This window comes from Mirounga angustirostris, unplaced genomic scaffold (genome assembly GCF_029215605.1).
Source record: "Mirounga angustirostris isolate CCGP_5_RB_7025 unplaced genomic scaffold, mMirAng1.0.hap1 SCAF_5, whole genome shotgun sequence".
Lineage (NCBI taxonomy): Eukaryota > Metazoa > Chordata > Mammalia > Carnivora > Phocidae > Mirounga > Mirounga angustirostris.
In genome coordinates this window covers 26,494,644-26,763,386 of record NW_026991713.1, presented here as the reverse complement: position 1 = coordinate 26,763,386, position 268,743 = coordinate 26,494,644, and the positions used below count along the sequence as shown (strand labels likewise).

Below are 268,743 nucleotides of genomic sequence, written 5' to 3'. Positions count from 1 at the left end.
CTTGCACAAATAGGCCGTAGATGGGTGAAATATGGGAAATGCCTATTTTAGAGAATCGATAACCCCCATAATCTGCATTTTTATTCCTCAGACCAAGAAGAAATGATTCATTTTATCCTGATCCAGTATTTTTATGTTTAAAAGAGTTTTATTGATCACCTAACAAAATTAACTGTAATAATTGTAGTAAGTCATTTTGTCAGACATTATTTTATAGTTAGTTATGCCTATCAAATATACTTGAATTGAGTGTTTTAAGGAAAATTTATTCTTGGGTATTTTAGAAGGTTGTACTTACATTTGTAAAGTGATGAGTCACCTATGAACATATCTATCAGCTGGGTAAGTTCAGAATATTTGCATTTTTTTAATTGGTCACACATATGTAAAATATTTAGGAAATGACCAACCATCCCCCCTCCTACCACTCCTGCCTCCCACCCGAGTGGTCTTGGTGATGTTATATGTCAATACAACTTCTGAGTAGTTCATTTAAATTCTCTTACTTTTTATTTAAAATTATGTCTATAATGTATTTCAAACACACGAAAAACATGGAGAATAACATGATACCAATGCCCGCCCCACATTTAACAAGGGTGATGGTTGTGGCATTGTTTTTAATAGTCTACCAAATGAGATAGTTGTCAAGTGCTCATGTAGTGTATAAATAATATATCAGATTAAAAATTATCCAAAGCTATATTATATATTTCTTATATGTATGTGTGTGTGTGTGTGTGTGTATATATATATATATACACATATACTTATTAAGACATAAATATACAATGGGGAGGAACTCAACTACTTATGAAGGGTCAATACGTATTGGAAATTGGATGGGTGAAGTCAGGGGCTTCAACCATATCTGTGATGCTTTATTTTTAAAAACTGTCTAAAGCAAATACGGAAAATGCTAACAATTGTTGATTCTTGGAGGTTTTCAGGATAAGGCATACGGTGAGACAACTTGACTTTTTAAGTAGAAGCTGGCCCCTTAGAAATATTTTTCCTTCCCCTCAGGCCCATTTGTAATTAATGAAGAGGCATTACCTGAAATGGTCATGGATAGATGTCCTTTGTAAGCATATCTACCGTATAACTGTCACTTGAGTCAGAGAGTGGAATAAAGGCTAGAAAGGGAGATGTGCTTCATATTGGGTACCTCTGGATTTTATTCTGATTGCTGGATGCTCTTCTGAGGGGTGACAGAGGTAGAATTCATACCCACCACCGTCAATCATAAGAGCTGGCATTCATTGCAAGCTTTACTGTGTGTCTGGCACTTGCCAAACATTTTACATGCGATATTAGTTAGAATACAGTTTTGTTCACCGTAACAGAGACCCAAAGTAACAGTGGCTTAAACAAGATATAATTTTTTAAAAAAAAATTTTATTTATTTACTTGAGAGAGAGCGAGAGCGAGAGAGAGCACAGATGGAGAGGGAGAAGCAGACTCCCCCCCTGGGTAGGGAGCCCGACTCAATCAGGGCTCCATCCCAGGACCCTGAGATCATGACCTGAGCGGAACTCAGACATTTAACCGACTAAACCACCCAGGTGCCCCAAACAAGATATAATTTTATTTGTCACTCACGTAACAGTCTGGACATCAGCAGTCCATGGCTGATATGATGGCTCTGTGAGGGTCAAGGATCCAAGCTCCTTCTATCTTGTTCTGCTATTCCTACAATATTGCTCTTATACTCCCAGTCTATGGTGGTTCTTGGCTCTCTCTCACTAGAGTTGCTCATTTTCCCCGGCCAGAATTGAACCACACGAGCATATCTGGCTGCAAGGGAAACTGGGAAATGTGTCTTTATTCTGCACAGCCATGTAAGGCAGCTGTAAATATTGGGGTTTCTATTCCTATAGAATAAGAGGGGATGCATATGGTGGGGGGGGGGGCCATAAGAAGTCTGTGCCACAGTGGGTAGTTTCTGTTTAACCTTACAACAACCTTCAGAGTCAAGCCCAAATCAGCCCATTTAACACTTAAGAAGAGAGATTGGATTGCTTTCTGAAGGTCACACTGCTAGTACGTCATGGAGCTGGGTGTGGCTGTATTTTTGTTTCTTTATACATTTGCATCTAGTTTTCCCAGAAGTTCTAATACTAGGAACTGAGTTGGGAATTCTCAGCTTCCTTGGGACTGCCACACCTCATCAATGTTTGCTTGATTTCATCACACCATTTAAAACAATCATCCAGGAAGTTGTGTGCCCTGTGCTTTAAAGTTGAAAGCAAGCACACATTTAATTTTTTCCAAGGTATTCTGTGACATTTATTGAGCAATGGGTAGTACATCTGGGTGTTGTCCAACCAGAACTGGGAACATGGGGCACCTGGGTGGCTCACTGGGTGAAGCGTCTGCCTTCAGCTCAGGTCATGATGCCAGGGTCCTGGGATAAAGTCCTGTATGGGGTCCCTGCTCAGTGGGAGTCTGCTTCTCCCTCACTCCTACCCCCACTTGTGCTCTCTCTATCAAATAATTAAATAAAATCTTAAAAAAAAAAAGAACTGGGAACATATACCAGGGAATGTTATTCTTTAGCTTTATTCGGGTTATACCTGGCTTTGGGGTAGACTAGAAAATGCACCTCTAATATCTTTTTATTTTATTTTTTAAAGATTATTTATTTGAGAGAGAGAGAGAGAGAGACAGAGCATGGGGGGGGGGAGGGGCAGAGGGAGAAGCTGACTCCCTGCAGAGCAGGGAGCCCGATGTGGGACTCAATCCCGGGACTCCAGGATCCTGACCTGAGCTGAAGGCAGTTGCTTAACCAACTGAGCCACCCAGGCGCCCTCTAATATCTTTTTAATAAGAAGGAAATACTTTAATAAAATATATGTTCTAACATCTTTTTTTCTGAGCCCAATGTTAAGACGATGGACTATCTTCTAAACATTAAATAAAAAGTAGCAAATTTTCAGGGCGCCTGGGTGGCTCAGTCAGTTAAGTGGCTGACTATTGGTTTTGGCACAGGTCACAGTCTCAGGGTCGTGAGATTGAGCTCGCCGAGGGCTCCACGCTCAGCAGGGAGTCTGCTTGAAGATTCTCTCCCTCTGCCCCTCCCCCCACTTCTGCAGGGGCACGCTCTCTCTCAATAAATAAATCTTTAAAAAAAAAGTAGCAAGTTTTCCAGAAGTGATTTTATTTTAAGGAGAAATAAATAACATTGGAACCAGATGTTGCTTCTTTACAATAGCATCCAACCACCAGCATCTTCCATGCAACAAAATTTGGCAGGTGACCCCTTTCTTTCACCCAGATCACAATTTCCAAGAGTTGGCATGTGCCAAAAACAAAATTCCAAAAGGGAAGCCTGGTTCCTGAAAGTTCACGTCTGACATTATTCAAGCTCACGCTGGATCAGAGGGAAAGAGCCTAGACAAGGCATGGGATCACACCTGTTGTAGATCTCTCCCTTGGAAACGTTAGAAGTTGAAGGTCTCTGCATGGTTCAGGACCAGGGTTAGGATTAGGGTAAGGCAAGCGTGACGTTCACTTCTGGCAGCAAAATTTATAGAGGTGTCAGAAAAAACTTAGTACAAGATCAATAATATTTTAATGCAAGTTTTGGAAATAGAAATGAGTGCAAAATCAATTCATGATGAACAAATATCAAAGTTTTAAACAAAGACAGGCTGTCGTTTGTGTTGCCACACTGCATTGTTGTGTGATGGGAACAGCCATTTCCAATCAGTCCCACATTCCTGGCCCCGAGCTCCTCAAATCCCGCCAAGCAGGTTTACGAGGGTTGACAATGTGTGAGAACAGATTGGGCAATGAATGTGGGGCTTTATATAGGGTCATGTTTTTTTGCTTATAGAGCTTTTATTAGTTTTTCTCCCTTGGTTCAAAATATTTTGGAGGATATTTTGATGAGTGTATATAGGAGTGAGCATTTTCCCTTTATCTCAGACTCTGGTATGGCTCCCCAGGGCATGGTCCAGGACTTCTGGGAACCCTGCTCTCCATGCTAAGTGAACCATTGCTAGGGGAGCTCTAAACTCTCGTGAGACCTAATGGTTCCTTCTTTGATACCATTCGGCCAAGAATATGACTGCTGTCCCTTAGATCACCATGCCACAAATGCCCTTAGCCTTTTACATTTACACTGGATGGAGAGTCTCTGCTTAGTCTGTCTGTCTAAATAAATACCATCTAACCTACACTGGAAACCCCCTGATCCCCATCCCCCAGTCCTTCCCTTCATAAATTCGCTTCCTCTTTTCTCTCTCCCTTTTTCATCCCGATTCCCATTCATCATTTTGCATGGGTGTGTTTATTTCACATGTCTCCCCTGCTATGATGCAGGCTCCATGCGGGCAGGGAGCATATCTGTCTGGCTCATTACTCTGCCCCCAGGACCTAGCATAGTGTCTACATATTGTAGGGATTCACACAGACTTTTTAATGGGTCAATGAATTTGTGAGTGGTTGATCTGCATTATCCAATTCTAAGTAAAGCTTCAGGTGCTTAATACATGTTATTGGTAATGATGCTACAGGATTTTTTAAAAAATCAAGAATGCCTTCAAATGTCAATGAAATGAATCTCATTTTCTCTTCTTTTTCAGAAAAAGATTTTGTTTATTTGAGAGAGAGAGAGCACACATGATCAGGGGGGAGAGGCAGAGGGAGAGAATCTCAACTGACTCCCCGCTTAGTGCAAAGCCTGACGTGGGGCTTGTTCCCAGGACCCTGGGATCGTGACCTGAGCTGAAGGCAGATGCTTAAGCCACTGAGCCACTCAGGTGCCCCTTGTTTTCTCTTTTTGAGTTAGGTCTTGAATAAGCAGTGTTTCTCCTACCTTACCACTACTGTTACATGTCAAGCCATGTTTTGCAGTATCTGGAAGGGCAGTTTGACTTAGTGGAAAGAACGTTGGATTGGGAAACCAGGAAGCCTGGCTGTGAAGTGTAACTCTAAAAGAGTGGGATGCTTTCAGTAGAATGGGCTGGGTTTCCCTCCAAACAGCCAAGCAGGCCGCATCCTCCTTCCCTTGTAGGTCTTTGGCCATGGGCATGTCCCTGAAGCTGAGTACCCTGTTTTCTTTAGGTCTGCCCTGCCCACTGGTTAGATCTGACCCTGAACCCCAATAGCAGAGGCCCCTTCACACCAGAGCCCACCCCCATCCACTCTATCACTGTGCAGCCAGCAAAGCCTCCATGTCCTGAGTGCCTTCTCTTTGGAGCTTCTGGCTAATATCAGAGGAATCTGGAAGCTACCTCCTTGAGGAGGCCAGTGGTTCAAAATGTTTGGCTAACTCACGTCATGCGTTTGCAGTAGGCGCCAGACCAGGCAAGGAGTCTTCTAGGACTGTCCTCTCAGGTAGGAAGAGGCAGGATCGTGAGAGAAGGAGCCCTGGCTTTGGGGTCAGACAGACTGGGCGGCTCTGGTCCCAGAATGACATTCACTAGCCAGGTAGTTTCAGTTTGAAACTGAGAATGTGGAAAGAGAATAACAGTACTACTCTATCACTCAGAACTCTGGGTTCCACATGACAAACACCTAACTCAAATGAACGTAAATGGATATAAATAACTTAAATGGCATAAATGGGAATTGACCAGCAGGGCTTATCTGGTTTATTTCCTATAAGCCCCAAAAGGGTGGGGTAGAGCTGGATTTCAGTGACAAGAGGAACCAGGCTCTGCAACATTGTTAGGGCCCTTCTTTCTGTCTCTGTTCTCTCCTTGTTCCTCTGTGGAAAGAATTTAGTTCCTAAGGAGTGAAGGTTCTTCCGGTGGTGGGGGTGGGGGTGGGGTTGGGAAGGTGGGGGGGACGTGACCTCCTATTTCATAGCTTCTCCACCAGAGGGAGATTGTTTCTCTTCCCTGTGATCTCATTTGAAAAATCCTGGGATGGATCTAATTGGCCCATGTTGGGTCACATGCTGACCATTGGACCAATCAGCTTTGGCAAGGGTGGGTGGTTTACTGTGATTGACACCCTGCAGGAGAAGCACATGTTGGAGGGGCACCTGGGTGGCTCAGTTGGCTAAGCGCTAGACTCTTGATCTCAGCTCAGGTCTTGATGCCGGGGTCATGAGTTCAAGCCCTGAGTTGGGCTCCATGCTGGGTGTGGAGCCTACTTAAAAAAAAAGGAAAGAAAAGAAGCAACCACAGCAGCACTTGTTGGAGAAGGGTAGTCCTTAAAGAAGGGAGGTTGCTTTTCCCAGGAAATGCAGACGCACCAGGCAGACTAAATCATAGAAGTCTACCACACATATTTACCTTCGAGGGTTGTTGGTGAGGATTAGCGATAATGGATATAAAGCATGAGTTGGGAAATGCCGCTGTTGCTGCTGATGGGAAGACGTAGTATCTCGGCATCCTTGGGTACTCGGGCTCCACATTTGGGGCCATTATATCTCACAGAAAGATGTACACTTTCTTTGGTATTCTTTTGACCTTGGGACAGTCATCATAATAGACTTTTACGAAACCCCTTAGTCACAGATGAAGACCTAACAAGGTTACTTTTGCTCAAGGACATATGTTGGTGGTACAGCGAGGCTCAGACCCGACCCTCAAGGCTCCCAATCAGTACTCTACTTTTTGTACACCGTGTGGGCCGAAGCCAGCCTGCCTCTCTTACTGTGTGACACTGGGTAAGTTCCTTAACCTCTCTGAGCCTCAGAGATTCCCTTTGCAGAATTGTTATGGGGATTAAATGAATTAATGTGGGTATATTGGGTATAGAGGATGATTCCGTTCTCAGAAACTGTCAGCTGGGTCTCCTGCCCTGGAGCCGGTCACCTCCTCCAAGTGTGTCTGGGGACATACCAGGCATTGTGCTGGGGCTGCAGGTTGGTTCCGCTGGACACTGGGATTGGAGAGGGAGCGGCGGTTCAAATCACCTGGGGCTCTGAGGGACAATGAAGGCACCACCCCTCTCCATCCCAGAGGTAGCATATTGTTAAGCGGTTTTTAAGAGGACCGTTTTCCCAACAGAACAGTGCTTCCTGAACCACCGATGCTGCAAGGCTTTCACTGACCTCACAGAGGATGCGCAGGAAAAACCTAAACTCCCTGTGTCCTTTTCTCCTTTGAAAGAGAGGTGTGGCAGTGCCTCTGATTCCATGAACAGCCCAGGCTTTGGAATCAGACAGGCCAGGGTTCGAATCCCGCCGCTGCTACCGGTGAGCTATGTGACTTATGCAAGGTGCTGGCCCTTCTTTCGTGTCTAAATTGAGAACAGGATCAATATCCACCTTGTAGAGCTGTTGAGAGGAGTCCCTGGAGGGCAGGCAAAATGCTTAATACAGTGTACTTGGTAGATGACAGCTGTCGTCAAAATTAAGTGTCATGTGATGTGTACGTGTTTGAGAACACACAAAATCATTGAGCAAATACAAAGCCTTGTTTTTATAAAATAAATACATCTGCAAAAAAAATTAAATAAATAAATACATCTGCATGTATATTTTCTCATAATTATGCTACCTCTTAATTTTGCAGAAGGCTTAATTGGATAGAACTTAGGGTATGAGATTTTCACCTGATTTTTAAAACAAAAACAAGAAAATACACTCTCACAAATGGGAGAAGTGTCTTCTTCAGTTATGTGAAAGGCTGCCAGATTAATCTGACACAGAAACAAAGAGAAACCCTCCCAGAGCAGCGAATGATTCCCACACCTGGAGGATAAGGATTCCCACATTTATCTACCAGAATCATGCTGCGTACTTCTATCAACCACAAAATTGGAGGTGGGTTGGCTCTGGGCAAGGGATAGTTTCTCAAAAACAGAATTTGAGGCATTCTCTCAACTTGCATTTGTATCCTTCACGTCCCTGACCAGCCCCACTCCATCCTGCCAGGGTCCCACTGCACACGGAGCAACTTGCTGAAGGCTCAGGTCCTATAATTTCAAGTAGTCCCTGTTTGCAAAATCCTCTTGAACATTTCAGAAAGTTCCTTTATGTGAAAATGACTCCCTGGCGTGGACAGTGCTTTCTAATGTAATGAATAATATCTTGATGAGATATACTTGTATTGGTCAGGATAGGCGAGATTAAGTGGTAGCAAACCAACCTCTGAAATCTCAGCGTGGCACAGAAAGGTTGTTTTTTGCACTCCTGCTCTGGATCCATGACAGGTCTGATGCATCTCTATGGTAGCTTCTGTCTGAGTGGGAGCTCAGGGACGGAATCTGCTTGCATCACATGAGCCCACCGTGGAGCTCCCAGGTCACTGGGACAGAAGGAGAAAGCTTGGGGAATGAGGACTTCCTCTTACATGTTACGCATCACTTGCATTCGTGAGTCAGTGCAGAAGCTTCAGGTGCTTAATACATGTTATTGGTAGGTCTCATGGACCCCCGTAATTTTAAGGAAACTGGGAAGCATAGTTCTCTCAAGTATCCAGGAAAGAGAGAGAAGGAAATATGAATGGACAGAAATCTCTGCTGCAGTTTTTCCCTTTTCAAATGCAGGGATCCTGGATCGGGGCTCCTTGTGAGAAAAATCTGAAAGAGGCTTGAAAGTCAGAGCAAAAGGAAACATGGAGAGCCAGTAGTGAAAGGGCAAAGTATTTTCTTAAGAATGCTGAGGACTTCCCTGTCCTTGGTTCAAGGTTCCTTAATGTAACAAGGGAATTTAGAGAACCAAAACAGCTTGAGAATGGAGACCAGTGTAAGCATCGTGCTGAAATGCACCACCTCCCAAAACTCAGCCACCTGTTCACCGCCTTTACATCGCCTTCCCTCATCCTGGTACCCCGCTGCCCTGTACCACCTTCATAATCCTCTCGGTATGATGATTATTGACTTAAGTCCTTTCTTTCAATAACGTACTTTTACGTAGTGAAGAATCCAGTATCATTTACCATAGATAGAAGGTATCCAGAAGAACAAATCAACGTCAACAAAACAGAGGGTTCTGAACCTGAGGTTTGCTCTCTTGGTTACAAAGAGAGACTAACAGATATTGGAAGGGTGAAAGAGACAAGCCAGCTCTACACCTGAACTCCTTTGATGGAATCAGACAGATGGAAAGAGAATGATAAAGGGAGAGGTCAATAGCTCAGGGGGTGGACTCTCTGTCCCGATGCCTGGGTTCTAATTCTGGGGCCACATCACTTACCAGCTGTGTGGCCTTTGTGCCTCAGTTTCCTCATCTGTAGTTCTGAGGATAATAGTATTACCTACTTCATATGCATGGAACTCCTATAACGGAGTCTGGCACATAGTAAGGGCTCTGTAAGAGCATTCGCAATTTTAATAGTATTTCTTACAATGTGATGTCTTGTTTAATGCCGTCTTCTCTGCCTCCTAAAATCACTTCCTATACCACGTTAAATTATCGTTCATCCCCTGGTGAGATGCTTCCTACTCTTGGAGAAACATACATCTAATGGAACCAGCACAGGCTCTGCAAAGTAACAAGCCTAAGCTACAAGCCCTTTGGCTTCATTGGTGATACTATCGGCAGGTTACTCACCTCTTTAAATCTCAGTTTCCTAGGTGAGGATAAAAATACCTGCCTCCTAGAAGATGCTGTCAGATCAAACAGGTAAAACAGAATCTATCCAAACTTTAGGACTACAACAGATGCTCAGTAAATATTGGTTTACCTTAAACCAGTAATTCCTAGCTGTCCCTGAGGGATTTGTGGAAATCTCCGGTGGAATCTTCAAATGTGTTGCCCACTGTATTAGAGTAATTTGAAAATATGCATACATATGTTGGAGCAGTGGTTCTCAGACTCAAGCATACCTAAGAATCACATGGAGTGACATATGGAGTGAGAGTAAGTGACTCATCTCAGATTGCGAGGACAGTCCCTCCTCCTGGCATGCTCCTCCCTCCTGGGCAAACCTGCAGGGTTAGGCGCTCTGCCTGGAGAATCGTTAGAACACAGATTCCTGGGCTCCCACCTCCAGAGATCCTGCTGCAGCAGCTGAGGGGGAGGGGTGGGGGTGGGGGGTGGGGACGGGGGTGGAGTGGGGAGAGATGGAGCCTGAGGATTTGCATGTCTAACAAAGCTCCCAGGTGCTGCCATGAGTCTGAGGACCACACTTAAAAAACTTCTCTTAAGGCGCTTTATCCTACTAATGCCTATGTTTGGCGTTCCGTTTCTGAAAGTTGATAATTGCTCGAATTTTAGAGCTTCACAGATGTCCTCACAGTCCTCTGAGGTTGGTGTTTATTCCCTTTTAATAGGCAAGAAACCTAATGCTTAGCAATGGTTTAGTAATTTGCTCGACGTCATATAGCTAGGAAGTAACTCAAACCCAGATCTGACACAGAAACAGGTTTTCTCAATCCTGCCACCTTAAAGCACAGACTTCTGTGCTCAGCTCCCTTATTTTGGAATGAATTCTTTCTAGAAGAGTGCCCTAGTGCCCAAAGGAGGTGGGTTTCTGGCCAGTCATTACCATAGTTCTGCGTGGACACAGCAGAGACTCAGTGAGAACCTATCTGCTATGCATATTTTGCACACACACACACATATATAATTATGTATATAATTATATATAATATATAGCCTATATATATAATATATATAATATATATATATCTTTTCTAACTAAGAAACATTATCAGGACGTGATTTTGCTTTGCAGAGTGCATTATTTCAACAAATGTCCCACCATCAGATTTAGAAACCAGAGCTACGTTATTCCTTACCTAAAAAATATTTGAAAAAATCTTTTCATTATGACGTATTATTAGCTGCCTTGAGAGTCATATTTGATTGAGTCTATGTTTCAGCACAGTTACTTGATTTCTAAAGTCCCCAAAATGCAGCATGGCTCAATGAACGTGGGAATGAACCAAATCTAATAATTTTGTGGAATCTTGTTACAATGGTCAGCGCTGTTATGTGTAAATCTGGTAAAACTTGCTTTGGCGTTCAGTTTATACTGATTGTGTTCCTTTTTTGGCTCCCACAAAGGAGCCTAGTTCAGCTTGCTTCTCTGTGTTCTTACAAGTCCTCTGTCTGCTCAGAGACTTGCTAGTTTGATCTCTGCCCCGTTGCTTCGCTGTGCCTTTGACTCAGTGCCCAGTCAGGCCTGTCATTTCTGGCTTCACAGCACTCCAGGAAATGATGGTTTTTGATCTCAGGAGATGCTAGAAGGACCCTGGGAACAAAATCTACCTGATGGGTTGTCATGGAGTCAAACGAGAGGATGCATCTAAAATGCGGAACATGGTAGCTGGCGTGGGTGAGCGCTCAACCACGAACTGTCCATTTTACATTCAGAGAAGCTCCCTGTCTCTTTCCCTTCCCCCTCCCTCCCAACTCCGGGCTCTGTAGGCGAGCTGCCCCTAACCTAGGTTGCACTTTTCCAGGGTACCAGGTACCTCTCCTTTGTAGCACCAGTGACCGCACCGTTCTACTTTTTTTCTGTGATGACTTGATGGCAGGCTGCCTTCCCACTAAAGCACAGACTCCGTGTGGTTTGGCTCTGGTGGGCCTCGCAGATCCGCCTTCAGTGTGAAAGTCTGTCAGTGTCCCCACTGCTAGAAATGTGGCCCTCAGCTGCCAGCCCCAGTGGCCCAGCCCCAGCAGAAGACCCCGGCCAAGAGCATGGCCCCTTCCGATGACTGGTCTACATGGGGGTATGCAGGCTCGGCCTTCTCACTCATCTGGGGCCAGCTCTGGAAGGTCATCCCATCTTTAGAACCCCTTGTAGGGCTGGCCCAAGCTTCTCTTGAGACAGTTTCATATTTTGACTGCATCCTCTGCTCACTCCTGCTTCCTTCCCTTCCTTCCATGGATGTTAGTCCTAAGGGCACTCCCTAATGCAATTTATGCATTCTAATTGCTGTCTCAGAGTCAGCTTCCTGGGGAGCACAACGTGCCCTGCTGTCCCCTCCATAAAGGTAGGAATGATATTGTTGTTGCCAATTCTGTGTGTTCTCAGAGCCTATTGTAGTTTCTGGTGCCAGTAGGATCTCAGTAAACGTTTGCAGAATGAATAGTGAATGAATGAATGGTAATAGCCATTGCTAACTTCTGTTTTATGCTCCACCCCCTCTCCTTTCTGGAGACTTTTACACAGGAATTTCTTGAGTTTCTATCCAGGGATTTATTTGCTTCCTCCTCCTTCCGCTCTCGGGTCCCCCTTCCTCCTACCCCCCCCCCCCCCTTCTAAAATCCCTGCCTAGTGATGCTCTTGGCTGTCACTGAGGAGGGGGGAGAAAGCCTTGGGAAAGCAGCTGAGAGACGGTGATGGGAAACGGCTAAATTAGTTTAGAGGCCAATTTAGTAACTCCAGCTTTTCTTTCTATCAGGAGCTGGTGTGGAGCCCTGTGAGAAAGGCTCATGCCAAAGAACAGAGGAAATCAGTATCTGAAGGCCCTGCTAATTGCATGGCTGTCAGAAGGTATTTTCTCATTTTCAATGAGAAGAAAGGGCCTTTTAAAACAACAAAGTTCTTGTAGAAGTAGAAAAACAAATGGGAACTCACATTTGAGTCCACGTGAAAAATGGCTTCTTTGTTGCCAATTTCTCATCCTCGTGGAAAGCCTAGGCAGCCTCCACCCGCTTTTCAGTTCAGTTTTGCTTTGGGCTTTTTCCACCCCTCCTAGAGAGAGCTCTGCGTTCCGGTTAGAAGTCTGAGTTTGGGACCTCGCTCGGCTGCTTTTGGTCACGGTGTCGTGGCTCTGTCCTTTGCCCCTTGTCTGGAAGGTGCTTGCTCGCCAGCTCACACACCTGGGGGCGGAGAAGCCCAAGTGAGACAATGGATACGAACAAGATTTGAAAACGCGATGACGCTAAGGAGCGATCATCATTGTCGCTGTCGTTGTCACTTGATCTTCAGTCAACCAGAGCTCGAAAGTCAAAGCTAGTACCCCCACCCCCCCAAAAAAGAAGGCACTTTGAAGCCAAATATAAAAGTTTTTAAGAAAAATTATTCCTCCCTTTGCATGATGTGCAGCAAAGGTCCCCATGGTTAGCCCACATGATTACCAATCGACTGTCCTTAGAGTGCACTGGGAGTGTCCAATTTCTGCGTAAACCAGCCACTTTTCATATATTCATGATTTCATGGCAGAATCAGGAAGCCACCTGTTCTCTAGACCAAGGTTTTGGGTTGATCAGGTACACGTTATTTTCACAGATCCATTAGTACTTTTCCTTGGTTCTCTCCCGTCCAAGGCAGCCCTGGTGTTTGGGCACATGGTCTGCTTTTCCTCCAGATACATGAGGCTCTGAGGATTTATGCCATTAGCAATCATCTCCTCCCCTCAAGCCTAGGCATGCAGGGATTCATGAGTCCCTTTGCGTAGAGCAATTTTCTGTAGAAAATTGGACTTTCTCCCTTCTATAGAGGCAGTCCAATGAGGTTCTTTGAGCAGAGGGTCCCAGGTCTGCCCCTTTACTGCTGATGGATTATAAAATCCTTATACTATCTGGGGTCTGCAGAGATCTCGAGTTGTTCTATAATCAGATGTGAGATCTGGGGAATAGAGTGTGGTCCCATTTTCAGCAGAGATTTAGGGATCACCTATAACCATTTTGGGGATAGGAATGGGCTTTTTATGTCTTTGTTTCAGGTGCTGGCATTTTTCTGAAGGGTGAGCTTTATATTCCATGTGGAAAAAAGCAAAGTGTGAATAAACAAACATACACAACACAAAAATTACAAAAGCAAGTGGACAGCCACTGCACATGAAGTCCCTTTACCGTGAAGATGGCCTCATTGTAGACTTCTGGAAGATAGCAACCTGGTCTTAGGTCTCTCGGATCCACATGATACTGGTGGATCCTTTGTAAATATGAGGTGTTGTTCTCCTGCTGATCCTTCAGTGGCTCCCAGTGCCTCCACGATTACATTCAGTCTTCTTGGTTTGCTCCTTCGGTTCCCTCACGATTAAGCCTGGCCTCCCCTCTTGCCATTGCCCCGATTAAGCTGCACATGGCACCACTCAGAACACGTCTCCGACTATCCCCTCATCTCTTCATGCCCTGAACCCTGTCTCCCACTGGTTAGGTGCCGCTTCTCTGAGCTGCCTTATCACCCTGCCATAGCCCTTGACATTTTAATTGTTAATCAGCGGTTTATGTGTCTGTGCCTACCTCAAGACTGTTGTTCACTGTTGTTCACTGTTCATTCCCAGAGCCTTGTACAGTGCTTGGGATCTAGGATGTGCATAATAATTATTGGTTGATTTAATCATTTAATCATATAATGAATGGCTAGTTCAGATTCCATCTGTCCCTCTCCAGGGAAACGCCAGCCTCTCTGGCTTGCTTTTTTAAGGGTCACTGGGCAGGGTTCCTGCAGAGTGGACGGGAAAGGCATGCATCAATAGTGGGATTCGCCCTTCTCAACAGGCTTATCATATACACAGTTGTGTCTCTATTGTTCCCCCTTTTAATTGGATTAAGGAATTATCCTCTGAAAGGTGAAAACACTACATTGCATTCTCATGAGGAATTAGGTAGAATTATAGAATGTTGAAGTAGAAGGGTCCTTAGAGGTTATAGGGTCCATCCTTCTCATTTCGCAGGCGAGAAACCAGGCCCAGGGGTAGAAAGACTTGTTAAGCTTTCATGATCAATTAGTAGCTGAAGACATCTGTTGCTTTCGCCTACCTCAGTCCCTTTGGAGAACCAGTGCTTCCCACTCTCAGTCCTAGCATTTCGTATGGGGCTGACTTTACTCCCAAATCCAGGATGAGCATGTGACTAGGGCTGGCCAATCAGAGCCTCAAGACATGTGTTCCCAGGAGGCCAATCAAAGCTGATGAGACTTGATTTCAGAACATTGGAAAAGAGAAGTTCATATGATCCATTGGGGCTGCTAAGAAGATAGGGCCATTGACAGCCATCTTGTCACCATGAGTGGAGAGCCAAGGAAAGCCGTGCCAAGAGATGGAGAGAGTGAGTCTGTCCTAATGACATCATTGGAGACCCTCATACGGCTGTGTCTGATCCCTGTAGGAACTCATTAAGTACTGTGCGTGTCTATTTTTTTAGTTTGTTTTTTGCTTAAGTTGAATTCTGTCATTTTCAACCAGTTAATCTAATTAATATAATGTTGGAACTAGAACCAGGCCTCTTTACTCCCAAATGCAGTGCTCTTTCCACTGAACCACACGGGGCATTCCTCTGATTCACCCGATGCCAACCATCACCCCATAATAGAAGGCAGAACTGGGAGAGAATGGAAAACAACAGGGCTATGTTTTGATGGGTAGGCGATGTGCTTCCAGGGAAGGCCTCTGGGGACTAGTGGGAGGTCACTGCAGTAACAGGAGGGGTTAGAACTACTAGAGTGAACAACATGAGAGTACCTCAGAACCAAATTTTGCCTGCTTCCCAGTTTTGACACTGGGGTGGGGGTGGGGGGCGGGTGGACTAGAAGCAGATTCAGCTGGGCTTTTCTTCTAGATTAATGAAAATGCCTTTCGGTCGGGACCTGGGGAAGTTGCTGGGGGTACAGACTGGAAAGTCAAGGACAAAAGTCAAGATATCACCATTTTGCTCTGAACATGTCATGAGTCCCCAAAGGTGTGGGGAAATACTATGCTGCAGAACAGCGCCAGCCACAGCAGATGAACATTCTCTACACCCCACTCCACTGACGTGACTGTCAGGCTGGGTCTGTTGATGAGGATCCAGGCGAGCAGCGATTCCACTGTGATATGCTTGTGAGAGTGCCTCATACCTTGAGGATAATTCGGTTTCTAGCCTCTGAGGTCAGATCTTCATCACAATGTCCAGGAAGCATGAACTAAAACTGGGGGTCTGTTCCTGGTGGGAAGCCCCCCTACTGCCCACACACCAGGATGGGAGTTTTAGAGGTCGGCCTCATCCTGCTAATGTAGCTCTCTTCTCTGCATTCATATGAAATTAAAAAACAAGCAAAAGTAAATTATGGTGTTAGAAAGCAGGATGGTGGCTATCTTTGGCAGGTAGGCCGGGCGGGGCTGGGAGAGGGCATGAGAGAGGTTCCTGGAGTGTTGTGTTCTTAAACTGTGTGCTGGTTCCATGGAGATGTTCAGTTTGTGAAAATTTATTGAGCTGTATACTTATGGGTGGTGTGCTTTTCTGTGTGTGGGGGGGTGTTGTATTTCAAGGAAAACATTACACTGTGCTAAATGCTGGTCATTGTAGGTAGCTATTTGGCACTGTGGAAGTCTCAGAAATGACATGAGGCCACTGAAGTTATGTGGTGATACTATTCTCTTAGAAGGTGGGGCATACACATGATCCAGAATATGTTCATATTAATTTTAAAGTATGTAACAAAAATGAAAATACAAATTTAAAAAAATATCGTAGAGTGCTCACCATCCTCCAGGGGTCTAGGAGGGAAAAACCCAAGTGTTACCATACTTCAACATTGTAAATGGATCTCAAAACCATTCACATGTCTCCACTTGGATTGCCACCACTCTTGTTCAAGGCACCAGCAACTCTAGGCTGGACTGTGGCAGTCACCTCCCATTGTTGCTGGTGTATAATCCACAGTCCCCACAGGAGAAGACTTTAGCCATAAAAAACAACTCAAATAACTCCCCTATCTGAAGACCCTACAAGAATTCCTAATAGTCTTTTTTTTTTTTTTTTTTTTTTAAGGATTTTACTTATTTATTTGAGAGAAAGAAAGAGAATGGGGACGGGGAGAGCAGAGGGAGAAGCAGACTCCCCACTGAGCAGGGAGGCTGATGTGGGACTCGATCCTAGGACCCTGGGATCATGACCTGAGCCGAAGGCAGATGCTTAACTCACTGAGCCATTCAGGCACCCCAAGAATTCCTACTAGTCTTAAAGTTCAAATCCCAGCACGCCCAGCACTGACTGGTCCCTTCTGCTTCCCTGGCCATCCTCCCAACATTCTCCCCAACCTCACCAATTTCCAGCCTTCCTGATCTTTTTTCATTCTTCTAGCACTCCATGCTTGTCCTTACCCTAAAGCTTTTATATATGCACATCTGCCTGAAGAGGGGTCTCCCAGATCTTGGGATTGCTGGCTCCCCCTCAGTGTTTACATCTCAGCTCAAATGTCACCCGCTCAAGTAGCCTCTCTCGGCCATTATGCAATCACATTACCTTACTTGATTTTCTTCACGGTACCTGTGGCTATCCTGTATGTGTAGTTGTTTACCAGAATGTACACCCCAGGAGGGCAAGGATTCATCTGCCTTCTTCATCATTTATACCAGTCAGTGTCCCAGCGAGCAATGGATGGCATATTCAAAAGGGTATAACCAAAAAGAATTTAACAAAGGGAACACATACAAAATGGGGGCAGGGCTGAGGGAACCAATGAGGCATGGTGAGGCCCCCAGGGAAAGTCATCCCCGCCCCTAGGTCTGAAGAGGCAAGACAAGGGGGCTCTCTTTTCCCTACTTTCTTTATCTGTAAAGTGGAAATCATAACTATATCTCCCCATGAGGTGGTTGTAAGACTTGGTTACACATGCGGACTAGATTGGTAAAGCAAGCAGAATAATGCCTGAGACATATTAAGTGCTATGTGAGTGTTTGCTATTATTATTACTGATCTTATTTTAAACTCATTTAATTTAGTTCCTACAACTCTCTGAGGTAGATCCGGGGTTGCAAATTGTCCGCCTATTGGCTGAACGTGGCTTCCAAATGTGTTTTGTTTGGCTTGCACATATTTCTTTAATTTGAACCAACATTTTAAAAATCTGGAGTTTTATATAAAAATCTGGATTCCTGTCTCTTCTTGAAAACTCCTCATCTGGCAGCAACCAGCAGGAGCTTCACACTGCCCACTTCCTCGGAGGAGGAATGCACTTCGTAGCGCCCCGCTGTAGAGCGCGATGAAACAGATACCCAACTAACAGTTGCTTCCAGTAAGGATTTAGAACCTCAGTGAAGGCCGAGGTAGGGTAGTTCCAAGGTTAACACCATGGCACAAAAAGGTTGTCAAGGACTGCTGCTCCACCCATGCTGAGGTTTCCCTGCCTTTCCTCTCTGATATCTTCAAGCATGTCAGCTATGATGTTCTTCCTCATTTCTACCAATGTTCCAAAGGCTCATATGTCACATGGAAACACACACACACGTCCAGAAGAGCATGCCTTTCCATTGGTTTCTTGTTCTTATAAAGGAAAATCTTGGGGCGCCTCGGTGGCTCAGTCGTTTAAGTGTCTGCCTTTGCTCAGGTCGTGATCCCAGGGTCCTGGGATTGAGTCCCACATAGGCTCCCTGCTCAGCGGAGAGCCTGCTTCTCTCTCTCTCCCTCTGCCCCTCCCCCTGCTTGTGCTCTCTCTCTCTCTCTCTGTCAAATAAATAAATAAAATCTTAAAAAAAAAAAAAAGGAAAATCTTAAAAAAAACAAACAACCTTTCCCCTGCACTGTCCCCCCACCCCCCGCAGCTCACAAGTGGCCAGGACTGGATCATATTACCAATACCCTTGTGGCAAGGGAGCCGGGAAGCATGTCTCGCCCTTCCTGCTGCTCTAAGTGTGAAGGCAGGATCTGCCAACAGGGAAGAAGAGGCCAGGTTGGTGGGTAGGCTACCAAGAATGCCAGGGACAGCTCACCTAGTGATTGCTCAAGTGCATACACCCAGCTCCCACTACTTACTTAGCTACCAGTGGGCAACCGAATTTGTGATTCTGAAGGAAGGCTGTTTCCCCCATTTTACAGACAAACTGAAGCTCGTAGAGAATACATAATCTACCCAACGTGATACAACTAATACATGCTTAGAAGACTGCTTGCCACATAATAGGCCTTCAACAAATGATAGCTACCAATTTTCTGTCTTGTGGGCGGTTTGAGGTATGATTAATTTAGGCAAGGTTGTTGTTGTTGTTGTTGTTTTAAATCACTTTGAGTTCTTTAGAAAGGAGCCCTACAGAGGTTGAAAGGGGCATGATGACTTTGCTGTTTAGAGTTTGAAATTCAATTAAGACATTTACTCCTGTCTGGATAGTCAGCAGCATCAAGCCATATTTCTTGTGTCTCCACACACATGTAAGACGCCATTTGAGATCCTACAAAGGGACGTGGGCATAACCTTCCAGGTAGTCATCACCCAAAAAACCCTGGAGGGCTTTGTTCTCTAAGAGACTACCAGAGCAGGGCATGAACAATTGCAGACATCAAAGATTGTTAGAATTTCTTTTTTTTTTTTTTTAAAGATTTTATTTATTTATTTGACAGGGAGAGACACAGAGAGAGAGGGAACACAAGCGGGGGGGTGGGGAGAGAGAGAAGCAGACTCCCCACTGAGCAGGGAGCCCAATGCAGAGCTTGATCCCAGGACCCTGGGATCATGACCTGAGCCGAAGGCAGATGCTTAACAACTGAGCCACCCAGGTGCCCCGATTGTTAGAATTTCTTAACAGGGCTTTTCCACGGGGGAAAAGCTGTAGTAAGTAGTAGGTAGAAGCTGTAGTAAGTAGAAGCTTTGTAGGTAAAGTTGTTTCTGATTCCATGCTAAAGACGGAATCCTAAAGCAAGACCCCGCAAGAGGTTTCTCGGTGGAAGGAATCTTCTTGGGTTAGCAATGACAGTGACAGATGCTTCTTACTGTTCTTTTCCAATTGTATCTTACAAGTTACCTTTAGAACAAGCAGGTTGGAGCCCAGCCCTTTGCTAATCCCCTGAGATCATCCTTTTAAAATTCTCAGCAGTGGGGCGCCTGGGTGGCTCAGTTGGTTAAGCGACTGCCTTCGGCTCAGGTCATGATCCTGGAGTCCCTGGATCGAGTCCCGCATCGGGCTCCCTGCTCGGCGGGGAGTCTGCTTCTCCCTCTGATCCTCCCCCTCTCATGCTCTCTGTCTCCCATTCTCTCTCTCAGATAAATAAATTAAAAATCTTTAAAATAAATAAATAAATAAATAAATAAATAAATAAATAAATAAATAAATATAAATAAATAAATAAAATTCTCAGCAGCAAGCGAAGGTCTCACTTTTCCCCACCTCTGAGGTTGCTTTCAGCTCCCTTCACTGTTGGCATTTGCTCTTACTGGTCATTTCCCATGCTGAATCACTCACCAGCTCTCTGACCATCTCCTGGGGGAGCCAAATAGTTTAAAACATCCTCAGTGACTCATGTATCCTTACTAGTTCTTTTATTTATTTTTTTGTGTGTGTGGATGTGTCGCACACACATGCAAAATAAGACTCCAACGAAGAGTTTCTATTTACTCAGCCATAGAATACCAAATCTCTACTTTCTCTGTGTTGAGTCTTCACTTGTAGCTTTCTAGTTCATACAGTTGAAGTAAAAATGGGATGATTTCATCTTTAACCAAGCCCCAGGTTTAGCCAAGAGTAATCAATTCAGGATTCAGCTTCACAAAGCTTAAGAATCCCTTGATGAGAAGGAAGGGCATATCATTATTCTCTTGCGCATTGGATCGGTTATTTTGCTACCTTTAGCTCTGCTGGCACCAAAACCATGTGTCTGAAATCATTTGGTAATGAGACTAACAGAGCCAGGGGTGCAATCCTATTTTAGTATTTTAAAAAACCCTGAAAATAGGGGATGCTCAGTAACTAAGAGAGGAAGGCCTGATAAAAGTGGTAAGAGACATGAGAGGGACCCAGGGTGGACACTACAGCAAATACTTAGCCTGGCTGTTAAACTGTTCTGCCAGACTTGGCTATTTATGGCTTGAGATCATTGCTTAAGTCTTCCTAGGGAGTATTTAAAGTAAAACGAGCCTCTTTTTGTTTATCTCACAGCTGCTATTTCATCTTAATGTATTCCTTGCAGGCTCCTTAAGGTAATGTTGGGCTCTGCTGAATGCAGACACACCTTTGCAGACTAGGCCGAGTCCTAACTCCTTAACATGGTGCACCTCTCCGGCCTTATCTTGCGGACTTTCCTCCACCCCCACTGAAACCTTCCAGCACAGTCTGCAATCCAGGCATACCGAACTAATCACACAGTTACCAAGCAGGCCCAATGCTTTACCCGTCAGAGCTTCTGAGCATGCTATTCCCTTCCTAGAATGCCCTTCTCCACCTCCTCTACTTGGAGAATGCCTACTTATCCTTCAATATCCAACTCAAGCATTTTTTTTAAAACTTCTCTGGCTTTCCCACCTCTCCAAATTGCCCCAGAGCTTTTGATCCACCGCTCTACCCTTGTAGGCACCTCTGGTACAGCACTTAGTCTCTCCACCTTGATGTCAGTCTCCCTTGTATCTGGAGGCAATCCCTTATCTACACTTTGCCTCTATAGGTTTTGCTATTCTGGGCGTTTCATATACATGGAATCATATAGTATCTGATTCTGCGGCCCTTTGTGTCTGGCTTCTTTCACTTAGAATATTTTTTTTTTTTTTTAAAGATTTTATTTATTTATTTGACAGAGAGAGACACAGCGAGAGAGGGAACACAAGCAGGGGGAGTGGGAGAGGGAGAAGCAGGCCTCCTGCGGAGCAGGGAGCCCGATGTGGGGCTCGATCCCAGGACCCTGAGATCATGACCTGAGCTGAAGGCAGACGCTTAATGACTGAGCCACCCAGGCGCCCCTCACTTAGAATATTTTCAAGATTTATCCACATTATAGGATATATAATACTTCATTCTTTTTTATGACTGAATAATATTCCATTGCATGAATATACCACATTTTATTTATCTGTTCACCATTTGATGGACATTAGGGTTGTTTCCACTTTTTGGCTATTATGAATAATACTGCTGCAGACATTTGTGTATACCTTTTTGTGTGGCCATATACATTTCATTTCTCTTGATTGTATGCCTAGCTGTAGAATTCCTGGGTCATATGGTAACTCTGTGTTTAATCTTTTTAGGAACTTCTAGACTTTTTTTCTAAAGGGGTTATACCAGTTTACATTCCCACCAGCAATGTATCAGGGTTTCAAATCCTCCACATCCCCACCCAACCCACACTTGTTATTATCTGCCTTTTTGATTATAGCTGTCTTGGCAGGTTTGAAGTGGTATCTCATTGTGGTTTTGATTTGCCCTTCCTTGATGGTTAATAAAGTTGAATATCTCTTCATGTGTGTCTTGACCATTTATAAATCTTCTTTGGAGAAATGCCCATTCAGGTCCTTGTCCTATTTGTAACTGGCTTGTCTTTTTGTTGTTGAGTTGTCAAAGTTCTTTATATATCTCAAATACAATTTCTTTATTAGATATATAAATTGCAAATATTTCCTTCCCTTTCTACTTTTCTGATAGTGTCCTTTGAAGCATGAAAGTTTTAAATTTTGATGAAGTCCAATTTATCTATTTTTTTTTTTATTGCTATCCTTTGGGGTCATATCTAAGAAATCACTGCTTAATCCAAGATAATGAAGATTTCCACCTATAGTTTCTTCTAAGGGTTTTATAGTTTTAGCTCTTTTTTAAAAAGATTTATCTACTTATTTTATTTTATTTTATTATTATTTTTTTAAAGATTTTATTTATTTATTTGAGAGAGAGAATGAGAGAGAGCATGAGAGGGGGGAGGGTCAGAGGGAGAAGCAGACTCCCCGCTGAGCAGGGAGCCCGATGCGGGACTCGATCCTGGGACTCCAGGATCATGACCTGAGCTGAAGGCAGTCGCTTAACCAACTGAGCCACCCAGGTGCCCCAAGATTTATCTATTTATTTTAGAGAGAAAGAAAAAGTACAGAGGGCAGGGGGAGAGGGGCAGAGGAAGAGGTACAGAGAGAATCTCAAGCAGACTCCCCGCTGGGCATGGAGCCTGACTTGGGGCTGGATCTTACAACCCTGAGATGATGACCTGGGCTGAAATCAAGAGTTAGACACTTAACTGACTGAGCCACCCAGGCGCCCCTAGTTCTTATATTTAAGGGGTTTTAGATCCATTTTCAGTTAATTTTTGTAAATGGTGTGAGAGGTCCTCCTTCCTTCACGTGAATATCTAGTTGTTCCAGTACCATCTGTTGAAGAAATTATTCTTCCTCCATCCAATTGTTTGGGCACCCTCGTTGAAATTCAGTTGACTATAAATGTAAGAATTTATTTCAGATTCTCAATTCTATTCTGTTGGTCTATATGTCCGTCCTTGTGCCAATAACCACACTACCTTGCTTACTATAATTTGTATTGTTTTGTAATTGAGAAGTGTGACTTTTCCAACTTCATCCTTCTATTTCAAGATTGTTTTGGTTATTCTGGGTCCCTTGAATTTCTATATGAATTTTAGGATCAGCTTGTCAATTTTTGCAAAGAGGTGAACTAGAATCTCAAAAGGGACTGCACTGAATCTGTGGATCAATTGGATTAGAATTGCCATATCCAACAATATTGTCTTTTGATCAATGTGAATGGGATGTCTTTCCATTTATTTAGGTCTTTAATTTCTTTCAGCAGTATTTTATAAATTTTAGGGTATATACTTTACACTTCCTTTGTTAAATTTATTCCTGAGTATTTTATTCCTTTTGATGCTATTATAAATGGAATCATTTTCTTTTTTTTTTTTTAAGATTTTATTTATTTATTTTGAAAGAGAGAGTGAGTGAGAGAGAGAGAGAGCATGAGCAGGGGGTGGGGCAGAGGGAGAGGGAGAAGCAGACTTCCTGTTGAGCAGGGAACCTTTATATCCTTATATTTATTGAGACTAATATATATCCTGGAGAATGTTCTATGGTACACTTGAGAAGAATTTATTCTATTATTGTTGAACGATGTAATCAATAGATGTTAGGTATAGTTGGTTTATAGTGCTGTTCAAGTCTTCCATTTCATTGTTGATCTTCTGCCTAGTTCTATCAATGATTGAAAGAAGGGTATTGAAGTCTCTAGCCATTAGTGTTGAGTTATGTATTTCCTCCTTCAATTCTGTCAGTTTTTGCTTTGTGTATTTTGTGGCTCTGTTGTTAAGTGCAAAGATATGTTTATAATTATTATAACTTCCTGGTGAATTGACTCTAATCATTATAATATCTGTCTTGATCTCTAAAAACATTGTTTTTGGTTTTGAAATCTATTTTGTCTGATATTAGTGTCTGATTTTAGCCATTCCAGCTTTCTCGTGGTTGTCATTTGCATGATGTATCTTTTTCTATCCTTTTACTTTCAGCCTATTTGTATCTCTGAATCTAATGTGTGTCTCTTGTAGACAGCATGTGTTTGGCTCTTTTTTTTTTTTATTCTGACAATTTCTTCCTTTTGATTGGATTGTTTGATCTATTCACATTTACTGTGATTATTGAAATAGTTGGATTTATGTCTGCCAGTTTCCTTTTTCTTTCCTGACTCATGTCTTCTTTGTTCCTTTAGTCTCCTTTGCTGCTTTCTTTTGAATTAAGTGATTATATTCTAGTATGACATTTTAATTCCTCTAATGATTTTTCTCACTACATTTTTTGACTTATTTTCTTAGTTGTTGCTCTAGGTCTTAACATATATACTTTAGCTTATCAGAATAGACCCAAGATTTATACAAACTTAATTACAGTGACAAATAGAAAATTTACTGCTACATAGCTCTATATCCTTTTCCCCTTTCTTGTGATGTTATTATGTTCCATATTTATATTTATTTACATATTTATATATATTTCATATATATGTCTCTCTCTATATTTTATAAATGTGTATATATATCCTTTTGTCTCTCAACTTCTTTAAAAGACAAAATTTTATAAAATAATGATGATAATATACTGTTGAGTTTGTACCATATATTATTTATGTATACATATGTAATATATACATATACATATTATGTAGAATATGTTTATACTACAAGTATGTACTTACAGAGTTTATTATATTAACCTTCTTATTTATCCTTTCTTGTTCTCTTCGTTTCTTCATGGATGTGAATTACCATCTGGTGTCACTTCTTTACTCCAGTACAGCTTTGTTCCCATTTATCTCCTCTGTGCTGTTGCTGTCTAATATGTTTATACATATATATATGTATACATATATGTGTGTGTGTATATATATATAATGTATATATAGTTTTATATAATCGCTTTTTTTTTTAGATTTTTTTTTTTTTTAAATTCATCTGAGACACAGAGATAGAGAGAGAGCAGAGAGCATGAGCAGGGGGAGAGGCAAAGGGAGAGGGAGAAGCAGGCTTCCCAATGAGCAGGGAGCCCGATGCGGGGCTCGATCCCAGGACCCTGGGATCATGACCTGAGCCGAAGGCAGACGCTTAATGACTGAGCCACCCAGGTGCCCCTATACAATTGCTTTTAAAATAAGTTTAGAGAAGAGGGTCGCCTGGCTGGCTCAGTCAGAAGAGCATATGATTCTTGATCTCAGGGTCCTGAGTTCGAGCCCCTTTGGGTGAGGAGCCTACTTATAACAAAACAAAACAAAACACACAACTTAAAAAACATAAAAGAAAAGAAGAAATATACATTTATCCTTTCTCTTATTATTACCTGCATAATTACCTTCCCTGCTTCTCTTTGTGTTTTGGAACCAAATTATTCTGTAGCGTCACTTGTTTTCAGCTTGAACAACTTTCTTTGGTGTTTCCTGTAAGGTGAGCCTGTATTTTTTGTGTTAAATCTTTGTTGTTGTTGCTGCTGTTGTTTTTACTTGATAATGTACCATGTCATTTCCTGTCAGCTCTTCCTCAGAAAGCATCACTTATTATGCCTACATGATATTCCATGGCTAACATGCATCTAACCATTCTCCTAAGGAGTTATTTTCAACTTATCATTGTAATGAATGATGCTATCATTAACATCTTTATATACACACCCTTTAGGAAACATTCTTTTTTAAAGTAGGCAATTCGTCTGAGAATATATTTATATCCAAAGCCATTCAGACGATACAAAGTCCCCTTCCATAGGCCATCGACAGCTCCTTCTAGACATAATCCTTTTTATTGGCTTGGTGTATATACCTTTTCATGTATTTGTCTATGTATTTATAAACACACGCTCAGACACACACACTCACACATAAACACATAGGGGCAGAGACACAGAGACAGAGAGACAGAGTATGTTTTTTGCTTGTTTGGGTGATGGTTTTAGTTTTACATCAGTGGGATCATCCTGTATGTCCTGTTGTTCATCTTGTTTTCTTCACCACTTAACATATATCTAGGGTATCTTTCCATTTAATAATTTGATTTCAGTCTTTTTTTTTTAACTGCCACATAGAATTTCAGAGTCATGTAACCAACATTTGTTGAGTCCCTGCTGTGCGGCGGGCCCTGGGGAGGCAGAGACTATGTTCTCATGGAGCTTTACTGTCACCGTATGGATGTACCAAATTTAGTATTCCCGTTTTGATGAATGTGTAGATTTTTTCCTAAAGACAGATCCTTAGAAGAGGAATTACTTAGTGAAAATATATGAAAATTTAAAAGTCTCTTGACATGCACTGTAAAATTGTTTTCCAGGAAGTGGGACCAGTTTATATTCCCAAGAGGAGTATATGAGCGTGCTAGCTTGCTTATTTAGTAGATGGAAAATTTCAGTTTTAATTTGCATTTTTATATTGCTACTGAGATAGAATATTTTTTCATGTTTATTAGCCAATTGTATATTCTTTGTGGAATAAGAATTTTTTTGCCCAACTCTTAAAAAAGCTTGTTTTCCTGTTTGCATAACTGTTTAATATACCATGCATGTTCTTCTTTTGTAGTTTTTGCTGCAAATATTCTTTCCTATATTTTTTGGCATCTGATTTTTCTAATGTCTCTTTGTTGGATGAAATGATTTTTCAAAGGTTTTATTTTAATGAAGTCATGCATCCATTTTTTTTTTCTCTTTTGATATTTCTTTTACTGCATTTGTGTTTACAAAGTCCTTCCCCAAATTAAGATAAGTTAAATGATCAAACATTTATTTAGCTATTTGGTTTCATTTTTAACATCAAATTTTTTAATCCACCTGAAAAAAAAATACTGCAGGGAGTGAAGAAGGATTTAACTTTATTATTTTTCCCCCAAACTGTCCTCATACAAGTTCCTGAATGGCTCTTCCTTTGCTCATTGTATCTGCTGTCACAGAACTCTGTCCCCATTCATCCACATGAGACCCATGTCTTGATTTACATTTTTCACTTTAATCATTGGTCCCACTCTCATTTCTTATGCATCATAGACACCCACCTTAGTACGTTTGATATAGATCCTCAAATAACATATACATCCTTATAAAATATGTATTGTTTGTTGTGTGTGCTTAAAATGCACACTCAGTGTAAAATCCCACAGATCATCGTGTCTATTTTATTCATCTTTTCAAATAATTTGTTGTTGGTTTATTAGTCTTCTCTATTTTATTTCTATCCCTAACTTTATTACTTCTTTCCCTTTTTTCCCTTCCTTTTTTTTTTTTTTCCTTGAGAGAGAGAATTGGGAGAGGGACAGAGGAAGAGGGAGAGAGAGAATCTTCAGCGGGCTCCATGCCCAGAGTGGAGCCCAACTTGGGGCTCTAACTCAGGACCCTGAGATCGTGACCTGAGCAGAAATCAAGAGTTGGCTGCTTAATCGGCTGAGCCACCCAGGCACCCCTCTTTTCCTTTTATTTCACTGGGCTTATTCAACTTTTTTCTTTCCAATTTCACAGATTAAGAGTGTAGCTCATTTTCTTTCATTTCTTGTTTTACATTTATTAAAGTATTCAAAGCTCTAAATTCTCTTCTTGGTACTTCCTCATATTTCTTTCATGTAGCAATTCCAATGTTTTCAATTCTAAGCATTTTTAAATGTTCCTTATAATTTTTGCTTTAACCTAAGAATTACTTTAGTAGAATATATTTTAGTTTTGAGACATAAAGAATAATTTTTAATATCTTTTTGTTACTGATTTCTTATTTTATTGGAACACGATTGGAAAGATGTCAACTGTACTTTATTAAGGTTGCCTTTGTGATTAATTTTTGTGAGTGTTCTATGTTTGCTTGGAAAGAATGTGTATATTTTCTGCTTGTTCCATGTTTGCTTATTAATCGTTTTTTCAAGCAATCCATACATTTGTGTATGTGTGTGTGTCTGTTGGGTTTTTTTGGGGGGTGGGGATGTTTGCTTGACCTCACAGCTTATGACAAGCATATATGAAATATCCCAGCAACATTCATAAATCTGTTTCTCCCCATAATTCTGCCAGATGTTCTTTTGTTTAGTGGAGAGATGTCCAGAGTCATTATCTTGTATTGAACTTGGTCCCTTTCTCTCATGCATAATGTCTCTCTTTATTCCTTGTGCTTTTGGTCTTGAACTCCATCTTGTCTGACAACAAATATTTCTAAGTTATTTACTTTCCTTTTTCTTGTAGCAGCCTTCCATATTTCTCTTTCAAGAGTTTTTTCAGGGCGCCTGGGTGGCTCAGTCGGTTGAGTGACTCCTTCGGCTCAGGTCATGATCCCGGAGTCCCGGGATCGAGTCCCGCATCGGGCTCCCTGCTTGGCGGGGAGTCTGCTTCTCCCTCTGACCCTCCCCCCTCTCATATGCTCTCTCTCTCTCATTCTCTCTGTCAAATAATAAATAAAATCTTTAAAAAAAAAAAAAAAAAAAAAAAAAAAAAAAGAGTTTTTTCAAAAAGAGTCAGTGTAGGATAAGCTTCCTGAGTCTTTTTTCTTTTTTATTGTATGCTCACTTTGAAAAGATACTTTAGCTGGTAACAGATTTCAACATAATGCATCCAGGTGTTGTCTTTCCCTAAATTCTGTTTGGCTTTCTCTAAGGACTTGTGAACTGAAAAGACTTTCCTCCATCTAGTAAATTCTGTTATCCATTCAAACATTTCCTCCCCTCTGTTTATGTTTTCTCCTTCTGGGATTCCCATCATAAAGCATGTTGACGTTTCTATGTCTACCCTCCTATCTCTTAATTTTTCTTATATGTTTTTTATCACTTTATCCCTTCTGGGTATTGATACGGCAGAGTTCCTCCAACTTGGTCTCCCAGCTCAGCAACTTGTTCTTCAGGTGTATTTCGCTAGTTATTAATCTCATTTATTGAGTTATTTTGTTTCAGCTATTACATTTTTTGTAACCAGGTATTCCACCTGGTCACTTATTCTGTTAGTTCGTATGTCATGTGATCAATATTAGCTCTTCTTTGTTTGAAGATTTTTATACTTATTTAGCATTAATCATTTATTTACTCCATTAATTCTGTTTCTTCTCTTTTTGTTGTCTTTTTAAAACGATGATGCTCTTCTCTTTGTGTTTCTATTCCCTTGGGGGGAATCAGCTTCAGGATTTGGCAATACATACTTGTACTGGGGAGCTGTTAGGCCTTGGGGTGTGGTGGGGTCAAGTCCTGGGAGGGGGCAGGTCTCCTCCGCCAGGATGGAGAGTTCCTTGCCTCCCACTCTCAGTCCCATGGTATGGGCTTGAGCAATCTTGGCTCGTTGCACATACGGCAGGCCACCTGTCCTTTAGGGAACCTCCACTGCTCTGCCCTACATTCGAGCCTTTTCCAAGGGTTTTTCTCTCCTAGGAGTAAGAAGGAGAGCAGGAGGGAGTACCTAGTGCTGGCCAGTCCACCTGCACCTGTTGTTTGCTTCTCCTCACCCCGCCAGCTCCAGGGCCGTCTGCCAATGTGTTACCCTGCCCACACTGCCTCTGTGGGGCTGGTGCTGCTGTTTTTCTGTTTCTCTAGTGGCATCAGGCAGGCAAAAATCCACCCAGGGTATTGTGAGAGAAAGAAGCCAACTTCCAAAAAATCCTCTCTTCTTCCAACTGGCCTCACTCCCTCAAGAGTTCCTCACGGTGTTCTCATGGGTTTCACAGAGCTGCGCAGGCCCTCCTGTCTGGCTGCTCACCAGCCCCAGGCCCCCAGGCCCCTCTGGTTCCTCGAGGCATCAGCCGCCCTCCTTCCCAGAGTCTTTGTGCTTTTGCATTTTGCTCCTCTGCCTGGAGGAGTCTTCTGCCTGCGGCGATGTCTTCTTTTCCTTCTTCAGTCTCTGCTCACTGAGGCCTTCTCTGGGTATGCCCCACGAACACAGGCCTGGCAGTTTGCCATCTTGCTCTGGCCCAATATGCTCCAGATAACATGAAGCGTCAACTTGTTACATCGCCCGTTCCGCCAGTCCCACCGAGATTTTGATTAGCATGGAGGGTCTTAGGTCTTTGATTAGAATTGCATTAAACACGAATTTGGACAGAAGTAGCGATTTTACATTAGACAAGACTCTCTCGTTGGAGGAATGTGCTAAATGGGTTCATTTCCCAGGACTGCCGTACCCAAGGACCACAAATAGGGTGGCTTAAAACAACAGAAATTTATCCTCTCACAGTTCTGGAGGCCAGACGTCTGAAATCAAAGTACTGGCACAGTCATGCTCCCTCTGAGGGCTCTAAGGAAGATCACCTCTTTCTAGCTTCCGGTGGTTGCCTGTAATCCTTGGTGTTCCTTGGCTTGTAGCCGCCTCATTCCAAACTCTGCCGCCATTTTCATGTGGCCATCTTCCCTCTGTGTGTGTCTGTGTTCCAATTTCCTTCTCATTGTGATACCGGGCACTGGATGAGGGCCTACCTAATCAGTATGATTTCATGTTAGCAAAGACTTATTTTCAAATAAGGTTGCATGTACAGATTTCTGGTGGACATGAATTTGGGAGTGGGAATACATGGGGCACCGTTCAACCTGGTACAGTGAGTCTTTCTCTTTTCACGTCTTTGTAGCTGTTGGGAACCGGATACAGACATATATTTTTTAACCATCATAGTTCTGAGCTGGTAATTACTACAAAAGGAATGCTTTTTGGATAGTGGAAGTGGAGATTTCTTTTTTCTTTTCTTTTTTTTTTTTTAAAGATTTTATTTATTTATTTGACAGAGAAGGAGAGAGAGAGCACACAAGCAGAGGCAGAGAGAGAGGGAGAAGCAGACTCCCCACCGAGCAGGGAGCCTGATGCGGGACTCGATCCCAGGACCCTGGGATCATGACCTGAGCCGAAGGCAGACGCTTAACGACTGAGCCACCCAGGCGCCCGGAAGTGGAGATTTCTGCTGAGGACTCCTGTTAGTGGTCTTGAAATTCCTACCAGTGGAATCAGTAATAGGTTGTTAATAAAGACAGAGTCATTATCTCTACCCTGCAGGGGATTTGTTCTTCTGTCCCCTTCTGTTAGTTGATAACTATGTATTATTTGATCAGATAAATTCTCTTCTAACGTGGCACATCAAAGTGACTTTCTGGACTTACCAGAAAGGACAAGTATAATAATCTTGATGTGAGCTACTCAGAGAGTCAAGATTAGGTGGGGGCAAGCCCTGGAGTATGGAGTTGACACTGCAGGTGATGAAGGGGGCAACAGTGAGAGGAGGGATTCTGAGATAACGGGTTGTCTGCATCTCAGTTTCTAGAGCCATTCATTCTGCCTCCAGACAGAGAGAGGAATGGGCTGTGGAGAGTAGTGGTGAAAACACCTGCTTGTGCTTGACTCTGACACTTAGCTATTGACCTCTGGGCAAGCGTCTTACTGTCATTGAGCCTTGGTGTTCTCATCTGGAAAACGGGGCCGTAGTACCTCAGAATGTTGTTGTTAGAAGTTTGTGAGATAATCTATATAAAGCGAGTTTCAAGCACCATGCTTGGTCCATAATGGGTGTTTAATAAATGTTAGTTCCTTCCCCAAAATACTTCCCAATCGTTTCTGTTTCTTTTGGAAATTGAAAACATGGGGCAAGAGAATGGATGCTCTAATTTTCGGGGAAAGTAAATATCTTGATATTCCATTTACAATTCTTTTTCTACTTATAAAGCAGCTATATGTCTTTAAGTTTTTTTTTTTTTAAGATTTTCTTTATTTATTTGATAAGGAGCGTGAGCACGAGTTGGGGGGAAAAGCAGAGGGAGAGGGAGAAGCAGACTCCCTGCTGAACAGGGAGCCTGACCCTGAGATCATGACCTGAGCCAAAGTCAGACATTTAACTGACTGAGCCACCAGGCGCCCCATGTTTCTGTAAGTTATCACAAGCCAGGAACACGACCTTGAATTAGCGTGGGTATCTGAAACTCACGGAAAACCAATCAAGGAAAACACACCATATTCTTTCACCCCTGCTCGTCTGCATGGCAGCCGGGGCCTTTGTCTTTCCTAAGCTGTCTCATTTTGTCACGTCCCCTGGTCCTAGAGTGTAAGCAGGTGGCAGGTAGAGGTAGTCCCCTTCGTATAGAAATATTTATGGCTTCTATTCTGAGCGCTACATGGTGCGTTTTCCTCTTGTTCTTTCACCTGTGTTTTGCACTTTTGCAAGAAGCCTTCTATTGTTAGTGCTTCTCAGTGTCCTTGTGAACTTTGGCAGCCAGGCTGCTATTAAAGTCTGTGCAGCTGGCTCCTGACTAGTATTTTGTAATCCATTCTGAAAAATGTAACAGCCCCTGGTTTTTCAGGTGCATGTGTTCCCCGTCTTAGAGATAATTGTGAGTAATGGTCGAGGCTTGGTTGGGCCATCAACCCCCTTTTTCACATGTCTTGAAGAGGCACCTGAAATTCTGATTTTTAAGGCTGTTTCTGTTTGGTGTTATGACTTTTCTCAAAGGTGCTATTATTTGTTCTACCTCTAAGCACGGATTTGCCCTTGAAGTTTGGGTGATTTGACCTTCTGATACGTATGGGTGTTGCTAAGTTTTCTCCTTTGTAAAATTTCGCTGTGAATGATTCTTAAAGTGTTTTGGATTTTTGAATGGGTACCAGACTTATCAATTTCATGGACCAACAAAAGAGACAACAAAAAACTTGAGAACTGAAATTCTCTGCCAACATTTTATTTTGCCAGGAGTCTGTATTTCTACAAATACCATTTTCTATCATTATCGTTTCATAAAAGGACATTTGAACATCAGTGCAAGCAAGGAAGTAATCTCGCAATACAGGAACAGTCCTTGAAGTGGAAGGCATTTAAGAAGGAAAACGTGCTACATTGTCCTTTTCCTCCTCTTGCCCAGGACCAGCGAAAATCTCTACAAAGACATGTGCGCACGGCAGCCTTAAGAGCCCTGTCCACCCTCTTCCCAGGTGGCTTTGAGCACTTTCTGTTACCTTTACTTTGTCAAGGTTGTTCCTACTTGGCACATTCCGCTCTCGCTCAGCAGTGTTCAAACGCCCTTCCCTCTGGCGGAGGCTTCGCTGCCACACAAGAGAGCCTTGAGCATCAATTCTGTGAGGCTGGATGTCAAAAGAGCTGGTGGTAGAGAAAGCCCAGCAGAGGTGGCAGCTGCTGTTAGCTCCGAGGAAACCAAGCAGCTGTTCACTGTCGATCCAGAGCTATCTCATCATTTAGTGTTCACAGACATGGATTTACAGTTCTCCCCCACCCTCATTCTTCTCACCCAGGCTAGGAGAACCTAATGCCTTTCATCTTGGTGCCACAGCTCAAGGACTTTGCCATTTGTCTTGCTTTCCTTTCAGGGCTTTCAGTAAGTGTTTTATGTCATCATCCAGACTGTGTTCCAACGCCAAGCACAAAATGGAGGCCTCCGTACGGCAGGGATGCCTACCCTTTTGGCTTGGGTCAGATTTTCTTTCTGAATTCCCAGCATAGCCTCTGCAAAACTGGGAAGAAGCTGAAGTGTCTGCTATTCCTGGACTTTCTTCTCTGCCCCCCCTTCATTTTATTCTCATCCACCCTTCCTCCTGCGATCTGGTGCTGGATGCCGTCTTTCATTCTTCCTCCATAGTGCAAACATCCTGAGTAAGCTGATAAAAACCACTCACGGTAAGGAGTTAGAAGTGTGATTTCCTTCCTCCCAGAGGTTCTTACACACAATGAAGAGGAGAGAGAGCTCAGCATTGGCGTCGGAAGGATTTAATTACACTCCTGATTGTACATGTTGCCGTGGGACTCGGGGCAATTGATATAATTTTCCCGAGACTCTGTTTCTTCATCAACAAAATGAGAATGATGATAATATTTATCCCACAGACTTGATGTAAAAATTAAATGAGATTGTGAGTGGTCAAATGCTTAGTAATCTGAAGTGTTTTGATGATTTGTTAGTCTTTTCCTTGGGTTTATACATAGTAGAGACCAATCGAGCGAGCCTGAATAAGGATATTGGGTTTGACTAATGAAACCTCCAATAAAGCAAGATTGAGGGGCTATGGGAAACCAAGAGGTTCTCTCTCTCTCCCTTTGTAGCAGGTCCTTCCAGTGCTGACCAATATCTGGTTCTGCTCTCATTCAGAGACACGAAGTTAAGTTCTGTTTCCTAGCCCTCCTGGCTTCTAGATGGAACTACATGACTGAGTTCTGGCCAATGGATTGTGGAAAGAAGTGATATATGCTTCTTGTGGACCTGGTTGCAAAATGTCCCATGTGATTTTTCATGTTCTCTCTCTTCAATACTGGGATGGGATAGGATGATGCCAGGGGGATCTCAAAATCACTAGATCATGGAGACGTGATGTGGAGAGAAAGAGCCTGGGTCCTGGAATCACCATTTGGAGAGAGCTGTGCCAGAGAACTGCCCAACAACATTAACACTGGACTTTCTTCGTGTGAGCAAGTAATAAACTTGCATTGTGTTAAGCCACAGAGATTTAGGACTGTTTCTTTACTAGTCTACCCACCATACCCTGAGTCTGCTTCCCCCTGCCCCCCCGCCCCGAGTTGTCTGTCTCTCTTGCTGCATACCAGCTTTCTCTGCATTCTTATTCATCATGAGGGAAAATGGCCACCAGCAATAGCAACCAAGGTGATCTCTCTTTCATTCAAGGGAACAGCTTCTTTGCAACTAATAACTTTTATTTCATATTTCAAATTCCTTTGAGAGAACAGGGTTAAGTCCAGCTTGTAATGGGTATCAATTTTTGAACTATCAATATATGATATCTGTGGGATAAGGAGGAGGGGAAATTTCCAGAAAAGTGGTGCTTGGCATCCAACTCAAAACATATTTACCCAATACTTGCTGTTAATGTGTGTGGTTTTTTTTAAGGTTTCATTTATTAATTTTTTTGGGGGGGAGGAGCAGAGGGAGAGGGAGATAATCTCCAGCGGACTCTGTGCTGAGCACAGAGCCTGACATGGGGCTTGATCCCAGGACCCTGAGATCATGACCTGAGCCGAAATCAAGAGTCAGTTGCTTAACTGACTGAGCCACCCAAGAGCCCCTTTAAAAGCCTTTCCTAATTTGATAGGTGACAAATAGTTTGCTATTGTCATTATAAATGTCTTTGATTACCAATGGGAGTGAACATTTTTTCAAGTATTTATTGGTCATTGTATTTTTATTGTGATTTGCTGAATCACATTATTTCTTATACCACACATATATGTATATCCTTTCAAAAGCGACTTTTCTTTTCTTTTCTTTTTTTTTTAAAAGATTTTATTCATTTATTTGACAGAGAGAGAGATAGCTAGAGCAGGAACACAAGCAGGGGGAGTGGGAGAGGGAGAGGCAGGCTTCCTGCTGAGCAGGGAGCCGGATGTGGGACTCGATCCCAGGACCCCAGGATCATGACCTGAGCCGAAGGCAGACGCTTAACGACTGAGCCACCCAGGCGCCCGCGACTTTTATTTTCTGAACCCTGGAGAGCCCAAGGCTGTGTTTGCAGATAGTTGGACCCAAATGAAAGCTTGTCAAATGAATGAATGCCCACATATATATGTGTCTGCACACAGTTTGGTATGTGTACTGTAGTAATAGTAATAAGTAAGAATAGGGGAGAGAGTAGTTCACAGTGCACTTGACCTCTAGAGACTGGAAAGTTATGGGTTAGAGATTTAAGGCAGCCTGGGAATGGAAAAAGAGATTTTTCCAGGACAGACAGTCATGTCCAAAGCTCAACTTCTTTTCTTTTTTTTTTTTTTTTAAGATTATTTACTTATTTATTTGACAGAGAGAGAGAGCACAAGCAGGGGAGTGGCAGGCAGGGGGGTAGGGAGAAGCAGGCTCCCAGCTGAGCAGGGAGCCCGATACGGAGCTTGATCCCAGGACCCTGGGATCATGACCTGAGCAGAAGGCAGATGCTTAACCGACCAAGCCACCCAGGAGCCCCTCAACTTACTTTCTATTAGTTCAATATATTTTCCATTGGCTAGCTTTTGAGTCAGTTCTACAATGAACAGTACAATGTCATCATTATTTAAGCAGAAAGTGCTTTGATGGGCTATGGAGAACAAAATTCATCACCTGGAGAAAAAAAGCAACCCACATATTAATTATAGAATTGTTCATCTTGACAGTGATCCTTATGTTAATGAGCCCTTGTATAATTTTCATCCAGTTTTATGAGAATGAATTTGCAGTTGGGAAAAATTCTCCTGGTCTCTTAAGACGACTCACAGAACTCTGGAGATCAATAGCAAGAACTATCAGTCTATTGCTGAAGAATTAATATGGTGAGTCATTGGTTTAAATTCTAGGTTTGTGGGAACTGAGTAAGTGTGGGGAGGACCTTCTGAAAGCTTGTTTTGGCAAGGGGAGGCTTGGAAGTTTATCTTTCAAAAGCAGGAACTTCAAGTTCTGAATGAGGAAAGTACACAGTTTTTTATTTCATGATTAAAAATTAAAAAAGAATCTTCCTTTGTTTAGGGACAAAAATTAAGAATTGCCTTTTATGGAGCCTTAAATAAATGAACCAGGTCTCCTTTTTTAATGTGGTTAATGATGCCCATCAGCACAGTGATGAACAGCATCATCTCCAAGATAATGAATAATTATGCACCCTTTGGTCCATCAATAAACAACTACCTGGTTATGTTAACATAACCAACCTTCATGTGGAAACATTTAGATTTGTAAGTATTGATAATTCTATTAAATTGATTTTTACAATAATATATCTAAATCTAATGCTAACAATTTATGCTTATGGTAGGCTTTTTTTTTTTTTAACCATAGGAAACGGATGTATCAAATCACTTTTTCTTTGCTTTACTAGGATTTTTCAATAATTAAAACATTGAAATGACTTTTGTGTGAAGGAGATGTGGACCACTCAAGGGCTGTGTAATTGATTATGAAACTCTGTAATTAAATGCAAAATTCTATAATTCTCCATCATCTAGACATGAGAGCAATCAATGACAAGCTGATGAGAATTATGAAGCTAATCACCAAGTGTTAAGTGTTAAAATCCATTGGCACTCAGGTGTGGAAGAGATTTTGGAAATGTGTTGCCAGGAAAAAAGCCGTACAATTCTGCCACTGTTATTCTCTCCCTGCCTCACCCAGACGTGAGACTCTGAGCTTGGGTAGTAGCCCCCAGAGCCCACACCCTGCCCGCTCACTTTGTGATAATATTCACAGGTGGAGTGTTAAGTGTGGACTGATGTTATGGACTGAATGTTTGTGTCCACCCCCCTCCACCCCCAAATTTGTATGTTGAAACCCTCACCTCCATTGTGGTGGTATTCAGAGATGGGGCCAATTAGGAGATAATTGAAATTTAATTAGGTCTTGAACATTGGCCTTCATGATGGGATTAGTGTCCTTAAACGAGAAGAGGAAGAGATACCAGGACTCTGTCTCTGTCATGTGGGGACACAGTGAAGAGGTGGCCAGGAAGAGGGGTCTTACTAGGAATCAAGTTGGCTAGCACCTTGACCTTGGACTTCTCAACCTCCAGATAGGTGAGAAATTAATGTTTGTTGTTCAAGGCACCCCGTATATGGTACTTTGTTATGGTAGCCCAAGCTAAGACAGATTGAGATCTAGGCTTCTGCAGAGTTGATAAATAAATTGGATTTCTCAGGTGTATTGTCTCATGACTATACCTTTTTGGTATTAATTTCTTTTTCTTTTTAAAAAAACTTAATATATAATGTATTATTTGTTTCAGGGGTACAAGTCTGTGATTCATCGGTCTTATATAATACCCAGTACTCATTACAACATATACCCTCCCCAGTGTCCATCACCCAGTTACCCCATCCCCCCACGCTCCTCCCCTCCAGCAACCCTCGGTTTGTTTCCTAAGATTAAGAGTCTCTTATGGTGTGTCTCCCTCTCTGGTTTTGTCTTGTTTCATTTTTTTCCTCTCTTCCCCTATGATCCTCTGCCTTGTTTCTCATTCTTTCCTCATTTTTATGAGCAGCCATATCACAGTTCATCAACAATTATGGAATATGAAATTTAGCCTCATTATATAAATGCATGTGGAAATTAATATTAACACTCTAATGTTATAGATTGTAAACTATGAAACAGATTAAACATGCACAAAACACAGAAAATACTGTAACAGACTCTGTGTATCCACGACCCAAGTGTAATACAGTAAGCTTTGTTTTAGATATCTCCCCTCACTTTTGTTTTAATCTTAGGGAATAAAATGTAACAGTTACAGCTTAAGTTCTATTCTTCATCCCTTTATTTTTTCCTTATCTATCCTTATCTCTTAGAAGTAATACCTATCCTGAGATTGCTGGGTATCACCATACATATTTTGGAATGCTTCCTGCATAGGTAAGTAAGTACATATATATATAGAATTGTTCCATGTATTTTCAAAATGCACATCACAGTATTCTTCTCAAATTTGCTATCTTCAGATAAGCATAGGTATTTGAGATTTATGCACATCTAGATAGGTCCATCTCCCACTTTTCCAGGAGGGGTGGTATCAGTAATGTAACAAACTTTCATATACATATCTCATTTGCACTTGAAAGAGTATTCTCTAGATGCCTAGAAATGGAGCTTTCAGACACCATTTTATAAATCTTATTTATTTATTTGAAAGAGAGAGCATGAACGGGGGGCACGGCAGGGGTAGAGGGAGGGGGCAAGTAGAGACTCCTCTGGGAACAGGGAGCCCGATGTGGGGCTTGATCCCAGGACCCTGAGAACATGACCTGAGCCAGAGGCAGATGTTTCACTGACTGAGCCACCCAGGTGCCCCTCAAACACCATTTTAAAGAAACTAAGACTACAGTTTTGTCATTTCAAGAAAGTGTTGTTCTAACCTAAGAATTGTTTCATTACTTGAACACAAACTGCTATATGAACCTAGCCAGGAACAACATAAAATAACACAGTCCTTATTTACTGGGACTTTCTGTGTGCCAGGCACTGTTGTATGTGGTTTACGTGAATTACTTCTTTTACCATAGTTAATTTCACCTGTTCTTTTTTAACAAAAATCTTTGTCCCTAGGTAAAGGATTAAAAAAATTTTTTTTTAAATTTTATTTATTTATTTGAGAGAGAGAGAATGAGAGAGAGCACATGAGAGAGGGGAGGGTCAGAGGGAGAAGCAGACTCCCTGCCGAGCAGGGAGCCCGATGCGGGACTCGATCCCAGGACTCCAGGATCATGACCTGAGCCGAAGGCAGTCGCTTAACCAACTGAGCCACCCAGGTGCCCAAGGATTTTAAATTTTAATGAAGTCTAGCATCCATTTTGCTTTCATGGATCATGTTTTTAAAAATGACTATTGTAAAATATGTGTAACATAAAATTGACTACTGTAACCATCTTTAAATGTACAGCACAGTAATGTTAACTCTATGCACAAGGTGGTACAACAGATCTCTAGAATCTTTTCATCTTGTAAAACTGAAATTCTGTATACATTGAACAGCTCCCCATGTTCCCCTCCTGGTAAGCACATTCTACTTTGTGTTTCTGTGCATTTGGCTACTCTATACCTCATTTAAGTGGAGTCATACAGATTTGTCCGTCTATAACTGGCTGATTTCACTTAGCATAAGGTCCTCACAGTTCATCATGCTGTACTATAGGACAGGATTTCCTTCTTTTTAAAGGCTGAATAATATGACATTGTGTGTAGATACCACCTTTTGTTTATCCATTCATCTATTGTTGGACATTTGGGTTGCTTCTGCCTCTTTTCTATTGTGAATAAAGCTGCAATGAACATGGATGTGAACGTATCTCTTCAAGATTCTGTTTTCAGTTCTTTTGGATATATACCCAGAAGTGGGATTGCTGGATCATATGGTAATTTTATTTTTAATTTTTTGAAGAAACTCCATACTATTTTCCATAGCAGCTGAATCATTTCACATTCTCACCAACAGTGCACGAGGTGCCAATTTCTCTACATCCTCGCCAGCACTTGTTGTTTTCTGGGGTGTTTTTTTGTTTTTTTTGTTTGTTTGTTTTATGTTAACCATCCTAATGGGTGCGAGGTATGATATCTCATTTGATTTTGATTTGCATTTTCTTCATCATTAGTGACCTTGAGCATTTTCTTATACGATTGTTTGGCCATTTGTATATCATCTTTGCAGAAACGTCTGTTCAAGTCTTTTGCCCATTTTTTTAAAGATTTTATTTATTTACTTGTCAGAGAGAGAGCCAGCACAAGCAGGGGGAGTGGGAGAGGGAGAAGCAGTATTCCTGCTGAGCAGGGAGCCTGATGCGGGGCTTGATCCCAGGACCCCGCGATCATGACCCAAGCCGAAGGCAGATGCTTAATAGACTGAGCCACCCAGGCATCCCATCTTTTGCCCATTTTTTTTTTTAAGATTTTATTTATTTATTTGAGACAGAGAGAATGAGAGAGACAGAGAGCACATGAGAGGGGGAAGGGTCAGAGGGAGAAGCAGGCTCCCTGCCGAGCAGGGAGCCCGATGCGGGACTCGATCCCAGGACTCCAGGATCATGACCTGAGCCGAAGGCAGTCGCTTAACCAACTGAGCCACCCAGGCGCCCTCTTTTGCCCATTTTTAAATGGAGCTATTTGTTTACTTTGCTGTTGAGTTTTAGGAGTTCCTTATAAATTCTGGATATTAAGAGATAAGGTTGTAAGAGATATGGTTTGCAAATATCTTCTCTCATTCCATAGGCTGCCTTTTCACTCTGTTGATGGTTTCCTTGCTGTGTAGAAGAAACCCATTGGGTGCCTATGAGAGTTCTCACTTCAGTGTATCCCAGATAGTGCTGGATAGTGTCAGATTTCTTCATTCTTGTCCCTTGCACTTTATAAACTCTGAAAGCCTCAGAACTTGGACAGAAACAGTTCTGGAATTCAGGATTCTTTATTCCCAACCTAGGGCTCAGTAGTAGTTTAAATATTAACCATTTATGCTCTTTTATCTCTACTTTCTACAAAATTTTCAGAGATATTTTAAGATAATGGACAAAGTGGTAGGCCTGGAGTTTGGGTTTGCCCTGATAAGCTCCGTCAACCTGTCTGGCTGGGAGGAGATGCAACCGTTCTTACCTTTCATTTTAAAAACATTCTGCAAAACATGACTACTTATCTTCTGTGTTTTTCCAAGTGTGTATGGGAAATAGGGGCAGAGTGTTGGGGGTGGAATGATACACCATTATTTGGAGAGTTGGGGCACTTTAAGACACAGCTGGAGATAAAATTCAACGAATAATTAAGTTGAAAAAGTTCATCAGAATAGGTCCAGGGTGTTGCTGATGCAATCAAAAAGAAGTGTTGTTTGGATAGAGATGCTGAACAATTCAAATCTGGAAGGCTGATGTGATTCTGCTGTTACAAAAACACGGGGTGTGCATTTATAGGTCAACGTACTTACTTCTATGCAAATCATGCATCACTCTACAGAACTCATTGTTCAAAGATACTGTAAAAAGAAATCCTTCTTCCATTACCTTTGTCCCAGAAGACTTTCTTTTGGCTGAAAGGGCTGAAAGGAGAGGTATTCACCATGGTTTATGAGCATGAATTAGAGCTCAGGTCTTTCCCCTCAGGAAGTAAGAATTAGGCCCTGTATTTATGAATAATGCAGAGAGATGCCAGGGAAAAGGGCAGCATGATGGGTGAGTCTCTATCCAGCCACACTCCACCAAGTTCTCCTTTGCTTAACCCAGACCTGGGTTTGTTTACTCGTAAGCTAATTAACCTTAGTGTCCTCATCTGAAAATGAGGATAATAATCATTCCGACTTCACAGGACTGTTGTGACATTAAAAGAGATAATGCATCTGAAGTGCCCAGCATATAGGAAGCACTTGATAAATGCCATCTCTTCTTATTAGTCTCTGCTCTCTCTGAATCCTTAAAAGGCTTGTGGTGGAGTGCCTCATAATTTAGTAACTAATTGCATACTGTCTTATATGGTTTGCTACTGTTTCTTCCAAGTTAATCATATCTGTCTCATGCATCATAAATTTCATGAAGGAGACACCGTCTTTATACTATGTAGACCTGCTCTTTTCCAGAATGTGTCCACAGATATCCTTTTATGCATCTTTTGAATCTCCCACTTGCTCAGCTCCCACAGCTGAACACGGACAAGGCCCTCTACGCTATGTATTAACTGATGGATGGCTCTTTGTCGGAAAGATGAATCCCTCCAGAAGTTGCTTCAGTGACTGTGAATCATAAAGCTTCACTTTGAAGAAGGAGCAAAGTGCATTTAAACGTCTTAAAAGAAAGCTTCTCAACATGAGAATTTTTAGGCTCCTAGATTAGATACAAAATGATTATTAATCCTTCTTCAAGGGAGCACTCTGGTAAAGTTAAAAAGTACCTGTGACACACTGTCCCTTTTTGAAGAGGAAAACACAATGTTGTAACGGTACCTGCAGCCCATTGCTAAGCAACAAAACCAGGCCTGGCCTGCGCCGGAGCGAAAATTCTTCTTTGTTCGGTCTGATGCAGAATTATTAAATGGAAAGTGTTTAATAGAATCTAACCTGCAACAATAACACTCATTATTCTTCAGAGCACTAATCAGCAGTTGAGAACTAATTTTCACGGGAGGCTCTGACAATAGTTCACATTTTCTGTTCTCTGAATAAAGGAGTTCAATAAGGTTTTGCATATTCATTTTTGTGGAAGGTATGGATCTGTGTTCTAGGTTTAATCCAGGACTATAAAAATCCATCTCAAGGAATTTTTATGGAGATTTTATTTATTTTTAGAGAGAGAAAACAAGCAGGGGGAGGGGCAGAGGGAGAGGGAGAAGCAGGCTCCCCGCTGAGCAGGGAGCCCGATGTGGGACTCGATCCCAGGACCCTGGGATCATGACCTGAGCCGAAGGCAGACGCTTAACTGACTGAGCCACCCAGGTACCCCATAACAAAACTTTAGAGTAATAACATATAACTTGTGTAGAATTATCCACATAAAAATGAATTGAAAGGAATTTTTGACCTTCTTACATTCTTTAGTTTATATAATTGGAGCCCAAAAAGAAGCCTGGTTGTAATACACTGGTCTTATATGCATTCATTTGACCCATATTCTTGAGTGCCCACTGCAGGGCACCATATTAACTACTATGTATAAAATGAAATCAGGGGCGCCTGGGTGGCTCAGTTGGTTAAGCGACTGCCTTCGGCTCAGGTCATGATCCTGGAGTCCCGGGATCGAGTCCCACATCCGGCTCCCTGCTCAGCGGGGAGCCTGCTTCTCCCTCTGACCCTCCCCCCTCTCATGTACTCTCTCTCATTCTCGCTCTCTCAAATAAATAAATAAAATAAATCTTTAAAAAAAATGAAATCAGAAGAACCAGTTATGTTGTTGGCCAAACATATTTACTGAACACATGCTGTGTTCATAGTAAAATAGATGATTTGAGTGGAGACCACAAAAATGGAAAATCAGTTCTCTGTTCCCAAGAGAAGACAGTCTAAAGCTGCCACTCAAGAGGAGAACAAACCTCTCCAAGGTCACAAGGAAAGTGTATTTCTTTTTCTTTCTGCATATCTGATGTTCTTAGGCCATTGGCCATTAGGAGATCTATGTGGGCCAGATGAATTTGGTGAAGTAGGCCACAGTCTAAAACCATTTTGTCTTTTCCCCTCCCTTCTACTGGGCAATGGGAGGGCTTCCATGGTACAGAGAGAAGCTTATTTCAGCCCATATCATACTGGTAGTTGACTGGTACTCCAAGCACCCCAGCATTCACCTCCTCATTATCTGGGGACAAAAGACATAAAGAATCCATCAGCACTTTTAATGGCTGATTTCTTTTCCCTATTAAATCAAATACAGTCTCCCTGAAGAACATTTCTAATGCTTCAATATTAATATCCACTATTTGTTCAAAATTCTCTACTTCCTGTGTAGCTGGTGCATGGGTTGGATGGATGCCCACTTATCAGTGCAAATGGGAAGGAAGGGAAGTGCCTCTTCTGGGCTAATGGTTGTATTTGCTTTATTAAGATGCAGCTGAATGTTTTGGTGGATTGTTGTCAGAAAGAACAGCCTGGCATCAATTATGTGGAAACAAAAATCATTATATTTAGTAGTCATTGTCTAATTTTTAAATGGACTTTATTAAATAAACTCGGATAAAAGCTTCGTTCATTCAAGTACTTGGTACATTTACTGATAAATCATCCTGGCAGACCCATCATGATGATGAAGTTCTGCTTGGAAAGAAACACTCAGTAAGTTCTATGTGAATTTTTTTTTTTTTTGGTCAGTGTGGCCAAATATGGAAATACTTAGGGTTTTTTGGGGGGAGGTGATAATTTCTTGGTGCTTTAGGATGTCAATTCTGTTGTCTCAGCCAAACGCTTGGCTATATGCTTAAACAGTTTCAAATGTGTGGTGGTGGTGTTCCTTGAGCAACATCTTGACTCTTTTCCCTGCAGCCAGCATAGCTTGCTTCTCTGTCACTTTCCTTGAACAAAAATAGAAGGTTGGTTACTAAATAGAAGGTTGGTTACGAAACGTAGAGTTAATCCCTACGTCTGCTATCCGAAGTGTATAGATTTCTCTTCAATCAATGGTACATGATGTGAGCCCAGTAGATACTCGGCAGGGAACTTAGCTATTAAATTTTGCCATTCAGAAGACTTAGGTTTGGTCGTTAGCTAGTACTTGACATTCATTTACTAGTTTCTCATTTAGTTACACCACCAGGAAGTCAGACCTAGATTGTATTATCTTCTGCTTATGTTGGGTTAATACCAGGAAGGTACATTTGAACAACATTTTGGTATCTTATACAAAATAACACAGGACAATCATCGTATTAATTGATCTGATGTCCCTTATATAAAGAATCCCATGATAAATTCCTGCCTGAAACCTGCATTGGAGAAATGTTAGTCTTTTTAGATGACTCAGTGTATTTTCTGAGATGGGAACTACACACTACAAATGGTTTTCTCTTTTTATTGTGAATACCAGGAAACTGAGAACTTATTTTAGTATGCCCTAATATCTTAAATTCTTTACTGGCTGCTTATCCATCTTTTAAATGTATATAGTACAGTTTTATAACTACTGCAAGTTTTTTGAAGACAAATAGGAGCGTTCACCTCCTTAAAGAGGCTTTCTCTGGAGACTCAGTTGAAATCTGCTCCCCTCCTCTAGCCCCCTGACCAGTTTTTCTTATCGAAGCACTCTTCCTTCATTGTAATTGTAATTGCATTGCATTGTAATTATTAATTATTATTTGTTTCCTTGTTTATGTTTGTCTCCTCTAGACTCCAAGCTCTGTGAAGAGAGACTATATCTCTCTTTCAGAATGTTAGCCCTAGGTGATCCTAACACAGTAAATGCTCAATAAAAACTTGTTAAATTATGAATAAATTGTAGTAATCCTAGTATTATAAATCACTAAAGTCTTATAATACTTTAAATCCCCCAAAATATTGTTGGGATATTACATTAGTACATGATAATTTGCATAATATTGCATTTGGCTCTTTTAAAGATGTATTTATTTATATTTGAGAGAGAGAGAGAGAGCATAAGCAGGGGGAGGGGCAAAAGAAGAGGGAGAGAAGCCTACTCCCTGCTGAGTGGGGAGCCTGATGCAGGGCTCAATCTCATGAACCTGAGATCATGACTTGAACTGAAACCAAGAGTCAGGTGCTATTTGGCACTTTAAAAAGATTTATCATTTAGGTTTTTATAAACTCTCCCAGAATTTTTACAAAAAGCAATAATTAACCTAAGATCAAAACAAAATATTAGAGAACTTAAGGAATCATTAGAATTCATAACTTAGTAAAAGAATAATTAATTAGTACACACAATTCAGGTAATATTATTTAAAGCATAATATCAGGAGTTATACAGAAAGAGGGTCTAGTATGGCTGCATATTCCAAGTATAGTTTTAGGATTTACAGTTACAGAAATAGAGGCCTATATTTCCTTTGACAAATTCTGTTCTTAACTCTTTTTGGGGGGATGGGAGAGTATGAGGAAGAGAAGCTACGTGAGATTCCTATTGCATGTTCAGAAAATAGCAAACATAAAATGGGAAATAAGAATTCAGGTCCAGAAGTCTTCATATCTACCTGACATGGGCACATCCTTCACCATCCTCCTTTTCTACTTCTTTCCTCCTCTCTTCTATCCCTTTCTTCATCCCTTCCTTTAGTTGTCATATCTCCTTATTCTTCTCCAGTCTGTGACAGTTTCATGACTTTGACACTGTTTTTTTTTTAAGATTTTATTTATTTATTTGACAGAGAGAGACACAGCGAGAGCAGGAACACAAGCAGGGGGAGGCAGGAGAGGGAGAAGCAGGCTTCCCACCGAGCAGGGAGCCCGATGCGGGGCTCGATCCCAGGACCCTGGGACCATGACCTGAGACGAAGGCAGACGCTTAACAACTGAGCCACTCAGGCACCCTGACTTTGACATTTTTTAATAGTAATTGTCAGATATTTTGTGGACGGTCTCTCAATTTGGGTTCATCTGATGTTTCCTCATGAAAAGACTGAGCTTATGAATTTTGGGGAAGGATAGCATAGAGGTGATATGCCCGTCTTGTCACATCATATTGGGGCACATGATATCAATATGAGTTACTTCTGGTGATGTTAACCTCAATCATTTGGTCCAGGTGGTGTCTGCTAGGTTTCTCTGCTATAAAGTTTTTTTTTTTTTTTCCTTTCTATACTCTATTGGTCAAAAGTGTGTGACTTTTTGTACCCGGCTTTACTGAGATATATTTGACAAATAAAAATTATTTACATTTATGGAGTACATGTGATATTTTGATATATGTATACATTGTAAATTGATTACCACAATCAAGCTTATTAACATAGCTATCATGTCACATAGCTATCATTTTTTTATGTGAGGTCAGAACATTTAAGATCCACTCTTTCAGCGAATTTCAAGTATGCAATATACTATTAATGATAGCCACCATACTCTACATTAGATATCCAGAACTTACTTGTCCTGCGTAACTCAAACTTTGCAGCCTTTGACCAACATCTCCCCATTTTCCCCACCCCCAACCCCTGGCAACCACCCTTATACTTTCTGCTTCTGTGAGTTTGACTTTTTCAGATTTCACATATAAGTGAGATCATGCAGTATTTGTCTTTCTGTATTGGGCTTATTTTGCTTAGCATAATAACTTCCATGTTCATCCATATTGTAGTGTATGACAAGATTTCCTTCTCTCTCTCTCTTTTTTTGGTTAAGACTATTTTTTAGAGCAGTTTAAGGTTCACAGCAAAACTGAAGGAAAGGTATAGAGATTTGCCATATACCCACTGCCCCACACACATATATAGACTTCCTCATTATCAACATCCTCTAGCAGAGGATAATGTAGTATTTGTTACAATTGATGACCCTACATTGACACATCATAATCACCCAAAGTTTATAATTTACTTTGGGGTTCACACTTGCTGTTCTACCTTCTTTGGGTTTGGACAAATGGATAATGACATGTATCCATCATTATGGCATCGCATAGAGTATTTTTACTTCCCTAAAAATCCTCTGTGATTCCCCTATTCATACCTTCCCCCAATCTCATGGCAACCACCAATCTTTTTACTGTCTCCATAGTTTTGCCTTTCCTAGAATGTCATATAGTTGGGACATACAGTACAGAGTCTTTTCTGATTGGCTTCTTTCACTTAGTAGTATGTGTTTAAGGTTCCCCCATGTCTTTTCATGCCTGATAACTCATTTCTTTTTTAGGGATGAATCATATTCCACTGTCTAGATGTGTGGCAGTGTAAATATCCCTTCACTTACTGAAGGACATCTTGGTTGCTTCCAAATTTGGCAATTGTGAACAAAGCTGCTATCAATATTCGTGTCAGGTTTTTGTATGAACATGTTTTCAACACCTTTGAGTAAATACCAATTGCTGGATCATATGATAAGAGTATATTTAGTTTTGTAAAAAATTGCCAAACTGTCTCCCAAAGTAGCTCTACCATTGTGCATTCCCACTAGCAATGAATGAGAGTTCCTGTTGCACAACGTCTTCATCAGCATTTGGTGTTGTCAGAGTTCTGAGTTTTGGTCATTCTAATAGGTCTGATTTTCTTCTTCTTTAAGGGCCAAATATATGTATAGTCAAAAATATACAGGCACATATACATATAATCTCACATTTTCTTTATCCATTCATCTACCAGTGGACACTTAGGTTGATGCCATATCTTGGCTATTGTGTATAATGCTGCAATGAACATGGGAGTACAGATATCTGTTTCAGATACTGATTTCATTTCCTTTGGAATCTATACTCAGAAATGGGATTGCTGAATCATATGACAGATCTACTTTTAATTTTTTTATGACTCTCCATACTATTTTCCATATGGCTGTACCAACTGAAGTGTGTGGCTTTTTTTTTTAAATAAAGAGCTTAAGAGTTATTTTATTATTTTTATATTTTTTAAGATTTATTTTTTATTTATTTGACAGAGAGAGAGAGAGAGAGAGAGAGCACAAGCAGGGGGAGGGGCAGAAGGAGAGGGAGAAGGAGAAGTAGAGTCCCCACTGAGCAGAGAGCCCGATGTGAGGCTTGATTCCAGGACCCTGGGATCATGACCTGAGCTGAAGGCAGATGCTTAACCGACTGAGCCACCCAGGCACCCCTTAAGAGTTATTTCATTTAGTTTCTAAGCTTATGGGATTTATTGAAGGTATCTTTTTGTTAAAGTTTCTAATTTTATTGTGAAATGGTGGAGTACATAGTTTGTATGCTGTTGATTTTTTGGAATTTATCGAAGTTTCTTTGTAATTTAAGTCATGATCTATTTCTGGAACTGTTTCAAGTATGCCTGAAAAGAATCTCTTTTTCCCCATGGCTTAATTTCCACATTCATGAAACAGGAAGAACTGAAAATGTCTGACTCCTTTGATTTTTGTTTTGAAATTTGCAGAACTAAAGACCAAATTGGAAGACAGAAAAATACTACATTTGTTCTTTTTGACTCTTTATTTTGCAAACTAACAATGGGTATACAACTTGACACAAGTAAACACAGTAGGGGAAAGAGAAAAAGGGAAATATCTGTCCTTCCTGAAAATAGATTTGTTACCACTGGGTAACAGGTGCTTAATCCTCTGTGGGGGCACATTTCCAGCCTACAGAGAGGGAAAAAACAGAGCGGAGGAGTAATCATCTGTGATAGTGATTCTGATCTGTGTTTGACTTTTTAGGCTGCTGTCCTTAGATATTTATATTAGTGAAGCTGAACCTCTGGCTTGCTGCTCAGAAGTATCACTGTATGGTAATGTGGGGTGGTGATCCTGCAAAGAGCTGACTGAGGGTAGTTGGCTAGTCAATCAGTCAGCCTAGTTGCTTCGGGGGCAACATGAATGCTCATCTAAATTTGCCATTGGAAGAGGAATTTAATGATCAGGGGCTTCACCTTATGGATTTAAAAGTCAGATCCTTAATAGCCAACCTCTTAGGTTGCTCACCATCTGGACTCCATGCCCCTCAGCTCCTGCACTAACTCTTCTCTTGCTGCCTCTTACACTCTTTTCTTCTCTTCTGTGAACTCTCATGGAACTCACTTTTGGCTCCCTGGACTCATCATCAATGTCTCTTTCTAGTTCCCAGAAGATCTCAAGCCTTTCCAAATAGAACATGTCATTAGGAAGTGTTTTAAGCTAGGTAGTTTTATATGGGTGTGCTTTGTGTTATATGTTTCAACTTTAGTATATGTTTGAAAATTATCAAAGTTTATAGTTGGAAAAATTACACCCAAAAGTCTGTAACCTCAGCTATTGCTAGTATCGCAAGAGATCTGCACTTTATCTGGATGAAGGCAGAGAACGTTGCTAATACCTGTCCACATACAAAAGATAAACCTTTCCCAGGAAAGGAAAGCAGTTCCAGAGGAGAGAAAAGAAAAAAATAGGTAGAGAGTGAAGAGAGTACTAGGAACTCAGGAGTATCAAGTGGGAGGTGGCACCAGAATGATTTGTCAATTTTCTGGTTGTCATCAGAACAACAGACTCTTCATCGTACATGGCCGTGTGGTAAACTGGGTATTGGAAAGGGCATGAAATTGGAAGGACCTGGTTAGAATTCAGGTGTGGCATATATTAGCTGTGAAATTTTCACTAGGTCATTTGTCCACTTTGATTCCAGTCTTCACATATGTAAAATGCTAATAATAGGGGTGCCTGGGTGGCTCAGTCTGTTGAACGGCTGCCTGGGATCGAGCCCCACATTGGGCTCCCTGCTCAGTGGTGAGCCTGCTTCTCCCTCTCCCTCTGCCTGCCACTCCCCCTGCTTGTGTGCTCTCTCTCTTTCTCTGTCAAATGAATAAAATCTTAAAAAAAAAAATGCTAATAATAATAATACTTGCCACCCATTAAAAAAATTGTCACCACTGGTATAATAAAATGGTATATTGGTATAGTAACACTTTAAACTGGTTACAAAAAGGTTTTGAGGAGGGAGGTTTAGAATTGCTTTCCATTGATTTGCTTACAAAGATTTTCATCTTCCACTAGCGGTGTTGGTTGAGAGAACCTTTATAGAAATAATGATATTTGAGGTATTTTTCCTGTTACCCGGTCAACGAATTTTTAGCAGGTATACGACTTTCTGCATATATCACCCAATTGCTTTAAAAGTGAATCAATGAATATGCTTATTGATTGCCCCATTTCATAAAGGAGTTCAGGAATGACCCTCCTTTTGATATTCAGATATGTCTCTATATTTGGATCATGTATTTGTCTTGCTTTCCAATGAAAAATGTGGTGAACTCAGCAGGTCACCCCCCAATAACAGCCATTCTCTTTTTAGAATGTCTTTCTGTGCTTCAGAGGCTGGAAAACTCCAAACCACATGCTCCAGACACCCTTGCTGCGAATGTTCTGCATTTGAAATAGGTCTCACCGATTGCAAACATCAGAGTAAGATTTGCAGGTGCTGTTCTGATGTTGCTGGCAAATACAGCTGTGGAGACCTTGGGTTTTCCGCACTTGATCTGTCTGTTGAGAAGAGATGGGGATCGGCTTTCCCGACTGTGGTCAGTTAGGCAGTATTGTCTAGGGAGTCATTCTCGGATGCCCAGGCCTCTTCCAGCCTTCCTAATGATTGTGAATATCCCCACTTCCCCGTGACCATTCCTTTTCTTTCCTGAGTAGCTAGCTGGTTGCTGTAACTGAATAATTTACTGATGTATAATCTCTTTGTGGGCAGGAACTCTTGTGATCTAAGATATAAACGACCCTGCATTTTAGTGGAGGGAAACGAATGACAGATAATTAAGTAAAAGTTTTAATAAGATGGTGTACATGCTACAGATAAAAACAAAGTTGGAAAAGGGATGGGGAGTGCAGGAGATGAATGTTGCAATTTTAAATAGAGTGGTCATGGAAGGCTACGCTGATAAGGTGACTTTTTTTTTTTTTTAAGATTTTATTTATTTATTTGACAGAGAGAGAGACAGCGAGAGCAGGAACACAAGCAGGGGGAGTGGGAGAGGGAGAAGCAGGCCTCCCGCGGGGCAGGGAGCCCGATGTGGGGACTCGATCCCAGGACCCTGGGATCATGACCTGAGCCGAAGCCAGACGCTTAACGACTGAGCCACCCAGGCGCCCGATAAGGTGACTTTTGAGACCTGACCATCTATTATGTCAGTTGTGTGCAAGACTGTGGAGTTCCTGTGTTAAAATACTACTTTCCTTAGGTAACCCCCTAAGTGATGCTATTTTCCATCTCCAGGCCGCTTTATTGTTTACCCACAGCAAACATGGCGGAAAAGGCTTCAGTCCGACACTTGTCCCCTCCCCCCAATAATGATGGCTACAGCACTTCCTGTGTTTGCCCTTAAGAAAGATGGAGACAACACTTCCTGTTCACGGCTTTCGCCTTCAACAAAGATGGTGCTTATGGTACAGGTTCCCTAACAGTCTGGATTCCGGTTGCGGTTTCTTTCTTTCTTTTTTTTTTTAAATATACGTGTTTGCAGACGTAAGTAACAGGAAATCAGAAACCCCGTATCCATTTTTTCTCTAAGGCCCCGCACGGTGGAGCCTGCGGCCTGGGCCCTGCGTGGCTCCCCGCCCCCGCTAATTTGTTCGCAGCATGTCCGAGCCGGGCCCGGGTTGGGGTGGCGGTAGGGATGCCGGGGGCCGCTACCCCTTCCGTCCGCTCTGAGGATCATTGCCAGCACCCACTTCTGAGCTTGTCAGGTTGCCCCGAAAATTCCTCCCGGTTCTTCCTGTTCGTAACACAACAGGACTTCAGCTGGCGAGGCAGGGAACAAAAAGTTCCAGATGGGCGTTGGCAGCCAAAAGCGCACACCCTGCCCCTCACCTGCCACCGCCCGGACTTCCCCGACTTCCCCGAGGGCTGCTCGAAGGAGTGGGGTCGGGTCGCCGGCCGCTTGTACTTTCTGTGGGTGCCTGGAAGCGCCATCTGCCGCCTCCCCCCACGCCGCGCCGCTGCTTTACCTTCATGGCCTCCGCACCAGCGCCCTCAAACCGGGGCAGTGGTCTTGAACACAGGCCTTAAAATCGTGCGTGGCTACTGACCAGGGCTGGCGTGTGGACATTTTTTCCTTGTAAAGAAAAAATAAATCCCCACCAAATGTCCCATACGTGTGTGGTCCGGGCAGTGTTGTGATAGGGTTTCGGAATTCTTAGAGGGCAGGGGTGGAGTCTGTGACCATATATAAGGTTTACTGTAGAGGCACACACAATAAATATTTTTCTTGGAGGTGAGGGTGTATAGGGCTTTTCTCTTAAAGGAAAAGAACCTTAACTTAGTGGTACCTACCGGTTTCGGGCGCCCACTCCCATTGCTATGCAGGTTCAGCAAATGCCCATGGTCAGAAGAGCACCTGCATGCTTATTGGCAGTTTCCTTGGTATTGGGGTATATCTGATGAAGGCTATGTTAAAATAAAGGCACCGTGTCTTTTTAAGTATGTTAAAATGAAAAGCTGCTCTGTAATTTTCAAAGTTGCTTTTTAAGCAGGGTCCATGGCCCAGTTTTTTCCAAATCTCTTGATCAAGCAAGGAATGGAGCTAGGATTCCATTGTGTGGAAAGCAAAAGTAGAAAGGATGATTCGTATTCAGGGTTGTTCATTATGTTCGGAAACATTCAAAATTACTTCGCTTTGGCTTAACAGCTGTGTACCAAACACCACGGCCTGGCACCCTGCTAAGGTTCCAAGTTGTACCCGACCTTAAGGAGCTTGCACCGCATGTAGGACACTGTCTTTAGGGGTTGGTGAGCTCCCTGTAATCTGAGCTACTATTTTGTCTTCTCCCAGGGAGAAATGGAGGCTAGAGACAAGCAAGTGCTTCGCTCCCTTCGCCTGGAGCTGGGTGCGGAGGTACTGGTGGAGGGACTGGTTCTTCAGTATCTTTACCAGGAAGGGGTCCTGACAGAAAACCATGTTCAAGAAATCAAAGCTCAAGCCACAGGCCTCCGGAAAACAATGCTGCTGCTGGATATCCTACCTTCCAGAGGTCCTAAAGCATTTGATGCATTCCTAGATTCCTTGCAGGAATTTCCCTGGGTTAGGGAGAAGCTGGAGAAGGCAAGGGAAGAATCCATAACTGAGCTGCCTGCAGGTAGGCCTCAAAAAGATCACTGCAAACCAGGTGCAAAATTGTCGAAACTGTGTCCTTTGGATGTGAAGGTGGGGTTTTAGGCTGGGGGTGGGTAAGGAGTTTGGACTGAGGCACAGGGTGTTGGAGGCACGGGATGAGGAGGTGGAATTAGGAAGTGCAGGGAAGGAAGAATGAGCTGTGATCAAGAGGGTGAGGAGGGAGGTCAGAGAATACATTTAGAAAATGCTTCCAGGGAAACTTGGCAAGTCACTTGGGAGGCATGTTCTCATCTGAGAGCCGGGTCATATCTCAGCGCTTGGCATTGGGAGCTATTTGGAAAGTGCAGATGGGAAAGCAGGCTTTAGGCTTACTGATAACTGATTCGTGGGGTGCCAGAGCTGCTGGAAAAGGTCAGCTTCATGAAGGAGGAGACAGCCTCTAGGAAGGCACGCCTTGCACCTGTTCCCTAGGCTATCCTGCATGGCCAAAGGGGATTATTTTGAAAGCTGGTTAAGTAAATTTTTAAAGGTTATTGATTTAAAGTCAGTCTTTTTTAGTTTGGCTTTTTTCAGACACCCAGAGCATTTACTGTTATAAGAATAGTAGTTTGGGGAGGGTCGCATTTTGATTTTAAAGAAAGTTGGAAGCTATGGAGAAGAGAAACAGTCCCAGTGCTACGAGCCTGGCTTGTAGCAGGAAGAAGATGTGATGTGAAACATTTTCCCTCTTAACAACTCCATGACTTTTACTGTTTTATAAAGCTGGAGGAGCAGAGAACTGAACTGCCTGAAAAAAAAAAATCTATAAATAAAATAAAATTAATTAATTAAAAAAGAAAATTAAAAAATAAAAAATTGAAAGTTGACTTTGCAAATTTTGGAATAGTTAGGAAATCAACATTCTCCAGAGATTTTGAAAGCAGTGATAGTTAGAACTCCTCCCAGACAGTGGTCCTCAGACTTTGTTGTTGCAGTTTTAAAAATACCAACTGGTTAAAAAAAAATGCCAGTAATAAAAAACCAATTTTATTATTTTCGCCCCATGGACCTCATATTTTGTTTTTGTTTTGGGGTTTTCTTTTTCATGGACCTCATATTTTGAATGATTTTTCAGACCACAGTTACTAACTAATCATGATGAATCCTTCTATTTTTATTAATGACATATGTCTGAATATCTGCTCTGCGTGAGGTAACCACTGAACTTAGGAAAGCTTGGTTAAATCCCAGGGGAAGAAAGCAAACACATTTTCATTTTCTAGCATGGCCGAATTACAGGTAAATGTGTTTTAGGCTTTTTGAAATACTGAAAAGAGCTGTCCTTTCCGGGCCCCAGGACTTTTCAAGTTCGAGTGTCCTTACAAAATTAAATACTTCAGATGTGTGAACAAATCCAAACTAAAGTATCTAAGACATTTCTACCACTTTACTGAAAGCAGAATAAACAACAAAGACCTGGGGACACATTAAGAGAAGTATTAGGGTATCCGGTGTCTTTTCCTCGTATTTGACTTAGAGATTCCTCTTGGCACCAGATAGTTGGAAACAACAAAACAAGCGAACCGAAACCCCGTTACTACCAAAATATTTCATTTAATTTTACAATCATTTTGGGTGATGTAACTCATCCTGTTGTATGTTGTTCATAGAGGTGTGACCCCATTTTAATTTTTTCAGATTTATTTAGAGAACAAGAAAAAAATTATGATGTTTTTTACCAAATGGTGAAAGTTACATGGAAGTTGAGGGACAACTAAAGTTTTTTAAAGTAAGCAGAATGAAACAGTATAATGTGAGAAAAAATTGAGTGTGTCTGCATGAAAAATATTAATTTGTTAGTTCTGTGGAAGTGTTCAAATGGAAGGATAGGTTGGCTGCTGTACAAATTTTAAGTACTCTTGTTTTACTTTTTGTCCGAGTAACACGGCTATTGAAAAATGTTTTCAAGAGAGTTTGATTTACATACGTTTCTATATACTTTCTGCAATGATAATAACATAAACTTACTTTTAAAATAAGTTTTGTTAATTATTGAGTATTTTAAGTAAGATTATAAAATACAAGTAAGGTATGGAGAATAATGGTGCAGTGAACATCTGTCTCCCCATTACTCAGTTTTAAAAAAATATATTACCATTGCCTTTGAGGACCCTGGGTGTTCCTTCCTAGGCCTACCTCAGCCCCAACCCCTACTTACTGGTAAATCCTGAATTTGAAGTTTATCATTCGATTCTTCACTTTGTAGTTTTCTCCCTCATAAAAATCACTTTTAAAATCCACTTATGGAAAATCTGCAATACCATAAGTTTTAGCAAGATATATAAAGATACAAATAAAAAATATAATGTGTGTGAGAGAGTAGGGGATGGAGGAAATGATAGACTTAATTTAAATTAACTAATTAGTTAATTATTTGGGAAAGATATATTTTAACAGCCTTCTCTTATTTGGGACCTTAAACTTTTAATGTTTAATTAAGTTGATGGTGATATTTTAATTCTAAAATTCATTGGGAGTTAATTAATTGAAAACCTAAGTTTTGTTTTGTTTTTTTTTTTGAAAATCCTGGACTGTCAGAGTTGATATGCCTTCAATTTAATATTTCTGTAAAAAATGCTGATGGACGCAGAGGTCTATTTCCCAGGACCCTGTGCTTCTCCATTGTTGTAAGAGTAATTTTAATAAGCTTTTAAAAAGACCATTTAAATTTTTATAAAGGCATTTTTGAATTTTGAGGAACTAAACTGTAGGAAGATGTGGTGCTTATATATTATGTGTATATGTTAACCTTGTCTGATCTTTTGCTCATTTTCATTGTCATTATTAATTAATTTGTGTAGATTTGGTGGTCTCCTCCTGGGATGTCTGAGAACCAATGGGCAGAAATGGCTTTCTCTTTGGCCAAAAGGCCGAAACGTCTCCAAGAATGAACTGATTTAATTTTATTAAAAAGTGTTCTTGTTTTGGGCTTCTCAGAGAATCCTGGTTTCCTCTTTGCTTGTTTAATTTCTGTGTTTCACTTGTAAATTTTGATATTTGGTGATAGATCCTACTTAGTTGCTTTTTATTAGAGAAGAATCCAGTTGTATCTTAATCTTCTCTGGTCTCTTAAACTACTCCCAGCAAATCCCAAAACATAGAAGAGCACCTTAAACCTTTGGTTCTTTCAGAGCCTACCTAGCTGATGGGTCTTCCTATTTATGTTTAAAAAAAAAAAAAGTCTAAGATGTTAATGCATAATTGATTTTGTGTTTTTCTCACCCTGTGAGGACTCTTATATTTTAGAAGAGAAATTCTGGCAATAAAATTACTTAATCCAGCTTGGCACTGCCGAAGGGACACTTCACAGTGTGTCCGTTGCTGGCCAAGGTCGCAGAGTAGACAGCAGATCAGCTGGCAATCGTCTGTGGGCTCCTGTCTGGTCTTTTAGGAGATGAGAACAGTGCTGAGTCTGGGTGTAGGCAGCGTGTGCCTACCTGCTTGCTTTCTACTGCTCGTGGGCCCTGTCTGCTGACAGGCTCTCCCTAGTGCCTGAGCTAGTCTGGGTCTGGAAAAGAGGTTTATGGCAGCCCTGGTCCCACCAGCTGGTGGGACTTAGGCTAAGTCATGGTGGGAGTGACTCCTGGGCTCCAGGACTCCCTGTTCCACTGTGTTGGCCTTGTTTGTGGGACTGGGTCTCTGCTGTGATTCTCACTTACCAGTCAGCCTGGCAACTTTGCCTTTAATTCCAGTCTTACGTTAGGCTTGGGAGTTTTTTTCTCCCCCCTTCTCTGTAGGCTAGATTCTGGCCTTACGTCCTCTTAGCCACTGGCGAGGATGAAGGACAGATGTCTTGGAACACAGCTCAGTGCCTCGTATGTTAGCATCAGATGCCTCAACACTCTCGCCTCCTGAGGCTGTTTGCTTCAACTTTGCCTGCGCTTGAGCCGGTCCTCACCGCAGACCCTATGCCCTGACATTGGCTGCCCTCACTGGCGCAGGATGCAGGGCTGGTCTGTTTTCCCTCTAGCCAAGAGCTCCAGGGCTCAGCCTGTTCCTCTCGGAGCTGGCCCTGTGTGACCATGCAGAGGCACATCAGCTCCTCTCTCAAGATCTACTCTGGCTCTCAGATGTATACTTGGATGCATCTAAAGTTATGAGCAATAATGGCAAAAACCTTAGGGATTGTAATAGGTTTACTGGAGAGATTTCTAGCCTGGGATTCTCCAATCATACCATGAATTGGCCTTACTCTGCGTATAATAAGTTCGGTGTTGATCTCAGTTCATCTAGCTTGTGGTCTCTCTAGGCACTTCTGCTGTGGCTGGGTAGAGTTCACTTTGTGGCATCCTGTGTACTCAAGAGGGAGTGGTGGGTCAGCATCCATGGTAGGACCCTTCCCTGTGGTAAGGGCAGAGTCTGCAGAGATTCCCAGGGTGATTATCATACGCAGCCTGGGGACCAACTAGATACCAGGCACTAGGAAATAAAGACATGTGAAAGATCTCCAGATCAATTGAGGGGATTCATTTATTCACTAAGGAAATATTGAGTATTGACATCAGGTACTAGGATGTTGGGAAACAAAGCCCCAGCTCTTCTAGAGCTCACCATATGCTGTAGTCTGATGGGGATAGACAGAAGTGAATGAGTGAATACTACCGCTATGAAGAAAAACAGTGTCTGGTGGTGAGGAAGGGCTTCGCACATCGTACAGGGTGGTCAGAGAAAGCCTCTCTGCCGTGAGGATGTGGAGCAGAGACCTGAATTCTGCAACAGAGTGGGTACTTGGAGGAGGACCGTTTCAGATAGAGGGGACCACAGAGACACAGGCCCTCCGGTGGGAGCCCTCAGTGACAGTGTGGCTAGAGCCCAGGCCTGTCTGGGATAAGAACCTTCCTCACGGAGAGCTGAGTCACGCCACACGTCAGCAAAGGCCCAGTCTCGACCATTCGTTGTTGTGCTTCCCAAATCGTGAGATGTGTGCACAGCCATGATCTTGGGTGGTTCTCAAAATGATTTTAGATGAAATGCAGATATGGGAGTGAATCACATGGTGAGAGAGTCATTTCCTTTTTCTTTCTGTTTCAATCCTGATGACATCCAGGTGAGAGCCTCCCTTTGCTGTAGCATCTCTCTTGACACTTGCCAGTTTTTCTTTTTAACAAAGAGAAGAAGCTCCTTATGTCTCATGCCTTCGGTGGACAACAGTATTTCGCTGGAATTGAGTTAGTTGCCTTCTTTCCCTTGCATTAGTCTAATGGTTTCCTTCCATTTATGGCAAGTAAAACTGTTTTCTATTTATGAAGCTACTTTTAAAAAGACATTGCTTTTACTTAAGTAAAAATGAACACATAAAGAAAAATACTAGGAAAATAATGGTATGAAGATGTGGCAAAAATTGTAAAGATGCATTTCATGCATTTTTTCATTTAGAAAGCCAGGAGTTTGGGGCAGGAGCTGTCCCCTGGTTGCATAGTTGGGGAAGGAAGGCTCCAGCTCTAGTTCAGATAGAAAATGGTGCCAAATTCAAGGTCCTTTATTGTTTTGCTCCTTCAGATTATGCATAGTGACCGGGAATTGGTTAAATTTATTAGTAGAATTGCCAGAATGACTTAATTTTATGTTTTGTAAATTATAAACATGTTCGGAGTCAGCAAGATGGAGACATATTCTGGTATCCCAGAATTTTAGGCCGCGAGAGACTCACAGATCATCTAATTTTTCTGTGAAAAAGCTGAGGCCTATGGAGATTAAGTCAACTTGCCCATGATTACATAGTTAGTTGATGTAATTTATTGCCAAACTAGAATCCAGGCTTCCAGTCTTGATTTAGGATTTTTTCTGCTATGCAGTCTTGACTTCCCACTGGGTTTGAAATGGAATTATATTTTGCTGTAGCATTAATAATTGAAATGAGCTTTTAAACAATTGTACTAATGCTTTTTTTTTTTTTTTTTAAGATTTTATTTATTTATTCATGAGAGACAGAGAGAGAGAGAGAGGCAGAGGGAGAAGCAGGCTCCCAAGGAGCAGGGAGCCCGATGCGGGACTCGATCCCAGGACGCTGGGATCATGACCTGAGCCGAAGGCAGACGCTTAACCATCTGAGCCACCCAGGCGCCCCTGCTTTTGTTTGTTTTAAGAGGAAAATTTTCAAGGGCTTTTAGAGGTATACTGGGATAAGATTTTGCTAAAATATTTTATTTTTATTAATGCTAATTTTAATCATTTAAAAGGAAATTTTTATAGTTTAGTACTGCATTTTATCAGAAGATTCCCCCTGCCCTGCTCCTGCAAGGTTGACATAAAGGAAGAGCAGAAGACTTTTATCGAGTATTTATGGGACTGATGAAATAATGCATCTGTTGGCAGCTAATTGTAGCTCTTTCTAGGAATAGCAAACCATGTGACAGGCCTCTCCCCAGCAGGGATGCCTCCATTTCACTTTAAAAAATGGATTTAATGTTCTTTTCTCTTAGAAATTCTCACTGTGCTTTTTTCTCCCTCCTGTGGATGTATGGGCCACTTGGCTACATCAATCACCCTATTGACTTTTGTGGTTCATTTCGCTTAGTCTTTCTCAACCCTGGCTTTAAAAAAACTACTGATCCCTAGACTTTGACGTAGGCCAGTTCATGCCAAAATCTGTGGAGGTGTGATTTGGGCAGTGGTATTAAGACACACACACACACACACTTATAAACACACATACACACATGTGCACACGTGCAAGCGCAGGAACATGCATGAACGCCTCATGAAGTTATTTTAAAGTGCAGCCAGGGTTGAGAACCTTGAAATCTGACCAGCTGAGTAGGCGGGTGGCTCCTTTGTCAGTTGTTGCTCCCCAAGCATGAGCTTCCCAAAGTTATGTATTTGCTTGAAGAGTTGTTCTTGTTTTCTGGTGAGGTGAAGTGGAAAGGTGGTAGGAATGGATACAGAAAGATATGTAGTTTTGTTTTGATTCCGTAATCATAAGTGTTTTTAATTTTTTGAGTTTCTTGAACGTTATTGCTCAAGAATGTCCCAGAATCCCGGACCCCACACAGGTGTATGATTTGCTACCAGTACTAAAATCCATTAGAGCTCTGTGGGGATACACGGGTTCGATGTACACAGAACAACATTGACTGGAGTGTTTTGACTTAGCAGATAAGTTTGGATTTGGGGGAATTATTCTCATTGCCTATTCACATTGTTAGGTAATTACAAACCATCCGGAATACTTTGTGCTCTGTAGATCAAGTTGTCCAAATGGAGACAGAACGTGCCAGTGGAGAATGAGTTGGATGCTGGCCCTCAGATGCAAAGTGAGCTGAAGATGGCTTAAGGATGGATGAGAGGAGAAAAGAGACAAAATTGGGAAGACTGGGAATGGCTTAGCCAATAAAATAACTATCATAATATTTATTGGTGGCTTTACTTTGTGCCAGGTACTGGTCCAGGTCCTTTTCATTTATTAATTCACTTAATCGTGGCACTAACTCAGTGAGACAGGTGGTCTTATTACTGTTACTGCACAGATGAGAAAATGGAGGCACAGAGATGTTCAGTCACTTGTTCAGGTCACTCATTCAACCCAGTAGAGCCAAATTTGGAATCCAGGCCCTTCAAAGCCCGCTAATTCATAGCCTATGAAAACACATTTTCAAGATGTGCTTTTCTCTCCCTCCTACTTCTGACAAGTGGCTGCTCCAGAATCCATCATTTACCAGCTCCCAGTCATCTTCCCTCCCCTACTCCAGTCACTCCCATACATGCAGCCCCAAAGGCTTCTCTGTCTTTCTCTTTCCTGCCTATTGTCAGAAGACTAGGTCATGATCGGGCTCTCTGCCCGGCGGGAAGCCTGCTTCTCCCTCTCAAGCTTCCCCTGCTTGTGTTCCCTCTCTTGCTGTCTCTCTGTCAAATTAAAAAAAAAAAAAAAAAAAAAATCTAAAAAAAAAAAAAGACTAAGTCATGGTTGGTATCTCTCTCCCCCATCTTTCTTTCTTTTTTTTTTTTAATTCTTTTTTGGGTAGCAAGGTCTAATGTGAGGCCATATGGGGTCAAGGAACAGAGCCCTTGGGTTGCTCCTATCCCAACTTGCTACCTTGAGAGTAGAAAAAGACTACATCTTCTTGACTGTGATTAGGAGATAGGAGCATTGGCTCTCCTGGTACTGGAATCAGGTTCCACTTTGGTAGCTCTTAAATCTTGCTATCAAAAGCTGAAAGCCATCAGGTCTAATAACCAGCTCTTCTGGTGGCACAACCTCAAGAGTGTAACCATACGCTTAGCAAGGTAGCTTTCTCTTTTTATGGGTGTAGTTCAAACTTGTAGGCTGTTGTTATAGCTAGCTGCAGGAATGTTTGCCTTTGCTTAATTTTAATAGGCAGCTGTGTTTATACTTGTTCCTCAGTTTGAACAGCAAGGAGTATATGTATGTGATTCTTTGGAGGACTTTTTCCCCAGAGGAAAAAAAGGGTACATTGTATTTTTCCAAACACTAAATTTTAATTGAGAAGGAAATGTGACCTCTAAAAGAAGTTTAGTCCTAGGCTTTATTTTTGTTAATGTTATAAAAGAAATCTTAACTCCTTGTAAGAAGTGCCAAGTTGACAATTCCTGGAAATGTTCATGTTCTATTTATGCTCAGCACCATAGCAGAGAGGGTGGTGACGCTGTTACCAAAATAATACTGCTGAGATGTAGTAAGTGGCAAAGGAGAGCTTTGTGGTTTCATAACCTAAATGTAAGACTTTTAAAGCATCTCTCAATCCCACCATTCGTGTATAAGGTGTATGGGTGCTGAGTGGTAATGACCAAGTGGTTATGGAGATTTGCAGAGCCAGCAGAGCACATCAGCTGGGACCTGCCCTGTTGTTAGAACTGTAGAAGGTTAGAGGTGGAAGGGACCTCAGAGACCCCCCACTGTGCAGGTGAGGAAACTCAAAGATGTCAGTCAGTCTAACAGCGTGTATGTGGGCTCTTTGGTTCAAGCAGTAGACTTCTTGCTAACATAAGCAAAAATAGGAATTTCTCTAACGTATCCTGGGTTGTTCACAACCTTGAAGGAATTGCTAAAATGTCAGGGCTCAGTAAGGCAGGAATGAAGCAACGCTGGGGGTCTCTGGCCATTGATGACCATCTCCAGCTGAGTTCTTCCACTGTGCCTTCTCTCAAGATTCAGCCTCTGACTGGCCTAGGTTGAGTCATGAGCCCTTCCTTTAGGACACCAGAGTCACCTGAGTGGGGAAGGGACAGATCTAAAAGGAAGAGGTGAAAGCTGATTAAGAGATGGCCGCTATACTATATCATACCCATTCTTTTTATATTGAACAGGTTCCACACTTGTGGGCCTGGAAAAAAATGATAGCCCTTTAAGGAAGGAGAATGTTCCACATCTTCTTACAGCAAGGCCCAGGTCAAAGGCCAGAGGTGGTAGGAAAATTAGAGGAGAGCAGTTTTTAGAGCAAGATGGGTCTTCTGAAACCTTTCCAAAATCAGAAGATATTGGGGAGAAAACTAGATTGAGAATACTGAAGTCAAGAAGTGGTTAGAAAGAGAATTTGGGTTGGGTTCTGGCCTCAGGGCTTTACGTACATAAACTCACTTTATCCTCACAGAACTCTGAGGTCGATACTATTACTGTCATTTGCATTTTACAAATGAAGGTATTAGACGAACTGCCCCACGTCACATAACTTGGTAGTAGCAGAGTTGAGATTTGAATGCCAACAATCTGGTCCTCCAGTCTGTGCTATTAACTGAGAGGCTCTTCTGTGTCCTTAATACCAGTCCTTGGTTCCGATGGGTGTCACATGTCTCAGAGCACCTGACCTGGGCTCGCTACAGCTTCTGTATTTGCTGACCCTTTCTTCCCTTGCGTCTCACAAGTAGCCAACATTTTCATTGTCTTTTTAAAAATAGTTTACCAGGGCGCCTGGGTGGCTCAGTTGGTTAAGCGACTGCCTTCGGCTCAGGTCATGATCCTGGAGTCCCTGGATCGAGTCCCGCATCGGGCTCCCTGCTCGGCGGGGAGCCTGCTTCTCCCTCTCCCACTCCCCCCTGCTTGTGTTCCCTCTCTCGCTGTGTCTTTCTCTGTCAAATAAATAAATAAAATCTTAAAAAAAATAAAAATAAAAATAAAAATAGTTTACCAAATGGAAGGTTAAAAAAACACCGAAGAAGATAAAAAATATTTTCTAGAGAAATGTGATTAGGCAAAATGAAGATTCTGAATGAGATTGACGTGGCAGTCTACAGCCATACCACCCTGAACGCACCCGATCTCGTCTGATCTCGGAAGCTAAGCAGGGTCGGGCCTGGTTAGTACTTGGATGGGAGATTGATGTGGCAGTTTTTGTTTGTCGAGTCTTTATTTCTTCCCTTTCAATTTCTTTTTATTCTGAATCAGCCCTTTGATGGTGCTGTGGGCAATTGTCCTTTTTCGGGCCCCTCATATTTGAGCCCTTTTATTCCTTCATGTGCCAGTCAGGATCCATTCAGGAGACAAAAACCACACAGTAATGTGAACAAGGAAAATTTAATATAAAGAATTATTATTAACTAATAAAAGGTTCATTATGGTTAACTACTGAAGTGGTGAAGAGGTCTACTTTTTCTAGGGCTGAAGGAGAGAGAGTACAGGGTGAAGGCACTAAGAGCTTGCAAGAGGCTCCTCCCCACCCCCAAGACTGAGTTTCAGTCCTCTTTGGAGATGAAGTGACTGCTGGTGGCCAGTGACCTTGCCAGAGGGTACAGGCTGGAGCTGGTCTGTAGGAACAGCCCACTGGGTTGAGAATCTTGGTAGAGCATGTGGGTGGACCAGAGTTGGTCCTTAGCAGTCTGTTGAGCAGCAGGGAAATTCCCTGGAGAGTAAGCACCTTTGGGTTTCCCACATGCCACTGGCAGTACACTTTAGAGGGGATAAAGCATCCGGAACCCAGTGATAAGCCCCTTCCTCTGCTCTGGCCTTTCAGTGTCCTTCCAGTGCCCTCTTTTGATGAAAACGAACACTGCACCATCTGGCAAAGGAGAAATGTTCACAGGGGCCAGCCCCAGTGTCACAAAGCAGGGCAGAGAGGGTGAATGTAGAGCTCAGAAGTAATACGTCGCTAATCGGTACACCTCATCTATAAAAGGATGGCAGTATATAATTCCCAAAGTAGTTCTGAGAACCTGTTTCATTCATTCATTTATTTAGCCAACATTTATTGACTGTCCACCATTGCTGGCTATTCTGCCAAAGCTGTGAGAATTATCGTTGTCATTGTCTATTCTTGTTTGTTCATCTGTCTGTCTCTGAAAATAGACTGTGATCATCTCTAAGGCAGAATCTGTTTTTGCCTCTGTACCTGCAGCACCTAGCTAGCATGGTGCTAGATACCGATTAGTTCTCGCAAGCTTATAGAGTGAATGAAGGCAGGACTATGAAGATGAACATAAAGATGGACTCATACCCTCAAGGAGTTTAAATTATAATTGGGGAAAGGTAGAGGCAAACAAAATATAATATGATATTCTAGTTATCTGTTGCTGTGTAACAAGCTACTCCAAAATTTAGTGGCTTAAAATAACAGTCATTTATTTTTACATGAATGTGCAGTTTGGGCAGGGCTCTGAAGGGGGCAGCTCATTTCTGCTCTACCTGGTGTGGGTCGGAGTGGCTTAACTGGGGCTGGAGGAGCCACTTCCCAGATGTGTCACTCATATTTCTGGTAAATTGGTGCTGCTCGTTGGTTCCTCTCCACATAGGCCTTTCTGCAGGTGGCTGGGGTTTCCTTACAGTATGGTGGCTGAGTTTCAAGACGCAGGAAGTAGAAGCTGCCAGTTTCTTAAGGCCTGGGCCCAGACACTGGTATAGTGTTAACTCTCACTGTATTCTTTGGTTAAGCTGTCCCAGAGCCCAGATTTGAAGAGACGTAGAGACCTCACATTTACTTGGGAAGTATGTCAAATTATCTTGGGCCTTATGGCACTTATCAGATGTAGTGGCTTAAAGTATATATATTTGTTATTGTAGATGGAAACTTAGCTGCCATACATGAAAGTGACTTGTAAATTAATAACAAATGTTCTTACTAGTTTAACAAAACATATGTTTTAAAAAGTGAAAACAGCTCTTTTCCCCCCCAAATATAAAAGCAGCACATACTTGTTGTTTAAAAAGGAAAGACTCTAGAAAGATACCAAGAAAATGGAAGTCACCCATAATCTCATTGCCCAGAGATATCACAGTTTATAACAAATGAGGAGTGAAATGCAGTATTTAGGTTTTTACCCTAGGACATTGTTTTAGAAGCTCTCTCTTTTCTGAACTCCGGGCATTTCCATAAAGTTATTATTTACTTAATACCAACTCTTAAATCTGGAATTTGTCATGTAATGTCGAATAAAGGATAAAATTCAGAAGGTTGTATGTGTGTGTGTAAAAAAAATATAAAATACATGTATATAAATACACACACACATTTTCCTTTGAGAGTAAAACTTTCTGAATCAACTTGAAGTAGTCTTTTCAAAAAAAAAATTTTTTTTTAAAGATTTTATTTATTTGACAGAGAGAGACACAGCGAGAGAGGGAACACAAGCAGGGGGAGTGGCAGAGGGAGAAGCAGGCTTCCCGCGGAGCAGGGAGCCTATGTGGGGCTCGATCCCAGGACCCTGGGATCATGACCTGAGCCGAAGGCAGCCGCTTAACTGACTGAGCCACCCAGGCGCCCCAGTCTTTTCAAATTATTAAGGATAGCCCCTAGTTGTTTCATTTCAGTTAGCAGGGGGTTGGGGTGGGGTGGATTGGACTTAAATGACCTTCTCCAGTTACTCTTAAGGAGCTAAGAGGAATATTTTTCACTCTATTGTTTAAAGTATTTTTCTGTTTATCTTTCTATTAGTATTCTATTTCAGAGTGTTTCACTAGGATATTATATAACCTGATTTTTTTTTCTAAGTCTCCTGTTTGTATGCTTTTAAATATTATGTTTCTAAATCTTTTCTCTTCTTTGTTTTTCCCAAGCTGTTCCACTGTAGTGATTAAGCCTTTGCCTGTGGCATTTTAAGATCTATTTATATCCCTCAAATTGACTAGATTTGTAAATATGTGAGTGTTCTGGATAGTAGATTAGATTTTTTTCCCCCTTGCACTTGGAAAGACAGTCCTAATGACTTTTTTTTTTTCACTAAATCATGGAGTGTATTTCAAAGAAACTTTTAAAACCTTTGGTGGACTAATCATATCTCATCCTTCTCCTTATTACCAGAGTAAAAAGACCATAAACCGTTGTAGGAGGGGCTGTGTAAGTCAAGGGAAAGAGCAGATATGAGAAACTCCAAAACTTTGCTTCCTGCATTATTTCATCAAGCATTTATTGAATTTCTACTGTTGCTGGGATTTAGGTACGGAAATTAATAAAGTATAATACCGGCCCTCAAGTTGCTCCAAATAAATGAGATGATACATGTAAAGAGCTTAGAATAGAGCCTGGCATCTATTAAACATTCAGTGAATGTTGGTTGTCATTATTATCATTAGAGGTAACTGAAGAGTTGTGACAGAGAGGTATGTGCAAGGAACAGGGTGGCTTTGCCCAGCCTGCAGTAAGATGGAATTGGGGGAGGCTTTAGAGAATGCACATACCATACCTTATGTCTGAGTGTTGAAGGGTAAGTAGGAGTTCACTAGGAAGGCAGAGGGGAAGGGCATCCTAGGCAGAGTAACAAAGTGCCAGGCCATGGAGGCGATGGCTGTACGTTGTGTGCACCTAGTGCCTGGGGGTGGGGTGGGGTGGTGGCAGCCAAGGCTGGGAGCTCAGGCCCAGGACTGCTCAGCAGGGGCCTTGAGTGCAGTGTAAAGGTCCAATCGGTGATGGAGCACAACTGATGGCATTGGAGAAAGGGACCGACATGAACAGACTTGCATTTAGAAAGCCTACTCCGGTGGCATATGGATGGGAAGCGGGCAGAAATAGGGGCAGGGAGCCCAGTGAAGAAGCTCTTGGAACAATCTAGATGAAAAATTGTGAAGAAAAGGCACTGGCATTGAGGATAGAGAAGAGGGGAATGGGTTTAGAGAGATTTAGGAGGAAGGATTATTAGATGTGTTCTGCCTGCGGGGGATATGGTCCCAAGGGGGCAAAAACTGGTTGTGGGGGATGGTGTAAAAAAACCTCAGCTATTAGGATTCAAAAGGGCCACAGTACATAAACAGATAAGCAGTTATCCGTGCTCTTAAAATTTCATGGGAGGGATGCAGTTAGGGAAAACCTGTCTGAAAAGGTTTGAGGTGATAATGATGACACGAAAGTTGAAAAGCATGGGCTTAGACTCCTTGCCTGATTGAGCAGTGGCCTAGGGAGACAGAAGATTCTAGCCTGATACCTAGATTTCTGGTTTGGATAGCTATTCATAGGCACCAAGAATGGATACCCAGTGTGTATGGTTGGCGTACATGTTACGCCCCTTGAATGTAAGCTAATAGTGATTCACATTTATTGAGCACTTACGGTGAGCCAGCCCCTTGAAGTGCTTTACATTTCTCAACAGAGTGAGGTACAGGCTGTTCTTATGCCCACGAGTCATATGAGGAAGCTGAGACCCAGCCCAGAGCCACGAGCGCTTCATTCTGTGAAAGTGCTGGGTAAGCATTTGGAGGTACTGGGTCACGGCTCAGGATGAAGTCCTGCTTCTACCTCTATCTGCCGTGTGATGTTCAGGTAGATTATTTTGGTTATCTTTCCTCTAGATTTTAATTTCTTCATGTGTAAAACAGCTGCCTCTGCTCTTCTCTAAGAGTAGTTGTTGAGGTTAAATGAGAGGATATATGGATGAATCTCTAAAACATAAAGGGCTGTGTAAATGTCGGTGGTGTTTTTCATGTAGTCAATAAATGCCATTTTTTTTTTTCGGTTAAGTGTCTGACTCTTGGTTTTGGCTCAGGTCATGATCTCAGGGTGGTGAGAGGGAGCCCGGGGACAGGCTCTTTGCTCAGCAGGGTATCTGCTTCTCTCTCTTTCCCTCCCCGCTCTCCCTGCTCACACTTTCTCTCTCTAAAACAATAATAAAAATAAATAAATGCCATTTTTCTCCTTTGCGTCACTTCTGTCCTTCCCACTCTGTGTTCACGCAGCTCCCAGAAACCGGAAGAACAGAATGAGAGCCCCCCACCATTATTGCTGCCACTGCCCCTGTGTCATCTGACTCGCCCCCTCTTCCCAATCCCAGAAGGTGACTCAGGCACCTTTTATTTCCTTGGGTTTTCATGAATGTCCTCCCAGCTGAACACAGTGATCCACTTCTCAAGCTGTTTTCCCAGAGGCCATCAGGGCCTTTGGTTAAGTCCAGTGGCATTTTTTGGGTTGCCACCTGCTGTCTTGGCAGCATGTGACGTGTGGGGCTACTCCCTTTCATTCTTTTTTTTTTTTTTTAAAGATTTTATTTATTTATTTGAGAGAGAGAGAATGAGAGACAGAGAGCACGAGAGGGAAGAGGGCAGAGGGGGAAGCAGACCCCCCGCTGAGCAGGGAGCCCGATGCGGGACTCGATCCCGGGACTCCAGGATCATGACCTGAGCCGAAGTCAGTCGCTTAACCAACTGAGCCACCCGGGCGCCCCCCTTTCATTCTTGACATTGCCCCCTTCCCTGGTCCTGTTTTGCCTCCTGTGCCTCCATCTCCCATTTCTCAGCTTCTCACTTCTGCTTGCCTCTTCTCTACTTGTCTTCTCTGGAGTTCTGTTAAATTCTTCTTCTCTTCTCACTGGCACTGTTCTCGGAGGGCAGAGCCTGACGGCGCTCTGGCTGGATGACCACCGCTGTGTGAGCTGCTGCTAAATCGCTCTCTCTGGCCCAGAAAGATAGCTGCGCTGCAGTCCTCTACCTTAATGCAACATGACCAGAAGAAAACCTCACATCGCTCACAGCAAACATCCTCTTCTTCAATGATACTTATTTTCTCCAGTTCAAAAATATAGTCCTAGTCAAATAATCGGAAGAAAGTGGTGTCTTTGATTTGGTTTTTTGAAAGCACTTAGCCCAGACATCACATCACGTCTTTCTTGAAGCTTTGTGCACCCCTTTCATGGCTGGCTGAGAAAACCCTCTTCTGTGTTTCCAAAGCACCAGGGGAATATTTCTCTTACAGCATATCTGTACTATGTTAGAATTTTGTCCTCAAGTAGACTGTGAGTTCACTGAAGGCAAGAGCTTAGCTTTTCATCCTTGTAGACTCAGAACCTAGCACATTGCCAAACATCTACAATACATGTTGGTTGAGTGGATGAATCTCTGGTGGCCTTATTTGCTTCCCTCACCTTCCTCTTAATGTCCAAGCATCATAACTATTTAAATTAGTCTGCTCGGGTTGTCGTAATAAAATACCCAGACTAGGTGGCTTAAACAACCAAAATTTACTTTCTCATAGTCCCAGAGGCTGGAAGTCCGACATCAAGTTGTCAGCACGTTTGGTTTCTTCTGAGGCCCCACTGGCTCAGATGGCGGCCCTCGTGCTGCCTCGTGCCTCGTGGTCTTCCCTCTGTGTGTGTGCATCCCTGGTGTTTCTCCATGTGTCCTAGTAGCCTCCTCTTATAAGGGTACCGGTCATATTGGATTAGGGCCAGCCTAATAATGGCCTTATTTTAAGTTAATTACTTCTTTAAAGACTCCCGATACAGTCGCGTACTTAGGTATTGGGGATCAGGGCTTCAACATAGGACTTTTGGGGAGGCACAGTGCAGCCCATAACACTATTATTGCTTTTTTTTTTTTTTTTACTTTGTCAGCTTTCCTGGATAGTCAGCAGATAATAACTCCTTGGTTCTTGATCCTCCATGAAAGTGATTCTTTGGCGTTTCTTAGAGGTTGCTATTTAACATTTGCTGGGTGCCAGTCTTTACCCATTCATTTCACCAAACTTAAAACAGAGTGCAATTTTTACCCTGTCTGGTTATCAAACCATTTTTTCAGCATTATTTTTAACTATTGTTATAATGACCTCTCACATGGGAGGGTGTTCCTTACCTCCTCGCTGGTGCAAATCCTGCTCATGGAGGTACAGTTTCGGTGTGGGAGTGGGTACAGCAGTCAGAACCCAGGGCCAAATCATTTTAAAGATAGGAGAAATTCTAGGACTTTAGATTTAAGGCTTTCACGATTGGCCCCTTTGAACTGATATTCCTAGGAACACTGCATAAAATAAAAGCAAAATGAAAATCACTCTCTCCAACAGGCACATACCCCAACAGACTTGTAACAACAGAATTGCTCTTGCCCACTAAGAGAATAATTTTGTACACACAGTCACCTTGGTTCTTAAATTCTGGGCTCCTGCATTAATCAGCATTTTTATGATGTTCAGCTTTCTTACAGTTTAATCTACAGCCCCTCCCCTGGACTACTGGCTAGCTGACTTCCCTTTCACCCCTTCATTTCCCACAGATGCCCTAGAAACTTGGCCTTCTGGGGCCTTCTGGGTGGCTCAGTTGGTTAAGCATCTGCCTTCGGCTCAGGTCATGGTCCCAGGGTCCTGGGATCCAGCCCTGCATTGGGCTCCCTGCTCCGCAGAGAGTCTGCTTCTCCCTCTCTCTCTGACCCTCCTCCCTACTTGTGCTCTCTCTCTGTCTCAAATTAAAAAAAAGAAAGAAAGAAACTTGGCCTTCTGCTTCTTTTTTTCATCCTTCCCCCACACGGCTCAGGCTTTGACCGCTTTTGCTTGGGTTTCTCTTGCCTCAGCCTGATTTCTCATGGGCATCCCTTCTTCCTCCTCTATTCACCCTCTTCCTTTCCTTTTTCCTTCCCCAACAATCTTCTCCTTTTAGAAGCAAGTTGAAGTTTGCAAGCTAATTTTGGCCTTCCACCTTGCCTTTGGTATAAAGCAGGGGGTTGGCAAACTGGCCAAGTCTCTGTGGTCCATATCGGGTCCACTACCTGTTCTTGTGTGGCTCATGAGCTAAGAATTTACCTTTTTAAAGGGTTGAAACAAAAACAAGGCCAAAATCAAGAATATTTCATAATGTGAAAATTATGTGAGATTCAAATTTTCCTGTCAATAAATAAAGTTTTATTGAAACACAGCCATGCTTATTTGTTTATGTTGTCTGTGTCTGCTTTCATGCTATATGGGCAGAGTTCAGTGCAATAGAGACTTTACGGCTCAGAAAGTCCAGAAACTATTTACTATCTGGGCCTTTACAGAGAAGGTCTGCCCCACACTTTGTATAAAGAGTTAGAAAGGCCGGAAAATAACTTTGCATGGCAGGAATCAGTTTTGTTTACCTTTCTTTTCTTGGTGCTTACCAGAGTACTGGATTAAAGCTAATGCTTAGTTCTAAAATTGTTTTGAGAGTCAAAAGTGGAGAGGCCTTTCTTCAGGGCAAACTTTTCCTGTGAAAGTATGTTATTATCTCTGCCATTTCTTTTGAATTGAATTTTGCCAGAAGAGATTTGTCATACCAGGGCCATTGAACCTTTCTTTCATTTCTAAAATTGTACTAAAGGGAAAAAAGAATTAGGTAAACCAAACAGATAAAACTCCTTTGTACTCTGCACACTCACATGAGGATTTAATTTCAGCTTATCCCATATACTTACTCATGGTTTAGTCTCAAAATGTTTAAGTATTGGGGTGATGAGATAATGTTAGCATTTGAGTACTAACCACAAAAAGAGTTAAGCAAGGTTTGCAGTCATGAGCATTTGGTTTTTGGTCTCATCCATTAGGTATTTTGTGTACTTTGTTCAACCCCCTATCTTGTCTTTGTTTTCGCCTCCTTTGAAGGAAATCATTTACCATTGAAACTCAAGCCTCCTGACAGGTAATGCCAGGTAAGGGTAAGAAATTTCTTCCCATTCCCCGAGATAGCCATTGTGCTATTTCTATTATTCAGAAATGTGGCTGTATGAGGTTTCTCAATCCCCTAAGGCATTTGTTAACAATACATTTTGAGTGTTCACAGAGTGCTGTGGGCTGTAAAAGGCATCAAAGTGATTACATCAGAAATAGAAGGTAGAGCCCTGTCCTTCAAGGAGTTTGTAGTCTTTATGGCAAGAGAGGGGTGACATGCATGTGAATTTCTGAACATTTAACAGTGGCCTGCAGAGAAGTACCAGTGAATGGAGTTTCACCAGAGCATGCAGCATGAAGGAGTGATCTCAGTGGGGAGGAGGGGTAAAGTAGCGAATGCTTGTAGGGTGACTCTGGGTTGTAAGGAAGGTAGTCATGATTACTAGGGAAGAAGCCAGTCCATACAGAGTAGATGCTGAGTACTTCCTCCCAGATACCTTCCCAAGATGCTTTGCTGGAACATTAAACCCTTAATGTTGCAAATGGAATGACTTTTCCCCCAATAAATCTAGCTCCTCCTCCTGCCTTTAGTAATGTTGTCAGTGTCATTTTGTTTTCTGAATCATGTACCTGCCCTTTAACAAAGCAGGTCCTTGAATAAGTGGGTTCTGTGAGGGGAAGGACAGCAAATAGGTTGTTTGGCTCAAATGAAGAATTAATGTGTTTAGAAAAGGAGAGAGAGAGACAGGTAAGAGAGAGATGAGCTGATGGATGATCTTGATGTCTAGGCATTGGTTTGGGCTTGAGAGGGTAGGGGAGCGAGCCTTGAATGTGAGGAAACTGGCCCAGGGAGAGAGAACATCACTTCATCTGCCATCTTCTGCCCCATACCTTCCAGATTTCCCCAGATTTTAGCTGATATACAGACTTCCATTCTGCTTCTCATTTTAACTTAAGAAAGTTGGCTTCAGGTTGGCGCTGTTAGGCCGGATAGTGATAGGCTTTGGGGAGAAACGAAGAATCCCGTGTCCCAGGTAGTTTCTGACTATGACTCTGCATGGCATGCAGCTCAAGCCTCCAATTTCCCTTGTGAGAGGGAAATAGCTCAACCTGGTCTTTGATGCTTTTCAGGGTCTTCTTGCCTCCAGGCTTCTGAGCCTTGTTCACAGTGTACCACCGCCCGTAATCTGTATCTTCATTCCTCCGGTCCTTCCTCTACTCCCTACAAAACAAGCAAACAGAAGCCCATAACTCTTTGCAGGCAAATGCAATGCACCTTATAGGTGCTGTGGTGAGCCTGTGGATGGGGACACAGCCGTTGGTCATTGGGCATTGTCGATAGTTCTTGAGAGAGCGGTGGCTCTCTCTGAGATGGAACCACCCTCCCCGAGGGCACTGCTTTTCCAACTCTGGGCCGTTCAGGTTTGGTAAGCTCCATTCTGATTCAGTTCACAAGTGGTTTAAATCATTTATGTTGTTTTTTTCAATTCACTTGGGAAATGAAAACAGATGTAAAATAGACATTTTAATTGTGTTTAGAACAGTGTTTCACACCTACTATAGACTCCCAGAACGGCCAAATGCAGATTTTGGCTCTAAAGTTGCTGACTGCATGCTGACTGTGTTCTTGAGGGCAGAAGTGAACACAACCATAGATGCCTACTACCTTCAAAAGGGGCAAAAAGGCAGTTTCTCTTTAGAAAGTAAACAAAAAAACAGGTGCTGGAATGAAAACAGGGGCCAATCAGGTATTGTGTTTTGTTTTGTTTTTTTCTTTCTTAAGGTCCTTTTAATTTAAAGAAGATTTGAGTAAAAATTGTGATATACTAGAAAGAATGAGAAATCAGTTGATGTAGGCTCAGATAGTGGCTGTTTCCCACTGGTTTCGAGTCCTTGGACAAGATTTTTTTTTTTTTTAAGTAACTTTTTACTTTGAAATCATTTAAGACAAGAAGTTGCAGAAGTAGTACAGAGAGTTCTCAGGTACCTTTCACTCAGCTCCCCTCTCCCCCAACAAAATATCTTATACATTGTCAACCAGGACACTCACATTGATACTATTAACTTAAATATGACCTTACTGGGATAGTTTTAACATGTTTTTATTTTTATTTATTTACTTTTTAAAGATTTTATTTATTTGACAGAGACACAGCGAGAGAGGGAACACAAGCAGGGGGAGTGGGAGAGGGAGAAGCAGGCTTTCCACTGAGCAGGGAGCCCAATGTGGGGCTCGATCCCAGGACCCTGGGATCATGACCCGAGCTGAAGGCAGATGCTTAACGACTGAGCCACCCAGGTGCCCCAGGCGCCCCAGTTTTAACATGTTTTTAATGTGTGTGTGTGTTCTATGAAATTCTATCACCTGTAGGCTTGTGCATGCTTTTGATTTTTTAATGCACTCCTGAAATTATTTGGAGTTGTGTGAATAATTAGTAATAGCAAAATAGAAAAACTGGAGATTGTTTTAATCTGGAAATCTCAATTTAATACTCTTAATTAAAAGACTTCTGGATTAGGAAGTAGAAGGTCAGATTCTAATTCCAGCTGTCCCAACTGGAGAAGAAGTGAGGGAGCTAACCCAGGCAGAAATACTGATTTCCCATGGTTCCAGCTGAAAGCCTAGGGATCATCCTTGCTTTCATCTTTTGCTGCACCAGCCCTCATCCCCAACGTCTGTCCCATTAGCTAACCTAAAATATTCCTCAGATCTGTCTACTTAACTCCTTCCCTTGCCAGGATTATTGCAGTAGCCCCCACACATACTCCTACAACCCACTGTCCACACAGCAGCCAGAACCCTCTTTTAAAAAACACAAAGCATATTATGTTATTCCTCTTTGCAAACCTTCCTCTGGTGGCTTCCCATTGCACTGAAATGAAGTCAGAACTTACCAGAGCCCCCGAGGCTCTTGTGTTGGGAAGCTCCTGTGGCTCCAGGCACGTTGACTGTTCTCCCTCCTCCCGGCCTCCTGGTGGCCAGGTTACTTCCTGCTGAGGCCTTTGTTCAGCTGTCCCCTTGTCTGGGGTGCCCCGCTCCTAGTTGTGCTGTAATAATTAGCTCCTTCTGATAATTTAGGGGTCAGGCCTCTTCAGCAAGGCCTACCCAGTCAGTCCAAATTAGACCCCACCCAAATCACTTTCTGCCATACCCGTATCGTATTTGCTTCCTCTCCTCCGTAGCTTTTAACACCACCTGAGTCTGTCCCCTGCACTTGATTGGGTTTGTTTTTACTTGACCAGTGAGTTACCCATCCTTAGACTGTGAGCTCCCTGGGGAGTAGTAACTGGCTGCTTCTGCCGGTACCCACGGTGCCTAGGACAGTGCCTGCTCCACAGGAGGCATCAGGAATTATTTTTTTGAGGAGCTACATCAGCGGGCACATTGATGCAGGTCATCACAGAGGTTCTTGAAACTGAAAAAATTACTTGATTGAATGAAATAATTTGATGTTTAAAGTCACTAAATTTTTTCCATATTTGGGACTCTGAGGAAAAGACGATTAAATTCCTATATACTGTAGATCCCCTTTTATGTACCCGTGTTTTAATAGCAGGCTTTTTTCTGAGTCAGGGCCATTTGAGGTGGGAAAAGTCAGTCCTCCGTACCCTTGCTGACAGGCTCCTGCCTGCCTGAACATGTCGGGCCACATTAGTGATTTGAAGAGGTAAAGTTGAAATATATTCATTTCCCCCATCAGTGGTGCTTTGACATTGGAGAAGACTGCTGAACAGGTTTTAACTTTCTTGGTAAAACAGAAGGTGCAAGAAACTTAGTATGATGTGGCTTGACATTTAGCCAAACTTGCTTTCATTATTAACCTAAACACGTTCCTTTTCTTTTATATTTCACGTATAAGTAATGGCTCCTGAGGCTGGAAGACACGGAGCTGCTAATGTTATCATTGAAATGAAAAGAGCATGATTTATGTCCTCCGCTACATTTCTTAAATTCCTGTTTAACTTTCATTTTATTGGTAGAGCCACATAACCAAAATGTCACTGTGTTTACTTTTGATGGTGTTACCAGCCACTTGTGCCTTTGAAGCAGTTTCAGAAATGTAATGCACTCTATGGATATAGACGCGTGTGTTCTTAGACATGTCTTATGCTGACTTAATGCTTTACTGCTGCTGCAGGAATGGTTTTTTTTTTTTTTTTAAAGATTTTATTTATTTATCTGAGAGAATGGGAGACAGAGAGCATGAGAGGGGAAGGGTCAGAGGGAGAAGCAGACTCCCCGCCGAGCAGGGAGCCCAATGCGGGACTCGATCCCGGGACTCCAGGATCATGACCTGAGCCGAAGGCAGTCGCTTAACCGACTGAGCCACCCAGGCGCCCAGGAATGGTTTCTGCGTGAAGGAAGTTGTTAGACTTTCATTAAGTATTTTTATCAGAGGTTAATATATTTTCTCTAATTAAATTCCGAAGTTCTCTTTTGAAAAATGCCATGTACTCATATAGCTTCTAGTGATGTAAATGTTGACCTTTGGTTCCTTTTGTGACGGTTTTATTGTTGTTATTGATAATGAATTATTTTTCAAACAAGTATGTGCTTATATTTCTGGAAGGTGATATTTTCTGTTAAAAGCATTTTGCCATTTTTACATTGTTATGCCTCTAGCTTGTAGGGTGTTTTCTTGAGCACTTATTTTCTTTTGTTGGTTTTTAAAAACGGCATGCCAGTGGTGAGTGTGAATTCATATCATGAAAAATGTGAGTGGCAGAGGGGCGCCTGGGTGGCTCAGTTGGTTAAGCGACTGCCTTCGGCTCAGGTCATGATCCTGGAGTCCCGGGATCGAGTTCCGCATCGGGCTCTCTGCTCGGCGGGGAGTCTGCTCCTCCCTCTGACCCTCCTCCCTCTCATTCTCTCTGTCTCAAATAAATAAATAAAATCTTAAAAAAAAACAACAAAAAACTGTGAGTGGCAGAATATGATTAGACCTGCTACGAGGTAATAGTTTGTGTGACAAACTGGTGCTCTGACGCATTTGCTACCCACATTTGGCCTCTCTGTGTTGCCTCTCCTCCCCATCCCTGGAGCCACTTAGTGGTTCGGTATTTTTTCTGAAAAGCCAAACACGACCTGAAGAAGATAGTGGGGAGGAGGAGGAGGAGGAGGGGATAAAACGAGCAGGCTCTTTTCGCAGAAGCCTCTCACTTGCAGAGTCTGAAATGACTGTTGTTGGGGAAAAGTGATATCCATACTGATGGGGGTAAAAAAGGCCTGCCCATTTCAAGACGCTTTTGTTTTCATAATAGAACTTCTTTGTACAAACAAAAGGATGTTCTGAAGGAAAAGGCCCATTTGCAGTTGAGTGTTTTCCATTCTGGTAGTGTCTGAGAATAATTTCTAGAAATTCCTAGTATTGCATGTAATCATTGCTTAGCAGTTGGATCTTTTTATTTTTATGATAGAAGTGTGCATTTAATTTCTGTTTTAAGTCCCACCCACGTTTTTAAGTAGAGTAATATGGTTCACCCTTAAACAACATGGCGGTTAGTGATGCCGACCCTGCGCATAGTCAGAAATCCGAAAATAACTTTTGACTCCCCCAGAACTTACCGACTGTTAGCCTGCTCTTGACCGGAAGCCTTACCAATCACATAGTCAGTTAACACGTATTTTGTATGTTTTATGTATTATATACTGTACACATATTCTTATAATCAGGTAAGTTAGAGAAAAGAAGGTGTTATTGAGAAATTCATAGGGAACTGTAAGTCAAGGAACACCAAAGACTGCCAGCAACACCCGAAGCTAGAAGAAAGAAATGGGACAGATTCTTCCCTAGAGCCTTCAGAGAGAGCATGGCACTGTTAACACCTTGATTTTGGACTTCTAGCCTCCAGAACTGTGACAGAATAAATTTGTGTTGTATTAAGCAATCCAGTTTCTAATAATTTGTTACAGTAGCCCTAGGGAACTAATACAGGGTGGGTAGAGCAGGGATTGGCTAGAAAGAAGCATTAGGGAACTCTGAGAGGTGAAGGAAATGTTCTATATTTTGATAGGGGTTTGGGTTAAATGAATGTATACATTTGCCGCAACTCATTTAATAGTATACTCGAGATTTGTGCATGTTATTTTACCTCAAGAACAAAAAGTGCCATAAATAAACATTGAATTCTAGTTATTGATATGCATGCTGAAGCATTTAGGGTTGAAGTGTGCTGATGTCTGCAATTTATTTTAATTGGTGGGTGGAAGGACGGACAGATATGTGAGAAAGCAAACATAGCAAACTGTTAACTACCATAGAACCTAGGTGGTGGGCATTTGGTGTTTGAGAGTTATTTTCACTTTCTTACATGTTTGAAAGTTTTCATGATAAAATGATGGAGAAAAAAACAAAGAAAAAAAGAGAAAACCGTAAGATAGAGAAAATACATTTATAGTACTGTACTGTGTTTACTGAAAAAAAAAAAAAAAAAAAACCTTTGAAAGTGGATCCACGTAGTTCAAACCAATGTCGTTCAAGGGTCAGTTGTAAATTGTTTTCTTACCGTTGGGTGACTAAGTGAAATATGTATAATTTGCCCAATAGCATAATTCTGTGACCTGTATAATCCAAATGGATGCTGTGGCTTTTGCATTGGATACATTTTAGGTAATTTTCTTGACCTGCAGTTTTAGTAGTAAGATTGATTCAGGGTACTCATTCAAAATCACCCAATTTGTCTTCCTCATGTCTATGAGTCAAATCTCTGGGAAGGGATTTGGTTCACTGGACATAGGACAGATCTTGGACTGTGAGTATCTGTCATCTTTATAAACGTTTGGGGGAAAGGCACTTTTGTGAGTGGTGATGTTCTATGATTATTATTTTTTTTGATTAAAAAAATCTATTGTTGGATAACAAAGTGCCCTCAAATCTGGCAGATTCAAACAACCATTTGATTGTGTGGGCTAGGAATTCAGGAAGGATTCAGCTGTGTGGTTTGTCTCTGATCCATATGACGTCAGTTGTGGTGCCTGGGGCTGGAGGCTTCACTTTTAAGATGGCTTCTTCACTCCTCCATCTAGTGCTTGGGCCGGGGGTGCTGACTGTTGATGCTGGCTCTTGGCAGGAGACTCAGCGGGGGCTGTTGGTTTGAGCACTGACACATGGTCTCTCCAATATGCTTGCGTTACTCACAGCATGGCAGCTGGGTTTCTAGAGGGAGTGTCTCCAAAAGGTGTAGGTAGAAACTTTAAGGCTCAAGGCTTCTTGTGACCTAGCCCCGTAAGTTCCAGAACACTACTTCTCCCGCATTTTATTGATCAAATAAGTCACTAACCAACCTAGACTCAAGGTGAGGGGAATTATCCTCCACCTTTCATTAGGAGAAGCAGCAAAGAACTCGAGGCCATCTTTAATAGCTGGTGATGGGATCACATCAGGATTACATTTACTTAATAGCAGTTTATGCCTCTCCTGAAGTTCAAATGGCTTAAAGTATAAATACTAATAAGTAGTTCTACTTAAGGGGACCCCATTCCAAATGGTACAGCCTTCATTGAAATAAAAACTCTGATGTGATTCATCCCAGTCATTTAATGGATGACTGTAATCTCAAAATATCTAGAAAGATGTCAGTCCTCTGAGTCATAGTGCAAGATAGTTTGTCGAAAGAGTTCAAAGGAATCATAGATCTTACAGCTGGAAAGGACTCCAAGGGATTACATCATCATTATCACCTTCCAAAAAGACTTACTGAGCACCACATAGGTGCCAGGCCCTAGAAATGCAGAGGAGAAAATGACACAGTTCTTGCCTTTGAGACATAGTTGAGGAAATAGAACTGATGCATAAGAGATGAATAGAAATCTATGGAATATAGACTGGGTGGCAAATAAAAGTACAGGTGATATGTGCCCAGGAAGGAGTGATCAGTAGAGGCTGTTGGGGCTGGGCCAGGGGCTGGGAAAGGGCATAAGGAGATAGGCTTCCCATTACACTGAAAACAAAATCCAGAGTGTCGGTCATTACCTATAAGTCCCTATGTGAACTCAATCCCTCCTTCCTCTCTGATCTCCTTTTCTACCTCGCTTTCCCTCCCTCACTGGCCTCCTTCCTTGAATATGCAGACATTTCAGGACCTTTGCACTTGCTCATTCCTCTGCCTGGAACACTCTTTCCCCAGATAGTCCCATGGCTTGCTTTCTGACCTCAGTCAGATCTCTGGTCAAGTATGCCCTCTTCAAGCCTTCTCTGACCACCCACCCCATCTACTTCCTATCTTTCATTACTATTTATCTTCATGAAGGCAGGGCCATTGTCTGCATTGTTCATTATTGTATCCTCAGCTCCTAGAACAGTGCCTGGCAAATAGTTGGTGCCCGATAAAAAATGGTTGAATGAATCAATAACTAAGCAGATGTAGAACTTGAGACAAGGGAAGGATTTAGCAAAATGGAGGACAGATGGTATTGCTGGCTGCCTGCAAGGCAGAATGAAAGAGAAGCAAAAGTATACACGATACATTCATAGATCATTTGTTTTAATACCTGACCTCAGGGGTCCTCGTCTGACAACTTCTGGTCCTTCAAACCCCCCGTCTTCATAGCTTCTTCATGTGGTAGGCACTACAGTAGGGCTTGCTCAGGGAGTGATTCACTTGGACTAGAATAGCTGTGTCATGCCAGGTCTCAGCTGTCAGAGAACTTGCCATTCCTGAAAAATACACGATAGCGCTTCTTGGTCTTTGCTCTTGTTCATATTTCTATCTGGAATATCCTGTTTTTTGTCTTGACCTATTGAAATTCCACATGAATGACCTCTTTCCTCCATTGTACTTAATAGTTATGTGATTTGATATCAAATAAGTATATTCTGCTTCACCTGGAAAGATTTATGTGCATGTAGTTCTTTCACTTAAATATAAATTCTTTGCAGAGCCTGGGTCTAGTTTACTTTTTATTTTCTGGTATAGAACATAAGAGATTCTTATTAAGAATGTGTTAAATTTACTTGAATATGAGAAATTAGAGTTCTTCAGCCCCTAATGTAAAACGAATACATATGCCTAGGAATCAGAAAAGGCAATGTTAAAGTCCTAAGGAAACTAAACAGCAATAAAGTTATCTTCATTAGTGGGCTTCTCTGGTTGGTGGGATCGGTCTAGCTTTCTCAGATGGCACTCATGGTTTGCAAAGGGCCTGTAGAATCAACAACTTACACATTTTTATATCAGGTGACTATCGCTGCATAACATACTATGCCAGCATTTAGTGGCTTAGAACAATAACAATTTATTATTTCTCACAACTTTGTAAATTGGCTGGGCTCCGCTGAGTTCGTTTGCCCCACGTGGTGCCAGTTAGTGTCACTAATGCAGCAGATACTTGTGGTCGCGGAGCCTGCCTGGCACTGGAATGTCCAAGAAAGCTTCACTCACACGCCTTGTGTTGGCTGTAGACGGGAACGGCTTTGTTCTTTGCTCTTCTCCATGATGGCCTCATTTCCTTTGGCAGCTCGACTGGTCTCCTTATAGCATGCTCCCGGGACTCCCAAGTGTGTGAGTATGGCAGCCTCCACTTCTCTTGAGGTCTACTGGATCCGGAATTGGCACCTTTTATTGGTCCAACTGAGTCACAAGGCCAACCCAAATTCAGAGGGAGGGGGAGTAAACTCCACCTCTTGGTGGGTTGGGCGGCATGCACGTAACAGGGATGTGTGGAATCACCAGTGGCGACGTTTGCAGACGGTGCACATCAGCATGCTTAGATTTTTATTCGTATTACCTTTTCAATGGGAAGTAGAGCACTATTAGTAAAGTCACGGGTCTTTGAGTATTATTTGAACCCCTTGTTTTTGAATTATGAATTGTTTATAGAGAGAAGTGCTGTGAACATTTGGGGCTTAATTGAGCAGCAGCTGAAGATCATTGACTGTGTTGCCTGGTTTTCTGCTTTCCTTGGCATTTATATTGTGTTGTACAAGTTCCCTTGGTTTGGGTAGAGGTTGGAATCAGAAGCCAAAGCCTCTGAAAGGTGGTCCTGGACTCTTCTCTAGTTCTCAGTGGAACCTAGAGCAAGGACTCCATCTGCAGGGCAGGTAAGCACAGACCAAGAAGCAAAAAGAAACAAGCTTGTTGCTCTAGGCCCATAGTAGAATGTTAACAGATGGCAGAGGAAAACTTGAACTGCTCAACTGCTGTTTGGCTTCTGCCTTCTCTGTTCTAACTGGTTTCTCTCATTCCATTCTTGCCTCCTATAGAGCAACCAGAGTGATCTTTTAAAAATGTCCATCAGATCATGTCCTTCCTCAGCTTAAAATACCCCAACGGGTTTCCATTGCATTTGTGATAAAATAGGGACTCCTTATCATAAATCGGCTCCTGCTCCCACCTCTTAAACTGTACCTCTTACAACTCTCCCATCCCTCTTTATGTTTCAAGCCACTTTTTGCTTCTTTCTGTTCCTAGAGCCCCTCAGGTTTATCCTGCCAGGTTCTTCCTGCCTTAGGGCCTTTTGTTGTTCCTTCTTTCTGGAACATCCTGACCCTAGATCTCCGTGACTTGCTCTTCATTCCAGGCCCAGCCTGGATGACCTTGGAGAGACCTGGCCTGACCTCCCAGACTATAGTAGTGCACTGGGCACTCTCCCTGTTTCTCTGTTCTGTTCTTTCTAGCACTGAACCTCTGTTTTTCGGTTTTCTCATTTATAGAATGGGGTTGATAACAGTACATACTTCACAGAGGTGTTGTGAGGATTAAATTAGTTAATATTTAGAAGGCTATTGGGCACATGATATGCTCTCAAGCGTTAGCTGTGTTATTGTATCACTCTTTACTACCTGGAATTGCCATACTCATTTATTTGCTTGTTTACTGAGTTTTCCCATTACTAGAGTGTCAGCTCTTTGCAAGCAGGGACTGCCTTTGCCTGTCTTGTTCATGTCCCATCTCTATTCCCATTGCATCGACCTATACAGTAGATCTTCAGTAAGTACTCATTTATAAAATGAATAAATGAAAGGCAAGAGTAGTCATCCTGAACAAGTCAGAAAAATCCTGTAACATGAAGTTAAAGCTTGAGAAACTTGAATGGATAGGGTGAGATTGTTTAGTTGCTCAAAATGAGTTTAAAATTTTTGATCCAGAAGAATTCTATTTCAGGACACTGAAAGAACTTGGGGATAATTTATTATTAAGTATTATTTCATGAAATTTTGAAGAATGGAAAAATGTCAGAATTATAAAGGTAGGTAAATGCAGTCCTAATTTTCAATAGTGAGGAATATGGTTCAAAAACCATAGACTGAGAGAGGGAGTGTTAGGCTCCTTGCAGGCAGAGTTCTAGAATGGATTATTAAAAGGATGGTTTGCTTACAACAGCATTGTTTAGTGGGCAAGTGGGGCACCCTTAGAGAAAAGAGGCCTCGAAAAATAGTTTTGTTTTGTTTTCCAAGTTACCACTTTGGTTCGGTGGTAGAATCAAGATAAAAATAAAGACCTCCTGATTCTTTTCCAACAGTGCTTTCGAACTGGGATCATAGAGCTCCTCAAATTTTGCATAAAACAGAATCTTTTCTTTTGTATGTTGTTATTTTGAGGATAAGCTAAAAAAAAAAAAAAAAGCCACTTTGAAGGCTTTCTGAAGGCTCAGTTGGGGAACATGGATCCTTAGAAGTTCAAGGGCATATTCTCAGAGGTCCATGAGATTTAATTCCCTTTTATTCTGCTTTAAGAGAGGTTTGTGCAGTACTAAGTTGAGAAAGTTGGTACTATATTTTGCCAATTTATTTGATTAACCCAACACTACCTGTTACCCATCTACAGAAAACAGCGTATGTTTGGGGCACCTGGGTGGCTCAGTCGTTAAGCGTCTGCCTTCAGCTCAGGTCATGATCCCAGGGTACTGGGATCGAGCCCTGCATCGGGCTCCCTGCTCCGCGGGAAGCCTGCTTCTCCCTCTCCCACTCCCCCTGCTTGTGTTCCCTCTCCCGCTGTGTCTCTCTCTGTCAAATAAATAAATAAAATCTTAAAAAAAATTAAAAAAGAAAATAGCATATGTTCTTCCATTAGACCTGTGCTGTTCAACATGGTAGCCTCTCTACCACATGTGTTGAACAGTGAAAATGTGAAACTCCAAATTGATGTGTCCTGAAGTGGAGAGTGCATACTGGATTCAAATGCATACTGTATTTTAGTACAAAAAAGTAATGTAAAATATCTAATCATTATTTATTTTATTTTGAGTACCTGTTGAAACAATGTTTTTGATATATTGGGTTATATAAAATTCATTATTAAAATTAATTTCATCTTGGGGCACCTGGTGGCTCAGTCGGTTAAGCATCTGCCTTTGGCTCCTGGTCATGATCTCTGGTTCCTGGGATCAAGCCCTGTGTGGGGCTCCCTGCTCAGCGGGGAGTCTGCTTCTCCCTCTCCCTCTGCCCCCACCCTCCACCTCATGCTCTCTCTCAAATAAATAAAAAAAATCTTTAAACTTTTTTTTTTAAAGACTTTATTTATTCATTTGAGATACAGAGATACAGAGAGAGAGAGCATGAGCAGGGGGAGTGGGAGAGGGAGAAGCAGGCTTCCTGATGAGGCAGGAGCCGGATGTGGGGTTTGATCCCAGGACCCTGAGATCATGACCTGAGCTGAAGGCAGACACTTAACCATCTGAGCCACCCAGGCGCCCCTAAAAAAAATCTTTAAAAAAATGAATTTCATCTTTTTCTTTTTAGAAATGTGGCTGCTAGGCCACTACAAAATTTAAAATTGTATGTGTGGCTTGCATTATTGGATGGTGAGCCATTAGAACTTGTTGCCTCTCTCAGAAGGAAGAGTTGAAGGAATTGCTTTTCCCTGTGGTAGCAAGATGGCTGCATCTGTAAGGCTGGAAGTTAGTGGGAAGGGGCAACTCCTGATGCATCTGTCACTTTTATCAGGGAAAGCAGTAGTCTTCCCAGAAATCCCCAGCCCACTTCCTCTTTTGTTTCATTGGCTGAAAGTGTCACATGGCCACTCCTTGCTGCAGGAGAGGCTGCACGGTGAATGTTTGTTTGTCCAGCCTCCAGAATGGAGACAGTACAGGAGAAAGACGTTGGCAGTGATAGTTGTGTTAGCCCAAAGAACAGGGTGACACCTTGCTTAGGTTGAGTTTTATTAAACAACTCCTATTTAGAGAGGGGATAACTGAGGAACAGAGACATTCTTGCCTTTGATTCTTAAATAAATTACTTGTAGGGTAAGAGTAAGACTTCTTACTTTACCTCCTTCTACCTTTCTAATTTCATTAGCAAGAAGAGTGTATTCCTGAAAAATGAAAGGGCATGTTGGATATAATTGTCACTATTTTGCATCTTTTTAACATTGGTTTGGACATTTTGTTTTACTACAAAGGAATTTTTAGTAGTCTTATCTGATAAGGAACAGACATAATTTTTATGTTAATCTCCTCATTAACTTGTATTTCCCAGTGAGTGTTCCCATTATGGGTATCATAATGTATGAACAATGTATGTCTAAGAATAAAACAATTTTAAAACTACTCTGGTTACTGGCAGTGTTCAGCTGAGTTTCTGACTGTCACCACCTGCTGTACATACTCTTTAGATATGCATTTGCATATTCTCAAACCATTCTGCTTTGAAGAAAAAACTGTTGATTGATTAAAAAAATATGAATTGAACCGGTTGCCAAGTACTGCCTTTAAAGACTCAAGGCCCTCACCCCACTGTACCCTGGCCCAATCCTCCCAGCGGAATCCCTTGTGAATGATTTTGGGAAATGGTGGTGGTGCGATGGTATTTGTAAGTGCAGGAAAATGAGAGGTTGGAAAAATATAAGAAATTCAAGTTTTGCTCAAGAGAATTGACCTGTGGAATAATGTAATGCAAAATGATTTTGGTGTGTTTTAATGGAAAGAATTCAAAACAGATGGTCCCTGACTTATGATTTTCCAGCTTTCTGATGGTGTGAAGGCGATACACATTCAGTGGAAACTGTCCTTCAGATTCTGAGGCGTGAGCTTTCCCCAGGCTAGCAATACACAGCCTGAGCCCCTCTGGCGACGCTGGGCCGCAGCAGTGAGCCAGAGCTCCCTGTCAGCCATGTGAGCTCACAGCCCTCGGTGCCCGTACACCCATTCTGTTTCTCACTTTCAGTACAGAAGTCAGGAAATTACGTGAGCTATTCAGCACTTTCTTACAAAATAGGCTTTGTGTGAGATGCTCTTGCCCAGCTGTGGGCAAACGTAAGCATTCTGGGCAGTTAAGGTAAATGAGGCCAAGCTGTGATGTTCAATAGGGTTGGTGTATTGAATGCATTTTCGACAGGATATTTTCAGCTTATGATGAGTTCTTCAGGAAGTAACCCCATTGTAGGTCAAGGAAGAGCTGTATTTTAAATAGTAAGTGTCCATTTTGGGTTGAAAAGCTAGGGACATTTATTTTGACCATTTAGTGGACAGAGAATTTGAACAGGAAACTAGTAGTGTGTGGAATGCCCCCTCTGTCTATTCATTGTTGGGCTTTTTATATACCTCTCTCTCAATCCTCAAAACCTCTTCCTATGAGGCAGGTATTTTTCCCATTTTGCAGAGAAGGAAGCTCAGAGAGATGAACTTTTCCAAGGCCTCAAAGCTACACATCTTGGCACTGTCATTGAAACCCAGAGCTGACTCCAAGACCTGTGATTCTCCTACTGAGTTATTCTGAATGTTTGCAAAGTCTGCAGCTGTAATTGTTTTTGTAGTTAATGTTCTTGAACTGGCAACAAGTAAATAGTTTATTTAATGATTCTCTCAATTTTGTTGGGCTTATTTATTTGAGACCATGTATTATTTATTTGGGTCAATAAATGTATTTTTTTTACATTTAACTACACATTTGATTTTTTTCTGGTCTTGCTTTTTGTAGTAGGGAACCAAACTTTACTAGTACTCTTTTTGGAGGGGCACCTCTCTTAACAGGCACAGATCTTACTCAGATAAATAAATATATGCCATGACAGTTGAAGCACAAAGAACTACAAGCTACTATTTTTTCCTTATTCTTTTCTGCTGTGAATCTTACCAGGTTAAAGTTTGGTTTTCATTGTAGGAAAGAACAAATGGCAACTTTGTGAATTGTGGCATTTGAGGTTTGACTGATAAACAAGACTACTCCAGCATGCAGTTAACAGAAAGGAATAGAGCTGTTGCCGAAGATGTAGGAAGGTCTGTTGTAAGTGAAAGAGTGATGTTTGGCATTCGGCCATCTCAGTTTCACGATAACATGAAGAAGCAGGAACCTTGGAATTGTTCTTCTTTTTATTCCATTCCTCGATAATTACCAACTATACTAAGATTTTGAAAGGTCCTTTTATTTTGTGATTGCATCTTTTAGCAACAGCTCTTACTATCCTATTATGCAGTTTGTCTCATTTATGATGCTCAGGTGGGAAAACTTTCAGCCTCAGCAATTGAAAAGACCACTATGATTGAGCATTTTGTGGTGCTTTTGCTTGTTTTGCTGTTGAGCAAGCAGAGTTCAAGACAGGTGAATTCTTTCTAGATGTGCTTTTGAATAACTGGACAGATCCCTGGGGTCTCTTCAGGAATAACACAAGTGACTGTGTATTCTCTCCCTCTTCCTCCATGCACAGCTTCCTGTGGTCACTCTGCTAAGGGTTCTGTAGTTGTGGGATGATTCCACAGTTCATACTGAACCAAGGAGGAGGGGTAAATAGTTCATCCAAGCAGCCAATCCCTGAGCTTGGCTCGGTCTGCTTATTTGGTACCCAAACCTGTCACTGTCCAGGAGACACACAGCAATTTTGCTTTCATTTGCTTTGTTACCATTTTAGGCATGAAATGGAGCCATTTCCTCCAGAACATAATGTCCCTGTGTAGAAATAAATACTTTATGGGTTTTAAGGTGAGAGCCAGGCCCATTAATAACTGAAACTGTAATGACTCAACTTGACACTGATGGCCTTTTCCTGAGGTTGAGGAGAGGGGGTACGGGAAGTGTGGCTCCACCCATAGTGCTCAGTGTCCAGCTCAGTGATAGGCGCCCAGGGTTGCTGAACCAGAGGGTGAAGCCAGCAAGTTGAAGGGATCTGCTGCCATGTTTAGACGTGGAAGATGGGGCACACTCAGGTCTATGTTAATGACATTCATTAGTTCTGGAGGATTTAATGCAGCTTCTACATGTGCCTACTCATTGCCAGGCCTATTCAAGGGAGAAATTAGGGCCCACCTCAGGGATCAGGGGTCAGTTCTTTGGGAAGTTTTTCCTAACAATACCCTCTGTTCATGGAAGAGGACATTGTGTTGTTCTCTTGGGCTCTCCTTGAACGCAGAGCTTACGTTGCCATAGTATGCTTATCTGTGTCCTTGTTTATCTCACTCTCTAGACTGTGAACCCTTGAGGACAGGGATAGTTTGCATACTTAGTGCCTGATACATATTATATGTTCAATAAATGTTTATTAAATAATGAAATGGCGATATTCAGCTGCTTTTTTCCACAGGACCTCCATCCCTTCCCAGGAAAAGAAATATACCAGTTATGCACAACTGGTAGTCAGAACTAATGAAACATAGCAGTATGGACATAAACAGAGTTGAAAAATAAAGGTGATCATAAAATATGTAGCAATCGCACAGAACATATACGAAGAATACTTCCAAACTTGACTGAGCCATATATAGGAACACTTGAATAAATGGAGAAACATATCATGTTCTTTGGTGAGAAGTGTTAATATAGTAAGTATATCAGTATTGTTCTTGTCCACATTAATCCAAAATTTGAAACAATTCCAACAAAAATTGCAGTAGGATTACTGTTCTATGGAATTTGATAGAATAATTTTAAAGTTCAGAAAAATACTGTTTGAGATAAGGGAAGAATGAAAAATGGGAGATTTTATTTCATTGAATTTTAAAATATTATAAAATATAGTAAATAAAAAATAAAATAGCATATAAACTCAGAAACCAGAGGCCAGTATAACCTGGATACCAAAACATGACAAAGACATTGTAAGAAAAAATCAGACTCCATTAACATAGATGCAAAAATGCTTAACAAAATATTATAAGTTGAATGTAGTAAAACAGAAAAATGGTAATACATCATCACCAAATGGGATTTATCCCAGAAATTCAAGATTGGTTTAACATTTGAAAATCAATGTACTTTATCATAGTAACAGGATAAAAGAGGATTTAGAATGGCATAGCTACAATAGGAAGCCTAAAAGCAGGCTTGGGTATGAATGGAAACCTAGGAGAGGTTCATAGTCTCTTATTTGAAATGTCTGGGGCCAGCCATGTTTCAGAATTCAGGGTTTACTTGTTGGGTTTTTTTTGGGGGGGGGCGATTTTATTTATTTATTTGAGAGAGAGAGGGAGGGTGCAAGAGGGGCAGGTACAGAGGGAGAGGGTGAGGGAGAGAATCTCAAGCAGACTCCTCACTGAGTGTGGAGCCTGATACGGGGCTTGATCTCACAACCGGGACATCATGACCTGAGCTGAAACCAAGAGTCAGATGCTTAACTGACTGAGCCACCCAGGTGCCCCCAGAATTCAGGGTTTTTAACAACATCTCATAGTCATGTACCTGTTTGTTTCCATAGGCAAACAGATTAATAGTGACACTAAATGGAATAAATAAAGACTAGAAATAGCCTTAACATCGGCTTAGGTCAGGCTTTGCTACCAAATGAGTTTTGGCACCAATCTTTAAAAAACAGATAAAAAATTCTTTGTTTCCAGAGCTTTATGATTTCAGAATCACAGGTAAGGAATTATCAACTTTTTGATATTGAGGTGGCATTTCAAGTCGGTGATGAAAGGGTTTTTGAAAGGTGTTGGGATTAATACTAGTCATGTAAGAGAAAAAAAGATGAAGTTAAATCCCTACTTTGTAGCAAAATTAACTACTTATGATTAAGTGTTTTACTGTTAAAAAATTGAAGTCGATAAAAGCAATAGAATAAAATATATGCCTAGTTTTTATTTACAATCTTGTGAGAGTGGAGCTCTTTGGAAGCATGACATCAATGGCAGAAACTAACAAATTAAAAAAAATTAGATTTAACTCTGTGAAAATTAACTTCTACATAACAGAGAACCCCATAAATAAAGTTAAAAACTAATGCTAACACGGGAAAAATGTTGGCAACATATATGGCAGCCAAAGAGTTCTTATTGCTCATAATTTACGATGAGCTCTTAATAACAAATGAACAGATTAATAAACAACAAATGAATTTTCTAGCACAGAAATGGACCAAGGATATGAAAAGGCAATTAGCGACAGAAGAAATACAAATGGCGGATAAGACTCCTCCTCCTCTGACCACAGCTCAGACAACCACAGCTCGCTGCCACCACTTACTGAGTGTTCCTTGTCTGTCCGGCACTGGGCTAAGGGCTTTCCCTACACTGCTTCAGAAAATGCCGAGACGGGTGCAATTATTTACATTTTGCAATGGAGAGAGTCCGATTTAGGGAGCTCAGGTGCCTTGTTCTAGGTCACACAATTACCAGGGCTTCAACACAAAAACCCAGGACTGTTGGCCTCCAAAGCTCTGGTTCTTCAGTAGACACTGACTTACTGCCCCTATCTTAATATGCTTATGAAAAGAAAATGCAAATGAAAGCAACCTGAAGTTACTGTTTGTTTTGTCTATCAGATTGGCATTGAGTTTAAAAAAAAACATATTGCTAGGAAAGGTCAGGGTACAGAGAAGTCTGTACTCTTTTCTATAGTTAGTAGGAGTGTCAATTGGCTTATCTTTCTGGAAGGCAGTTTGGCAATATGTATCCAGAGCCACATCCTTTGACATAGTATTTCTACTTCTAGGAATTTGTTTGAAAAGACTAATTTGACAAGTACTCATGTGTGCAGGAATGTTCAATTTAGTATTTATAAAAGCACAAGGTTGAAAGAAACTTATTTGTCCATCAATGAAAGACTGGTTAAATCAGGTATGGGAGAATTGAAGATGTAGAGCTGTATTTATTAATTTTTTAATATTGTCCTTGATTTACTATTGGATGGAAAAATGAAACAAAGCTGGTTGCAAAACAGACCATGTGGCGCAACCGTATATTTGAGAAACTCGGTGTTTATATACCCACACATGCCAAGAAAAAACTCTGGGACACAGTGTTGACAGTGGTGTAATTATACGTGATTTATTTTCTTCTTTATGTTTTTCTGCAGTTTTTTTTTTATTTCTTTTTGCTATACAAATATACTGTGGTTTTTAAAAACTATTTAAAAATACTTATTATAATTTTCCCATACTCATTGAACATTCCAACTTGAAGTTTAAGTACAAAATTTGGGGATTTCATCCAGGTCTTTATATTTACTTTGCTTTTGTTAGGGAGTATTTAGGTACTTCCTGTACTTACATTTTACTCTTTGAGAGTTGACGTAGACATAAGTTCACACATACACAGGATTGATTTCCCACATGTTTTTCTAAGAATTGCCAGACTCTTTCACTGATTGGGTTTAAAGTAATGGTTTGCCAGCTATTTGATTTACAAATCCAGTTAGTATGAAATTGACATGAGTAAGTTTCTTGATAGATACAGGGGAGTCCTATTCATGCTTGACCAATCAGTAGATCAACAAGGTCAGGTTTTTCTGTTGGGCACATTTTTTTTTAACTTTTTTTTAAATTAAGTAATCTGTACCCCCAACATAGGGCTCAAACTCACAACCCTGAGATCAAGAGTCACATGCTCCACTGACTGAGCCAGCCAGATGCCTTGGGCTGACACTTTCTTAATAACAAATGGAATTAAAAAAATAGTCTTGGGGCGCCTGGATGGCTCAGTCATTAAGCGTCTGCCTTCCGCTCAGGTCATGATCCCAGGGTCTTGGGATGGAGCCCCGCCTGCTTCCCCTTCTCCCACTTCCCCTGCTTGTGTTCCCTCTCTCGCTGTCTCTCTCTGTCAAATAAATAAACAAAATCTTTTTTTAAAAAAAGAATAGTCTTAAATATAGCTGAAGGAGTCCTGCTCAAGGAACTTCCTGGTTTAGAAAAGTATTATTTCTGATAGGGAGATAGTCATGTTGAGAATATTTCATGAGGCTTGATACATAACCTAGAATTTATTATGAAACTCCAAAAGCTGATATTTTATATGGCATGTGGGCAATTTGCACAGTGACTGTGAACATCTTCCTAAGCACTCTACATTGTTTAATGAGAATTGTAGACTAAGTAACTAGTGTTCATTTTGGTATCTCTGAAGATTTGGATGCAGAGATTTGAGTTCCATTTGATTGAACTGGTCGTTTAAGAAATAGATTTTTAACTTGCTTAACAAATGAAAGCGGAAAACATTTGTAGTGGAAATGCTGGTTGTAGGTAGTTCCAAAAGCCACTGGGGGCAACAGAACAAGTTGACAGTCACCAAGAACGTATTTAGTAATGGGCTTTTAGAGACAGTGTCTTAATGCAGTAGTTATTTTGAATAATCTTTAAAATGGTTTATTGACCCTGTTCTTTTGACATTCTCTTTCAAAGGTGTACGTGTCACACTGTTCGTCTTTGAATAGTGGAGCTCTTACATAGCAGTTAAGAGGGTGCATTTTGGAGTCAGACAGACCTGAGTTAGATAAAATCCAGTCGCTACTATGTAGCAGTGTTTTTGCTTCTGGAAAGTTACCCAGTCTCTCAGGATTCTCAAAAGTACCAACCTTACAGGGTTGTTGAGAGGATTAAATGAGAGAGTTTTTGTAAGGAGTTCAATAGCATCTGGTACATAGTAAATGCTCAGGTTGCTCTTATCACATATAGTTAAATCTCTTTTTTTTTTTTTTTAAAGATTTTATTTATTTATTTGAGAGAGAGAATGAGAAAGAGAGAGCACATGAGAGGGGGGAGGGCCAGAGGGAGAAGCAGACTCCCTGCTGAGCAGGGAGCCCGGGACTCCAGGATCATGACCTGAGCCGAAGGCAGTCGCTCAACCAACTGAGCCACCCAGGCGCCCCTAGTTAAATCTCTTTTGGAATATTTTTATAATAAGTGGTATAATGGAAAGAATGTGTACTGTATTATCTAAAAGATCCAGATTTGAACCCTGGCTGTGCCTCTTAATAACCCTGTAACCTTGGGCAAGTCATTTATGCTCTCAGCCTTAATTTTCTCCTCTGTGAAATGGGGTCAGTGATGCTTACCTTGTCAGATGTTGTGAGGATTAGAAATAATAGGCTAAGTATCAAACTCTGTGTTTGGAGTAAGTAGGTATTCAATGAGTGGTCACTATTATCACTGTTATAAAGCTAATATCAAAGAACATTTTTATATTTTCCCTCTCATCTTTGTTTTTTACCTTTTTATTGTAATTCTTTAAGCAATTGGGTGCACATAGCCAAGACTATGCATTATAAGAAAAGTTTAAGAAGTTCTCTAAAAATTTATTATAATAGTACATTTGGTAAAAAGAAAGAATAAGAATCTGAAGTGATGGGTGGTATTAGTAAAGAATGTGTACGCTGGGCCTGGCTTTGGGGTCCTTGTCAGGGCCCAGTCTCTCAGGAGGAGGAAGCGCGAAGGGCAGTGGTTTCATTTCTCACAGCCACCCCCTCTTACTGCACTGCACAAGGATGTCGCAGGTTCCTGGTCCCGTGCTGGCTGGCCCCCTGGCCCGTCCTCTCGGGTAGTTGCTGGAGGTGTGCCGGCATTGAGGGAGGGCCTGGCTGGTTGGCACACATTTGTGATGTGCTCCTGCCTTGTTCCCCTGTGGAGGCTGCCCTCCTGGGTGGGCTTTGTCCACACGTGGTACCTCCTGCTTCGTGTTTGCACAGTATGGTGCTCAATGTGATCCATTTGCCTGCCTGTCCTCCCTCTCCCTCTCTTCTTCCTTCCTTCCATCTGTCCTTTGGGTACTAGTAATAGCAGTGAACAAAACAGATAAAATCCTTGCCTTAAGGAGCTTCCATTTTAGAGATTTAAAGCATTCTCAAATGTAGTATCTCAGTTGCTTGCTTGCTTGCTTGATTTATTTATAATTATTGAAGTGTAGTTGACATACAATGTTATTATTAGTTTCAGGTTTACAGCATAGTGACTTGGCAATTCTATGTATCACTCAGTGCTCACCATGATAAGTGTCATCACTATCTGTCCTTATGTAATGTTACTACAATATCATTGACTATATTCCCTGGTACTTTTCATCTCCATGACTTCTTCATTTCATAACTGGAAGTTTGTACCTCTTAATCCCCTTCACCTATTTTGCCTATAACCCCCAGCCCCCTTCCCTCTGGCAACCATCAGTTCTGTATTTATGATCTGTTTCTGTTTTTTGTTTGTTTTGTTTTTTTAGATTCTACATATAAGTGAAATCATATGATATTTGTCTTTCTCTGACTTATTTCACTTAGCATAATGCCCTCTAGATCCATACATGTTGTTGCAAATGGCAAGATGTTATTCTTTTTTATGACTGAATAATATTCTGTTACATATCTCTCTTTCACATCTTCTTTATCCATTCATCTATCAATGGAAAAGGGTTCAGCTTCCATAATTTGACTATTTATTGTAAATAATGCATTGCTTTTACAACAAGTTTGTGAATTTGGATTTTTTTTTAGTACTTTGCTTTGATAGAAGAGGAAACAGAAATATTTTCACATTAAATAACCTACGCAGGGTAATAGTGCTATGAATAGAACCCATTATTTTTCACTCTTAGTTTAGCACCCTTTTTTTCTATGAGATTCTGCTTTCTATTCTAAATATGTTTTCTATCTCAAGATACTTTTTTGCACTGTTTGCCTTTTCTAATCAATCACAGGTAGCCAAGGGAATTGGAAAGAATATTAAAGGAGTTCAGTGGACTTGCCTAAACCTTTGCTCCCATTGCTCTTAGGGTGAGATTTGAAATCCAAAAGGTAGTCTGCCATGCCCTGCATCAACTAGCTGTGCCAACTTGACAGCTTTAACTTGGGCCCTTTCGCTCTTACTGCCTGTCTTCCGGACACATTGGCCTTCCTTCCTCATCTCAGAAACACTGTGTTCTTTCCAGATTCAGGCCTTTGCACATGCTGTTCCCTCTGCTTAGAATGCTCGTCTCTATTCCCCTTCCTGTCCCTCCACCCCCATCTTCATCAAGCTTTACTCAACTCATAGATCTCAGCTTTAATGCCACTGCTAAGGGAAGGCCCTCCCCATTCCCCAGCCCAGGTCAGATCCCTTGCCATATATGCTTTCTCACAGCACTCTGGTTTTCCTTCATAACACGCTGATCCCAAACCAGGGGTTTATTTACTGGCTTCCTCCCCTCTTCGAATGACTAGAAGATAAGCTCCATGAGGGCAGGAACCCTGGTTACCTAATTCCTACTATTGTCTCCTCAGTTAGCAGTGGGCCTTACAGCAGATGCTCCAAAAAATGTGAGCAGATGAGTGATTAGCAGCACAGAACTGAGAGCAGCACGAGCAAATTTAAATTTAAATGATGGTTTGTTCGGTTTTGCTTCCCTCCAGAATGTGATTCTAGCAATGAAGGCAGTTTATAAAATGGTGGAGTTGTCTTATGTTTTACTCATGTTTAAAATAAAGAATGGGAAAGCAACTACTAAGATTTGGAAAGTTAGTAAAGTGGCAGTAAAAAGTGACAAAGGGGGAAAACAAAACCCAACACAGAGCCTGGGGGAAAAGAGAATAAACCAAGTTACTTGTCTGTCTGTCTGTTCCCCACTAAGCTGTGAGCAATTTGGAGTCAAGTACCAGAACCTGTTTGTGTTTATATCCTCAAAGAGAGTGAAGTGCCTGGCTCAGAGTAGCTGTGGAATAAATGTTGAAGGAAAGAAAGGAAGGAAGGAGGGAGGGAGGAAGGGAGGGAGGGAAGGAAGGGAAAGGGGAAGGGGAAGGGAGGGAAGGTACACCTCTTACTTTTGAAGCCGACTTCTCGTGTTCTTACTGCTGATACTAGAAATAGGAATAGTATGGCTTATGGAAAGAATACTGGAAACCTCGGTTTAAAACTGCATTGAAAGTGAGAATAAGTATGCCTACCAAGTGGGCTTGTTGGGAGGATGGTAGATAGATGACGTATATAAAATGCTTAGCAAGGGCCAGGCACAGGTAATAGGTCCTCAAGAGATTTTTAGCTCCCCTGTTCTGCCTCTCTCCCTTAGGTCTAGTCCCAGAAAGGCTTTTGGGGAATATGGTAAGTACATTGTTAAAGTAGAGAACGAGAATCTCAAGGCAGAATCGTGGCAACAGCTATGACGTGGATCGGTACATAGCACTTGTGTTTGTCAAAGCAAGCATGATGCTGGCATGCTTACACAGCAGTGCGGCACACTGTGTAGGAATTGGAGAATAATGCTCCTATTATTCTTGTCTATGGTCAGCCTATTACTAGGAAACAGAGACCTAACTGATTTATCAAGTCCTTAGGTTCAAAACTTCCTGTTTGGACCTCCATCGTTTCTGTGTTTCCCATCTCTTCTTACAAATGTTGCCTCAACCCAGCTCTTCCTTGGATTATTTCTTCTATTGTTTTGTTCTTGACAGTAAAGTCTCTCTTTTATTCCCATCAATGCCAATTCAAATAGTTATGACGGGTTGGATGGAGGGTGTGTTAAATGTTGGTAGATCCACTGATTTCCTTTGGTTCCACACTGATTTCTTTTAGGATACGACTAGGTAAGGTCCATTATTTTCCAGTAACCCAGCCCTCCATGCCCCCCATCTCATGATGATACAGAGGACAGAGAAGTGTGAAGTGTGGTGAGGTTTTTGTTTTGTTTTGTTTCCTCTGAGGATAGAGCGAGAACAAACGGTTTCAGACGATAACATGACAGATTTACAATCAACCGACAGGGTCTACGTGAACCTTGTTCTAGGCTCATTATGGTTGAAAGCTAGAAGTCATTTTACAGTCACGTCAATTTAGTTCTCTCTTTTTTAAATTTAAATTTTTTTTTTTTTTTTAAAGATTTCATTTATTTATTTGACAGAGAGAGACATAGCGAGAGCAGGAACACCAGCCAGGGGAGTGGGAGAGGGAGAAGCAGGCTTCCCGCAGAGCAGGGAGCCCGATGTGGGACTCGATCCCAAGACCCTGGGATCATGACCTGAGCCGAAGGCAGACGCTTAACGACTGAGCCACCCAGGCGCCCAATTTAAATTTATTTTTATTTTATTTGGTGCAAAATATGCAACGCACTAGAGATATAAAAACAGTTGGTTCCTTAAGGAATGTGAGTCCAGCAGGGGGGGTGGACGCATGAACAAACATGGTCCTTACCTGTCTCACAGGGGTAGTATAGGTACATGCACGAGCAGCCAAGGAGGCAGTGATGACTTAGGTCTGGGACAGGTGAGTGCTGGTGGTGGCGTAGGCCAGCTATTGAAGACTAAAGTAGAGTTTGCCATGTGGACAAGGTTGGAGAGGGTATTCTAAGTAGAGGAAACAGTAGGTGGAGAGACAGGGAGACATGGGCTAGCGTGATGTGTGTGCAGGGAACTCCAAGTAATTAGATATCTCTAGATTGTTGAGTATGAAGGCTCTTGTGAAGTTGGCAATGCAAGCTAGGTCATGGAGCCTTAAAAAATCAAAATAAAGCGTCTGCTTAGGATGGTTCAAGTAGTATTTTTGCCAGTGTGTCAGATAAAAGTGAGTGACTATTATGTAAACATTGAAGTCGTATTAATTAATTTAAAGAAAGGACTCAAACTTTGCACTTTACTCTGTTTGCTCTTCTGGTTTTCAAGTCAACTAAGGCAGTCTGTTGTCTGGAACTCTCCTCCCTCCTGGTGAAACGGATGCATTCATAAACAGCAGTACAAAGTTAGTGTCCACCTTTCTTCATTGGAAGGGTGGTTTCTTTGGAGCAGAGGTAGTTCCCATGGAATCAATGTAAAAGTCAGAAGAAAAATGGAACGTGGCCTCTCCTTGTCCACTCTTGGCTGCCTAGGAGGGAAAAGGAACCTCAGATATGGTTTACCTTTCAGTCAGCCGTGTTGCCTCTGTCCCGGCCTTCCCAGGCCGAGGAACTGGGTCATCATTCCATAGTTCTGAGCCCTGGAGCAGAACTGCATGCTTGCAGTTGCATGCTTTTTATGGAACAGGGAATGTTGCTTAGGGAATTTAGGCAGCTGGAACCTGCCACATTAGCAATTTGGACTAAGGAAGAGTTTCAGAGTGAGAAAATAAAGCTCATTGTATAGTTTTGTGGGGTATTTAGAAGGCTGAGAGCGGGAGGAGATGACAGTCCTATGAAGGCCGGCAGGAAAGTTTCGTAAACAGCTCCCTCTCTGTTCATTTTTACTGTAAGAGCTGGGTTTAAATAGGGTGATCACGTGGCCCATTTTGAAAAGGGCAGTCCTGTTCTTCCGGTGTTTCTTAGCTGTTTTGTCAGGGGGAGCAGAACAGCAGTGCCACTCGGGTTTTGCAGGGTTAGAGGCGGAAGGAGCAGGGTGGGAAGCTGGCGGGGGGAGAGGCCATTGAATGTCAGACTCTGGGGACAAGGACCTAAAGGAGGCCCATTGGCCTCAGGGACGGAGCCTGGAACTCTGCCTTCTTGAAGCCTGCTGACGATCTCATCCTAATTTGGCCTTTTGTGGAATCTTCCATGAGATGCAGTTGCCAGCTTCAGCCTTCCTAGAGAATAGTCTGCTCAGCTCCGTTAGGTCTACCCAGAAGAGCTGGCGGAGCCGGCCCCTGCTTAGAATCAGGATAGCACCGACTGAAGTGAAAATCCTCTCTCCACTAAGGAGACTCACTCAGTGCTTCACACCTGCCTCCCAGCCCCCGCCAAAACCCCACCAGCCCTCAGCAAAAACTAAAGTTGACATCACTGTAACCTTTGGCTATTCTGTTTTTGTGCATAAAGTGTCAACCTCCTGTTTTATCTTCATAAACAACGGAAATCTTTCTTTCCAGAAAATCACATAAGAAAACAGGGACTAGATTTAAACAGAATAAAAATCATTAATAAGTCAGAGAGTCTGGCTTAAAAAAAGAAAAAGGGGGAGGAAAAAAAGAAAAAAAATGTGTGCTCTCGTTGACCTTAAAATGTATCTTAAGAGGAGATCATTTAGGTTACAGGTGGTTTCTTTTTTTTATCATACTAATTACGGTGGTAAAATTTGATTTTGAAAGAATACAGAGAGTTGGAAGAGCGAGTTTTATATTCTTTGTTTTTTCCCTTCTCACAGCAAAACACACAGATAGATAATTGTAGAGACACTTGAACTGAGTATTCTGACTGACTTTGACAATGGTCAGGCGGTAGTGGGAAGCATGGTGCTGTGAGGTGGGGAGCTGCCCTGATGAAGAACCAGGCTGCCTGTACTCTCTTTCCGTCTTTCTCCTACACCCAAATGTGAAGGCTTTGAGCCGTGGTTAATGTAGCCTCTTCTTCAAACAAAATGTGTACCTTGCCCATTTCCAACAGTTTTGAGGTTGGTACCCACTAATCTTAACATTAACATATTATTTAAAATCAAATACAATGTGTTATTTTGGTTTTATTAAATTATCCTGTTTTTAGGGTATGCTGATGGGCTAAATTTGCCTGAACTGAGATTTTAGATTATCTTTTATGGGTATTGCAAGATTGCTTTAAAAAATAAAAACTATTAAGATTAAATATCAGTATCATATAAATCTTTCTAGGAAAATATAATCAAAAGCATCAAGGCTGTCTCCTACTGTTGGTGGTTTCTATTATCTTGATTCTCAGAGCTCTGACAATTTCAAGAGTTCAGAAAGATAAATAAGAATAACTTGTAGTTTTGAAATGGGGAAAGGGAAAGATCCTGGAAGTTGTTTTCTATTTTTAAAGTAGTCATTCTCATCTTAAAAATAGAACATACAGAAAATTATTTTTCATATATTAAGAAAAAAATGAGGTTATACTTTTGAATTAAATGCACAGACCAGTATTTTATAGATGAACATTAGTAATCAGTGTGGAGTCTACTAATTGCAACTCTGTTTTTGATTTATTGTAAATATGCCTTCAATTTTCTTCCTCATTAGCAATCTTTAATTATAAGACGGCTTTCATTAAAACACTTGAATCATTTATTTTGAAGCATCCAACTTCAGAAAAAGTTTACAGATTTTTATAGCATAAAATAGAAACATTTTTATTTTAGAATACAAATCATAAACTAAAACTTTACTTGGGGAGTCTGGCCAAAGATACAAAAATATAAAAAAGGAAAAGTATATTTACTAATGCTATGCACATTTTTACAACAAAGTATATGACATTTGGATTTAGAGTTTTAACTATAGTAACCTCATCTGTTGAGTAATGATTTTTAAAATGGGAAAAAAATCTACTGAAGCCAGCCAGGTGCTTACTAGATTTTTAACTTGGTTGAGCTGAAATTAGAGAAGCAGGATGATTAGAATAACTTTTTTATCAACATCCAAACATTTCTTCTTTTAATATTTCACTTAAATGTGAAGAAATCCCAGAAATGAGAGACCCATTGTTTTCTATGGCATGAAGATTGTTTTTTTTTTTTTTTTTCCAAAAAATAATTTTGGAGGGGATTTAAAATTTGCTAATCTTCCCTAATGTACTTACCAAAAGGTTTTATTTTAAACAATAAAAAAAATTTTTAAAAGAAGCTGAGTCAATTCATTTTTGTTTGCAGTCGTTTTGTTTAGTGCAGTCATTTTTGTTTGTTTACTGTGATGGATACATGAAAATTAGATAGAATGGAATATATTTCTATGAAAGCAATAGTCTTAACAACAAAACTACCTAGAAAATGCAGGAGTCACATTTGATCAGTTATAATCAGTTTGAAATTCTCTGGTCTTTTTTAAAGCCAGTGTTGGCTAATAGTATTGCATGGCAAGTTGTTTACTCTTGTCACAACCAGTTTAGTTATTTTTGTATACCTGTAGCTTTTTCCTAAAAGTTAGAAATAAGTCTATTTGTGATATTAAAAAAAAAAGTACGCACGTCTGATAATTTTGTTGTGTAAAATACTTAATACCTGTTAAAAGCTGTTTGAGTTGACTTTCGGTTTTAAAACTGCTCTGTAGTTTGGTGACTCCTGCAAAGATTCTGGCCTGCCAGCTAAATAATTTTTGCAGTATTTTCCTTTGCTTTCTTATAAACACTTTAAAATTTTACATGCTTTTCCATAAGTCCAACCATTAAATTAGAAAGCACTGAAGTTACTATAAAATTGCCCTTTATTTTTTCATCCATCAGGGAGGAATGATAGATTTTGTGTACGGCCTGTGAGCTGTTAAAACAGAAATACGTACTCTGGGCTGCTGTCCTCGTGGGGTGGTATACTTGCCTTGTTACAGATGAAATGGTTTTGTCTGATGGCCTTGCTTTCAAATGAGTTTTGTTGCTTTCTTGCTTAGGCCAACATATTTAATTTTATATTTGTTGAGAGTATCTTGTAATATACTTCTCCCCCATCACATGCTCCCAAGTTTGGGATAAGCACAGACTCCTTTTAGGACTGCACAGGTAACTGTTTTTACTAGAAAGCAAGACCCATGTAAAATAGTGGCTAAGGATTGAGTCCTTCCTTAAAGGTTGTCAAGAACAAAAGTTACAACGTCAAAGACGATGCTATGACAATAAAAACTTTATTTCCTCCGTAAAACCCTGGTATCTCACGGGAGTCCTTGGATCTTATTCTCAGCTGTCAAAAATGTTCAAATATAAAAGTAAAGGTGATATGGAGGTGTACCTAAGGCCCACTGTTCTCAAGGTGTGTGGTTATTAATCTTGGTTTGAATTTACAAATCCTATACGATGAGATTAATTTGCAGATTGGGTTGATGGAGGTTAGTGCCATGGGTTTAAAATGAGGAGGCCGATTAAATATCACTCCTAAGCCTTTCTGCTGCTGTTTTTGACTCTCTGAAAATGCTGTTAGTTTTACTCTTTTGTGTGCCTCTAGCTGTGGTCGAAGTAAACAGGCTTAGAAATCAAACATAATACTTCTTTGTAAAATAAGGGGCTGGACTGTACCCTTTCTAGGCTCTTTCCAGAGACACAAATCTCCGATTTTGAGCTCTTACTACTCATTCTACGCTCCACCTTTCTATTCGGCAAGCCCCGATTTTGGTTATCTGATTTGCAAGTCAATGTTATGGAAAGCTCTCTATTGTAATGCAAAAAAATCCGCTTCATGTCCTAGCTGATATCAACAATCCAAAGGCGATATTCAGACCACCTCGGAGAGAAAAAGCTTTTTAAAAGATGGCAAACTTTGCTTTCACGTTAACCCAAAATGAAGTTCTCGAGCAGCATCTGGCTCTGCAGGGTAATCCAATCTATTTTAATGCAAAGATTTTCCAAGAAGGCAGGAAACAGTCAAGGGGAAGGCTTTCAGGCATCTGCTCTTTCGTTTCCAGATCCCTTGTGTTAATTGAATGTTTCTAGGGAACCGGGCTCTTTCTTTTTTCTCAGAATGCCTTCTCTAGGAACTGGTGAGTGTGGTGGCAGTGCTGCGCGAACAGCAGATAAGCCGAGAGCTTGGCTCGGATGCTCGCCGGTCCAGTGCAGCCTGGCCTGGGAGGCGGCTAGTCACCGGGCTGCCGCAAGGGCGCCCTGGGTGTGATCTGCGGGTGACTGGCTAGTTTCTCCTCGTTCTCAGCATATTACGCAAAGGCAGTGCCGGGAGTGACAGAGGTGTCCTTGAAAGACATTCTGATTTGCATTTGTCCAGTGTGGCCTTAGTGAAAGGTAAATAGGAAATGATTGGCTCGTCCGCACTCCACCAAAACCAGGGAAACTCAGCCAATCTCAAGGAAACAAACCGAAACCCAACAGGAACCTGAGTGAAAGGTGAACCTTGCATAAACACTTGCTTTGTGTTTGGGAAAGAATACGGGGAGAATTGGCATTCCTTAGGACAGCCTGTTGCCCATCTTCAGGAAACGAGCAATCACAGGTTGCCGGGAAACTTCGGGCTGTTCTGTGATGAGCAGGTTCTGCAGATTCTGTTTTGAAGGGGCAGACAGGTACTAGTAGAGTCAGATGTTGGGGTGACTGGGGAACATTAACACGCTGTGTTCTGGGTCCCTTCTCTTCAGGGCCTCTCTCTCATTCTCATTCTCATCTTCCACTTCCGAACCAGAAGGATGCATCCAAACTTCACTTTTGCAGAGGAATTCTACAGACTCAAAAACAAAAGGCTGCCCTTTAAAATAGTTTCATTTTTGTATACTCATATGTTACTCCTACTTAGAAACTTAGAATGCTATTAATTTCTGTTGTGAGAATGGCCCTGTCTACCTTCATGTTAAAGTGTAAGGTGCTCTCTCTCATTCTCTCTCTCTCAAATAAATAAATAAAATCTTAAAAAAAAAAAAGTGTAAGGAGTTCACGTGCCCGTTCTATAGAACGATAGCACCGTAATCAGTACTCTGATAAAGCCAACATTGTAACAGTCGGTGTAACTCTGTTACTAAGTGGATGGAATCACAGAAGTTTGGATTTGGAAAGTAGAGGTCGTTTAGGCCATTTTTTTTTTCTCCTATGGAATTGTAAGAATCTTATAACATTTCTGACTGTTTCTTGAGGCAGTCAGTCCATTTGTGGCTGGAGAGCTTTTAATAGAATATTATTCCTTATATTAAATTGAATTCCCTGTGTAATTAAAATAATTCAGGCTAATGTCTGCAAAATCAACTGATTAGTAACCTTAATTACACAGCAAAGCCCCGTCACAGCAGTACCTCATTTAGTGCTTGATTGAATCATCAGGGGATGGGAATCTTGGGGGACATGTTTAGAATTCTGCTTAGCCCACCCTTGTAGGTACAGCATTCCTGTGACGGTAATAGTCATAATCCATTGTTTTAAAGAGATTTTAAGCATCTTAGGGCTCAGAATTTTGCAAGGTAAAATTAAAATTTAAAAAGGCCAGGCAATATGAAATATTGCTTAAGAATTTTTAGAGGTTTGGGGCGCCTGGGTGGCTCAGTCATTAAACGTCTGCCTTCGCCTCAGATCATGATCCCAGGGTCCTGGGATCAAGCCCCGCATCGGGCTTCCCGCTCAGTGGGAAGCCTGCTTCTCCCTCTCCCACTCCCCCTGCTTGTGTTCCCTCTCTCACTGAAAAAAAAATTTTTTTTTGAGGTTTAATGAAATAAGTTTTTGTTGTTGTTTTTTTTTGACTCAGACTTTTATGTTGCAAAATCTTCCCCAATCTTGTTTCATTTTGTTTTTGGCTTCATATGGGGTAGCATCAGATAGATTTCAGTTTATAATACTAATATATAATATTGATCACTACATTTTAAAAGGAATAGTTTTCCTTTGCAGTCTGATTTCAGCCTTGGAGAGGTTTTGATGTATTCAAATAGAATTTCATCAGAATCCAGTTTTGGATAAGAAACTAGATCCCCTGACCTAGCTGCCACTTACTTATACCTAAGACGTGCTAGACTATGGGACTTCTGTTCGTAGGGCACATATAAACCCCTTTTTCACTTTTTGTAGAGCTTCATGGTTCTTACAGTTTGGGCTCTGGGAGGGCAGGCTTATGTTATGTATCCTCATTTCCTATTTATGAATCTTGATTACCATTTGTTACTTAAATCCTCATTTTTCCCTTCAGAAATTTTTTAACTAGACAACTCTTCAGAAGTATGGATTATACATGGAAAAATTCAAATGCTTTGCAACCACTGAAAAGAAAATAAAAGGTTCATCACCAGATGCAGCCATAGAACAGAAAGTGTTTAGCTCTTAGGGGTTTTATGAATACCCTTTAGGACTTCCCCATCTTTCAGTAGTTCCATTGTCTTCCAGTAACTCCAGCAAATAGGGGGCCTGGTGCGAGCAGTGGGGATTTCATAATCTCAGCCTCAGATGTGCTGCTGTAGGAAGTAACTGTTGTTCTTGGGATATGGAGTAGAGAGATAGCATGAATGCTGAGACTTGAAACTCGTGCTTCCCTGGCCTTTGGGGTAAAGTGTGGTCAAATCTTAACTACGGGGTGCCTGGGTGGCTCAGTTGGTTAAGCGACTGCCTCCGGCTCAGGTCATGATCCTGGAGTCCCGGGATCGAGTCCCGCATCGGGCTCCCTGCTCGGCAGGGAGCCTGCTTCTCCCTCTGACCCTCTCCCCCTCATGCTCTCGCTCTCATTCTCTCTCAAATGAATAAATAAAATCTTTAAAAAATTTTTTTAAAAAGATTTTATTTATTCATTTGAGAGAGAATGAGATAGAGAGAGCATGAGAGTGGGGAGGGTCAGAGGGAGAAGCAGACTCCCTGCCGAGCAGGGAGCCCGATGCGGGACTCGATCCCGGGACTCCAGGATCATGACCTGAGCCGGAGGCAGTCGCTTAACCAACTGAGCCACCCAGGCGCCCATAAATAAAATCTTTAAAAAAAAAAAATCTTAACTATGTATCTTGGGTGATTGTATATGTTTTTGAAACATGCAACATTGCTGAGATGCTGTTTTTGCTTTCCCTAATTTATGATTATCTTCATATAATGAACGATGCCATGGGCATTTTGGTAGAGAAGGTTTTAATTATGGCTCAGTATTCGTGCAATTAATCAAGTAGAATGATTTAGAGTTCTGTTATTACTGAAGCCTCTGCAGCTGGGAGTAAATGGATCCATGCCAGTACATTATTAAGTATACAATTACTTATTTGTTTATCCAAACTCCACCTTATTAAAAGAAGATTTTGAGGAAATTTACACATACAAACACACACAACTACATCCGCTACTACCACCACCACCACATAAAATAAATAGATGAAGAAATTGGGCCAAAGGAAAATAGGAGAAATATAACAAGACTGCTATGGATAGGGTTAGTACAAAGAACATACAGTATAAAATTCTATACGGGGGCTAGAGCTAGGTTATAAATTTGGCTCTGGTTTTTCTACCAAACAAAATGGGAGCGACAGGATTCATCCCATTCATAAGATGATTATAAGAAGATTGGAATTTTGCTTTGAACATATCTCGTGTTGAAAGGGGCATTTGATGCTTTCCTTCTGCTAGAAAGGTAAACTTTGGCAATAAAAATCATAAAAACATAATTTTGGCAGAAATGTAAATGAACAGAATGACAGAATGGAAGCAGTTAACGGGATTTCTAGTATTACCTCTCTTTTCTTTGGTCCACATTCTGATACTCCCAACACTCTCCTCAGTGCACAGAGGGGTTCAAGAAGATTGGCCATATTTTTTGGAAGCTGAAGACTTCCTTGAAGATTGTGTAGGATTGGGAAACAGAATCTGATCTTTTTTTGAAGGATGGAAACCTTTTATCATGACGAATTTTTCTTTATTGTATATTTTTATATAGTTTCCAACCCACGAATTAGTGGTGTCCCAAAAGTTCATTTTTAAGTTGCTTGTTTGAAATTAAGAATATATTTTCCTAAAGAAATGATGTTGTCTATGACCTAATTTCAGACTTGTGATGAACCCAAGGTTCAAAGAGGTTAAATGTGAGAAGATGCAGGTCTACAATTCTGTGTTCAAAACCTTTGAGGCTGGATTTTGCTGATTCTGATTTTTTTTTTTAAAGGATAATATTGTGCATATACCAGTTATTACATAGCACTGCAGTGTAGTCTGGAGCAGGATCCTATAATCAAACACATTAATACTTTTGCAGTGTAACTGATGAATATTCACACTCAGTGGGATAAATAAAAACTATAAATAACCTAATGTCAGTTCAGGTCAGGATTTGTCGCCAAATAAATTCAGGCCAAATGAGTTCAGGTCAGGTCAGGTTTTGCTGCCAAGTAAGTTATGAAAAAACTTTTGGATTTCAGATTAGTGGATCTCTATTATCCTTCTTTTTTTCTTTTCTTCTTCTTTTTTTAATAAAAAGGCCCCTGGTATTATAAGCCTTAACCACAATGTAATGTAATTTTATGGAAAAATGTGTTGAATTCCAATTAAGGAAGCCAGTAAGCCATCACTCTGTGGTGGTCCTGCAGCAAGAGTGAAGTGTTTCCATGATGCTGGAGTCAGAGCAGAAATGCTCTCTCATGTATCCCAGGGGAAGCTCTTGTCAGGCAGGTGCTGGTGAAGGTGCAAGGCCAAGGGTGGGGTGGGGGTGGAGCGAAGCATCGCTGGGGGGAGCAGAGAGAGCAGGGATGGGGAATTTTCTTTCCCTTCTCTTACTCATTTCTTTCTTTCTTTCTTTCTTTTTTTTTAGGATTTTATTTATTTGACACAGAGAGAGAGAGCACAAGCAGGGGGAGCAGCAGAGGGAGAGGGAGAAGCAGGCTTCCCACTGAGCAGGGAGCCTGATGCGGGGCTTGATCCCAGGACTCTGGGATCATGACCTGAGCCAAAGGCAGCCACTTAACGACTGAGCCACCCAGGTATCCCTCTTACTCATTTCTCTACTCCTTACCACCCCCCGCCCCGCCCCAACTTTTCCTTTCCTCTTAATGTTTTGGGAGGGGGAGCAAGGCAGTGATGTCAGGATGGCATTTTCCCTCCCCTCTACTATCCTTTCCCCACGACTGCCAGTAAAGACACCAGATGGTGCCAGAAATAATACAGCTTTTCAAGATAGTTAAACCTTGGTTAAGATCTTGCCTCTGCTACCCTCTAGCTGTGTGACCTTAGGTGGTTTATGCAACTTGTAAAATGGGAAGAAAAAAAAATCCGACCTGCTTCCTAGGGTGGTTGAGAAGATTGTAGATTCTGAGGTTGGTGTGATGTTATTATGTGAAAGTGCCTCACACAGAATGGGTGTGTTCAATAAATAGTAGTATCTGTCAGCATTGTTGTCCCTTCTCATACTGCCCTCTGGCCACAACGCTGGCTGAGGTGCGAGGAGCCAGGACCCAGGTGGAGATGCAGTGTATATAGAAGCAGGGAGGGGAGAAGCTTCTCAGGGGGATGAGTGTGGCAGCTGTTATGGAGAAGTGATCTGCAAGGTCATGAAGGCCCTAAAGTGTGGGTATTTGTATCTGGCCTGACCAGGGTATCCAGTCCCTCTTTAGAGCCTGATCTTGGTTTGGTAGGCCTTCTGACTTGGAAGCTTGTGGAAGAGAGAGTAATCTGCAGGCTCTTCTGAGATTTAGATTGGAACCAGGTGTCTTCAGGGCTTGCCTGAAGCTGTTTGCGGCCACGAGGTCTGATACTGCCTCATGGGCCAGGGCCTAGTAGGAGTAAGAGTAGGACTTCCAAGAAGCCACGAGAAGTTGCACTACTATTCTAGGGCTTTGACGTGGGCCCTGTTTGGTGGTACTCTAGTTCTTCATATTGACTACATGAATTCTTTCAGTAATACTAAATGCTTAGTATATGTTAGGTACTATTCTGGGGATATAATGGTTAATGACGTAGACAAGATCCCTGTTGTCGTGGAAACAAATGAAGGTACTAAGAAGATAATGAGATGTAGGTGGGTAAGTGGGTGGTTGAGGACTCCTTGAGATGGGGTGGTTAGGGAAGGTCTCCCTGAGGAGGTGATACTGAAGTTGGATTTTGAAGGATGGGCAGAGTTAGCCATGCCAGGAGAATCCTAGATAGAGGGCCAGCAGGTTTGAAAGACCTAAGATGGGGAGGAACTTGGTGTTTCCTAGACCTTCAGAAGCCCTGTTGGAGTTTCATGACCAAGGGAGAGGGGATCAGGGATGGAGGGAAAGGCATGCTGGGGCCAGACCTTGCTGAGCTTTGTAAACTCTGAACAGAAGTATGGATTTCATAAGAACAGGAAACTCCAGAAGGTTTTTAAGCCTGGAAGGGACATGGTTTGCATGAGTCCACTTTGCCTCTCAAGGGGACATCATGTAATATTAAAAACTGGCAGGGTGTTAGGCTATTTTGGTAATATTCAGTATTTCCCCGGTTTTTAACTGAAATGTAAATAATTTGAAGCCATTTGTCCCTCTTTATTTTTTAGATTTTCTCTTCAAATCCAATTAACGATCATCAGTAAATTGCTTTTTGGTGAAAGAATGCATGAGCAGTCACTTCTGTAATATTGAGCAATTCTGTTACCTGTTTTTTGCCTCCAACTATGGATTTTGTCTGTTTATCCTCCAGTACACCCATCCTTTGCTGCCAGCATTGACATGCTTTCTCTTCTCATCCTTTCTCTTTTACTTCCTTCGTTTTACAGTTGTGATAGAGTTTTTGTGTTTTCCATTTCTTTCAGGACCTTTGGGGCATTCTCTCTCGGCTGTGCTGATTTCCTTTATAGAATTTGGTTCAGCATAACAGACCTAATATAGCTCCTTGTACATAGTAGGTATTCAGTAAAGTTTTTTATGTGAATGAATAAACAGCAAGATCTGCTGGGCCTTTTTGATGAACATGAAGAAGAATATGTCATGTTTATGCCTTAAGCAGACTGTTGTCTAAGCAGGGCCACTTCATGACTGAACATCATTGTTTGGCATAGAACCCTAATAATGGGAGGTAAGTACAGTGTGGAAAGGAACTTTGGGGTATAAATTTGACACCTGAACAGCCTCTGTTCTGGTTTTTTAATTAGGTGTGTTTTTCAGGGAGAAAAGTATAGTTGTTATCATAATGGACAACTGAATCAGGATTTTATTCAGGTGAAGAAAAATGTTCTGAAACTTGGTAATAAAATAAGACAAAGGTATAACCTTTTAAGGTCATACTAGAGCATTGTACAGTAAGACCTCTGATTCTCTAGAGAATGTAACTGTTCTAGGTACTATCTGCTTTTAATTAGTCCTCAGACTGTTAAAGTTAGAAGTTAACTTACAGAAAATTGTTCTGGTACAAACGATTTCTCTCAGGTAGAAGAGATAACTCCAAGGGTTATGTTTTATTACCCTTATAGAACATTAACTGGTTTTGTATATAATTTAGCAATCTTGTTTGAGTATTTTTTTTTTAATTCACTATAACAATTTCTTTGCTACCTTGTTGTTTTCCTCATTAATGAGTTACATAAGTCTCTGACATGGGCTCACTATATATTTGTATGTGAACTATATTTTTAGCCTTTTAAAAATCATATTTTGGGGCACCTGGGTGGCTCAGTTGGTTAAGCGACTGCCTTCGGCTCAGGTCATGATCCTGGAGTCCCGGGATCGAGTCCCGCATTGGGCTCCCTGCTCGGCAGGGAGCCTGCTTCTCCCTCTGACCCTCCCCCCTCTCATGTGCTCTCTGTCTCTGTCATTCTCTCTGTCTCAAATAAATAAATAAAATCTTAAAAAAAAATCATATTTTGACATTCATATTCGGTAAAGTCCTTAGACCTTAATGTACATGTCACTATCCAAATTACCTAATTATATGCTACCATGTAACTTCTGAATGTGGAAACATAGATGTCACAATAAGGGGAATTATGGTGTGATACATAGGTAAAAATTTTGCTTACAGTAGAGCTGTATTTTAAAAAGGTCTGTGAGGGCATCTGCCCCTGTACAAGTTCAGTGTAAATAATCTTCATGAATCTTAGCCAGTCTCAGGGAAAGCTCTCATTGAATTGACCCCGGGAATGAGCCTGTATGTACCATACTCTTTCTTGTATGGTAGCAAAAGAAATAACTAAGTAAACTTGAGAGTCTTTCCACAAATACAGTCTTGCTTTTTTTTCTGCTTAAAAAAAAAAAAGCATGAACATAATTATAGGAAAAAGTGGATTCTGAGTTGTTTACCATAAAGAATTACTAGACTAAAAGCATAGGAACTAACTAAAATCTCACCAGTTGTATTTGGAAGTTCAGCACTGCTTACTATTTATTTCCTCAAAGATTCTTTGCCTACAATGAGGGCAGGCTGTCACCAGCTGATGCTGTTTTCATAGCCTCTTTATCTAAACTGAAGTTCAGTTAAAGTCGCTATTAACTGAAACCTACATTAGTATGTGGTGTGCCCCGTTAAAAACTTAAGGAAGATTGACTCTTTATTTGAACAGATGACACAGGAAGAGAAAAACTAAGGAAATAAAACCTTCATTTGGTACCTTTTGGTAAATTATTAACTCTCCTTTTGGTAATTGTTAATTCTCCATCGCTGTGCAGAGGAATCCTACAACTGATCTCAGTCAGGGTTCTAGTATAATGCTTTACACACTTGACTCTAAATTCCTTTTTTTTTTTTTTAGATTTATTTATTTGAGAGATTGAGGGAGAGCGAGAGAGGGAGAGAGCATGAGCAGGGTAAGGGGCAGAGGGAGAAGCAGGCTCTCCACTGACAGTGAGCTCGATGCAGGGCTCAATCCCAGGACTCCACGATCATGACCTGAGCCAAAGGCAGACGTTTAACCGACTGAGCCATCCAAGTGCCCCTTGACTCTAAATTCTTAACTTTGACTGCTCCTCTCAGGATAGCTCAGGAATTTGAATCTCTTTTCCAGAGCTTTATTGTCATCTTCTACAGTTTTTGTCCCCCGCCCCACTATAGTTACTTAAGGATGTTTATATACCTGTTTTGCTAGGGACCATGCTGTTTTAGGCCTATTTACTCAACATCATTCTCAATAGGGCTCGTTTTCACTCTTGGAGGTATCCCTGTTTTTATGGTAAACTATATGGTCACCCTACTTTACCCTGGTTAGATGTGGGTAAGGCTTATTGACCTGAATCTTGTCTGCGTGCTTTGGTCTCTCGGCTTCTTCTTCTTTTTTCCCTTTCCTACATGTTGCAGAAGCCACAAAAAGATAGAATCAACAGCCAAATGAATGTGTTTTTCCAATTCATTCTACTGTCATTTTTACTCTTTTAAAAAGAATCATCTCATTTATTTTTTCGTACATCACAGTAGATAGAATTATTGAGCACTTTCTGCGTTCCTGACATTGTTCTTTCCTTTACTTGGTTCTCACAACAATCTTACGAGACAGGTACTGTCATTATCCCCATTTTACAGGACTGGACAGGTGAATAACTTGTCTCAGATCACACGATGTAGAGCGTACCTTTGAAGTCAGTTAGTCTGACTTTGAGTTCATGCTGTTGACTATGGGTATATATGTATTGTTTGTGCAAATATATGTAGTAGCTGGATCTAGGATGAATTGATAGTGAACATTGAATGGTTCATTTGTCATCTAGCAACTTAACACTGTAAAGTTTTATATTAGTTATCTACTGCTGCATAACAGATTACCCCCAAATCTAGCAGCTCATAACAGTAAGCATTTATTATCTCCCACATTTTCTTTTGGTCCGGGATTTGGAAGTGCCTTAGCTGAATAGCTCTGGCTTGGGATCTCTCATGACATCTCAAGATGTCAGCTGGGACTGGAGGGGTCTGAAGGCTAGCATGGAGCTGGAGAATACACTTCGAAGATGGTGCCCTCATGTAGTATAAGTGCCTCGCGTTAGATGTTTTGATTGTAATCTAAGTGCCTGACATTAAGCTTGTCATTGCTGAGGCGTCTACTTCAAAGACATCCATCTTGAATCAACATATTTCCAGCTGCATAACACAGCTACTAGCAAAACAACTAGTTAAGGAACCAGGCTACCCCCACCCATGAAGTTCCTCTTTTAGAAAGACCCTGGTAGGGGCGCCTGGGTGGCTCAGTCGTTAAGCGTCTGCCTTTGGCTTAGGTCATGATCCCAGGGTCCTGAGATCGAGCCCCGCATCGGGCTCCCTGCTCCGCGGGAAGCCTGCTTCTGCCTCTCACACTCCCCTTGCTTGTGTTCCCTCTCTCGCTGTGTCTCTTTCTGTCAAATAAATAAAATCTTAAAAAAAGAAAGACCCTGGTAACCTAGGTAACTGACCACTTGGGTGACCCTGCTTCTCCCTCCTCATGCTTTAATGCTTGAAATTTGCCAATAAAGAGAGGATCCATGAAACTCTAGGCCCCAACCCTTAGACCCTAGTAAAGGCTGAGCCTCAGGTTCTTCCTTCCCTCCTCTCTCTCTCTCTAATCTGCGACCTTGGTGTGTGGCCATTGGGCATCCCACATATCCTCCGGGGCTTGTGAGTAAAAAATCTTATTCTTTGAAGTTCCCTGACGGTTTGCTGAAGTTGTGTCCTGCAGTCATAAGAACCACAAGGGCTGGTCCAGCCAGGACATTGGCTTCGATCAGGGAAATGTCAGGGCTCCACACAAGTAATTGGGCCTAGGGGATGCCTTCCTCGCCCATACCATCACTTTCTTTTTTTTTAAAAGATTTTATTTATTTATTTGAGACAGAGAGAATGAGAGACAGAAAGCATGAGAGGGAGGGGGGTCAGAGGGAGAAGCAGACTCCCTGCCGAGCAGGGAGCCCGATGTGGGACTCGATCCTGGGACTCCAGGATCATGACCTGAGCCGAAGGCAGTCGCTTAACCAACTGAGCCACCCAAGCGCCCCATACCATCACTTTCAATAGACTGAGACTGACATAGCAACTCACATGGAGTTGGGTGTTGGCAGGTCTCACTTCCTTCCCATTTGAGCTCCTTTATGAGCTACAGCATGGAGACCAGCTTCCCCTAGGGCAAACAGTCTCACAGAGCCAGGTGGAAGCCAGAATATCTTTTATGACTTAGTCTTGGAAGTCACACTCCTCTGTCGTTTCAGGAATATCTTATTGGTTTCACCCTGAGTGGAGTCGGGTGGGAGGGTTACACAACGGTGTGGATACTGGGAAGCAAGAATTATTGGGTCGTTTTGCAGGCTTGCTCTCACAAAAAGATGAATATATTTTAAAACAATTTTTTAAGGCTTAACATTTTAAAACCTAAAACTGAGGTTCTTTTACCCACAAATTAACAAAGAAGTTTTTTTAAAGTACGCCCATATCTAATTGCTATTCTCAGTTTCCATTGATAACAGAATCATTTTGTATTTGCCTAAAAGCTATAGTTACTATTAATCTTCTATCCAGACTGAACTCAGAAGTTCTATCCAAAGAGGGTGAAGAACGGCATTTGCTGAAGCTTTCCAGGTGGCATTCCAAAGTATAGTCAGCATTAAGGACTGGGAATGGTGACTAGTTAACTTATAATGTAGAGAGGTCCTTTGGGTTCACTTATAAGCCTTTCTTTCTATTTTAGGCCTGCTAAGGATGTCAGCCATGTTAATATTAAAGGTAGGGATTTTAGGTTGTGATAGTGATCACTGAGGAATTTTGAAATCTTATTTTGCCAACTACTGAGACCACATCTCCTGTTAAATCTTAAGGAGAAATAGACTGGTCAAACTCGCTCTGTGTGTTGAACTGTGAGAGGCAGAGTCCACTGTGGATTAGTGGGTTAGCAGACATGAGGCATTTGGACACAGATTTGTACTAAGGGCTGCAGCTCTTGCATACTTTGGGTGAAAGATATGCTCTAACCAGTTAGGACCAGGGCTGTATCCGATGGCAAATGGATACAGCTCCTGAATGTGGCTTTATGTCTCACAAAGGAGTGGTGGGCTTACGAGGCCACATTTCAGAGGAGTCCAGCATTTCCTCTGTGCAGGCTTTTATCTCCTTTTGATTTGGAAGGCCCCTCACCTGGGTCCTCATTTCATCCTGTACCCTGCATGACGGTGAAGGCCTAGGGCAGAGCTGGCGTAAGCTGTCTATTTCAAGGCATTTCTGGTGTACTGCTGTATCCCCAGCATCTAAAACAAGGCCCTAGCTGTAATAGATGGTTCATAAATATTTTTTGAATGAAGAAGGGCCACGTCTTCCCAAGTAGTAGGCAGCCTTTGTATCCAGGAGTAGGAGAGGGAGGAGTAGTCCAAAGAGGAAATGGGTCCAACGAGGGAAAAAGCTGATGAAAATGTGCCAGACAGGATTATTCCCATAACCTCTTAGCTTGTCAGGTATCCACGGAATTTCCAAGTGGTGAGAACACATGGCCTCCCTGCCTTCATCTGTCCTGGGATGCCTCCCTCCTCCAGCACACCTGAGGCAGGGAAGCCTTGAGCGCCCTCTTGAGATGAGCACAGCACTAACCAAAAAAACCCTCCACTTAAACAAGATTAATTTCTTTGCCAATCAATAATTTTGTTGACTTTATTACTGCTGTCATGGAGGAATGGATTCTTTTATATAGGGGGTAAATGAATTGTAACCTTGTAAGCACCATCACTTAAAACTACTGCAACTGCTTTGTTGGAAAATTTACTAAAACATATTGTACATTTCCCCATCTTCTTAATGAAGTATTTGGAATACCATCTACTGTTTTCCTGTTATTTCAGGATCAGTTTGGAAACATGGTGCTATAATATAGTGATACACTATAGGGTCTACTCCAGGTGGACTTTTTCCATGGCACTGAGTACCATATATAGTTGTTGTTGTTTTTAATTCTCATGCCTATTTTTCATAGTTTTGCTGTCTCCTCCTCTCTGGCAGGCTATTAGTGTTCACTTTCTGATACTGCCACGTGACTGCCTCAAGAGCTCCAGTCCCCAGCAATATATTCTCTCTGATTATATGTAGGAAAGTAGATGATCGGGGTTATTAGGTTTGTCTAAAACATGCGGGTACTTTAATGTGGGGACTTTGTCATATCTAAGAGTCTCCTTTCCTATTTCTATAACCTCTGGTTCTTCTCAGTAGTATTTTAGATAGTTGGGCTCATCAGACATGTGGCTTCTGGATAAGTGAGGTGTTAATCACTCTTGCAATTTTTGTGTTCCAAATTTTGAAAGTAGTAAGATATCACTACTAAGAAGGCACTAATTTGGGGGACCAATTTTCTTAGCCCCATCTCATCAGAGCTTGAGAAGGAGAAAACAACCATAGAATGTTGTTCATCCAGTCTATTCCTGCAGGAAAAGAAGGATAGGAGGAGGAAGAAGGGAAGAGAAAATGTGCAGGGGAGTATCATGTTCTAGTAGATAGTTTTGAAAGACTCCTTTGGCTTTGGAGTGGAAAAATGGATTATTGAGGATTGGGAAGGAGCAGGGAGGCCAGTCAAGAGGCTGTGGCAGTTGTCCAAGTGAGGGATGATGGTTAATTGGACAGGTGCAGAAGTGGTGCAGTTGGCAAAGGGTGGTTGGACTCAGTACATAATTGAGGTAGAGCAGATAATATGGTACACTGCTTCTTTTATTCAAGTTTGGTAATGTGTGTTCATATCCTACATTCCTATTTGCTAAGGAATTAAGTATATCAGTTGATCCTCATTGCTAATATTATTACCATGGTTGATTTGCTCCAAAAGGTACAATACCAAATAAAGAATGAAGACCAGTCCCTACTCTGTGGACAAGCAATCTGGATGTTTGAGATTACAATCTAGAATTTGGTTCTGAAAATTTATTAGAACATATGTTTAGCAATGAATATGAGATTTTTTTGCTCCTTGCAATTCTTATTGTATAATTTATCAAACAAAAATGATTTGGGGACTTGTCTAGAAACTCCACAATTTTTTTTTTTTTAAAGACTTTTTATTTATTTATTTGACAGAGAGAAACACAGCGAGAGAGGGAACACAAGCAGGGGGAGTGGGAGAGGGAGAAGCAGGCTTCCTGCTGAGCGGGGAGCCCGATGCGGGGCTCGATCCCAGGACCCTGGGATCATGACCTGAGCCGAAGGCAGACGCGTAACGACTGAGCCACCCAGGTGCCCTGAAACTCCACAATTTTTAAGGAAGTAAACATAAATCTCTAAATCAATAACTTAAATATTTCTCATAGGATACTAAGACATATAATTTTAAATTTGACTCATTTCTTTTAGTTACAACTTTTGTGGTTCTTTTTTAGTTATGGCAGCTTTATATATTTTTTTGAACATATTTATTTTAGAGAGAGCGCGTGCATGAGTTGGGGGAGGGACAGCGGGAGTGAAGCAGCCACATACTCCCTGCTGAGTGTGGAGCCCCATTCATGACTTAGTCTCAGGACGCAGGGATCATGACCTGAACCTAAATCAAGGAAATCAAGAGTCAGATGCTCAACTGACTGAGCAACCCAGGTGCCCCAATGGCAGCTTTAAATAAAATAAGATCATCTCAGTGTTTCAGAGTTTTAGATACAGTTGAAGGTTTTACATTTGGCATTGTTCAAATGATTTGATTTGTTGTTTGATTTACATGATTTTTCATTAATTTTAGATTTGGTAGATTTTGATGTGATACTACTTTATATCGATTTACATTCAAAAGCTTCATTAAGGGGCGCCTGGGTGGCTTCAGATGTTGGGCATCTGCCTTTGGCTCAGGTCATGATCCCAGGGGCCTGGGATTGAGCCGCGCATCAATCCTTCTCCTTCTCCCTCTGCCATTCCCTCTGCTTGTGCTCTCTGGCTCTATCTCTCTGTCAAATAAATAATCTTCAAAAGCTTCATTAAGATCCTGGGAATACATAGTTAGACTTCAACAATCCAATTTTAAGATATTATTTTATTATAAGAAAAAAAGTATGGAACCTTTAGGCTGGGACTGTTCACAGCTAACTCTTATGAAATCAGATAAGTTCTTATAACATTTTGTGCTATTATTTGTTGTGCTTTTATAGTACTTTGTTTCTTCTGAGCTATCTTTACAGGTTTCTGGGAATTCAAGGACTAAGAAACATTCTACTAAGAATTTGACATATCAAGGCATTTAATTTTATGGGAGTGTACAGTTTTTATTACTTTTTAAGTTTTGAGGACCAGCAGAATGGAGAACTGTATTGTGTTACACAACATGCAGTGTTATAAGTATGTTTACTTTTATTGCACATGATGTAACTGGACTGGAAAAAGACCAAAGAAATAATAATTGTTGATATAATCTTGCCTAGGAGGTGGGGGGAGGGCACAGGGAATGGGGAGTATTGCACAAGAAGAGAAAAATATCTTTTACAGTTAGAAAGAGTTGCGTAGATGAATGAATAATATAAATCTTTACCTAGTTTTTCTGAACATTTATAAACTTCTCTCTTTCTTTGCTTAGGTACTTGGTAAAGGGAAAAAAATTCCTCTTGGGTTCTTTGGATGAAAAACTGATTCCATTATTTTGCTGTCTGAAGCTGTTCATCTTCCATGTTAGTCACCAGAGAACACTATTTGGCTATTTTGAAATCATTTCTGTTTCCAACTTCGCTTGCACTTTGCCCACTGAGAGCCTTTCCTCATCTCATTCTTCCTTTTCCTTTGCCCCACTGCTCACTTTATTACCACCTTTTTTCCTATAGCCAAGGAAGGAATTCGTTAACCACAATTTTCTCTTTTCTGAATGGACTGAAAAATCCCTTTGGTACAATATATTCATAGGCACGCTCCCTCCGTCTGATCCCAGAAAAACAAGCAACAGGAAATACGGGAAAACATGCAGCTCAACTCAACACAGATAGAAAAAAGTGGCCAAAGGAAAATGCGAGAACAACAAAGACTGTTCATTTGATTTCCAGGAATGGAAATCATTGGTAGTCTACTCTTTTCAAAATAAATTTTGATCTAGAGTTGACTGCCTTGTTAGTTACTCCCCTGGATGCTGAGGAGTGGCAGCTATCCTTGGGCTTTCAGGGTCGGTCTGTGTAGACATATTGGGCTAACCCAGCCCCAAGAAAAGTGGAGAATAGTTGTCACTTGTCCATCTGGGCCCCAAGGTAAAAGCGGCACAAGGGTATGGGGAGGGTGTTCAGTTGAAATGAAAAGAACGTAGAAAAGAGGATAGGGAAAAATGCAGAAATGTTGGCCAAAAAATTACAGTTAGAAGAAAACCATTACCTTACTAATCTCTGTGTTATATTTATATTCCCTATGATTCCTTCCTTCTGTTCTTATCTCTTTCTTATGATTTCCTGATTTCCATCCCTTTTGTCATCTCCTTTTTTTCCTCTCTTCCTTCTTCCTTTCCTCTCTCCTGATCCTCTTTTCTTTTACCCTTCTTTTTTGAGCTTAATATGGTACTGTGGTGGAAACAAAGATGATTAAGAACAAGTCTAGTTTGGTCGATAACAAATTCACACACAAATAACTGTAATTCAAGGTACTCCTTGAGAATAGGACTACTAGAGAGATAGAAGACAAAGTTCTGTGGTGGGTCTGAGAAAGATGACTTCATCTACCTGTGGAGGCTAATAATTAGACATGATTTTTTTTGCATTCATTTGTTCATTCATTCACACACACACACACACACACACACCCACACCCCCACACACCCTGGCTATACACCCAGGCATTCTGCCAGGGACTGAGGGGACAATGTAATAGTGATGACAGGGCAGGTGTGGTCACCACCTCCTCGGGGCTTGTGTGCTAATGGAGAGAGAGGAAAGGTTTGAAAAGGGCCATGAAGGGAACAAATACTCTGCAGTGGCAGCAAAGGGGGAAGCTGTCTTCCTAGGGTAGGCTGGGCAGGCTTCTTGAGAAGGGCTATTTCAGGAGACATCTGCAGGATGAGAGGAAGCCAGTCTTGGAGAGTGCCAAGAGAAGAGTGTCCTGGTCAGAGGGAGAAGCAAATACAAAAGGGAAAGTGCCCTGAGGGGAGAGTGGGCCACTCTGCACAACCGGCAGGAGTCTGGATGGCTGGGCGAGCAAGACAGGAGTGTCCAAGATAGGATCCAAGAGGGAGGTGGGCCTGGAGCCGTAAGGAGTTGGGTTTGGAGGTGCAGTGGGAAGCCACTGAAGGGGAGCACTTGGTGGGATTTTATGTTTTAAAGCTCAATCTGTTTGATGTATGGAGAGTATATTTTAGGGGGCCAGAGTGAAAGCATGGAAATCACAATCAAATCTATACTACAGGGGAAAGAATGGAGTATTGAGGAGTTTGGTGATTAAGAAATGTGTTATAAACATGATAGTATTATTATCTGGACTTTTAAGAATGGTTGGAGTTTTGACAAATGGAGATTTGGAGAGAAGGGAATTTCCAGAGCCAGAGGAAGGATGATGAAGGTTTGGAGGATGAGAGGCATGAAGTGAGTCCAGAAAAGGGTCAACCTACTTAGTATGACTAGAGGAGAGAGTGTATGTAAGGGCAGGAAAGTGGACCTTTCTACCTTATAATAGAAGGTCTTCAATACCAGGCCACAGTTTTAGGAGTTTGGCTAATATACCTAGAAGATTAATTGTTTATGTTATTCATTTGCTGTAAGAAATCTTCCTAATTCTTGCTTTTGTTTTGTAGAAAAATTAGCCAGATTAGCAGTTCTTATTGTCTGCTTTGAGAACATAAGATGTCTGAGCTGTTAGGCTCTTTATATACTTTGCCCTACCCCATAGTTCTTGGCATTGAATATCTCACCACTCACAGTGTATCACCCCAAAGCCCAGATATAGGACGGTGGCTCCTCAACAGGAACTCACATTTGAGGGTCTATGTCTTTGGTGGTTTGTTTGCTTATTCATTAATTCAACAGGCATCCACTGAGCACCTGCACTGTTGTAGGTACTGTTTATCTTGGGTGAGTATGAGGGGCTCCCTGCTTTCCATGTGACTTGCTCTTTTTTACTAGTTTCTTAGTGATGAGGTAGGGATACCATGCACTATGATAGGCAGTGTTCGCCAAGGTTGGGAAGGCCTCCTCGAGGAAGTGACATTTGAGCTGATAGCCAAGTGATGATCAAGGGGAAGATCGGTCCCAACAGATAGGCCTGCAGTGCACATGCTGTAAGGCTGAGCTGGGCACGTGAGAGAGGGGGAGAAGGCTGCTGTGTTTGGGGTTCAGGGAACAAGGTGAGAAGTGGGGGGAGATGAGACTGGACAGGTCGGTAGGGTCTTAGCTCTGCCTGCACATTTGCAGTGCCCCAGCTGGCTCAGGCCACACCCTAGAATCTGTGTGAGGGATTCAGGCATCAACATTTTTATAAAGCTCTCTGGGCAACTCTAATGTGAATTTGGATTTATTCTGATTGTACTGGGAAGCGTTTGGAAGAGAGTGAGAACATCAGATAGTCATTCTTTAAAAGATCACTTTGAGGCTATGTGTAGTGTGAAGGGAGGAAAAAGGTAAAGGGTGTCATCAGGAAGGTGAGTTAGGAGGCTTTAGTCATGTTTTAGGCAAGAGATGGCTTGAACTAAGGTGGCATTGGAGGCCACTCTGAGAAGTGGTTACTTTTAGGAAGTGGGGAGTGGGGCTAAGAGAGAAGTCAAGGATGACTCCTAGTTTTGGGGCCTGAACACTTGGGTTGGTGGAGTGGCTGTTGATTGGGTTAGGGGGAGTGAAGGAAAGGCAGGTTTGGTGGGACAGGGAGCAGGAAGGGGAATCAGTTGGCCTGGATTGTTATCCCTTTCCCTTTGTCCTCTGGCAACTCAAACTGCTCCTCTAAGACACAGCTCATCTGACTTCCTACAGCATTTTAAGTTCATACACCCGTTACAGCACTATTAGGTTGATTGCCTCGTCTGCACTCGTATATTTTCAGCAAAATTCACTGTGTGACCAAATTGGTCTTATGAGCGCTAGTTCCATTTTGTCACAAATAGAAAGAGGGAAAATTCTCAATAATTTCCCCAGTTTTAATTCTCTGTTGCTCAGTATGTTTTGGGCCCTGATGTATTTCTTGCTGATTTTCAGAAAAAATTCTGTCATGCTTTCATATAAAGGAGGGGCAGATGAATACTGTGAATTCAAAAAAATTGTGGTATCTTCTTGGACAATGAGCTTTGTTTTCCTGCCATCTTCTGTGTTTTTGCTTCTTTCTAACATTAAAGCAACCACTACTCTACTGCAATAAAAACCTAAAACAAAGATCCAACTCAGCAGAAAGTAAAAGCCAAATAAGCTTAAAATAAATTTGCAGGGCACGTGGGTGGCTCAGTTGGTTAAGCGACTGCCTTCGGCTCAGGTCATGATCTCAGGGTCCTGGGATCGAGCCCCGCATTGGGCTCCCTGCTCAGCGGGAAGCCTGCTTCTCCCTCTCCCGCTCCCCCTGCTTGTGCTCTCTCTCTGTGTCAAATAAATAAGTAAAATCTTAAAAAATAATAATAATAAAAAAAAATAAAAATAAATTTGAAAAGATTACTAATTTGAAACCTTTTTTTAAGCTCAAGAAATGATTCATTGTCTTTTTATTTTTCCCCTAAAGATTTATTTATTTATTTTGGGGGGGAGCGAGAGAGAGAGAGAGAGAGAGAGAGTGTAAACCTGAGAGGGGGGTGGGGCAGAGGGAGAGCAAGAGAGAATCTCAAGCAGACTCTGCTGAGTGTGGAGGCCAACCATGGGGTTTAATCTCACAACTGTGAGATCATGACCTGAGCTGAAACCCAAGAGTTGGATGCTTAACCGACTGCACCACCCAGGCGCCCCACCCCTGGATTCATTGTCTTTGAAGTGATAGTCTGCCTCTTCTGGGTTCCATCATGATGTATTCTGAATAAAGATAACCTGAAGATGGTGTGATCAGTAGTAACTACCACTCTGGGTTATGTTAGGCAAGTGATTAATTAGTAAATATTTATTGCCATCATTTCTGGGGTGAGGCTGAGAGCAATAAAGAAGCAGAAAGCTTGTTCCTAGCTTTTAAGGGATTTGCATTCTCTTGGAGAAATATGCCTGACTGACTTAATGATTTTCTTCCTTCTTCCCTCCCTCCCTTCCTTCTGGGCTTTCCTTTCTTTTCTCCTTCCCTTCCCCTTCCCTTCCCTTTCCCTTCCCTTTCTTTTTCCTTCCTCTCCCTCTTTCCTTTCTTCCTTCCCCCACAGCAGCCAATGAGGTGAGAATCTGTGGCTCTCCTATTTTGGAGTTTGCACTCAGTGATTCCGGAATGATGTATCTGGGCATGGGTGAAGACCTATGCAGATTTCCATTCAATTATCTTTCATTTCATTTCATTTCATTTCATCATGATAAGTGTACTCTTTAATCTCCATCACTGGGGTGCCTGGGTGGCACAGTTGGTTAAGCAGCTGCCTTCTGCTCAGGTCATGATCCCAGGGTCCTGGGATTGAGTCCCGCATCAGGCTCCTTGCTCAGTGGGGAGCCTGCTTCTCCCTCTCCCACTCCCCCTGCTTATGTTCCCTCTCTCGCTGTCTTTCTCTCTCTGTCAAATAAATAAAAACTAAAAAAAAAAAAATTAATTAAAAAAAATCTTTAAAAAAAGGTAAAGGAGATTTACTGAAACCAAAGTGAGGTGCAATGTAATGTGGCAATGTAATGTGGGAAGCCCCACGTTGGGCTCCCTGCTTAGCGGGGAGCCTGCTTCTCCCTCTCCACCCCACTCATGTTCTCTGTCACTATTTCTGTCTCTCAAATAAATAAATAAAATCTTAAAAAAAAAAGTAATCCCCATCACCTATTCACCCATCCCTAACCCCCTCCCCTCTGGTAACCATCAGTTTGTTCTCTACAGTTAAGAGTCTGTTTTATGGTTTGTTTCTCTCTCTTTCTTTTCCTTTGCTGGTTTGTTTTGTTTATTAAATTCCACGTATGAGTGAGATTGTATGGTATTTATCTTTTTCTGACTGCCGTATTTCATTTAGCGTTGTACTATCTAGCTCTATCTGTGTTGTTGCAAATGGCAAGATTTCATTCTTTTTTAATGGCTGAATAATATTCCAGTGTGTGTGTCTGTGTGTGTGTGTGATAGAATGAATATAGAAATGTATATCCATTCTGTCACATCTTGAGGATCCTCCATACTGTTTTCCATAGTGGCTATACCAGTTTGCGTTGCCGTCAACAGTGCACTTTTTCTTCACATCCTCCTTTTTCTTCACATCCTCACCAACACCTGTTGTTTCTTGTGTTGTTGGTTTTAGCTATTCTGACAGGTGTGAAGTGACATCTCATTGTAGTTTTGATTTGCATTTCTCTGATGATGAGGGTTGTTGAACATCTTTTCATGTGTCTGTTAGCCATCTGTAGGTCTTCTTTGGAGAAATGTCTGTTGATGTCTTTTGCCCATTTTTAAATTGAATTATTTGTTTTTTGGGTACTGAGTTATATCAGTTCTTCATATATTTTGGATACTAACCCTTTATTGGATATGTCATTTGCAAATATCTTCTCCCATTCAGTAGGTTGCTTTGTAGTTTTGTTGATTGTTTCCTTTGCTGTTCAGAAACTTTTTATGTTGATGTAGTCCCAATACTTCATTTTTGCATTTATCTCCCTTGCCTCAGGAGACGTATCTTTTTTTTTTTTTTATATTTTATTTATTTATTCGTGAGAGAGAGAGGATGAGAGAGAGAGAGAGCACGAGAAGGGGGAGGGTCGGAGGGAGAAGCAGACTCCCTGCTGAGCAGGGAGCCTGATGCGGGACTCGATCCTGGGACTCCAGGATCATGACCTGAACCGAAGGCAGTCGCTTAACCAACTGAGCCACCCAGGTGCCCCCTCAGGAGACATATCTTAGAAAAATGTTGTTATGGCCAATGTCATAGAGATTAGTGCCTATTTCTCTTTAAGGATTTTTATGGTTTCAGGTCTCACATTTAGGCCTTTAACCCATTTTGAGTTTATTTTTGTATATGGTGAAAGAAAGTGGTCCAGTTTCATTCTTTTGTATGTGGCTCTCCAGTTTTCCCAACACCATTTGTTGAAAAGACTGTCTTTTTTCCGTTATATTTTCATTCCTCCTTTGTTGAAGATTAATTGACCATATAATTGTGGGTTTGTTTCTGGGTTTTCTGTTCTATTGTATTGATCTCTGCGTCTATTTTTATGCCAGTACCATACTGTTTTAATTATTACCGCCTTGTGATGTAACTTGAAATTTGGAATTGTGATACCTCCAGTTTGGGTTTTCTTTTTTAAGATTGCTTTGGCTATTTGAGGCTTTTTGTGGTTCCACATAAATGTTAGGATTGTTTGTTCTAGTTCTATGAAAAACGCTGTTGGTATTTTGATAGGGGTTGCATTAAAACTGTAGATTCCTTTGGGTAGTATAGACATTTTAACAATATTTGTTCTAACTCATGAGCATGGAATGTCTTTCCATTTCTTTGTATCATCTTGAATTTCTTTCATCAGTGTTTTATATGAGAACTATAGTCCTCATAGTACAGGCCTTTACCTAAAACATAGATATTTTATTGTTTTTGATACAATTGTAAATGGGATTTTCTTCACTTCACTTTCTGCTGCTTCATTATTAGTGTATAGGAATGCAACAGATTTCTGTACATTGATTTTGCATCCTGAGACTTTACTGAATTCATTTATCCGTTTTAGTAGTTTTTTGGTGGAGTCTTTAGGGTTTTCTATATATAGTATCATATCATCTGCAGATAGTGAGCGTTTTACTTCTTCCTTACCAATTTGGATGCCTTCTATTTCTTTATGTTGTTTAATTGCTCTGGCTAGGACTTCTAGTACTGTGTTGAATAAAAGTGGTGAGAGTGGACATTCTTGCCTTGTTTCTGACCTTAGGGGAAAAGCTCTCAGTTTTTCACCACTGAGTATGATGTTTATGCCTGACTTTCTTGAACTGGGTACAACTATATATGAGATGTAATTGGGAGCTAAATTATGGAAATGATAACAGTGGACATTCACAGAAAGGGAAGGTCAGCCAGGAAGAGCCATGAGGTCAAGAAGGGCCTTATGGGCCATATGGCTTGGCTCTCAAATGTTTGGTTGAATCAAGGTGGAAGTTGAGCTGGACCTTAAATGATACATACAACTTTATTTAATGTTGTGTTAATATTTAACACTTATCTTGAACTGTCAACAGGTACAAAAGTTATACATGCTGAAGGTCTCCTTCCTACTCCTTGCCCCAGTCTCTCAGTGCCCTATCCAGAGGCAGTGCTCAACAGTCTCTTCCAGATATCATGTAATACTTCCCCACCTATAGATAGCGTTTATTATTTGAATTGATGAAATAGTTTCATTTTTTAAATGTATCCCTTCCCAAGTGCCAAAATAGTAAAGAATATGTACTCTAAAACAAAACAAAACAGAAGGAATCCAACAAATCATTTTCCTATTGGGAGGCCCCAGCTGTGCTAGTCTAATTTATTGGTGGTGCGCAACACATGAGTGAGATTTGCTGCCCTGTGATATTTGCTTCCATACCCATTGGAATATTGGTGGCTGGAAAGTTAGCAATTGTGAACCCTCAGCTGCTTGGAGAATGATGATAATATTGTCTTGAATGCTGTGCTGTGCTTGAACTTCACGATTATTTTCTCTAGTCTGCACCACAACTCCACCAAGTGGGCCTTTTCCTTCTTTTACAGGTGAGGAAGCTGAGACTCAGGCCACACTGCAAATAGGAGGTACAGTCAGGGTCTGAGCTGACTTGAGCTGGAGTCACCACTGGCCTACTTTATTCTGTGGCTCTAAGTTCTGAGACATTGATGTGAACTTGTGATGACCCAAGAGAAAAAAAATGAGCAGAACTTTTGTTCCTCTCTCTTAAAAAAAAATCTGCTAACAGGAAAAGGGCAAATTCACAGCTCTGTTACAGGGGGCTGTGAGTCAAGGCTGTGTGTGTGTGTGTGTGTGTGTGTGTGTGTGTGTGTAATATGGACAAACCTCCTCTCTCATTTTGAGTTTTTGAACCTGGGATGATGAGAGTCTCCTGAATAACAAATATATACTTCTTCTAATTCTAATTAGCCTTTTGGATTCAAGTTTAGAAATTCTGTTTTTTCTTTTTGTCCAGTATCTCCCTTGACAAAAGATTGTTGCCCACTTTTAAAGGCAAAAAGACAAAATTGGGAGGACAGTCATCTCGCTTTTTTGCACAGGCACCATTTTTATTAGCGTGCTTACGTGTTGCTGTGGTCCCAGGCTGCCTGCGCGATGCCAAGGCTCTGTGACAGCAGGGGACACCAGGCTCCGCCGACTGCAGTGTCTCAGCAGTGATGGTGAATTGGTGTGTGTCCAGGGTGGTGGATTTTACCACCTGGGGCTGGAGAGACAGCTCCCAGGTGGCAGGTATTTGACAGGCTCTTTTTAATTTGTTTGGGGGAAGCTGAGTAGGTGTAGTTAGAGAACATGGACTCTGAGTCTGAATCCTTGATCTTCCACTTACTAGTCATGGGACCTTGGGCAAGTTATACCTGCACAATGAAGAATAGACCAGAATGGCTACCTCACAGCTTTAAATGAATTAAATGAGTATAAATAAAGCACTTAGAACCATGTTTAACCCAAAGGAAGCATACCCTTGGCGACTATTACTGTTTTGTCAGTCCTGCCCCATTTTCTAGCCTCTCTTCCTCCATTCTTCGTGCCCAGAATATGAATGCAGCGTCCATGGCTTCCTACGGGACCTCAAGGGAGAGGCCTGAAGAGCAGCAGACTCACTGGCTCTGAAAGCGTTGAGATGTTCACCAGTGTCTCTTGCTTACTTGTGCCCTTGTTAAATGAGAGAAATAAGCCTTATTTCTTTTGGTTGCTCTGTTATTTCTACAGCCCAGAAGGAGAGAGAAAATATGACCTGTTCAGTGTGTTTTAAGGAGTTCAGTATGGTTAGCAGGTGGAGTGGGAGGGGCCAGTGAGGGTTGAGAGATGACACCGGAGCCATTTTGCATGGCTTAGATTTTGAAGGGTTTTGTAAACTATATTACGGATTTAGGATTTTTTTTTTCCTGGTGAGTTATTTTAATCAGGGAATCAGACATGATCAGGTTTTTGGCTTTGGAAAAATCACTGTGGCCACTCTGTGAACAATGAATTGGAAATGACAACACTGGAAGCAGGGAGACCTGTTTGAAGGCTATTACAGTAACCCCAGGGAGTGGTGATCATGGCAGTGGGGATGGAGGGAAGTGACAGAATTCTAGAAATGTTAGGGTTCGAAAAGAGAGAGAAGAAGGACTCGAGTAACTTGGGAATTTCTGGTTTGTGTGACGGGTTGGATGGTGGTGTTCTTCGATGACAAATGGCATATAGAGGTCGTGCTTCTTAATCTTTCCTTTATCAATGGATTTTAATAAAATAAAGTCATCTCAGAGTTTCAGATACCACATTTCTTCATGCTCCTTCTGTGTCCCCCTCCTCTTTTTTTTTCCCCTCCTCTTTTTTTCCCCCCTCCTCTTTTTTTCTTTCTTTTTAATTTTTCATGGAGAGAGGGTTTGAGTCTTAGTTGCTCAAGAAATTCACCTTCATTCTAGGAAAGCATCTGTGGTATCCTTAGAACAATTTTCTTCCTAATTGTAGATTATTTGTGATATTTGGTAAATACTATTTTTTGGCTACAGGGAATGGAATGGAGATCATTAGTATATAAAAACTCCTTTTATCTCAATTTTTTGATGTAATTTTATGTGCAAGGAAATTATCTTTATGGAATTCTTTATGTGAATGTAGTAAAGAGGATAAATACCTCATATAAACGAAAGGCATCCATCCAATTTTGAATTGTTTGGGAAAGAAATCCCCATGGACAAATGAACATAAGGGATCAATACATTTTTCTGATTCAGAAATTCAGAAATTGAGATATGGCTGAATGGACATTTTAAATTTTGAGCATGGTTGTAAGTTAGAAATGTAAGATGTAGTCTAGGTCCAATCTAGAGAATGAAAAGGCTTAATATTTTTGAAATTATTAATGATTAGATTGTGAGCTTGATATGCTTGAAGGTAAACATCATTTTAGTGCCAACTGCCTGCTTCTCAAGAAGTAAAGGGCTTTTTGAACAGTTATTCAGAGAGAGGTCAAGAGGGAATTACTGGTTTTCTTGTTTGTTTTTAATGAAGGTTTAAATTAATAATGATGATGATGTCTTATATTTGTATAGCACTTTCCAGTTTACACTGCTCTTTAAAATGCATGATCCATTTCACCTTCGGTGAAGTAGGCAGGGCAAATATCTCCACTTCAGAGATGAGGAAACTGAGATCCAAGGTTTACCTCAGGTCATTTGATTCCTGGAGCAGTACTTTTTCCAGTAAACACCAATATTCAATGGTATCCACGGTGCAGCTGTGTGGTGAAGGCGAGCCTCTTTAGGGAGGGTGAGGGAATGAATGGTCTCCTGGGTGTGCTTTCCCCGATTGCCCTAGAAATTTGCAATATAAAAAGCACAGCTCCAGTCACGCACAGGAATGGAAACAAAAGATGTTAGACTAAGCCTGATTGGCTATTTCTTACTTTTCTCCCCCAATAAAATTTATCTGTTTTTTGTTCTCATCTTTCTCTCACATTCTTTATGAAGAACATTAAGCAGTGCTGTAGATTTAAGGGAAAAAAATACGTGCAAATTACTTAACGTGGAGAATGTTTTATTTATTAACTTCTTTTTCTGCAAATTAATGAAACACTGCTCTGTATGATTTTAGCCGAATATCTTGGTCCAGATTGAGGAACTCTAACCAGTAATCTTTGGGGTCATAGTTTGAGAACCACTAATAAACATTTTGAAAGTGATTAAAATGGACATTCCTTGAAAAGGTAGTTTACTACCTTCTGAGGAACATTTGTATAGCTTAAATTATTCATGTTTGAAAGAATAGCATTATAAAGAAACATAATTTTTGAGAGGTAGCTGGTAAATATCTGATGGCTAGTAAATATCAACACCTGCCTGTTGCTCTTGATACCCTCATCCTCTGACAGCTTAAATGGGCCAAGTTACTAAATCTCTGCTTATTTTTGAGACTCACCCTAAGCCTTCCTTAGTGAATCTGAAGATTCTGGGGCCACGCTTAGTGGATAGATGGTTCCCATGCTGTGTCTTCTCCTCCCCCCGGGAGAGGAGAAAAGACCATTACAATGTCTTTTGCTACACATAATTTAGCCAAAAACGTCCAGTCTTTTAATGGGGTTGTGATAAGGGAATACTCAGTGTAATTCAAGGTCCTGCTTTTTCTGATTGAAACAAAAGCTGAAAGACTCCAGTTGTCACCTATCACAATATACTTTTTTTGGAGTTGTCCATTGGGCTGTTATCATCTGATTTGAATGGTCACCTGCTTCTGGCCTCTCTGAGACTTTTGTCTGACTTTTTTCTTTTTGCTGTCCTGCAGTCCCTTTATTGAATTGGCAAGGCTCCTAATGCTTCTTTCTAGTCTCCTCTACTTTTGGTCAAGGTTAAAAGTAACTCTAACATGTAGCTGATGCTGGTGAAGGTGGTCCTGTGTCATTCTTTTTTAGGTATTCCCCTGTTCTGAGAAGATGGATATTTTAAGTGTACATGGCATCAACTATCCTTTTCTGAGTAGTAGAAAGTCAAACCTAGAATATAAGCTCCACAAGGGCAGTGAACTTATTTTATTCATCTCTCTCTTCCTGGGGCCTAGGACAGTGCCTGGAACGTTGTAGGGGAAGACTGGCTGGTTAAAGGAATGAAACTTTCCTGTGGGGACTCCCTGGAGACAGCGGGCTCAATTTAGAGAGCTGTGCATTAGGTCTTGTGGTTGCAAGTGACAGAAACAGAATGCACTTGGTCCATTTCCATGATTCTCTTCTTCTCACTTGTACCCAACCAGAGACAAGGTCCTTGTTCTTTCTGTAGTTCTAGGCAGAAAACCCATTGCCTGTGCTCTCTAAAATATTAAATCTCACATTGACAAAGAATCTGGTTTCTCTGGGTTTATCTATATGTTCCAAGCTCCAGCCATATGTAAAAGGTCTCAACAAATTTATCTGTGGTTCCTTCATATCCTCTCCCTTCTAGAGATCAGGTGAAATGTTAAACTCTTGGTTTCTATTCCTCACTTCCTTTAAGCCTTAACTGGAGCCCCTTCTTACATAAGAAGCCTTCTCTAATTAACCTCATCTGCCTTAGATCCCTCATACCTACCTCACTTTGTGTTTCCTCAGCTTGTTGCCAGTAGGTTGTGCTGTTTTGCCTTGCATCTATTTTGTTACATTATGTATATGTTTCTTCTATCTGCCCCCCTTTCATTAAAAAAAAAAACATTTCTTTTATTCCACAACATATATACAGTAGTCTCAATGTAACAATGCTGACACTACCACCGACAAAGTGATTACTGAGAACAACCTGAGATTTTGTTTTTTTCAATTCTGTTTTCTTTCTTTTGTGTGTGTGTGAAAACACGTAAACACATAAGTCCTACTCTCTTAGCAAATCAAATTTCAATTATACAATACAGTATTATCAACTATAGTCATCATGTTACACATTAGATCCTCAGATCTCTCTCATCTTAAAACTGAGTTTCTACCCTTTACCACTCTCTCCTCTTTCCTCTCATTCTGCAGTCCCTGGCAACCACAAATCTACTTTTTTATTTGAGTTTTCCTTTTAGCTCTTCACCTTTAAGTATGTTATTGGCTGTGGGCTTGTCATATATGGCCTTTATTATGAGGATGGACATTCCTTCTGTACCCATTTTTTGGAGAGTTTTTATCATGAAAAGATGTTGAATTTTGTCAGATGCCTTTTCTGTATCTATTGAGATGAAAACATAATTTTTATCCTTCATTTCATTAATGTGGTGTATTACATTTATAGATTTGCAAGCATTGAACCATCCTTGCATCTCAGGAATAAATCCCACTTGATCATGTTGTATGATCCTTTTAATGTACTGTTGAATTCAGTTTGCTAATGTTTTGATGGGGTTTTTTTGTTTTGTTTTGTCTTGTTTTTTTAACATCTATATTAATCAGGGATATTGGCCTGTAATTGTCTTTTCTTGCGGTGTTCTTGTCTGTCTTTGCTATCAGGGTAATACTTGCCTCATAAAATGAATTTGGAAGTGTTCCCTCCTTTTCTATTTTTGGGAAGAGTTTGAGAAGGGCTGGCATTAATAATTCTTTTAATGTTTGGTAGAATTCACTAGTGAAACCATCTGCTCCTGGATTTTTCTTTGTTGGAGGTTTTTGATTACTGATTCAGTCTCCTTACTAGTACTTGGTCTGTTTGGTTTTTCTCTTTTTTCATCATTCAGTCTTGGTTGTATATTTCTAGGAATGTATCCATTTCTTTTAGGTAATCTAATTTGTTGGCATTATAATTGTTCATAGTAGTTTCTTATGGTCCTTAATGTTTTTATGTTATCAGTTGTAATGTCTCCTCTTTCATTTCTGGTTTTATTCGTTTGAGTCGTTCTCTCTTTTTTCTTAATCTAGTTAAAAGTTTGTCAGTTTTGTTTATCTTATCAAGTATCAGCTCTTAGTTTCTTTGATTTTTTTCTCTTGTCTTTTTAGTCTCTATTTCATTTACTTCTGCTCTGATCTTTGTCATTTTTTGACTTCTCCTTTGACCCATTGGTGGTTCAGGAGCACGTTGTTTAGTCTCCACATACTTGTGAATTGTCTAGTTTTCTTCTTATAATGATTTATAATTTTAGTCCATTGTGATCAGAAAAAAATGGTTGATATGGTTTCAGTCTTCTTAATTTATTAAGACTTGTTTTGTAGCCTAACATATGATATATCCTGGGGAATGTTCCGTGTGCTCTTGAGAAGAATGAGTATTCTGCTCCGTTGGATGGAATGTTCTTTATATGTCTGTTAGATCTATCTGGTCTAATGTGTAATTTTAAGTTCAGTGTTTCTATATTGTTTTTTTTGTCTGGATGATTTATCCTTTGTTGAAAGTGGGGGTATTGAAGACCCCTACTGTTACTGTATTGCTGCCTGTTTCTCTCTTCAGATATGTTAATATTTGCTTTATATATTTAGGTACTCCTACATTGAATGAATAAATATTTATAATTATTATATTCTCTTGATGAATTGATCCTTTTATTATTATATGATGTACAGTTTTCTCTCTTGTTACAATTTTTTTAAAAGATTTTATTTTTAAGTAATCTCTACACCCAACATGGGGCTTGAACTCACAACCCCGAGATCAAGAGTTGCGTACCTACTGAGCCAGCCAGGTGCCCCTTGTCTTACAGTTTTTAACTTAAAGTCTATTTTGTCTGATATAATTATAGCTAACCCCTGTTTTCTTTTGGTTTCCATTTTCATGGACTATTTCTTCCTATCCTTTCACATTTAATCTATGTGTATCCTTAAAACTAAAGTAAATCTTTTATGGACAGCATATGGTTGAATCTTGTTTTTAATCCATTCAGCGTCTTTTGATTGGATAATTTAGTCCACTTTTAAAGGTGTTATTGATAGGTATGGGCTTACTATTGCCATTTTGTTCATTGTTTTCTGGCTGTTTTGTAGTTTCTTTTCTTTTGTCCTGGTTTCTTCCTTTGTGATGTGATGATTTTCTGTAGTGGTATGCTTAGATTCCTTTCTCTTTATTTTTTGTGTATCTGCTCTAGGCTTTTGCTTTGTGGTTACCATGAAATTTGTATAAAATATGTTTATAACAGTCTATTTTAAGATGATAACAATTTAAATGCATTTGGGAGCTCTACATTTTTACATTCCCTTTTCCCCCACGTTATAAGTTTTTGATATCATATTTTACATCCTTTTGTATTGTGTATCCATCAACAAATTATTGTACTTATAGATACTTTAATACTTTTGTCTTTTAACCTTTATACTAGAGTTGTGATTTACCCACCACCATTACACCATTGGAGTATTCTGAATTTAACTATATGTTTACCTTTACCAGGGAGTTTTATACTTTTATATTTTCCTGTTACTAATTGGTATGCTTTCATTTCAGCCTGAAGAACTCCCTTTAACATTTCTTGTAAGGCCATTCTAGTGGTGATGAATTCCTTCAGCTTTTGTTTGTTTAAAAAGCTCTTGATCTCTCCTTAAGTTGGTAGTTTTTCTCTTTCAGCTTTGAGTATATCATTTCACACCTTTCTGGCCTGCAAGTTTCTTTTGAAAAATCTGCTAATGGTTTTATAGGGGTTCTCTTGTATATAACGAGTTGCTTTTTTCTTGCTGTTTTAAAGTATCTCTCTTTGTCTTTAATTTTTGATAGTTTAGATATAATATCTCTGGGTCTTTTAGATTCATCTTATTTGGGTACTTTTTGGGCTTCCTGCCTTTGCATGTCTGTCTCTTTTCCCACATTAGGGAAGTTTTTAGTGTTATTTCTTTGAATAAGTTTTCCTGCCCTTTCTTTCTCTCTTTTCCTGGGACTCCTATAATGCAAATATTGGCCTGCTTGATGGTGCCCCATAAGTTCCTTAATCTGTCTTCATTTTTTTCATTCTTTTTTTCCTTTTCCCGTCTGATTGGATGAATTCTACTGCCCTGCCAAGTTTGCTGATCCTTTCTTCTGCTTGATTTAGTCTGCTGTTGAACTTTGCTATGGAATTTTTCAGTTCAATTATTATATTCTTCAGCTGTATGAATTCTGTTTGGTACTTTTTTATATTTTCTTTCTCTGTTGAAATTCTCACTTTGTTCCTTCATTGCTCTCCTGACCCCAGTGAGCATTTTTATGACCATTATTTTGAACTCTCTATCAGATAAATCACTTATTTCCGTTTTATTAAGATTGGTTTCTGGAGATTTATCTTGTTCTTTTTTTTGGAACATATTGCCCTGTTTCTTCATTATCCTTGACTCTTTGTGTTGGTTTTATGCATCAGGTAAAACAGCTACCTCTCCCCTTCTTGACAGACTGGTTTCATGTAGAAGATGAACTTTGTTGGGGTGCCTGGGTGGCTCAGTCGTTAAGCGTCTGCCTTCGGCTCAGGTCATGATCTCAGGGTCCTGGGATCGAGCCCCACATCGGGCTCCCTGCTCGGCGGGAAGCTTGCTTCTCCCTCTCCCACTCCCCCTGCTTGTGTTCCCTCTCTCGCTGTGCCTCTCTCTGTCAAATAAATAAATAAAATCTTTAAAAAAAAAAAAAAAAAAAAAAAGATGAACTTTGTTAACCAGCCTACCATGAGCTCCTTGTTGTCTCTCAAACTTGTGATTGTCCAAGCTGCCATCTTTGTTCTTGGTGGTTCCCAGTCACTGAGTGTGTGTAAATGTTAGGGGTTAGTTGGACAATTAGGTAGTCAGGGCCAGGATCCCCAAAAAGAAAACAGGGAGCTGGGACAGCTAAGACAAAACCTCACTAGCATCCTGTTTTACAGCTTAGATAGGACCACAGTAGCATCCTGTCTAGCAACCTCTGCAGAAGTGGCTTTTGCAAAACATCCTGAAACAAAACAGTTAACCATAAAACATTGGTCACTATCACAAGTTGAGGCAGTTAGTCTCCAGATGTCAGCCCAAAAGACCATCAACACGTGAACAATAACCCAAGCCCTGATTGGCACACCTTAGCAGCCAGTCCACAGGGGGCCCACACTCAGGATGCTCAAGATAGTTCTGTAGAAGAGCTTATAAATATCCCTAGATTTGAACACCAAAACAGCAACCCTCTCGGATCCCCTCCCTCTCTGGGAGCTTTGTATTATTGCTCAATAAACTTTGCCTTGCTGCCCACCACTCTTTGTCTGGTCTACCTCTTTATTCTTTATTCTCTTTACTCTTATTTATGAAGTGGCATGACTAAGAACTGTGGGCACCAAGGGAATAAAAATCCTGTAACCTAAAGACCAATCAGTCTTAAAAGGGGGGGGGGGGGGCGGGGAGGGAGGATTGCAGTCAGCACCTGGTTGCAGGCTTATCTCAGGCAGCAGCTGGGAAAGTATATATATTCTAAGTATGTGTACTTTATGCCCCTTCCAGGGAGAAACTGAGTGAAATGCATTTTTGCCTGCTCCCTCTGCATTGAGCCTGGATATATAGCTCTGTGCGGTGGGTACACCTACTCCTGTTTAAAACTGCTTCTCTATTTGCATAGTCCTATCGGACTCAGAATGCAAGCCACCTTGGCTATCAAAGCTACATGATCTGTGGGCTCATTCCTTGAGTCAGCCATAAAAGCTGGGGCACTACATGTGCGGAGAAGCTCCTTCCAGGGAAATGCTAGTGAGTTTGTTTTATTGTTGGGGTGAGCCAGAGGGAGGAGGAGGAAGTGCCCACTGGCACTTTTGGGCTCCAGGGAGTTTTGCAGTTAGCCCCAATAAGCATGCTAATTAGAAGCTGATCCTCAGGCAGCAGCTCATGGAATGTGTAGTCAAACCCCTTCCAGTGAAAGCTAGGAGATGGCATTTTTGCCTATTCTCTTTGTGTTGAGCCCTTGGGGGTATAGCCACAATGAGTGCTCCTGGGTGCCTGATGAGAACTGCTTCTTTGTTTGCTATAGTCCTGTGGGACTCAGGAATGTAAGCCCTGTTGGCTATCAGAGCTAGGCAGTGTGGTGGCCTGTCTCAGGTGGCAGTCCCAAAAGCTGGGGTGCCAGACATGTGTTCAAGCTCCTTCTGGAGAGATGCAGGTGGGCTGGTTTTATCAATGGAGTAGGTCATAGTGTGAAGGTGGGGGAAGTGCCTGCCAGTTCCCCCAGGCTCTGGGGTGGGTTGCAGCCAGGCCTAGATGCATGCCAAATTAAAGTCAGCCCCTCAGGCAGCAGTTTGTAGAGTATGCACACAAATCCCTTCTAGGTAAAGACTAAGTGATGGATGTTTTTGCCTGATACCTCTGCACTGAACCCTTGGGGGATAGCCTTGGAGTGCTTCTGTGCCTATTAAGACCTGCTTCTTTGTTTGCTATAATCTTATGAGGCTTATGGATGCAAGCCCTGTTGGCTTTCAGAGCAAGGTGTTTGGGAGCCTGTCCTCTGGGTGAGAGCCTTAAAAGTTGGGGCCACTAGATATGTGGTCCAAACCCTTCATTCCTCAGGGAGAAGCTGGGAGTTGGAAGTTCCTTCTTGATTGTATGGCACAATGTTGGGGGTGGGATTTATGGCAAGATGTGTCTCAGCTTTTTCTACCTGTTTTAATGTAGGGATTTTCTCATTTGCCTGATTTGTAGGTGTCGCTCACCTAGTTTCTGGACTTTCCTCAGAAAGAATCATTCTGTGTAGCTGTATATTTGGTGTGTCGGTGCGAAGGGGGGAAGTTCAGGAGCCTTCTGTGTTGCCGTCTTGCTCCCTCCCTCCTGATGTTGTTTTTTTTTTTATTCTTATGTTAATCCCCATACATTACATCATTAGTTTTAGATGAAGTGTTCCATGATTCATTGTTTGTGCATAACACCCAGTGCTCCATGCAGAATGTGCCCTCCTCAATACCCACCACCAGGCCAACCCATCCTCCCACCCCCCTCCCCTCTAGAACCCTGTTTGTTTTTCAGAGTCCATCCTCTCTCATGGTTCGTCTATCCCTCCGATTTCCCCCGCTTCATTCCTCCCCTCCCGCTACCTTCTTCTTTTTTTTTTTTCTTAACATATATCGCATTATTTGCTTCAGCGGTACAGCTGATGTTGTTTTTTAAGGTAACATTTATTGAGGCTTACTGTGTGTGAGGTACTGTGCTTCAGCTTTAGATCCTGCATTATCACGCTAATTCCCGTACCAGCTGTTTGCAGTAGGTGGTATGATCCCCATTTTACAGAAAAGAAACCAAGTTTTAGAGGGGAGGCATGCCCAAGCATATACAGCTAGCCTATGACAGAGCTGCAGTTTCAATGAATCTGTTTGATTTAATGGCTCTAATCATCACATTTCACACTCGAGGAGGGCAGGGTTCACGGCATCTATTTTCCCCAGCTCCCACCAGTTTTCTTTTTTCTTTTTTTTAAATATTTTATTTATTTGACAGAGAGAGCACAAGCAGAGGGAGAGAGAGGGAGAAGCAGGTTCCCTGCTGAGCAAGGAGCCCGATGTGGGACTCGATCCCAAGACCCTGGGATCATGACCTGGGCCGAAGGCAGACGCTTAACCGACTGAGCCACCCAGGCGTCCCCCACCAGTTTTCTTAAAGTGGTCCCATAACAAGTTCTTATGACTTGAAAAAGATGTATGACTACAAGCCCTGTAAAGAAATACACAAGCAAATTTAATTAAACGTTACTAGAAACCCCTCCAATCAAGATAAACAGGTATTAATGTTTTGGAATATATAGTGTATATTTCTTATGCAAAGACTTAAGTATATATATAAAAGTGCTCTTAAGGGGCGCCTGGGTGGCTCAGTCGTTGGGCGTCTGCCTTCGGCTCAGGTCGTGATCCCAGGGTCCTGGGATCGAGTCCTGCATCGGGCTCCCTGCTCTGCAGGGAGCCTGCTTCTCCCTCTCCCACTCCCCCTGCTTGTGTTCCCGCTCTCGCTGTGTCTCTTTCTGTCAAATAAATACATAAAATCTTAAACAAAAAAGTGCTCTTAAGGCTAAATGCATTCTGCTAACAAACGTCTAACAAACGTCTCTTTAGCGTGCCCCAAATTGTGCGCTTACTAAGAGCCTTTTGTGTTTTTTCTTAGCCCTGTTCATACCAGTTGAACTTACTATTGCAATTAGGTAATCTAAATATTACATAAACCAATGAAATATGAGTATAAAAATAGAGCAGTTTTCTCCACTAAAATTAGGTTGAATGCTTTAGCAAATTGTGATCAAGACTATCTCTGAAACAATTGCTCTGGAATTCATAGTGGGTGGAATAACTGTAAAAGATTTGAGAAGAAATGTTAAAAGTCATGAAGGATTCCATATTCGTATTGCTTCACAAGTGTATTTACATTTTTGTTCCACGTTAACAAAACTGAAACTGCAAATAGAGACAATGGATTATGGATATGATTTATGCAGGAAAGGTGATGTGGAATTCTAGTAAGCAAATACTGAAGTCCCTAGCAGTAAGTGAAAAAATGAGATGTTTTAGGCAGCAGGTGTTTTTTTGTTTGTTTGTTTTTATGAATCCTCACTTTCACTAGCTTTTGAAATCAAGCAGTTAACTTCTAGTCCTAGATGTGTTAGATAAGAATGCTTCTATTCTATATATCTCAAAAGGAGAATTAGATATAATTTGCTAAGCTACTTTTTTCCTGTATTAGCTAAGCTAATTCATTATGGACATATTTCCAAGTTGATAAATACAGAGTAAAATATTTTATGGCAGGGTACCATACGTTCAGGAAAGTGCACAGATCTTAAGTGTACAGCTCAGTAAATGATCACAGAGCAAACACATCCATGTAACCCCCACCTAGGTCAGGCAACAGTTCTAGTACCCCAGGAGCCCTCCATAGCCTCCTCTTCCCCAGCAGAGGTAACTGCCATTGTGACTTCTAACACTGTAGTGACTGTTTTAAATTTTGTGTTAAAGAAGCATTTGCAGTTTTTTGGTTTTGACTTTTTTACTCCATTTTTGTTGGTGAGCTTCATCCATGTTTTTAACCTGTATTATTATTTGTTCATTCATTGTGGCTGTTGAATATTTTTTCATTGAAATGAAATGCCAAAATATTTACTTAACTCTGTTGTTGATCGTCTTGGGGTTTTTTCCAGTTTGGGGCTATTATGAAAAACGTTGCTATGAACATTCTTGTACATGGCTTTTGGTAGACATGAGAAGGTTTTAATTCTTGTTGTTTGTTTTTTCTTATGCCTAGGAATGGAGTTAGTGGGTCATAGGGTATGTTTGTGTTCAACTTTAGGGTATACTGCTAAAGTGGTTGCACCAGTTTACACCCCATGTATGTGAGATTCTGTTGCTCCGTATCTTTGGCAACACTCGGTATTGTCAGTTGTGTTGATTTTATCCAATCTGCTAGGTGTATGGTAGTATCTTGTGATTTTAATTTGCATTTTCCTGATGACTAATGAGGTTGAACACTTTTTCATGTGTTTATTGCCATTTGGGTATCTTTGGTGGGGGTAGAAGAAGTTTAAAGTGCTTATTCAAGTCTCTTGCTCAGTTTTTTCTATAGGATTGTCAGACTTTTTCTTATTTATTTGTACTTCATATATTCTTTTTTTTTTTTTTTAAGATTTTATTTATTTATTTGACAGAGAGAGCCATAGCAAGAGCAGGAACACAAGCAGGGGGAGTGGGAGAGGGAGAAGCAGGCTTCCCGCCGAGCAAGGAGCCTGATGTGGGGCTCCATCCCAGGACACTGGGATCATGACCTGAGCCGAAGGCAGATGCTTAACGACTGAGCCACCCAGGCGCCCCATGTACTTCATATATTCTAGATATAAGTTCCTTTGTTAGTTACATGTGTTAAAAATATCTCAAAAAAAAAAAAAAAAGGAAAAAATATCTCCTCCCACTCTGTGGTTTGCTTTTTTTTTTTGAATTTTTATTTTTTAAAGATTTTATTTATTTGTCAGAGAGAGAGAGAGAGCACACAAGCAGGGAGAGGGGCAGAGGCAGAGGGAGAAGCAGACTCCCCGCTGAGCAAGGAGCCCGATGCTGGACTCAATCCCAGACCCTGGGATCATAACCTGAGCCAAAGGCAGATGCTTAACCAACTGAGCCACCCAGGCATCTGTGTGGTTTGCTTTTCTAACTCTTTTAATAGAGGTTAGTGGAAGTTCCTGATTTTAATGTAATCCAGTTTACCAATTTCCCCTTTATTACTAGTGCTTTTTGAGTCCTACTTAAGAAATCTTTGCTTAGTCTCAACCCCGAGGCCCTGAGGATATATCCTCCTGTGTTATCTTAAGTCAGCTTTATTGTTTTACTTTTTATAGTGAGATCTACAATTCACCTGCATTTAATTTATGTGTATGGTGAGAAGTTAGACTTAAGTTTTATTTCATACCATATTGGTATCCAGTTAATCAAGCAGCATTTACCAAAAAGACCATCCATTCTCCATTGCTCTGCAGTGCCATCTTTTTAATAAATAAAGTATCTATATATGCACAGATCCAGTTCTGATTTTGTCTTCTCTTCTGTGGGTATATTTCTTTTGTGCTAATATAAGTTTTGATTATTGTAACTTAATAAAGTAAAGATTAAGTCCTCTTTGTACTAATCCCTGATAATACTCTTTAGTTCTTTGCATTTCCAAATAAAGCTTAGAACCAGCTTATCAATTTCTATAAACATACACAGAGACATACTAAGACTTCAGGGATTTTGATCAAGATTTCTTTGGATTAAGAAAGGTATGTAAGAGGGGCACCTGGGTGGCTCAGTCAGTTAAGTGTCTGCCTTTGGCTCAGGTCCTGATCCCAGGGTTGAGCCCAGCATCAGGCTCCTTGCTCAGCAGGGAGCCTGCTTCTCCCTTTCCTCCTCCCCCTACTTATAAGCTCTTTCTCTCTCTCTCTCTCTGTCCAAAAAAATAAAGTCTTAAAAAAAAAAAAGAAAGATAATGCAAGAAAAAAGATTGCTTTGGATTTATAGATCAGTTGCTTTGACAATCAAATCTGTAGGAGAATTGACATCTTCGCAATATTGAGCCTTTCAGTTCATGTGCATGGAATATCTTTCCATTTGGTCTTCTTTACTTCACTCAGTGTTTCATATTTTAATTATTTGGCTTTATAATCCTTTTCAATGGCTATAGAATTTTATGGATAACATCAAATTTTATTTAATCAATAACTTTATGTTATAAACTTAGGTTATCTCTATTTTTTTCACTGTTATAAACAGTATGACTGTGAACATTCATGTATATACATTTTTTAGTACCTTTCTGTCTCCTTATAATTAACTCCTGAAACTGGAAAACTGGAATTTAGCTTCCCCTGCAAATTGTGCCATTTTAAACTCTCACCCACTGTTATAATAGTTTCCACTCTTGTCAACCTATGGAATTAGTGATTTTTAAAAATACTTTTCAGGGGGCGCCTGGGTGGCTCAGTCGTTAAGCGTCTGCCTTCGGCTCAGGTCATGATCCCAGGGCCCTGGGATCAAGTCCCGCATCAGGCTCCCTGCTCGGCAGGAAGCCTGCTTCTCCCTCTCCCACTCCTGCTTGTGTTCCCTCTCTCCCTGTCTCTCTCTCTGAGTCAAATAAATAAATCTTTAAAAAAAAAATACTTTTCAGTTTTATGGGAGAAAATAATAACTCATTGTTCTTTGAATTTGCATTTTTTTTTTTTACTAGTGGGATTGAGCAAGCCATTTGTCGGTCTTTTGTGAGTAGCCTCTTCATAGCTTTTGCATATTTTCTATCAGGTGTTTTTTTGTTTGTTTGTTTTTAATGTTTTTCTTAGGTAAAGCCCTTTGTCACATATATTTACAAAATATAAATCTGTACAACAAATGAGTTAACCAGCATCCTTTTGTTACTAGAATGGGCCTTTGCTGAGGAACAAAAAGAAAACCCTATTTCAAATTGTGATCATTCCCCAAATCTCTATGTCCTTCACATACTTAGTAATATCTTAGTGATAATGTGTGTAGTAGGAGGGACTATCAGCAGCTAGATATAATAGAAGAAAGGTAATGTAATAGAGTGCTAAGATCATTGAAATTAGAGCCAGAAGCCTGGGAACTATACTTGGCCCCACCACTCTTTGAGATCTTGGTTAATCCATATACTCTCCCTGAGCCTTAATTTTCTGTATCTGTACACAGCATAATTTATAATTTATATCTTGCAGGGCTAAGATGAGATCATACGTGAAAAAAACTATTGTAGACAGTAAAAGTTATACAATACAAATTATAATATGCTAATAAGTATGGTGTAAGTATAGCAGGTTGAGTGTATACTTCATTAAAATTACCATCTTTTAGGGGCCCCTGCTTGGCTCAGTCAGTGGAATGGGCAACTCTTGATCTCGGGATTGTGGGTCAAGCCCCATGTTGAGTGTAGAGATTACTTAAAAATAAAATCTTAAAAAAATGATCATCTTTTGAGGTAGCCTAATTTATTTGTTTTTTTAAAGATTTTATTTATTTATTTGCGACAGAGAGAATGAGAGAGCACATGAGAGGGGGGAGGGTCAGAGGGAGAAGCAGGCTCCCTGCCGAGCAGGGAGCCCGATGCGGGACTCGATCCTGGGACTCCAGGATGATGACCTGAGCCGAAGGCAGTCGTTTAACCAACTGAGCCACCCGGGCGCCCCGAGGTAGCCTAATTTATAAAATATTCAGCCTCACATATTTCTGAGTCTGTGGTTTACCGGTTTATACTTATTTGCATGATCCTTCTAAAAAGAAATGTTAAAAAATTGAAGCTGTTGTTCTTTGTGACAATTCAGAGTGTGTTTGTGGTATATTGGCTTCTAGGGCACCGAGCTTCTGTCTCTAGTATTGACAGCCTTGTGAGCTCATTAGCTACTGTTCTGGTAAAAGCCATTTTGATCTGTGGTGAGAGTACTGCATTAAAAGGGCATTGATGTTGGAAATCTACACTTTGGTCCGTTCATTAAAATGCACTCTTCACAAAAAAACAATATGAATTTTCATTGCAAAGGATAACTTATTTCTTTTTAAAACTCTTCAAACTAGGTAATTTAATTATGTCTCTGCCATAGCCTTTTATCTTCCTCTGCAAAGGAACTCTGTCTCCTTTGACACCTCATATTGGAAGCTGGTTTCTTATCCTCAGATTTAATTAACATGCAAATACTTGTCTGGAGATGCGGAAACACGGCTTTTCTATTAGCATTTAAATGTCATTCTTAATGATGTCAAATTGGCTCTTTTAAGGGAAAATTAAAGTGGTGTAGTTACCTCTTGATTATTTCCTAGAGCATGTTATTGGTATTTCTGGTTCTCTGGTCTTAGTGGGAGCTTTAATCTTCTACTGTTCATAGGCCAAATTGAGTCGGATACAAGACCATACCTGACGGCAGCAAAGCCAAGCTCTGGCCTTCCGTTGCCTGCGGTTTCTAGATAGGCCTACTTGCCATATCCTGCACTGCTTCTCAGTAACAAGTTTAGCAACAAGTCCAAGGTACACAGGAGCAAGGAGGGGTGTGTAGAGGGGCTTTGGTAGCAGCTGTGTGATAAAGAATAAGGAAGATGAACTTTGGAGTTAGAGATTCAAATAGGTTCAAATCTTGCCTGGGCCACTTTGAAGCTGTGTGATCTTGACATATTATTTCCCTTCTCTGAGACTCTATTTCCTCCTCGGTAAAATATAAATAGTAATAGCTACCACTCAGGTTGTTGGAAAGTTTCAAGGTGATCATGTATATAAGGTACTACTACATAGTGAGAGTAGGCTATCTGCTATAACAAAGAACCCCCAAATCTCAGGGGTTTAACTTAGCTTATTTCCTGCTGTGGGAGGGACAGAAGGAGGTACCCTGCTCCATGCAGACATTCAGTGACCCAGACTTCTTTCGGCCAGTGACCCTGACATTCCCCAAGGCCTTGGAACCCTTCATTGGATCATCTGTCTCTGGCTGGCAGGTGAGGGAAGAGCATAAGAATGGGGATGGCACACAAGGCTTTATGGGCCAGGCTGGGCTTGGTACATCTTACTCTCACTCATTTCTCCCTGGCCAGAGCTCAATTCCATAGACACACCGACTTTCAAGTTAGCCCAGGAAATGTGTGTGTCAGGAGGAAAACAAAGTGGATTTGTCTGGTGCACACATAGTCCTCCACTACAAGCATCCAGTAACATTTGTTGAGTAAATGAAAGAAAGAAAGAATGGATTCTCTGTTCATTTTCTTTTCTGTGGACTCTGAAAGTGTTAGAGCTAATAGAGGGCCTTAGCAGTGATCAAGTTTTACTCTCTGTTTCTTTAGAGGAGGAGTCCGAAGACCTGGGGAATTTAGTGGTCTGTCCAGTTATTAATGACAGGACTAGAACTTGAACCCATTTCTCCCAAATCCTGCTATTTATTCTCATTTAATTATTTGAAACATCTTTATTTTCTGCCATAGGGTTGCCCTTGCCTTTTGGCATATGAAGATGGAGATTTAAAATATATGTTATTCTGGGGATGCCTGCATGGCTCAGTTGGTTAAGCATCTGCCTTCAGCTCAGGTCATGGTCCCGGGGTCCTGGGATCAAGTCCTGCATCAGGCTCCTTGCTCAGCGGGGAGCCTGCTTCTACCTCTGCCTGCTGCTCCCCCTCCTTGTGCTCACACACTCTCTCTCTGACAAATAAATAAAAAAAGGTCTTAAAAAAATATGTTACTCTGGTCATTATTGGTAGACTTCAGTTTTCTTTGGAAGGAAGAATTTGGTACTTAGGGTAGTGGGATAAATATTATAGGCGCTGGAGGCTCCATAGCCTGTCAGTATTTTGTACTAAGAGTGAGAATTCATCTTCACTCACCCACTCCTGTGTTTGAGCAATCTTTCTTTAGCCCCCTTCTGTGTGTATCAAATTATGCAAGGCAGTGTGGATGGAGCAGTGATTAAGACAGAAACATTCACAGCCTAAGGAAGGTGTCAAATATTTAAACAGTAATTACTATATAAAATGAAGGCACGTTGGAAGCACTAAAGTAGAAGTGACCAGCTGCTGGGGTGGGAGGGAGAGGGAGTAAGGGCAGCTTCATGGAGGAAGCAGGTATTTGAATTGGCTCTTAAAGAATGAGTTCGTTTATTGGGAGTTTGATTTGCTCTGAAACATTCACATTTATATTTCTGCAATCTGTGTAGGTAACTTTGGCTGGTAGTAACTGACTATATGTTAGAAAAAATGGGGAGAAAAACCCAAACAAACAGATCAAAATCCTGATCAAGTCTCTTGTATAGAATGAGCACTTAGCACCGATATTTACTATTCATTTATCACTTTGTCAAATTTTGACAAGTAAATAATTACATAAGATAACCTTTGGATACTGGTCAATCATCATCAACAAATAGTTTATTGTGAGACAGAAAGTTCTTGATACCATCCTTCTAGGCCCAATGGGCTTTGCATAATTTTTTGTTAGGTATAGACCCTTAAAAGAGTTTGTAGAGGCAGGGGTAAGATGCATGAAATACCAGAAAATGGAATCAGTGTGAGGAGGGGGGCACATACACACACTGCAGAGGAGGCACAAACATGGATGTAGGTTTGGATTTGGGAGTTGATTTTTGAAAGTTTTCTCTGATAGAAAGAATTGGGGTTGTACAAAAAGGATATAAAATGCAAAGTGATTGTCCCTTTTCCCCAAACCTTTGATTATCATGAAAATAAATGTTTCTTTCTAGCCATTTTATGTGGACAAAGAAGCACACACAGATATATCCTTTTTTATGTAAGTGAACTCATTAAATATATGCATTTTTCTGTAACTATCTTACTTATGTGGGACAGACAGCTTTTCATATTACTACATGGTTCTACTTATTACTTTAACCAATGGCAAAGTCATCCACTATACTGCTTTTCCATGATTCTTACTGAACAATTTTTAATTATTTTTTTTTCTTTGCTATTTATTGCACACTCTGCTTCAGGAAACATCCTTGTAGCCACCCACAGACTTCTTGTAGAGGGATTTTTTGGTAGGGTACTTGCAATGGAGTTCCTAGATCAAAGAGTGCATGTATTTAGAAGTTTGATAGATATTGGTGAATTGTCCTCCAGAAAGACTGTACTTATTTTCATTCTGTCCATGGTGTATGTGAATTTCTTTTTCCTAAATATTTTTCTTTTTTTTTTTTAAAGATTCTATTTACTTATTTGATAGAGAGAGAGACAGCAAGAGAGGGAACACAAGCAGGGGGAGGGGGAGAGGGAGAAGCAGGCTTCCCACCGAGCAGAGAATCTGATTCGGGGCTCTATCCCAGAACCCTGGAATCATGACCTCAGTCGAAGGCAGCTGCTTAAGGACTGAGCCACCCAGGCACCCCAATATTTTTCTTTTTAAAGAGGATCCTGGACTTTGGGTCAGAGAAGAGCAAATAGGAGAGAGCCTACTAAAAATAAGTGGTGGCCAAGAGAAATGAAAACATTCACACAATGATTTGTATGTAGGCAGCATTATTCATAACAGCCAAGAAGTGGAAACAACCCAAATGTTCAGCAACTGTTGGTTATCTAACCAAAATGTGCTATATACATAGAATATTATTCAGCAATAAAAGGAATAAGGTACTAATATATGCTATAATGCGGATGAGCCTCGAAAGCAATATGGTAAGTGAAGGAACCAGTCGCAAACACCATACATATTTATTTATTTTTTAAGATTTTATTTATTTGAGAGAGAGCATGCGAGAGCATGAGCAGGGGGGAGGGGCAGAAGGAGAAGCAGACTCCCTGCTGAGCAGGGAGCCTGATCCGGGCTGGATCCGAGGACCCCGGGATCATGACCTGAGCCCAAGGCAGACGCTTAACCAACTGAGTCACCCAGGTGCCCCGCACATACATATTTATATAAAATGTCCAGAACAGACAAATCGATAGAGGCAGAGAGTGTATTAGTAGTTGCTTAGGGTGGGGACGTGGGGGTAGGGGAGATTTGGGAAGTGACTGCTAATAGGTACAGGGTTTCTTTTTGGGGGTGATGAAAATATTCTGTACAATTATATTGTCCTGATGGCTGCACGACTCTGTGAGTATACCAAAAACCACTGAATTGCCTATTTTAGATGGGTGAATTTTATGGTATGTGAATTAATTTATCAGTAAAGCTGTTGAAAATTGAGTGGTGGCAGAGTTCATGGAATGGGCTGGAAAGGATGATGATGTGGCTATTATCATGGGCTTATGGGACAGGCAGGAAGACAGTGTTATAGCAATGTGGCAGGGAATTTGGACGGGGAAGGTATTTCTCTGGACGATGCTGAGCTATGTTCAGGTGGCTGATGCTACAGAGGTGGATGGTGGGGTTTCTCTGCTAGCAGAATGGAGACAAGGACTGGTTAATGCCACGCCCTAGTTAGGGCGAGAATGGGGATTAGTACACTGAATTACTGACTCCTTGTCCTTGTTGGGGACTTCTAATACACAGAAGATACTGTTCTCCGGGAAGGCAGTAATAGTTTCCTTTGCTGACCTAGAAATGCTGGCTGTGCCTCAGCATTTGGAAAAGGAAGGTCAGAGAGAGGAAGCTGAGCTCAGCTGCTGAGTCAGGGAGAAGGGGAGGAAGGCCTAGGGTCACAAAGGACAGTGAGGCCCTCCTTTGTGAGTAAGAGCAACTAGTCCATTTTAAATTCAGCAATTAAGCTTTTTCTACATAGTAGAAGTGACTGTTCTTTTGGAATGTGTTTGCTAGCAAAGATCATGATAAGAATGTTTAAAAGGAAGTTATGATTTTAAATGGCCCCTGAGTTGTGCTGATTGATAAAAATTAGCTTAAGGGAAAGAGGCTTAAACTTACAGTAAACACTGACAGTTAAAGGCACATTGACATACCTTTCTGTGAAAGCCAGTTTTCCTTGTAAACTTCTCTTAGTTCCCCATCATTGTGGCTCTGTAGCACAGATTAGATTAAACTGTAACATCCAAAACCTTTTTAATTACTCTCAGGTCTGAAGTTAGCATCAGAAAGGACTGAGGTAGGTCTCCATCGTTCCATTTTGGAGGTTAATCTTTTCAGGTGCCTACTACTGGTTTACCAACACTTTGCTTTTAGAAGCCCAGGACAGCACATGCATGGGTCAGGATTGACTTAATGGCAAAATTATTTTGTATCAGGCAAAAGTGGGGGGTCTCTTGATCGGCAGAGGCCGGTGGCACTGGTGGTAAGAGAATTCACCCAAGATAGAACAAAGGAGATAGAGATTTACTGAATATCCCACAAGGGTGCGGAGGGCAGGACCCCAAAGCAGAGATTGTCTGCCAGGAGGCAGTGGTAGGGGCTGTAGTTAAAGGGGGAAGGTGAGGAGGTATGGGGACGTATGGAATTTTCCTGTTTTGGTACCCATGTCCCCGTGTAAGCAGCCCATTGGTCAGCTAGGGCTTATGGATATTTTGAGGTGGGTTGCCTAATGGGCCTATCTGTATTCAGCCAGGGGGTTGGGGGTCACCGTGGGCCCTTCTTCCTTACTCAGCTTTCCATTGTTCAAGCTGGTTGCCTAAAAGCGGCCTCTACAAGAAGTCTTTTTTTGTCACTCTATTTGATTCACTATGCAGAATATGCTTTATTCTCCAAAACTTCATTTAAGAATATATCATAAATATGAAACTATTAGCCTTTGTGCTTGATTAAGATATAAACAGGAATCTTACCCACTTTTCAACCTTTGTGAGAAATAACTATTCTTCTGATTTTATTTTGACTTGCCAAAGAAGCTTTAGCACTGAGAGAAACTTCTCTTGGTGATTCAGAGCATGAGGGAAGGAAGAGAGTGATTCTGGCACATGCACACTCGTTGAATAACTGGTAGATATTTTTATATGTATTTCTATTCTTAGTCTATGGCCTGTAGTTAGCTAGGGAGTTAACTAAGCTTAGTGATATTTACCAGACTTGGAGATCTTAATTTGAATATGTCAATATCTAGATCTCCAGGGGAACTTAAGTTAGGTTTAGCTGATTATTGAAAGGCAGACCCTCTTCTTAAGGAATTCCCTCTCATTCAGCAAACAAAGAATAAAATCTGAACAGATTAAATCGCAAGGTATTTAAAATTGCTCTTTATTTCTGGCTGTTAGCTAAATCGTAGCCACTACACATTGCCATACAGAGTTTTTGCTTGGTTTTGGTTTCTTTTACTTTTTGGGTTGTTTCTCTTAAATACATTTTAAAGGTAATCAGTTATGGCGCGTATTGGAATTCCTCCTTGTGTTCTTGTGGTAGGATTCTGGAAGTTGTAATGAATTCACAGGAGAACTCAAGAATGTAAGAAATTAGATGCCAATCATATCTCAATTAAAAAAAAAAAACAAAACACACACAAAACAAAAAAAAGGATGTAAAAGAAAGGTTTCTACCATTTGCTGAGTTGGGGTATAAACTTTGATCCATTGCCAACCCCTTTAAAATTGTGACTGTGACTGTGACCTGTCATGACTTAACCTCAGAGCACAGCTGGTTCTCTTGGCAGGGGCACCAAAACATTTTAATCCTGCCTGAACAACTATTATCGTTCGGTGTAGACAAGTGAGTAAAAGTCTTACTTTGCTGGTTGGTGATAGTGCACATGCTTAGATTTAGTGAAAGGTCAAAATTGCCACAAGCCAAGATACAGTCATGGATGAAGACTTAAACTTTCTCAGTGTCTGATAAATGTTTCAATCCATGGAGAGCAAAAGTCTTTCTGTCATTTTCTTTTTTTAAACTACAGATGGAGGAAGCAAGGAGATAGAAATATTATTGTGAAACTTAGTTCTAACCAACTGTTCCTGAAGTAGAATTGATTAAAACCATGGGAGGGAGTGATTGTGATCGTGTTGTTTTTGTAACTACGAAAGAAGTGAGAGTTGGATATAACCAAAGAGTTAATGGTGACTTAAGGAAAATTTAGAGAAGGGGTAGGTATTTTTCAATGTCCAGAGTCTTGAAAAGAGGGCACTACAAAAAGAGAAAGGGAGAAAGAAAAGAAAGGAACGATCTGAGGGCAAAAATCACAGTTTTTTTTTTTTTTTTGGATGAAGAAGAAAAAGGGAGCGAATCACTTTAAGAACAAGGAAGTTTTTGTGAGCTTGGACATTAAGAGAACATGTACCCAAAGACAAGCACATGCTCAAGGACAAATTCAGAAGAGTGGAGTAAAACTAGTAAGAAAATGTCTGCAACGCTCAAGTTCAGACTGAACTGAGACTGGAGAGAATGCTAAAGACAACAGAAAAGGGCTCTTGAAAAGCTATGTTCGAAAGAAGAAGAACAAGTAAAGGCTAAGCTCATTGCTCGGGGCAGATGGGATAATGTTAACGTGACGAAAAGCAGACCTACTCAACTATTTGGCTTCTCTCTTTCTCCATCAAAGAGAGTGATCTTCAAACTGGAATATGTAACATAAACATGGTTCAGAATAAATTGAAGCACATAAGATTGGGGATGACAATGACAGTCACAACTCCAGTTTGTTGAGTTTCTACTCAGGACTGAGTACGAGGAAGGAGAACTTGGTATTTTTTTCCTAGTGCTTATGGCAGCTGTGCGCGGTAGGGATTGTTATCAACCCTATTTTATAGGCAAGAACACTGAGGCTCAGAAGGATTTAATAACAAGCCTGAAGCTACACAGCCATGAAGTGATTAGCTTGGGCTCAACTCCATGCCCGACTAGCTTCAGAGTTTGGCTCTTTTGACCGGACACCCTGACTCCCATGTCTGTCGGCACCTAACTGTTTTCAACAGGATTGTGTCTCCAGCTTAATTTATATTGTAAGACACATAAAGAAAGAAACAAAACCCCGTAGATGTTAGCGAAGAGCCATAGTGGAAAACAAGGAAAATGGAATATCAAAATGATAAAAAACAGACAAAGACTGTTTTGATTTCTTTTTTAAAGTTTCACTTTGGGCTATCCAGAACAAATTGCTTGATATTGATCCTTGAGATTGTGCTATGTAAGCAAACAGTTGTAAATGAAAGTAAGGATCCTCAGGAGGTGGCATGCCAAATTAGACTCTTCCCTTCCTTTCTTCCTTGTTATTTTTTTTAAGATTTATTTATTTATTTGAGAGAGAGAGCAAGCACGGGGGAGGGGTAGAGGGAGAGAGAGAATCTCAAGCAGACTCTGCACTGCATGCGGAGCCCCATGTGGGGCTCAATTTCACAGCTCTGACATCATGACCTGAGCCAAAATCAAGAGTCCGACACCCAGCTGAGTCACCCAGGCGCCCCTCTTCCTTGTTATTTAACTGGTAACCCTATCATTTGATAGAGGATTCCATATAGTTTGTAAACAAGTTGAATTAATCTAGGCTCAGTTGGGTAGATTCATATTTAATTGAACTACTTTATGCAGATTACTGACTTTAGATAGACAGGCTTTATTGAAACCAAAATACCATGTTTATGGCACTCCTCCCTATCTACCCATATAGCAACTCTATCATAAAAGGAAATAAAGTTATTTGGCCTAAGTTGTTTGTGGTAAACCCCTGGCGGTTCCTGTTATTTATTGCCTTCTAAGTGATTATGAATTATCTGTGTCAGCATTCCTCAAGCTGTTTTCTGAAGAACTCTAAAGATGCTGGAAAAGTTGATAGGTGTCATCTCCTGAGAGCACAGGTGAGGAATGCTGATCTGTGTAATAATTTGTTGTTAAATTTTGCTAGGGGTAGACATTAAATTCATTGATTTATGATTTAGGGAATCAGACTCATCCATCCTTTTCAAAATATGGATTGTTTGCTTTCTCTTTTAATTTTTCAGAGTATTCCACATCTTTATACATATCTGTCAGTTAATTCAGCATCCTAAATGAATTCATCTTGGCTTGGTAACTTGAACTTCTTTAAAGGAGTTAAGCATATTCTTTCTTGTTTTGGGCTTTAATCTCTATACTTGACTTCGTGGGATTTGAGGAGGAATTAGACATAGTATGTATAGTGTCCAATAGCTTAAGGTAGGAGCAGTAATTTGAAGTTACATATAGAGAGTTTTCACATCAGTATAATGAAGTGCTTTCCAGTAATTTGAAACGTTCAAGCAGAGATTATATTATATCTGTTAGAGATATAAAAAGGAAATTCGTACACTGGATGGATGTTAGAGAAGATGACTTTCTACCTCTAAGAGACTATGATTATAAGACATTTCTGTTTCACATATAGTCAAAAATAGGATAGCTCTTGGGTACTGTCAAAATCTTGGAAGTCAAAGACTATTTTGTTATGGTACCATTATTATCTAAGAAAAGCATGTGCAGTCTCCTTTTTTGAAGAGTAGTTGCTGCCTTGGCTATTCAAAGGGGATGGGTGGTTGGACAGTGAATCTATTTTATGGACCCTCCAGTTTATTCCAGTGAAATGATTGGTTATCACCACTACCTGCTCTTCCAATAGCACTATTTTAAGTGGTTTTTATTGCTCTTCAAGGAAATTTTGGTTAGGAAACTGTATATAACCTGATTGTGCTGACATTAAAACTCTGCAGAAGTTTGAAATAAAATGAAATTAATCTTGCCCTATAGGTAGATTGGAAGCAATGCTTGTGATATTTTTGCCAGGATGAAGAGCTGCAGTGTTCAGAACAAGCAGTGGTTCTTTGAAAATAGCTCATTTCCCCACAGTAATGAATAAATTAGTGATGGGATTAACAGGATTGTATTTTATTGTTGAAACAAAACATTGTCAGAAGTTACAGCTGGTATTCAGGACTAGACTGAGTGAATTTAGTGGCAACATCAGCATTTTAAGAATATAACAGCCCTCCCCAAACAGACAAACAAAAAAATCCTTCTTTTCTTGATCAAGTGTGTTTAAATATTTTCCACCCCCAACCCCAAAAAGAATGTAACGGGGAATAGTTTTATGATGTTTAGTACACACTTGGTGCTTAACAATATGAAATAAACAAGGGACAGATAAAGTATGATGTTGAATAAATTGCACAAAGAATAATGTTAGGGTAACCATTATATGGTCTTGCCTGACTGTAAAAATTATGGGACACTGATTATGATAGAATTGACAGTTACGAAATCTTTTATACGATTTTGTGAGCTTTGCCTCCCTGTTCCAAAGTACTTCATAGCAGTGATCATACGAGTGTTACAAGAGTGTGTTCATGTGTCTCTTTCCTAGTGGATTATAAGTGCATTGGGTTATAGCCATTATAGGCTATGTCTTTGTCATCATTGTATTGTACTTAGATCCCACTGCTGTATGTAGCCACTAGGATGATGATCACAAAGCTCCAGATGGTCCCCTCTCCCACATCTCCTCAACTCTGCAGTCTTCTTAGCCAAGTTCTGTGGCTGTAACAACTGTTGAATGAACAAAGGGAGGAACAGATGAACAGGCACACCAGTTTTGTTACGTACCAGCGGACCCTTCTGGAAATAGGACTGACCGGTACAGGCACTGGTGTCCTACCATGTAGGTGGCAACTGTGGCATGCAGGCGTGTTTCCCGGGACTTGTGATATGGCTGCAGTCTTGCTTCCCTTTCTGGCTACTGTTGAAGCCTTTCCTGTGATTCTCCCCATTCTGAGATGCAACAGCTGGTGGGTGGTCTCCCTTTCTCTCTTTCTTTCTTCTCTGTATTTTTGGAATGCCTCACACATGCCAAGCATAGAATATATATATTACATATCTAATCACATATAAAGCTCTCCGTAAAAAACAACAACAACAACAACAACAACAACAAGATTTTAGTGGTATAAAAACGAAGACACATGCTCACATAGAAATAAAAAGAAAGTGCCAGGTTTCAACCCAATTGTCCCTGGTTCTAAATCTCATATTCCTTCTGTTATATTATGCAGCCTCCCTCAATTGTGCCCCATCTTTGCCCTTTCATTTCTCTCTGACATCCCTGTCCTCCCTCATCTGCTGTTCCCTCACCCAAAACACAGACTGAGGTAGATCCTTGGCATGCCACTTCTCAAAGGATACTGAAACTGTGCTCATCCTATATGATATCCCCAGTGTTCAGCCCTGTTTAACTCTTTGGTCAACACTAGGCCATTTCCCACTTCACTTATCAGACCTTACTTAAGTCTTTGTGTCTCCTGTTACTTTCCAGAACAGGTCTGAACACTGTGGAAGAATTCATTTTTCTACCAGGCCAACTGTGCCATTCTCCTCCAATATATTCTATGGTAACTCTCCCTGTTTTCTTCTAGAGAGGCAGCATTGAGGGGTGGTTGAGAGCATGGGCTCTAGAGTCAGCATGCCAGGGTTCAAATGCTGAATTTTGCTTCTTCCTGTCTGTGCGACCTTGGATAAGTTACTCCAGTGTCTCATCTTCCTCACCTGAAAAAGGAAGATGAGAAAGTACCGTCACAGGATTGTTGATTGTGGATTTAATCCACAAAAAAGCCCTTAAAGTTAAAAACCCAGAGTCAAATCCTCAGTAAATGTCAAGTGTTATTTTGAATAAAAGCCAAGAGCCTCACTCATAGTTTAAGGCTCACTCCTGAACTGCTTTGGTTTTCCTGATCTTTTGATTTCTTTTTCTTTTTTTTAAGATTATTTATTTGAGAAAGAGAGCGAGCACACTAGCAGAGGGAGGAGCAGAGGGAGAGGGACAAGCAGACTTCCCACTGAGCAAGGACCCTGATGTGGGGCCTGATCCCAGGATCCTGAGATCATTACCTGAGTAGAAGTCAGATGTTTAACCAACTGAGCCACCCAGGTGCCCCTGAACTTTTGATTTCTATTCATGCCTTCTTCCCCTCTGGCCTCCTGTGTCCTGCCAATTCCTCCCGTCCATGTCAGTCTGTGACACAGGCTTTGTCCACTCCTGAGCCTGGACCTCATCTTCCACCTGCATCCTACTGTCTGGACTGGGTTGATCTTCCCTGTTCACTTCTGTCAGCTGGTCTCCCTTACAGAGCTTTTTTTTTTTTTTTTTTTTTAAAGATTTCATTTATTTATTTGAGAGAGAGAATGAGAGAGAGAGAGAGCGCACATGAGAGCGGGGAGGGTCAGAGGGAGAAGCAGACTCCCTGCCGAGCAGGGAGCCGGATGCGGGACTCGATCCCAGGACTCCAGGATCATGACCTGAGCCGAAGGCAGTGGCTCAACCAACTGAGCCACCCAGGCGCCCCTCCCTTACAGAACTTTAAGAGCCTTCGAAAGTGCCTTTCTCTTCGTGAAACCTCTCTTACTACAAGGGAGAGAAGTGACTAATCCCCCAGCTTGTACCTTTTCTGAACCTTTTCTGAACATGTCACTTCACCTCACCAAAACACAGTACCACTGTGAAGTGTGTTTGTGAAAATAAAATCATTTGATTTCACTCTTTGCCCTGTACCTGAATATGTGCTTGGAAGATCAACATTCCTTTAGGAAAGGGTACTTGTTTCTGTTTGTGTCTGTTCTGAGTCCACAGCTCATAGAGAATAGGGTCTCTGACTTCACAGGTCCCTCTCCCAGTGGCACCTCCATCTGTGATTAGTAAATTCCTGATTCAGAGAAGAGGTCATTTAAAATCAATTATCCACCAAAAACCTAACCCCTAACATGCATTCTGAAAATGCATGTTCAGTGCTTTACTCAGATCCGACATTTGAAAGGTCATCTAAAGCTTTCTCATCTTGCATCAGGGATATTTTAATTTCTGTTAACTAAAGATTTTTTTCCTCAGGGTAGATGTAGAAAATACCAATACTTCTTCCCAGCCATCCCCCTCTTCTTTTGAAAGCTTTCATATTTATCCCTGTATATTGTTTGACCATACCTTATACTTCAAGCCCTGTGTTGGAGGGATGACTTTCATAGTCACATGGTAGGAACTGTTTTGGATCCTTAAGAAAAAAATGCTACTGAATAATGCATAGTCTTCTCCTTTGGAGAGATGACAAAAATTATAGTGGTTTTGCCTGTCATTTAAAAAATAAACAGACTCTGAACCTGTCTGGATTTATTGGCTTTACAGACCAGACTGAAAGTACACCATGCACCAAATTATGGCAGAACAAATTCTTCTTTAGGACATTTATGGTAGGTTGGGCTTTTCTTTCTTTCTTTGTGTGTCTCATTACTGGCAATGATTTCTGAAGCATCAAGCATTTTCCACCTTTGTATAAAATTAATCAAAGGCAGACTCTTAGTGGCCTTGAGGTATTTTTCCTCTCTGTGTTGGATCAAATCCTTGTTTTGACTGCCTTATGGTATCCTAGACAGAGGTAGGTGGGTATTCCTGAAGAGCAGTGTGTATTCTATAAAGAATGCATTTTGGATGCCAACTGGCCACCCTCTTTTACATGAACCCTGATGAATGAATCAATGAAGGAATGCAGGCATTTAGGGAAAATTGTTAATGGAGAAGATGGGGATATTGCTTGAGCAGATGCCCTTACTATTACTAGATGTTAACATTTTTATTTTACTTTAGTTTTCAAACTGATCTCTCAAACATAATTGCATTTGAACTACACAGCAATCCTGTGAAGTTGGTAGGGAAAGTATTTATTATCTCCAACTACAAGGAATCATTCCCAAAGAAACCAGGGCTGATCATGTTGGCTCCGATCTTCTGACTGAACCCAAATGGCAGTCTTTCCATTCTAAATACAGTGATTTCCCTACTAGATCAGGGAGTCTCACATTTAACTATTCAGAAGCCCAGGGTTGGGATGAGAAATTCACATTTTTGTCACACACCCCAGGAGACTAATGGTGATACAGGTGTGGGGTTGGACCACACTTTAAAAAATCCACTCGATGCCATATTGTATCTTGCGTTTCAACCTCTTTTTATTAACTGTAATGCATTGAAAATATTATTTTTAAGATGGCATGTTTAACTTAAGAGAGGATTGAAAAGTTCATTTAAATGTTATGTCAAAATCCACAGTGATATGGACACAAGGTTATCACAGCATTGTTCATAATAGCCAAAGACTGGAAACCTTCCAAATATCCATCGATAGGGGAATGTTTGAATAGCCAAATGGTACATTCATGAAGAGGAATAATGTGCATTTATAAGAATAAACAAGGAAAACTTCTACATCTTGCCATGAAGTAATCTTTAGGATGTATTGTTAAGTGATAAAAATAAAAGGGAAAAAGTATTTATAGGGTATGCTACTTGTAGCGTAAGGAAGGAAGGAAAATACAAATATGTATAATAAATATAATATATAAATATTAATATAATAAAAATAACATTTATGTATATACATGTGTAAACACACACACATAGCCTGCAGGATTCAGACACTACTGTTCTCACTATCCAGATGAAGAAACGGAAACGTTGGGGGTTGAAGTTTTTTCTCCACAGACCACGTCCGTCTGTCTCCAAAATCGGAGCTCTTATGCATTATTTCATGCTGCTTCCCAGAAATAGTCCTTTGATTTTATAGTTTTTCTGTTTTTATTTTTAATTTTGTTTATGGATAAATTTTAAACACTGAGTAAATAAGGATAGATCAAATGGAGTAGCCTCTCTGTATTCCTTGTGTGTGAGAAAAAGGCAAGGTATCTTTCTTATTGTAATAATTACAAAGGCCTAATCAAAGGCAAAGTGATGATGGGACTGGAGTATGTAGCAACTTTTTTCATACTCATAAAAAAGTAAAACTCCGTAAATTGTAACTTAAAGCCACAAAATAAGGTTTACTAATGCTTGTTCTTCAACAACAGTATTTGATCAGCCTTTTACTAGAAGTGGAGGCCAGAGAAAATTGGCTGATTTCATTTCTCTTGTGTTCGCAAAATGCTTTTAGGACTATCACAATAAAGAAAAGCTCGAAAACAAACAAATAAAATCCTGAACTTCCCCTGAGCCATGATTTGTTATACTTTCTTGCAAAATCATTTTGGCATTTGTAAAACCCAGGTGTGCCCATGGGCATGTGCAGCCATGTCCTTGTCATCTGTCATGTGCGATGCTCTAGATGTATGAGATCACAGTCACCAGTCAGGGAATGCTCGCAAGCCACATCACTGAATTCCTGCTGCAGGGCATGCGTGACTCATACCCTCTGCTTTACAAAGCAGTGACTTTACAAAATACCTGCAGTGTGGCACTTCATGGCTGATCCCACATGACTTATGCCCTCGAGATATCTGACTGGAATCTTAGGAAATTCTACTAATGGGTTTGACATTCTAGTTTCCTTCAAGAATCAAAGCACTAAATATAGTCAAGCTGAATGACAAAATTTTACTCATAGCCAGGGCATGCTGGTGAAGGCATCAAAAATGGACAAATAATACATAGTGAATATTGAGTCTTGCTGTATGCTGGAAGCTGTAGCAAGCCCTTTAAATACCAACTAATGTTTAACTCTCTCCGTGATCCTGTCTTATCGCTCAGGTGGCTGAAGCACAGAGGGGTTCAGTGACTTGCCCAAGGTGGCACACTTAGTAGGTGGCGGAGCTGGGCTCTGAACTCAGGCATTGGGAGTCTTCAGCCTTTGCTGCCTCACCACCGTGCAGTCCCAGAGCGCCAGCAGAAAGTAATCCCGCGCCGTAACCCGAACTGCCGGGCACAGTGAAAACCTGGGCTATGTGCCAGAGCTCTGTCTTTCCGTTTGACAGACACCTGAAGCTAAGCGGAAAGAGATGAAGAGATTGATCAAGCACCTGTGGCAAATCTTTGGTATTTGATATTTGATACACAGAGTTGATATTAGAACACACGGTTCCAGAGTGACTTATTGTCCAGTGGGAAAGCCAGTTGGCCTGGTGACCTTGCAAGACAGTTAAAGGACATAAGAATGGATATTCATTCAAGATTATCAGGAAGAAATTAGGTCAGAAATGAAATGAAAACAAATGGCAAAGAAATATCATTTTGGTATAAATAAAAAAATTTCTGTGGCTTAGTAAACGGAGTGCCTTTTCTTTCCTGATTTGTTGGAGAAGCATGGAACCTGCTTACTTTGAAATCCTAATATCTCTTTAGGCCCAACTCATTATTAATGTAGTGTACTTTCCTCAAAAGAGTGATATTTTCACAAATGCTGTTTCTGGCTCCAGTCACATATAGAAACACTGGAATGAGTCCAACATGGTGTTTTGCTTTAAAAAAAAAAACCAAAAAACAAAAAACTGTATTTGATAATGCATATGCTACAAACACCTCTAAAAATAATTTGCAGTTGGCAAGCTATTTCTTTAGTATTTTTTCCTGGCCCAGAAGAGGAAGCTTTAAAATTTAAATTTGATCAACTTAGTACCTTTGAGAGTAAGGACAAGAAACTTTGCCAGCTTATGTGATTGGAATATGCTTTAGTATTTATATAATAATTGAGAATGACCCAAACTGATTCTCTCTGGCTCATCAGAAGTAAAAATTAAAAAGTTAAAATTGTGTCTCCTCCAGAGGGTAGTAGGCTTGAGTCACCCACTGGTGTATCATCTTCCTCATATTCCCAGTCCTTGACCTGTGAGTTAGAAGGCAAGGATGCTTCTTTGGAGCTTCCTTCATACCTTCTTTTACCCTTCAATATTCAACCACAAATGCTGTTGGCAGCTCCTGGCAGAACAGGAAAGGAGGCCAAGGAGTGGATCTATAAAAGGAGAGTGATTTGTTCATAGGAGCCCCTTGGTGAATGAAAGAAAATAGATTTGAAGTCTTGGCAGTACCAGCAGTATTTATTAAAAATGCAAGCTCATGATAATAATATCAAATAGAATTATGGAGGAGTAGTGATACCCCACTTCACAGGTCATTAACTCAGACATATGTTTGGCTGCCAAAGAGAAGCTGGGTAGCAGAGCAGACAAGATTAAGAACATTCAAGATCTTTGGGGTGCCTGGGTGGCTCAGTCGTTAGGCATCTGCCTTCGGCTCAGGTCATGATCCCAGAGTCATGGGATCGAGCCCAGCGTCAGGCTCCCTGCTCAGCGGAACCCTGCTTCTCCCTCTCCCACTCCCCCTGCTTGTGTTCGCTCTCTCACTGTCTCTCTCTGTCAAATAAATAAATAAAAATCTTAAAAAAAGAAGAGAGAACATTCAAGATCTAGTCCTGTAGCTTGTGACCATGAACCAGTCACTTAACTCTTTGGCCTTAGATTCTGTATAAAAGTCTTGTACTTGATCTCAATGATTATGTCCTACTTCATCAAAATAGCATGATTCTAAGTTCCTATGGGATATCCAGATAAGATGGGAGAGGTGGAACATTAATTTGGGTTTTGCCTTAAAAGGAAGTGTTGGGGAGCCAACAGGGAATAGCAGGGGTCACAGACGCAAATGCCTGTGTAGGCAAATGAGTGAAGTGAATTTGATATAGGGGAAGTACATATCCATATTTTTAGGTAAAACCCCATTTTTTAAACATTGACAAGTCTTTTTTTTTTAAGATTTTATTTATTTGACAGAGAGAGACCGAGAGAAGGAACACAAGCAGGGGGAGTGGGAGAGGGAGAAGCAGGCTTCCTGCTGAGCAGGGAGCCTGATGAGGGGCTCAATCCCAGGACCCTGTGATTACGACCTGAGCCGAAGGCAGATGCTTAATGACTGAGCCACCCAGGCGCCCAGACAAGTCTTTTTTTTTTTTTTTTCCAATACCCAGAAGTTGAATTGCTGGATCATGTGGTTCTATTTTGTGTATGTATGTATGTATTTAGTAAGTTTTTTAGTTTTTATTTAAATTCCAGCTAGTTAACATATGGTGTAATATTAGTTTCAGGTGTACAATTTAGTGATTCAACACTAACATTCAGCACCCAGTGCTCATCACAAGTGTCATCCTTAATCCCCATTACCTATTTCACCCATCCCCACACACAAACATTGACAAGTCTTTCCATTTTTATCAAATCACTGTTGTTGGTTACACATGGCTGGCCAGTGGGCCTTCTGCTTTAGACTTCTGGGATAGACTCCATACTTAAGAGGTAAAGGGCAAGGTTTTGGACTCTGACAAACCTGAATTTGAACCTTGGCTCTGCCCTCTAATAAATATGTTCACTTGCACATCTGTATTTAACTTTTTAAAATTTTAAGTTTCTTTATCTGTAGAAATGAGAATGGCAGTATCTTTCTTGTTGGATTTCCTAAAGATTACATGTAGCACGGTACTTAACACATAGTAGGCACATTCTAAATGTTAATTCCATTACCATTGTCCTGGTGGTAGATCTTCTATAATTTTTTCATTTTTACCTTGATGGCCAGTTGCTCAACATTTAGAAAAGAATGATAGAGGCCAGTGCTTTTTCATAAATTCTGAAATTGAAATCTCTTCAACTTGCATTTCAGTTTAAAAATACAGATTTCATCTTTAAAAGACCCCATTTGGAAGGATACATTTTCTGTTTGCCAGGGGATATAGGAGGCAGTAAAATCAAATAGATGGTCGGTTACACTCAAAAACCACTTTAGACAGTGAGGAAACACAACACTGCATTTCCTCCTTGGGAAAAGTCTAGTGGCTGGACCTGCTGTGACTGATGGTAATTCATAGTTTGATTATTTCCAGGGGAAATCTATTTTGAAAAGAATTTGCTACATGCCCTACTATGTGCAGGGCGCTCTTCCAAGGGAATAATATAAAGATGACTAAGACCTAATGAAATTGTCATGTACAAGACTGTCTTGGCTCTTTAGATTACAGTGTGTACAGAACTGTGTATGAGTTCACCTTGAGAGGCTGCACAGACCTTCCAGTGATGTGCTGTTGTGCAAGGTATCTTTGAAGTCTCCCTTTGGGATTTGCCTTGAGGGCCCTCGGCATGTTTTGCTGAAGACTTTTATATTGATGCTATTCATTCTCAGAAGGTGATTTTGATTTGGGAGAGTTGCCAGGAACTCTTCATGATGAAGTCTGCCACATGGGTGATAATCAAACTGGCTAGAGTAATTTTTGGTTAGAAATGAGTCAAGGACGGGGCACCTGGGTGGCTCAGTTGTTAAGCGTCTGTCTTTGGCTCAGGTCATGATCCTGGAGTCCCAGGACTGAGCCCTGCATCAGACTCCCTGCTCCGTGGGGACCCTGCTTCTCCCTCTCCTGCTCCCCCTGCTTGTGCTCTCTCTATCAAATAAATAAATAAAATCTAAAAAAAAAAAAAAAAAGAAGAAATGGGTCAGGACCATAAAGTAATATGACAAGTGTTCTTGTATGTCACATAAACTGATCATAGAGATAAAGGCAGTTCCAAAAGAGGCATTCTGCAAGCTTTTTCCTCAAAACCAGTATCACTGGAATATATTTCTAGCTTCACAACAGGGTTGCTTTGAAAGGAGTGGTGCTCATCTGTCCACGTGTTACAGTATGTCTGCGTAGAGAGCCTTGTACTTACCTCTTAGCATACTGAGTTTTGTTTTGTTTTTCCCTTTAAAATATTACAGTATTCTGTGAAGCTCTGGGATAGATTTCCTCCAAGAAAATGAAACAAATTAGATCCATTCTCAGAAGACATTAATGGAAAGAAATACATGTTTATACCAAGTTCTTTAAAACTATCTGAACTGGGAAGGATTGCCTCATTGTTGACCGTGGTTATTCTACCATGATTTAGAGACAGATAAGTTTCCTGTCAAAGTGTTTAACAGAGGAATTAAAGAATTCTGTGTTGTGGCCTGTTGAGGCTCATTCTTTCATTCCACAGATATCTTTTGAGGCTGAATGTATGCCAGGCATTATCAGACACTTAGAATGATGATGGTGATGATAGATTCGTTTCACCTCAAGGAAGCCTGATATGCAAAAATACAAACTTATTCAATAACTGATTTGAGTATAATTAATAGTAGTATTATCAATTGTCCTCCTTTTTCCTTAAAGGATAATTTGGAATTTCATGAAGTGTTGAGCCTCTCTGGTACATTTGAAATGTTGTTCATCTTAGGACCATTGGAATATGTATGTACTCTTGAGGCAATATGTCTCTGCCATGGCACCTGGTCACCATGTGTGTGGTCTCCCAGGTCTGAGGATCGATCTCAGAACACCTCTTAACCAAATGTGTCACTGAGCCCTTGTTAGAATGATGTTCTTGGGGGGTGCCTGGGTGGCTCAGTCGGTTAAGTGTCTGCCTTCGGCTCAGGTCATGATCCCGGGGTCCTGGGATCGAGCCCCACATCAGGTTCCCCACCCAGCAGGGAGTCTGCTTCTCCCTCTCCCACTCCCCCGCTTGTGTTCCCTCTCCCGCTGTGTCTGTCTCTGTCGAGTGAATAAATAAAATCTTTAAAAAAAACAAAAAGAGAATGATGTTCTTGGTTGTAGAGGGAGGCTCTGAGGCTCTGAGGTTGTTGTCATGTTCCATCACCTCTTGAGGATGCTGTCTGGGGAAGGAGAAGTAGCAATGGTGCTGGAATCAGAAGACAGCACTTTCCAGTCTCAGCTCTGGTCTCCTCAGTGGTCATCTGACCTACCTAAACCTCAATTTTCTAACCTTCCGGAGGAGGTCAGTAACCCTGTTTATTCCCAGCGTTGTTGTGGGGCATTGCAGGGGACTGGGTATGTGACAGCATTGTAGGGATGTTAGTCCTTGTTGCTGTCATTGTCCTTCTGATAATGAAGCCTTGCTGTACTGAGAAGCAGCTCTGTCCCTTGGAGTCCCTGGGGCTTTGTTTCACAGCTCTTACCTCTTATTTCTTCTTCCTCCTGTGGGTTATTTGTATATCTTGTCTGCAGTAGCCAAGTTTTTCAAGGTCGGAGACTGTGGTGGTGGGTACCTCCCCCCGCAACGCTTCACCCCCAGTCTTTCTATTTTCCCACGTTCCATGTTGACTGACAGAATCTCCTTATTTCTCAGAGTGGCCAAAGTTTTTGTCTGAGACTCTGAGTTCATGTTTTTCCCCAAGCAGAGGCTAAGAAGTATCTAGTGCAGTAATTTTTTTTCAGAGTGTGGTTGCTTCATCTCTAGAAAATTACCTGGGAAGCTGAAGCCTCCAGGGTGGTCACTCCATCTTTCTTGAGGGAGCTGTGCACGTCACCTTGATACAGCCACGTTTACAAGAACACGAATGAACCAGAAGTCATGGTATTTGGCTTCCAGTAGTTTATAATTTTAGAGATAGGACATAAGGTGATAGGTTGGTTTAAAAGATCCAGGGAATGACTAAGGAACACATGCAAAACAATAGTGTTAAATCCAAATTTTAGTTTTTGGTTAAAAAAAGTCCTTTTAAAATCGTATAGGTTTAAAAATTGAAAGCAGATGAGTGGTTACTTGGGATGAGGGGTTTGGGCATGGTGGGAAGAAGCAATGACAAAAGGGCAGACAAAGACAATGATGGATATATGTATTATCTGGGTTGTGGTGATTGTTTCACGGATGTATACATATATCAAATTGTATCAAATTCCATACTTAAAATATGTGTAGCTTATCTTAGGTCAAGTATACATTAATAAAGTTATTAAAAATTGTATAGCTTCATCATCTGGAAGGAGGGCAATTGTGGAAGAGATATTTGTTGTAGAGAATAGCATTTTAGAAAGAAAAACCAAACAGTTCAAATTTTTTGTGGTTTTTTTTTTTCTTCTTTCATTAATTCTCTGTTTGGGGTCCTTTAATTGGATATCTCACAACGTGTAAAAGTAGTCTGAACTCTTTGAAGTTCATTTGAATTCATGATCTTGGTAGCAGACGTGGTTTTAGAAAATCCTGTGCATGTTGCTTTTGTAAATTGAATACCAGCCCCCGCCCCTCCCCTCAGGGACCTTGTCACCTAATGGAATTTTGCAGGGACTCCTAAACAATGTGGGCCCTGGCCTGACGTCCTGGAGTTAAGGATGTTGTCCGCTCTGTTACTCAAGGCCACAAAGTCCACTTGAAAAATTTCTTGTGGAGCCCAGCTGCAGGAAGAACTTTGCTTCTCTGGGTAGAAATAGTATGTATTATCCTTTCTGATAACATAATGGATGCAGTCTCTTTCTTCTCTTTGGCCCCCAAGAAACTCAGAGGTAAACCTGAAGCTTAGCTGTTACAACCGTGGTCTGCATGAGTGTGTTTATATTTTCATTGGTCTTGAATTTCTATTTTATTTATATTTTCCTGGCTTAGACTCTATAGTTTTTGAATATTGATCATTTTGTGTTCTTGATGAAAGTCCCCTAAAATCCTTTCTGTGATGAATCAGGGAATGAAATCTGTGGCTTAATCCACTAACTTTTCCTTCCGCAGGGGACATTTGTGCTAGAAAAATAAAAGATTATGGTAAATTTGAAAAACCAACATGGTTCTTCAGGTTTAAGCATGCTCGGTAGGAATGGTCTCTCTAGGTCTCAATTTGACTAGGTATGAATTCATTATGAATAATAATCATATTTTATACCTCCTCACCAAGAAAAAGAAATCAATTAACAGTGATTATTGTGATTAATTAACAGTGATTACCAAGAAGTAAAATGTTATACACACGGTCTCTCTCTTCCTGGTTGTACAAAGTTAATCCCTCCCTCTCCCCTTTTCTTCCCTCCGTTACACTCAAACCTTGAGGTCTCTGCTACCCACAGGAGCTGTTGTAGAAAAAAGTTAGGCTAAACTCCTTTTTTTTTTTTTTAAGATTTTATGATTTATTTATTTGAGAGAGAGACACAGAGAGAGAGTGAGAGAGAGAAGAGAGCATGAGTGGGGTGAGGGGCAGAGGGAGAAGCAGACTCCCTGCTGAGCAGGGAGCCCGATGGACTCGGAGCCCAGGGCAAAGGCTTAACCGACTGAGCCACCCAGGTGCGCCTAAATGAAACAACATTGTTTCAAAATAGAACAAACTGTGAAAATAGTGCTGATGAATTTTTTTTTTTTTTTAAATCTCAGGGCCAGCTTCCAAAATAAGTTCTGTGGTGTTCTAGACTGCTTGAATTTTTTTTCTTAGCTTTCTTACTCTGCCTAAATTTCCAGTAGTTAGAACTTTTGATAAGAGCTTTCTTTTAAGAATAGAAATACTTCTGATACTCTTAAGAAGTTAATAGCTATAGGGGCGCCTGGGTGGCTCAGTCATTAAGCGTCTGCCTTCGGCTCAGGTCATGGTCCCAGGGTCCTGGGATTGAGCCCTGCATCAGGCTCCCTGCGCGGTGGGAAGCCTGCTTCTCCCTCTCCCACTCCCCCTGCTTGTGTTCCCTCTCGCGCGTCTCTCTCTGTCAAATAAATAAATAAAGTCTTTTTTTAAAAAGTTAATAGCTATATACAAGTAATTGCAAATGTTTTAAAAGCATTTTTTTGTCCCTACTTACACATAGCTGAGGTTAGAAGGTCCTAGAGAAAGAACTCAGTTTTGAAGAATTGGCCTGGTGAGTATTATAGTAAAGGACTTAGGACAAAATAAGGGTACTTGGGGGCTTGGAGAGCATGTAGTTAGGAAGTAGGGGAGGCTTGCAGAAAGGTGTGAGAGGATCCCCAAGGCCTTCCTCCACCTGTTCTATAATGTGCTCTAAGGCTGGCCCAGATTTCATGAAAGGACCCATATCTTTTCTCTGTGTTCTGCACCAAAGAGTTCCAAGATCTGGAATTCAGATGAGGACTCTTAGTGAATAGTTTGGTTATATTGTGGGTACAGTGGGTTTGATAATAAAGCTTGCCACCATTTATGCTATTATATTTATCACTTGTATAGATTGCAAGTTATGTTTTATTGATTTTCAGTGTCCTCTTATAGAATCCTGTTGTCCTAAACTGTAATACTGGTAGCAATTATTGTAGCAGGTATAGTAGTAATATTTTCTGTGTTAAAATACAGAACTTGGTTTGTGCCAGGTACGGTTCCAGTTATGCGTGTTCACTCATTTAAAGATACAGGTTGTCACTGTTCTTACGAGTTGCACAGTTTGAGTACTATACGTGCTATACTACTATTATCCCCATCTTACAGATGATGAAATTAAGGAACAGAAAAATTACGTAACTGAACTTCCAGGTCACACAGCTACTTAGTAACAAAGCCTTGATTTGAACCTAGAGTCTGGAGATCTAGTTTGTGATCTTAACTGCTATACTGTCTAACAGGATTGAGGTTTTCTACAGCTGAAATAAAATTATAAAGTCCCCCTCAATCCACAGAAGTTAACAGTATATAGAATTTTCTAGGTTTTAAGTTTTGTGTTTCAAATCTTTGTACCCAGTACACCACAGATGAAATGAAAGAACAAGTGGCAAGTTAATATCAATGATACAAATATGCATCACTGTATCCTGAGGGTTTACCCAAACAACCCGCAATACACTAAATTGTTGCTGATGAAGCTAAGTAATTTACAGTCAAAAAAACAAGAATGGAAGAATCGCAACCCATAAGCAACTTAAGACATGCGTGGGTGATTAGGGTGAAATTCCTTCAATTTATAGGCGTTCCAATCATACATATATGTTCTGCAACGGTACTGGGCATTGTGTGGCAGTCAGACTTCTTAGCATAATTTTGAATGAGAGTCATCTGCAAACTCTAGGACTGTACTAATTTTGGTAATCCTAAATACTTAATATGTTATACTACTTATTCATGCACAAAACCAAAACCAAAAACAGAAAAAGCAAACAAAAGATCTTAGACTTCCTTTTCCGCCATTAAATTTGGATGGGAGAGTTTAGATTTTATCATCAGTTTGCTGCTCACCGGTAAGCCCCTCGTGGCCCCACAGTTGGGTCACACTTTGAGAATTCCTGCTTTAAAGAAAAATAAAGTTCATCCCTTTTATTGAAGTCAGTCTGTTAAAGCGGGTGAGCTGGAATTTTCTCCATGAAAGCATTGTTTAATGGGGTTTTCTGTTTTTCTTTTTCATAACAAACAGTTATTTCTCATTAAAACAAAAGCAACCTTTCCTTGAAATAATGTCTGGGATTTGCTTCAAAATAACCCTGTGGGTGGGGAGTTGGGAATGAGTGGGGGAATAGGTGAAAGATGCAGGGTGAGGAGGTGAGAATTGTTTGACACCAGGGATTCATTATACTATTTCCTCTTCTTTCTGTATCTTTGAAAATGAAGTTAACAACAACAGCAACAACAAAAATCCTTCCTTGACCCCTAGGCTCCCCACTTCATTTTTCTGCTCTCCTTCGTTACAGAGCTTCTAGAAAGAACTCTTTGTGTCCCCATTTCTATTCTTCATCCTCCACCCTGTTCAGCCCACTTCATTAGGCTTTCATCCCCACCAGTCCACTGATAGTGCCTCTTTCAAGGGCACCGCTCACCCCCGTCTTGCCATATACAATGGTTTATGACAGTCAATTCTTTTTTCTCATGTTACTTTTAACAACATTTGATATAATCGGTCACTTTTTTTTTATGGAATATTTTCTTTTCTTGGCTGATGTCAAGCCGTATTTTCTTGTTTTTTTCCACACCTCACTGATGTTCCTTCTCCTCCTGACCTCTGGCTATTAGAAAGCCTCTAACACCTGATCTTTGGACTTCTCTATACTCTTTTTCTGGGTAATCTCTGTGGGTCCTATTGCTTTATATATCTTCTGTTTGCTAACTGACATTTTTCACCCTGACTTCCAGACTTGAATGTCTGAGAGGCAGCTCGAAGTTAATGCACCCAAATCAGAACTCTTCATCTCACTCCTGCTTTGTCCATGAGGCCAGCCCCTCCTCGTTAAACCCCCTCTCAGTAAGTAACCCCATTATATACACCCCACTGCTTGAGCCCCAAACCTAAGCATCAGACTCGGTTGCTCTTTTCCCCTCATCTCCCACAGCCAGTCTACCAGTATCCTCTACTGAAAGACCTCCACAGTTACCCACATCCATCTATTGCTCTCATCTTTTCTGACACCACTCTAGTCCAAAGCTCTGACATCTCCCACTGGACTCCCATATTGCCCCCTGACTGACCTGTCTTTCTGCTTCTGTACTCACCCCCGCAGTCTGCCAAAGGTAGCAGCCAGAGCAGTCTTTTAAAACATAAATGTCACTCCCCTACTTAAAATCCTCCATTGGCTTCCCATTGCACTTAGAAGAAAATACAAAGTCCTTCATGATGTAGCTCCTGCCTAGATCTGTCCCTTATCTCCTACCCCTTTCCCATGGCTCACTAATGCAGTCATGCTGGTCCCCATTTTGTTCTTCAGATATACCAAGTGGGTGTCGAACATTCAAGGTCTTCGTAGTTCTCTTCTCTCTTGCTGGTACACAAATCACTTTATAAGGCTGGTGTCCTCTCATTACTTCGGGTCAGCTCAGTAAGAGCTGAGAGAACTTTTCCCTAACTCCCCTAGCCAAAGTGCCCACATAATCCGGGGTTATACTCCTGCCCACAGCCTGTTTTCTTTGAATTTATAGAAAAGCATGCATGTGCTTGTGTGTTTGTTTATTTATTTATTTTTGCCTGTAGTCTGTAAACTCCAGAAGAGCAGATTCCTTGTCTGTTTTGTGTGTGCTGTCTCCCCAGTAGCTAGAACAGTACCTGGAACATAGAAGAGGCTAATACTTACTGAGTGAAGGAACACACGAATGACTTTTGTTTCTGATGCAGGATCGAAGAACTTTGCTCCCAAGGACTAATCTGTACAGTCTTACCCCCATACTTCTTCGCCCATCCTCTGGCCCCTGCTCATTTGGACTCTGTGCCTGTGTACTATGTAAAAGCTTGTTCAACATTTTTAAACAGGTTAAAGACATATTGTACTTCGGGTTCTTTGTCATTTCCAGTAGTCAGATTCTGTCAGGGGCCCCATCCACGGGCGTCTTGTCCAATTTCCCAATTTCTCAGAAAGACAGTAATATTTCATAGTTGCTTGCATGTCCTCTTTTCCAGTGGTATTTGAACTTCACACCCTTCATCTGCAGAGCGGGAACCCTTTCTGGTCTGAGCAAAGAGCAACTGAGATCCACCAGCTCCGTTCACTCTTTGATCTAAGACACTCTCGTTTCTTCTTATCTTTCTTTGCTTGCCTTTACTTGTCAATTTTCTCCTTCCTTTCCTTTCCCTTTAGTTTTCTTTTCATGTAGCAAACAACTCATAAATTTCTAGTTTAGTAAATCAACTGCTAGAAAGGCCCTTTCCCAGTTTTATTTATGTAACTAAAAACTATGCTTAAATCTTAATTTTAATGTGATAATTGAATAGCCTTCCAGAAAATAGCTAGGGCAAATGCGTTGTTATCAATTTGACTCTTAGGCTGGGATAGGCCAGGGCTCAAAAGTGAAATCCTTTGTCATGTCTCGGAGTAGGTTAGTTCTTTGAGAATCTTCTAGAAGGAGGTAAGTTGGAATCACCAAATTTTATCTATTTATCTAATGGGTGTAATAATAGCTATGTATGTCTCTACTTGATAAAAAGCTTGGGTAAGCTTGTTTTCAAGGACTTTTGGGTTCTTTCTTGGAGAATTATATCTTAAGGAAAAGTTGAGAGAAAACTAGGCTATTGGGATTTTCTTGTCTGCCATAGCTAATAGTTTTGTTACTCATATTCTTTTGCATGTAGATAGAAGTCTGTTCTTTTTGCCAAGATCATTCTTTATGAACTACCATATAAGTCATCTGAATAATACTTATTATACTTTCTAAGTATTAAGTATTTACTTGTAGATCAGTGAAAAGATTTCTGGGGCTTGACCTTTTCTTGTCAAGGGTATACTTTTTCTAAGGCGTTTTTTTACTTGCAGCCCCTGCTTCCCAAGGTCTTAGGGTTAATGGGTCTCTTTGACGTTAATACTTTTCATTTTGCTGGTTCTTACCCCTTCTGCCCTAATAGAGCTCTGGTCCTTTGCAAATCTCTTTCCCCTTTGGCATGTCTCACATGCTTACGAGCAGCTTAGGCCCGAGGTCACGTGACATACCCTGGTACCACCTCTGCCATTTGCACTGGCCACTGCTGGATCTGCTTGGCACTCTTGCTGCTTCCGCTGGGATCAGCCCTCTTCATACATATAAATGTTAGATGCTGGGAAAAATGGAAATGCTATTATCTGAATAGCTGGCATCAGAATTTGCTTTATGAAGGTAATAATCTTGGGGAAAACACCTTGACGAATGCTTGAGGAAGAATATGAGGCCCCAAAGGCCTGGATGGTGGCAGAACTACTCTGCATGAAGTCAAGTCATTTATTGATTGTTCAGAGAGTAAGAGGTCTATGTGCCAGAACAAAAGAGAGGGGAGGGTGGAGGAGGGACAGGGCACCAGCTAGGTGCACAAAATTGTGGGGAGGAGCCTGATGGCACTGTTCCCTGTGGTCCTCCGGCTTCTGTTGAGTCACACAGCTAGTAGGTGGCAGTTGGGATCCAAACTCCGCAGTCTGGGCTTTTAACAGTTATTCTTTTTCTCTAAGGTTGGAAGACAGTGAGAGAGTTCAGATCCCAGACATGTGAAATCTGCCAGGTCACAGATTTATTGTACTATTGCTGTATTATTGTAATGGCTATTACTGTAATAGTAATTTTACTATTACACTGAACATGTAACCGATTCCTTTCGCAAGCCCATCCCCTCCAGATGCAACCCTGCTGAACTCTTAGATAGCTGGGACAGGCGAGTCCCAGAAAGGCAGGGCAAGGAATGCTGCAGAATTTCTCTCTGCGGTCCTGGGCAAACCTGTCCACGTCAGCCACCAGCTCCCCCCAAGTCTGGTAACCTGGCCCTCTAGGCATGGGCCCATCCCTCCTATAGCCTGTAGAAGAGAAAGGGATTCCAGACACAGCATTCTGAGCAAATAGGGTGAGGGACAGGGAGAAGGGGCATGTATTTCTACCTGTGTTCGGTATCCTTATCTTAGCATGAGGGACTTGAACTACGTTATTCTTCGTCAAATTGGGGTCTAAGGACCCAGGGGATCTAAAAGTCCTATGATAACTAGGTATTTTTTATTTAAACATTAACCAAAAAGTTAATATTGCCTTGCTTGGGATCATTTCTAATGGACGCCCTGCCTCTTGATTTCAGTTTCTCAAGTTGTGTTGGTCACCGTGACTTTGATGGGAGCAAGTATCAGTCAGCTATATAGCATCAGCCTTCTTGAAATACATGTTATAGCCCAGCACACACAGCCATGTGAATATATATGCAGCCAAACGCTTCCTGAAATGTCAATTACCCTTTCTACCCAGGAAGTCCCCTGCTGTTCCTCCACCTCCCCAGCTAGTCATGACCACTTCAGTGAGAGGGGTCACAGCATTGAACAGTGATGAGCAGGTCAAGGCTGCTATGTTCTTTTGCAGTGGAAATTTTTGACTGAAAGACATTTTACAGGATAAATCTTCAGTTTCTTCAGTTACTTAATCAATTGAGTCTTTCACTGGAGATCGTGGGAACAAAATAAAGGTGTGAAATAATGACTGTTTTGTTCTGGATTACTGAGAAAAATACTCAGGTGGTTTAATCCGTGGGTCAGAATTACACACCAAGAAAAGGCCAAAGCAGAGTCTGTGCAGGGGGCCCATAAGCAGCTGCATCAAAACAGCCCGTGTGCACAGCCTTCCGGGCTGTGTTTATGATCCTGTCCTTGCATATACCCGCTTGCAACAATTCATCAGCAGAAAATGCGGTAAACAGGGGATGGTTCTTTTTTCATGAAACTTACAATCTTTGTTTTATTTATGTGGGGACACACTGTTAAAATGCATATATCATTTAACTTGTACAATTTCACACATTCTAGATGTGGGTGATTTTATTCTGGGGGTGGTGGTTAGTATGTTTTTCCTTCCCCTGTATTTCCTGTAAGCTAAGAAGCTGGATTGAGAGACTTGATTAGATTTAGGGCAAATATGTCAGGCAAGAATACTTCATAGGTGATACTGTATGCTCTCAAATGTAGCACAGCAAGAGGTGCAGAAAGCTTGGCAGTCCCATTTGTAATGTGTGGAAGCTACCTGTCCATCCTGTTTGCCCACCCAGTACTGTTTGTGAGCAAGAAAAGAAATATCTACTGTATTTGAATCAACTTAATAAATACAGTTTCTCTCTTAAAGCCATTCCACACCCACCTTTTGGCACTAAGCATCTAAAACCATCCAAAGAACTGTAAGTACCTTGCCTCGCCAATAAGCTGTTAACAAGTCTTAACTGAGGAGATCTGTCTCCCCTGGCATTCTGAGAAACAGAAGTCTCAAATTACTTCCAGCTGAAATGGAAAATAAACAAAACAAAAGCTCATCTGTGGTTGGCATAATAATGCCCCCCCCTCCCCGTGTACACATCTTAACTGCGGAACCTGGGGTTATGTACTTTATATGGCAAAAGGGACTTCGATTAAGGGTACTGATTTTGAGATGAAGGAATTATCCTGGATTATCTAGATGGACCCAATCTAATCACATGAAAAAGATGGCAAAGGGAGGCAGAAGACTGGGTTGGAAAGATGTGACTGGGAGGATTTGATCTACTGTTGCAGTCTTTGAAGGTGGAGGAAGGGGCCATGAGTCCAGGAATGTGGGCAGTCTTAGAAGGTGGAAGAGGCAAGGGAATGGAATTTCTCCCAGAGATTCCAAAGAACACAGCCTAGCTGATGCCTTGGTTTTTAACTCAGTGAGACTTACGTTGGTCTTCTGACCTACATAATTGTAAGGTAATAAACCATAAGATAAATAAATGTTGTTCTAAATCATGAAGTTTGTGGCCATTTGCTATGGCAACAATAGAATACCCATACCAAAAAACACTTAAGTTTTTATATCTATCTATCTATCTATCTATCTATCTATCTATCTATCTATCTATCCACCCATCCTTCCATCTATCTATCTCTGTACAATAGATACACTTAAAGGTCCTTAATGCCTAGTATTTATCTCTAGAAACTTGGGTGCTTAGTGAATGCATTTGGACAAGAGTTACGTCAATGAGGATATTCCTCAGTAGCTGAAATATATTCAGGCTGGTGAAATAATGCCAGACATTCAAGGGAAAATGCAAACATTTAGTTAGTCCTATGTGTGACTCCAAATATCTGGATGTTGGAATTGTATAGCCAGGTGTAGACCAGCTACAGCTCAGGGGAACTTTTTAGTTTTCATCTGGATATCTGGCAAGCCCTGACACATCCAGACTATGAGATCTGGCTGGAACTGATGTAGTTCCCGTGTGGCAGGAGAACAATGAAATGTGGCCCTGGAGGTCTGCTAGACTTGTGGTACTTTCATCAGGACAAGCCACTGAATGTTGTGGTCAGGTCCTTGGGCAAGCGACAACACCACTGAGATTTTCTTTCCTTCTAAATCACCACCCCTCCTCTACTGTTGAAATGTGGCTAGCTGCTTCATCTCTCAATTAGGGTGTCACCCTTCTAAGTCACACCAAGCAAAACAGTAGGAAAATAAAACCTCATGGCTGGGCTGAGGGGAGGGGGGAATGGGAGGAGAGGGAGGAAACACACAACTAGGAACCAAAAGCTGAATGAAAGAATCATAGGTTTGGATCTTGTCTTCTTTTGGCCATAGATTCAGTTTTGACCTTGCTTTAACCCCCCCCCCCCCTTTTTTTTTTAAGATTTTATTTATTTTTGAGATAGAGAGCATGAGCGGGGGAGAGGGGCAGAAGGAGAGGGAGAAGCAGGCTCTGCACTGAGCAGGGAGCCCGATGCGGGGCTCGATCCCAGGACCCTGGGATCATGACCTGGGCTGAAGGCAAACGTTTAACCAACTGAGCCATCTAGGCGCCCTGCTTTAACCTCCTTGATCCTTAACTTCCCAGAACTCTGAAAGGTGATTAATAATAGCAGCCACACAGAGGTGGGGAGAACTAATAAATGGTAGTTAAGGATGATGAGTAAGTCAAATATAAGAGCTACTGCTTTTAAGATTTCTCAGAATATTTGCTTTTGTTTTAAGGATTGTGATGAGTTCAAGAAGTCATCTCTGAGTTGGGTACCGGTTATCTTTTTGTGCTAAAGATTCTTTTTTTTTTTTTTTTAAAGATTTTATTTATTTATTTGAGAGAGAGAATGAGAGAGAGAGAGCACATGAGGGGGGAGGGTCAGAGGGAGAAGCAGACTCCCTGCCGAGCAGGGAGCCTGATGCGGGACTCAATCCCGGGACTCCAGGATCATGACCTGAGCCGAAGGCAGTCGCTTAACCAACTGAGCCACCCAGGCGCCCTGTGCTAAAGATTCTTAAAAATGCAGGAATTTCCTTGCCAGAGATGTAAAGCAATTCTGAAGATCAAATCATGTCTTCTTGGTGCATAGGAATTTGAGGTTTGTCTCTCTTACCATACATGGAATCCTGTGATACAGGTATCAGCTTTATACTGAAGTCGATTGGGGTCCAAAAGATCTTTCTAAGTAATTTTTTTTTCTTAACAAATATGTGATGTAACTGAAGTAACAAGAAATGGGAAATTATTTTGAAGGGGTATATATAGTTTAAATCATTTTATTTTTATTAAAATTTTTAATAAATTATTTTAATAAATTTATATTTATTAAAAAGATTTTACATGACTTTATAGTCAATCCCCCCCCCCCTTTTTTTTTGAGCTAGTTCTCAGAGCCTGTTTGCGGAACACAATATTCTCCTCCCCAATACATTGAGTCAATCAGCGGAAAGGAACAACACAGTATTGTGTGTGTGTGTGTGTGTGTGTGTGTAAATAAAACAAAACTAACAGCTAACTAATGTAGGAAAACCCCCCACAAATTCCCTGAAGAAATATATTAGCAAGACTGCTAGAAATCCACATTAATTTGTTATGTGAAATTAGGACATTGAACCATATCCACCTGCTCACTGCTTCTTGGCCACAGAACAGTGTGTAGCAAGTGCCTTTATGATGATATGACTGCCAGAGGGAAAGAGGAGAACATGGGTAATATTAACGCTGCAAAATACTCAGTTCCTTTAGAAATTACCCAGAAATGCTTGGTTGGGCAAAGTACAGTAAGCCCCTGAAGGATGCTGTGGTTTCTCTCGCTTGATAAAGGAAAGAACACTGTGTGCATGAGTTACTGTCTTTGTAGACATTGGTAATGGCAGCATGCTTGGTAGTGAGCTGATTAGGTATTTCAACATATTTTCTTGCCTTGGGAAATTTTCCAGTTACACCTCTGTTTTCTTTCAGCTGCCAAAAATGTCAGTTACCATCAGACAGGTGTAGCTGGCCTTTTTAAAAAACAAGAGGTGGGGGCGCCTGGGTGGCTCAGTCGTTAAGCGTCTGCCTTCGGCTCAGGTCATGATCCCAGGGTCCTGGGATCGAGCCCCGCATCGGGCTCCCTGCTCCACGGGAAGCCTGCTTCTCCCTCTCCCAATCCCCCTACTTGTGTTCCTGCTCTCGCTATGTCTCTCTCTGTCGAATAAATAAAAAAAAAATCTTAAAACAAAAACAAAAACAAAAGAGGTGGACTGACAGACACACTGTCATTCTTTGTCTTCTGGTGGTTTGAACACTAACAAAGTGCCTTCTACCCACTGGATGAGCCATTTCTGCTTCTCTTCTGCTCCCCCACTCCACCCCTTGCCCATTCTTGCTGAGAAATGCTGTGAATGCAAAGCAGAGTAGTTGCTTTATCCCAGGGTATGACATGTAATGTTTATAAAAGATCAAGGTCAGACTTTTGGATTGCTGACAGTTTCACCATGCAGGCCAGGTCATTTTTTAAATAGTGGTTACTGCCTGAAGATAGTCATCTGACACTCTCTCCTGTCATAAATGATATGTATAATAAGAAATATTTAGCTGAGCGCTGGAAGTCAGAGAAGGATACTGTGTATGTGTCAGAAACATGAAGGAGTTTCTAATAGATGTAGTACAGCTGCTTCCAGAGAATTCATTTCCAACTCAACTTAACAAAATGGAAGTATTGCCTTGAGAGAAGGCAGTGGTCTTCTAACTTCTTTGCTGGGTAACCCCTACAAGGATTTTTTTTTTTTAAACAGTGTACTTTCTTGAGTTTTTAACTTGACATCTAAATGTTTTCATCATTTTTTAAAATAGAAAGTAGAAGACATTACACATTTCATAAGTTGAAAGAAGGTGAAGATTGATCATGCATGGAATAAATTATTTCATGACATGATTTGATAAAATAGGCTTTAATGGCCTCACTGAGTAATATATTAAAACTGAAATGAATCAATTAAAAAATATTTATAGACTGTACCAAACACATCTGGTGGGTCCAGATTTTTTTTTTTTTTTAACATTGCAGTTACTTTAAAATAATCCACATCACCGCTGTTTTACTTTATTGTTTATTCAGAACTTCCCAACACTGGCCAAGCTCATCTCTGCAGACCTGTTTAGAGAACAGAGAGAAACAGAAAAGCCTGAAGTTTCCCCATACCAATATTTGGAATCATCTAGGGCAGCTCACCATAGTGAGATTTGAAATATATGAATAGTATGACTTTCTTTTGTAGAGTGGAAGAAAAAATGTTGTCACTGCTGAAAAGCTGTCAGGCAGTTTTAGAAGAGAGTACATATGGAAGTTGAAGATACAGGAACTCATTTCCATAAAACTATCCCTTTGGAAAGTCCATTTGAAGAATGCTGGAATAGAGGCTGCTGGGATTTGTCATGGACCTGATGTAGTCTATGTGTAGTAAGAGGAATATAGAAGGGGCAGATAAGGCAGACTGTGGGAAAGAATAGGGATGCTCCATTTAGATCCATTTTTTTTTTTTTAAGATTTTATTTATTTATTTGAGAGAGAAAGCATGAGAAGGGGGAGGGTCAGAGGGAGAAGCAGACTCCCTGCTGAGCAGGGAGCCCGATGCAGGACTCAATCCCGAGGCTCCAGGATCATGACCTGAGTCGAAGGCAGTTGATTAATCAACTGAGCCACCCAGGCACCCCATTTAGATCTGTTTTAATGCCGTGGGTCAGGTCCATTTGAGGGTGTGCTAATAAGCTCATTCTGGGTGTGGGCAGTTACCTCCAACAAAAGGTGACAGAAGAGGTGCAGGAGCTTCTCCCAAAGTAGCAAGCCAGATTACTCATGACCTCAGCCCCGTACACTCGTTCAGGCTGCTAGATGTAACTTTATGATCTGAGGCATTTATTGAGTATCTACTGCATGCTAAGCATTGTCTTAGGTACCAGAGATACTTTGGTAATTAAGGCAGATAAAGTTTTGTAGCTTTGTGAAGATGCGGAGCAGGGGTATGGAGAGACAAGAGAAACAAATCTATGGGAACATGTGAGATAGAGATAACGCCATGACAAAAATCACCTGTGTGATATGACTGGAATGGTGACTCTAACTTGGTTGTTCAGAAATGGCTTCTCAGAGGAAATAGTGTTTAAGATGAGACCTAAAGTCATCCACATAAAAATCAATTAGTACATCTAAAATCAGCAAATATTTATTGGGTGCCACTATATGCCACACAGGTTTAGGTACTTGGTTTATACTGGAAAACAGGCAAAGATCTTTTATTCTTATATTCTATTCTACCCTGGGTAGGAGGGAGACACACAATAAACAATAAGTATTATAAATCAGTACATTGTATGGTATGTTAGAAGGTGGTGAGTATTCTACAAAAACGAACGGTATAGAACAGTCTAGGGAAAACAGGTAACATGGGAACAGGATGTAAGTTTAATTCAGGTGGTTGGGGTAGGCATCACTGAGCCAGTTACCTGTGAATGCAGACTTGAATGAGGTGAAGGAATTAGCTCTGTATAAGGGACTGTATAGAGGAGAGTTAGAGCAAAGGCCCTAGGTTGAAATCATGGCTGATGTGTGGAAAAACAGCAAGAGTGTGGCTATAGGAGAGTGAATAAGGGGGACTTGGCATTAGGACAGGAGATGAGAGATGTCACCAGAGGCCAGGCACACTTTTTTAGGTCTCTGGGGTAGGGGTGGGGGTAGGGAGTCTGTGTTTTCACTCTGAGCAAAATGGAGATCCATTTCAGGGATTTGAGCCAACTTTGATTTCAACAGGGTTACTGTGGCTGCTGTGTGAAGAACAGATGTTCAGGATGAAGAGTGAAGAGGGCCAAATTTAGTAGGCTGAGTAATCCAGGTGTGAGGTAAAGATGGTTTGGAGCAGGTATGTTGGAGTGGATGTGGTAGATGTGATTAGATTCTGGGTGTATATTGAAGGTAGAGGCGCATGATCTCCCATCAGATCAGACTAGAATGTGGGACAAAGAGAAGACACAGTATGATTCCAAGGTTTTGGCCTGAGTAAGTGGAAGATGGAATCATATCAGTGGAGATAGGAAGGCTGTTGTGGAGCAGGTTTTGGATTGAAGATTGGGGGAAAGCATAGAGGCAGAAGGAAAATTTTTATTCTTTCGTTTGTATGTTAAAAAGTGTTCCTGAGGGGCGCCTGAGTGGCTCAATCTTAAGCGTCTGCCTTCAGCTCGGGTCATGATCCCAGGGTCCTGGGATCGAGCCCCACATCAGGCTCCCTGCTCAGCGGGAAGCCTGCTTCTCCCTCTCCCACTCCCTCTGTTTGTTTCCTGCTCTCACTGTGTCTCTCTCTGTCAAATAAATAAAATCCTTAAAAAAAAAAAAAAGTGTTCCTGAGTTTTATACATTTAAAAATTCATCTGTGGCTTAAATAGTATATGATTTTAGAAATGGGGAAGTAGCAGAAATGGGGTAAAGAGAGGCAAAGGAGATAGAGGGAAAAAGGGCATTCCACAGGTACTGTTTTGCTCAGGGTAGTATATAAATATACTCTAATGAAGCGCCTGGGTGGCTCAGTCGGTTAAGTGTCTAACACTTGATTTCAATTCAGGTTATGATCTCAGGGTTGTGAGATCAAGCCTTGCCTCAGGCTCTACTCTCAGCAGGAGTCTGTTTGGGATTCTCTCTCTGCTTCTCCCTCCCATGCACACACACACACACACACACACACCCTCTCTCTAAAATAAAGAAATCTTTAATAAATAAATATGCTCTAGCTATGTATTAAAAGTTCTAATTTACATGTGTATTTAAAATTTATCAGTAGAATAAAAATAGAATATATACTTTAAGAAATAGAGGGGAAAATTGTCAAAAATTATTTCACTAAAAATCGGGAAAGAAAAGAAAGAAATGACAAGAAAATATAGTATGTAAAAACTGAATGAAATGAGGAATCAAAGAAGTCTTAGTCTAGAAATGGGTAAGGGGTAGTACCATTTACTGACATAAGGCAGGCTAGGCAGGGGAGTTTGTGTTAACTGGATTTGGAGTAGAGAGTAGAGAGAGAAAAATAAATCTGATTTGGTCATGTTAAATTTAAGATTCCTATTTGACATCCCAGTGGGAATGTCGAATACTTAGTTAAATACATGTCTGGAACTCAGGTAAGAGATCTTGGCTGGAAGTATATCTAAGGATCATTAGCAAATGAGTGAGTGATATTTGAAACCATAGGCATGGATGATAATGATGGTGATGATGATGATGATGATGGTGATGATGATAGCAGCTACCATTTGTTCAGCACTTAAGAATAAAAACTTTGGGGAAGTAGATCTCACATGCTGTTGGAGGTATTGCGGCAGTGGGAATACTGGCAATTTGATATCTTGATACTGCTAGTCTTGCTCTTGGGAAGAAAGAGGTAGGGGCTGGGGTTCATGATGATTAAAGATCTCAGGGCAGCCTGTTACTCCCCTAAGTATTGAGGCATTTGGGAAGAGAGGGCTCAGTACTTCATGGGACTCTTTAGTCTGAAGACTCATGACTTTTTTCCAAGTCAAGAATTTTAAAAATAGTATTCTTTTGACTATTTCCTGTCCTCCATTCTTGCTGTCCTCTTCTAACTTCTGTTAGGTGGATATTAGAACTTCTGAATCTATTTTCCATGTCACTCAACTTTTCTTTTATACTATCTATCTTTGTCATTCTGAGCTACATTCTTCCAGAATGGAAGGAAAATCCTTTGTCAGTCTTCCAGCTCTCAAATTTTTTACTTCCACTACGTCTATTCTGCTCTTGGTTTTATTTCAATAATCAAATTTTTTTATTCTCAAGTTTTGTAGTCCGTTCATCTTTTTTATGACTCTGATACCTTCTTGAGTCTCTTTGATATTATATACTTGTTTTAACTGAGAGATACTAAGTATACTAAACATATTAAATGTTTTAAGGTTTTTGTTTGTTTTCAAGGCTATTTAGCAATACATTTGTAAACCGTGGAGACTGCATTGTAGTGGTCAGATATAAAGGCAAGTGGCAGAAATACTATCTATTATAGAATTTGATTCAGATTTTGTAGTAATTTTATTTGTAGAACTCAGAAAGAAATGGTAAGAGATGTATCTCTTTACTTCCCAGATGAGATTAAATATGGCAAAATTTTGTTTTCTTAGCTCTGTCAGCAAGAATAAAATTGAAGCTCAAGTTATACCAAAGAATCCCGACAAACACAGGAAACCATGAGATTAAGGCATGGTGTAACAAGTGGATGACCTGGAAAATGTTTTTGCTCTTGGGAAAGTAGGTATTTAAACTAACTCATAGCGATCAAGCTTGTTTTTCCCATACAACTTTGACATATTCCAGGAAGCCAGTAATTAAAGTACAGTATAGTATTTGTCCACTGATTTTAGTGACTTTAATGTTTAGAATTTTAGAAACTTAATGTTTCTCTGAAATATTTGTGTTGGGATCATTAAAGTTGGGTTTTGCAGCTTCAGTTTTTATTATAAGACCTTTTGGTATAAACTTGATGCTTCCCATCATCTTAAAAAATATGATTACTAGCTGTTGATTAAGACAATAATAAAATTATTTAGTGAGGCTCTTTGATTTGTGTTAGGACAGAAGAAATAAAATTTCTGAGGCCTGTATTCTACCTTGAGAGAAGCTAGAGTACAAGTAGAGTAGTTTGGGTCTTAGATAACCCATCCAAAGCAGCCTAGAGAGCCACAGGGTTGAACACAGCCATAGTCTTTTAGAGGGCACAGGGATCAAGAGGGGGGAACCAAGATCATTCGAAAGCACAGAAAGCAGAAGCACAGAGCTTGGACCTGGTAAAAACTGGAATGGAATAGGCAAATCCAGATCCAAGGAAAGGAAGGGCTGGGGGTGCTCTGAAAATCAGACTGACTCTTGCTTTTAGTGCCTTCTGGGCAGATGCGTGAGCTAGTCACCTGGGCTTAGTAGTACAGGTGTGCTGTGTAAAAACTGGGGAATTAAGACATGTAACTGTTTACTCCTATTCTGTATAAATAGGACAATCTCTGTAGATAATCTCAATTTTAACCACAGAATAGGACCCAGAAACTTTTGTAGTCTGGTGTGGTCTTTGAAGAAAATGAAGATGAAATAAGAAAGTATGTATTTGCTATCTCAAAATGTTTTCTGAATTTGATACAATGCCATGTGCAGTCTTTAGGGTTGAACATGTCATCTCTTCAGTGTCTAGGTTCTAAATAGGCTATAGCCCCATAATTTGGAAACTAAGTTTTTAAAAAACAAATTTCTAGGGCGCCTGGGTGGCTCAGTCATTAAGCGTCTGCCTTTGGCTCAGGTCGTGACCCCAGGGTCCTGGGATCGAGTCCCGCATCGGGCTCCCTGCTCCACGGGAAGCCTGCTTCTCCCTCTCCCACTCCCCCTGCTTGTGTTCCCTCTCTCGCTGTGTCTCTGTCAAATAAATAAATAAAATCTTAAAAAAAAAAAAAAGATTGGGCGCCTGGGTGGCTCAGTCGTTAAGCGTCTGCCTTCGGCTCAGGTTGTGATCCCAGGGTCCTGGGATCGAGTCCCTCATCGGGCTCCCTGCTCCACGGGAAGCCTGCTTCTCCCTCTCCCACTCCCGCTGCTTGTATTCCTGCTCTCGCTCTCTCTCTCTCTCTCTCTGTCAAATAAATAAATAAAATCTTTAAAACAAACAAACAAACAAAAAAAACCCCAAACTTTTAAAAGCTTGGTGTTAACACAAATTAAAAAATAAAAGCTCAGTGTTAACAATGACAATTGGCTCTTTTCTAAATTCCATTATGGAACTAGGTTGATTCACAAAACTCAAAAAAAAATTTGAAATAATATATCTAATATTATATCTAATACAAGTTATTTTATTTATAAATTTATTAATTCAAGTTGCTATTTTTATTAATCATTCGTTCATTTCTGTGACAACTTCATGAGGGAGGAGTGGGAAAACTAGGAAATATAGTAGTCCCTCCTTATCCATGGGGAATACATTCCAAGACCTCCAGCGGATGCCTGAGACTACAGCTAGTTCTGAAACCTGGATATACTATGTTTTCTCCTATACATATGGTAAAATTTAACATATAAATTAGGCACAGTAAGAGATTAAGAACAACTAATAGAACAGTTAGAACAATATACTGTAATAAAAGTTTTGTGAATGTGGTCTCTCTTTCAAAATATTGTACTTCAGTTGCTCTTCTTCTTGAGATGACGTGAGAGGATGAAATGCCTACAGGAGGGATGAGGCGAGATGAATGATGCAGCAGGCATTGTGACCTAGCGTTAGGCTACTGTTGACCTTCTGACAGTGTATGAGAAGGATCGTCTGTTTCCAGACCACAGTTGACCATGGGTAACTGAAACCATGGAAAGCAAAACCATGGTTAAGGTGGGACTATTGTAGCTGATTTAGACAAATTATTCAAGAAGTGTTGTCGTAAAGGGAAGGGAGAAGGTGTCCTGAGTGGCCAGTATAAGTATTCAGTTCCTTGGGGAAATGATATGCCACTGTAGATTTGTTTCGTTTTATTATATCTTGAAATTGTTCGTCTTCCCTTTTTTTCCAAAACTGTTCCTACCCAGTTTCTCAAGGAGGCCAGTGAGACTAGAAGGTGTTGGCAAGTGACAGTATTTTGGACTGCTCTGCGTTGTATCCTTTCAGTTCAGCTCTTTGTGACTTTGGTTAATACATTTCCAGTCCCTGGTCATCTGTGAGTGAACCAATGTTATTGAATAGCTGAACACCAGACTATAATGCTTCTCCCAAGTTTTCTTTGAAGAACCGCTACTTCAGACTGACCTTGTTCCCAGGAGGATCTGGGAAGGTAGACTGTAGTAGCTCATCTCAAGCACAAAATCTGTGAAATCTTCTTTTTATCTTAAATGGTTTTTTTTTTTTTTAGGGTTTTTTAAAATTTATTTATTTGACAGAGAGATAGCGAGAGCAGGAACACAAGCAGGGGGAGTGGGAGAGGGAGAAGCAGGCCTCCTGCCGAGCAGAGAGCCCGATGTGGGACTCGATCCCAGGACCCTGGGATCATGACCTGAGCCGAAGGCAGACGCTTAACGACTGAGCCACCCAGGTGCCCTTAAATGGTTTTTTTTATTCTATTCCAGAATATATTCATATTTGTTTTAATATAAAAATATTTATCATTTAATAAAATCACTCCTCCAAGAAAATATACCATGTTTATCTTATTGCTTGCACACTGGTTGTACCCCAGGGTGTGGTTCTGCCTCAGTTTGAGGAACTGGATGTACTTGAACGAACACTGGGTTGGGGATGGAGGTATTTGGGCAGCCCTGTGTTTGGCCATAAGTGAGCAGTGTGACCTTGGGAAAATCATTTAAAGCTATTGGTTTCCACTTTCCTTTATATTAACAAGGGGAGGTGAATGGTCAGACTGGATAAATACAAAGTCCCTTCCTCCTGTCATTCTGTAATGACAAAGAATCTGGAATGCCAGACCCATGACCCCACAGGGCCCAAGTGGTTGCATATTATTGACCTTAAGGTCCAGTTTATACAACTTGCGACCCCTTTCCTCTTTACTACTTCCTGATTACAGTAAAGATTTTTGATTATTGAATGCATAAAGAATGAGTGGGCATCTTGGCATAGTTGGTTTACACATTCATCTTTCCCTTTCCTACCTAGATGGGAATATGAATTAAGTCCATAGCCCTCCTTTGGCAAATAAAGAAATCGGCCTAAGGTTTTCATGAATTTAGTCTGCTTTCATATCAATAGTTTTATCCCTTCCCCTCAACTTGTATCTTCCCTGACAGAAATCTAGCTAGTTATACAAGTGCCAGCCAAAGAAATATTCTCCTATAACCTCTACCAACAGCCGAAAAATTATATAAAGTTTTTAAAGAAATGATTGCCACCCAAGGGCAGTGCTTCTAGGCTCATCCAAATTGCTGTGGAAAGCACACTCTCTAAATTAACCAGATCTTATTACCCACAAGAACAAGCATCACTCTTCTTAAGCCTCTAAGCTGTTTCTCCAGGCTATACCAAATTATGCTTCCTCTTAAAGTGGGACATTCTGTGCCCATTTGAAAGCTGGTGTGACTAACGTATCTGGAATGGGTGAAAAGAAAAAAGAGAAAGAGAAGAAACTGAGATGCTTTAAGAACAGGGCATTTCACTAGGCTCTTTGCCGAATACAATATGGCTGATATGTGTATTATTATGTGGAAATATTATCCCGCACCTTCTATGTGGTGGAATGGGCTCTGCTTCAAGGTCATACTAGGTAAGTGACAGGGCTAGGCCTTAAATCTAACTGAACATCGGCTGGCCATAGCCCCTGCTTCCCCCAACCATCACTGCCTGTCACTCCTCCCCAACACCTACGTCAATTCACTGATGTACAGGTATATCTGGATTTCTGCCCTGGGTGAAAATTAGAAATATCTCAGATCACACCTCAAGGATGCAATGTAAGGGGCACCTGGTTGGCTCAGTTGGTTCAGTCGTTTGGGTGTCTGGCTCTTGATTTTGGCTCAGGTCATGATCTCAGGGTTGTGAGATGGAGCACTGTGTGGGGCTCCATGCTGAGTGTGGAGTCTGCTTGGGATTCTTGCTCTCCCTCTCTAAAAGAAAAAAAAAAAAAAAAGAATGCAATGTAAAACTTCCTGGTCTTGAGCTAAAAATACAGAAACATTTTTAAGTGACTAAATCCCTTAGCTTACAGGTCTTAGGTTTTTTTTTTTTTTTTTTTTTTTTTTTCTGTCAAAACAACTTACAAATGGCAGCCAGTGACATTTTCTCCCAGCCTTGCATCCTAGAATAGCCAGCTGATGGTGTTGTAGATTTTTGAAAGATGCTTTGAATTCAGAAACCTGATGCTGGGCTTTTGGTTAGTATTCACATTGTGGAAAGTGCTTTTATGGAGTAATAATGCAAAGGTTAATGATAGCAAGCTCATTATCTACAGCTGAAGTTGTACTTAGGTGTGGCTACTTACACCTGCCCTCTGCCCTGTTCACAGGCCTTGTGGGCCCTTCCCTGGAGCGGTGGCCAAGGAGGAGGGGGTTCAGTGGAGGAGGCAAGTTACAGGACTTGTGTAATCAGACATTTCCCTGATGTTTGGCTTTAGACTCAGGACAGGGACATTAGTACTTGCCGTAGAAACTGGCTACATATGCATGCACCATTGAAAGACCTTGCCTTGGCTGAATGATTGCTTGGGGATGCAGCATAGTGTTGTAGAAAGATCACCAGCTGTGGGGCACCTGGGTGGCTCAGTCGTTAAGCGTCTGCCTTCGGCTCAGGTCATGATCCCAGGGTCCTGGGATCGAGCCCCGCATTGGGCTCCCTGCTCAGCTGGAAGCCTGCTTCTCCCTCTCCCACTCCCCCTGCTTGTGTTCCCTCTCTCGCTGTGTTTCTCTCTGTTAAATAAATAAATAAAAATCTTTAAAAAAAAAAGAAAGAAAGAAAGATCACCAGCTGTAAAGCCAGACCAACCCAAATTTGATCCCCAGCATTAGCCTTTACTCTGCTGTGTGACTTTGGGCAAATTCTTTCACTTCTTGGAATCTCAGTGCTCTCATCTGAGTCACAGGCATGAAATGCATACATTGAAGGGCTGCTAAAAGATTAAGTAATGAGAAAGCAAAATAGCATGGCCACCCTGGGAGAGAGTTCAGCGGTTTCCTAAGAAGCTAAACATGGTCTTACCACAGGATCTAGAAGCCCTGCTCCTAGATATGTACCCAAGTGAGTTGAAAACTTATGTCCACACAAAAAACCTGCACACTATTACAGCAGCTTCATCCATAATTTGCCAAAAAACTGGAAGTGACCAAGATGCCTTTCAAAAATTGAATAGATAAACAAACTGTAGTACAGCCATGTGATGGAATATTTTTTAGTAATAAAAAGAAATGAACTATCAAGTCGTGAGAAGAGATGGAAGAAACATATGCGTCTAGCTAAGTGAAGGAAGCCAGTCTGAAAAGGCTCCATACTGTATGAGTCCAACTATATGGCATACTGGAAAAGGCAAAACTGTAGAGACAACATAAAAAGATCAGTGGTTTCCAGGGGTTTGGGGTAAAGGGCTGAGGGATGAATAGGTCAAGCACAGGGGATTTTTAGGGCAATGAAACTATTTTGTATGATACAGTAATGGTGGATCCATGGCATTAGGCACTTATCAAAACCCATGGAATGTACAACGCAAAGAGTGAACCCTAATGTAAACTGTGGACTTTAATAAACAAAGAAAGTTTCCTAAAAAGATCAAACAAGCAGATGTATGCAAACTGCCTAACCTACCAACTAGTACATGCTAGGCTCTAATAAATGGTAGATACTATTTTTATTCTTATGCTAAGTTCCAGTGATGTCATTTAGACATAGTTTCTCTTTGGGTTAGATGTATCAATTTTAGCTAAAAGTGGTTACCAAATGAGAATTAGTTGTGTTCTATAATCATGGATTGGTTCAAAGAAATGTAATGTTTTGTCCCCTGCCACCCATCCTATGCAAAATTAATAATTTGTTGCCAAATCCCAGGAAAGCAAACTCTGGCTCAGGCATGAGTTTCACTGAGTTTTATTTCAGTCCATGAATTACAGTTGGTGTAAAATTTGGGTCTGGATTTGCTTAGTTATAATGCAATTGTAACAGGAGGCGTCTTGTGTTGATTTTGCCATATCCTGTATTGTTACGTAAAATACTAACTTTAATCAAGAATCGCCCCGGTACAATATCCTTATTTGTCTTACATGAGGCTTCTCCTCTTTATATGCTTTTTTTTTTTTTGTATGGTTCAAATTAGTATGGGAAGAATAGGCAGGAAGTATAAATTTAAGTGATGCATGTTAATCATAAAAGAACTATATATGACAAAGCATTAAAATGGTATACATTTTAATTTTGCCAACATCTGATAGAATAGAAGGGATTATATAATTAAATAAGAACTAATGTCTATTCTATAACTGGAACTCGAACATGTCAGAGTTGCTTTCCTTTTTTCACTAGATGCTAAGAATCTAGCCATACAAAAAATGTCCAGAGTGGCCAAATCCCACAGAACTTGAATCCAGTACAACAATGCAGAGAAATTGTCAAGAACATGCAATAAATAGTCTTTAGGCTTTTACAAAGTGCTAAAACTCAATGTTACATTTATGTCCTTATCCTCTACCTCTTGCTTGGCAACTCTTCTTGGCTCATTTCAGAGACATGGAATTGCAAGCAATCAGGGGAAGTTGGGACAGAAACTTTATCTCTCTTTCTTTCCTTTTCTTTTTCCTTCACATATGTATACCTTTATACTTTCTCTCACATTTACATTATCCATGCCTGTTGGAAAAGGTTTTTTTTTAAGATTTTATTTATTTATTTAATTGACACAGAGAGAGGGACAGTGAGAGAGGGAACACAAGCAGGGGGGAATGGGAGTGGGAGAAGCAGGCTTCCTGCCGAACAGGGAGCCCAATGGGGGCTTGGTCCCAGGACCCTGGAATTATGACCTGAGCCGAAGGCAGTCGCTTAACCAACTGAGCCACCCAGGCGCCCCCCCCGTTGGAAAAATCTTAATGACCAGTCTAGTTGGTTTCTTTTGTCCTATCTCTGTAACTATTCTAGGTTGAGGTCTCTGGCTCTTGTCCTGGAGCCTGTATGACAGATTATCTCAAAGCCAAAGGGACCTCGGTGTCCAGGTGTCAGCAACAGGGGTGCTTGCTGGCATAACTTGGGCTTGCCCTGGCATCTGTGGGTATTGGGGAACCACTGGCCTGTGGAAGGGTATGGAGCTGAGTCAGGGCAGGAGGCAGGATAAGCTCAGACTACCCAGGAAAGAGAAAGAATATATGTTTGAAAAAAAAGGTATTTCTGGGGGAATCTGAGAGCAGACTGTAGTTCGGGGCAAGCCAGAACCACCCTCTACCCCACCTGCTGAGGGTGTCACAGAAAAGAAGTTGGCTTGGAGCCAGAGAATATTGCCTGCAGACCAAATACTCAAATTAAGGAGTTGGACAGGGAGGGGAAAGCAAAGTCAGTAGGCAAGTGGGTTGTCAGAACCTGGTGGTCAGACTAGGTTTCTCAGCTGCCTGCCGACTCTCTGGTGGGTCAGTGCCAGCCACAAAGTACAAGCCATACTTTGGTGCTGGCTGTAGACATACCGTTTTCTCATAACTACTGTCATTCAAACAGGATCTAGTTTCCTGGCATGAGCAGATTGTTCCCACTGAGTACACACACTCTGCTGTGAGCAAGGCAAGGCAAATCCTTGGAGGAACCGGATGGATTTCTCATTCTGAGATAAGGAAGGAGATGGAGAGGAGCTGACTTCACCTTCTGTTTATCCAGGTTTTGAATGAAATGAGTAGAGCTCACACTTCCCCCAAAGTAAATAAGGTTCAAGTGGGATTACCCAGTAGAAATCTAGTCTGACTTGTCTGATGAATCTAAATACTTAATCTACCCTCATCATGAATCTTAGAGTCATGTGTAAGTGCTAATGACCCAGGCCCTGAAAGCAAACACTGCAGTTGGAGTCAGAAGTGCTACAACTCGTACGACTGCTGTGATGTTCTAGAAACTTTTGAGGACACCAGAGGAAATAAGCCTAAAAACATGGAACGGGCAGCCAGGAGGCCTGGGTTCTCCAACTTAGCCTGAATCTCTGGGCCTCTGTCAAGTAAGGACACGGCAAAGCATCTCAGAGGACAAGTCATTTTTCTACCTTGCAACATGACAGAACCGACAGGGATGCATGAAATTAGCCACATAAATTGTGAAACCTAAATTCACGGTTGCATTCATTCTGCAATAGTTCCTTCCAAGTAGAAAATGAACTTATCATTACTGCATGTGCCCCCCCATTTTATTCAAATTATGCCAGTGATTAAAAAATTTGGCCTATTAGGGGTTCTCGGCAGAGATTAGCATCACCCCCTTGGGTGCTTTTAGCAGGCTGTGGGGGTGTTTTTTAGATGTCACAGTGATTGGGGGTGAGGTGCTAGTGATATTTGATGGGCAGGAGCAGAGCTGTCAAATAATACTCTGGACAATCCTGCAAAGCAAAGAATTATCCCACAACCTGTGTGGCTTTCATATATCCTACCAGATATGGAAAGAATTTCATATGTTTGAAAATATACACTGAATTTTCCAGGAATATGTATAAATAGAGGTAAGATTGTACTTTGTTTTCTTCAAATCTTTACCAAGAATTATTCATCACTTCAGAAGAATCAGGTCACAAATAACAAATACTAATGATCTTCGAGTACCAAAACGGCATACTGAACAGTCTGTATTGTCGATGTCACTTATTGTGATTCTACAGCTGTACGAATCTGAGGCTTCCCTGCTTTTTAGAGTGGTCGTGCAAAGTACTTATATAATGAAATACGTACTATTTTATAGAAGCTATTTTCTTTTCATTGCTCCTTTGTATTATAATTTGCAAATTATATATATTTTTAAAGATTTTATTTATTTATTTGAGAGAGACAGAGATAGCAAGAGAGAACACAAGCAGGGAGGAGAGAGAGAAGGAGGTTCCCTGCTGAGGGGAGGAGCTCCCTGAGCAGGGAGCCTGACACGGGGCTCAATTCCAGGACCCTGAAATCATGACCTGAGCTGAAGTCAGACACTTAACCGACTGAGCCACCCAGGCGCCCCAAATTATATTATTATTTTAAATATGTATATTGGTAGGTTATTTTATATCAGATTAGTAAATATAGTACTATAAAAAGGTGTTTTTTTTTAAGATTTTATTTATTTATTTGAGAGATAGAGCGGGGGTGTGGGGGCAGAGGGAGAGGGAGAGAGAGAATCTAAAGCAGACTCCTCACTAAGTATGGAGCCTGATGCAGGGCTCGATCTCACAACCCGGACATCATGACCTGAGCCAAAATCAAGAGTCGGATGCTTAACCAACTGAGCTACCCAGGCACCCCAGTATTATAAATAAAGTTTTTAAAAAGGCATTGTATCTGATTGGATTGAAAAACCACTGGGCCAGAGAATCCTAAGTTCCCTTTTAGTTTTAAAATTCTGTCAGCCTATGAGATTATTTCGTCTAATGCCTTCATTTTTACTAGCGAGTAAACTGAAGCCCATTAAGTCTTTCATGCATTGCATTCAACAGATATTTATTGACTGTCTCCTAGGGATTTGGGTGCTGTGCACAAAAATATGATCCCTGTCTTCAAGGAGCCTTCAGTCTGGTAGCCAAGATGAGATAGATATATGCCAGGAAATAAAAAAATAGAAAATCGCACAGTTGGTTAGTAGCTCAGTTGCATCTATAACCCACCACTGCTCTGAGTACTGGTTTACTCTCCAGGCCTGGTGCTCCAGGGGCCTGAGATGGGAGGCCTGGCATGCCAAGGCCAGAATTTCTGGTTGTGATCATTGGGTAGGTGGGGAATATACCACCAAGCAAAAGAACATGATTTCCGTTTACTTTCTTTTTTTTTTTTTTTTTAAGATTTTATTTATTTGCGAGAGAGACAATGAGAGACAGCATGAGAGGGAGGAGGGTCAGAGGGAGAAGCAGACTCCCTGCTGAGCAGGGAGCCTGATGTGGGACTCGATCCCGGGACTCCAGGATCATGACCCGAGCCAAAGGCAGTCGCTTAACCAACTGAGCCACCCAGGCGCCCCCGTTTACTTTCTTCTTCAGAGTAAAGAAGGCCCAGGAGTAGCTGTTTAGCCCCCCACCCACATCACTGCACACTCATGAGAAGGGTGAGAATAGACAGGAGGATGGCAATGCTGAGAGGGAAGAGAGCACAGAATGCTGATTCTATCGTTGTGTCATCTAATAGAAATATAATTGTGTACAGGCCGCAATGTGAGCCACAAATGTTATTCTAGATTTTCTAGTAGCTACATTTAAAAAAGTAAAAAGAACACGTAAATCATGTCTGAATAATGTATTTTGTTTAGCCAAACGTGCCCAAAGTATTATTTCAACATGAGAGGAAGAGCAAACAATTATTAATGAAATATTTTACACTTTATTTCACACTAGGACTTCAAAATCTGGTGTGTACTTCCCACAGCACGCTTCGGTTTGTGTGAGGCTCATGTCACCCATGGCTAGTGGCTTCTGTATTGGACAGCACGGCCCTAGTGAAATGGCTTTCAGTGCTCTTTCTGCCTCCACCCGGTTCAGCTCTCGGGGCGCTCCCATCCACGACTTCTCATTCCATGCAGTAATGCCATCTAGAGGATGCCCTCACGTGACATGACGGTGGGGTGCAGGAGCGCTGCGGTGGCATTTGCCAGCCCTCACCACTCCCTGTGCTAGAGTCAAAGGCCCTGAAAATACAGAGGGTTTCGGCGAAGTCTTGCTCACACTCACACAGTGCAGCGTGCCAGGGAGCCAGCCCCAGAGGGGTGGACTAACGGTCTGGAAGCAGAGGTCTGGATTTGGAGAAGTGACAGTGCCAGGAATTGAAGGGCTCAGTACTATAGAACTTTACTACAGAATTTCACAAATTTACTATTTTTTAAGTAATTTCTTTCTTCTTTTCATCTTGTCTGCTCATTGGGCTCACTTACGGAATGCACATACAAAGGGAATCGGATCAGGTAATTTTCTAAGGCCCTTCCCTGTCCGTGGTACTGCCCCCTAATTTGGAGTGGGTCCATCAGAGCCTCTGACCTGGTCCCTCAAGGGACTGCAACTCCCAGCCAGGTCTCCCCTGGCCCTGAGGTATTGGAAATGTGTTTTCATAATGCCTAAGAGCTATGTTCAAGGATGTGTGTGTAGGGGGTGGTGTAGAGGGTGTGGGGGGCAGAGAATGTGGAACCTGGCTGGGCAAAGTGCTTTACTTATGTTGTCCTACTGAATCAATAGAACTACCATTTGAGGAACATGCTATAGTTACCCTCATTTTCCACAAAAGGAAATATAGGCAAAAGAGGTTAAATAATTTGCCCCAGGTTCCAGGGGCTCTCATCATCACGTTGCCAGGCAGAATTTTCTTTCTTGGCATTAAGCTGCCTGCGCCTTCTTACTCAATCTTCTTTCCCATGACATATTCTCTCCTCCCCCCACCAAACGTGCTTCAGGCGAGGAGCCCCTCATTATAAAGCAAGTTGGGGGCTTCTAATCCACCATATGTGACCCTCCGACTTCTAAACTGGTTTTCCATTTGATGGCTCAGATTCCTTTTTTAAGAAGCTCAAGCTGGGAATGTGTGACATTCAACTTTTGTCAGGACATTATTTAGCCAATCAGGAACCCCATTTGCCTGTCATCTGCTGGGGATCCAGACCCAGGAGCAGCTGCTGCTGTTGTCTTCAGGTTTTATAGGAAGAAAAGCTGCTGCCCAAGACCAGAAGGGGGCTGTCTGGCCACTCAGGCGGGGCCTTGAAGATGGGCAGAGCTTTGCCAGGATTGCCCCTCTCCAGGTCTGTCCCTCGGCTTTGCAGATCAAGGGTAATCTCGGACCCAGGGCAGAACAGGCTGGGAGAGGGCGTGGGGGAAACTGACTCATGACAACCAGCCTTAGAAGAGACTAATGTATAAATCACAGTACCTGTTCATTAGTGTGCTGGAAGAAAAATTCCTTCTAAGAGGACACAGATATTTATGTTTGCAGGTCAGCATATTTTTATTTCCACAGAATGCCTTGTGTGGGAAGCCAGGCTTTTATCAGAAGGTTATTTAACACACTTGGAACCAGAACTAGGAGAGTTAGATTATTGTTGAAAATTTTCAGTATTTATAATTGAAGAGGTCATGCAAAAGGGCATTTAGTGAAAAACGTCAGCCTCTCTTCTAGGCCTTGCCCCTTGGTCCTTAGCCCCTTCCTCAGAGGCAACCCATATTCCCAATTTCTTCTACAAGTTAGATTGTCCGAGGCCTGCATTTCCTGAATAGGGATGTACCTGCTGCACAGGCCAGGTAACTCCCTGGACCCGTGTTTTCTTGGCCCATTAGAGGGTGGGAGGTGGAAAGCAGTAGAAATGATAGAGGCCGCTTGGGGGGTAGGGACACACAGGGTTTGCTGAGTAGGAAGACCTGCACTCTCCAAGGGGAGGGTGTGGGGGACGAGGGTGAGCCAGGAGCTGCCTAGTGACCGCACAAAGGAGCGTTCCCAGGCCCCTGGCAGGGAGCCAATGGATGGTGGGTATTGTCTAACTGCTCCCACACGTCTAGGGAACAGGGCAGGAAAGGAAACCACGGATCGAGAGAGACAAAGGGGGCTCTGCCCAACTGTCTTGAAGGGGGCAGCCACCCTGCCTCAGGAAAACACCCCACAGGGACAGAGCAGGACTAAAAACATTGTGAGAGATGGTCTGGCGCCAGAGTGGCCGTGCCGTCCACAGAGTCAGTGATGTCGTATGGTGCAGCCAAGTAAGGTGCCTTCCAGCTTCAGTGCCCTGACCTGGAGACAGCAGCGGGGAAGGTCTGCAGCAAGAAGGAACAATTAGCCAATTCATTATGTTGACATTTCTAGCCACAAGATAAGGTCTTTCCCCTTAATTAGGGCTGTGACAGATAAAAATATATTCCCAGACAACTCCCGTTATCCGCATGGGCAGACCTATTATCCCGACTTGGTCTGGCCCTGTCCTTATTTGAGGGCTGGCCTTGTGTGTGCACACTTGGCAGCTTTGTAAAGGATTCGGAAGGAATAAACACAGGGCCTGCTTCCTGCCCTTCGTCTAGAAGAGAAGACCCATTCATACACATGGTCCACGCCAGCAGACTTTGGTGGTTCAAGAGCAGGAAAATAAAACTAATGGGGGATGTCTAGAAACCAGTTCATGTGAGGAAAATAAAGCGAATGAGGGATCTGGGCGCCAGTTCAAGTGAGGAACCAGGGGTATTTAGTGTGGAAGAGGGACGACTAAATGAAGCCATGAACACCATCTCAGATGTTTGAGAGGCAGTGGGACTTGGTGTGCGGTAGGGAAAAGCCGAATTGCCCGAGTTCAAATTCTGATGAAGGCACTTACCCCCTGTGTGACTTCGGACAAGTCATTTCACCTCTCTGTGCTTCTCTTTCTCCACTTTTGAAAGTGAGGACAATATGGTACCTATCTCGTCGGGCTGATTCAAGAACTGAGCAGGTTGATACATAGTAAGTACTTGTACCAGGGCCTGACAGGGGAAGCACTTTGTAAGCATGGACTGCTGGGCCTTCTAGGAAGGCAGGGGAGGGATAATGGGTTGTACTAGGTAACCCAAGTAGAATCAGTGATGGAAAATCGACCTCAGTGTATAGATTACCTTCTTTTAAATTGGAGTTACCAACAGGGGACCTTGACAAATAAAGAGCAAAGAAAACCCTAGAGTTTGAATGGGTTTATTCTCTAACCCAGACCCATTTGAGTTCTGCCGATCTATCTAGTCATCTTCTTGACATTTCTACTGGGATATCTCCCAGGCATCTTCTGTTTAACATGTTCAGAATTCATCTCTGGATGCTGCATTTACTTGCTTCTCCTCCAGCCCTTCTCCATTTCAATACCAGCAGTGGTAAATACCTGCCACCCAGCCTCTCAACATAGAAACTAGACAGTCACTTATCATCGGTGGTCTCTGTCTGTCTTGGTCCTTACGTTTAATCAGTCAACAACAGATGTCCATTCTACCTCTTCAGTATCTTTGGATTCCATCTACTTTTCTCTATAGTCACTGTCTAGTGACTGGTTTCTAGTTCAAAGAATCATTATCTCTCCCCTGCGGTAACTTTCCAGCTGGCCTTCCTGTTTTACCTCTGTCCCAAGGCCAGAAAGCCTACAGGCAGCTTGCTGTAGAAAAAAATATACTGCCCATATAAGAAGATGCAGCTGGGGCCAGGCCTTTATGAGCAAACCGAGGCTGGATTTCACATTTGCTCCCTTGGCTGGTGCCCTTGTGCCTCAACACCTGCTCAACCATGTGCACTGGCTCTTCTTTCCAGTTCGTTCTTCCAACAGTCAGAGTGATTTTATTAAAATGTAAATGGGATCACACCAGGCCTCTTTCCAGTATCACCCCCACCCCCAGTCATTCATGGCTTCCTGTTGCCCTTGAGCTCTAGATCAAATCTGGGTTCCATCTACAATGATATATTAATATCCATCATATTAATATATTTAATTGGTATTAATAGCCATTAACCAGATAAGAGATTTTACTGTAGAAACTAGCCCTGGGGTAGATCAGGAACTATTAGCTCTAAGAGAGAGCCGTGAGGCACTATTCTTAGCACAGAGGCCATAGACTGAACACTTAAGGACTGGAGCCAGCCTGCAGACAGGCTATCACAGCATTTAAAACAGTGTTTAGCTGACCCTAATTAAAATTGAGATTTCACCTAAAATATGGATTCTTGGCTTCTCCTTAAAGTTTAGAAGATGTAGAGACATAGGATCCTCCTCCTCCCAGGGTGATAGTTAGCTGATGCGGAGCACCCTAGCCCCCCACTGCTCCATATTTTATACTCATTTGTGAACCCTCCCAGGTCCTGGCAGATATTTGCATTTGCAGCCCCTCAGCTCATTCATCCCCTGCATTTGACAGGGAGGAAGCTGAGGCTAGGAAGGTGGCGCATCAGTCTCCAGGTCTTGTACTGGATCTTGAACCTTCTCGTGGCTTCTGCTGTCTCTGCTGAATCACAGCTGCTCTCAGTTGAAGACTGAAAGGAAACACACTGTGCAACTTGGTTAATTACTCTTTCTGCTGTGATTGCTAGCCAATGTGTCCTCTAGTTGTTTTGCTTACATCTGTAGCAACATGAAAATTAGAACATGCAGTCTGGAGGACCAGGGTGGTGGTCTGTGAATATCACCTCCACTGCATGAGGCTCTGGCTCAAATAAGAAAAGTGGAGAAATAGGGAGGATTGAAGAGGATGGGGAAAATAAAATCTGGAGAGCTTTTGAGACGGGAGCAGCCTTTTCCTTGTGGTGTTTCCGAAAGCTGGCTGGGTTGCTGCCACCTTGCCCGGGATGTGGAAATTGAGATGTAGGCAGCATTGAGTCAGGGGCAGGAAAAGGACCAGAGAGCAAATCTTTGGTCCCAGTGCCCCATACCGTGCTTTCACACCCCGAAAATTACTGTGGACAGATCGATCACTGCAAAAAGGGAAATTTTGCAGATTACCTTGACAAACAATGGCTTTGACCAGTCGAGGAACTGGGAGGAAACAAAGCCTAGAGCCTTGAGTCCAGTAGTGTTCTTGTGTTCTTTAGGGAAAGAGGCCACATCATGCATAGGGAAATTAGCCACGACAGCTACCAGATCATCCTGGATGCTGCATCTTCTTTGTCCCACAGTGAATCATTGCCATGAAGCTGCCATGAAGCTGTTCTGAGTCCTGAGCGACTCAAGACCTCATCCTCATGGCAACTCTGGGCTTCTTTTTCCTAAGCTATAAAGAGGCAGGCTGTGTACGAGGAGGAAAATGGAGTGACAAGACCTACCTCCAAAGGCAAGCCTTGAGGGGGGAGTGTGGTGTGACATGCTTTCACCTTCTGGGCTTTGTCTCTCTTGTATTATTCTCCTTTTTGTTTCCCATTGGAGTCTAAAAATGGTACTTAATTATACTTCTTTTATCTGTGTTTGAGTGTATCTGGGAACTTGTGCATACATTAACACTCTCTTATGATTAAGCCAAGGCAATTAGAATATTTTATCAGTAAGAGAAATATTTTCCTCGAGACGTAGATGGTAGAAATCAAATCTTCTCTTTCAAATTTCTGAGCCATTGCTCAACAATGGAAATCAGATTTATGATTTCATAGTCATCTCCTTTTGGTGGCAGACTAATGGACATAGTGATTTATGTAAACGAAATGTGCTTATTGAAGAATAGGCTCACATTGTTGATTTCATTTCTAGAATTCCTGGGGCTTTTATCTGTTTCTCCCCATAAAGAAAATACTAAAAGAGTGAGTAATGCATCAACAACTAACACCAAAGGAGGTTGGTGGGGGAGATGGGTGAAACAGGTGATAGATATTAAGAGTACACTTAACCTGATGAGCACTGGGTGATGCACAGAATTGCTGAATCACTATATTGTATACCTGAAACTAATGTATCACTGTATGTTAACTATACTGGAATTAAAAAATAACTAATACCATCCCCTTCCACTCCCTTCTCTTAGACAAAAGTAATTTTTAAAATTCAGACTAAATTATTTCCACTAAGGGTTTATTTCCATTAGTTGGTTGGATCAACAGAGTAAGAAGCATTTCTTTTTCTATGAAGAATTCTCTGCCACCAAGTTCTTTCAGCTTAAGAATGTTCCTTCGTTATAAGACCTCTTCAGTTCGGGCATTTACTTTATTCATTTGAAGTGTAAATCTATCACTATTCTCATCTTTGTCTAAACATATCTTTCTAAAAGTGAGGGCTTTTCCCCTGCCTGGGGTCCAGGCAGAAGTGGCGATGAGGATTGCATTAAGAGAGCGGGGGAACGTAGAAGTAGGTAATGAGCGCAGGGCGTGAAGGATGGATTGTCACAGGAGAAAGTAGGGCTGTTGGAACGGAGTGGCCCAAAGAGACCCTGCTAGAAAGGGCCGCCATCATAAAAACCCAGCTGCACAAGTCTGGGAAATTATCAAGTCGCAGAGAGCCTGCCGTCCAAGCAGCTTGGGAGCAACTCCTCAGTGCAGTATAAATACTGAGCCGTGGAGAACACAGTGACCCACGCTGACAAAATAATGAAATGGATGGCGATTCCCCAGTGGATGGAAATTTGCTTTTTGCCATGTTCCAAAACACTAGCTCCAGTTGGGTGAGTGTTGTGTTTTTGTTTGTACTATCCTGCACTCGTGGTTCCTGGAAGCTCTAGTGTGAGTCTCTGACTTTTGGTGCAGGCTCCAGGGCGGCATCACCCTACCTCTAGGTCGCTGTTAGGACACACCCTGGGTCTCATTTTCAGTGTCTCAGCATACTTTCCAATGCTTCCAGTAATTGATTGTGCAAAACACAAAACCAAAAGCAGATGGGACATATGTAGATAAGCTGTTTTGTTTTTCATCCCTATAATTTCCTAGGTTTGATAGCACTTCAATTTTCTAACCATAAAAGCTGTTTCTATGCTCTTTGGAACAGACACACACACACAATGCTGCCAGTAAGTAAGCTAAAAGAATATTACATGCGGTTTTTCTGTTGTTGTTTGGGGTTTTTTTCTTCTTTCTTTTCTAAAGAAGTACCTTGCTGCTGGAGAAAGAGATTCAGAAAAATTACTTTGAGGGTATTTGCTAGAGCTCAGATTACGTACAAAACTATTGTGTCAACACTGAAGGATACTTTCTAATGTCATATCATAGCTGAAGTTAATACCTAGTCTTCTGCTGAGTGGTATTCCTGAAGGTGCTCACTCTGGGAAGTCACAGCCTTCATTTACCAAAATTTTAGATGCTGGTTGTGGTGTCTGCATCTCCTGCCTTGGTGGGGGGGATGCTGTTCTGCCCAAGAAATGTGACTGAGCTGCAGGAGGTGAAAGCCACCACTAAGACAAATGGAACAGGTTGGTGGGGGCACTTTAGAGGAGGTGTTCCTTTGGACCCACTCACCTTTCTGTCAATTAAATGCTCACATAATCTTTTCAGTCAGATAAACATTACTAGAGGCTTGCTTTAAATCAATCACATATTATTTATTTAATAAATATTTATTATTTATATTATATTATTTATTAAAATGCACCTTCCCCTCAGGCTGTAAAATGAGTCATTTCTTCTCTCTGGCAATCTCCACATTGGCTCTGGGCTCCGCCATTTAGTAGGCGTCTCTGGATATCTGAGCAGTTTAGGAACTATCTTTGAACCAGCACAGAATTACTGCCGGGTAATCTTTCTCAAGGGATTTGTCGACACTCATCTAATCAGAGACAGCAGAGCGCAGAGACTCATCGGAAGAGCAGACTCTGGAGCCAGACAGACCAGGGTTCGAAACCAGGCTGTCCCTTCTTAGGCTGAGTGATTAGGAGCAAGTCATTCCGCTTCTTCTAATAGTAACACCCTCGTTATAGAAAGAAAACCATGTCCCATGACGATGACTTTAAGAGTAAAAGTGTTTCCGTCAACCTTCCCTTCTCCTTGTTTGAAAATGATCTAAGGAGGGGGGCACCTGGGTGGCTCAGATGGTTAAGCGTCTGCCTTCGGCTCGGGTCATGATCTCAGGGTCCTGGGATCGAGCCCCGCTTCGGGCTCCCTGCTCTGCGGGAAGCCTGCTTCTCCCTCTCCCACTCCCCCTGCTTGTGTTCCCTCTCTCGCTGTGTCTCTCTCTATCAAATAAATAAATAAAATCTTAAAAAAAAAAAAAGATCCAAGGAGGGACTGCACTGGTATGAGAACTCTGTGAAACCATCCAGGGCTGTGTTTGAAACCACGGATAAGCTTGGAGCAGGGCATTTGTCACATTAGTCATAGTGGAGAGTGAAATGATTTATCTTGCTTCTTCTCTCTGTTATCCAGCCAGTGGCCAGGAGGGGAAATATGGGGGCTGCCTATGGCGAGGGTGAGGCACGGCAGCGCGAGGCCAAGAGAACCTCATCGGTGTAGCCTTTTCTCCACCCCCTTCCTGGAAGAGAAAGAGGCTCTACAGCAAGGAGGAGTAAACAAGCTGTCAGGTGCATCTCTCCCCACCTCTCAGACCCTTTACTGCCTGGGGCCCCGGCCACATAGGAGAGCAGGCATGGGAGCAACTTGACCCATCCCCTTTCCTCCTCCTCCAGTCTGCCCGATGGTATTGTTTTTCCCATTAATAGAAATAGAGTTCCTTTGAAATGAACACATAGTGAGGTAGATACATCCCCAGGGTCTGACAACGTATTTATGGAGCTCTGTGTTTTTATGTTCCGTTCTGCCTACAGAATGCACAAATGGAAGGGCTCAATTGTCTTCCGGAAAACCTGGAAGTCAGGAACATACAGGCTTCACACCTGCCTCTGTGAGGAACTTCTGAAGCCAGAGATACTCGTAACCGAGGTCCATCTGTTGCACAGATTTTTAATTCAGATATTTTTCCTTCTCAAGCCAAGACAGAGAGAGCAGCCAATTTTGTGGAAAGATCTCTTTAATATGAAATGAGTAAAACTACCAATGCTAAATAAAAGAGACCGCTGTGAAACTTGGGTCAAACCCCATAGGGAAGAGGATGTGCGATTAACTGCATCATGTAACACGACCGCCCGTAGGGACTGGCACGGTTCTTTCTGTTGTTCTGAGGGGGAAGCAGCCAAGGCTGGGGCCCAAGCACATGATACTCCTTTAAAGTACTGCAGCCTCTGGAATGTTTCCTCACAGAGATGTCCAGCGTCAGAGTTTTCCTTCGATTTATGGTTGCTTTAAAGGCTTACCGCTTTTTTACGTTTTCCGAGCTGCATCCCTGCTTCCGGCACCCCGGGGGTTGCTACTGTTGCCCTGAAAGCTCGTTTTCAAATGAGAACTTAGGCAAAAAGGCCGTTTTGCAGTATGGAGCATTCAAGTGATTTTAAGTGGATGAAAGGGAGGAGGATGGAAAGTCAAGGGCCGCCCAGAGCCTATTTTCTCAGCTGCTTGTGATGATGCTACACAGGGACTAGCTGGAGGGAAAAGGGTTTGCGAAGTGGCAGTCCATTCACTTAGCAAACATCCTTGGGCCAGCCTGTCCTCGTCACTGTCAGCTCTGGTTGACAAGCATTTAGGTTGAGCCATGTGAAACGGCCGCTTTCTAGGGCGGAAATGGTAGAACACTGGCAGTTTCATATGGCTCAACTTAATGTTTAGATGTTAGCCGTGCACAGTGACGAAGATTGCAGTGGGCCGGTGCGCAGCGCTATGGGAAAGTCTAGGGAAGCAGACCCAACGCAGCAATGTGGGGTCAGGGTACAAGAAGGGGACAGCACAGCTGAGTGTTGTTCCGTTGTTTTGGCATGTTTTTTTTTTTTTTTTAAAGATTTTATTTATTTATTTGAGAGAGACAATGAGATAGAGAGAGCATGAGAGCGGGGAGGGTCAGAGGGAGAAGCAGACTCCCGCCGAGCAGGGAGCCCGATGCGGGACTCGATCCCGGGACTCCAGGATCATGACCTGAGCTGAAGGCAGTCGCTTAACCAACTGAGCCACCCAGGTGCCCCTTGGCATGGTTTTTTTAAAACAACAAATCATTTTATTGAGGTATGATTGGCATGCAGTAAACTGCACATATTCTTAGTGTACAATTTGGTTAAGTTTTGACACATGTCTACACCCATGAAACCATCACTATAATCAAATAATGAACATATCTATCACCGCCCCCCAATTTCCTCATTCCCCTTGGTAATTCCTTCTTCCTGTCTACCCCATTCCCAGGCAAACATGCTTTCTGTTATTTGTTTCATTTTGTAGTACGTTATATAAATGGTCTTATACAGTACCCTTTTTTTAATTCATGTTGAAGTATATGTATCAATATTTCATCCCTTTTTATTATAGAGGAGTATTTCATCGTACAGATATACCAGAGTTTGTTTTTTCGTTCACCTGTTGATAGACCCTTGTATTGTTAGTTCTTACAAATAAGGCTGCTGTGAACATTTATGTACAAGTCTTTGTATGGACATAGGTTTTCTTTTCTCTTTGGTATGCACCTACGAGTGGAATGGCTAGATTATATGGTAGGTATATGTTTAACTTTTTAAGAGAATGACATACTGTTTTCCAAAGTGGTTGTCCCATTATATGTTCCCACCAACAGTGCCTGAAAGTTTGAGCTCTTCTACATCCTTGCCAACATTGTATATGTCTTCTGAATTTTTCTCATTTTAATAAGCATATAGTGGTATCTCACTCTGGTTTTCATTTGCATATCTCTAATGACTAGTGATGTCAGGGATATTTTCATGTATTTATTTGCCATCTGTATATCTTCCTAGCTGAAGTGTCTGTTCAGATCTTTGGCATTTTTAAGTTGGGTTGTTTTCTTATTAAGCTTAGAGAATTCTTTGTGTGTCCTTTCTAAGATATATGACTTGCAAATATTTTCCTTCAGTCTGTAGTTTGTCTTTTCATTCTCTTAGTAGTCTCTTTCAAAGAGCAGAAGTTTTACATTTTGATGACATCTTGTTCTTTTATGGATCATGCTTTTGGTGTCATTTCTAAGAAATCTTTACTTAAGCTAAAGTCGCACATGTTTTCCACCTAATGTTTTCTTCAGGAAGTTATATAGTTATGGGTTTTTCATTTGGGACTCTGATCCATTTTGAGTTAAAGTTTGCATAGGGCACCAAGTGAAGATTGAAGTCCTCTCCTTGTCATGTGTGCGTCTGGCTAGCCGATTGTTTCCGCACCCTTTGTGGAAAAGACTCTCTTTGCTCTGCTGGATTGCCTATGCGCCTTTGTCGAAAATCCATTGTTCATACAGGTGTAGATCTCTTTCTCGACTTCAAGCTGTTGCATTGATCTGTTTCTCTATTTTTTCACGAATATCACACTGTCTTCATTTCTTTACAATGAGTCTTGAAATCAAGTAGTGTAATTCTCCAACTTTGTTCTTTTTCGAAATTATTTTGGCTATTCTGGTTCTCCTTATAAGGAGATCCTTCACATCTCCTTATAAGTTTTATTTTTATCTTTTATTTTAAAGATTTTATTTATTCTTTGACAGAGAGAGAGAGAGGGAACACAAGCAGGGGGAGTGTGAGAGGGAGAAGCAGTTTTCCCGCCGAGCAGGGAGCCCGATGCGGGGCTCGATCCCAGGACCCTGGGATCATGACCTGAGCCGAAGGCAGACGCTTAACTGACTGAGCCACTCAGACGTCCCAAAATCCCAGCATATTTTTAAATAGGAATTGACAAGCTAATTCTAAAACTTACAAAGAGGGGCGCCTGGGTGGCTCAATTGTTAAGCGTCTGCCTTCGGCTCAGGTCATGATCCCAGGGTCCTGGGATTGAGCCCCACATCGGGCTCTCTGCTCGGTGGGAAGCCTGCTTCTCCCTCTCATACTCCCCCTGCTTGTGTTCCCTCTCGTACTGTCTCTCTCTCTCTGTCAAATAAATAAATAAAATCTTTAAAAAAAATATGCTGAGATTTTGATTGAGAATGATTATAATTGAGAGTTGTTGGGCTTTCATGAGGCCTGTGTCCATGGGAGGAAGGTATTCAAACATCATTTTTATATCTGAACAACTGGAATTTTGAGACCAGTACAGCATTTAAAAAATTTTCCACAGCCTCACTTCCAAGTTTATTGAAAACCCACCTGTGCAAAATGGTGTTATTCGGTGCCAAAGGATACAAAGAAAAATAAAATGTTCTAATTCTGGTCCTTATTTCCTATAAATTCACCCTTTTTAAAAATCTCCCAGAGACAGAGAATAAGGCAATTATCTCAAGCAGTCACAGATAATTGGGAGAATCTGTGCTTTCTTGAGTGAGAAGGGTCCCTTTTGCTATGCTCTCTTCTTTCCCCCAATGGCTGCAGACTCATTCACCAAGCAGTAGACTGTTGTAGCCTATTGCTTGGTACAGGAGTCACAAATCAAACACCTGGAGGGCCTGAGAGATCCTGGACAAAGGAGAGCAGCCCAGCCACTGGGCTTTCACATGCTTTGCGGGAGAGAGTGGATATTGGGGGTGACCAGCATGAGGATGACTCTGGTGAGCTGAAAAGCAAAGCCACAAATCTGGAATTTTGTGAAAGCTCCCAATTTTCAAATGCTGTCTCTGTAGTTTTTTGAACAGCATAGGCCAAATGAAACACATCTGTGGGCCAAATTAAGTCCATTGGCTACCAGTATGCAGCCTCTGATGGATGGGCTTTTTTATTTGCTTTCAGGGTCAGCGCTTTCATCAGTTCCCTAAAGGATTTATTTCAACAATTACTTATTGAGTACTCATGACGTGCCAGGAAGTGCTCAGTGCCCAGGAAATTGATCAGTGATGGGAGGGACCCTTTCTGCCCCTGTGCTCGAGGGACCCCTGCTCCAGTGTGGGGCTTAGGTGTGGCATAGAGACATTCCTGTCCCACCTCCCATTCTCTCCTCAATCTGCCCCTCCCCTGTATTCTGTCACTTGTTTCAGGCCTCCTGGAAGGGCATGGTTGATGATACTTGGAAGAGTCCTGGAAGGCTTCTCTAAGAAGGTGACAATGTGAGTTAATTATTGAAGGGAGAGTGGAAATTGGCCAGCTGAATGTACGCTAGAACAATGTTCATCAGATTTCTGGCTGCTACCTGTTCGTGGAACATGAAATCAATTTAATGGTTGAATCGGGATTAAAATAAAATAGGATATCATATAGTAAAGGTAAGTATTTTATATTTTGTTAAACTTTTTTTTTTTTTTAAGATTTTATTTATTTATTTGAGAGAGAGAGAATGAGAGACAGAGAGCAGGAGAGGGAGGAGGGTCAGAGGGAGAAGCAGACTCCCCGCTGAGCAGGGAGCCTGATGTGGGACTCAACCCTGGGACTCCAGGATCATGACCTGAGCCGAAGGCAGTCGCTTAACCAACTGAGCCTCCCAGGCGCCCCTAAACTTTTTTTTTTAAGATTTTATTTTTTTGACAGAGAGACAGCGAGAGAGGGAACACAAGCAGGAGGAGTGGGAGAGGGAGAAGCAGGCTTCCCGCTGAGCAGAGAGCCCGATGCGGGACTCCATCCCAGGACCCTGGGATCATGACCTGAGCCGAAGGCAGACGCTTAACAACTGAGCCACCCAGGTGCCCCTGTTTTGTTAAACTTTTTGTTTAGTTTTACACACACATACGTGCACATGCTTCTAATACATGTCTTTTTGGTTAAAAACCAGAAAAACATTGTATGGAAAAATTCCCAATTTTTTGAGACTCACAAGGAGATTAAAAGAATTTTTAATGATGACCCCATGTTATTTCTGAGATCCTTCCATAAATTGTTAACTTCAGCTGCTGACTTGCAACTATAAGTAGGCACTGAATACCTGCTGGGATAGGCATCTGTAGATCTCTCTGACTGTGCTCCCTTGCCAGGTCATGGTGAGAATGAGCAAGTGACTTTAATTCCTCTGATTTTCTTTCCTGCATTATCTTCCTGGTGAAATAAATGAATTAGTCTAGGTAGTTTTCACGCCCAAAGTTCCACGGACGTGCTTTTGGCACACTGCAAACAATTTGCATAAATAGCTAAATTTGCCCCCTGCTGGATCATTAGCACTGAAACGTGCCCCGCAGCCTAGTAGGCCTCAATTAATACTTGTTGAATTAGCGTTATCTATTTTCAGACCTACCATTCTGTTTTATGTGAAATTAGGCATATCTGAATTAATTGATAAAAAGTATTACAGAAGTTTCACTTTAGGCACAAAATTTGAAGTCACGCAAATCCTAAGGAATTAAAATTTTATCAAGAGTCAAAGTTCTGAAGCCAGGCGGGATTCACTGTGGTGCTCAGCTCTTGTTACATGGCCGCGCTCCTGTGCTTTGCTCGGTTACTCTGGCCTTATGTGAGGTGAGGTGTTTGGAATGTCCATCCTATGTGAAATGCAATTCCTCCATTCATTTTTTTTAAATTTTATTTTATTATGTTATGTTAATCACCATACAATACATTGTTAGTTTTTGATGTGGTGACCCATGTGCCCTCCTTAATACCCATCACCAGGCTAACCCATCCCTCCCACCCCCATCCCTCTAAAACCCTCAGTTTGTTTCTCAGAGTCCATAGTCTCTCATGGTTCCTCTTTCCCTCCGATACCCCCCCTTCATTTTTCCCTTCCTTCTCCTAATGTCCTCCATGTTATTCCTTATGTTGCACAAATAAGTGAAACCATGTGATAATTGACTTTCTGTGCTTGACTTAGTTCACTTAGCATAATCTCCTCCAGTCCCATCCATGTTGATGTAAAAGTTGGGTATTCATCCTTTCTGAGGGCTGAGTAATATTCCATTGTCTATATGGACCACATCTTCTTTATCCATTCATCTGTTGAAGGGCATCTCGGCTCTTTCCACAGTTTGGCTATTGTGGACATTTCTGCTATGAACATTGGGGTGCATACGGCCCTTCTTTTCACTACATCTGTGTCTTTGGGGTAAATACCCAGGAATGCAATTGCTGGGTCATAGGGTAGCTCTATTCATTTTTAAAACTAAGGTCTTAAAAGATATTTCCTGGGAACTGTTAGTACCAGACATGTGCTGGGTCCTCACTCTGAATAAGCCAGACACACAGTTTCTGTCGGACTAAAACTCACGGCTCACCGTGGTAGATGCCACATGCTTTCCACAGACTACATGTGTGCTAGCTTTGGGTGGAGCCTGCATTCAGGGTCCCTGTCATCTCTTGAGATTCGGGGTCCTGCCTCTCTGTCCGTATAATGGGCCGTCAGGTCGTCGATGTGGAAGTGGTCTGTGTGACCAATGCTAATTCTGTGACACTGTCATCTTCCTTCTCTCTGATTCCAAACGGATGTGTTTTTGTCTGTTTGTCCACCTGTTGTGCGTGTGCTAGGTTTCCACTGCATTTGCAGGCAATTAAAACATCTGCACCTTTCCTCCAGAACAGCATTTAAGACAAGCTGAAAACATTCTTTTTTTTTTTTTAAAGATTTTTTATTTATTTATTTGAGACAGAGAGAATGAGAGAGACAGAGAGCACATGAGAGGGGGGAGGGTCAGAGGGAGAAGCAGGCTCCCTGCTGAGCAGGGAGCCCGATGCGGGACTCGATCCCGGGACTCCGGGATCATGACCTGAGCCGAAGGCAGTCGCTTAACCAACTGAGCCACCCAGGCGCCCCAAGCTGAAAACATTCTGTACCTTTATGCTTGATTTTCTAAGCTTGATAGGATGTCCCATTTATCGCAACACACATTAAATCTTGTTAGTATCATTCCATCAGTCCATCCAAATTATTTTAATTCTTGATTATGTCGATCACCACATTCATAGTCCCTTCCAATTGTGGGAAGGCAGCAACTTAAAAAACCTGCCTTCTATCCCTCTCCCCCAGTTGCTGGTAATAGGACTGGAAGTTTCGCTTTTAAGATTATTGTTGTGTCATAGCTTTGAAAGATTTTGCTTGGCAAATTTACATGATCTTCATGTCCTTTTGTTTCTTTGGTCTTACCGCTAAGCCATTCAACCCCGTGGAGCTCCATCAAAGAAATGTACTTTGGGTGCCTGGAGTCAGCTGTCTATAAGCACCTATTAGTGATCTTAACCGTCTTCTAGGCAGGTTTAGTACTGATAAGGAAAGCGTATTTATCAGGGTTGTTATTTTATAATTTATAATATGCAAAGCTTCTTCAGTTAACTCTCTTTACTCTTTACTGCCCAGGAACCAGCGGCAAAGATAGTATCAAGGGACCCTGGGGGCAACTTGTTTCCTTTAGTTTGGGTATCAGTTTAAATTTTGATGTTTTGATCTTGAAGACTAAAATAGAGTTACAGATATTTTTAAACAATTTTGAAAAATTTGAAGAACAGTCATCTGTGGGAAATAATGTGATTAAAGAGTTCATTTTGCCTATTTAGAAGAGGGGAAAACCCAAAATTTATATTTGTATAATGGAACTTCCATATAAAGAAATCTTTAATGTCATTTGCTTGTCACCTGTGAGAAAAGCAGGGTTGTCATTAATGTTGAGAATTTGCATTAGTCACTTACATACTCTGGGTAATCTACAAGGCACTTTGGAATTTTTCTTTCAAAAACTACACTCTGTTTTTAATTTCAAAAGGTAGTTTTTAAGCACATGTTTCAATAAACCAAGTAAGTTTTGCCACCTGCCAGTAAATTTGTAACTGGGAAATACTAGAAATAGGGCTGCATTATGACTTGCATGAGCTGGAGGCACTCTTGCCTTTGTGGCCCCTTCCTCCATAAAAAAGTATTAAAAATGAGGTTTTTATGACTCTGTTGATATAAAGATGAATATATTAATATTATGTATTCAAACATTTTCTTTGACCTGAAGTTCATTTTTTCTTCTCATTTTAAAAGAAATTAAAACATTTTCACGGGCTTCAAAAAGTATTGTGGGCTCTCCTGGGCTCTCATCCCTGTCCCCACTGTGCCTAATGGATAAATAGACTCTGATTAGCAGTTATTTTTCCTTTTCGGCTTATTAATTGTTCTTTTGTGTTTAATGTCCATATTTTTTTTAGTGGGAAAACACTTCATTTCTGTAGAGCATCTCTTTTAAACTCAATAAGCAGCTGCATATTTGGTGGGAATGATCTGTGTCAGCTCTGACATTTATCAACAACTATTCTGAATACAATATAGAAGACTTTTGAAAAAATTGGTAAAACAGAAATGTACGTCCTTTACATAGCCAATTCAAACCAGCTACATGGACTGAAGCTATCAGCCTTTACCCATTTTGTAATTTCAAACAGGATATAATGATCATGAAATATCACATTTTCTTCCTTTCCTATAGCAATGTAAAGCCATGTTTATCTCTTTTTTACTATCTAGGGGTTTTAAGGCTTGACAATAGAAGGTCAAGTGTTATTACTCATTCATTCATATTCTAGTAATGACTGCTATGTTTATAAAAATGATACATGTTCATTATAAAGAATCCAAGGAATGCAGGAACATATAAGGAAAAGATCACAAATCCTATCACTTAGAAATAAGCCTCAATAATAAGTGAATGTCCTGTTGGACATCTCTTTAAGCATGTTTGTAAATGGGAAGGTAGATGGATGGATGGATGGATGGATGGATGGATGGATGGATGAAAGAAAGGAAAAAAGAATGAAAGAAATGTTTTTAGAAAGGTAGAATTATATGATACATGCTGGTCTTTAAAAACCATTACATTTAATTTTATTTGAATTTAAAGTAAAAGAAACTAAGTGAAAAGAAATTACTAAACTTTAAAAACCATTACATTTAATTTTATTTGAATTCAAAGTAAAAGAAACTAAGTGAAAAGAAATTACTAAACTTTGAATAGTTTTTTTTTTTCACAGTAAGAAATGTTTTTGTTTTTGTTTTTCTGTGGTTAAGAGATGATGAAGAAGGCACCTGGGTGGCTCAGTCAGTTAAATGACTGCCTTCGGCTCAGGTCATGATCCTGGAGTCCCGGGATCGAGTCCTGCATCGGGCTCCCTGCTCAGCGGGGAGTCTGCTTCTCCCTCTGACCCTCCCCCCTCTCATGTGCTCTCTCTCTCTCTCATTCTCTCTCTCAAATAAATAAATGAAATCTTTAAAAAAAAAAAGAGAGATGATGAAGAACTTGATGTTTTTGTTTTTGTTTTTCCTTCTCCCCCAGTTACGTTTCTTGGTAGACATTAGTGCTGTTCACCCAGGTCTCGCCCCATCCTGGGATATAGGAGAATAGTACGTCCTCACTCCCTTCAAGTTAGGTGAAGCACATGTTTGGTGACCTTGTGACTTGCCCTAGCCACAAAATGTGAATGGAAGTGAGCAGAAGGTCAGTGAGGGATTGATGTATTTGATTGCCAGATCTCTCACTCTTACCCTTTCTGTCTTGGTGAGCATGGATGCTCATGTGAATGTGGAGAAGCATAGGATCAGTGCAGCATAGAATGCAGAACCAGCTCATGGATGCCCTGTGGGCCTGCAGTGGTGGGCATGGGAGGGAGAAGTGAAATCTTGTTCTGTTAAGTCACTGAGACTTAGGGCTTCTTTCCTACCATAGATAACAGTCCATCCTGACTGCTGCCATGTCCTTTAGAAAGTGTTGATTTCCTCTCTGCTATGATTGATGAGATCATTGGCGCTCTCACTGTCTTTCCTTCTTCCCTTCTGGATTTTGGTTAGTTACATTGCTGTCATTACAAAGTCAAGATACAATATTTATATTCTATTCTATAATCTAACTTTAATTTTGATCATGTGTATTATTTTAATATAGTCAAGGTATATAGCATTGTCAAGACTTTCGGGGCACCTGGGTGGCTTAGTCTGTTAAATGTCTGCTTCAGCTCAGGCCATGATCCCAGGGTCCTGGAATTGAGCCCCACATCAGGCTCTCTGCTCAGTGGGGAGTCTGCTTCTCCCTCTCCCCCTCCCTCTGTGCTCTCGCGCTCACTCTCTCTCAAATAAATAAAATCTTAAAAAAAAAAAAATTGTTCTGAGCCTTCTTTTAAAAGTCTTCACAACGAGTTCTTGAGTTTTTATTACTGATTCACTACTGATTACCTATATATTTGGAAATTATCTTGGCTAAGAATAATATTCATAGACTATACTTTATTCCCCTTAGAATTTTGGAGGAATTGCTTTATTATCTTTTGCATTTAAAGTACTGTTGAAAATTTAACTTTCTCCTCCTTGTAGGCAACTTGCTTTTTCTGCTTGAAGAATTATTTTATTGGACCTGGAAATTCAATTATTTAGCCAGAATATGTCTCACCGTTGATTTATTCTCTGTCAGTTATTCCTGAAGCACAGTATTCTCTTTCGTCTTAGAGGTTCTGTTGATTATTAATTTTAGGGATATTTTCTTGTTTTAGATCTTTGAATATTTTGGGCTGGGTTTTCTACTTTAGGGATGCCCATTAACCTTTCAATGGATTGTATTTTTCTCTCTTCCATTGTCATCATTTTTCTCCAATTACTTTAAATTCTGCCTTTTATCTCTGTTTACCTCAAGTCTTTCCTGAATATAGATAAATTGAAGCACGTTAATTCTATGGTATTTCCAATTTATGAATTTCATGATGATGCTGTTTTGATCCTTAATTTATCATTTTAAAGTATGACAAGCTTCTTTTAAAATCTCATTTTGTTATTTGATTATCTCATTGTTAAGCTCTTGTTTTACTGCATTTATGTTCCTATTATACTTTTATTAAGTTGTTTTATGACAAAATGCTTTCTCTTATTTTTGGGAACTGTGGATTTTGGGGGTTTTTTGTCAGTTTTTTTTTTTTTTTTTGTCCCCACATAATGCTTCCTTTTTAAATCCTTGTTTCTCTAGTATGTTACTCATTTGCCATTCCATTTCATTCCATCTTGTACATGATGGAGCAACTGGGTTCTGCCTTTGGTGCTCTGATATACTGGGGTGACTTCTCCTTGACCCCCTTCTGACCCCTTGGGGGACTGGCTATTTCCTGTTCTTTAGCTTAAGGGCACATGTAGGCAAAAGAGTCAGGGCAGGGGAGTGAGCTCAGCTGAGTTGTTGGTTGGGATGTTGAACACCTGTGCCCAATAGTCTTTCCTGAGACCATGTGAAATGTCTTGTCACTTCTGCTAGGGATAGTCAGTCCTTGTTCCCATTTCTGATCTTCCCATACCTCAGTGTAGCAGTTACCATCCTCACCCTACTAAAGTCCAGAAGAGAAATTCATTCCTCTCCAGATCTGGGGATATTAGAGTGAATCTCTCAGTTGTTTGTTGAATAATCAATACAGCTTCAGGGAATCAGGAATTGGAAGGTGGTTCTGCCATCTTTTTTCACTGGCTTATTTTTATTACCTTTTGTTCATTTCCTTAAATATTAGAGAGGATGAGGACTGGAACTGGCCTCAAATTGCCGTATTTACCCAGAAGCCATCTTGGAATCTGTCTTTCTAACTCTCTTCAAATTAAACATGGATGTGGCCCAGTTCAGTATAGAAAGTGGGTAGCTGCTTACGCTTAACCTTGACAATATTTTATTATTATGGAGTCATGCCCTCTTTTTATTTTCTATTCAGTGCCAGATTATGCAATATAATTTCTTTGGTTTTTGAATGCTAAGTAACCTAAAACTTAGTAACACTCTAGCCATAAAGTAGAAAGCAGAGCTAAGTGAATATATTGTAATTGTAATGGACCATTGCTTTTAATTTATTTATCCAACAACATTCATTTATGTAGTGAGTGCTGACTGTGTGCTAGGTACTATTTTGGGTGCCCGGGATACATCATTGAACAAAAACCAACAAAGCTCTCCTGCCTTGTGAGGAGTTTCCATTCTAGCAGAGATGGGATGAGTGTGTGGGGTGAGGACAGATAGCAGCAACAAATACAGTGCATCCGTGGGCTATATATCAGGAAGTAATATGTAGATATAGGGGATCACAGAGTGGAATGGGTGTTGTGATTAAGAACAGGGTGGTTGGGGGGGGGGCACTCCGTTTGATGGAAGTCACATTTGATGGACAGAGTCCATGGAATAATATTCCAGGGAGAGAGACCAGCTAGTGCAAGGCCCTAAGGCTCCAGGCCGGCTGGTGGTTTCAAGGAGCAGGGTGAAAGGCACATTAGTGGAGGGGAGGCAGGTCCGTGCAAGTACATGAGAACAATGAATGGCCCAGCAAGTTACAACATAAGCTTTTAAAGTTTTTGTACTATTTTGAAAACATTGATTCTACCAACATTCACTAGGTGTTTTTGTTTGTTCGTTTGTTTGTTTTTGCTATGGGAGGATAAGTTTCCATCTGTGATCTTTAAAAAGCAGAAACAAATTAGCAAAAACCATGATTAAAATCGCAGAAGTCTTGGGTGCCTGGGTGGCTCAGATGGTTAAGCGTCTGCCTTCGGCTCAGGTCATGATCCCGGAGTTCTGGGATCGAGTCCCGCATCGGGCTCTCTGCTCCTTGGGAGCCTGCTTCTCCCTCTGCCTCTCTCGCTCTGTCTCTCATGAATAAATAAATAAAATCTAAAAAAAAAAAAAAAAAAATCGCAGAAGTCTTTGCTCTGTCTAGAAGACAAATAGGGGAAAGTAATGCAACAATAAATGAATAGTTGTTCACTAATGAGAAATCAAGAAACAAGATCTGTAGAAAATAAAATTGCTTTAAAAAGATAGTATAACCTGTTATATCCAAATGAGGCTTTGGCGATCATCTGGTTTTACTTTTTACAAATGAGAAAACAGTCTGAGAGAGGCTAAATGTCTTACCCCGAGTTACATGGCTAGTTGATGGCAGATTCAAATTTAGATAGGACCCACGCCTGCTAATTCTTAGCCCCGAGCTGTGGCCACCCTATCTCCTGCCTTTTATTTCAGTGAGAACTCAATTATTGCTAATAGTTTTGTTGTTGACCTTCCATGGACTTGATAGTCAAATCAAGTTTTCCATTACAATAAGTATGATTTACTTGTATTTTGCAACAGGGCCTTGTTATTTAAGTGGGCGGTCACTTCATCATCCTGGAATCAGGTTTAGAAAGACCAGTTTATTTCTTCACCTCTCTGTGAGGACCACATTGTTCTCTGTGATTATCCATCAGAACAAGTGGTTCTAATTAGTTTTCTTTTCAAGGTGCTTTTCTTTCATTTCCAGGCAGCCAGTCCCTCAGCCAAAGGGATTTCTCTGCCCAGCCACTGCACTCAGGGACTGGGGTTCACATGGGCCCTGGGAGGTGGCTGGTCAGGTTGGCTTTCTCAGGTTGGTAGCATCCCCAACCTCTCCATTCCCTTCCCTCCCACAATAAACCGTTCTTTCTGTCTCAGATACATTCTTTCATTTGTGTGTGTTTCCACTAATGGTGTTGTTTTGAAATATATATTTTTAAATTTGCATTGTTATAGGTCTCCTTTTTTTAAAGTATTTTATTTATTTATTTGAGAGAGACAGAGATAGAGCATGAGCGGGAGGGAAGAAGGGAGAGAAGCAGACTCCCCGCTGAGCAGGGAGCCCAATGCGGGGCTCGATCCCAGGACCCTGGGATCATGACCTGAGCCGAAGGCAGATGCTTAACCCACTGAGCCACCCAGGCGCCCCAGTCTCCTTCTTTTTCTTACATTTTTGCTTTATCCTAACTGTCCAGCGTTCCCTTTGTGCTCTCTCATGTTTGTCTCTTCCCCTAGTAATGAGCTCAGAGATTGCTTCCGGCAACTTTCTTCCCACGGCGTTCAGACATGACCCCTCATGAATCTGTATGAGAATTTTTTTGGGATCTATAAACCCCAAAACAGGAGAACTGGGTTATAAGGCATATGTATACTTCCTAGCACAAACAGTGTGACTTTGTATAAACAGCCTTCTACATGTCCCTTATGGGTTTCAGAGTTTTTCTTAGGTACATATACATAGGAACAAGATCGTATACCACCTTCCAATTTACCCCCATGCATACTTGCTTGTGGAATGGCTGCCCAGTCCTCATTTCTACCAGCGATGAATATAGTTCCAACATCTCCACATCTCTGCCAAAACTTGGTATTATCTAGATTTCTAGGCACATAAAGGAATTTATCATGATTGTTTCCATTGTTATTTCTTAATTTTCTGTGTTTGAGTATCTCTTTTTTGAGTTTCCTTTAATTTGAGTCACCTTATCACATACCTTCATTCTTTTTTCTATGGAGGTGCTTATCTTTCTCCTCTTGGTTTTGGGAGTACCTTGTACAGTCCAGATAGTCCTGCCTCCTGGGTTTTAGACATTAACAAGTATCTTTGTCCATTCTGCTCTGTCATCTTGGGTGATGGTTTCCTTCACTGAGCAGAAATCTTTAATTTTGATGGAAAAAAAATCATCTTTTGGGGATTCTTTTAAAAAGACACTTCCCACTGCTGGTCATAAAGATAATCTCCATTATTTTTATTAACTTTGTAGCTTTACCTTTTATGTTTTACCTTTATCTACACAGATTTCATCACTATTTATGATGTGATATGAAAGTACAGTTTTATTTTTCTCTGTATAATTAGTTTTCCCCAGTTTGGAGAAAGCCTCTCCTTTCCCTATTATAAAATTTTAATTGTTATTACAAGAATTGTCATGTTTATGTTATAATAATGTCATCCCACCCAGGGCACGAAGGACTCTCCATTTATTCAGATCTTGCTTTATGTCTTTTAATCAATGCTTAAAATTTTCCCCATTGAGGTCTTATGTGATCTTTGCTAATTTAATTTCTAGATACTTTATAGTTTTTATTGTTTATTTTATTTTTTATCATATTTTGTGTTTGATTGGTTTTTGTTTTAAGTTGTTACCTGGCAATTGGTTTTTGTTTTAAGTTGTTACCTGGCAATAACCTCTTAATTGTTCTAGTGGACTATCTTCTTTTTTTTTTAAGATTTATCCTTTATTTGAGAGAGAGAGTGAGTGGGAGGCAAGGGCAGAGGGAGAGCAAGAGAGAGTCTCAAGCAGACTCCGTGCTCACTGTGGACTCCAAAGTGGGGCTCAGTCTCACGACCCTGAGATCATGACCCAAGCCGAAACCGAGTCAGACGCTTAATTGACTATGCCACCCAGGCATCCCTCTAATGGATTATCTATTAATCCTGGCCTTTTCTTATATATTAGATCAAATGGTCTGAAAATAGTGATAGTTTTATCTCTTCCCTTCAAATGCTTATACCTAACTTTTTTTTCTCTATAGCTCCGGTTAGTACCTTCACTACTATATACAATAGTAATGGTGACATTGGGCATCCTTGTTTTGCTTCTGCCCTTAAAGGGAAAATGTTTAAAAGATATCTATTAAATCGAACGCTTATTGAAGGCTTTTATAATCTTCACCAAGCTAAATAAGTTCCCCATATTCCTAATTTTTAAAGAAATCTTTTTAAGAAATCATATATATGTGTCAAATTTTATCAAATACTTTTTTGTACCTATTAAGATAATAGTGACTTATCTCTTTGGACTACTGATATATTGAATTAATTGATCTTGTGATATTAAAATTATTGTAATCCTGGGATAAATTCTACTTGTTCATAATATATTATTTTAAATAGATCTTTTTTACTCAGTTAACATTTAGGATTTTTACATCTAAAATAATAATTGAAAAAAACCTGTAATTTTTCTTTTCTTGTATTCTCCTTATCCTGTTTGGAACAAAAAGTAAGCAGCCTAATAAAATAGGCTATAGAACTTCTGTTATTTTTCTATTTCCTAGAACAACTTATAGACGATAGGAAATTAAATGTTTCATGAACATTTGATAGAGCTCACCTGTAAAACTGTCTGGGCCTAGGGCTCTTTAGCAGGGGAAGGCTTTGATTGCCATTTCAATGTACTTAATACTTAGGTCTATTCAAGTTTTCTATTTTTTCCTGCACCAGTTTTGGCATTATATATATCCCAGTATCGGTTCATCTAGATTTTTAAAATGTGTTAGTATACTTGTGTTTATAGTTTATTGCTCAGCAAATTTTCACTCCTAATGCCCTGTGAGAACATTTAGTACCCTATCCCGTTGGTCTTGGGCTTGGCCACATGCCTTGCTTTGGTCAATGGAACATCAGTGGACAGCCTGCAGAGGCCTTACATGGGAGGCCTTACATGGGAGGCCTTACATGGGAGGCCTCAAGGGAGGCAGGGGTTAGCCTTTTGCTCCTAAAAAGTGGCTACACTGGAAAGGGGCAGTCTCTTAGCTCAACTTTTTCTCTGGTCCAGCAAACCTAAAGCATATGATACTCCCATCAGTGATAGTGGTTCACTGCAGCAATGATTTGGGAAGGGCAATGTATTACCAAATTCTGCAAAGGAATGTATATAGTTTTTAAAAGTGCAACCCGTGTCCAACCGAGTCACTTGTTATAAGGAACTCATATGTACTTACATCTCTGGTTATGACACAAAATAACTGAAGTTTAAAAAGGAATTTTATAGGGGGAGCCTTGGTGGCTCAGTAGGTTAAGCAGTCTGCTTATGATCTCGGGGTCCTGGGATTGATCCCGGGGTCCTGCGATCGATCCCCGGTTCTGGCTCTCTGCTCAGTGGAGAGCCTGCTTCTCCCTCTCCCTTTGCCCCTCTCCCCCACTTGTGCTCTCTTGCGCTCTCTCTCTCTCTAAATAAATAAAATATCTTTTTTTAAAAGGAATTTTATAGTTAAAATCCTTTCTGTTAGTGTCGATTCCTGAGCTTAGATTAATCTGAGTCTCCTAGCTGTTGCTTATGGGTCTGCTTTGCCTTTCCTTTACTCCATAATCTTCAGTCTTTGAACTGTGCTTTTGAATCCTGTATAGTTCCTCAAAAAGAGGAGGTTGACCAGACAGGAAGATGGGCTTGCAGACTTTCCTTCACTTGGAGATTGCACACTCAGCCAGGATAGACCAGAGGGTGCTGTCCATACAAAGATTTGTTGGAAGAAATGACTTCTTTTTCTGGTACAAACAAAAAAGTCAGAAGCACATAGCTAGTGGAGATGGTGAATTGGAAACTTGACTTGGAAGAACTTTTTTAACAATATGATGAGGTTTTTTTTTTCCCTTCCTTCCCCTGTGATCCTCTGTTTTGTTTCTTAAATTCCACATATGAGCGAAATCATATAATTGCCTTTCTCTTAACTATGGGAAACAAACTGAGGGTTGCCGGAGGGGAGGTAGATGGGGGGATGGGGTAACTGGGTTATGGGCATTAAGGAGGGCACGTGATGTGATGACCACTGGGTGTTATACGCAACTGATAAATTACTGAACTCTACCTCTGAAACTAATAATACACTATATGTTAATTAATATAATTTAAATAAAATTAAATTTTAAAAAGAATATGATAAGTTACTGTACATCGAGTTCCATATTGTGCTCAGCAAGGGGCTAAAGGTTGGAGGAATGCAAGAAGTAGAAGACATGATCTCTGTCCATAAGGAACTTGGGAGACAGAAGCATCCTGTAAGAAACAAAAAAGTTAAGTGTGAATCTTTTAGACCTGACTCTAAATACAATAGGAATTGGAAAGATTTTTCGTGGTTAATTAGGTATGAAAGAGGGAGGAGGAGGTAGTTGGAGATGTAATGACCACAGAGATGGGAGGGTGGAAAGATGGAGGGCACACAGGGAGATGGGGAGTGGGGCGTTTATCCCTCCAAATGGATGGCTTCATTGTGGTAGATGGGCTTGGTAGAGAATGTTGTTTTGTTTGAAACATGGGAGTTTTAACCTCACTGAGAATGGGATTAAAGAGCTGCATGCAAGGTTTAGAATCTGTATAAGAGAGAACATTCTGTGAGTATAGGAGGAGCTAACTCCCTGCTTTGGATATTTAAAACTAGTTGATACTTATGTCACAGTATCTGGTGGTTCTTAACCAGGCACAGTACTGCCTCACCCCAGGGCATGTGGACTTGTGTGCTTAGGCAGAGCTGCAGGCCACGGATGCGAAACACCCTGCCGTGCATGGACAGCCCTGCATAATGGATGGCCCTGCCTGAAATGCCCGTGATGCACTTGGTGAGAAACACCAGACTTCCCACACTTCAGTCATTCGGGTTCTACTGGCGCAATTTTTGCTCTATCTTTGTACTACCTGTACTGCTAACTTACTGCTTTTATTTAAATTTACTTTTTATTTAAAAATTTACTTTTCGGGGCGCCTGGGTGGCTCAGTCGTTAAGCATCTGCCTTTGGCTCAGGTCATGATCCCAGGGTCCTGGGATCGAGCCCCGCATCGGGCTCCCTGCTCTGCGGGGAGCCTGCTTCTCCCTCTCCCACTCCCCCTGCTTGTGTTCCCTCTCTCGCTGTCTCTCTCTCTCTGTCAAATAAATAAATAAAATCTTTAAAAAAAATTTAAAAATACAAATAAAAATTTACTTTTCTTTTTTTATTATTTTTGTATCATTCTATATCTGCTTTTTAACTTTTATTTACTTATCTTAGTTCTTGCAGTCATGAGTTTGAAATGTTATTTATACTTTTCTAATTGTATTAAAATAGAACATGACTGTTCTAATACAGAATGTTCACCCATGGACCACCTGATATCCTCTTGTACACTGCTCGTGGTATGCACATCAAGCTCTGAGAAACAGTGGCCAGATGGCCACAGTAGATTAATTCATAGCTTGACCTGATTTTATATAGTATATCCTTGGATGTTGACACTAAAGCCTTGGGACTCTCATTTTTTCAGTAACTTCGCATTCAGCAGAATTCATGCGTTGGAAGGGCCTCGTGAGGATACTTCTGCTTGAGGTCAGACAGCACAAACAGCTGTTATTGTCTTTTCATGTCTGGAAGGCCTCCTTGGAAGGGCTTGACGTGCTCTTGGCTAAGTAGTGCTTCTGTGCCAGTCATCTTTGCTCCAGCCTGCGTCCCCAGACTGCTGGCCATCTCCCAGTTATGGGGCAGTATTCCCAAGGGATATGCGACCCTAAAAGTGCGGGGGAATGAGAGCAAATACTGCCCTCACTCCCAAATAATTGGCCCAAAGCCTATGTTGCATTAAGAGTTGGCCAGGAGTCAGAATGGTGACGGAGTAGTGGGACCACAGAGGCTCCCTCCCTAGCACCCGATGAACTGAACCAAAAAGCAGTTGAGAACAGAAACATTCGCCAGCATCAACCCACCAAACAAACAAAAAAACAACCAATCACAACTTTTATGCCAAAGGAAGGCAACACCCCACCCAACCCTTCAGAAGCAGTCCTGGGAAAAGAAGGGAAGGGTACAAAATCCTAAGGACCACTACTAATTCAGATCGGTATGAAAGAAGTTGGTGGGGGAGGTGAGTAGACGGCCTTGGTAAATGTCAGGAGACATCAGCAGCAGAGGCAGGAAGGCAACCCAGGCAGGCCATCTCTGCATTGAGCTACAGGAAAGAGACCGCAGGAGTGCGTGCGCCCTGGCTAGGCAGAGCAGGCTCTGGTATAAGACATTTCATTGGCTTCCAGAAGAGAGAACAGCACACTGGACCCCCAGCCAGGGCAGGCCTAGTTCTCCTACCTCTCTTCTGTGGCAGAACACCACGTAGAAAGCATCAGCCAAGCACAAATTGTAGCTCAGAGAGAGAGAGTGCCAAGGATACCTTGGCTTACTATAAAAGAAGCTCTGGATAGAGATGCTCCTGTTAAATGTGAGCAAGATGAAGATAAGTGTCATGACAACCATGTGAAAATGCTACAGCAGTATAAAGACAGGAACATGGATTGCAAAGAGTAAACATACAACCAGTTGGGCCTGAGCAGAAACCCAAAGCAAGAAGACGCAACCTCACAAGTATTTTGTGCTATCGGAGAGCTCAGGATCAGTTCAGTGGAAATAAAAACTCAACATCGTTATGATAAAACAAGAATGAGATTTTAAAAAAATTTTTATTTTTAATTGTGATAAAATATCTATAACATGAAACTTGCTATCTTTCCCATTTTTAGGTGTACAGTTCAGTAGTGTTAAGTGCATTCACACTGTGCAGCCAACCTCCAGAACTCTTTTCGTTTTGCAAAACTGACTACCCATTAAACAATTCCCCATTCCCCCCACCCTCTCCCCTGGTAACCACCATTCTTTCCATCTCAATGAATTTGACTACTGCAGGTACCTCATAGGAATGGGATCATAGAGGACTTGTCCTTTGGTGACTGGCTTATTTCACTTAGCAGAATGTTCTTAAGAGTCACCCATGTTGTAGTTTGAGTCAGAATGTTTTCCCTTTTAAGACTGAATAATATTCTAATATATAATATACCACATTTTGTTTCTCCTTCCATTCCTTGATAGACACTTGGGTTACTTCCACTTTTTGCTATTGGGAACAATGCTGCTATGAAGATGGGTGTATAAATATCTCTTTGAGTCACCTGCTGTCAGGCCTTTTGGGTATATGACCCAGAATTAGAACTGCTAGATTGTATGATAATTCCATGCTTCATTGTTTAAGGAGCCACCATACTCTTTTCCATAGCAGCTGTGCCATTTTTACATCCTCACCAACACTTGTTATTTTGGGGGTTTTTTTGACAATAGCCATCCTAATGGATATGAAGTGGAATGGGATTTTTAAAAGACACACTGAAGAGGGGTACCTGGATGGCCCAGTTAGTTAAGTGTCTGACTCTTGGTTTTAGCTCAGGTCAAGATCTCAGGGTTATGAGATTGAGCCCTGTGTTGGGATTCTCTCCCTCTCCTTCTGCCCCTCCTCCTGATGTTCTCTCTCTCTTTCTAAAAATAAATTAATATATCTTAATAAAAAAAAAAGATAGATTGAGGAGCCAAGAAAAGAAATTGAGGAAAAAACACAGTACAAGGTTTGAGCCAGAAAAAAACAAAACAAAATAAAACAGCATAAACATAACCAAACATCAAATGAATGGCATAGGGGAAAAGCATGAGATGATCACAGAAAAGGAGTTAAAGTAATAAGACAGAAAATGACAGCTATGGTGGATGGGGAAAGCCATCTAGCATCTGGGGCAGAAAAAGAATGCAGAGATATGACATAGGAAAATTTTTCTGGAAGGGAGAAAGAGCTAAATCTTCGGTCAGAATATCATGTGACATACCTTAAAAAGCAAATAGAGAATGACCAAGATATACCTGATCTAAAGCTTCAGTACCGTAAGCCCCAGGCTGAAAAAGCAAGTTATACAAAATGGGGGACGGTCAAATTGGTGTCAGAATTCTCCATAACCAACATTCCCCTCCATAAAATAGGAGCATGATCTACAAACTTGTGAGAGGAATAAAATTACTTAAATAATGTAAAATTTTATTTATAATTTAAAGCATAATATTGAAATGATATGAAATTGTTTTCACAAATGTTATTATTCAACAATGAAAGCAGTAAGCAGACAGTCTTGATCTGAAGGAACTAAAGGAATGTAGTGACCATGAGCATTTCTTGATAAAAATTACCTTATGATGAAATTGACCCAAATGACTCAAATCAATGGGTGATGGGTATTAAGGAAGGCACTTGTTATGATGAGCGCTGGGGGTTATATGTAAGTGATCAATCACTAAATTCTACTTTTGAAACTAATATTGCACTGTATGTTAACTAACTAGAATTCATATAAAAACAAAAAAAATAACAGATTCAGGTGTTGAAAAGCCATGGTTAAAAAAGAAGTAACAACAAAAAAGAATTGATGAACATTCAAACCATTATAATGTAGTTTTAAGACTAAACAACTTAGGGGAAGATTATTGTCCCAGAACCATAAAAATGTTATGCACCCAACACAACAAAAATGATATAAGCAATGGGGCGCCTGAGGGGGCTCAGTCAGTTAAGCATCCAACTCTTGATTTCAGCTGAGGTCGTGATCTCAGGGTTGTGAGACCGAGCCCCGTGTTGGGTTCTGCGCTAGGCATGGAGCCTGCTTGAGATTCTCTCTCCCTTTCTCTGTCCTTTGCTCCCTGCTTGTGCACATGCGTTCTCTCTCTCTCTCTCTCTAAAAAAAAAAAAAAGAAAGAAAAATGATATAGGCAAGAAAAATGATGAGGTATGAGGAAAGGAAGAAGAAATATCAAGTGTTAATTATAGAGCGTTAATGTGAAAATATATAGTTTACCTCTTAAATTTTCATATACTTTTTTCAAAAGCAGCGTTAAATCTTTTGTGTGTGTATATGTGTTGCTGTTGTTGTTTAAATATTTAACTGTAGGTCAAAAAGCCATTTAGTTTTCACTTCTGTTTCTTTTTTTTCTGTTACATTCAAGCAAAATTAAATAACCTTTATGAGAAAAAAAGCTATTAATACAGGATATGTGCCTGAAGAGATGTCCAGAATGATGTTCAACAACTCTAAGTACAGTGGTGGGTTATTGGATGACTTGTTTTCTCCTTTATACTTTTTTATGTTGCTTATACTTTTTTAATGAGCCCACATTTTTGTAAAAGTGCCCATAGTTTTATAAAAGCCATGAAATCATTACCGTTAATATAAAATATTGGTCAGCAGTATTGTCATTATTCTAGTTGCTTCTTAATCATTTAAAAAAAAATTAACAGTTTTGTCTTGACAAACACCAGAAAGAGCCCTTGACAGTATTTTTCCAACTCATGCCTAAGATACTGGCACGAGGCATGTGCAGTGGAAAACATTAGCTATTCTAATAGGATGTGTTTTGCCTTCTTATTGAATTCATAATCTAAACAATGAGCTGGTGAGTGTGAAGTGGGATTGACTCGGATTCCCGTGATGCTGGTGACAGAAAGTATAGTACAAGTGTAGTGTGGTTTGTTGTACACATGGCTGAATGATGAATATGAAAACCTCACTTCTAGTTTGGGCCTAACCAATAAGCAGCACCAGAATTTTGGGCGTTTGGAGTGCTTCTCAGACTCTGCACTTCCCTACGTTGAACTTCTTTCTTTCTTGAATTTCCCATAGTCTCCTGCCTCCGGGCCTTTGCACAGGCAGTTCCCTCTGCCCAAGGCACATTTCCTTACCTTTCCCTTCATGGGGCTCTTTCTTGTATTCAGGGCTTAGCTTTAGCCTCCTTCCTCTAGAAGGCCTTCTGCATTGTCATGGATGGTGCTTCTTCCTGCATGCCTGAGGCTCGGTGTCAGAGTTCCCGCAGCAGACCGGCCTCGGGAAGACTGGGATCTAGGAAGTGCAAGGTTAGGTTCTCTCATTGCCCTGCCACAGCACATGCTTTTGTCTTCCTCCTCTGGGCTCTGCCAGGGTGGTAACTCTCCTCCTGCTACCTCATGGCCTCTGAGTTTTCTTTTCTTCTCAGCAGGCCTCTTCGGTTCTGCTTCTGTTAGAAACTGCAACTTTGCTTGGTAATGTTCAAAGTTTATCAGGAGAGAGAAGCTGTTCTATTTAGCCCATTTCCCTCCAGCACTAGCCATTCCTGCAGGAGAGAGTGTCACCCCTGCGCCCACAGGCCCATACCGGGGGGGGAACTGGGGCCCAGGCTGGCATTCTTAATTCCCTCTGAACCCCCTGCTTGGCCTCTCTGGTCAAAGAGATGGAAGGGGAGAAAGCATGTTACAAAGTGGGAAGTGCCATGAAACCCTAAACATATGTGTTATATATAAAAGACCAAAAAGAAAGATCAAATCATTATCAGTGGGGTTTCTCTGATGGGATTTCTAGTTATTTTTATTTTCTTGTTTTCACATTTTCTGTAGTAAACATTTTCACAGACGCTAAATGGCATTTTGTAAGCTCCTATATATGACCTTTTCCTGAACAGCCCCCAAGAAGACTAGGGAGAGTTGGCTCTGCCAGATGAAGCATCATGCTGTTCTATTCACATTTTTCATCTCTGCCCCCATCTGATGTGTTTGTTTGCTCTTTTCACCCTCATGTCTTTCTTTTCCCCAGATGACCAGATGACTGGGATCCCCCTGCACATCCTCAACAGCTCCCCATCCGACCAGCAGATCAACCAGCTGGCTCAGAGGCTGGGCCCCGAGTGGGAGCCTGTGGTGCTGTCTTTGGGCCTGTCCCAGACGGATATCTACCGCTGTAAGGCCAACCACCCCCACAACGTACAGTCGCAGATGGTGGAGGCCTTCATCCGCTGGAGGCAGCGCTATGGGAAGCAGGCCACCTTCCGGAGCTTGCACAGAGGCCTCCAGGCCGTGGAGGCGGACCCCTCGGTGCTCCAGCACATGTTGGAGTGATGGGGTCTCCCTCCATCAATCCACGGGGGAGTGTGTCCCCAAGTTGCATGTGCAGAATCCTGACTTTCTCCCAGGGCAGGTAGTTTTGGGGGCTTGGGGGGGGGTCTTTTCTTTTTAATGATCTGTAGATGAAAGGAGAAAATGGGATTTCCAGTTGATGTTACTTGAAAGGCCAGATTACTCAGTAGCTCTACCACATTGACTTGACAATTCATTGTTTTTAGTTGCTTGAAGACTGAATTGTTTTAATTGTGCAGGTTTTAATTGTGTGAGTGCCCTTTAATAAACTGGTAAATCATAATGGCTCCAAAAACATTACTGTCTTACAATATTACATGCAGGTGTCCTATATATATACAGATACATATATATATAAAGCATCTACTTTGATATTGCCTGGGAACTGAACTGTGGACTTTGCTGTTAATGATGATGATAATAAAAAGTGAATTACTCTATATAATGTGGCCTTTCATGAGACAGTATTGTTTGTTTTTCCTCATTTCCTGTAGTACAGAGATTAAGGGTGTAAAAGTCCAGTAGTCCTTTTTTTGAAACAGAATTACTAGTAATAACAAAATGGTTACTTTCTCCAGTCAGGATAAATCGCTCAGACAGGGCGTCTGAATTAAATTTAAGACAGTGAAGCTCTCTGCAAGACCAGTTCAGATACCCGCATGCATCCCTGAGCCCTTCATCTTTAAGAAATTGCTTAAGAAAATCCTGTGTTTAAAGGACTTAGTTGGGGGACAAAAGAGGGTGTGGTCTTTCCGTTGAGGTTGTCGTGATTGAAGTGTTACGCTCCTAAGGAGTATGACTTAGTCTTCTGTCTTTCTATTAATGACACATGGTATTTGTCAAATGCTTTACTGTTTTCAAGGTTTTTCATGTACGTGATTTCATTTGGGCCTCACAAAAATCCTACGAAGTAGTTGGGCAAGAGAGGTGAGTCTCCTTCTGTAGTGAGATTAAGTGATTTGCTGGGGGCGAATGAGCTAGAATGTGTCTTTGGAGCCTTGCTTCTTTCCAGCTGCTCCCTGCTGCTTCTCCTCCCCTCTCCCATGCTCCTCGAAGAAGCTTGAGTCCTGTTCTCCTGTTAGCAGCATTGCCGTGGACAAGCTGCTCCTCTTCTCTAACCCTGCACAAAAGAGGAAATGATTGTCCCCTCCTCCAAGATTTTTGTGATAATTAAGGGAAAAATGTCTGCCCAGGACTCATCTAGTGCCTGGCCCTTAGTCAGCTCTCAGAAGTGGTAACTGTTCATTTGCTGCTGTGGCTGCCCATGGATGAAGTTCACAGGCAGAGCTGGTTAGTGGCTAAAGCTGAGGGCACTGCAGAAGGAAGTGCTGCGACCATGTTCCCTGCCAAGCTTTAACATGTGATGTAATTTACTAACTCTACCATGGGTCCAATCAAGAGAGGGACAGGATGGGGCGCCTGGGTGGCTCAGTCGTTAAGCGTCTGCCTTCGGCTCAGGTCATGATCTCAGGGTCCTGGGATCGAGCCCCGCATCGGGCTCCCTGCTCAGCGGGAAGCCTGCTTCTCCCTCTCCCACTCCCCCTGCTTGTGTTCCCTCTCTCACTGTGTCTCTGTCAAATAAATACATAAAATCTTAAAAAAAAGAGAGGAACAGGTGAACATTCCCAATTCGTGATCTGTTCTTCAGAATAATTGGGGGATCTATTTCCTAATCCTAACCTAACCCAGGATTTTTTGCAAAGGGAAAAAAAGTGTACTTCTTACCTCTCTCTGTTCTGGGACAAGTGTATAGAATGGTAGAGTTGAACGTGAAGTGACTGCTCCGAAAGGTGACAGTGGCATGTCAATTGCATCCTCTCAGATGTCTGGCAGCCATAATTCCCTTGACTAAAAAAGATCAGTTACCTAACGTTCAACAAACAGTTCAAAAGGATGGTCTGCTGGCCTCATCAGCTCTAATTTTCCGTTTTGTAGCCCAGCCATTAATTCATTGTCTTATAAAATTCTCAGACTTTTGGCCCCATCACTGCCCTAGTGAGACTGTATATGGCATCTTCAGCAAACTGCCTGCCATTCTGAACCTTGAACTTGTTACTTGCTGTTTGTCCCCCTGAGTTTGCTAATAGAGCATTGCTTTGGCTTTTGTTCTCACTGCATTTTTGGCCAAGGGAGTATGGCTGGGCTCTGCTGCATCTGACTAGATGGCATTTTAGAAGTGGCTCTGATGATTAGTTAGTTCATCTTCCCACCATTTGCTTGGAATCGGAATCTATCATGCCAAAGACACTTCAGTGCTCTGTGAGCAGTGAAGGACAATTTGTGATGAACTGGCCCATCATGGGCTGCCAGGGCCAGGAGAGAGCTCTGACTTGTTGGCCTTAATGAGGAGGGTGTCTCCACCGTCAAATGGCAGCTGCACCTGCTGGGCCTGCTCATGTTCTTTGCAGAAGATTTGCAGAGTGCAAGAAACAGAGCATCTAAGTCACTACCTCATTTCTGCCTCTGGCTGTGGAAAGTGATGCTGAATGTCGTCTGCCTACCTCCCAGGAGAAATGGGTAGGTGACCTGCCTGCAAGGAGTCCATGTGTTTTTGCCTGGTAGAAGATTCTACAGTTCCAAAGGCTGCCTATCACCAACAGAATCCTGAATGAGTACAGAGCAGCGGCAGAGCATTTGCAAGCACTGTCCAAAAAAATATAAAGTCTTGCTCCACTTTGGTTTGGGATGCATGTGAATGTACATTCATGAGTATGCCCTCTTACTTTTTAAAATCTATAACTTTTATGAATTTTTTCTCAGCACAAAAATAGTGCATGCTCATTATAGCAGTTTAGAAAATACCAATGAGCAAGAATAAAAAAAATTAAAATTACCCTTACTCCATCTTCCAAAGATAACCACTATGACACCCCAGTTTTAGTCTCTACCCCCAGTTACTTTCCTATGGCTGTATATTCTTTTTATAATGAAAATGAGATTGTATCAAAGCAACTATAGCTATAATAAGTAGTTAATGGATACACAAAATTAAAAGAGGTAGGTATCCACAATCCCAGTTTTCAAAGTATACAAAGTATATACAAAGCTGTAGTAATCAAAAGTATGGTACTGGCACAAAAATAGATACGTGGCTCAATGGAACAGAGTGGAGAGCCCAGAAACAAACCCATGCATATATGGTCAATTAATCTATAACAGAGGAGACAAGAATGTATAATGGGGAAAAGACAGTCTCTTCAACAAATGGTGCTGGGAAAACTGGACAGTTACATACAAAAGAATGAAATTAGACCACTCTCTCTCACCATTCACAAAAATAATCTCAAAATGGATTAAAGACCTAAATGTGAGACCTAAAACTCCTAAAAGAAAACATAGGCAGTAAATGTGAGACCTAAAACTCCTAAAAGAAAACATAGGCAGTAATCTCTTAGACATCAACCTTAGATGTCTTAACAACCTTAGCAATGTATTTATGGATATGTTTCCTCAGGCAAGGGAAACAAAAGCAAAAATAAACTATTGAGACTATACCAAACTAAAAAGCTTCTGCACAGCAAAAGAAGCTATCAACAAGATGAAAAGGCAACTTACTGAATGGGAGAAAATACTTGCAAAAGATATATCTGATAAGAAGTAAATATCCCAAATATATAAAGAACACCTACAACTCAATACCAGAAAAACAAATAATCCAATTAAAAAATGGGCATACCTTAGTAGACATTTTCCTGAAGAAGACAGATGGCCAACAGACACAGAAAAGATGCTCAACATAATTCATCATCAAGGAAATGCAAATCAAAACCACAATGAGATATCACCTCACACTGTCAGAATGGCTAAAATAAAAAAGACAAGAAATAACAAGTATTGGTGAGGATGTGGAGAAAAGGGAACCCTTGTGCACTGTTGGAGGGAATGAAAATTGGTGCAGCCACTGTGAAAAACAGTATGGAGATTCCTCAAAAAAACAAAAATAGAAGTACCATATAATCCAATAATTCCACTTCTGGAAATTTACCCAGAGGAAATGAAAGCACTAGTTTGAAAAGCTATCTGCACCCCTATGTTTATTGCAGCATTATTAACAATAGCCAAGAGATGGAAGCGACCTAAGTGTCTATCCATAGATGAATGGATAAAGAAGAGGTGGCATACATATACAATGGAATATTCCTCAGCCATAGAAAAGAATGAAATCTTGCCATTTGTGACAACATAGATGCAATTTTAGGGTATTATGCTAAGTGAAATAAATCAGACAGAAAAAGACAAATACCGTATAATTTCACTTATATGTGGAATCTAAAAAACAAAGCAAATGAACAAACAAAACAGAAACAGACTAATATGTACAGAAGAGAAAATGTTGGTTATGGGGTGTGGGGAGGGCGTGGATTGGGAGGGCAGGCGAAATAGATTAAGGGGATTACAAGGTATAAACTTCTAGTTATAAAATAACAGCATAGGGAACATAGTCAATAATATTGTAATAACTTTGTATAATGACATATGTTAACTAGATTTATCATGGGGATCATTTCATAATGTGTAAAAACATCGAATCACTATGATGTGTACCTGAAATGAATAGGATATTGTATGTCAATTATACTTCAGTAAAAAAATGGGATTGTATTGCACATGCTGTTTTACAATTGGCTTCCTTTTATTTAACATATAGCTATCTTTCCATGTCATTAAAGATTTTTCTATGCCAGTGATTTTCATTGTCCTTTGTGTTTGGAGCATACTTTCAAGTCCTATAATTTTCGGCAGCATGTTTGAAGAAATGAAAAAGACTCTAACTACTGAATGTAAAAATGTCTTTCGCTGTAAAAACCTCCAGCATTTTCCCACTGTTTGCCTTACCCCCCCTTTAGAACCCTGTCCTTGCTTGAGTAGAGCTTTTTGCTGCTCCTACTACCGTTCACTCATATCCTGAAAAAGCGAAGTTGAGCACTTTCCCATAAACATTCTGGGCTTAATCTGAGCTTTTTATTTATTCCTCACAGCAGGAAGCCTTCTCCAGTGCTCTGTGTAACCCACTCAGCTCCGTGTGCCATTTCTACCAGCATGTGCGTTCCTTCCGGCGGCCGATGGGAATTGGGGTGTGTGGCTGCCCTTCTCCACCGTCACGATTAGCGGCGGTGTGCCGTGCCCGCATGGACATGCATCATCGTTTGTTAACCACTTTCCTGTCACATGAGAGGGATCTTTAGGTGGTTTTTGCTTTGTCACTTTTATAAGCAGTGATGTGATGCAAGGGAGTTCCTTGTTGCTAAATGTTTACGTTCAGCTGAAGTTACAATGAGCTGGATCCCTCTTTTGTTTAGCTCCAGACTTATTTAAATTTTATTATCAATTAGTTTTATTATATAGCAAACTGCCCCAACATGTGTTGGCTTAAAACTTAGTTCACAATTCTGGGAGCCAGTTGGACGGTACTGATGTGGGTCAACGTGGTGAATCTCTGCCGGACTCATGCATCTGTGGTCAGCTGACGGGCTGGCTGAGGCTGGCTGATCCGGGATGGCCTCGCTTGCATGCCTGGCAAGTGGCATGCTGTTTGCCTGCTGCAACAGAGGTGTCTCGGTCACACGACTCTACCCATAAAGTTTGCCCTGCCTTCTTCACTTGGCAGTGGTGGCTGGGGTCCCATGGGCAGCAAGAGGCAAACCCCAATGGGCAAACACTTTTCAAGCCTCTGTTTGCCTCCCTTTTGCTAATATTCTGTTGGCTGAAGGGAGTCCTAAAGCCAGCACAGCATCAGTGTGGGAGGGCTCTACTGAAGAGCATTGGGAGAGGGAGGGCAATAATTTGGGTACAGTTTTTGCAATCTACTATGGTCAATATTTTAAAATTGAGATTTCTTGGTCCTATCGAAAAACCTAGTTTGGCTACTCTGGATCCCCCTTGTCACATTGCAATAATGGGCAGGTCCCTTGCAGAGTGCCACCATCCACGCGTTGGACAGAAAGTACACTTCTTAGCCAGCTCCTCTGTCTGCTGCGTTACCTGCTGAGCCCCCACAGACATTTACACCTACGGCCTCTAGGCATACAGCCAGGAGGATTCTTAGGATATACTCATAGAAGTAGAACTGCCCAGTTTATTTATTTTATTTTTTTCTTTTTTTTAAAGACCTTATTCATTTATTTGACAGAGAGAGACAGCGAGAGCAGGAACACAAGCAGGGGGAGCGAGGGAGAGGGAGAAGCGGGCTCCCCGCTCAGCAGGGAGCCCGATGCGGGGCTCCATCCCAGGACCCTGGGACCACGACCCGAGCCGAAGGCAGACGCTCAACGACTGAACCAACCAGGTGCCCCAGAACTGCCCAGTTTAAAGTTGCACATATTTTTAAAAACTACTTTGACTTTATAAAACTTTTTTAAAAAAGATTTTATTTATTTATTTGACAGAGAGAGAGCGAGAGCAGGAACAGAAGCAGGGGGAGTGGGAGAGGGAGAAGCAGGCTTCCTGCCGAGCAGGGAGCCCGATGCGGGGCTCGATCCCAGGACACCGGGATCATGACCTGAGCCGAAGGCAGACGCTTAACGACTGAGCCACCCAGATGCCCCGACTTCCTAAAACTTTTTTTTTTTTTTTAAAGATTTTATTTATTTATTTGAGACAGAGAGAATGAGAGACAGAGAGCATGAGAGGGAGGAGGGTCAGAGGGAGAAGCAGACCCCCTGCCGAGCAGGGAGCCCGATGCGGGACTCGATCCAGGGACTCCAGGATCATGACCCGAGCCGAAGGCAGTCGCTTAACCAACTGAGCCACCCAGGCGCCCTTCCTAAAACTTTTTAAAAATTATTTTAAAAACTACTTTTGCTTGGGCAGAATATATGGGTTGGTTTTAAATGCCAGTTAATCTCCCCAAACTTCAATGGTCCCTGAGGAAGTTCTTGCTGGGGCACACACACGTGCAACTGAGGCAGTAGAATGAGTCTGTCTTCATCCCTTTCTCTGGAGAGTTCTCCGGAACTGGTAGTTTTGGAAAGAGACTCCCCTCATTCAGTTATTCAGCAGATACTTATTGAGAAGTTACTATAAGCCAGTCACTCTGCTAGGTGGGGAAGAAAGAAGATGACCAAGAAATACACAGTCCTCCAGGAACTCACTGTTTGGCCGATGAGCCCAATGTGGATTGGATCTGTAATCACAACATGGTACAATAAGGTCCATGCCTGAATGCCTAGTCTGTGGGAACACGGAAGAGAAACAATTCATCCTGCCTTGATTCAGAGGTGGGAGGCCTGGGGCATACTTGCATGAGGCTCCCTCACTTGGACACATCTCTATGCCATTTTCCTCACATGTAATACAAGGTATGATAACCATACCCACCTATGGTTACAGTGAGGATACAGAAAGCTTATAACAGTGTCAGGCACAGAAAAATATTTCACCAAATCATTGAGCTGAATTATTTTAGCTATGAGGGTTTTTCTTATACTCTTCACCCTGCCAGGGCCCTAAGAAGTATGAAGGTCAGAATCACCTTTTCCTGTTGTGATTTGCAGTATGGAAATAGAAAGTGCATGGTCCTTCAGTACTTTTACCAGGACTCTGAAAATAAGGAATATGAACTGGTAAGCCAATTCAGAGCATATTCAGAATTGGGATGGGATTCTGATCTAACATGTGACTGTCATTAAATGAATCCCTACAAACATTGAGCTACCGATTTGTGTAAGCTACCAGAGATAGAAAGATAAAGAAGACATAGATCCTGCCCTGTAGGATCATAGCCTGCTGGGGAGACAAACATAACAGCTGGCAATCATGATACTGTGTGGCCAGCTCAGAGGAGGGAGCAATTAAGTTGGCCACAGAGGAGGTGGCACCTCAATGGGGCTTTCATAAGTTCTGCCCAAGTTAGTATGTTGGTCCCTTTGGGGGACACTAATGCATATGGACCCCAGAATTCCACTTAATTTATTTATTTGATATCCAATTTGACAAATAGCACTTCTTGCCATGGGTCTACAAGATGCTTCCATGGTGCTGTCAAGGGAATCTTATTTATAGACTAAGTGGCCCATATTATCCAATTCTGTACATCGAGACAACAAGACATTGAGAAACATGTGGTTTATTTATCCACAGTAGAATTGGATCTGGCTTCAGATTTTAGATTTCAGGCATATTTGGGGGGGTTCTTTGTGCCATTCCTAGCCCTTAGTTCTTCCTCTGAAAGACGCACAGATTAAAATTAGATGTTGCTGGCATAGGTGGAATATTTTTAATGTAATTACTGCCTGTTTACTTCTTAGAATCACAAACAGAGCTTAGAAGAACAGGGATGTCTATCTTGTTGGCATTTACTGTTTTTGTAGGAAAATTAAAGTCTCACAAAGACACAGTTCAGTGAGCCAATTAACCCTTGTTTGTTAAAATTATATAAAATATATGGCAATGATTCTGAAAGCTATTATTAATTCAAAACATAGGCCATGAAATCCGGGTTTGAGTACTTAAGAAGTAAAAAATAGACCCAACGTCTTGATAATATTTATATTCATTTCATTTTCACATTCTGTCTCTGGCCAGTGCTGTTTTTAGTGTCAGATTACATTCCTAATGGAGAATATTTGTGGAAAATATTTGCTATAGTCTGAATGCTTATGTTCCCCCCACCCCCATTTATATGTTGAAATTCTAACCCCCAAAGTTGAGGATCTTAGGAGATGGGGCCTTTGGGAGGTAATTAGGTCACCAGGGGGGAGCCCTCATGAAGAGACCCCACAGAGCTTCCTAGCTCCTTCCTCTGAGCCAGGATACAGTGAGAAAACCCGAGCTCTAAACCAGAAGAGGTCCTAGAACATGACCATGCTGGTGCCTTGCTCCTAAACTTCCCAGCTTCCAGAATTGTGAGCAATAAATTTTTGCTGTTTATAAACTACTCAGTCTGTGGTATTTTGTTATAGCAGCACAAACAGACTGAGACAATATAAAATGGATTAGATCAAATAATTATTATTCTTTCTTTTGGTGACATATAACCTCCTTCTTGTCAGCTTCTAGGAGATGAATTGATTTAATCAGGACTTTGCTGATACCACAGTCTTTGGCATGACTTCTTGGCTCATTGCTGATCCCAGGAAAAGACTGAGTGCCGACAAATGAAGTAAGTCAGTCCATTCATAGACTGGTGGTGAACTTAGTGCCTCTGGCTGTCATGGCCAAGGATGAGGGGGATCTGTCTAGGGAATAGTTCTTTGAAGGCTCAGAGTATCTGTAATAGGTGGTGGTTCTTACGCAGGTAGGGGGCATAGATCCCTTTAAGAATGTGAAAAGGCTGTCAAATATGCAGGAAGAATGCAGGCTTCTTTGTGGAATCATTCTTTTAAAAAATGCACGTGTACACACATACACACCACAACACTTGGCATTTAATTTTTAGGAGATTCCCACTACACCTGAATCCAGTTCACTCATCCCGAGAACCCTAAGTCTGTAGGGTCCCCGGCATCAGACTTCATCAGCATCTAGGCCTGACTAGTCACTTTTTGGTTTTGTAGAGTATACGGAAGATTGGCGTCCAACAGAATGAAGTTCAATGTTTCTGTTGGATTTCACTAGCATATAATTCCTGGTATGAAGGGCTAACCATGGTATTGGAAGGAAGGTGAAACCATTTGTCTAAACCCTGATCTTTATACAGCTGATCACAGATCTTCTGTCCTATGGGAAGACAGGCAGGTAAAGGGCTTGCAGACATGAAATGTATGACAATCTCTAGCTTCTAGGAGCTTTCTGCCTTCAGCCCATCTCTGTAGTACCAGGGATCCTAGACAGGAAAGGACTGAGACTTTTGTGCCCAGCACACTGGGAATAATTGTTTTCAGGGGGAAGTTATATAGAGCCTCATCTACTTTATATACTGGGAAATTATTTCTGACAATATCTTTTTGTCCAGCCATCTGCTTGGATCAAGTTTCTGCCAGCCTCTGGAAGAAGTAATTATTCCCTGCTCTGAAACTGAACTCCATGCTGGCTGTCTGCTGAGGGAGTGGACACTTTGGTTGTCTGTTTTCTATTGTCAAGGGTTCTTTTGTCACTTACTATTGTCAGCTGCTGATTTTCCAACAAACACTATCTTTGAGGCTAAAAATAAACCCTCCCAACACAAGTCCTCTCTTTATGATAATGTGAAAGACTAAATAGAGCAGTCAATTGTGGATATAATTTTATTCAGGCTATCGCAATAGAGGGAACATTTATTAATGAGAAATGTCTCAAAGAAAAGGAAGGAGGCCTGAGTTTTATAGAGGCAAGTAAACAAGGGAGTCATCCACAAGTCTTACGGGAATCACGAGGAAAGATAGAGGTGGGTCTTATCTCGGAGTATGGGAAGGCTGGGTTGTCCTTTGTGGTGGTTAGCTATTTCTTGAAACGCAAAAGGCTGGGGGGATTTCTCAACCTCCAGTGCTTTCAGGGAGCACAGAGTTCAGACAAAGTTCAACATTGTCAAAAGTCACATCGTTTTTTTTTTTTTTTAAGATTTTATTTATTTATTTATTTGAGACAGAGAGAATGAGAGACAGAGAGCATGAGAGGGAGGAGGGTCAGAGGCAGAAGCAGGCTCCCTGCGGAGCAGGGAGCCCGATACAGGACTCAATCCCGGGACACCAGGATCATGACCTGAGCCAAAGGCAGTCGCTTAACCAGCTGAGCCACCCAGGCGCCCAAAAGTCACATCTTTTTAACTTTCAAGAGCCTAAAGCAAATTTGGAAGAAAAAAATTGTTTTTGTAAGGTTTGGGTGTGAGGTAAAATCAGAATTCTGGCATCTTGACTGCCTGTTCTAGAAAAGACACTTAAGCTGTCTCCTCATTTGATTTGGCCAAAGAAAAATGAATGGTCTGCATGATCAAAGCTTAAGAAAAGGAAAAGAAGCAAAGCTATTATGACTTTCCTAGAGACATAGAGAACCCATGGAACAATTTTCAATTTGTACCAGTCATGGGAACTCTGTGACTTACAAAAATTAATCAGCATGTATGTTTTGAGCACCTGCTGTATGCCAGGCATGGATAAAGATGCTGGGCATACAGCAGTCAGTGTACCAGTCCAAAATTTCTCCCCTCGTGGAGCTCCCTGCTACAGAGAAGAAGAATGCACAGAGGGACAGTGAGAGCCAGAGGAAGGGGCTGTGCAGTTTTTCAAAAAGTTTGGTCCGAGAAGTTTCCATAAGACGGTAACAGGAGTAAAGCCCTGAGGAAGTGAGGGAGGGAGCCGTGCTGAGGCCTGAGGGAATCTTTTGGGTGGAGGGAAGGACCAAGTGTGAGGGCCTGAGATGGGAACTTGCCAAACATTTGCAAGGAATAGCAAGGAGGCCAGAGTGGCTTGAGTGCAGCGGGCAAAAGAGCAAGTAGTCGGGGCTGAGGCCGGAGAGTCGTGGGAAGCAGAGGATAGATAGTCTGATGGGCCATCGTAATGACGTTGGCTTTCACTCAGGGTAACTTGGGAAGCCACTGGTTGACTTTTGGCAGAGACATGACATCGTCTAATTTCTATTTTCAAAGGCTCACTCTAGCTAACATTTTAAGAGGGCTGAAGGGAAACACCAAAGAGGCTACTGTGCCTTTCTCGAGAAGGTGGGGGCTTGGATCAAGATGGTCATGGTGAAGTATAGTGAATGTGTGATGTGCTGCTCAGCTCCCCTTCACGAAAGAAAGATTGATTCCTCCAGCAGCTGGGAGGCCCCTAGCTAATGGCTTTTGGCTGTCAGCCGTCTTCAAGAATTGCCTCCTCTGAAGAGAGCTGTTGTGCCCAATGGCATTCCCCCTTCCCAGAGCAGTCTGCATCCAGTGACCTGTCAGTAAGGTGTATAAAGGCCTGGTGCCTCACCTCAATTCAAGACAATTCCCAAGGGCTGTCCTAGCTCAGAGCTCCTTGTGCAGGCAGTGCCCATTGTGACCGAATCACAGCCCAACTTTTCCTTCTGCCCAAACCTGTTTGCTTCCCTCCTCAGGCGTGGTGGATCCCAGGAGCACTCCCAGATAAGCTTCCTGCCCACTGAGCTCCATCTCAGAGTCAGCTTCCAGGGGGACATAACCTGTGACACGGAGAGGGGAGCAGTGGTCAGAAATATATTCTCAACATATTTTGAAGGTAGAGCCAAGTGGATTTGCCGATGGATTGGATGTGATGTTAAAAGTAGAAAAAAAAATCAATGATGAAACACTGAGATTTTTGTCCCAAACAAACAAAAGGATGGAATCACTATTAACAGATACGAGAAAGACCATGGGAAAGGCAGGGGTTTTGGGGGTTGGTGAGGAAGGTAGGGAATATAATAAATAAAAATAAACTCTTAAGATTCATGTAGGTAAAAGGTCAAATTCCATTTCCAGGAGGACAGTCTTAACTTTGACTTTGAATACTCCCAACATTATACAGTTTTAGATAGCATCTGTTGTAGTAGACGTTTCATTTAATTTGAGGAATGTGAGAGCAATTAAACATAAAAAATGTGAATGCATATTTTCAACCATTACACAATGGTTGCTAATTCATAGAGACAGAGAGAGTCGAAGTAGTTTTATAAGGGAACAAAGCCAGCCTTTGTTCATTGGCACATCCACCAGGATATGTACCAAGAAGATGTTTGGGTTTTTTTTCTGTAAGGCCCTTATAATTTATAATACAATAACAGGCTCCCATGAGAAGTTGAAAAGAAGCAAAACTGCTTACAAGCTGTATATATCACACACCCAGACAAAAATCCCAAGGCAACATGGTAGTAATCACAATGACATGACACCACCTTGTACAGATAGAGCTCTAAGAAAACTCACAGTGAAAAGAAAGTCTACTGTAGAGCACAACAGGTAGAACATGAATCTTGAACTGGTCCTTGATAGAGTAGAGAGTAAGTAGAAAGGCTTGGGAAGGGTGTTTCTAGAGGAAGGAGGAATGTGAGAGAAGGCCCAGAAGTGAGGATGGGTAAGACAGAGACTAGCAACAGTTGTGATGAGTCTGCCTCCCAAGAAGATTACATCAATTGGGTAAAGTGGGGAAAGTCAGCTAACTTCTAAAACCAGGCAAGGAGTTTGGAGTCCTCCTTTTGATTACTAAGGGAACAGAAGTAATTTTCTCAAAACTTTTAAGGTGCCAACATGCATTGTGAATCTCCAAAATGGAAATGGGCGGTATTTCCCAAACTTAATTGACATTGGAAGCTTTTTTCCATGATACCACCTGTTACCATCTTTGGGAAGATTGATTCTACAGGCATATGGAGGCAGATGACACTCAAACATGGAGTGTGCTGGGAAAACTAGTGGCTCAAAGCTGCCAAAAGTAACCAAGATTTTTAAAGGACACGGACAGTATTTTGGGTGGTGTGCAAACAGCATTAATTCATTCTCATCCTCTCGCAATTCATCCTCACTGTTCGCAGCATATTATGGGCCACTTGGAAAGAGATTTGTGGTTCTCCGGGCCTTCTTTTCCTGCCTTAGTGATTGATAAGTCTGTCATGTTTTTTAATTGTACGACCCTTGTATTCTTGCAAGATACCTTCCTGGCTTGCTGTCACTGCATTTAGTTCAGGCGGGAGGTTGTGCTGCCTGTTCTTCAGCAGGCAGTGGGCTCTCTGGTCATTGTCAGATGCCAGGTGGCACCTGTAAGACAAGCAGGAAGGAACTGCTCTTGCCCCATGACAGCAGCCCCAAGCCAGAAGGCTCTGTCTATAGCCCCAGGCCTTCGCGGTCTGTCCCCACTCTTGCCAGGACTTTCTGTGTCTTCGCTCTCTTCCCATTTGGGTTCTCCTTTGCTTACTCTGGTGCCTCTCACTGTAAGCCACTTAGAAATTGAACTTGACTCTTTCTTCTCTTCCTTCTGTAGATCAAAAATGTCTGAAAATAGCTTGGTGTTTTGTCTGTTGGTTTTGTTTCTAATGGAGCCTCTGTCAAGTCTATAGGAGTAGTTGTCAGCCGGGGGAAGGGGTGGGGGGGTGGTACTATACCCCCCAGCCCTTTACCATGTGGCATTTGGAAATGTTTGGAGGCATTTGTGGGGGGGGCTTGTCCCCAGGCATGGGGGGGGGTACTGCTGCCATGTCATGGGTAGGGGCTGTGCATAGTGTGGGAGGTTGCCCTCCACAATGCAGAGCTGCCTTGCCTGAAATGCCAGGGATGTCCCCAATGGGAACCACTGTAAGCTTCCCAAACTGCAGTCATTTGAGTCCCATTTGGATAATTTTCAGTTTCGAATGTACCACCAATGCCATTCTTAGTTTAATATTTTTTCTTTGAATTAACTCATTTAAAAAATCTTTCAGCAATAATATGTTTAAAAAAACATAATAGTATGTTTAAAAAATAAAAAATAGTATGTTTAAAAAAATAGTATGTTTATATATTTTACAGTACTCATAGAAATAAATACCTAACACTTCATTAGTAACACATACATGAAGTTTGGGAAATACTGGGCCCTTCTTATACCTTGTTGGGTGCTTGAAGGGAGCATTAGCCCTGCATTCATTCTCTCTTCTGAACTATGAAGGTTTAAGCAAGTGCAACTGATGGACTCCTTAGAATGGGCCTTCTAAGGGCAAGGGCCATGTCCCATGTTTAATGTCCCATAAAGGTCATTTATTTTATATAAAGAAGAAGTCTGTTCCACTGCCAATGACGGCATTCTTGACCCAAGCCCGCTGTCTCTTTGCTGGTTGCAAAGTCATAGGATAAAGGTGAGGATTACTTGGCATTTGCCTCCTTGGATTGTCAGCTCCGTGACTTTCCTAATGCAAAGTCAGGCACAAGCTTCGTGATTAATGAGTCTCGGTGAATGAATGAAAACCTGAACAAATGAATGTATGCTTACCCATCACCACTAGACAAACCATGGGGCACTGTAAATGTTACTGTCACTGAGTAAAAAAAAAGGCTTGCACGTGTTTCTTGGGCAAGTTCCATAACTTCTCTGCTTCAGATTCATTACCCCTGAAACAGGGATAATGGCACCACCCTGGCGGCACTGACATGAGGAGTCCCTGGGATCAGATTTGTGAAGTGCCTAGAGCAGCGTCAGGCATAGAATAAATGTTACAGAAATATTCGATGATGAATGAATCGTGTCTGTCTTGGACTTAGGTATTCAGTATTCGTGGAAAGAGGGAATCAACAAATGCTGGGTCGCAATGTTCCTACACCCACATCCTTGCTGCGGAGCAGTTCCCGCAGGCAGCCACAACCCCTGAAGGAGAGCATCCCAGGCTCCGGTGAGGGGTCCTGCTGCAGTCCTCAGCACAGAAAGAACTCTCCAGAACAGGTAACCCAGGGTGAGGCGCCCCTTCCCTCCACCTCATTATAGGCTGCACCAAAGCTGTGTCCTGATTTACTCGAGGCGATGCTAGAACATATCCAGTGAACTAAATTCCTGCTCCGTCTCAATGGACTCGTTCCACGGGAACACCATATTCACCTACACGGAGCCCAGAGGTGGAAGGGAGACAAGAGAGAGAGGGGTCAGGGCCCGGAGAGAGTTTCTGTCATGAACCAGGCACAGGGAAAGTGATCTCAAGTGTTTTGTGTCACTTCATCCTCTGACAGCCTTAGCAGCCAGGATTTTAGCCTGATTTCCCTTATTTTACAGGTCAGAAACCTGGTGCTCCAGGCAGCTAACTAACCCGGCCAACGTCACTCACTACAATACATAGCATTGCCAAAATTTGAACTCATACCCACCCGAGTTGGTTTTTTTTTTAAACCCCCCAAGGTACAGCCGAGGGCCCGGAATGACCATGTCAGCTTCATACTAAAATGTTTCCAGCCCACCTGCTGGATCTTTGGTGTCAACACCTTTCTCCTGTCATTAGGACAGAGATTAGGTGAGCGATGTTCATGAAATAGGCGTGCTTTAACCGCTCCCCCTGCGCCGGCCATGAAGTCATGGAACGTAGCAGCAAAGGGAGGTTGCAGTTACTGCCCGTGGGATTTCATCAAAAGCCAAGATCATCCTGGCTGAGACAGTCGGCAGGCAGGGCATGGCTCGGCTGTGAATAGAGCATTTGTCTCATTGGCTGCAGGAAAAGGACTCTATTCATAACCTTCTCCTGATAGCCTTTTGTACGAGAAAGTGTAGGAAAAGCCAGATTCTCTGCAAGAAGGGACCTGTTCCTGTTCTCTGAGCATGGGGATTCCTTATTCCATTCCTGGCAATCCTGATTTTAGGTAAATGGGTTACATTTTCTTTCTCCCACAATTATGGGGGCAGCACTAAGAAGTTGTCTTAGTATCTGAGTGTACTGGGTAGCAGTCTGACTTGATCTAGCTAAATGGAATCCGAGCTCCTCCTTGCCTTCACTAAAGAATCTCTTTGCTCTCTGTCCTCACCCCAAAGCCTTCCTTCTGTCTCTAGGGAGTAGACTCCAAAACTGTTTCCAAAGTGAAATGTCATTAATATACTCTACCCTCTGAGGAATAATCCTCCTGCCTTTCATAGCTGACTGTGACTGCATCCGGCCTCCCAAACAGCTTACCTGATTAAATCACCCACAGGATTGGGAAGTGACCTATCATCTGAATTTGTTAATTCCAGCAAAGATTATGTGAAGTTGACATTGGTAAGTCTCAAGTTTGGGCTCCGTGTAATGATCTGAGGCATTCCCTTCCTGGCCCCGTTGACCATGAGGTAAACAGATCTCCAACCATGGTGGCCTCCCTTGCCGTGGGAGGGATTATGCTCAGGCAGAAATGACCCCAGTATTCAAGACTCGTGGTGAGTGTTTCAGGCACAAACCCACATGGATGCATCTTCACTGCTCCAATCTCCAGTTGGCACTTGTAAGAACCTCTTCCCTCCCATGTGCAAGCTGTGGGCGTCCCACATCAAGGCACCTTGGTTTCCTCTTCTTCAGACTCTACATCTCACACGCCACCTCAAACTTTCCTGCTCTTACCTGGTTCTTTCATTCATTCACTCACTCATTCGTTCATTCAACAAATATTTTTTTGTGGCACCTATAATATGCCAAGCACTGGTGAGGGATATCATAGTGAACTAAACAAGCATACATCCTGTCCTCATGGAGCTTACCATCTAGTGAAAAGTTATAAGATACAACAAGTGGTAACAAGGAAAACATCAGTGAGCTATGGGAGCATACTGAAAGGAGGCCCACTCTCACCTGGGTGTCAGAAGGTTCCTGTGAGGACACTCTGGTTCCCCACTCTCTGCCTCAGTGCCTCAGGCCTGGTCCCGGAGTTCTCTCATCGGTTAGCCTTCCATTTTGATGGCTCAGTTGGACCATTTATTTCACTTTCGAGTTCTTCTCTCCAAGATGCCACCTCTCAGTAATGCCCCTTTATTCTATGAACCACAGCCAAAGATGACAGGGTGAAGGCTATCAGAGATTATTTTACAAATGTTAGTCAGTGACTATGGAAATGGGGAGAAAAAGGTTGACATGAGACACAACAGCTTGTAACCTGGAAACATTACTGTAAATTCGATGTGCCAGTTCTAGAGCACTGGTAACAAGGTGCCATTTCTTGTGCCTGGCCCATCACCCTACTCAGGCAGTACATACTGTCCCAGCCTCTACATCCAGGACCCCAATATTCTAAGAGGTGGTGTCATATAATATTATTTCACTTGCCTCTAGTTTGCCTAGGAATTAGTTTAAGAGTGTTGTTTCATTTGTTTGCTAATTCAAAAAAAGTAGTTATGCCAATGGGTCAGGTGCTGTGCAAGGCAGTGGAGGGGGCTATGGTGACAAGACATGAGCAGCGTCTTGCTCAATGCAGCTCGTGTCTATGTCCCAAAGTCAAATGAACAACACATCAGGACATCAATGGAGATGCTACCACACTGAAGGGGCATCATGTTGAGGCCAACTCGCGTGGCCCAGACTTTACAAAAGCCACAGTCCACGCTGCCACCATAGGGTATTGGCAGGAACTTCCAGAACTTTCCACCTGCTCTTCAGTCACTTGTTATTTCATTTTTACTTTTATTGAGGTAATGCGATTCTATAAAGAGTCAAATAGTCTTACACAACTGAGTACAAAGAACATCCCTTGACCATCCACTTCCCTCATTTAAAAGTCCACCAGGGAAACCACTTCAATTTATTTAGCTGTTTCATTTTGGATTTACCATATCTCTTAATAGCTGCTACCCCTTGATTTTTTTATGACAATTATATTGAGGTATAATTCATGTACCATGAAATTCACCCTTTTAAATAATTGTACAATTCATTGATTTTTTTACTGTATTCACAGAGTTATGCCACCATCACCACTGTGTAATTATAGAACATTTTCAATACCCCAAAAGAAACACCAAACACATTAGCAGTCACTCCCCATTTCCTCTGCCCCCAGTCTCGAAAACCACTAATCTACCTACTTTCTCTATGGATCTGCCTATTATGGACATTTCATGTAATGGAATCATGCAGTATGTGACCTTTGTGTCTGGCTTCTTTCACTTAGAGTAATGTTTTCAGAGGTCATCCATGTTGTAGCACATGCCAGTAATTCATTCCTTTTTGTAATTGGGTGATATTCCATTGTATGGATATACCATTTTTTGTTTATCCATTCAATAGTTGATGGACATTTGGGTTGTTTCTATTTTTGGCTATTATGAAGAAAGCTGCTATAACATTTGTGTACAAGTTTTTGTGTGGACCTGTTTTTAATTGTCTTGGGTATATGCCTAAGAGTGGAATTGCTGAGCCACTGATTTTTCAAGCTTTGGGCATTATCTACTGGCTTCTCACTGTGGAGTCACTATGGAGACATCTTACCTTCCATTACTACCTCTCCCCCACATACACACTTCCTATCCTTCATTCTCCCAATGTTTATAACATAATTTTGATTGGATTGATATTAATATGATAATATAAATGTTAAAATATGATTAATTTTCCTTAAGGAACTTTTGGTTTTACCTGGAGTTATTTGTCTTGTTTGTTTATTTTCTATGTATTTATCACCAATTCATCTTTATTTATTTATTTTTTAAAGATTTTATTTATTTATTTGACAGAGAGATAGAGAGACAGCTAGAGAAGGAACACAAGCAGGGGGAATGGGAGAGGGAGAAGCAGGCTCCCGGCCGAGCAGGGAGCCCTATGCGGGGCTCAATCCCAGGACCCTGGGATCATGACCTGAGCCGAAGGCAGACACTTAACAACTGAGCCACCCAGGTGCCCCTCACCAATGCATCTTTAAACTCTTCCTCAGGAGTTTCATTTCCTCTCCAAATATTCATGCATTAGGCATTCTATCAATTTCATCATCCTAAGTTTCTCTCAGAGTCTTCTGACTTGCTCCAATCTAGACTAGTTGTTCTCTAGACCTGTAGCATGGCTGTTATCCTGAGATTGCCCTTCAACAACACATAAGGGGTTTCTTTCACCTCTCTCTTGTGTTGAGTTCCTTTTGTCCTAGATCCCATATCTTTCTCTCTCTTGTTTCACTCCCTTATTTTTGTGGGATAGCTCCTCCAGTTGCATCCTGAAAACATTACGTAGTGTATGTTGTGTCAGAACTTGCCTATCTGAAAAGGCTTTATATTATTTAATTATTGCTAATTTTGTTTTTATTAATTTTAATTTTTGCTAGTTTCACTTGGTATAAAATTCTATAAAATTCATTTTTCTGCAGAATTTTTTCTAGTTTCCAGGACAGTTGCTATTGAAAAGATCCAAGCCATTCTGATTTTTTTTGGTCAGAATCTAACCAGTTTTTTACTCTCTAGAAGCTTTTAGGATTTTCTCTTTGACTCAAGTATTCTTAAATTTTAAAAAATGATATATTTTGACTAATGTATCTTGTTCTTTTTGCTGGACACTTGATGGTCTCCCTTTATCTGGCAATATCATTCAGTTCTAAGAATTTTTCTTGAGTTATTTCTTTAGTGATTTTATTTCCTCCACTTTCTTATTATTTTTTCCTATTTCTGTGACTCATATTATTTGGATATTGAACTTCCTGACTTGGTCCTTAAATGTTCTCATCTTTTCTCTCCTTTTTTCTGTCATTTTGTTATCCTTTGGAAGGTTTTGTCAAATTTTTCTTCCAACCTTTTTATTTTATTTTTTAAATTAAAAATTTTTTTGTTTTATTTTTGAGAGAGAGAGACAGAAAGAGTGAAAGAGTGTTTGTGTGGGGGTAGGACACAGGGAGAGGGAGAGAAAGAATCTTAAGCAGGCTCCATGCCCAGTGTGGAGCCTGTTGCAGGGCTTGATCTCACAGCCCTGAGATCATGATGTGAGCCAAAATCAAGAGTCTGACACTTAGCCAACCCACCCAGGCACCCAAATTTTTCTTCCAACCTTTTAATCAGATTTTTAGTTTACGCCGTATTTTAAAATTTCTAAGACTTTTTTTTTGTTTTATGAATGCACCTTTTAAAACATCATCCTATTGCTTCATGTTTTTGATATATCCTTTTAGCTCTCTAATAGTTTTCATCTTATTACTTAATTTCTGTTTTCTCCAAATTAATTTAGTCTTTCATGTTTGAGGCTTTTTTCAAATGTCTGGCGATCCTTGGCTGTGCATTTACATTTAAAATTGGGGTACTAAAAAGCTTAATGACAGCTCTGTATTGTGGTTGGGGCTTGAAGACCACAGATCACATGTAAAGAGATCAGGCTGGGCTGTTTAATTGGATAACCCTAGTATCAGTATCTTTAGATCTTTCCTTTGAAAGGTGTTTTTTGAAAAATTGTCTTATATCCTGCACAGTATTATGGGAACCAAGTGATGGAAGAGGGCTAGGAGCTATTGAGGGGGGGGGTCTTAATATTTAGTATTTAATGCTTTTGTTTTCAAAACTGTTACATCTCTCAACTGTGCCATGTGTCCCCCATCTCAGAGACCTGTTTTACTCTCTCCAGGGCATAAACCCCATTTTTTGCTGAGGTAGAAAGAGAGTGAGTCACCTGGTTGCACAAAGAAAGGAAGAGGATTTTTGTTGGGGGTAGGGGTGTATCTAGTCCTTAGATTTCTTTCTTCCCCATTCATCCCCAAATTATAAACTCCTGTTGCTTCTAATTCTTGATACTTTTGGGTTCTATATTGGAAAATGGGCTATATTTAGCTTGCTCACTTAGGAATTAGTTTTCCTGGGTCTGCTAGGTAGGTTATCTTTCCTCCTGTTTTTTTTAACTTGCAATGTTTTCTAGCTATAATTTCCCCTCCAATTCTCTTTTTCTCTTGGATTTATATCTTTTTAAAAAATACCTTTATATCAGTTAGTAGGAATCCAGAGAAAGTACAGGAAAATATGTCTGTTTAGTTTTCTAACTTTAAAGAGCCTTTCTAACTTTAAAGAGTTCTTCCTTTATATATATTTTACTGAGAAAATGCCCCAGTATGTAATTTGCTCTCTTAATGATTACTTTTTAAAGGTAAGGAAGACAAGGAAGCTACAGCAGTAATTTTGGAGGCATATTAAAGCATTTCTTGCTGACAAAATTGACAAAATTGTTGCAGGTTAAAATGAAATTGCAGTGACCTTAGTTCACAAAGACAAAGCTATCTTAAATTTTGAAGAGTTACGTAAATTGTGAAAGTAATGAGGGAATGTGAAGGTAATGAGGTCAATTGTGAATATTCATGATGGAGCAGCACACGGGATAAAGCTCTGGACCAGGTTGGGCTGGGAATGATGTTTTACAGGTATAGTCAGAGAAAGCATGCCTGGAAGAATCCAAATTGTTTTTGAGGGAGAGCCCAGAAGACAGCATTGATTGTCCTATTCAAAGGAAAGGCAAGACTGAGACATATGTTGGAAAATTGGATGGGACAATAGCTCAGGATCAAGATTGAGAACAATAAAAGAGGGCTGGATACTTCCCCTTTTATGAAATACCATATGCATAGTTAATGCTTATGGGAAAGGTTTAAAAGATTAATAATATCCAATGTTGTTAAAATGTTGTGAAGAACAAGCATTCTCATATACTGTTGGAGGGTATATACTGATATAGCCTTTATTGGAGAGTAATTGTTAATTATGTGTTAAATTTTTAAATGTTTATTTACTTTGATTTATCAGTTCCACTCGTAGGATAATGATTCTGTAGGAAAGACCAAAAAATTGATGTATAAAGATGTTTATTACATCATTGCTTGAAATAAAGAAAACTAGAAACAACCAAAATGCACATTAATAGACATGTGTTTAAATTCATAATATTGCAGACCTGCATAGAACTCTTGTGGTTCATTCTTCATAAAGAGTAGCGTTGAAAAGAAAGTAATTTAGTATTTTTCAAACAACATTGAAAGAGGTCTAACTCATAACTCATAGTTCCATTTAAGTTTATTCTTGTTATATGGCCTTATAGTTGAATGCTTAGAGCTCTGTATGTCAGGCAAAATAAGGTCAATTAATATATATTGACACATAACAGTATCTAAAATACATTATTCAATTTAAAAAGTATTATAAAAAGTGTTATAAAATAGAATATATAGCATGATCTACTTTATGTTTGAAAAATTTTGAAGGCTTTCAGCTTCAAGTAATGGCAGAGTAGTTTGGATCAGATTAAACCTCTCACTGATAATAATTATAAACTCGGCTTATAGATCTACTTCAAGGCACTAGAGAAGGACCACAAACAGACACAAACTAGAGGAGATATAATCCACATTTAACTGGCTTTTCCTCCCGCAGACATTGAGCAATCTGCAGGACACAGACTTATTGGACTGAAGAGTTAGAGGCCAGGGTACAGGGCTGCCAGAGCAACTGCAAAGTAAAGGGGGAAGGGAAGTCCCGGAAGTTTAGGAGTAATAGTGGGGGAGCCCCCAGATCTATGTACAAAATCTTCTCAGAATCTTGGCTGACTTCTCAACTGCAAATGCCCAGGGCAAGACTCCAAGGAGCATAGTAGAAAACAACAGCTGGACGGTTGAAAGAACTGAGCAGAGATCTCATCAGCTGCCTGGTGCTGGGGAGACAGAGTTTGGAGTTAAAGCCTATGAAATTAGAGGGGCTTGAGAAACATCTCTTGCATTCCTATGGTATACCTGAAGGATCATCTTTCTGGACCACATCCTAGGACTATGAGCTATATCCTAGGACTAAGGGGGAAAAAAAAAGTATAATTCATTTAATAAAACCTAGAAACAAGCCTGCAAAGGATTAAGGTTATCCACAAGAAATTTAGCTGCTTTCTGGAATAAAACCCAATACTCACCAGAGGACGATAACAGAATTTAGAGTTTCCACAATGTATCATTTACAATGTCCAGTATACAATAAAAATTACCAGACACACAAAGAAGCAGAAAAATATGCCCCATAATAAATAAAGAGACCCCCTGAAAAAACAGAAAAAAAAGGAGACCCACAGACAACACAGTTGCTGGAATTAGTATATAAGGATTTTAAAGTTACTATTATAGATATGTTAAAGAATTTACAGGAAAAAATGGATATAATTTGTGAACACATGGGGATTTTAGGAAAATGCTAAAAAAAGAACCATACGGAAATCATAAAATTGAAAAAGTACAATATCTGAAATAAGAAAATACAATACCTAAAAAATTATTGGATGGGATTAACATCAGTTGAATCTGAATATGACAGAAGAAAAATCAGGGAACTTGAAGAAAAGCCAATAAAAATCACCAAACAGAAGGGGAAAAAATGGGGGAAAAAACCCCACCAGAGTCTCAGAAGGAGAGGAGAGAATCAATGGGGCAAAGAATATTTAGGGAAGTTTTGGCTGAAATTTTTCTAAGAAGCTCAGTAAACCCCAAGAAGAAAAAAAAACCAGAAAAAATTCCATATCAAGGCACATTTATTGTTAAATGGCTGGAAACTGAGGATAAAGAAAAACATCTTTAAAAGAGCCAGATAAAAGACACATCATATATAAGAGAATAAAGATAAGAAAGAGATGATTGTTTACCAGCAATGAATGGGGTGGGCATGGAGGCAAAACTTCCTAGACCCTCTCTCCAGGAAAACAGCAATTTAACTTATGAAAATACCTTTTTAAATAAATCATTCCAAGTCTCTGGGAATTGTCCCAAGGGCAAAAAGCATACAGAAATAGAGAAATATTTATTCAAGAAAATCTACTAAATCTTGGCAAGAACAGTGAGAGTCTGGGGCACTTGAGCCACCACGGCTTCATTACCCCACCTCTCCCCAGACCTGCGTATGGAAGCTTTACCGTGGACATGTGCAGCTAAGAGGGAGGGCTCCCTCTTCCCTGAGCTGCCGCTCTGGGGCTCTGGTTTCACCCTTGGAGGGGCAGACTGCTGGCTTTTTAAAAATCCTCCCCAGCTCCCACACTGCTGGAGTTCTAGTCCAGGTAGGCATGGCAGAGAGAACCAGGTCTTGCTTCCTCCACCCAGACCCCCACTGATAGGATGATGTTCTGCCCCAGATGCACTGGATCTTGACAGGCATGTAGTTTTTACTGCCATATGCATTTTCAAAATTCATTAAGCTGTAACAATTGAGATCCATGTATTACTGTATCAAGTTTTACCTCATTTTTTTTTTTAAATTAGAAGGGAAAAAAGTCGTTGGCATTGCACTGAATTTGTTGATTTACCTGAAGAAATTAGAATTTTACAATGCTGAATCTTTCTAGTCAAGAAAATGGTATTCTGTGCAGATACTGCTAGTGGCCTCCCAGTACCCACTCTCCCCTTCCTCCTTTGAAACAGAGCCCTGATTTTCACCTCAGCCTACATTGCCATAAAAAATAAAGGACTAAATTTTCAGCTTCTCTTGCCCTAAGTATGAGCATGTGACAAAGTTCTGGCTAATGAGAGGTAAGTAGAGGTGTTGAATGGGATCCAAGGATCCTCTATAAAAGATATTACCTCAGTTGTGAGTGCCCATTTGCCCTTGTGACTGTCTGGAATGTGGAAATGATGGGTGGAATTCCAGCAGCCCTTTTGGGCTATTGGATGACTTGAAGCAGGTCATTCAGGCTTGAAGATGACAGAACAGAAAGTTAGGGGATGACAGAACAGAACACTATTCCTTTTATACCAGTCCTAAACTACCCATTAGGCTTATTTTATGTGAGAAACAACCTCTTTTGTTCAAGCCACTATTGCTTTGAGTTTTCCTATTGTATACAAATAAATTTGATACAAATCTTCCTATTTATTTTTAAGCCTTATGTGAATTATTTATTTATTTATTTATTTTTCTGGAAGTCATTTTTGTTCATGAAATATATGCCTGTTAAAATTCATTTAAGTTTTTTTTTAATTTACTTATTTATTTATTTATTTTTATTATGTTATGTTATTCACCATATATTGCATCATTAGTTTTTGATGTAGTGTTCCATGATTCATTGTTTGCATATAACACCCAGTGCTCCGTGCAGAACGTGCCCTCTTTAATACCCATCACCAGGCTAACCCATCCTCCCACCCCCCTCCCCTCTAGAACCCTCAGTTTGTTTTTCAGAGTCCATAGTCTCTCATGGTTCATCTCCCCCTCTGACTCCCCCCCTTCATTCTTCCCCTTCTGCTATCTTCTTCTTCTTCTTCTTTTTTTTTTAACATATAATGTATTATTTGCTTCAGAGGTACAGATCTGTGATTCAACAGTCTTGCACACTTCACAGCGCTCACCATAGTACATACCCTCCCCAGTGTCTATCACCCAGCCACCTCATCCCTCCCACCCTCCACCACTCCAGCAACCCTCAGTTTGTTTCCTGAGATTAAGAATTCATCATATCAGTGAGGTCATATGATACATGTCTTTCTCTGATTGACTTATTTCGCTCAGCATAATGCCCTCCAGTTCCAGCACGTCATTGCAAATGGCAAGATTTCATTCTTTTTGATGGCTGCATAATATTCTGTTGTGTGTGTGTGTGTGTGTGTGTATACATACACACAATATATATATTGTATATATACAATATATAAAATTGTATATATTGAATTGAAAAGAATTATTTGTTCTTTGATGTTGAGTTTGATAAGTTCTTTATAGATTTTGGATACTAGCCCTTTATTGGATATGTCATTTGCAAATATCTTCTCCCATTCTGTCGGTTGTCTTTTGGTTTTGTTGACTGTTTCTTTTGCTGTGCAAAAGCTTTTTATCTTGATGAGGTCTTCATTTTTGCCCTTGCTTCCCTTGCCTTTGGTGATGTTTCTAGGAAGAAGTTGCTGCGGCTGAGGTTGAAGAGGTTGCTGCCTGTGTTCTCCTTTACGATGTTGATGGACTCCTGTCTCACATTTAGGTCTTTCAACCATTTTGTCTATTTTTGTGTGTGGTGTAAGGAAATGGTCCAGTTTCATTCTCCTGCATGTGGCTGTCCAATTTTCCCAACACCATTTGTTGAAGAGACTGTCTTTTTTCCATTGGACATTCTTTCCTGCTTTGTCGAAGATTAGTTGACCATAGAGTTGAGGGTCCATTTCTGGGCTCTCTATTCTGTTCCATTGATCGATGTGTCTGTTTTTGTGCCAGTACCATACTGTCTTGATGATGACAGATTTGTAATGAAGTCCGGAATTGTGATGCCACCAGCTTTGGTTTTCTTTTTCAACATTCCTCTGGCTATTCGAGGTCTTTTCTGGTTCCATACAAATTTTAGGATTATTTGTTCCATTTCTTTGAAAAAAGTTGATGGTATTTTGTTGGAGATTGCATTGAATGTGTAGATTGCTCTAGGTAGCATTGACATCTTCACAATATTTGTTCTTCCAATCCATGAGCATGGAATGCTTTTCCATTTCTTTGTGTCTTCCTCAATTTCTTTCATGAGTATTTTATAGTTTTCTGAGTACAGATTCTTTGCCTCTTTGTCTAGATTTATTAAACTTCATTTAAGTTTAAATTACACCACTGATAGCCTTTCTTGTTCTTCCAATCACATATGTATGGTAAAACTTTCTGAATGGAGGGTAAGTAATTCTAGCAGCTAATGGTTTTTCAACTGAAGAAATGAATTTAACTTAGTTGTAACTGAAATGTTCCAGAAAGCTTTTTACTTCCATTGTGGTATGTATTCTGAATCCTTGCACATGCAAAATGTCTTTATTTTGCCCACTCACTTAAAAGCTAGTATAGCTGGTAGACTCAAAATTGTATTTCTTCAAAGTATGTAGACATTTCAATGTTGTCCAATATTCAGTAGTAAAAATGAAATGTTTATTACCTTGTGTCCTTATAGGAAACTATTTCCATCCTACCCCACCATTGAGTACCAAGGATTTTCTCTTTAATTTTTTTAAAGGTTTTATTTATTTACTTGAAAGAGAGAGAGAAAGAGAGAGCACAAGATGGGGAAGGGGCAGAAGGAGAAGCAGACTCCTCGCTGAGTAGGGAGCCTGAAGCAGGGCTCGATCCCAGGATTCCAGGATCATGACCTGAGCCAAAGGCAGCCGCTTAACTGACTGAGCCACCCAGGCGCTCTGGATTTTCTCTTTAATTTTTGAATTCATAAATATCAGTGGAATATATCTGTGTACCTCTCCTTTCAGTATTCTTGCTGAGATAGCAGGACCAGAATTGCTGGTTTTTAAAATTTTACCCAAAGAATTTGAGTACTTATTTAGCCTGGGAGAGTATTTTTCTATTAACGGCTTCCTGTCATCCTATCTATGATGTCTTAAATTCCTATTAAACAGATTTTTTTCCTTTGGAATTTTCTGCATTTTTTTTCCTTATAATTTCTTTCCCTGACTTTTTGCTTTGTATTCGGGGGGACATACCTTGATTTGATCTTCCAAATCACTAGTTTTCTTTTCAGTTGTATCTATTCTGTAACTCATCCCTGACATTCAGTTTTATGATTTATTAATCAAATTTTTAATTTTTTAGATGCCTCTATTTTTCTCTGATTGCTGTTTTTTCTATGGTAGCTTCCTCTTATTTTATGATGCAATATCCATGTATCTCAGACACTAAATAAAATATTTTCATAGCTCTCTTTGGCTTGCTGCATTTGCCTTTTCCTCAGAGGTCAGTTTGCTACTGATTCAGTTTTTAGGTCTTGGGTTTGGTCAAAAAGTCTGGCAATTCTGGTTGTTCATTTTCATATGCAAATTGATCAGTATTGATAACCGGTATCACTTCCTGGGCAATTGTCAAGGTTACATTTCAACATCCCTTGCTAGGCCTGCCCTCCATATGGGATGACCGACTGTGGCAGATGTGCTGTGCTCTAAGGTTAATGGGCAGGGGGATAGGCCAGCAGGTTGGTGGCACTTTTTAAATAAGTGAGTAGGGAAAGTTACCCTCTTTGGGCACCTCAGGAGCTTTCACACCTATTCCAAGTTGCCTTTCCTTAATTAACAGTTCAGTAACTTGTACCCCATGCCCTTCTGTTCTCTCTGGCCCTGATCCTCATTCTATGAGTTCCTATGGCTGGTCCTTTACTTTACTCAAAGAGCCTGGGGCAAACACCATAATTACTCTTCTCTGTGCACCCTGGGGGAGGGGTCCCAATCAAGCATCCCACAAGGTCCCTCCTGCTGACCTTGAACTTACCTTTGTTTTAGGAAAGCCATACAGTCATATTAACAGTCACTACTGAATACCTGCTCTGTGCCAGGAGCTATACAAAGCAGAGAGGACACAGTAATGAATAAGACCCAGGATTACTTGTCCTGAGGAAGCTTACAGGCTGAAGAATTACTCATCCAGCAGCCCCCTTCTTCAGTTGTGTTTCTCAGCTCTCTGGTATTTTTGTGAGTCTGCTACCACCCAGAAATTCTTCCATTTTTACTCAGCCGGCATTTTCTAGGGAATGCCTAGGACTTAGTCTTATTTTATGTATCCTATTTTACTGGGATTTGAGAGGAAGGAGAAGTAGCCATGTTGGCTCAGTCCACCATCCTAAACTAATCACCTTTCTTTTCTTCAAGTGGAGGAGAGATGGCTGAGTGAGTTCAGATACTCTACAACCTAGGAGCAAAATAGATAGTTTCCACACTCCATAGGAAGGCTTTGAATAGAATTATTCTTTTACTGGCTGTGGCTCTGGCATTGGGGTCTCTGGAGATTGCGGGGAGAAGTTACAGAGTTCTCATCAGATTCTAATGTTAGGGAGCAAGTCTAGGGGTGATACTGTGCAACTTGACATCTTGCTCTTTCATTCTGCTTCTTCTAACATCATTCATGATCACGTTAACAACTGTGACTTTAAAAATATGGTAGAGAATGTGCCACTTTCAGAGCATAAGAACAGAAGAGCATCTGATCCCCACACCATCCCTCATACATCCTGACCACCCTTCTCCCAAGCTATGCTTTGAAAGAAGAAGCTTTTATGAATACGCTACAAATTTTGTTTTGCTCTCTGTTATCTGGAGACCAACCAGGCATGTGGAGTCTTTAGGTCTCCTTTGGAACCCAGAAGATCTTTTATGCCTTTCCATTGCTCCGTAGCTTTTATAGAAAAACCCTATTTTCAGAGTCAGTATTGATTCTAGTTGACCTCTGTTGATAAGTCCCCTCTCCCTTACTTTGTTTTTGTTAGAACCAAACTGAGTAATAGGCTGCCTTCCCAGAAATAAGGACAAGCACCTCACTAGGTGACTTGTTTAGCCACCCTTAGGCAAACACCAAATTGAATATTTAGCAATTTCTGTTTTGAAGCTGGGGGCGAGGAGGAAAGGGCCCAAGGAAGCTAACTCCCAGTTCCAAGAAAGTATAAACACTATTCATGACTTTTCTTTAGATGATTATCATTTTAACCAGTCGCTGCATCGTCAACATCTGATACTCATACCACATGAGGTGACAAAGTCAATCCGTTGGCCCGTCTGCCCCAAAGCCACAGAGATCTTGTCTTCCAGTGATGATTTAATGAAGCCCAAGTCATCTTGCAAAGAGGAAGTGGAAAAGGATTCAAACAGCACTTTTTTGGCAGCAACAATGGTTCTGTGGCTGTTCTCTTTTAACATCATGGCTGATGAATATGTCAGAGCTCTTTAGAGACAGTGTCCTCTCTTACGTGTGTTCTGCAGTGCTCAAAAAAAGGGAAACTTGTCTTTCGTGGCTTCCAAGAAAAAGTGTTTTTCTCCTCTTCTTTTTGTTTGTTGCACGTCTAAATCCCAGAATCATCTAGGAAGAGGAAGGGGGGTAAGACTTTCAAAAGAATTGAATCTCTCATTACTAAAGTAATAGTCCACCCTGCATTCACAGACGCTGGCATGTGCAGAAAAGAAGGTACTGTTTGTCTTACTGCATCATAATTTGGATGTTTGATTTAACTAGAGAAGCTTTGTATTGTAGCCAATATGTACTAAATAAAGTTACCCCTGAGACTAATCCTCAGAAATTGGATAAATGGAACTGTGCGCTCTGGTAAAATGGCTCCCTAGGAGACCATCCCGGGAAGATAAGAGTACACTTCACCGTATACCGAAGAAGTGGTATAGTACGCAAGCGCGCGCGCGCGCACACACACACACACACACACACACACACACTCACCTAAATTTGCATATAGAGGTTTGACTCCTTTCAGAACTTTCTTAGATTCATCATGAATATGTTTATTTATGCCTCTCCCTTCTGATAACTCCCCATTTTTCTTCTTAATCCATCTTTTTTTTTTTTTTTTTTTAATTATTTGACAGAGAGAGAATGAGAGAGAGAGCACATGAGAGGGGGGAGGGTCAGAGGGAGAAGCAGACTCCCTGCCGAGCAGGGAGCCCGATGCGGGACTCGATCCAGGGACTCCAGGATCATGACCTGAGCCGAAGGCAGTCGCTTAACCGACTGAGCCACCCAGGTGCCCTTCTTAATCCATCTTTAAAACAAATTGTGCATTTTTCTGAGTTAGAGATTTTGAACTTTGCAGTACCCACCTGTAAATCAACTGATCAACATGTGAAGACTCCTTTGTCTTTGAGGGAAGGGGAAGGAGTGCACAGAAAGATGGAAGTTGATTTCCTGGGGCCTTTGGCTCAATGTTAGCTCAATTCTAAGAATCTAGATTTAGGAGACAAACAAAATGTCAGACTGGCCTCTGTGGTTTCCCCTCCATCTTCTCACTTCTTAGAGGTCTACTCAGTCTTTGGAATTAACATCTGCTAATCTCAGGAGACTATGTAATTGAGTAAAAAGAGACCCAAGTGGCAACAGTAAGGGACTTGGAATTAATACATCTTTGAAGCCAAAATGTTTAGCCTAGTAAGTATAATTTGATAAACACTGGATATAACTTAATTAGGCCTATGGATAAAGAAGGGAAAAAATAACGTTCTCCATTGTGAAGAAGGAATTAACTCTATGGTACACACTGGAACTAAAAACATGAGTCCAAATTTGGAGACAGAACGGAAACCCTTATTTAAGTTCAAGAGATTTCTTAGACTTGTCTTTTACTTCCACACACAGACTTATTTGGAGATTTTAAATGTCTATGAAATCTAGTATAGACTGCTACATTTGGCTTCTACTGAAAAACATTCAGACTTTACACTTTTGCCATTTAAAATGGGAATGTTAGGGGCACCTGGGTGGCTTAGTTGGTTAAGCGTCCAACTCTTGACTTTGCTGCAGATCATGATCTCAGGGTCGTGAGACTGAGCCCCGTGTCAGGCTCCACGCCCAGCTCCCTCTCCCTCTGCCCCTCCCCTCTCAAATAAAATAAAATAAAATAAAATAAAAAAATATGAATGTTATTCAGCCTTAATGGAGAAGGAAATTCTTCCCCTTGTGACAACATAGATGGACCTGGAGGACATGATGCTAAGCAAAATAAGCCAGACACAGAAGGACAAATACTGTGTGATTCCACTTACATAAGGCATCTAAAGTAGTCAAATTTATAGAAACAGAAAATATAATAGTGGTTGGCAGGGACCAGAGGGAGGGGGAAATGAGGAGTTGTCATTCAATGGGTATAAAGTCTCAGTTATGCTAGATGAATCAATGTATTTATATTTATTGTTTGTATGTTTTTATGTTCTATGGATTCTCTCCTTCTCCCTCTGCTCCTCCCTCTGCTCATGCTCTCTCTAAAGTAAATAAATAAATAAATCTTTTTTTAAAAAACTGATACTTGAGCAAAAGGAAAAAAATAAGATATAAGGTATGACTATAAACAGAAAACTAAATTTCCTTCCATTTTTTATTCAAAAAATATTTATTGAGAGCCTACCGTGTGTCAGGTACTGTGCTAGGCACCAAGGATTCAGAGACAAGTAGAAATGTCCATTCCTGGTCTCAAGGAGCCAGGGAAATTCAGACAAGCATTCATACAAGGATAATGAAATATAATGGGTGCTACTTGCCACAGGGCATGAGGGCAGAAAGAGAAGAGGAGGGGTAAGTTCTAGAAAGGAATTACAGAGGCCTCTCCATAGGGCTTCTCAAGACATGGTAGCTGCTTTCCCCAGAGCAAAGATCCGAGAGAGAGAGAGAGAGAGAGAGCAACCAAGACAGAAGCCAGGGGGTTCTTTAGAACTGGTTCAAAAGTTACGTGCCATCATCTATGCTGTATTCTATTGGTCACACAGATCAACCCTGGTAGAGTGTGGGAGGGAACTACAAAAGGGTATGAGGACCAGGAGTAGGAGCTCACTGGGGACTGTCATGGAGACTGGCTACTACAGTTCCCTAGAAAGCAATAGGGAGAGGACATGAGTCAAATAAAGTATTGCCGTTTATTAACTGAGCCATCAACCAATAACCCTCATTACAGGTGTTGATTTAAAATGAATAGAAGCACAAGGCTTAGGCCTTGAGGCCTAAAGAGAACCTCTTACTCCTTCCTGAATTTAAATTTTGAGATCTTAGTACACTCTAGAAGGATGCATGGGGTAAAGATAACCAAATGACGAAGAAAATAAGATGACCAATAATTTGAAATATCTCCCTGGGCAATTGCAAAGAGGAGGTAGAGAAGATGAGAGAGGGCTTAGTCTATGTGCCCACCCAACTGCATAAAATAGAAAAGAAAGAGAACCATTCCTAGGGACAGCAACCCTGTCCTGGTCCCAGACTCCAACCACTCAAATTAGCAAGTCCTCTTCCCTTCGGTTGGGGTCAGGAAGCTAGGAAGAGGCAAGATGGCAAGAAGGAAGGAATTGAAAATTCCTTTTTCCTGCACCGAAGGTAACGTTGTTCTCTCATTCACGTGAGGAAACTGAAATGTGGAAAGATTAACTGAAGGTTAGTGAAGCCTATTTCCAAGATGCCATGAAAGAAGATCCCAACTTTTAAATTCAGCCATAGTGGTTATATTGGGTCAAAGACACCATAATTGCTGTTGAACTTGTGATGTATCCATTTGTGGGGGGGGGGGGCATTTCTTCTTTATGACAGATATTTGGGTTTTACATTAAAATAACCAAAGATAACATTCAAGAAATAGAAAACATGGGAGGGAGACTGGAATCGTTTATCACTACCTGTTCTTTGCAGAAGTAAGGAAATTGACATCTCGAGAGTTCATGGTTGGGAATGAGGCTTAGGTCTTTTTCACCCAAAGTCTGGTGCTTTTTCCACTGTGGAACTATGAAGGGGTTCCTGAATATATGCTTCCTCTGAGATTGGTTCCTCTTCCTCAGCTGTGCAAGAGGACAGCAGAGTATGGTAGAAAGAGCTCTGGTCTTAGAATCAGAAACCCCAGGTGAAATGCCAGCTCCGTTCTGCGTAAGTGTGTGTAATCTAGGCACAATCTCAGTGGTTTCTTCTTCTGAAAAATGGTTATAGTAATATTTGCCAACCTGTCAGGATAGTTGTAGGGATGAAAGAAGATACTATCTGTGAAAGATCTGTATAGGGAGTAGGTGCTAGGTAGAGGTAAGGAATCAGTGTTTGGAAATCTAAATCTATAAAGTGTCCAACTGCCAACCTAAAATGGCCATGTCCCTGGCTTCTTACATTTCACTACCTCTAGAATTTTTTTTAAAATTCTCCATCCTTAGGCATTGCATCCCCTCTTCCTTGCATGATTTTGTTTCCACTGATGGTGGTCCAGCTGAATTCTGGACCCCCAGTTCAAATACTGAGAGAGGTCAGGGATTCAGTTATGGGGGTGGGATGAGGTTTACCCTTCTCCACAACCACAAGAATGAGCAGAGCATGGGAGTACTACTTACCTATCACTTAATAGGAGTCTTCCAAAGCTTTAGCTTCTTGGGTGAGTATGGATATTGAGACTGACCGGCAACTGCTCCTGCTAACAACAGAGATTTATTATCATAGAAAATTATTTCAGTCCACAGAGATTCCATAGGGACCAGTGTATGGTCATGGGTACCATTAATAGCAGAACTGTTTGGGAAGGACATTAGCATTTATGTGGTGCTTCCCACACTCAAGGCAGAGAATAAGGAGTGAGGCTGGTGTCATTCTTGCTTTCCAGAGGAGAAAGATGAAGTTCCGAGAGGGTTCGTTGGTTCGTTCAAAGTCACAAACTTAGAAATGGTGGCGTTAAGACCTGAATCCAGGTCTTTGCACCTCCTGTAGTCTCACACCAGGGAGGGTCCAAAGCGTTTTGAATCTATTATTTACCTATGTTTGAAAATGAGAGATGTGTGCAGGAACACAATGACTGAAATAGCTTAGCCCATTGCCCAGAGTTTGGAAATGTCAGGTAAAAGGGAGGTCAAAACACTGATTACAAATCAGAAGTGAAAGCCTCACACTTCTCCTGCGTCTCGACACCAGGCACAGATGCACTTCTTTTTTTTTTTTTTTAAGATTTTATTTATTTATTTTGACAGAGAGAGACACAGCAAGAGAGGGAACACAAGCAGGGGGAGTGGGAGAGGGAGAAGCAGGCTCCCAAGGAGCAGGGAGCCCGATGCGGGGCTCGATCCCAGGACCCTGGGATCATGACCTGAGCCGAAGGCAGACGCTCAACGACTGAGCCACCCAGGCGCCCCCACAGATGCACTTCTCACGACAGCTCTTTTTCTTGACACTGTCCCGGGGGGGGGGGGGGGGGGGATTTCACCTTCAGGGCCATTCATGGGTGGAGGGTATGGAAAGTCACAACAAAACCCAGAGGACCCAAACCAAGGGTTTGAAGCCATGTCGGTCTGGCAAGAAGAAACTGAGTGAAACTCAGGAAGTTCTCAAATACATACACAGAGATTTATTTTGTTTCACAGCTTTTACCAAAAAACATCCAAAATATGTGGACTTCTAGGAAGCAGAGAAGTTAGCAAATTGCCAAGGCATTAATAGTCAGTTCTTGGTACTGTGAGAGCACAGTCTGACTTGCACATCTGACTGAAATATTTTCCTTAGCAAGCATCCTCTTTCCTAGTAGTATTCTTAATGTTTCTGCTAAAAGGTGACTCATACTTTAGGTTGTCTGTTCACTTCAGTCAGAAAAATTAGGATTTATTGAGCACATACTGTGTGCCCGGCTCTGATGTAGGTTCAAGGGATGCAAATATAAACAGAATAGACTACATGCTAGCTTTCGTGGAGTTTGCAGCCTGACGGGAAAAGCAGTTAAGTCAGCAACAAGAATTATAACATGTGCACTAGAATAGGAGTTAAAATGAAAGTAGGACAAGGTGCTGTGGAAATGCAATTGAGAGATATCTCACTCAGTCTTGGAAAGTCAGTGGAAGCTTCCTGGATAAAGTGTCATCTAAGCTGAGGCTCAAAGGATGAATAGGAGTTAATGGGAGTATATTAGGGTTCACAAGAGAAACAATGAATTTTATATTTATATATATATATAATTCCCACATTCAAGGCAGAGAATAGGGAGTGAGGCTGGTGTCATTCTTGCTTTCCAGTGAATATATAAATATAAATATATATATATACATACATATATAAAATTCAGTGTTTCTCTTGTGATATATATATATATATAATAGGAATTGGCTCACACAGTTATGGAGGCCAAGAATCTTAAGTTATGGAGAACCAGGACAGCTGGTGGTATAATTCAGTCTGAGTCGAAAGGCCTGAGAACCAGGGGAACCAAAGGTGTAAGTCCCGGTTCAAAGATGGATGTCCCAACTCAAGCAGATGGCAAATTCATCCTTCCTGTACCTTTTTGTTCTATTCAGACACTCAACGATTGGAAGATGCCCACCTGCATTGGTAAGGGAGATTTTTACTCAGTCTACTGATTCAAATGACAATTTCTTCCAAAAACACTCTCACAGATATGCCCAGAAGTACTGTTTTACCAGTTATCTTGGCATTCCTTAGCCGAGTCAAGTTGACACATAAAACTGACCATCCCAGGGGATGTATATTCATCAGATGGAGGAACATGTACAAAGGGGTGGAGGTGGAGAGTGGATTATGTCTGGGGAACTGAAAGAGATGCAGTTTGGCTGCAGTACTGAGAATAGAGGTGGCTGGAGAGATGAGCAGGGGCTAACCTTGCATACCGTGGTCAAGAGTTAGGACTTCATCCTAAGAAAAACTGGAAACCATCGAAGGGATTTTTTTTTTTCAAAGATTTTATTTATTTATTTGAGAGAGAGAGAGAATGAGAGACAGAGAGCACGAGAGGGAAGAGGGTCAGAGGGAGAAGCAGACCCCTTGCCGAGCAGAGAGCCCGATGCGGGACTCGATGCTGGGACTCTAGGATCATGACCTAAGCCGAAGGCAGTCGTTTAACCAACTGAGCCACCCAGGCGCCCCGGAAACCATCGAAGGGATTTAAGCATGATGTAAGATGATCATACTTATGTTCTAGAATGATCATCATTCTGTGTGTATGTATTTCGGAAAGATCTATTTGGTGATTTGGAGCATGAGATACAGGATGGAGGACAAGACCAGAAGCAGGATAACCAATAGGTGGCAACTGTAGTCATGCAGGTCAGAGATGGGATGGTCTAGTCCAGGATCACACCATTAGAGCTGAAGAGAAGTAGATTCAAGAGCTCCTTAAGGGGTGGATTGAGCCTTACATTGCTTAACCATAAGGAATGAGGTAGGGAAGCAGCCAAGGATGGCTCCCAAATTTCGGGAATGTATGGATGCGGATGCCAGCTCCTGAATGTGAACACTGATGAAGGAGCAGGTTTCAGAGAGATGTGAAGGAGCTCCATTTGGGGAATTGCTGGAGGAGTATATGGGACACCTAAGTGGAGCTGTTCAATACAGAGTAAAAACTATGGGTTGGAATCTCAGGAGAGAAATCTGAACAGATTCTGGATTTTTTGAGTCATTGGCAAATGAATGGCAGTTGAGGCCAAGGCTAAAATCACATTGGCAAGGCTAGCTTCAGCAGTCCTGCCTTCAGAGAGGGTCTAGAAGCTCCTACTTTCTCTTGGTTTGCACTTGTCAGACCATATACATGTAGTTAAGATAGGCGTCCATTCTCAAGTCATCTTTTTAAAGTAATCTCCCTGTGTCCCTAGGACTATTGGGTAAGGTATGTAGAGAAACGCAATGCACGCTTTATATATGTCCAAGGTCCTGAAGTGCCAAGCTGTGGCAGAGCTCAGCTCTGGTTCCTCCCTGTGCTCTTCCCACTACACTCAATGCCTTGAGGTCACCCTTCCTTTACAGAATACACTCAATTCCCAGACAGCCATGATGGCCCGTAAAGGACTTCATCTAAGAGAATCATGGGGACAGCTTCTACCAGGCTCTGTGGCTTTGGCTCCTGTGTCCTCACCCCATTCCCCTTGTCCTCACAGTAGTGCTCTCCACCCTGCGTTGACCTCAGCGCAGTTTCAGACCACCCCTGTCTACCCTCAGCAGGTCTTGGAGGGATGCCTTGGCTCCATGGCTCCTAGTCTCCGGACACGTGCTCATCCACTGGTTATAAGAGGTGGCCTGACCAGCACCCACGTGCTCAAAGGTGGGGAGAGGAATTTTTCCTGCTGGTCCAGGAAAACATGGTGAGTGGAAAAGAGATTTAAAAAAAGAGAGAGAGCGAGATCATTTGGGCCTGGGGCTTTGTTTTGTTTTTGTTTCTGAACAGTGGACTTATTTTTCCCAAAGAATTCTTGAATGGGATTCCAGTTTATAAAATGGTTTAAAAAACAAAACTAAAAAAAGGAGCTTCTCTGATAGAAGCAGGAGCCCTGGGGGCTGAGCCAGCCCCCTCACCCCACACACACTCGGCCAGGCCCTTTGCCCAGCGGCTTTGAGGCTTCTTGGAACACATTTGAAAAACAGTCATTTAGTCCACGCCCTCATGATGCTGGAAGATACAGAAGAATGAGAGCATGGACTTTGGAGTCAGACTCCCCAGGTCTGAGTCTGGCCACACTGCCTATTTGTTGTGTGATTCGGGACAAGGTATTTCAGTTTTCTGAGCCTCCGATTCATCATCTGTAAAATGGAGGGGTAGTAAGTACAGAATGGCTGTGAGCACTGAAACAGAAAAAATATCTCAAGTACTGAGTACTGTGCTCAGCATTTAGTATATTCTCAACAAACAAGTATTGTTATTGTTAGTTGTCCAACATCTGGATTTTTCAAGACGAGCTGGAAATTTGGATTTTTTAAAAAATGATTTTTAATGTATTTATTAGAGAGAGAGCGTGCACAAGTCGGGGGGAGGGTCAGAGGGAGAGGGAGAAGCAGGCTCCCCGCTGAGCCGAAGACAGATGCTTAACTGACTGAGCCACATAGGCACCCTGAAATTTGGATTTTTAGAGATAGGCTAGCAATTTTGGTTTTTTGTGTGAGACTCTCTCAACTTTTTAATGTTGGCAAGTAATTGATTTTTTAAAAATTGGTCTGAGCTAAATAAGATGCCACTGGAGTAAATAGTTAATACACCATTATATATGACATGTACTACGTGTGAATAAGCACGTACCAGGACTCAGACAGATGAGGCCTTATTGTCCTAGAGGGGGAGGGGCAGGAGGCTGAGCAGCTTTCCGGGAGGAAGAGGCCCAGAGCTGTGCATGAGTTGTGGATGGGGGTGGTTGGTAGAGATTGGGCCCTGCCATCCTGCTGTGGGGTAGATGGGTGATTCTGGGGGTGGGGGGGAACATTCTCTTCCCTGGCCTGCCCAGATGGGACAAGGATTCACAAAGGAAGAGCTGATCTCAGCACTTCCTGCTTGCACTCAACTCAGGAGTTTCTACTGACCCAGCCTTTACTTGAAGTATGGATGTTTTGTTCATCATGGATTTTTTTGCGTTAACTTTAAGTTTTTAAAATATTGCATTAAAATATACTCATGTCAGTTACTGAGTTTTGGGGCGTCCCCTCAAACTTTGTGCCCAAGGCTAGCACCTCAGTCTTCTCTCCCAGCCCAGTTGTGGTTTAGTGGATTGTCCGTGTACTAGGCTGCCTGTCCGAGTCCAGTGCTCAGAGCAGGTGGACTCTGGGGAATGCAGACTGATTCAGGTCATAGCCAAAGCAAACAGTCTCTAAGAAACAAAGCCACTGGAGAAGAGGAGAGGAGGAGCGACACATTCCACAAACAGGAACTGTTTCCAGAAGATTTATTCTTTTGGATTCTTGGCATTTCTTCTTTCTCTAGTTCTTTGGTAAGGAAATGCATGGACTGATTTCCAGGGGATCGACTGTGACTTGCGCCTCCCCAAGCTTGCAAACAGCCTTCCCCTTTGTTCCATTATGAAAGGTACAGAGATTCCGTTCAGAGGAGCTCAGCTGTTCAAGGAGAAAACTATTTCCCCTGAAGCATCTCTCCTCCGAGGCTTCCATGAAATCCCAGCACTGGGTCTGGAACTGCCTGTGGGGCCCAGCCCTGGGGCTTCTGGGTCAGGGCAAGATCTCAGGTAGCTGGGTCTGTCTGGGAAGCCAAAGGCCTGCAAGCCGTTTCTTAGTGCAACTGGACCTCTGCTTGTCCAGGGCAGGTGGAGCGAGCAGCGGCACTGTCCCCTCTGTGGGGCCCCTGGCTGCTGGAACCCTTCATCCACTCCCAGAAATCCCACCTGCCTTTGACCTGAAGGACCAGGCCTGGAAGTTGGGTGGAATCAGCAGGAGTTCTAGATGAGTTCAACTGTTTCAGACAAAGGGAAAAAGAGACCTAGAGATTGAACTTCGTACCTTCCACCCAACTTAAGAAATCAAACATTACTGATATGAATCACAGTCCCCTTAACAACTTAAATGTCCACCCTTGGGAGAATGGATATAGAAACGTAGGCATATTCTAGAATATGCTACAGCAGGTAAAACAAGTGAATCAGAGCTATGTGTGTCATCACAGCTAAATCTTAAATACACTGTTGCACTTGATTCTTTCCATGATTGTTTCCTGGGAAACTGGAACTGACTTGCTCTAAGAGAGCTCTCAGCTCAGGACAGGACCTGAGTGTCCCCACTTTCTTCTCTTCCTTTTCTTCCTCTTTTTCCTCCTTCCTTTCTGGTATTTCCCCCCAACCCTCGATTCTCTCCTCTTGCCTCCTCCAATCTTGGGCTATATTCTTCCTGCCTCTCCTGTTTCCCTCCTCCTTTCCTTTTCTTTTCTCTTAATAGGAGAAGCCTGGGGTGGGGGGGGGGGGGGGGAATGCAGGGAGGGGTGTGTGTGTGTGTGTGTGTGTAAGCAGTTAACACCCAGCTTGGACCAGACCACAGTAGGTGCCGTGCACACATTTCTTCATGTCAATCCATTATTATCCCCATTTTAAGATTGAGAAACCTGAGGCACAGAGAGGTTGGAAAATGGGCCAAAGCTCTGCAATTATAAATAGCTGAGCTGAGACATGAAGTCAGGTCAGAATCTAGAATCTGGCTCTTCCCACCTCCCACCACACAGCCAGGGGCACAGCCTTTTCCTCCCCCCTGCCTTTTCTCTCTGTCCCTCACCAAAAATGTCCCATTTTGCCTGCTGCTGCAATTACCAGGCGTACCACTGTGCCTTCTCTTATATATTTCAAGAACACCATAGCTTAGGGTTTATCAAATGCTCTCGTGAACAAGATTTTATTTGGTCCTTACCCCCCCACCCCCGCCCGGGAGGAAGGTGTGGCCAACATTAAGACCACTTTGTAAGTGAGAACCAGAACTCGGAGAGGCTGGGGCCGTGCTGAGGGCCACTAGCCATGGGCTGCTTCTGTCCCTGACTCTGAGTCCCGGCCCCTTTGGTTACTCTGCTTCACCGAGACCCTCTAAAGCCAGGAGACCACTTGAAGTCAAGTGCTGGCCATTGGAGACACACGATGTTTGTGAAACCAGACCCTGTCTTTACATTTTGATATTTTGTTCATCAGGGATTTGGGGGGGCATTAATTTTGTTTTTGGAATATTGAATCAAGATATCATTTATATTATTTATGTGATTGCTGGGGTTATTCGGTGCCCTTAAATTTTGCACTGGAGGTAATGCCTCACTCCCCTCACCCTCGTCCCAGCCCTGTCTTTACCTAGTTCCAGAACTGCACTGTGTCTGTTTTTAATGAGTAAGCATGTGCCAGTTGGTTTTATAACAGTGCTGCCTGGCCGCCTTCTCTGACCCTTCTCCATTAGTTTGGTTCAGAGTCTCACTTCCCCAAGTCCCCTTCTGGGAATCCTGTCTGATCAGAGTGATTTCGTGGGAGCCAGTGAGGACCTCAGCCCTCTGAGGAGGCCCACTTTCTTGCACAGGCCCCTTGCTGTCAGTAGATGCTCGGGGCTTTGAGCTAGATAGAATAATGAAGTCTTTTTCTGGGAAGGGACTATTTGGGAACAAACTTCCATGGGTACCTCCTCCCATACCCACAAGCCCCCACTCCCGGCTGTTAGCTGTTAGGGAAATAGAAGGAACAGCTTGATCAGGGTTTTTCCTAGAAAAGCCCTTCGATGGGCCCATTATGGAAAACGGAGCTGTTTCTGTTTTCTTTGATTAATCACAGTGTCCTGTTTCCCCAAGCAAATGTGGCCTTGGGTCTTCCAACGTACACAGCCACAAAGGAAGGGCCATGGCTCCCTGGAGCTTGACAAGGACCCCAAGACTGGTGGGGGTGGGGGACACGTGTAGCCCTGTCCTCAAGGACGTGGCTCTTTGAGGAAGCTCAGGTTACCCATTTCCTTTGTGTTTTTCTGCCAGTGCGAACAGGAGAAATACTAGCCTTTAAAGATTTCTTTATAGTTCCTTGAAAGCTGGTGGGATGAAGTCAGCCAGAGAATTATATAACAGTAAAGCTCATTTAAAGCAACAGTATCTTTCTATAGGGCTGTGGCATTTCATTTATGTTTTTTGTCACTAATTATAAAGAAAAAGATTCTAATTTTGTGGGAAAAAAATAGAGGGGGACCCCACCACACACTCCTGCTTTCTTCCTTTCTGTTCTTTCACTGGAGGGATGCAATTGCTAGGGTGTTGATTAAAACATAAAATAGAAATCCTCCTTCAAGGAAGACAAAAGGAAATCACATTCATTAACCTCAGGCAGCCATAGCATTCTTAATCTTGCTTGAATTCAGAAGGGGAAAAAAAGAGAAAAGCTTTCTAAAGCACTTGTTTGTTTTAATTTGAAAGTCTTGGGAATTTTATAAATATTCAGCTATTTTCTCCTTTCAAAGGGAGCCCTGCCCTTTGCGGTAGGGAAGGATTCCGGCGTTAGCTATTCTGCTGCTAGGCTGTTTTCCGTGGTACCTTCTACCTCTCAAAGTGCAATAGGGTGCATTACGTCAACTGATCTCCATGCTCCCTGCATTTGCTCTTCTCTTTCTTCCCATTTTAGAGACAAGGAAACTGAGGCCCAAAGGATTCTGTGACTTGCCAGGCATCACACAGCTCAACTGGAGATCAAATTCTGAGATTCTGTCTCTGTCGTCACCCGACCCCCCAGAGCCCCTATCTCCTTTCCTGTGCAGCGGGGTGATGTGGCCTTCCAGGGGACATTGGGCAATGTCCGCAGGTGGAGGTGCTACTGGCTTCTAGTGGATGGAGGCCAAGCATGCGGCTACCCATCCTGCAACGCACGGAAGGCTCCAACAAAGAAGCATCGGGCCCCAAACAGCCGGCTAGTGCTGAGGCCCAGAAGCCGGGTCAGCTCGGGGCTCGGCCGCAGAGGGAAGTTCAGTTCCAAGGCCTGCGAGTTGCCTGCGCGTCCGGGGCCCGGCGGCAGGCTTGGCCTCTCTCCCGAGACTGCTACAAGAGTTAAAGCGGCTGGCTAGCGTGCCCGTGGCAGTGGCCAAGAGTCCCCTGCCGGGTTTACTGCGGGACATGCAGGGCATCCGCCGGAGCTGATGGCTTCTCTAATTTATAGTCACGGGGCGTCTGTGTTCGTTTAGCAGCAAGGCCGCTGGCGGCCCCCGGGCCAGGCAGGAAGCGGGCTCCGCCGCGGCCCGCACCCCCGCCCGCTAGCCGCCCGCGGGATGCGGGGCCGCCCGTGCTCGGGGCACCTGGGACTGGGCCGGGCGGGGAGGGCGCGGAGCACGCGCTCTCCCCTTGCGACCCAGCCGTCAGCCGCAGCCCCTGCCAGGAGATGGCCTATTGAACATTTCCAGGAATAGCCCTGCCAAGCCTGTCAACTGCTTTCTTGGAAATTCACTCAGTGAGGATGGCGGGCCTCCAGCACGGAGAGCAGAAAGCCCGGCCTGGAGCGCGGCGCTCGGAACTGGCAATGCCTGGCCGCCCGCCGCGCCGGCCCCCTGGGGAGGAGGAGCTGTGCTCTGCGCTCGCGGGCCTCTGGAGCCCAGCCGCTTCGGGAGCCGTCTGTAATCGTCTGGCTCAGTCGTTCTCTGCGCCCAGGGGAGAGATCCCGCCTCTCTCGGAAGGAAGGCCCGAGGCCCTGCCAGCCTCCTGCAACTCCGTGACCTTCACACGCCTGCTGTGTTTGTTCAGACACCAGCAGGCAGGAAGGCCGATGGGCTGGGAGGTGAGGCATTCATCGTCAGAAGT

The 268,743-nt window shown here is 41.5% G+C and overlaps 1 protein-coding gene and 1 long non-coding RNA gene across 3 annotated transcripts; both read left to right on the top strand.

Moving 5' to 3' along the window:
- The first annotated feature begins 51,760 nt into the window (after nucleotides 1–51,760).
- On the top strand, nucleotides 51,761–229,598 carry CRADD (CASP2 and RIPK1 domain containing adaptor with death domain). 2 transcript variants are annotated; one of them, XR_010411395.1, is made up of 4 exons: nucleotides 51,761–51,915; nucleotides 53,222–53,525; nucleotides 224,750–225,130; nucleotides 225,932–229,598. XR_010411395.1 is itself a non-coding variant. In XM_045872852.3 (3 exons), exons 2-3 carry the CDS (start codon nucleotides 53,228–53,230, stop codon nucleotides 225,049–225,051), a joined length of 600 nt encoding a protein of 199 aa, XP_045728808.1. In that variant the 5' UTR covers nucleotides 51,761–51,915; nucleotides 53,222–53,227; the 3' UTR covers nucleotides 225,052–229,598. The 2 variants fall into 2 exon arrangements, 1 of the variants encoding a protein (XP_045728808.1); XM_045872852.3 differs by having other exon boundaries at nucleotides 224,750–229,598.
- A 2,039-nt stretch (nucleotides 229,599–231,637) lies between these two features.
- Nucleotides 231,638–255,670, top strand: LOC129045536 (uncharacterized). Its single transcript, XR_010411393.1, has 5 exons — nucleotides 231,638–232,631; nucleotides 234,060–234,169; nucleotides 240,149–240,326; nucleotides 241,398–241,620; nucleotides 254,716–255,670. It is a non-coding gene; the product is annotated as an uncharacterized LOC129045536 (long non-coding RNA).
- Nucleotides 255,671–268,743: the final 13,073 nt, after the last annotated feature.

Coding starts and splice junctions, on each gene's coding strand:
- CRADD (XM_045872852.3), top strand. CDS start 53,228: ATGGAGGCTAGAGACAAGCAAGTGCTTCGCTCCCTTCGCCTGGAGCTG. Junction 53,526..224,749: donor CATAACTGAGCTGCCTGCAG/GTAGGCCTCAAA, acceptor TCTTTTCCCCAG/ATGACCAGATGACTGGGATC.